The sequence below is a fragment of the Salmo trutta genome, chromosome 7, assembly GCF_901001165.1.
Source record: "Salmo trutta chromosome 7, fSalTru1.1, whole genome shotgun sequence".
NCBI lineage: Eukaryota > Metazoa > Chordata > Actinopteri > Salmoniformes > Salmonidae > Salmo > Salmo trutta.
Window position 1 is genome coordinate 8,639,993 of NC_042963.1, and position 233,187 is coordinate 8,873,179.

Genomic DNA, 233,187 nt, shown 5'->3' on the forward strand with positions numbered 1-233,187 from the left:
AAACAATTAGATATCACATATGAAATTAAACTCTAGGCATACCATAATGTAAATAATGCTGGTGACACGATACAACCAATCTTCATAAACCATAGATTGATATTTAGGATATGTTTTCATTGAATGTGATTGTGTTAGTGTAGTTTCTGTGAGTTTTGTATTTGCAGGTGTTCAGGTGTTGCATTCTAAACTAAATTTGCTTGGAAGTCAGGAGCAATATGCAGTTTCACACGATTTAATCTGGCCCTAACAAGGAAACATTTGAAGTAAATCTGTAATGACTTTTTTGTGCCAAGTCTAGTTTTCCTCCCTCTGCCTTCTCATCTCCCTTCTTTTTTTGGAAATTATTATTTATTACGTGACACACCGAATTGTTACTGACCACAAAGCTGATAGAGGTTCACAACAACATAATGTGGAAGTCAGTGCTGAAGCGAAGACAATTCAGACACAATTACCTGAAGAAAAATGTTTATTTTTGTGTAATTGAGTCATGGAGCCAGAGAGAAAACAAAGTACAAGAGTAAGAATGTTTGATCTCAGCCTGGCAAGAGCACTACATTAGTTGAGGTGTATGTATTTAACATTCTTATAATTATGAATGATCAGAGTTTTCCATGAAGACACCAGCAGTGGATAGGTTTAAATCCTGCCTGGTTGACCCTGTCCGGTGGGTATTTTCTGACTGGGCTACAGTGTCCCTCGATCCTCCCTGTCTCAGTCTCCAGTATCTATACTGCAATGTCCCGGGGGTCTGGGGTCAGTCTGTCCTATCTGGTGTAATTATCCTGTCTTATCTGATGTCCTGTGTGATCTTAAGTATACGCCCTCTAATTCTCCCATGTCTCGCTCTCCCTTCCCTTCTGGAGGAACTGAGCCCTAGGACCATGCTTCAGGACTACCTGGTCTGACGACTCCTGGCTGGTTATACTGCTGATCCCGTTTCTGCTGTTCTGCCTGTGGCTATGGAAAGCTGACCTGTTCACTGGATGTGCTACCTGGTCCTATACCTGCTGTTTCAACCCTCCCTCTACATATCCATCACACCACCCTCTCTCACTACATTAGTGAGGAAAGAAAACAACCTATACACAACCTGTTTTATAAGAAAAAGGGCTGCTGTTGGGAGTTCATTGTATATAGTACAATCATTTTACTTTTTATAAACTGACATTTACTCCTGAGGTGCTGACCTGCCGTACCCTCTTTAATCACTGTGATTATTATGAATGTTTGAACATCTTGAAGAATGATCTGGCCTTAATGGCCATGTACTTTTATAATCTCCACCAGGCACAGCCAGAAGAGGACTAGCCACCTCCTCAGAGCCTGGTTCATCTCTAGGTTTCTTCCTAGGGTCTCTCCTTTCTAGGGAGTTTTTCCTAGCCACAGTGCTTCTACATCTGCATTACTTGCTCTCGGAGGTTTTAGGCTTGTATAAGCACTTTGTGACATCTGCTGATGTATAAAGAATTTTAAAAAATAATACATGTGTAAAGGGCTTTATAAATGCATTTGACTGAAGTGAGTCTTGAGAATTCAACATGTCAGAAGAGCAGGATGGAGACCAGGGTGGAGAGATCGGTGAACTACAGAATGAGAGATGAAAGGAAAGCCATCCACACCGTGCATTTAAATCAATACACAGATAATTGTTTGAATTGTTTCAGGTCTATTATTAATAATTGATGTGATAGAAGGATAAAGGCAGAAACTATAGCTTCATTAAAAGTTCCTCTTAGTGGGTCCAGTCAAAAGATATTTGCACTGAACTTTTTTTCAATGAGAGAACAACTACTTCAACAGTAGGAAAGGAATGAGATAGATTTTTCACAAAGATATTATTGTATTCTCATAATTGTATTCTTTATCATAAAAGGATGGTGAGACAAAATCCAATTTGAGATGCTTGGGTAACTGCAGTTATCTTTTATATATTTTCTCTCTTGCTGCCTGATTTGTGTTATGTTCCTTGACGATTTAATCTGTTGGAGCTGTCTCTCTCTCTCTCTCTCTCTCTCTCTCTCTCTCTCTCTCTCTCTCTCTCTCTCTCTCTCTCTCTCTCTCTCTCTCTCTCTCTCTCTCTCTCTCTCTCTCTCTCTCTCTCTCTCTCTCTCTCTCTCCCTCTCTCTCTCTCTCTCTCTCTCTCTCTCTCTCTCTCTCTCTCTCTGATTGCTATGGAAATGCTTACATATAAATGCTTACATAGAAACTTCATGGGGAGGAGGAAGATGTAGGATCTTAATTTTATCACTCTTTTGTTGCCACCAATCAACCAACATTATTAATGTTAAAATCCAGTTGCTGCAGGATTATTTTGCTGTGGCAATATAGGTCAAATTAAGATCCTATATCTGTATGATTTTTACATTTGTATCACAAACCATTTTTGGCGAAAGTGGCAATTTTAGGCCCTTTTTAGAGCCATACATGCCTCTGGTAAGACCCCTATGATCCGTGAACCGCACATGATCATGTTCCTCTTATAGTGCGCTATAAATATGGAGTATATATACACCTGTTCTGAAAGGCCCCAGAATCTGCAACACCACTAAGCAAGGGGCACCACCAAGTTGTGGAGAAGTACAGATCAGGGTTGGGTTATAAAAAAGATCCAAAACTTTGAACATCCCACGGAGCACCATTAAATCGATTATTAAAACATTGAAAGAATATGGCAACACAACAAACCTGCCAAGAGAGAGCCGCCCACCAAAACTCATGGACCAGGCAAGGAGGGCATTAATCAGAGAGGCAACAAAGAGACCAAAGATTACCCTGAAGGAGCTGCAAAGCTCCACAGCGACAATTGGAGTATCTGTCCATAGGACCACTTTAAGTCGTACAATCCACAGAGCTGGGCTTTACGGAAGAGTGGCCAGAAAAAGCCATTGCTTAAAGAAAAAAATAAGGAAACACGTTTGGTGTTTGCCAAAAGGCATGTGGGAGACTCCCCAAACATATGGAAGAAGGCACTTTGGTCAGATGAGTCTAAAATTGAGCTTTTTGGCCATCAAGGAAAACGCTATGTCTGGTGCAAACCCAACACCTCTCATCACCCCGAGAACACCATCCCCACAGGGAGGCATGGTGGTGGCAGCATCATGCCGTGGGAATGTTTTTCATCAGCAGGGACTGGGAAACTGGTCAGAATTGAAGGAATGATGGATGGCGCTAAATACAGGGAAATTCTTGAGGGAAACCTCTTTCAGTCTTCCAGAGATTTGAGACTGGGACGGCATACCCCAAGAGACTTGCAGCTGTAATTGCGGCAAAAGGTGGCTCTACAAAGTATTGACTTTGGGGGGGGGGGGGGTGGTGAATAGTTATGCATGCTCAAGTCTTCTGTTTTGTTGTCTTATTTCTTGTTTGTTTCACAATAAAAAATAGTTTGCATCTTTAAAGTGGTAGGCATGTTGTTTAAATCAAATGATACAAACCCCCCAAAAATCAATTTTAATTCCAGGTTGTAAGACAACAAAAAATGAAAAATGACAAGGGGGGTGAATACTTTTGCAAGCCAATGTAGACTACGGCATAATTTACATGACAGAAAAACATGAAAAAATACTGACTTAAGCTATCTTTTGTTGGTAGTTGGTCTAGCCTAAATTAAACAAATTCAGAGCCTACAATTATAGTGAATATGTATTTGCTTTTGAAGAGCCTAGTAATATGTCATTGTTTATATTTTCATAAATAATAGGCTGACATATCACCTTTAGCTACAGAATTTCTCACCAACATGCTTTCCATATCCTCCCCATTCTCCTTCATCCCTTTCTCCAGCGCACAGAGAAATGGGCTGTCAACAGTTTAACAAAATATGTTTTGTTATCAATATTCCTGAACAGATTTCACTTCATTTCCTAAATTAAGCACTGGTTAGCTGCAGGAATAGCCTTGGAGAGCCCATGGCATACAGAGTTTGGGCGGAATATCAAATCAAATCAAATCAAATTTATTTGTCACATACACATGGTTAGCAGGTGTTAATGCGAGTGTAGCGAAATGCTTGTGCTTATAGTTCCGGCCATGCAGTAATATCTAACAAGTAATCTAACCTAACAATTTCACAACAACTACCTTGTACACACAAGTGTAAAGGAATGAATACGAATATGTACATACAAATATATAAATGAGTGATGGCCGAACGGCATAGGCAAGATGCAGTAGATGGTATAGAGTACAGTATATACATATGAGATGAGTAATGCAGGGTATGAAAACATTATATGAAGTGACATTGTTTAAAGTGGCTAGTGATACATTACATCAAGATGGCAAGATGCAGTAGATGGTATAGATTACAGTATATACATATGAGATGAGTAATGTAGGGTATGAGAACATATATAAAGTGGCATTGTTAAAGTGGCTAGTGATACATTTAATTACATCAGATGGTAAGATGCAGTAGATGGTATAGCGTACAGTATATATATAAGAGATGAGTAATGTAGGGTAAGTAAACATTATATAATATAAAGTGGCTAGTGATAAATTGATTACATCAATTTTTCCATTATTAAAGTGGGTGGAGTTGAGTCAGTATGTTGGCAGCAGCCACTCAACATTAGTGATGGCTGTTTAACAGTCTGATGGCCTTGAGATAGAAGCTGTTTTGTGTGATGCAGTGTGATGGTGATTGCGTCGTCTGTGGACCTATTGTGGCGGTAAGCAAATTGGAGTGGGTCTAGGATGTCAGGTAAGGTGGAGGTGATATGGTCCTTGACTAGTCTCTCAAAGCCCTTCATGATGACGGAAGTGAGTGCTACAGGGCGGTAGTCATTTAGCTCAGTTACCTTAGCTTTCTTGGGAACAGGAACAATGGTGGCCCTCTTGAAGCATGTGGGGACAGCAGACTGGGATAAGGATTGATTGAATATGTCTGTAAACACACCAGCCAGCTGATCTGCGCATGCTCTGAGGACGCGGCCGGGGATGCCGTCTGGGCCTGCAGCCTTGCGAGGGTTAACACGTTTAAGTGTTTTACTCACGTTGGCTACAGTGAAGGAGAGCCCGCAGGTTTTAGTAGCGGGTCGTGTCAGTGGCTCTGTATTGTCCTCAAAGCGAGCAAAAAAGTTTAGTCTGTTTAGTCTGTCTGGGAGCAAGGCATCGTGATCCGCGATGGGGCTGATTTTCTTTTGAAGTCCGTGATTGACTGTAGACCCTGCCATATACACCTCTCGTGTCTGAGCAGTTGAATTGCGACTCCACTTTGTCTCTGTACTGACCCTTAGCTTGTTTGATTGCCTTGCAGAGGGAATAGCTACACTGTTTGTATTCGGTCATGTTTCCGGTCACCTTGCCCTGATTAAAAGCAGTGGTTCGCACGCTCAGTTTTGCGCGAATGCTGCCATCAATCCACGGTTTCTGGTTGGGAAATGTTTTAATAGACGCTGTGGGTACAACATCACCGATGCAATTGCTAATGAACTCGCACACCGAATCAGCGTATTCGTCAATGTTGTTGTTCGCCGTCATGTGGAACATATCCCAGTCCACGTGATCGAAGCAATCTTGAAGCGTGTTTTTGCACAAAATTTTTTTAAAAATGGTTAACTTATTTTGTACACAAAGTTGCTGCTACCAATCTTGAAGCGTTTTTTTGCACAAAAAAAATAAAATAAAAAATGGTTAACTTATTTTGTACACAAAGTTGCTGCTACCATCTCTTATGAACGAAAAGAGCTTCTGGACAGCTGTCGTGTCTTTAGTATCATTCAATGTGAAGGCTGTTATTTTATCAAATCAATTCTCTGTAATTATTATTACGTGATTAAACTAATCATGTGAATGTAATTAACTAGAAAGTGGTGGGAACCACAGAAAATGTTCAGATTACAAAGTTATAATTTTCGATAATTTTTTCGAAAATCCGAACATAACTCTAAAGATATTTTAATATCTGATCAATTAGTCTTCTATTAATGTATTATTATTACCTTCGTCAGTCTCATTGCTTGCTGTTTGGGGTTTTAGGCTGGGTTTCTGTACAGCACTTTGTGATATCAGCTGATTTAAGAAGGGCTATATAAATACATTTGATTTGATTTGATCTGAATGTCGTAAATTGTTGGTTATCTGCACGAACCCAGCCTCTACTATGAATCATCCATACACCAATTAGCTCAATTATCTATTTACTAACTAACTAAATAATCACAGAAATACATAAACAAACAGTAGATATTGGTTACTAACAATGATAGGAAAGAATCCATAGTGGACTAAGCCTATATGACGGCTTGGTGGACAAAGGGAAAGGGGTGGGACTGAGAAAGAGAGGGAAAGACAAATGGATTCATTACACACAGTCTATAAGTATTAACTAAAATGTCTATAAATTAACTGAAATGTAATTACAGATGCCATTTGATTGAAGTTATAGCACTCTTGCTAAACCTGTGGTGCAGATACAGAGAGAGAAGGTCGGTGTGCTTTGTGAGGATTCGGAGGCAAGTAAGTAAATCACCACTATCATTGGTTCTATTAAAATTACAAAATATTTTAGTATGGGCATAAACCAGAGAACATGTTTTTGTTCCATTGGGTGTGAACATTTAAAGGAGGTTAATCAAAAACATATAAAGGAGGTTAATCAAAAACAAGGTTCACACAATCATTCTACTATGAATTATTTAAAAAATTACAAAATGTTTTAGTATGGGCATAAATCAGAGAACATGTTTTTGTTCCATTGGGTGTGAACGTTTAAAGGAGGTTAATCAAAAACAAGGTTCACACAATCATTCTACTATGAATTATTAAAAAAATTGTCATCACCAGAAATAAGGCCGTAAGGCAAAAAGGACACAAAAAAAGAAAGAACATAACAGTTCAGAATTTTACAGTTCAGAAGGGCAAATTTGCCATGGTGTGGTACATTGAAATGCTAATCCTTTGCACATGAACGGCCGCTCATTCGAGAATAATTGCAAGTATACATTTACGCCCGTATGTCATTGTTGTCTTCTCTGTTGGAATCCGGTCCGTCTGCTGGAGAGTTTATCAGAGTCTCTATGGTTGCGTTTCCCCGAAGATCTACGTATTTTGTGGTTAGAATGGATACTTCAGAGTACCATTCAGAAATGTTCTCAAACATAGATGTTTCGGCGGTTGTCGGTATTCGCATCCTAGGTTTACAGAAATTCTATCTGCAGTCTTGTAATTAGTATCTAAGATTTGCTCTTATTCTGTAGGGATCGATAGTCTCAGAGTTTAACCATTTACAGCCAATGCTGCACGTGGTATGGTTAGGAATTCAACAACCATTGCAATCTTAGCTTACACCGGGGTTTGCGTGGTCTTAACTATTCGCAAACACAGCTCACGCTGGGGATTTGCTTAGTCTATTGTGAATTTCCCCAGGAGTGGGTTTGATTTGTAACAATAGAAAAGGGCGGTTCCATGACACCCGATCATGTCTGTGCTCACGGGGGCGTGGCCATTGACTAGTTAAACTTTACAGGGAAAACAATTCTCTCAATTCTTAGCATCACATTACATAATTTCACAAATAGTTTCATCTTTACTCATTCATTGCATACAAGAATTGGATGCAAACCCCATAACTGAGAAATGTACACATTCAGAGTGTAAGCGCTGTCGGAAGAGAGAGTAGACCAAGGTGCAGCGGAGTTAGTGTTCATCTTAAAATGTAATATGAACAAAGAGAACACTACAAAAATGAACGAAACACGACAGCAAAACAGTCCTGTTAGGAAACACTCTAAACAGAAACAGAAACAATTTCCCACAAAACCCCAACGGAAAAACAGGCACTTATGTGTGACTCCCAATCAGCAACAACACTCTAAAATGCACATAGAAAAATGCACATAGAACGCCCACCCAATGTAACACCCTGGCCTAACCAAAATAAAGAACAAAAACCCCTCTCTATGGCCAGGGCGTTACAGTAACCCCCCCCCCCCCCCCAAGGTGCGGACTCCGACTGCAAAACCTGACTCTGAAGGGGAGGGTCCGGGTGGGCCTTCTTACGGCGGCGGCTCAGGTGCGGGATGTGGCCTCTGCTCCACCCTCGGCGTCGCCCTCTTAGATGGCGCACCTGGCCGCGCCGAAGGTCTGGTGGGCGACCCTGACTGCGCCCGGCTGGCGGGCGGTGAAAGCTGCACCCGGCTGGCGGGCGGCGATGGCTGCGCCCGGCTGGCGGGCGACCCTGGTTGCGCCCAGCTGGAGGGCGGGATGGTTGCGCCCGGCTGGCGGGTGACCCTGGTTGCGCCCGGCTGGCGGGCGGTGATGGCTGCGCCCGGCTGGCGGGCTGCGATAACTGCACCCGGCTGGCAGGCGGCGATGGCTGTGCCCGGCTGGTGGGCGACCCTGGTTGCGCCCGGCTGGCGGGCGTCCCTGGCTGCGCCCGGCTGGCGGGCGTCCCTGGCGGCTCCGGCCAGGATTCACCAGGCTGAGGAGACATGTAAGAGGCCTGGCCCTAGGCGCAGGCACAGGACTCACCGGGCTGGCGGGCGGCTCTGACTGCTCCGGACAGGCGGGTGGCTCTGGTTGCTCCGGACAGGCGGGTGGCTCTGGTTGGTCCGGACAGGCGGGCGGCTCTGGCGGCTCCGGACAGGCGGGCGGCTCTGGCGGCACAGGACGGACCAGGATGGGGAGACCCACTGGAGGCCTAGTCCTGGGAGGTGGCACAGGATGGACCAGGCTGGAGAGATCCACTGGAGCCCTGGTCGGAGGAGGAGGCACAGGCTTAACCAGGATGGGGAGACCCACTGGAGGCCTAGTCCTGGGAGATGGCACAGGACGGACCAGGCTGGAGCGATCCACTGGAGGCCTGGTCCGAGGAGGAGGCAAAGGATAAACCGGGCTGTGGGGGAGCACTGGAGTTCTAGACTTTACGCTCTTTACCCATACTCCAGGCTGGCCCGGCACGGGCGGAGAGCAGGCATTGGGCGAACTGGACCCTCCCAGCGCCCCTGGAGACACAGTGTGCAGAGCCGGTGCAGGATACCCTGACCAGAAAAGGCGCACTGGAGACCAGACACGCTGAGCTGGCACAACCCGTCCTGGCTCGATGCCTGCCCTCGCATGGCACTTGCGGGGGGCTGGTATGTAGCGCACCGGGCTATGCACATGCACTGGAGACACCGTGCGCTCCACAGCATAACACGGTGCCTTACCAGTACTACGCTGCTTCCGGTAAGCACGGGGAGTTGGCTCAGGTCTACCGCCTGACTCCGCCAATCTCCCCGTGTGCCCCCCAAAAAAGTTTCTTGGGGCTGCCTCCCGTGTCCGTCGCTGTCCCTCGGCAGGTTGTTGCAGTGGTCAAATAATCCCATGTCCAGTCAATCCTGGACTCCAACACCTCCAGCGACCAGGATGCCATGACTTCCCGAGCGCGCTGCTTCCTATAGTCCTCCTTGTGCTGCTAATTCCTCCGCTGCTTGGTCCGTTTTTGGCGGGTAATTCTGTAACGGCTGTCGGGAGAGAGAGTTGACCAAGGTGCAGCGGAGTTAGTGTTCATCTTGAATTTTAATTACAACGAAGAGAACACTACAAAAATTAACAAATACACGACAGCAGAACAGTCCTGTTGGAAATTACTCTAAACAGAAACAGAAACAATTACCCACAAAACCCCTACGGAAAAACAGGCACTTATGTGTGACTCCCAATCAGCAACAACACTCTACAGCTGTGCCTGATTGGAAGCCACATGGCCAAAATCAATGAAACAAACCAACATAGAAAAATGCACATAGAACACCCACCCAATGTAACACCCTGACCTAACCAAAATAAAGAACAAAAACCCCTCTCTATGGCCAGGGCGTTACACAGAGATACAGTTATGTGTGTTTCCTGTCCTTCATGAGGTCACCAAATGTAACACACTCAACATAACTGTCCCTTAAGTGTCCATGGACTATTCCCACAAAAGTGGACATTTTGGGGATTTTGGTGTTTGGCCAAGTGAAATCCCTTGTTCTCTCTCTGTGTTCTCTCTGTCTGCATGGCCAGGGGGAGAGAGTCTCTGCCAGGAATGTATGACCTGAGATAACAGAACCTGGGTGTAGGAGAGAGAGTGAGAGAGAGGGGAGCCATGATCTACACCCAGAAAGGGCCACATCATGACACATCAGAACAGCAATTACTCACCTCGAACTGGACAAAGATTATTCTTTAATGAGTCCGACGAGAAGGATATACCGCTTTCCGGAGAGCAGGAAAGCAGCAGCCTTCTTTGCATAAAGAAAAGGCAGAGATACAGAGAGAGAAGGTCGGCGTGCTTTGTGAGGATTCAGAGGCGAGTAAGTAAATCACCACTATCATTGGTTCTATTAGTCAACGTGCAATCACTGGAAAACAACCTCGATGATCTACGGTCGAGACTATCCCACCAATGGGACATTAAAAACGGTAATATCCTATGTTTCACCGAATCGTGGCTGAACGACGTCATGGATAAAATAGAGCTGGCTGGGTTTTCCGTGCATAGGCAGGACAGAGAAGCTACGTACGTCTGGTAAGACCAAGGGCGGGGGTGTGTGTCTATTTTTCAATAACTGTATTCACCCCCTTGGCATTTTTCCTATTTTGTTGCCTTACAACCTGGGTTTGTATAATTCGATTTACCACTTTGAAGATGCAAAATATGAAATATGAAAATCTGTCGCCAATTGGATGGAAACCCTAGCTACTGTTACCATCACAAGCAGGACTTGACACGTTGTCAAAATACAGACACAGCACACCCACAAACACATATAAGATGGCAATTTACAATAGAACATAGCTTACATAGCACAAACTGTACTACAAATTCACACTTACACTACAGAATCTAAGTTGTACGTAATACTACACATCTCCAATTGTACCCTGGCAGTGCGCGTATAATGCTGTGCCTGGCCATGATGTGGTCTCATAGCATGAGAAAACATTTTCATAAGGATGTCATCATCCCAAACTAGCCTAGTAGAGAGAGCTCCACCCCCTCACAATGAAAGCTCAGCTGCATTTAACTAGTTAGATGGGTTTGGATGGCTTATATTTTCATTTTTGCACCTAGCTCCCCTTTGATGCTAATTGGTTTTCAGAAAGATTTTCTGTTTTAGCACCTTTTTTGTATTGGTTATGCATCTGACCGGCATTGAGATATTATTAATACCAGTATTACACTCACTGGAAGTGTGAATGCTTAAACTGGGGCTTTGATATGCTGATATAAATGGAAAAGATGTAAATGGAAAAGCTATTTGTCTTCTTATTATACTCTGTTTTATTCAAAGTATTCCCAACTGTTCATTGTCACTCCATCACCCCTTTCACCATAATCCTGAATGGAGGAGAGAAATACAGCGTTAAGGGCCATCCACACAGAGGATGGTACCTATAACGATGCCTTTTGTGTAGTTATTTTAGAAGATTGCTTTGAATAATTCACATGTACACAGTTGAGTGTGTGTGCACGCGTGTTTGTGTGTTTTTGATTTTTCATACTGTATCTTTTTTTAAATGATTATGATTATTATTTTGGGCCTGTCTACCACACCTCCCTCTTCCGAGGACAAACATGTACTCTTTTTTTACAGTTTGTTCTGTACATTCTACACAAACATTTTACATACATGGCATTTCACTTTTTATTTTCTGTACAGTAGTTAAATGGCAAGAATATATTTACTTGACATACATCATATCCAGATAGACAGTAGCCAAACACATAAAGCATACATTATATATCGTGTTTTTTGGTCAAAATTATTATAGAACATGATCTTTTAAACCCACTACTATTATATTGTTGATAGATTGACTATGGCTTTCCAAATCTCCTAACAGTGCTATTTATAGAGTTAATTTAGGTCAATTCCTGAACCTGTGACCAGAAAATATAGCTACATAGGGGAAATACCAGAATAAGTGATCTAATGATTTTGTCTTTTTGCAGCAAAATCTGCAGCGCTGAGATGGTTGTGTGCTCCATATACATAACATTCTGTTGGTGGCAAGAATTTTGTATAATAATTTAAATTTAAAAACGCTACGTTTTGAATCAAGTGTTATTTTGTGTATCAGTTCATAAAACCATATGCCATGGAATCGGCACATCAAAAAACTCTTCCTAACTATTTTGCAACCTGTATGCTGCTGCTGTCAACATTTTGGTCGTCAAATGAAACGTATCTATTTTTCTATTTATGACAATAACAAAAAATGATTAAGGGCAGACAAACATGTTCCCTACCTTTTCCCTCTTCCACTTCCACCTACATTTTTGCGGTAATGCTGCAATCAGCTGGTTGCGATTTTGGATAGAGCAAACGATTCCAGCGTTTTGTTTTAGCTGCACATGTGACAAAACACCCCTGTCATATTTATAATATCATTAACAAAGATAATTCCTTTTTTGAAAAACCATTTCAATAAAAATGTTTTTTTTATCAATTAGTATATTTGAGTTTAACCATAATATTTGTAATATTTTTTCTATATTTTCGGGAGGATGAAACTGGAATTGCAACCAGCTTTGCATGGCTTGTTTTAGAAAGGGTGATATTTTTTAAAAGGTTCTATTTTCAATGAACTGAAAGTGAGAGGTTGTAATCTGGATAAAGGGGTGAGCCATTCTTACTAATCTTCTGGTGAACCATTTCAGGTTTAAGTATAACTTTTGTATGACTGATGCTTTTAGTGAGAGTTTTAATGCTTTAATATTTAATAATTTTATCTCCCCAAACTAATTGTCATTATATAAATAAGAACTTTTAATTTTGTCTGGCTTGCTGTTCCAGATAAAGTGAAAAATGTTTTGCTCATATAATTTAAAAAATGAATCGTTCAGCGTGGACAGGGCCTTAAGTTAATAGATAACTGGGATATGACTACATAATTAATCAGGGTGATTTTGCTAGTAGTATTTTTCTAAAGTATTTACCTGTCCATGGTAGCGAGATCTTATCTATTTTTGTTAACTTTCTATTTAAATTTGATGTAGTGAATTAGTTTATTTCTTTAGGGACTTGAATGCAGAGTATGTCAACTTTACCATCAGTGTCACATCCTGACCAGCAGACGGAGCAATTGGATTAGTTTTGGTCAGGATGTGGCAGGGTTTTGTGTGTGTGTGTGAATGGTTGGGTTGGTGATTAGGACTCCCAATTGAAGGCAGGTGTGTTGAGTTGCCTTTGATTGGGAGTCCTATATAGGAGTGTGTGTTTTTCTTTGGGGTTGTGGGTAATTGTTTCTTGTTTAGTGTGGTTGCACCTGACAGGACTGTTGGCTGTCAGTTTTCTCAGTTTGTTTTTGTTATAGTGTTCTTTCTATTAAATTCAAGATGACGAACACTGACTCTGCTGCATTTTGGTCCTTTCCTGAAGACAGCTGTGACAGAATTACCCACCAAACCAGGACCAAGCAGCAGAGGAACAAGGAGGAAGGATGGACGTGGGCAGAGATAAGGAGGAGCGTTTCCAGGGCGACGGAAGAGTTTAGTAAACTCGAGAGGCAGCCCCCACATTTTTTTTGGGGGGGGCACAAGGGCAGTTTTGCGGGGCAAGAATGGAGCCCCAGGCCAGCTCCCCGCACTAGCATGGAGGTGCGTGTCTCCAGGCTGGCACGTCCAGTACCAGCCCCACGTATCAGGCGTCTAGTGTGTCAGCCCAGCCTCGCCAGTCAGGAGTCGCCAGAGCTGCCTGCCAGTCAGGAGTCGCCAGAGCTGCCTGCCAGTCAGGAGTCGCCAGAGCTGCCTGCCAGTCAGGAGTCGCCAGAGCGGCCCGACTGCCCGGAGATGCCAGAGCGGCCCGACTGCCCGGAGATGCCAGAGTGGCCCGACTGCCCGGGTCTGCCAGATCGGCCCGACTCCCCGGGTCTGCCAGAGCGGCCCGACTGCCCGGGTCTGCCAGAGCGGCCCGACTGCCCGGGTCTGCCAGAGCGGCCCGACTGCCCGGGTCTGCCAGAGTGGCCCGACTGCCCTCCGGCCCAGCCAGAGTGGCCCGCCTGTCCTCCGGCCCAGCCAGAGTGTCCCGCCTGTCCTCCGGCCCAGCCCGAGTGGCCCGCCTGTCCTCCGGCCCAGACCGAGTGGCCCGCCTGTCCTCCGGCCCAGCCCGAGTGGCCCGCCTGTCCTCCGGCCCAGCCCGAGTGGTCCGTCTGCCCGGCGCAGCTATCGGCACCACCGAAGTGGACGTGGCCTAAGGTGGCGAGAGGTCCACGTCCCGCACCTGAGCCACCTCCAGGATAGGTGGGTTGGGGAGGGAGGGTGTAGCACAGTGCCGTCGTTGACGGCAGCCACCCTCCCTTCCCTCCCTTATTGTTTAGGGGTTATTGTTTATTGGTTTTGTTGGGGTATTGGGGATTTTTGTTGTGTTTTCTTTTTGTAAGGTGCATTACGGGGTCTGCACCTTGAGGGGGGGTGGGGGGTACTGTCACATCCTGACCAGCAGAGGGAGCAATTGGATTAGTTTTGGTCAGGATGTGGCAGGGTTTTTGTGTGTGTGTGAATGGTTGTGTTGGTGATTAGGACTCCCAATTGAAGGCAGGTGTGTTGAGTTGCCTTTGATTGGGAGTCCTATATAGGAGTGTGTGTTTTTCTTTGGGGTTGTGGGTAATTGTTTCTTGTTTAGTGTGGTTGCACCTGACAGGACTGTTGGCTGTCAGTTTTCTCAGTTTGTTTTTGTTATTGTGTTCTTTCTATTAAATTCAAGATGACGAACACTAACTCTGCTGGATTTTGGTCCTTTCCTGAAGACAGCTGTGACAATCAGACCGTTTTATTGGTCAACTACATGGTAATGTAAAAGTGCTATTTTTTGGGATCCAATACATAATATGGTACAGTTATCATAGTTTGGTTGCAATCCAGAGAGGTTAGAAAAATTACATAGATCCTCTATGAGGCTGTGCAGGGATCCAGATTGCGGATTTAAGAGGAAATTTGAGTCTTCAGCATACAATGACACCTTTGTTTTTAAGCCCTGGATTTCTACAATATTGTTGGATCTAATTTTAATAGCTAACATTTCGATGGCCATAAATGAATAGATACGCCGACAGTGGACAACCTTGTTTAACTCCTCTTGACAGTTTAATACTTTCTGAGAAGTAGCGATCATTTTACACCTGGGGTTACTATACAGAACTTTAACCCATTGTATAAAAGATTCTGTAAAATGTAAATAGTCCAGGCATTTATATATGAATTCTCATCATACTTTATCAAAGCCTTTTCAAAATCTGCTAGAAATACCAGACCTGGTTTCATCGATGTTCCATAGTGTTTTATTGCTTAAGTACTTGTCTTATATTATCTCCAATGTATCATCCATGTAAAAAACCTGTCTGATCAGGATGAATAATATCCGACAACATCTTTTTAATTCAATGCCTATGAATTTTGCTAGGATTTTTGCACCACAACACTGAAGTGTAAGGGGCTTCCAGTTTTTTAGGTAGACTGGATGTTTTATATACTTACCACCTGGGTCCTGTTTCAGTAATAGTGAAATCAGACCTTATTGCTGAGTATCTGATAGTTTACATTTTTATAGAAGTGGTTGAAACATGCTAATAGTGTATCTTTGAGTATATCTAAAAATGTTTGATATACCTCAACTGGCATGCTGTCCAGCCCTGGAGTTTTCCCTGGCCTAAAGTCTTTAATTGCATAAAGAAGTTCCTCCTCTTTCAAATATGGCCCTCACATGAGTCTTTCTGTACAGCTGTTAATTTAACACTATTATAAGGGGAAAAATTCCTTACAGTTCACTTCAGTTAGTGGAAATGGAGGATATTGAAAAGAGAACCTATGCCGAATAAAATATTTTGCTTTGGTGAATCATGGATGACTACATCATGTGTAACAAGTTTCTGTAAATTCTTTTTAGTTGCATTTCTATGTTGAAGATTCAAAAAGAATATCGGTGTGTTTTCCCCATTTTCCATCCAGTTCACTTTATTTTAAAAATATATTACACTTGATATTTCCTGAAAAAGATCCTCAATTTCCTTTTGTTTTTCCTCTAACCTATTCTGTGCCTCAATGGTACAGTTTTTATTGCTATCCATCTGTACAGTTATTTCCTCTATTCCCTTTGTTAATATGAACTCTTTACCGATATAGTTTTGGTTTAAAAGATGATTATTAAATTGCATGACCTCTGAAAGTGTCCCATACTGTATGTTGTGCAGGAACATGTCAGTTATAAATCATTTTGTCTTGGTTAAAAACAGGTTGTCATCCAGTAGGCTTTGATTATATTTCCAATATCCTCGCCCTGTGGAAATTCTGTAAGAATAATGTGGATGCCAATTATTTGATGGTCCGACCGCATTCTGTCCCCTATCAAAACTTTTTAAAACTTTTGGTGCTGGTGAGGAGGACACAAGAAAGTAGTCAAGACGTCAAGCTTGATTAAGCCTCCTCCATGTATAGCTCACTAGGTCAGGATTTTTAAGTTATATATCCACTAGTTCTAATATGTCCATGATATAATTTCCTTAAGTGCATGAGGGTTTTACAGGCCATTGAAACCGTATTATAATCTCCCGCCTGTCACGTGTGCTCCCTCTCTGGCCTCTAGGTCACCAGGCTGCTCATTAGGGCGCACACCTGTCACCTGTGTTACGCGCATAATGACGCTCACCTGGACTCCATTACCTCCTTGATTACCTACCCTTTACATGTCACTCCCTTTGGTTTCTTCCCCAGTCAGCATTGTTGCTGATTCATGTCGGTGCGTTGGTTGTGTTTCTTGTTTTTTCATTTATTTATTAAATGTTTTCACTCCTTGAACTTGCTTCCCGACTCTCAGCGTACATCGTTACACTGCCACAATAATAGAGTAATTTGTTGCTTGTGAGTTAGATAGATAATTATATATATTTTGGAGGAAGAGTGGATCATCATTATTTGGACAGTATAGATTACAGTCCCTTGCAAAAGTATTCTTCCCCCTTGGCATGTTTTCTATTTTGTTGCATAACAGCCTGTAATTGAAATTGATTTTTATTTGGATTTCATGTAATGGACATACACAAAATAGTCCAAATTGGTGAAGTGAAATGAAAAAAGTAACTTGTTTATAAACATTCTAAAAAATGTAAAACAGAAAAGAGGTGTGTCCATATGTATTCATCCCCTTTGCTATGAAGCCCCTAAATAAGATCTGGTGCAACCAATTACCTCCAGAAGTCACATAATTAGTTAAATAAAGTGCACCTGTGTGCAATCTAAGTGTCACATGATCTGTCACATGATCTCAGTATATATACACCTGTTCTGAAAAGCCCCAGAGTCTGCAACACCACTAAGCAAGGGGCACCACCAAGCAAGAGGCACCATGAAGACCAAGGAGCTTTCCAAACAGGTCAGGGACAAAGTTGTGGAGAAGTACAGATCAGGGTTGGGTTCTGAAAAAAGATCCAAAACTTTTAATATCCCACAAACAACCATTAAATTCATTATTAAAAAATTAAAAGAATATGGCACCACAACAAACCTGCCAAGAGAGGGACGCCCACCAAAACTCACAGACCAGGCAAGGAGGGCATTAATCAGAGAGGCAACAAAGAGACCAAAGATTACCCTGAAGGAGCGGCAAAGCTCCACAATGGAGATTGGAGTGTCTGTCCATAGGACCACTTTAAGCCGTACACTCCACAGAGCTGGGCTTTATGGAAGAGTGGCTAAAAATAAGCCATTGCTTAAAGAAAAAAATAAGGAAACACGTTTGGTGTTCGCCAAAAGGCATGTGGGAGACTCCCCAAACATATGGAAGAAGGTACTCTGGTCAGATGAGTCTAAAATTTTGATTTTTGGCCATCAAGGAAAATGCTATGTCTGGCACAAACCCAACACCTCTCACCACCCACAGTGAAGCATGGTGGTGGCAGCATCATGCGGTGGGGATGTTTGTCATCAGCAGGGACTGGGAAACTGGTCAGAATTGAAGGAATGATGGATGGCGCTAAATACAGGGAAATTCTTGAGGGAAACCTGTTTCAGTCTTCCAGAGATTTGAGACTGGGATGGAGGTTCACATTCCAGCAGGACAATGATCCTAAGCATACTGCTAAAGCAACACTCAAGTGGTTTAAGGGGAAACATTTAAATGTCTTGGAATGGCCTAGTCAAAGCCTAGACCTCAATCCAATTGAGAATCTGTGGTATGACTTAAAGATTGCTGTACACCAGCAGAACCCATCCAAATTGAAGGAGCTGAAGCAGTTTTGCCTTGAAGAATGGGCAAAAATCCCAGTGTCTAGATGTGCCATGCTTATAGAGACATACCCCAAGAGACTTGCAGCTGTAATTGCTGCAAAAGGTCGCACTACAAAGAATTGACTTTGGGGGTGAGGGGGGTGAATAGTTATGCATGCTCAAGTTTTCAGTTTTTTGTCTTATTTCTTGTTTGTTTCACAATAAAAAATTGTTTGCATCTACAAAGTGGTAGGCATGTTGTGTAAATCAAATGATACAAACCCCCAAATAATCTATTTTAATTCCAGGCTGTAAGGGGAAAAAAATGGACAAATGCCAAGGGGCTTGAAAACTTTTGCAAGCCACTGCATTTAGCCAAATCTGTTTATTGTCCAATAGCATATTTAAAATGAACTACCTTCCTTGAGGATCTGTTTGGACAGATATATCATCACTCCTTTTGAGTTTCTCTGCCTATGACAGAAATATATTTCTCCCTCCCAGTACTTTTTCCACATAACTTCATCTATAGTTGTAGAGTGAGATTCCTGTAAACAATACATATTATATGCTTTCTCTTCCAGCCAGGTAAAAATGTATCCTCTTTATAATCTGTTAAGCCATTACAATGCTTTTTTCTCCACTTACCTTAACCTTAGTTATACCATACATTTTTTTGTAAACTTACCATTGAAATGTACCAAGATGATTGAGTGTCCATAAAGTTGTATCATAGTATTTGCACTGTTAAGCATACTGTAGCTTCAACTGTGTAAACCTCCAATTGTCCTCCAATATTCCACCCTCATATCTGGGAGGTCTGTTGTCCTTGAGACCATCAGACCTCCTCCCTGACCCAATACGTGCCTTTGCATCCTAACGTACCTTTGACCACCGATTGGCGTACCCCAAAGGGAAATAAGGGCAGTCGTAATTCAATACTGCCACCCTTCACTTGCCCATTTAAGACTAATAGGTCAATTACATGTCTATGAGGGTGCTTCTTAAATGAGAACTAGCCATATAACAGCTAAACAATATAACAAACTATAACAACTATATTTTCAACACCATTTAAACCATAAATCTAATTTAAAAATGCAAAGGACATATTATTATTCCGATACACATCGGCATATGGGTTAGGTGTTGGTCTAAAGGTTGTGTTAGCTCTGCTAGCGCGCGGTTGGCAGGTTAACACTGGGATAAACTGATTCTAGACGAAATTCATCAGCAGCCAATACAATAACTGACTTATGGATATAATGATATAAGCGAGAAGTATACTATGTTTTTACACTATCTACAGTACCAGTCAAACGTTTGGACACATCTTCTCATTCAAGGGCTTTTCTTTATTTTTACTATTTTTTACAGTGTAGAATAATAGTGAAGACATCAACACTATGAAATAACACATATGGAATCACGTAGTAACCAAAAAAGTGTAAAACAAATCAAAATATATTTAATATTTGAGATTCTTCAAAGTAACCACCCTTTGCCTTGATGACAGTTTTGCACACTCGTGGCATTCTCTCAACCAGCTTCATGGGTAGTCACCTGGAAAGCATTTCAATTAACAGGTGTACCTTATTAAAAGTTCATTTGTGGAATTTCTTTCCTTCTTAATGCATTTGAGCCAATCAGTTGTGTTGTGACAAGGTAGGGTTGGTATACAGAAGATAGCCCTATTTGGTAAAATACCAAGTCCATATTATGGCAAGAACAGCTTAAATAGGCAAAGACAAATGACAGTCCATCATTACTTTAAGACATGAAGATCAGTCAATACTGAACATTTCAAGAACTTGAAATGTTTCTTCAAGTGCAGTCGCAAAACCCATCAAGCGCTATGATGAACCTGGCTCCCATGAAGACCGCCACAGGAAAGGAAGACCCAGAGTTACCTCTGCGGCAGAGGATATATTCATTAGATCTTGCAGCCTAAATAAATGGTTCACAGAGTTCAAGTAACAGACACATCTCAACATCAACTGTTCAGAGGAGACTGTGTGAATCAGGCCTTCATGGTCAAATTGCTGCCAAGAAAACACTACTAAAGGACACCAATAAGAAGAAGAGACTTGGTTGGGCCAAGAAACACGAGCAATGAACATTAGATCAGTGGAAATCTGTCCTTTGGTCTGACGAGTCCAAACTGTCAATACTTTGTAGAAACAACTTAGGCAGTGATTACAGCTGTGAGTCGTTCTTTGTAAATCTCTGAGAGATTTCTACACCTGGATTGTGCAACATTTGCCGATTTATTATTTTCAAAATTCTCTACGCTCTGTCAAATTGGTTGTTGGTCATTGCCAGACAGCCATTTCCAAGTCTTGCCATAGATTTCAAACTGCAACTAGGCCACTCAGGAACATTTGATGTCATCTTTGTTAGCAACTCCTGCTGAAAAGTGAATTTGTCTCCTTGTGTCTGTTGGAAAGCAGACTGAACCAGGTTTTATTCTAGGATTTTGCCTGTCCTTAGGTCTATTACGTTTTTTTTATTCCAAAAAAACTCCCTAGTCCTTGCAGATGTCGTGCATACTCATAACATGACGCAGACACCACCACGCTTGAAAATATGAAGAGTGCTACTCAATGATGTGTTGTGTTGGATTTGCCACAAACATAACGCTTTGTATTTAGGACATAAAGTACATTTCTTTCCCATTTTTTTTGCAGTTTGACTTTAGTGCGTTATTGCAAACAGGATGCATGCCTTGGAGTAATTCTTTACAGGCTTCCTTCTTTTCACTCTGTCATTTAGGTTAGTATTGTGGACTAACTACAATGTTGTTGATCCACCCTCAATTTTCTCCTATCACAGCCATTAAACTCTGCAACTGTTTTAAAGTCACCATTGACCTCATGGGGGAATCACTGAGCGGTTTCCTTCCTCTCCGGCAACTGAGTTAGTTATGACGCCTGTATCTTTGTAGTGACTGGGTGTATTGATACACCATTCAAAGGGTCATTAATTACTTCACCATGCTCAAAGTGATATTCAATGTCCGATTTTTTTTTCTTCACCTATCTACCAATAGGTGCCTTTCTTTGTGAGGCATTGGAAAACCTCCTTGGTCTTTGTGGTTTAATCTGTGTTTGAAATTCACTTCTCAACTGAAGGACCTTACAGATAATTGCATGTGTGGGGTGCAGAGATGAGGTAGTCAATTCAAAAATCATGTTAAACACTAATATTGGACACAGAGTGAGTCCATGAAATGTATTATGTGACTTGTTAAGCAAATGTTTACTCCTGAACTTATTTAGGCTTGCCATAACAAAGGGGTTGAATACTTGACTCAAGACATTTCAGCTTCTCATTTTTGCTTAATTTATAAAAATGTCTGTAAAAATGTCTAAAAGCATAATTCCACTTTGACATTATGGGGTATTATGTTTAGGCCAGTGATACAAAATCTCAATTTAATCCATTTAAAGTCAGCCTGTATTTAGTCATCCGGTGATGCAGTCAATGGTGTGAGTCAGAGGTGATTTGTGGCAATCAGGACCAAGGAACAAGCAGTGAATTTAACGTTTTTTCTGAGCCTCAGACCCTGTGTTCATGTAATTTTTTCCTAATTTCGGCCGTGTCGTCTCTCTTAATGTCAAGTGATTGCTGTGAAAGTGGTTGATAACTACGCTGTTATACCCTGATACCCAGTATATTACACGCTCCTGCCAGGGAAGAAATGGAAATGTGTGATTGTATCAAACACCTCAAACACAGAACACTGAGTTTAGAGCTACATTTACTTGTCAATGTCACTGCATGGTGCAGAGATGGAGGAGAGATCACAGTGTGGTGTGTCTACAGTATGTGCTGTGTAAGTTACATTGTGTGAGTGTTTAAGCATGTGTGAACAAGCATGCATTTGTGTGTGCATGTGTGTGTTTTGTTTTCATCAGTGTGTACAAGTAGACTGAGGGTGTTTGTGATGGTAGATGATGGCTCAGTTGCAGGGTCCGAGTGAGGGAGGGAGGCTCTGTGCCATAAAGAGCAGGGGAGGATGATGGAGCATGGGGCACAGCAATGTTTATTCGCTCAGCTTGTAGCTTAACGCTGCCACTGTCTGAGGGACTGGGCTTGGGTCAGCCAGGAACACAGATCGATGAGCAGAGAGGGGACTGGACTCTGTCACAGAAGCTCCCCGGGAATGCAACACATCTGAATTCCAGCAGGATGCGCAATCCATCACAGCCCTGCCAAAAACATGCAGAGAGACGGGAGGGAGTGAATCCTCCGGACCTGATTTGAATAAAACTGTTGAGACACAGGAGATCCCTGCGACCGGTCTCTCTCTACCCTGTCAGGCATCAAGATTAATGCCCAGAACGCAGGGACACGGGAATGTTAATCCATATATTACACATTACTTGGCTCCAGGACTGCCATCGTAACGTATATACATCATGGTAGATATTGATTTAGCCCCTCCTGACAAGCCCTGGTAAATGAGATATTTCATCCTCGGAGGACCCACACTGTATAAATTCCTTAACAAGGGACACTCAGACCACTGAAGTGAAGAATAATAGGAAAATTATATTGCCAGAGGGTTCGCTGGGTTGATGAAAAGGCAGCATTTTTAAGGGGGTCTAAAGTTCCATATCCCTCTGACTACTCAAGAAGAACCTCTATATCTCCCAAGGATGGTCTCAGGGTAAAATTATGGCTATTGGACTTCTGTGTTGTTCCTGCTGTCCTTGAAATACATTAAAAGTCTTGAAGTTCAGTTTCAAGCCACAGACTGAGATTGAAACCTGTGGATCACTTTATTCACTTATTCATAGAGTTAATGCATTTTAGAGCTCTCTTTAAATGTGTGTTTAGAAATCCAACTGTCCTTATCAACCATAGCATACAGAGCCTAGCACATGTTCATTTAGCCTATCGGTCCAGTGAGACATGATTAAACAGATTCAAGGGGCCTGATCAAACCCTTTCTCCTGAAATGCTCTGTGCACAAATAGAGGAGAGAAAAACTAATTTAACGTTCAGCTCCAGTGAAAATCGTACCCTAGTGTTTTGTCTCCTCTTTTGCCATCCGAACCATTCCGTTAGCAGTGTCAGTCGGTGGAGAGATAAATGTGTATTTGAGCTGGGGCCCAGCTATCTATAAAGCACAGCTGGGGAGAAAAGAGACAACAAAGACAAACATTCATTCTCATTACCTCTGTGTTAGATTATTCAACCCAGTTTACTCCCAATATCACCCAACAGCACTACTCTGCTGTAAGCTGTAAGCTGCCCTATAGCCATCATCAAGGCAGCTATAGACCTTCTCTCCCTCTGCTCTCTCTCCCTTCCTCTTTCTCTCCCCTCTCTGTGCTTTGTTTTCCTGACAGTGATCCTCACAATGGCTGTGTTCTTCTCGATATCTGGCTCTCTTAATATTCCTGGGAGTCTGTTCATCACCATCACCACATAATAAAGCTCCTAGCGGGATGATTACAGGCTAAACCGTATTAAACTCTGAGTTGGGACACACAGGGGCCACAGGATCCTCTAATGGAGGCCAACCACAGCTTAAGAGGATTTCACCACACATCAGTCTGGAGGCCCCTGGGAACAGAACAGGCTCTTTGTACAACAACACTACCCTTTCACCTCTGCTGTGTGGGCATCACAGGCAGCTGGTGGTACCTTAATTGGGGAGAACAGGCTCATTGTAATGGCTAGAATGGAATGGTATCAAACAAGTGCTTTCTATGTTTTAATACCATTCTATTCACTCCATTCCAGTCATTACTATGAGCCGTCCTCCCCTCACTAGCCTCCTCTGGTGTGTGTGTGTGTGTGTGTGTGTGTGTGTGTGTGTGTGTGTGTGTGTGTGTGTGTGTGTGTGTGCACACGCTCATGCTAAGTCTCTGGATTTAATTTTTTACAGTGAAAGAAATTCTGCTAAAACAGTTTCTGATTTGAAAATTAAAGCTAAAATATTCTCACACCTCACTTTAGCCAAGAACAGACAAATGCATGCACACACACAAAAACGGCACACAAAGACAGTTGCAGACACCACATACTGATACAGATCACATTTTAACTTTCATCATGATTGTTCAAAGTTAAAAGCATGGTCAACAGCTTTCAAGACAAGTCTATGGGTGTCTCTTCCCTACAGGACTCATGTTGCTTTGTGGGTTTAACTGCTAAAAGCCCAGATAATACACAGGTAATTGTTCTTATTACATTTACAGACTATTTTGCCTGTAAAAAAAAAATCTGGCAATGTTTTTTAGAACCCAATTCATAAAGTCCCATTTTTAAATAAGCCTTTTATATACTGCTCAAAACAATAAAGGGAACACTTAAACAACACATCCTAGATCTGAATGAATGAAATAATCTTATTAAATACTTTTTTCTTTACATAGTTGAATGTGCTGACAACAAAATCACACAAAAATAATCAATGGAAATCCAATTTATCAACCCATGGAGGTCTGGATTTGGAGTCACACTCAAAATTAAAGTGGAAAACCACACTACAGGCTGATCCAACTTTGATGTAATGTCCTTAAAACAAGTCAAAATGAGGCTCAGTAGTGTGTGTGGCCTCCACGTGCCTATATGACCTCCCTACAACGCCTGGGCATGCTCCTGATGAGGTGGCGGATGGTCTCCTGAGGGATCTCCTCCCAGACCTGGAATAAAGCATCCGCCAACTCCTGGACAGTCTGTGGTGCAACGTGGCGTTGGTGGATGGAGCGAGACATGATGTCCCAGATGTGCTCAATTGGATTCAGGTCTGGGGAACGGGCGGGCCAGTCCATTGCATCAATGCCTTCCTCTTGCAGGAACTGCTGACACACTCCAGCCACATGAGGTCTAGCATTGTCTTGCATTAGGAGGAACCCAGGGCCAACCGCACCAGCATATGGTCTCACAAGGGGTCTGAGGATCTCATCTCGGTACCTAATGGCAGTCAGGCTACCTCTGGCGAGCACATGGAGGGCTGTGCGGCCCCCCATAGAAATGCCACCCTACACCATGACTGACCCACCGCCAAACCGGTCATGCTGGAGGATGTTGCAGGCAGCAGAACGTTCTCCACGGCGTCTCCAGACTCTGTCACGTCTGTCACGTGCTCAGTGTGAACCTGCTTTCATCTGTGAAGAACACAGGGCGCCAGTGGCGAATTTGCCAATCTTGGTGTTCTCTGGCAAATGCCAAACGTCCTGCACGGTGTTGGGCTGTAAGCACAACCCCCACCTGTGGACGTCGGGCCCTCATACCACCCTCATGGAGTCTGTTTCTGACCGTTTGAGCAGACACATGCACATTTGTGGCCTGCTGGAGGTCATTTTGCAGGGCTCTGGCAGTGCTTCTCCTGCTCCTCCTTGCACAAAGGCGGAGGTAGCGGTCCTGCTGCTGGGTTGTTGCCCTCCTACGGCCTCCTCCACGTCTCCTGATGTACTGGCCTGTCTCCTGGTAGCGCCTCCATGCTTTGGACACTATGCTGACAGACACAGCAAACCTTCTTGCCACAGCTCACGTTGATGTGCCATCCTGGATGAGCTGCACTACCTGAGCCACTTGTGTGGGTTGTAGACTCCGTCTCATGCTACCAATAGAGTGAAAGCACCGCCAGCATTCAAAAGTGACCAAAACATCAGCCAGGAAGCATAGGAACTGAGAAGTGGTCCCCACCTGCAGAACCACTCCTTTATTGGGGGTGTCATGCTAATTGCCTATAATTTCCACCTGTTGTCTATTCCATTTGCACAACAGCATGTGAAATTTATTGTCAATCAGTGTTGCTTCCTAAGTGGACAGTTTGATTTCACAGAAGTGTGATTGACTTGGCATTACATTGTGTTGTTTAAGTGTTCCCTTTATTTTTTTGAGCAGTGTATATCCCTTCCACATTTTTTTTTTTTACATTTAGTCATTTAGCAGACGCTCTTATCCAGAGCGACTTACAGTAGTGAATGCATACAATTCATACATTTTTCCCCCAGTACCCCCCAGTACTGGTCCCCCGTGGGAATCGAACCCACAACCCTGGCGTTGCAAACACCATGCTCTATCAACTGAGCCACACGGGACCATATGCCTGCAAGTTTAGGAGTAGGAGTAGACGTGGGCAGATGTGGGTGGACTTCCATTGAATATAGACCATTACAAAGGAATCAATTATTAATTTGCTTTAGGAAGGTCTTATAAGACAAATATAATTTATTTTCAAAGAATAGAATGGCATATTTTGAGTTTAATGATGTTACTGGTCTGTGCAGCCTATGGGTTACATGGCTGTGCCATGCACAAGAAATCAATAGTGATTTTGTTCAGAAAATACACAAGACACATATATTTTATAGTAGACTAAGAATATCATGAAATGTAACAGAAAAAAATACAAATACAAATTTTCCCACACATCTTGCATCACTGCAATGTGTGGAACTGCTGTCATTTAAAAACGTTCTATTTTTAAACAGAGCCCATGGTTTTTTTGATCCACGTTTCATGTCTTTCCTACATTCACTACGCTTTGTTAGGGAGCAAGTGTAGGGTCTGACATCGAGAATATCTTCATCATGATACCGATAAAAAATTATAGCAATCTATATTTTCAAAAGCATGTGAGTCTCGTGTTTATAATATGAACACGAGACTCACATACTTTTGAAATTATTTCACAACCTGCGCAAACTTTTGGAGTTACATACGCGATCGAGCAAAACAATATCCCTACACTTGATTAAGGCTACATTATTGCATCAAAAATGTTTCTGGTCAGTGAGAAATGAGCAAATAAATAGATGAGCTCCACTTATTTGCCCAGCCAGAGAATTAACCAAATATACAGATGGAGATTCAGTGAAACAAAAGCACATTGATTGATTCAGACAAGTCAAAAGCTTTTGGTCTGGAGTAGGTTTAGGCTACTAAGGAACTGCGAGTGAACAGCAAAATAATCCACTTGTTAAAGTACTGTACATACAGTAACATTCTGGCAAAATGTTCTGATCAGTGCTAATAAATTAGCCAACTAGATCATGAGCAGCACTCACCTCAACTTAGCTAACATTTCCACAGCCTTATTGTAGCCTAATCAATATCCAAACAGAGATTTAGTGAAAATAAAAATTGGACATTGATTTATCAAGACGAGTCTCCACGCTTGTCTCAAAGCAGCGCGAAGAGGTGCTGAAATAGTTGACCAGGCTATATCTTCAAATGTATTATAACAATTGGATGACTTTTGGGAATTTCAGTGAGCAACAATTTGATGCCTTTAATTGAATAAACTGACTTTACTCCAATATTTTTGTCATCCTGTGACATTTATTCCCACAGTAACTCTTTATGTATCCATCCAGTTGTGGTTCATAAAACAGTGCACGTGGTAGGCTATGAGAAGAGATGGGTGAAGTGACATGCCTCGTAAAGTTTAGACCTATCAGGAGGATAGTAGTAACCGGCGCTGCCTAGAAACCATCAAGAGCTGAAGAGCATAGTGCCTGCCAATGCCGCCTCAGCATTACGGCTAAATTTCATACTAAGCCATAGGCAGAACTTTGAATCATGAATAGGTCGGTTGGCAGACATAAAAGTAGAGGTTTTGTCGCCAGCAATACCTTTCATATATAAAACAATTCTGCAAAAAGTTGTCGGGATGCTAAAGTTGACCAAAAAACATCTTGGTTTCAACGGTGTATTATAGAGCTTTGTCCACCACAGTAAACAACCTGTGGTATGAATCAGTATCCAGCAGCGTTGGGTTCAATTCAAATTAATGTCAGTCACCAATGTATTTTATTCTCAATAAATGAGAAGCTACAGTTGAAGTCGGAAGTTTGCATACACTTAGGTTGGAGTCATTAAAACTAGTTTTTCAAACACAGTTTTGGCAAGTCGGTTAGGACATCTACCTTTTGCAATGACACAAGTAATTTTTCTAACAATTGTTTAAAGACAGACTATTTAACTTATAATTCACTGTATCACAATTTCAGTGTGTCAGAAGTTTACATACACCAAGTTGACTGTGCCTTTAAACAGCTTGGTAAATTCCAGAAAATGATGTCATGGCGTTAGAAGCTTCTGATAGGCTAATTGACATCATTTGAGTCAATTGGAGGTGTACCTGTGGATGTATTTCAAGGCCGACCTTCAAACTCAGTGCCTCTTTGCTTGACATCATGGGAAAATCAGAAGAAATCAGCCAAGACCTCAGAAAAAAATTGGAGGCCTCCACAAGTCTGGTTCATCCTTGGCAGCAATTTCCAAACACCTGAAGGTACCACATTCAACTGTACAAACAATAGTACGCAAGTATAAACACCATGGGTGTCACGAGCGTTGTGTTGAATGGACCAAACTGCAGACGGAATGTGGATACTCATCTTTTTAATATATACGAGCAAAGCATCCACAGGAAAAACAATAAACAAACTAACGACAGGAACAGAGAAGCAGGCTCAACAAAAGCAGTGCTATCAAACAACTATCGACAAGTGACAAACAAAACACACACCTATTTATAGGACTCCCAATCAGAGGCAACTAGAAACACCTGCCTCCAATTGAGAGTCCAGCACCCAACCTACACATAGAAAACTACCCTAGAACATACACATTGAAATACAAACATAGACCAGTGACCAAAAAACCCCGTAATACATAAATAAACTACCCTCTGCCACGTCCTGACCAAACTACTATAACAAAATATCCTCTATACTGGTCAGGACGTGACAATGGGATCAAGCAGCCGTCATACCGCTCAGGAAGGAGACGCGTTCTGTCTCCTAGAGATGAACGTACTTTGGTGTGAAAAGTGCAAATCAATCCCAGAACAATAGCAAAGGACCTTGTGAAGATGCTGGAGGAAACAGGTACAAAAGTATCTATATCCACAGTAAACGAGTCCTGTGTCGACATAACCTGATTGACCGCTCAGCAAGGAAGAAGCCACTGCTCCAAACCCGCCATAAAAAAGCCAGACTGTGGTTTGCAACTGCACATGGGGACAAAGATCATACTTTTTGGAGAAATGTCCTCTGGTCTGATGAAGCAAAAATAGAACTGTTTGGCCGTAATGACCATCGTTATGTTTGGAGGAGAAAGGGAGAGGCTTGCAAGCCGAAGAACACCATCCCAACCGTGAAGCATGGAAGTGGCAGCATCATGTTGTGGGGGTGCTTTGCTGCAGGAGGGACTGGTGCACTTCACAAAACAGATGGCATCATGAGGTAGGAAAATGATGTGGATATATTGAAGCAACATCTCAAGACATCAGTCAGGAAGTTAAAGCTTGGTCGCAATGGGTCTTCCAAATGGACAATGAACCCAAGCATACTTCCAAAGTTGTGGCAAAATGGCTTAAGGACAACAAAGTCAAGGTATTGGAGAAGCCTTTTACGGCTGTCATAGAGAGGGGACCAAAGCGCAGCATGGTACGTGTTCATGATGATTTATTAAACAATGAAACACTAGAACAAAAGAAACAAAACGAAAATCCAACAGTTCAGTCAGGTAACGAATACAAAACAGAAAACAACTACCCACAAACAGAGGTGGGAAAAGGCTGCCTAAGTATGATTCCTAATCAGAGACAACGATAGACAGCTGCCTCTGATTAGGAACCATACTCGGCCCAACACAAAGAAATACAAAACAAAGGTGCAGACTCCGGACCGCAAACCTGAACCTATAGGGGAGGGTCCGGGTGGGCATCTATTCTTGGCGGCGGCTCTGGTTCGGGGCGTAGCCCCCACTCCACCCGCTGATCCCCCTGCTTCTGTGTCGCTGGAGGAACCAGACCGTGGATCATCGCCAGAGGCTCTGAACTGCCGACCGCCGCTGAAGACTCCAGACTGCAGGCCGCCGCTGAAGACTCCGGGCTGCGGGCCGCCGCTGAAGACTCCGGGCTGCAGGCCGCCGTTGAAGACTCCGGACTGCGGGCCGCCACTGAAGACTCAGGGCTGCGGACCGCCTCTGAAGACTCAGGGCTGCGGGCCGCCGCTGGAGCCTCCGGACTGGGGAGCGTCGCTGGAGGCTCCGGACTGGGGAGCGTCGCTGGAGGCTCCGGACTGGGGAGCGTCGCTGGAGGCTCCGGACTGGGGAGCGCCGCTGGAGGCTCCGTGCCATGGATCATCACTACAGGTTCTGCGCCATGGATCATCACTGGAGGCTTTGTGCCATGGATCATCACTGGAGGCTATGGGCCATGGATTATCACTGGAGGCATTGTGCCATGGATCATCTCTACAGGCTCCGGGCCATGGATTATCACTGGAGGCTTCGTGCCTTGGATCATCCCTACAGGCTCCGGGCCATGGATCATCACTGGAGGCTTCGTGCCATGGATTATCCCTACAGGCTCCGTGCCATGGATTATCACAGGAGGCTTCATGCCATGGATCATCACTACAGGCTCCGGGCCATGGATCATCACTGGAGGCTTCGTGCAATGGATCATCATTGGAGGCTTCGGACCATAGATCATCACTGGAGGCTTCCTACGTGGAGCTGGAACTGATCTCACCGGACTGGGGAGACGCACAGGAGACTGGGTGCGCAGAGCAGGCACAGGGTATACTGGGCCGTAGAGGCGCACTGGAGGTCTGGAGCTTAGGGCTGGCACACCCTGTCCTGACTGGATGTTTACTTTAGCCCAGCATGGGCGGAGCGCTGGCACAGGACGAACTGATTTGTGCTGGTGAACAGGGGGTACTGTGCGTAGAGCTGGCTCAGGATAATCTGGGCCGAAGAGACACACTGGAGACCAGGAACGCTGAGCCGGTATACTTCTTCCTGGCTGACTGCCAACTCTAGCACGGCAACTTTGGGAAGCTTGCACCGAGCGCACCGGGCTGTAGCTGCGCACTGGCAACACAGTGCGCATCCCCGCATAACACGGTGCTTGCTCGGTCACTCGCTCCTCACGGTAAGCACAGGGAGTTGGCTCAGGTCTCAACCCCGACTTCGCCAATCTCCCTGTGTGCCCCCCCCCTAAAAAAATGTTTTTTGGGGGGGTGTGCCTCTAATGCTTCCGTCGTTGGGCTAGCTCCTTGTAATGTCGCCGTTCCGCTTGCGCCGTCTCCACTTGCTAACATGGCAGGGTCTTGTCCCCTGCTATTACCTCCTCCCAGGTCCAGGACGTCCTCCATTCTCTCTTCTCCCGAGCCCAGGATCCCTGCTCGTCCTGGGCATGCTGATTGGTCCGTTTTTGGTGTGTAGTTCTGTTACGGCTGTCGTAGAGAGGGGACCAAAGCGCAGCATGGTACGGGTTCATGATAATTTATTAAACAATGAAACACTAGAACAAAAGAAACAAAACGAAAAGCCAACAGTTCCGTCAGGTAACGAATACAAAACAGAAAACAACTACCCACAAACAAAGGTGGGAAAAGGCTGCCTAAGTATGATTCCTAATCAGAGACAACGATAGACATTGCCTCTGATTAGGAACCATACTCTGCCCAACACAAAGAAATACAAAACATAGAATGCCCACCCCACACCCTGACCTAACAAAATAGAGAAATAAACCGTCTCTCTCAGGTCAGTGCGTGACATGGCCATTACAAAGCCCTGACCTCAATCCTACAGAAAATTTGTGGGCAGAACTGAAAAAGCGTGTGCGAGCAAGGAGGCCTACAAACCTGACTCAGTTACATCAGCTCTGTCAGGAGGAATGGGCCAAAATTCACCCAACTTATTGTGGAAAGCTTGTGTAAGGCTACCTGAAACATTTGACCCAAGTTAAACTATTTAAAGGCAATGCTACCAAATACTAATTGAGTGTATGTAAACTTCTGACCCACTGGGAATGTGATGAAAGAAATAAAAGCTGAAATAAAAATTCTCTCTATTATTATTTTGACATTTCACATTCTTAAAATAAAGTGGTGACCCTAACTGACCTAAGGCATGGCATTTTTACTATTATTTAATGTCAGGAATTGTGAAAAACTGAGTTTAAATGTATTTGGCTAAGCTGTATGAAAACGTCCGACTTTAACTGTATTTATTTAAAAAGCTTTTCAAGTTTTTAATTTGAAATTCCAATTACGTCCTGAATTGAGTGACTTCAATTCGAATTGAACCCAACCCTGGTATCCAGGCTCCTGTTGACTCAAGAGTCAATCTGACATAGAGAGAGAATCAGACTGTCAACAGCCACCTAGTTAAGTATTTTATCTCTGCCTCACCGTACATGCATAGATCCCTAAAGAAAGACTCTCAGGGGTGTGAGGTGTTCAACACAGAAACCTAGAGTTGACATTGATGTGATATGGAAAACAAACTCTCCTGAATATTTAACAATCAGTAGACCGTCTTATTTACAGATCTGAGTGACCCTGCCAAAGGTTTCTGTCCTCCACAGAGCTCTGCGCCTACAGTGTTATCAAAAACAGTGTCAGAGAAGGAATTCTAGATGGGTCTCTGCAGAGCCTGATCTGTCTGGCAGAGCAACGAGAGGGAGCTGAACCAGGATAGGGGTTTCCAAACTTCTTGGGCCTGCCACTCCATTTTGATATCTGAAAATTCTCAACCCCAACCATGTGAGAAAAAAAAATGTAATTAACAGCCAATGTTTACTTTTTAAATTGGGGCTATGTCAGTTAATTGCAAAACATTCTAGCAGTATTTCTGATTGTATTCTCAACTCACCATCATGTAATTTTAATGTGGGGCTATGACAGTCAATTGCAAATTAGTCTGACATAATTATCTCACCACCACTAATTAGATGGGTGCGCCTGATGCATGTCGCGTCGGAGCTTCTCAAAGTCAGGGGGTGTGGTCAACAGTGCACTCTTCATCTCTCCTGTCACATCCAGCCTGGATCGACATTGGTTTGGTTTGGTTTTAATGCAGAATCGATCACTGAATCAGCGTAACATGAGTTTTAATGCTCAGAGGGAGATGGCACAGTATTCCTTTTGAGTCAGGAACCAAAACTCCTCCATAGTGACCCGTGAATGTATTGTCTGCAGCATTAAGTCACATGACAGCCCAATCAGCTGTTCGATTTCACTTACCTGCATATCAACTAAGCCAGGATCACAGTCAAACAGATTTCGCTGATTCAATCACTCATCTGTAGAATGTTTTTGTATTTCCCCTGCATGCTTGCATTTAGTTTGTTCAGTTTCCCAAATATGTCTGTCACATAGGCAAGGAGACATTTTTTTCATTACACAGAACGTCAACAAAGTCTGTTTTTTACATCCATTGTGAATGACAACAGGTCTAAAAAAATCTTTCAAACACTCCACCTTGAGAACCACCAAGCGTTGGTGTGAAATAGAACATCGGCATGCTCTGATTCCATAAAAGTGCCTTCGGAAAGTGTTCAGACCCCTTGATTTTTTGCCATTTCATTACGTCACAGCCTTATTCTAAAATGGAATTAAAAATACTCACCAAGCTACACACAATACCCCATAATGACAAAGCAAAAACAGGATTTTAAAAAACGTTTGCAAATGTAGAAAACCAACAAAACAGAAATATCTTATTACATAAGTATTCAGACCGTTTACTATGAGACTCGAAATTGAGCTCAGGTGCAACCTGTTTCCATTGATCATCCTTGAGATGTTTCTACAACTTGTTTGGAGTTCACCTGTGGTAAATTCAACTGATTGGACATGATTTGGAAAGTCACACACCTGTCTATAATGCCTTCAGAAAGTATTCAGACCCCTTGACTTTTTCTACATTAATTTGTTATGTTACAGCCTTATTCTAAAATGGATAACATTTAAAAAAATATCTTTAGCAATCTTCACACAATACCCCATAATGACAAAGCAAAAATAGGGTTCCTACAACTTGATTGGAGTCCACCTGTGGTAGATTCAATTGATTGTCGAGGATTTGGAAAGGCACACACCTGTCTATCTAAGGTCCCAACAGTTGACAGTGCCTGTCAGAGCAAAAACCAAGCCATGAGGTTGAAGGAATTGTCCGTAGAGCTCTGAGACAGGATTCTGTCGAGGCACAGATCTGGGGAAGGGTACCAAAACATTTCTGCAGCATTGAAGGTCCCCAAGAACACAGTGGCTTCCATCATTCTTAAATGGAAGAAGTTCAGAACCACAAAGACTCTTCCTAGAGCTGGCCACCTGGCTAAACTGAACAGTCGGGGGAGAAGGGCCATGGTCAGGGAGGTGACCGAGAACCCAATGGTCACTCTAACAGAGCTCCAGAGTTCCTCTGTGGAGATGGGAGAAACTTCCAGAAGGACAATTATCTCTGCAGCACTCTACCAATCAGGCCTTTATGGTAGAATGGCCAGACGGAAGCCACTCCTCAGTAAAAGGCACATGACAACCCGCTTGGAGTTTTCCAAAAGGCATGTAAAGACACTCAGACCATGAGAAACATCTGGTCTGATGAAACCAAGATTGAACTATTTGGCCTGAATGCCAAGCATCACGTCTGGAGGAAACCTGGTACCATCCCTACGGTGACACATGGTGGTGGCAGCATCATGCTTTGGGGATGTTTTTCAGCAGCAGGGACTTGGAGACCAGTCGGGACTGAGGGAAAGATGAACGGAGCAAAGTACAGAGAGATCCTTGATGAAAATCCTGCTCCTGAGCACTCAGGACCTCAGACTGGGGCGAAGGTTCACCTTCCAACAGGACAACAACCCTAAGCACATAGCCAAGACAAGGCAGGAGTGGCTTCGGAACAAGTCTCTGAATGTCATTGAGTGGCCCAGCCAGAGCCCAGAATTGAACCCGATTAAACATCTCTGGAGAGACCTGAAAATAGCTGTGCAGCAACGCTCTCCATCCAACTTGACAGAGCTTGAGAGGATCCGCAGAGAAGAATGGGAGAAACTCCCCAAATACAGGTGACTGTAATCAATGCCAAAGGTGCTTCAACCAAGTGTTGAGTAAAGGGTCTGAATATTTATGTAAATTTAATATTTCATTTATTAATTGTAATTTTTTTGCAAACATTTCTAAAAAACGCTTTTTGTTTTGTCATTATGGGGCATTATGTATAGATTGACGAGGAAGAAAAACAGTTTAATACATTTTAGAACAAGGCTGTAACAAAATGTGGAAAAAGTCAAAGGGTCTGAATACTTTCCATATGCATTGTATCTCCACATAATTTTGCAAACAGGCAATGTAGTTTATAATCAAAGTTACCTGCTGCATAGCTCACATTTCTGCGCTCTGCTCTTTTTCTGCCATTTGCTCTCAATGTATCCATTATAGCTCAGTGGGTGTATCATACAATGCGTCCATAAGGCAGAGGGAGACACATTCATAACTAGAGAACAGAGGCCTGTCCCGTGATAGATGGCACCCCATCTGTACAAAAGCCCACCATTCAATCCAGTGGAATCGGTTTTTCAACAACATAGCCACGCAGCGCACTGAATATCCTCTGTTCCGTTTCATGCTTCGGAATCGTGAGACAGAACAAGGTTTACCAGTAACAAACATTTTATTTATTTTACAATGCCATTATGTCTTTGATGTAAATGTTTTGGTGCCAAACTGGTGGCAGTTGTGAAAAAAGTCAATAGTTGGAAGAGTTGTAGTGTTAAAAGAAAATAATGGCATTTGTTGATTAGATGCTTTTTTACCATATGGTATATCCTCTAGAAACTCATAGACAATGTGAACACAGATATAAAACAATTCTACTATATTTTAAAACCTATTTTAAAAGTTATTCAAGTATAAATTACCCAAGGTACCATAGATTGCCATAGGTTGCCACAATTACAGAATATTCTGGTAACTTTGGTAAATTACCAGTAGTTTTGCAACCCTAGGTGAGAGAAATAAGGAGAAAGCTAGAGAGAGAGGAAGAGCGAGCGGGAGAGAGAGAGAAATGGTATCTAAGGGAGAAGCGTAATGCCCTGCAAACCATGGCATTACTACTGTACCAAAGGTGTGCTTTATTTTCATTGCTTGAATGTCAAGTCTAGATTGTTCCAAGGAGGGAGAGGAGGTGAACATCTCTCCCCTTCCCTCTTTCTCTTTCTCTCCATCTCGTTTCATCACCCTGTGTGTTTTCTTTTGCCTCTCCCTCCTCTTCCCGTCTTCTCCCTGGGGATAGAAAGGGAGCAGCGTAACAGGCCCCTGGCCCCTGGTTGCGCGTGATAATGATCTAGTGGTGAAGTCCTGCAGAGAGTGGCGATTACACTGGGGCCGGTGGAGGCACACAGCCCACAACTCTAATCTCTCTGAGGCTGGGAGTGAGGCCTCCTGAGGAATAGAGTGGCCCCTGGGCCCTTGCTTTGCTCCACACACAGGGCCACACAGAGAAAGAGGTCTGTGAAATATAAGTCCACCTGACGGTTTGTGGTCCTTATAGGATACGTTGCTGTTAGCTATGATGACATTCAGACAGCCAACCCACTTTCAAGGCTCAATGCACTATTGGAATTGCCAGCCAGCATACCCCTCAAAGTCTTCACCATCACAGGAACAATTTCCTGTAATTTATACCCAGGGTAACCATTAGCATGTATTGAATTCATTTGTAAATATTACCTTACAGGTTGAGCTCTGTTGTTATTGAAGGATTATGTCCCGTTTCAATACCCTTTAGAGCCTCTATGTTCATTTCTCCCCAGAGACCCAGGTCTGGTCCTGCCCATTGATATGAGCTGATTGAACTAAAGCTGGTGAAAGGTAAGAGTCACACAGGGCACAGGGGAGGCAGGTGCTGCAGCAGATTGGGTGCTCACCGACGTCTGGGACTGAGGCAGAAGATTGAGAGATAGCTCATTATCTGAACCACAGAAGCAAAAAAGAGCAGGAAAGGCCAGTGTTTCACTGAGTTAATTGACTTTGCTGCAGCAGTTCATATGGTAAGAGGGAGATATAGATAGTAAGACTATTAAAGGGACTACTAGCAATAATTAGAGTCATGTAAAGAGTCCTGACTCAATAAAGAAACAGGGGTCTCTGTATTATCTAGATTTCTGAGGAAGCCATGCTGAGTAAATGAGGCCTCCTGGAGAATGGTTCAGTTCAAAATGCTGGGTGAGGAATGTGGTCGTTCTGGTGATATTTAAATGCTGTGCTTCCTACTGTTGGGATATAAGATTAATGGAAGTCTCCTCTTCTATTTCTATGATGTTCTATGAAAAAAAATGAAACGTTAGAGAGGAATGGCTCATCCTACAGGGTAACCTAATTCTAAAGCAAATGTATTTAATCCCAATGCAAATTTGGCAAATTCCTGTAGGACATTACACTCCATCTGCAGTAAATGGCACTAATTCTGTGATAAATTTGCTTAGCTACCTCAGCAAATATGCATAATAAGATTGTGCCTGGAAATGTTCGTTTTTCTGTACACACTACTTTCTACATAGCGGGTGGGACATTAGACCCAGCAGCTTCAGTGGTAAATACCAGAGCAGATATAAGGAAGTAGTGAAGGTAGACATAGGTGATTGCTTGGAACTGTTTACCTGCTGTTCCTCCTTTGCTCACACTATTGGTAAGCCAACAAACATTTCTGAACCTCATTGCTTTGTAAATAGTTGATTGTTTAAATCTCTATGTTTTAAGGTATGGTAGGGCTGTGCCCCGAGGTATGTAAATACATTGTATACTTTCATTATTTTAATCTAGATGTACTCGGTTGTGTAGCGACGCTACGAGAAAACGCAGCCTCTCTGAGGTATTGTGAATATCATGTTATTTTATTGTTTTCTTTGTGGGCCCGCTAATTGCCAACTAACATTGTTTTTGATTTTAGATTTGTAATACTGCCATTTAATTTATCATAATTTCATATAATTTTAACATGGATGTTTTAACAGAAGCACTCATGCTTCAGTCCTTCAAAATTCCATAACTTCCTCTCCAGGCTCCAGGGCCTGAATGGGTGGTACTGCTCGTGCTAGTACCTCATGTAAATCCTTTGCCGAAAAATCCTTCAGTCCCCGGAAATGCTCTGTCGCATGCACAATAACGTCCATCCTTCTGGACCTCTTCTCCATCTTAGCCGTGCCATTGACCACCATTGCCATAACAACAAGAAAATCCAGCTTCTTCACATGCAACATCTCTGTCACCTGCAGAGAAGGCCTACCCACGACCATATACTCTTCAGGACCACTCAATCCCTCAACCCTTCTCACTGTTGCTGCATATGAGATGCTCTGATTAGGCCTGACTCTAGCCACCTCATCCTCCTTCACCCTCTCTGGGCACTCCAAAGATGTCACTTCATGGTTCCAACCACAATTGAGTGCAGGCAGTATGTTGTGAGTTCCTTTTTCTAGAGACTGATTATTACTCAATATCACGTTAGATTATTACCCACTAATCAAGTTACAGTTGGGGAGGTTTATTAAAGACATTATTTTGAAATATTAATGTTACGTTTTAAAGACTGAAGGTTTGCAAAATGGGGTGGCAGTTAGCTTAGTGGTTAGAGTGTTGGGCCAGTAACCGAAAGGTTGCTGGATCGAATCCCCAAGCTGACATCTGTTGTTCTGCCCCTGAGCAAGGCCGTTAACACACTGTTTCTCAGGCGCAGTGGATGTCAATTAAGGCAGCCCCTCCCCTGCACCTCTCTGATTCAGAGGGGTTGGGTTAAATGTGGAAGACACATTTCAGTCGAATCCCTTTCCCAAGTGTGTATTCAGGATGAGTTGAATATCTGGGGCAAACCATGACTGGCTTGGCTGCACAAACCCACCTTCTTTCTACAGAATCGAAACCTGGATCTAGTTGAGTGCTGTGCTGTTTAAAATATTCTAGTGTGTATTGAAGATGTGATTTCTAATTAGTGTGCCTTGCATGTACACTACCAGTCAAAAGTTTTAGATCACCTACTCATTCAAGGGCTTTTCTTTATTTTTACTATTTTCTACATTATAGAGTAATAATGGAGACATCAAAACTATAAATTAACAAATATAGAATCATGTACTGTGGTAACCAAAAATGTGTTAAGCAAATCAAAATATATTTTATATCCTTTGCCTTGATGACAGCTTTGCACACTCTTGGCATTCTCTCAACCAGCTTCACCTGGAATGTTTTTCCAACAGTCTTGAAGGAGTTCTCACATATGCTGAGCACTTGTTGGCTGCTTTTCCTTCACTCTGCGGTCCAACTCATCCCAAACCATCTCAATTTGGTTGAGGTCGGGGGATTGTGGAGGCCAGGTCATCTGATCCAGCACTTCATCACTCTCCTTCTTTGTCAAATAGCCCTTACACAGCCTGGAGGTGTGTTGGGTCATTGTCCTGTTTAAAAACAAATGATAGTCCCACTAAATGCAAACCAGATGGGATGGTGTATCGCTGCAGAATGTTGTGGTAGCCATGCTGGTTAAGTGTGGCTTGTATTCCAAATAAATCACAGACAGTGTCACCAGCAAAGCACCCACACGCCATAATACCTCCTCCTCCATGCTTTATGGTGGGAAATATGTGGAGATCATCCGTTCACCCACACCGCGTCTCACAAAGACACGGCGGTTGGAACCCAAAATCTCCAATTTGGACTCATCAGACCAAAGGACAATTTTCCATCGGTCTAATGTCCATTGCTCGTGTTTCTAGGCCCAAGCAAGTCTCTTCATCTTATTGGTGTCCTTTAGTAGTGGTTTCTTTTCAAATATTCGACCATGAAGGCCTGATTCAAGCAGTCTCCTCTGAACAGTTGATGTTGAGATGTGTCTGTTACTTGAACTCTGTGAAACATTTATTTGGGCTGTGTTTTCACTCTAATGAACGTATCCTCTGCAACAGAGGTAACTCTAGGTCTTCCATTCCTGTGGCGGTCCTGTGACGTTTCCATTCCTGTGGCAGTCCCAGTTTCATCATAGCGCTTGATGGGTTTTGCGACTGCACTTGAAGAAACTTTCAAAGTTCTTGACATTTTCCATATTGACTGACCTTCATGTCTTAAAGTAATGATGGACTGTCGTTTGTCTTTGCTTATTTGAGCTGTTCTTGCCATAATATGGACTTGGTCTTTTACCAAATAGGACTATCTTCTGTATACCACCCCTACCTTGTCACAACACAACTGATTGACTGAAACGCATTAAGAAGGAAAGAAATTCCACAAATTAACTTTTAACAAGGCACACCTGTTAAATGAAATGCCTTCCGGGTGACTACCTCATGAAGCTGGTGCAAAGCTGTCATCAAGGCAAAGGGTGGCTACTTTTGGTTACTACATGATTCCATATGTGTTATTTCATAGTTTTGATGTCTTCACTATTATTCTACAATGTAGAAAATAGTAAAAATAAAGAAAAACCCTTGAATGAGTAGGTGTTCTTAATCTTTTGATCGATAGTGTATATATAATTTTCTTATTCCATGTTATATTTATAATTGTCCAATGTGAATATACATTTTCAAGTTGCAGGGAATAAATTTTACATTCGTTGCCTAACTGTGCCCAGGTGCATCTTGTTATTGAGCGGTGGAGTTTGCCAGTGTTTCCCTGTGCCAGGAGATCTATTTTACATGTGTAAAGGTTGCTGTGCCTGGTGTGGACAAAAGCTGTGAATGTGGCTTTAGTCCAAATTCCAGTGTGGCAGCCTGGTTGCCTAATTGTAAGTATGTGCCGTTCAGCCAGGATCCGCTCTCCATCTACCTGTGGGACGCTTCCCTCAACAAAGCAATTTGTTTGTAGGCTCTTGTCATATTTGGCTAATAATTGTGCTAGATTGACTGTACGAGCGACAGTGTGGAAGATTGTGTTCTATTTATATGCGGAGCGCTCCGGTGTTGGTTATTAGTCTGTGTGACCATACAATTCTCTTGAATCTACGAACTGAAACTACTGTGTGCTGCTGCAGAAAAGAAAAGGGTTTCTGTTTGCAACTTCATTGAATAGCAGGTGAACAGTTCCCAGCAATCACTAATGTCCCGCCAGCTACAATCTACCCCTGCAATTTGAATCAGTGTCCCGTCTATGTGCCTAAGTTTACAGCCAGAGCTGTGGATGGCTACAGCTTAAGGCTGCAAACGGACTTGACATTCCTTATGTGGGATATCTGGAGCTGGAAGTCACAGACCTGGGGAGAAAGTTCCCAGGGTGTGCAGTACTAATCATCAAAGACCCGCTAGCTCCACAGACTTTCAAAAAAGAAGGAGCTAACCCCAGGACTGCTGGGTATGAACATTATTAGCCAACGCTTTGCAGAGTTGTTTGGACAGCACGGCACTGCTTTGTTCTCTACCCTCAGATCGCACAGGCTAAACCAGGCTCTCATATAGTGCCAATAGCTGGAAGCGGAAAGCAGTGCAGTCTGACTAGGGAAACTGTGGGTGAAAGTGAGCAACCCAGTTCAGATTCCTGCTGGCACAACCATGATGGTCCCTGCAACTGGTCCCAAAGGAAACAACCGCACACCCTCAGCAGTTTTACTCGAGCCAGACAACGGCAGGACCCGCCTCCCGGAGGGCCTGTTAGATTCAACGGCTCTGTTACCCCGCCCCTTCTTCGAACGTTATGTTCCTGTGGTCGACATTAGCACTAGTATTGTTTATCTCCAGCCTAGAGTTACATTAGGATCACTGAGTTGATACAATCTAAACTTGAGTCCGCCATCTCATTTAACTAAGACACCCCCCCCCCTCCCCGTCACGTAAACGTACAGTACAGTGCAAAGTGTTCACAAGAGATGATAATGACCTTGGCTGTACATGATTAATTGAGCACCAGATTCCCCCACCATGGAATGCCCCCATCTCTTTGAAGCAGTTAAAGCTCATGTCAGACTGTTAGAAGGCCGTGTCATCAGGGAGAGTTGCAGAGGTGGGATCAAGTCACTACTATTTGAGTCACAAGCAAGTCTCAAGTAAAGTACCAAGTAGAATGTGTCAAGTCTCGAGTCATGCATTCTAAGAGCAAGTCAAGTTTTTTCAAGTCAAGTCTCATATCAAGTTTAAGAAAAAAAAATCTACTCAAAAAAGGAGCTAACTCCAGGACTGCTGGGTATGAACATTATTAGCCAACGCTTTGCAGAGTTGTTTGGACAGCACTACAGTTCAACTACAAATCTTTGTCTATGTATTAAGGCTACCAGAGAGCCCTTGTCATTATTTTGTCTACAAAATATTTGGATGATGTAATCATTACATTTAACAACAAATTCCAAATGCAAGCTTCATAAGTAAATTATACATTTCAAGCAATTTCATACCAAAAGACCATGCTAGTAATTGTTGTTTGATGCCCCATTGCTGGTGAGCTTGCAAAGTAAACAGTTAATATTCTTCATCACCAAACCATTTTTGGAGCTGCGTATTTATTTATGGCAATCCTGTCTCCCTACAATTTGACATTTGCGCTGCACCCGATCCTATAGCTGTACAGGAAGTCAGCAACCTGTTCGCTAGCCCCCCCCCCCCCCAGATTTTAATTGACTATGTTACGTCTAGTCTATGAGACCAGCCTGGTATGCTGAGTAGGTTGCAAGAGACTGATGAAAAGCATTGTGTGTAACCAAGCTTTGGTGTGCCTGCAGCCGTGTGCCTGCAGGAGTGCACGTTGTTAACTGGGTAGCCCCTTTCTTCCTAACAAATATTGTAAAACATGTACCATTTTCAACCCATAATATTGAAAGCAGTGGGATGTTACAGCTATCTTCAGACATACAGTATAGCCGATAGTCCTACTTTGGGTGTCTATCTGATATATGAAATCACCAGGTAGGCTAATGTTATTGTTCTGGTAAAAATGCATCAGTAGTAGATTGCTAAACTGTATATATGGATAACTTTTATATGGATAATATACATGTAGGCCTACACTGTTTTTGCCAGGCAAAACCGAAGTAAAAATAAAACAATACTTGTTGGTGCAATACATTTGGTGCAATACCGTAAGCCTATGTTAGAAACCAGATCAAATAGGCAAAAATATAAATACAAAGGATATGTATATGTGGCTAATTAAAATGCACAGAAAAAAATATGTTGGTCCCATGTTTGATGAGCTGAAATAAAAGAACCCAGAACTTTTCCATACACACAAAAATATTATTTCTCTCAAATTTTTGTACAGAAAATTGTTTACCTCCCTGTTAGTGAGCATTTCTCCATTGCGAAGATAATCCATCCAGCTGACAGGTGTTTAAACAGCTGATTAAACAGCATGATTGTCAACAGGTGCACCTTGTGCTGAGGACAATAAAAGTGTCTAAAATGTGCAGTTTTGTCACACAATACAATGCCACAGATGTCTCAAGTTTGAGGGGGTGTGTAATTGGCACGCTGACTGTAGGACTGTCCGCCAGAGCTGTTGCCAGAGAATTGAATGTTCATTTCTCTACCATAAGCCACCTCCAATGTCTTTTTAGAAAATTTGGCACATGTAACCATGCCAGCCTAGGACCTCAACATCCGATTTCTTCATCTGCGGGATCGTCTGAGACGAGACACCCGGACAGCTGGTGAAACTGTGGCTTTGCAAAACCTAATAATTTCTGCGCAAACTGTCAGAAACCATCTCGTGCTAGTGGTCCTCACCAGGGTCTTGACCTGACTGCTCACCTTTTTTTATTACAAATTTCATGCAAATGTTTTTGTTTTATTTTGCTAAGATGGCAATATCATACACTGTTTTTAAAATATTACCACACTCCAGCTGCAGACCCCGTCATGACCTTCTGGAAGCAACAAAGACAACCTAACCATGGAGAGAGGAGAACAACACCTAAAAAGGTATTATAGTTGGTGAGGCAATGGGACAGATTGGTGGAAAAGGATAATATCCTGTACCAATGAGTTAAAGCCCCTGATGTAGGCCCTGAGTCACATCAGCCCCTTGTTGCCACAGTCACTTCAGTGAGGTCCTAAAGAGTCTACATGACAATCATGGACATGTGTGGAGCGAACCACTTACATGTACCTGGTTCGACAGAGATGCTACTAGCCAGGTATGAACAAAACCATTGAAAACTACTGTAAAAGTTGTGACTGTTGCACACTAGCAAAAGCCATCCAGCCTAAAGCGAGAAACTTCTTGGGGAATCTACTAGCTTCAAAGGATATTCTGGCAATCGATTTTACTGTCCTGGAGCCATCTGATAGAGAAAATGTGCTTGTTATGATCAATGTCTTTTCTAAATAAAGGCAGCCAGGACCCAACACTGTTTAAGACGGCATGGTGTCTGCTGATGATCTTGTAGAGGGCAAGTCTTGGAACCATGCTGAGTCTATAGCCACTAGACTTCTCCTTCTTCTCTCTGTGTAGCAGCCACTTGGGTGATGCCTCAGCAGCTCTGGGCGCCAGAAAGCTCACCACACAAAGTTTAGAATAGTAACCAGTCGTCTATGAGTTCTCTGCCTCAGCACTGCTGTATTCCTCTGTCTCCCATTCCTCTCACACGTCAGATCTAGAATTGGCAGCCAGGTGAAACAAAAAAGATGGCACCATCTCCAGATGCATTCTTTCAAACAAAAGTTAGCTAGCCAAGCCAAAAAGTGTTAACCTGTCAGTCAATCTACAAATACGTGGCTCAAAACTGCCAGACATATGCAATAAAAAGGAAATATTATCAAAAACAAAATACCTGATTTAAAAACAACAATTAAAACCACCTAAAAAGAACTACATTTGTACACATTTACAGGAACTCTGTTCTTAGGCTGCTACTAGGGCGCGGTGGCAGCTATAGATCTATAGTGTCTAGATGTACACGGTTGTATAGGGACGCTACGAGAAAATGCAGCATCTCCAAGGTATTGTGAATATCATGCTATTTTTTTGTTGTCATTGTGGGTCCTATTTGCCAACTAACATTGTTTGATATTAGATTTCTGTGGTCACACCCGCAAGCTGCTGTAACCGAGCCTTAACACTAGCACATATTTAGTGTTTATGATTAGTTCTCATACCGGTTTATTGCACTTATGTTCTCTGACCTCTCTTGTAGCCTTCCAAATTGTACCACGGCCGGTGGCGGTTACCAGGACACGGGCCCGGGCCTGTGCAGTGGGGTTAATTTTCAGGTACGCTTGTGTTTTTATTTTGGTACATGTATATAGCATAGTAAATGGTTTGCAGTGGTTTTAATTACTTTAAATGAATGCATCTATAGTATACCTTGTGGTCGGTGAATCGCCCTGCCGTGATGCATGCTTGCTTTCTTCTCCCATATCCCGCTGCTTTATTTAATTCATTCAAATACAGGATTCATCTTCAGATAATATACCGTGTAATTTGACCCCCACACTGACTGTTGTGCTTTTTATTGAGTATACTTGTGTTAAGTTTGAAAAGGTTCCCCCCTCCCTTATTATAATGAGGGGTGGTGTAGTCTAACGGCTTCTACATGCCACAATATGTATATCTATCATATCTACTCTCACATATCTTAACAACTTAGTCACCCACATCACTATGGTCAGTCTGTTGACATTAACATTAACATTTGACCTTAAACGGTTGTTGTAACTTAGGTTTGTGGAAAGATGACAGTTATCTATTTGGGCTCCTGAGTGGCGCAGCGGTCTAAGGCACTGCATCTCAGTGCTAGAGGTGTCACTACAGGCCCTGGTTCGATTCCAGGCTGTATCACAACCGGCCGTGATTGGGAGTCCCATAGGGCGGCGCACAATTCACCCAGCGTCGTTAGGGTTTGGCTGTCATTGTAAATTAGAATTTGTTCTTAACTGACTTGCCTAGGTTAAATAAAGGTTAAATAAATGAAATCTAGCCATGGGCCATATAGACCCATCTCCTGGCCTCGTCATTAAAGTTGCATACGCAGTCTCTAAACAGAAGTAAATATGATCACGTCAGACTTCAGATGCTGCTTAAATGGTTGTCTAAAACATTGCAGGATTTGTTACCAAGCAAGGTAAAATATCACAAATGGAGCTAGATAAAGCCAGAAGAATAATATACTTGTTGAGCATACGTAACGGACGTCACACTGCTTACTTACTGAGTACCGCTTCCTCCTGATTCGGCTCAAACCCAGGACGTCTGCCTTGCTAGCACATGTGACCGCCCTCCCGAAACATCTTACCAGTAGACTCCACTGGAAAGCTAGCTATTCGGCAGTGCAAGTGGGGACACTAGAGGCTAATGAGTGAGTTTCACACATCTCCATTCGCTCCACACAACTATAGCCATCAGTCTTGTTTGATTTTTAATGGTCATCACTCACTCACTGCTAAGTTTGTTAAGGTTCCGACATCAGTATATATCTATCTGCTACAGGCCTTTTAGTTGTGAGCATGTGTGAGGATCACTCGAACGTGGCGCTTGCTTGTAAACAAAAAAAGGCTCTATAGAATAATTCTATATATGGTCCAAAATGCCAATGGTGAAACATGAATCACTGAACAGAAAGGTAACCCAAACATGACATTCAAAATGCCTGGCAGCCCATGGAGCCCTGTGAGAAAGTCTCTGATGTGGGCATGGTGATTGTGGGACTCCTGTTGTGGAGCCTTGGGTAAGATCCTTATGATTCAACTCCTACTCGTGTGGAAAAAAATCACAGGCATCGCACTACAAAGTGAAAAGCAGCCAGCAGTGAAAACAAATTGATACTCCAGGGAATGCTTTTCCCATTTTCATACCGTGTTCAAGTTTGTTGGAGATGACATAATGTGGTTTGTCCCTGGGGGCTGGGTAGGGGTGCTGGTAGGATTGGACCACCAGATGTGTTCATTCTGAGTCCCAGCGAGATCCATCCAGACTCTCTTATCACACACGTTGGCGCGGAACACTCAAAGGTCAAGCAGAACTAGTTTCCTCGCATGTAAACAGTCACACTGATACTCGCATTGCATGAGTGAGCATACTAAGTATTTTTTATCTATGTTTGCTTACATCTGCTAGGTAGTAAGAATGTCTGTGTCATTTGTATTACAATAGGTTTTGCCTTGCAATCAAGTGCTTGGTTGTACCATATCCATACATTGCAGTCTAGTTTGAATGTCAAGGTTGTCCCTCTACGCAGTCGTGACAGAAATTATATACACACTGAGTGTACAAAACATTAAGAACATGCTCTTCTAATGACATTAACTGACCAGGTGAATGAAGGTGAAAGCTATGATCCCTTATTGATGTCACCTGTTGAGTGTGTTTACGGGCATAATCAATCTCTTCCTATCCCAGTCTGCTGTTGCCACATGCTTCAAGATGGCCACTATTGTTCCTGTACCCAAGAAAGCAACGGTAACTGAACTAAATGACTATCGCCCCGTAGCACTCACCTCTGTCATCCTGAAGTGCTTTGAGAGACTAGTCAAGGATCATATCACCTCTTCAATGGTGCTACTTGTAAAAGTTGCGTCATACTGCAACATACCTTGCGGGCTGCCACAGAATTTTATGGCACATTATTTAATTGTCAGCCATTGTTACCATCAATGCTAGTTCGACCACCAGAGGGCGTCTTTGAGAAGCATTTGATAGCCTTCAATATTGGCGGTACTAGAGAGTTTAAAACATTTTTGGAAGAACATAGTGATTTTAAGAAATGTAACTTAATTCATTGGATTAATATTATAGTATTTCTACTCCACAAAAAATGAAAATGAAACTCTCAGGGTTTCCATTGGGGAAATATAGGCTCCTGAGTGGCACAGCAGTCTAAGGCACTGCATCTCAGTGCAAGCGGCATCACTACAGTCCCTGGTTCAAATCCAGGCTGAATCACATCTGATGTGATTGGGAGTCCCATAGGGCAGAGCACAATTGACCCAGCATCGTCTGGGGTAGGCCGTCATTGTAAATAAAAATTTGTCTTAATTGACTTGCCTAGTTAAATAAAGGGAAAATAAATAAATAAACAACAACAACAACATGATGGTCGGGTGTAGGCTACAATACTAAGAGCATAACATTTCCACACCCTAACTGTAGTCTAACCAATACCCAAACAGATTCAGTGAAAATAAAAATCGCATTGATTTGTCAAGACCAATCCCCATGCTTGTCTCAGAGCAGCGTGAAATGATGCTGAAATAGTTGACCACAGTGGGTAGGCTATTGCTTCAAGTCCTATTGCTTCTAAATTCAGTATGCTTTATAAATAAATAAGACCTATACCACTTTTAACAGCACATTACTCAACATTAGTGAGACTCCTGTCGAAAAATATTTTTTTCAATGACGTGACTCTCCGCCAATAATTCGATTTAGAGGATTGGAGGATTCTAAATTAATATCTAAGGGGCATTTTTCGTTAGGGCAAATCTGATCTGTGAAAATATCTAAGGGGCTTTTATATAATTCTCAATTAATTAATGATAATAATAATCGCTTTGTTTAAAAAATTATGATATTTTGGAGATTATTTCATTTTCAAATAACCTAAAGTGAGTGATTAAAAGGCCATTCTTGAACATGGGGTGAGACATTCTTACTAATTTGTAAATAAAGCCAGTTTGTTATTTAGAATTATTTATTTCTGTTTTAGTTTTTTTGGTTTCTGGAGAGAAACCAAAATCCCACCGTCGCCTCAGTTGGTAGAGCATGGTGTGTGCAATGCCAGGGTTGTGGGTTTGATTCCCACGGGGGCCAGTACAAAAAAATGCATGAAATGAAATGGATGAAATGTATACTTTCATTACTGTAAGTCGCTCTGGATAAGAGCGTCTGCTAAATGACTAAAATGTAAAATGTAAGGGTCTCCCAGTCGCGGCCTGGCACGGGAATCGAACCAGCATCTGTAGCAACGCACTGTGTGAGAGCAAAATTGCAAGATTATGTTATAATACTTTTATTGCTTCAAATGGTTGTTTTATTCAACAGAATGGATTATTGTTAACTATTGTGTGGGTGTTCTACTGAGGATGGGCCTCTGGGAGATAACACTGACAGGAGATTTACGATGTCTTTTGGGTGATAAAACCTAAAGAGCATTCCAGAGCATTAGTTAATGTTTCTGTTCTATACCGTACCAGGAAGAGATGGTTCCAGTTTGGAGTCGGAGGGACAGACACTGGTCTATACAATGAAAACTGTTGACACAGCAGATACTGTCTGCTATGTATTATAAGTATTTTTCATACAAATCTTAACCTTATGATCCATTCTATATATCTGTTGTTCGTCATGTAGGTTGAAAGGGGTGTATCTTGGCTATAAAAGACCTTTGTACTTTTGTCTCGGGGCTCTCAATGATTCATTTGACTGGTGAATTGTCGACCAGCCAACATTATGATAGAGCACTCAATCAATTAACTTTATATGTGTGCGTTGTATTGACTTGCTCCCTTATTAATAAGTGATTAAAGATTTAGTTTAAGTATAACTCTGACTTGTGTGATAAGTTTGTCTCTCCTCATTTGATAGTAAAGAAATGAACCATTAATCAGTGTCTTTTACCGCTACGCCACTCAGGAGGTCCCATCCACAAAGTTTTTATGCTGATCAATTGCCTTGCACAAAGTATCAAAATACAGAGATGTGTTCACAAGAGTCTATTGTCCTGCTAATAACCCATAGTGGACTATTATAATACATTTACATTTTTACTCATTTAGCAGATGCACTTATCCAGAGCAACTTACAGTAGTGAATGCATACATTTCATACATTTTTTTTCTCCATACTGGTCCCCCATGGGAATCGAACCCACAACCCTGGCGTTGCAAACACCATGCTCTACCAACTGAGCCACACAGGACACATGGTGACCAGGTCAGGATAACCAAAACATTTATTTATTAAAGACTAACACTTTTTCTAGTGTCTGTGTTCTTTTGCCGATCTTAATCTTTTAATTTTATTGGCCAGCCTGAGATTTGGCTTTTTCTTTGCAACTCTGCCTAGAAGGCCAGCATCCCGGAGTTGCCTCTTCACTGTTGATGTTTAGACTGGTGAGTTGCGGGTACTATTTAATGTATCTGCCAGTTGAGGCATCTATTTCCAAACTAGACATTCTAATGTACTTGTCCTCTTGTTCAGTTGTCCTCAGTTGTCCTCTTGTTCAGCCTCCCACTCCTCTTTCTATTCTGGTTAGTGACAGTTTGCGCTGTTCTGTGAATGGAGTAGTTCACAGCGTTGTACGAGATCTTCAGTTTCTTGGCAATTTCTCGCATGGAATAGCCTTCATTTCTCAGAACAAGAAGAGACTGATGAGTTTCAGAAGAAAGGCCTTTGTTTCTGGCCATTTTGAGCCTGTAATCGAACCCACAAATGCTGATGCTCCAGATACTCAACTAGTCTAAAGAAGGCCAGTTTTATTGCTTCTTTAATCAGAACAACAGTTTTCAGCTGTGCTAACATACTTGCAAAATGGTTTTCTAATGATCAATTAGCCTTTTAAAATGATGAACTTGGATTCCTTACTTAGAATTGTGTGTATTGGGTATATGTTGTGAAATTGTTAGATATTACTGCACTAGAAGCTAGAAGCACAAGCATTTTGCTACACCCGCAATAGCATCTGCTAAACACATGTATGTCACCAATAAAATTGGATTTGATTTAAATCCACTTAAATCATTGTAAATGAAGGTGAGGAGACCGGTTAAAGAAGGATTTTTAAACCTTGAGACAATTGAGACATGGATTGTGTATGTGTGCCATTCAGAGTGTGAATGGGTATGACAAAATATTTAAGTGCCTTTGAACGGGGTATGGTAGAAGGTGCCTGGTGCATTGGTTTGAATGTGTCAAAAACTGCAACGCTGCTGGGTTTTTCACGCTCAACAGTTTCCCGTGTGTATCAAGAATGGTCCACCACCCAAAGGACATCTGGCCAACTTGACACAACTGTGGAAATCATTGGAGTCAACATGGACCAGCATCTCTGAGGAATGCTTTTGACACCTTGTAGAGTCCATGCCCCAACGAATTGAGGCTGTTCTGAGGGGAACAGGGGGTGCAACTCAATATTAGGAAGGTGTTAAGTGTTCCTAATGTTTTGTACACTCAGTGTACGTGCTCTATCTGGATGGAACATAGAGTAATCATGGTCTCTGTACAGCATGTCAGTTGACCTAATTAGAGAGCACTCGCTCCTGTTGCCTCAAGCTGCAGCTGGTCTTTGATCAGGCCTGTTGAGCTGGGTGGATAGGAGCAGTGGCCAGTGGACCTCTGCTGGTTGTAGGGTGGTTCTGCTCTTCCGTCATGCCCCTGAGCAAAGCTATGAAAGACACTTACTGCTCCAAGGCATAAATTAGTTCATTGTCTTTAGTATCAGTTTTGTAACACAATGTTATTTATGCTTGTTGCTTTCACTGTATGTACATTCAGACAACTCCCATCAATTACTTTCTGGATCGCATTAGGCATTTCCAGCTACTGCTGAGCACAAAGTGGTTGTCATAGCAACAATGTCTGACACGATGAAGTATATGATGTTTAAAACAACAATAAAAAGATATGTTCTCAGAAAAAGCCTTGTTTTCCACTATGCAATTAATGGTAGGAATAGAGCCTGATGCTTATCATCCACTGGTGGCATGTTTCTCAGAATTAGATGAAGGAAAAGACCTAGAGAGCATTCAGAGAGATGGGAGTGAGAGGAAGAACGAGGGAGAGAGGCAGTCAATTCATGAAGTGATTTCATTTAAAATTCTGCATTTTGGAATAAATAGCTTCTACTTATCAGTTTTTAGAGAAGTAATTGAAAACAAATGCAATTTTTCCCCCTTTTATTTAATTGTAGTATTTGTTTACTTACTGAATTGATTGCGTTCAATTAGAATTGAGTCCAACCCTGTCATACAGGGAGGTGAAGAGCAGGGCTAATCTACTTCAACAGACATGGCCGCTGTTAGCTTTGTAGTGCATACTAACCAGGCACTCATCACTACACATCTAAATGACTCTCCTGATGCGAGGCTGATTCTGTGAGACTTCAAGGTAAGGAGGCACAGAATGCAGCCAAAAGTCCCTCTGTCTGCTTATTATCATTTGTGTTGTCCAGATTAGTAACCGAATAGCCCTCCTGAAAAGAAGACCATAGATCTGCCTATTAATCAGGGGTTATTATTCAGTGTACTTACTATGCCTGTAATATGTGGTTGTCCCACCTAGCTACCTTAAAATGAATGCACTAACTGTAAGCCGCTCTGGATCAGTCTGCTAAATGACTCAAATGTGACATCTACTAAAGATGGGACAGCATACCTGAGTGATGCTCCTGGATTCTCTCTACACAAACCAAGGTCATCCCACAGAGCATCTACCTTTCTTTTTTTCTCTGTCTATTGTCTACCAATGCTACTACATGTTTTGCCAAAGCCATACAAATTGGTCCTTGACATAGAGGCTTTGGTGTTCCTCTTTAGTTCACTTCAGGCAATGTCTCTGTTGCATAATCTACAATAGAGAAGGCCTCTGAGGCATACCTTAGACGGGGATGTCGACAACCAGTCACTGACTAACTGTGTGTGTGTGAATAGTCAAAGACTCTGTGTCCACCATAGACCATCCTTTCCCTTTCCACCATAGGGACAGACAGAGACATACAACGGAGCAGATGACATTGCTTGTGGGAGGACAGAGTATCAGGTTGATAAGCACCAAATAACAGCTGATGAATAGTAGAAGGGCTGGGTTAACACGCGTTAATTACCACAGCTATTGCCCATGCAATGTAACTTCTTGGTTCAGAGCCTTACTTAACCTTGCTAAGTGAACGTAGAATGTGACTGAAAATGATAATTGAATGGCCATTTCAGATTGAGATCCCGTGTTAATTGGTTTTAAATGTTCGTCTACGAGCTGAGTGGTAGAATGAGACAATAAGAGATGATTGGACCCCATCATTATGGGTGGGTTTAGTAGGCCATAGGCTACCTCTCTGGAGAGAAACACTTAGAGGGAATTGTTGAGGAGGAGGGCTGCTGATTGACAGATTCTATTCTAATTAGGACAGGGAGGATATAAAAAATAATGTGCATAGAATGACTTCGTTTTAAAGGGTGAGATTGTCTGAAAGTCACCTTCCCACACAAAGTTTTATGTTTACACCGAAAAGGCTTTAATCACCTTCCTCTCTGTCCTTCCTCACATTGTTCTACATCATCTTTTGTCTCTCAGAGAGCGTTTCAGTTTGTTAAAGGGATAGTGGGAGAATATGGAAGTTAAGCCTCAGAGTCAGATGAATTTGTGGACACCAATTTTTTTGTTTACCTCATTGTGCTAAAGGAAGTTAGCATTGAGTAGAGTAGAGGAGTAATTTATTGAATGGCTGCAAAAATAAATTGGCAAAATCTCACACTATGCCTTTAACAAACAAACACCTTCCCTTTTGCTGTGATCTATATTGTTCCAGTAGAGGGGACTGCTGAGGCAGTATGAAGCTATGAACTCATCATAAAACCCACACAGACGGATAACGCCTCAGCTTTAGAAAAGCAGAAAACACTCTCAGACTTGAGGTCTTGTAAAGATAGAAATTATATCACCTTGTGAAGTCTATTGATTTATCTTTGTAACAGAACAGAAACACATTGTTGCTTGTATTCTTTTATTGCAGCAGTGTAACATACAGTAGGTTAGACTGAGCTAAATCAAGTTTACTGATTGAGAGAGTGAAATGGGTAATCCAACATGTTGGAAATTATGTACTTCACTCAGAGCACAATGAAATGTGTTGATTTAAGTATCCGAAAGAGCAATCATTCTGCTGTAATATGTCACGACTTGAATCCAGCCTCTGACTGTAATCGCTTTGTATGGATGTGTGGTTAAATATGAGGCTGCCTGTTATTGATGCTGCCCTTTTTATCCATTGATCTAGTCTACTGCAGACAGATGTATCGCTGTGTGTTTTAGATCCCTGAACAGTTCACAGGGATTTGGAAAAGCTGGAGCATAGACCTCCTGCCGTGCTGACAACCCTATCAGGGGTTAGTGAAAACGGAATCAAAGCTGATACAAACCTATTATTTTACGAGTGGTATTGAATGTTGGAACAGGTTAGTATGCGAGGTGTCTCTCCTGTGGGTTGGACCCAGCCACAGCCTCCACATGTCATTTGGATAGAGTTTTTTAATGGTGTGGGTGAAAATGGCTGCGCTCACAGGTGTTTCTATGGTGACGTGGGAGTGGACATGAAAGGCTGTGTGAAAGGGGGTGCCCAGAGAGACAGATGAAGAGAACAGGATTTCTAGCGGTTCTATTCATCTACCTCTTCATTGCAACCATACTCTTGTTTTACATCCTCCTCTGATACAATTTCATCTTCCCTCTCCCTCCCCTGCACTCATCCTACCATCCTTTACTGTTTTTTCTATGAGTGTTCTCTCTCCATTCAATTTCAATTTAAGGGCTTTATTGGCATGGGTAACATATGTTAACATTGCCAAAGCAAGTGAAGTAGATAATAAACAAACGTGAAATAAACAATACAAATTAACAGTAAACACTACACTCACAAAAGTTCCAAAAGAATAAAGACTTTACAAATGTCATTATGTGCAAATAGTTAAAGTACAAAAGAGAAAATAAATACAAATAAATTTGGGTTGTATTTACAATAGTGTTTGTTCTTCACTGGTTGCCCTTTTCTTGTGGAAACAGGTCACAAATATTGCTGCTGTGATGGCACACTGTGGTATTTCAACCAATAGATATGGGTTTATCAAAATTGGTTTTGTTTTCAAATTCTTTGTATCCATGTAATCTGAAGGAAATATGTGTCTCTAATATGGTCATACATTTGGCAGGAGGTTAGGAAGTGCAGCTCAGTTTCCAACTCTTTTGTGGGCAGTGTGCACATAGCCTGTCTTCTCTTGAGAGTCAGGTCTGTCTATGGTGGCCTTTCTCAATAGCAAGGCTATGCTCACTGAGTCTGTACATAGTGAAAGCTTTCCTGAAGTTTGTGTCAGTCACAGTGGTCAGGTATTCTGCCACTGTGTACTCTCTGTTTAGGGCCAAATAGCATTCTAGTTTGCTCTGTTTTTTTGTTAAATCTTTCCAATGTGTCAAGTAATTATCTTTTTGTTTTCTCATGATTTGGTTGGGTCTAATTATGTTGCTGTCCTGTTGCTGTCCTGGGGCTCTGTGGGGTCTGTTTGTGTTTGTAAACAGAGCCCCAGGACCAGCTTGCTTAGGGGACTCTTCTCCAGGTTAATCTCTCTGTAGTTGATGACTTTGTTATGGAAGGTTTGGGAATCGCTTCCTTTTAGGTGGTTGTAGAATTTAACAGCTCTTTTCTGGATTTTGATCATTAGTGGGTATCGGCCTAATTCTGCTCTGCATGCATTGTATGCATTAGTGTTTTACATTGTACACAGCGGATATTTTTGCAGAATTCTCAAATTGGTGTTTGTCCCATTTTGTGAATCCTTGGTTGGTGAGCAGACCCCAGACCTCAAAACCATAAAGGGCAATGGTTTCTATAACTGATTCAAGTATTTTTTGCCAGATCCTAATTGGTATGTCGAATTTTATGTTCCTTTTGATGGCATAGAAGGCCCTTCTTCTCAGGTCGTTCACAGCTTTGTGGAAGTTACCTGTGGCGCTGATGTTTAGGCCGATGTATGTATAGTTTTTTGTGTGCTCTAGGGCAACGGTGTCTAGATGGAATAAGTATTTGTGGTCCTGGCAACTGGACCTTTTTTGGACCACCATTATTTTTGTCTTAGTGAGATTTACTGTCAGGGCTCAGGTCTGACAGAATCTGTGCAGAAGATGCTGCTGTAGGCCCTCCTTGGTTGGGGACAGAAGCACCAGATCATCAGCAAATAGTTGACATTTGACTTCAGATTCTGGTAGGGTGAGGTCTGGTGCTGCAGACTGTTCTAGTGCCCTCGCCAATTCGTTGATATATATGTTGTAGAGGGTGGGGCTTAAGCTGCACCCCAAAGCCCTGTGTAAAGAAATGTGTGTTTTTGCCAATTTTAAAAGCATGAAAAGACTTCGCCTTTGTTTTGGTTAGTTTTTTTTTGTCAGTTAGGGTGTGCAGGGTGAATAAGTGGTCTGTAGTACGATAATTTGGTAAAAAGACAATTTGATATTTGCTCAGTACATTGTTTTCACTGAGGAAATGTACAAGTCTGCTGTTAATGATAATGCAGAGGATTTTCCCAAGGTTGCTGTTGACGCATATCCCACAGTAGTTATTAGGATCAAATTTGTCTCCACTTTTGTGGATTGGGGTGATCAGTCCTTGGTTCCAAATATTTCATAGAGGATAACATCAACACCACAGGCCTTTTTGGGTTGGAGGGTTTGTATTTTGTCCTGTAGTTCATTCAATGTAATTGGAGAATCCAGTGGGTTCTGGTAGTCTTTAATAGTTGATTCTAAGATTTGTATTTGATCATGTATATGTTTTTGCTGTTTGTTCTTTGTTATAGGGCCAAACAGATTGGAGAAGTGGTTTACCCATACATCTCCGTTTTGGATAGATAACTCTATGTCTCTTTCTCTCTCCTTCCCTTTCTCTCTCTCCTTCTCTCTCTCTTTCTCCTTCCCTCTCTCTCTGTTGACTTGAGGCAGTACACTTGAGCGGGGCGACCTCCTCTCTGTGTAACTAATTACTGATATCTTAGGGGCTACAGCTCACCCACAGTAACCTTGGGCAGTGGGGAAAGGTCTAATTAAATCCACTAATTCCACTGGCCATCGTGTGTGAAGACGATATGCAATTTGAAAGGGCAGTAAGCGGTCACGCTTTGTGGAGCGTCTTCTCTGTCTTAAGGCGCACAAGGTGAAGCCCCAGATGAGCGCATTAGCCATATTTAAAAAGGCGTTTAATCCATCTTGTGGGTGGGTTGCGGTCCTATGTCTAAAAGAGGAGACCGTGAAAGTGCCTATAATGGAATCCTCTCTGATTCAGATCTGTCAGAGGAAACAGTGTATCTACAACCGTGAAAACACCTTTCATGTCCTTGGGTTGAGACAATACTGAGTATCAGCCACCTATTCTTTCACTAACCTTGATTTTGATGAGAGACAGATTTCTTTGATCTGTCCCTCAACTCCCTTCTTCTTACTGTCGACCCAATTCAACCTTGCATTACGTTTGTTGAATGCAATGAAGTGGAGTTCACAACATAACTTTTCTCCCTCAATCTTTACATTGGATATGAGTGAAGGGGAATACTGTGTGGAGGGGGGGGGTGTTAACCAAGAAGTTGCACATCACACCATTACAACAGTGTGACTGTTTCGGAATAAAATTGTCTCTATTTTCTTATACATCCTCTGTATTGTGTGCTTTTTGTTAACCATTGGGCCATTTTGAGACCTTATTAAGGAGCATCAGGTACTGCTGGAAGTTATACTAATGGCATGTCCATCTTTTTGTGAGAAATTACAAAAAGATTGGTTGGATACATGGTGTCACGGATCCCCCCGGTACTGATGCTCATTCTGTTTACCAGTTCCGGAGGTCTACGTCACCGGCTTCACTGAACGGGATTCATTATCATCAACCCCGGACTGTCTTGTCTGATTACACACACCTGGTTCCCATTTCCCCTGATTAGTATGTTATATATGTTCCCTCTGTCTTTGTCGGTTATTGTTCCCATGTCCGTTGGTGGTGTGAGTACCTATGCGTTGGTGCAGCTGTTATGCTGCGTGCTATATATATTGTGTATTACGGGTATCGTCCCGTGGCGTTCAACAAGGTTTACCCTCGCTCTTTTGTTTGGGTACAGCCCAGTGTTTTTGTATACGTGTTTGTTTTGGGTGTATTAAAAACCCCTATTGTGTATTCCTGCGCCTGTCTCCAAATCCTTTATACCAGCGTGACACATGGCCTCATCTAACCCACACTTTAGATGAGGCCATACATCTGAAGGCCACATAAAAAAGACTTAACTAATGATTAGTAAATGGTTTATAAAAGACCTGTATTAAAAATCTTATGAATGATCTTATGAATCACTATTAAATACTTTAAAAGACTAGGTTACTAACATTTACAAATGTGGGAGTAATGATTAATACATGATAAATAGACTATTTACTACTCAATTATACATGCTTTATTATGTGGAGTTATTATAAAGGGCTTCCTCAGATTGTTTATTTCAGGATAATCAAATTTGTAATTCGTTTTTATCTCTTATGTCGCTTGAGTATACACAAGGTACGTGGTTGGATCTAAACAACTGTGTACGCGTGGCCTTCTTTTGATTAAATAGTTTAGGCCTCTTGAACTGTCTCTGTGCACATTTGTAATTGTACTGTGCACAATGGCAGGCATTTATTTATTGAGGTGCATTGTAATGTGTTTATTCTAATGCAGACAAACTACCAGTCTCTTTAATCCCCTAGACTAGGGAAACCCACTTACACTGAATTACAAAGCAGTGAGCAAATTGTTACAGGTAATGATATTATCCCTGATTATGCACCCCGGAATTGCACTAAGCTCGCTGTTATTAAAGTGTGCTGCAGCTATTGCTACTGGTAGCACAGGAGAAAGGGATGGATATAATTAAATTACATTTCAATATGAGAATTAGATGGTGATCGGCATGGGGTCAGGCAGGAGGAGGTGCTCTGTGAATTATAGTCTTACAGGACTTACAGGCTCTTAGGCGGCAAAAGAAATGCAGTTCTGACACGGAGATCCATGATCTTTGACACTGCATGGTGTAATTGCAGTGATCAGCCTTTTGTGTGGCAGAGAGCAGCAATCACAGCGTCCACTTAGAAAGCGGAGAGGGTAGACCCCACAGAGAGAAGCATGTACTGGAACAGTACATTGCAGGGTGTATTCTGTAGTTGGGTCCTGCCATGTCTCTCGTGGATAAGTGGTCTCAATCAGTTGCTATATAATTCCAAATCTCCCAGCGAGCCCTTACCTCGAGGCCCTTAATGTATGTAGATCTGAAATCATTGGATTGGATTACAGCAGGTTGCTTCCCCTCCTGGTCAAGACACACCATTTACTGTGGACTCCCATGAGACTGAATAGAGTTAAACGTCAACTGCACTTCCTGATTTTGCCTTGTTTTTCATCAGTGCTCATTAAGACATGCTAGCGTCCATGACAGAAGGCAAACAAGAGTTGTCTGGGGGGGGTGCTTTTATGTGGGTGTTTCTTGGGTACCTCTTTGCCATTCAATCACAACAAACAAGTACAGTAGTGAGTACAGCGAGGTAAGCTAAGCTAGATTTGCTATGTAGAGAACAAAGTTTTGAAGTTGATTTCTCCCCTGACTGACTCGTCATCTCCAGATGGTCAGCTAATTCAGTTCTAAGTGTAGGCTAAAACCTGCGCTGACCTCATGTTTAGCCAAGCTGACAGCAGCTAGCTAGCATAGCTTGGTGATAGCTGAAGCTGGTTATCCGATCTAGATTCCAGTGTCTGGAATGCCTGCACGGTTTTCAGTCTGGTCAGCTGTACTACGACACAATATTCTATAACTGGCTATTTTTGTCTTGTCTTGTGTCCGCTGTTAGATCTGTCCCGAGACACAAACCCCAGAACTAATATCTCCACAGGTGTAGGCTACAAGTGGACATGTCACAAACATTGCCCAGCTTGACTGTAGATACTGTACATCAACAAACAATCTATGGATGTGTCCATGTTACAAAAACAAATCATGTTCTGCTGCAAATACCATATAGATATACTTATAAAGACAGTATGCCAACATGATCTAACACATCAACATCAGTTGTATGTGGAGTACATCTTCAGCTGTCTAACCAGAACTAGAATGGCATTTCTATTTCTATGGTCTATTTGCCCAAATCTAAGGGTTTGTCTGTCTAACATGCACAGCTCTCTGGGTGAAGTTCTGTCTTCAAGTCTCCAGTGGGTGATGAAGTCCCAACCATCAACAGTGCATTTGGAAAGTATTCAGACCCCTTTACCTTTTCCACATTTTGTTACGTTACAGCCTTATTCTAAAATTGATTCAATGTTTTTTTTCTTCTCATCAATCTACACACAATACCCCATAATGACAAAGCAAAAAACGTTTTTTAGAAATGTTTGCAAATGTACTATAAAAAAACCGGAAATATCACATTTACAAAAGTATTCAGACTCTTTACTCAGTACTTTGTTGAAGCACCTTTGGTAGCGATTACAGCCTCAAGTCTTCTTGGATATGAAGCTACAAGCTTGGCACACCTGTATTTGGGGAGTTTCTCCCATTCTTCTCTGCAGATCCTCTCAAGCCCTGTCAGGTAGGATGGGGAGCATCGCTGCACAGCTATTTTCAGGTCTCTCCAGAGACTGGGCCACTCAAGGACATTTAGAGACTTGTCCCGAAACCACTCCTGCGTTATCTTGGCTGTGTGCTTAGTGTCGTTGTCCTGTTGGAAAGTGAACCTTTGTCCCAGTCTGAGGTCATGAGATCTCTGGAGCAGGTTGTCATCAGGAATCTCTACTTTGCTCCGTTCATCTTTCCCTCTAATTTTACTAGTCTCCTAGTTCCTGCTGCTGATAAACATCTCCACTGTAGGGATGTGCCAGGTTTCCTCCAGATGTGACACTTGGCATTCAGGCAAAATAGTTCAATCTTGGATTCATCAGAACAGAGAATCTTGTTTCTCATGGTCAGAGTCCATTAGGGGCTGCCATGTGCCTTTTACTGAAGAATGGTTTCCATCTGGCTACTAGCATAAAGGTCTGATTGGTGGAGTGCTGCAGAGATGGTTGTCCTTCTGGAAGGTTCTCCCATCTCCACAGAGGAACTCTAGAGCTCTGTCAGAGTGACCATCAGGTTCTTGGTCACCTCCCTGACCAAGGTCATTCTCCCCCGATTGCTTAGTTTGGCCGGTCGGCCAGCTCTAGGAAGAGTCTTGGTGGTTCCAAACTTCTTCCATTTAAGAATAATGGAGGCCAGTGTGTTGTTGTGGACCTTCAATGCTGCAGACATTTTTTGGTACCCTTCCCCAGATCTGTGCCTCAACACAATCCTGTCTCGGTGCTCTACGGACAATTCCTTCGACCTCATGGCTTGGTTTTTACTCTGACATGCACTGTCAACTGTGGGACCTTATATAGACAGCTGTGTGCCTTTCCAAATCATGTCCAATCAATTGAATTCACCACAGGTGAACTCCAATCAATTTGTAATAACATCTCAAGGATGATCAATGGAAACAGGATGCACCTGAGCTCAATTTCAAGTCTCATAGCAAAAGGTCGCAATACCTATATAAATAAGGTATTTAAAAAATTAAAAAATAATACATTTGCAAACATTTCTAAAAACCTGTTTTCGCTTTTTCATTATGGGGTATTGTGTGGAGATTGAAGAGGGAAAATGTTGTTTTTATCCGTTTAGAATAATGCTGTAACGTAACAAAATGTGGAAAAAGGGAAGGGGTCTGAATACTTTCCCGAATGCACTATGTAGTGTATTACAGGTTATGGACATGTGCAGCCAGGTGGCCTTATGGGTTTGCCTCGTGGGTCCAACAGGTAGAGTTCAATAATTACAGGCATATGTGAGATGCAGGATGATGGCACTCTTCTCATACTGAGTAGCCTACAGAGTAATATGAGAAGAATTCAATTGCTGAGATTATGTACACTGAGTATACAAAATATTAAGCTCTATCCATGACATAGACTGACCATGTGAATCCAGGCGAAAACTATGATCCCTTATTGATGTCACTTGTTAAATCCACTTCAATCAGTGTAGATGAAGGGGAGGAGACAGGTTAAATCATTATTTTTAAGCCTTGAGAGAATTGAGTAAGGGTGCCATTCAGAGAGTGAATGGGCAAGACAAAAGATTGAAGTGCTTTTGAACAGGGTATAGCAGTAATTGCCAGGCGCACTGGTTTGTGTCAAGAACTGCAACACTTGTGTGTATCAAGAATGGTCCACCACCCAAAGGACATCCAGTCAACTTGACACAACTGTGGGAAGCATTGGAGTCAACATGGGCTAGCATATCTGTGGAATGCTTTGTTACGTTTTTTGTAACTTGTTTTTTTACTTATTTTGTACACACTGTTGCCGCTACTATCTCTTATGACTGAAAATATCTTCCGGGCGTCAGGACTGCGATTACTCACCAGGGACTGGCAGAATCCATACAGCTGGCTGGTTATACGCTGTACCAGCATGATAGAAAAGCTGGGTCTGGTAAGACAAGGGATGGTGGACTATGTATTTTGTAAATAACAGCTGGTGCACGATATCTAAGGAAGTCTCTAGCTATTGCTCGCCTGAGGTAGAGTATCTCATGATGAGCTGTAGACCACACTATCTACCTAGAGTGTTTTCATCTGTATTTTTCGTTGCTGTTTACATACCACCACAGTCAGAGGCTGGCACTAAGACAGGATTGAATGATCTGTATTCCGCCATAAGCAAAAAAGAAAACATTCACCCAGAGGCGGCGCTCCTAGTAGCCGGGGACTTTAATGCAGGGAAACTTAAATCCGTTTTACCAAATTTCTATCAGCATGTTAAATGTGCAAAGCGTCAAATGTGCAAAGGGTCAACACAGGGCTAAGATCGAATCGTACTACACCAGGTCTGACGCTCGTCGGATGTGGCAGGGCTTGCAAACCATTACAGACTACAAAGGGAAGCACAGCCAAGAGCTTCCCAGTGACACAAGCCAACCAGACGAGCTAAACTACTTCTATGCTCGCTTCGAGTCAAATGGCACTGAAACATGCATGCTTCAGTGCCAGCTGTACCGGAAGACTGTGTGATCCCGCTCTCCACTGCTGATGTGAGTAAGACCTTTAAACAGGTCAACATTCACAAGGCCGCAGGGCCAGACGGATTACCAGGACGTGTACTGCAAGAATGCGCTGACCAACTGGCAAATGTCTTCACTGACATTTTCAACCTCTCCCTGTCCGAGTCTGTAATAACAAAATGTTTTAAGCAGACCACCATAGTGCCTGTGCCCAAGAACACTAAGGTAACCTGCCTAAATGACTACCGACCCGTAGCACTCACGTCTGTAGCCATAAAGTGCATTGAAAGGCTGGTCATGGCTCACATCAACACCATTATCCCATAAACCCTAGACCCACTCCAGTTTGCATACCGCCCCAACAGATTCAGAGGATGCAATCTCTATTGCACTCCACACTGCCCTTTCCCACCTGGACAAAAGGAACACCTATGTGAGAATGCTATTCATTGACTCCAGCTCAGCGTTCAACACCGTAGTGCCCTCAAAGCTCATCAATAAGCTAAGGACCCTGGGACTAAACACCTCACAACTGGACTAAACACAACTGGATCCTGGCCTTCCTGACGGGCCGCCCGCGGTAAGGGTAGGTAACAACACATCCTCCATGCTGATGCTCAACACAGGGGCCCCTCAGGGGTGCGTGCTCAGCCCCCTCCTGTACTCCCTCTTCACTCATGACTGCACGGCCAGGCATGACTACAACACCATCATGAAGTGTGCCGATAGCACAACAGTGGTAGGCCTGATCACCGACAACGACAAGACAGCGTATAGGGAGGAGGTCAGATACCTGGCCATGTGGTGCCAGGACAACAACCTCTCCCTCAACATGATCAAGACAAAGGAGATGATTGTGGACTACAAGAAAAGGAGGACCGAGCACGCCCCCATTCTCATTGACAGGGCTGCAGTGGAGCAGGTTGAGAGCTTCAAGTTCCTTGGTGTCCACATCATCAACACACTAACATGGCCCAAGCACACCAAGACAATCGTGAAGAGGGCACAACAAAACCTATTCCCCCACAGGAGACTGAAAAGATTTGGCATGGGCCCTCAGATCCTCAAAAGGTTCTACAGCTGCACCATCGAGAGCATCCTGACTGGTTGCATCCCTGCCTGGTATGGCAACTGCTCAGCCTCCGACCGCAAGGCACTACTGAGGGTAGTACATCACTGGGGCCAAACTCCCTGTCATCCAGGACCTCTATACCTGGCGGTGTCAGAGGAATGCACTAAAAATGTAAAAGACTCCAGCCATCCTAGTCATAGACTGTTCTCTCTGCTACCGCACAGCAAGCGGTACCGGAGCGCCAAGTCTAGGTCCAAGAGGTTTCTAAACAGTTTCTACCCCCAAGCCATAAGACTCCTGAACTCCTAGTCAAATGACTACCCAAGATATTTGCATTGCCCCCCGCCACTCCTTTTACACTGCTGCTACTCTCAGTTGTTATCATCTATGCACAGTCACTTTAAAAGCTCTACCTACATGTACATATTACCTCAACTAACCGGTGCTCCCACACATTGACTCTGTACCATTACCCCCCTGTATATAGTCTCGCTATTGTTATTTTACTGCTGCGCTTTAATTACTTGTTACTTTTATTTCTTATTCTTATCCGTATTTTCTAAACTGCTTTGTTGGTTAGGGGTCGTAAGTAAGCATTTCACTGTACGGTCTACACCTGTTGTATTCGGTGCATGTGACTGATAAAATTTGATTTGAACCCTTGTGTGCTTTCGACACTAACTCAACTCAAATCCCCGAGCTGACAAGGTAAAAATCTGTCGTTCTGCCCCTGAACAAGGCAGTTAACCCACTGTTCCTAGGCCGTCATTGTAAATAAGAATTTAACTGACTTGCCTAGTTAAATAAAAAATTAGGAAGGTGTTCCTAATGTTTGGTATACTCCGTGTATAAAGTATATTCTAAACAAAGTGTTTTGATAACTTTCAAGTGTAACAGTTTCATGTAGAACAAACCCTCCTTCACATCATATTGTAGAAGCAGTGTTCTACTAATATAACAATGTACAAATATTACACTTGTCTTTCATATTTTATTGTCAGTCACAGTCAATTGACACTAGTGTAGAGAGGAGTAGGCAGTCGCAGGTTTAGAACTACTGAGTTTATTTAAGCACCATACAACAAAGCGGGACGAAACCCAAACGCTGTTGTGCTCAAAATATATCTTCATAAACAAAAAGGCACAGGGTGAACCCAAAGTGCAAAATATGAAGTACTCAAGAAATAGTAGGAGAGATTCCTCTCAGGAAAACAAGTTACATTTACAATGACCGACAAAGGGCAGAGGGAGTATATATACAGTGATAGAGTGGGGATTGGAACCAGGTGTGTGTAATGATGACGAGACAAGTCCTGGGTTGATGAGTGAAGGGCGTTTGCCAGCAGTAGGTTCGGCAGCAGCTAGAAGGCCGGCGACACCGAACGCCTGAGCTGGACAGGAGGGGGAGCCAAAGCGAAGGCTGGTGTGACATCAATACAGATACCGTATCAACATTTTGTCTGGTGGTGCTGGGGCAAACTTAACCAAACATGACAGTCATCATAACTTCCTGTATGGTGTCCCATATCTCCCCCCAATGAAAGTACCCTTTGATTCAATAATAAAAATGATGATAAAAGTAATAAATGTCTTATATAATTTCATTGCTGAGTGCAAGGTCTCTCTCCATTCAGAAATTATACCCTGATGAAGACAGCTTGTCTGTCGAAACGTTGGTTATTAGGTTATTAAATTATTGCATCTGAGCTCCTAGAGTGTGCGGCTCTCCTTAAATGTTTCAAGTGTTCTACTCCGCTAGCCATCACCTCACCTAAATTTGTGTGCATTTCTTTCACCTCTAGACCTCTCTCCATTCAGAGACATCAGCAACAAGCCTGTCCTGTCAGTCTGGACTCCATCACACTCACAGAGCATTGATTACATTTTCAATGGTGGTTCTGGTTAGCAGGGTGGAACCAACTTGATCGCTGCTTTCACCTTCACCTTTCTATTTCACTTCAGATATCATAAAATGTGAAGTGAAATACACAGCGATCAGGCTGGTTCCACCAGGCTAGGTTATGCCCTGGACATTATATGCATCTAAGAAGTAGAAAATAAGAAACAAATAATGTCAGTTTACATAAATAATGTTTCACAATTATGTTATCAAAGTAATGAAGTGGGTTACCTTCTGTATTTGTAGAAATGATGAGCCTGTGAAAGCTGCTGCCACTGACAGGTGAAGGTTGCTGGCCGGATACTTGCCAACATGTGGCTGACTGTTCCATTCATAGTGAGAGCATGTCTGCATGATGCTGATGAGGTCCCCCCTGCTGGTCTTCTCTATGCTGTGTTTTCAGCTGCGAACTGGAGATCTCTCAAACAACTGCAGCAGGCAATCTTCTGAGTTGGTGTTGACTGGTAGGGCCTGTGACAGGGAGATATAATAGACAGCCAAGTGGTAAATTGCATTATGTTATAAAGAAAGGACAAAGCATTTTGTTAATGCACAATTTAACATAACACACATTACATGTCGTTGTGTCATCAGGGCAGTAACTCAGGTCACTAGCAGAGGCCTGATGTGTCCTTTTCATGGGAGTCGAGGGAGACTGGCAACAACGGAGGAGGTGTCACAAGCGTACTTGTGTCGCATGGCACACTTTTATTCTGAGGTCTTGCCTGACAAGCTGTGAAAATAGCAAGTGAAGAGTGAATTAAATTATTTTGGGAGGTCACTAAACCATTGCAATCACATTGCTGGACATGTTATGATATCCATCTTTGCTCCTGGTAGGTCCCGGCATCCATTCATGACCAGGGGATCAGTTTGGCACCCAACTGTGCACTTTGTCTAACAGAAAAACAGGGTCAACGATTATCATCATACCACATTTATAAACATAGCTCGAGAAATAACAATCTCATTTGGAAGCTAAATCTATGCTTTACAGAAGTAGACTGAGTGGCTCCAGATTTGATTCAGGCCGGTGACGCCGTTACACTATGTAACCAACTGTGACATGTTTTGCTATGGCACTGGGTTGGTTTGGGTTTGATGCTGCTAGTTGTTTTGGATTTATTGCTGCATGGTCAACTCGTATAGGGCTTTTCAGTCTCAAACAGCCGTGTACTTTTGAACGTGGTGCGGGCGATGAAACAGAGCCCCATTCAATGAAGCGAAGTGGGCGGAGGGGCCATTTGTTCGTGGAGCTTGGTAAAAGGGGGCATGAATTGTTGACATAACTGCAATCCAAACACAACCTTCATCTACTCGTTGTGGCTTTATGACCCAAATTGTATTATTTACGCTTTGTAGTCAATTTTGACGCTAGAATAAATGTTTGACTCGTATCGATGCCACATTGGCCGTTTTCAAAGATATTAGTTGGTTTTTAGGGGCAGTCATTCTTTAATTAATTTATTGACTGTTCATTGACTATTCAGCCATTTGTTCATACATTTTTCTGTAATTGTTTTGCAGATCGACTCTTGCTGTGTGTGATCTTCTATAACTTGAAGGTGACAGGATTACACAGAGTGGTAAATGTGTGTGCCTTCAATTCCCTTTGAACCATGGCTTAGACTTCAATAGCAGTCACTCTATCAAGCTCAACATAATTAAAAGGGAGGAGCAAAACAGCTCTATAGCTCTCAGGAGGATGTATTGCTTCAACACAGAGCAGTGACTTCAGAACTTTAGGGTGAAAGTCATTTTTTTAATATAAATCACAGACACGTGACAGAGCTGAGGCCGAGCTAACTATTAAATCCCATCAGTTCCATATGACAGAATGTATAGGTTCCATCACATCCTCTCAGCTTCCGCACGCCTTGCTGCTGCTGCTGCCTGTGTTTCCTGGAGATAGCACACCTCATACGGAACTCATTCAACCTGACAGTAGTGAGGAGCTGAGGTAGTGAAGGAGACGTATGTCTCTCAGAACGTGGACAGTGGTGCTTGTCGGAGGCCTGTCTGACGTACGTACCGGGGGAACACTAGCTAATTAGCAGCGAGCAGAGAGCTTAATCCCCATCTAAGTCATTAGGCAGAGAAACAAACAGGGCCCCTCTGCTCTGCTCTGAATGGTTGTAATTAAGACAGATCTCTGACACCCAGCTAAGTGTTGCAATGGTCTAAACTCCACCAATCTGTCCAAACAAACCTCCCCCTCTACACCCTGCCCGTACCCCTCTCTTCCCCCTTTACACCTTAAAAACATTTTTTTTTTAGAGGTTCTTCAAATTGAAACTGTGGGGCATGAAACATTATGAAACAAACCAATACCAATTGTACATACCTTTGTGTGCCTCCTCGACAGTAGCCTATACCTGCAGATACAGACACACACACAAAAGTGAGCAGTTCAGTCATCTGCGCCAAATGTAGCTATAGCCTTTAAAATATTCTTACCTCGTTTGTTGATTGATATCCATTGAATTGTGTCCATTTTCTGTTTCAGAGAGAACCTTACCTTACATTGAGGAGATCTTAAAAATGCTAAGTGCCTGCACCTGCTGTCATCATAAATTAAACATTTTCCAGTTGGGCATTTAAGTTCCTGCAAGAACCCCCAAGAACTAAGGAGATTCCTCAATGAACGCTACACTACCGTTCAAAAGTTTTGGGTCACTTAGAAATGTCCTTGTTTTTGAAAGAAAAGCAATTTTTTTGTCCATTAAAATAACAAATTGATCAGAAATATAGTGTAGACATTTTTAATGTTGTAAATTACTATTGTAGCTGGAAATGGCAGATTTTTTATTGAATATCTACATAGGCGTACAGAGGCCCATTATCAGCAACCATCACTCCTGTGTTCCAATGGCACGTTGTGTTAGCTAATCCTAGTTTATCATTTTAAATGGCTAATTGATCATTAGAAAACCCTTTTTCAATTATGTTAGCACAGCTGAAAACTGTTGTTTTGATTAAAGAAGCAATAAAACTGGCCTTCTTTAGACTAGTTGAGTATCTGGAGCATCAGCATTTTGTGGGTTCGATTACAGGCTCAACATGTCCAGAAACAAAGGCCTTTCTTCTGAAACTCGTCAGTCTCTTCTTGTTCTGAGAAATGAAGGCTATTCCATGCGAGACATTGCCAAGAAACTGAAGATCTCGTACAACACTGTGTACTACTCCCTTCACAGAACGGCGCAAACTGTCTCTAACCAGAAAAGAAAGAGGAGTGGGAGGCCCCGGTGCACAACTGAGCAAGAGGACAAGTACAGTACATTAGAGTGTCTAGTTTGAGAAACAGACGCCTCACCATTCCTCAACTGGCAGCTTCATTAAATTGTACCAGCAAAACACCAGTCTCAATGTCTCAGTGAAGAGGTGACTCCGGGATGCTGGCCTTCTAGACAAAGTTACAAAGAAAAAGCCATATCTCAGACTGGCCAATAAAAATAAAAGATTAAGATGGGCAAAAGAACACAGACACTGGACAGAGGAACTCAAAAAATCTGCTTTTCTTTCAAAAATAAGGACATTTCTAAGTGACCCCAAACTTTTGAATGGTAGTGTACCTCCTATGGGGTTCTTGGAAGAACCTTTCAGGGCATTTTTCAGTGCCAAGAACGCTAAGGTTCTTCAAAGAACTTTGAGGCTCTTAGAAGAACCCTTGTTGAACTCATATAATTTTTTTGTTGGTGTGTGTAAGCCCCTATCTCTTCTACTCAACAAATCCTGTCCAGGACTGACACACTGAGTAATGAATCCCCTCAGCACTGCTGTAATGCCATCCTGAATGTGTAATTTAATGATAGCTCGTGCTCTGTCACACACCCCCCCCCCCCCCCCGCAATCATAATCCCATCTTTTCTTTCATTTATTCCCTTTTCTTTCCTTGATTTGAGTCATCCATGGCACTATGCACTTCAAATTGCCTGGAGGACAGGCTCATAATAATGACTGGAATGGAGTGAATGGTATCAAACACATGGAAACCATGTGTTTGATGTGCTTAATACCATTCCATTTGTTCCGTTCCAGCCATTATTATTAGCCCGTCCTCCCCAATTAAGGTGCCACTGGCCACCTGTGCCGCCTGGATATTAGAGTGAGCTCTGGGCAGGCAGGTACCTGTAGTCTGTCCCTTTATCACCATACCATATTTATAGCTGACAATCAAGCGCAGTGACAGAGACTGTCTGGAGGCACTTCTTGCTGACGTTGTTCAGGTCTTATCGTGATTGTAGTGGATATTTCAGATGAATCTGTCCTGAGATCCATAATTACTGCATATAAACATTAACCGTGCCCTGCGGTCAGACATGTTCCTACACCAATCACTGTTGTGGAAGGAACACAATCGCTAAATCACTGATGAAGACAATCACACTAGTTACACAGGCACATTCACATGCTGCCAGAAAGAAAGAAAGACACACACACACACACACACATACACACACACACAGTGAATGAATGACCTGGTTTTGAGATTAGTTTCTCCACAGGCAATAGAATTCAGCTCCCTGCGGGACCTGTCAGAAGAATGAATGACTCCTCTACAGACAACTGTTTTGCTATGGAGGAAAGCCCTTCTTAGCCGATATGACCATAATAAGACCAGATTCATTCAATGCCTAAGGTCGAGGATCAAGGCTGGAAATATGATTGCTTATTATTCAACATTCCTGAAATATCTCAAAGATAGAATATTGAACTTTGACCTTGTCAGTGTTTACATGCAACTCTTGTGGAAGAATGGTTTGGGGCACTGAGCAAAGGATGGGTGGAGAATATTTTGTTAGACAGTGAACGTCTCACCTCATACATACAGGCACATTAATTAGGCAGCGTGCATCTGATATGTTATAGATTGAATGTGATGTGGAAAATAGTGAAGTGCATTGGGGTTGGGTTGAAAGTTTATATGTGATTCACTGTAGTCTAGACAATCACATCGATTGAATCTTAAAGTTACCAAACCCTTTTCAAACCCATTCTTTTTAGAATCTGGAAGATGGCAGCTCTTTCCAGCTGGCCCTAATAGCTGGCACACACTCACCTTAATCAGCCTCTGGAATTAATAAATTAACAACGCATTTGCCTCCATATCTCTTATGCAGATGAGCATGAGTGTTGACACCTGACCCACACTTGGCAAGCAGCTGCAGGTGATGGGAACAATCCAGGCTCTTTTAGATCAAAATGACCCTGGGTGGTCGGACACTCACTCCTTCCCTCTCCCACTACTCCTAGTTAGACCACAGAGATACATAGCCAAAAGCTAGTTCTTACCCTTTCACCTTTGAACTAGTGATGATTTCTGAGTTCATGTTGGAGCTCAGTTAGGCAAATAACCTAAATTAAACCTTAATCATAGTGAGGACTTTGTAGCCAGAAGTAGGCAGCTGCATCACTTCATTCAAACCAAGGTTAGTTCAAGCTGTACTCATGCATTCTGACCACCATTTCATGTCTTACTTACACAATGGAACATGGTGCAGAACCCGGTGCAAACATTCCAGTAGCTTTTGCTTGTTAAGTCCGTGTTTATGCTCATAGCTGTAACTCCTTTTTCTATTTCCCGTAAACAGGATTGACAGAACTTCAAATCAACAACTTAATCAAGTCCAAAATCTGCCAATATTATGCTAATTGTCGGGATTACTATTTTCAAAGTTTACCGAAAAAAACAATCACCTCCATGTATGATGTGATTCTCTTTTACTATTTGCCTTTTGAATAAAAAGAGAAAAACAAAGGCAAACAATTTGTTTTTTTTCCCTCATTGAGTTCTTAATTACTTCTGTAGCCTAACCCTCAGGAGACACTGTGGATTTAGGCTTGTGATTAGAGACAGAACAGTGGCCCACAGAACCTAACCAAATGAAAACACCAGCTACAATGTGCAGTTAGGGGAGAATAAACTGCTATGGCTTAGCATTTTAATTAAACAATCACCCTTTCAGAAATACCACAATTCATTTATATTCCATTTCCTTTTTACAAATCACTATTCCCATTTCAATATCTTGTGTTTACTTTCCATTGGGGAAAGAGAGAAAGGTGGCAACATCTTCAGTATGTAAACATAACATATTGTAATCAGGATGGTTGTGCTAATTGCCTGCTTGGCTCCTTTTGGCTTTTCTAAATGCACCTTGCTACAGCAAAACAACATACAGCACTCAATACAGTAATATGGTGTAAACTCCTACATTTGTAAAGAGAAAGTAGAATTCCATTCTCTGGTCATATAATTCATAGAAAATAATGATCACTGATGTAGAATGATGATAAAAGGACATTTCCAAGTTAAAATGTTTACACTATGCTATTTATTTAGATGCAATACGGGGGAAAGAAAAATGGGAAAGAAAGTAGCTACTGAGGCCCCTGGTGTGTGTGAAAATCAACTAATAATAATAGTATTGCTTTGCAATAGTATAGCATTGTATGAGTACAAGTCTAGCATGTTTGAAAACTACCCTTAACACAGAATATACTGTACTGTACCTATGTAATAATCATGAAAACATTATTTTCTTCTGAATATATAAACTACCACGTGGTTCTTACATCCTACACAGTACTGGGTATGACTTTAATACTTTACTGCAACTGTAATAACATACTGTTTTCATTTTCTTTCAATTACTCTCTCCCTTTCATTGCTCTCTCTTTCACTCGAATAATCTCAGGCCTATTATGAGACAGCCAATGCATTTATTTTTCCCTTTAAGCTTTTTCTTTCCTCATGTCTCATCTAAGAAGACGTTTCAGTTAAATCCACTGTTTCAATGACTTATTGTGTGAACTCACCAAGGTGTTAAATTCTATTTCTGGTAACTTTTGCAATCCATATTCATCAGGTCCTCAATATACTTTAAGGTTTAAAGATTTTATGACTTACCAGTGCTATGAATTAGACGGGCCATCCGCTTGACATTAGACTGGACCAGGCTGTATTAATATGTTCAGCTCATTCTCATTTTCACTATATTTCATGTTAGACACTCAATATTCATATCAAGAGCAGGAACATGAGGGTGATGTATGCGCTGTCCAAATGTGCTGTGATATGGGAAAAGAACCTTGTAGCTTGTGTACCTTGCCAAACTGTAATGGCATATTCCAGCCATTAAAAATGGTGTAAAGTGGCTACTAATCAATTCTGTCTGTAATTGCTTATTAACAAATGGGCCCTTAAATGTTAATGTGCATTTGGCAGGAGGCTGGAGGCGTGTTGATTAGAATGCTGTGACATATCTCCAGGTCGTCAGTGTGGCCAGCACACATTTGCATCTTTGTGCCAACACATTTACCTTGTACGACTCAGTTTGCATTTTCTTTGGAAAAATTACACAGTATCAAAAGGAAAGCCTTACACCCTAATATTGATGAAAACACAAGCTGTATGTTTACCATAGTGGTTTACCATAGCGGTCATAGTCAGTAATCATCCTTTGAGTGCTGTTAAAGAAAGCTGTGTGTGTGTGCGTTTGTGTGTGTGTGTGTGTGTGTGTTGAAGCAGCAGCAAATAGTGTGTGCCAAATTAGATGGATTCTGAATAGAGAGTGAGATGTCTACAGGACTTCAATACGAATGTAATGCTGTGACTGACAGGTCTAGTAATTCTTTGAGAGGTACCTAGAATAAATCAGCTTTTCTACGGGATTCAAAAATGCTTCTAAGATGATCCCCTCTCGTGCAGTGCTCTATTCAAATTGAATTTATCAGCCTATAATGATGGCAATAACATGCCCATGCTCTCATTCACACATTGCATACACACACACACACACACACACACACACACACACACACACACACACACACACACACACACATATATATATATACCCTTCACACAAAATGTACATTAACGCAACTGACAGGTTTATTCACACATCAAATCAATTCAAGCACATGTACATGCTCTGTAGCTCTTTTCCCTTGTCTGACAATGAAGGACATAAAGTGGAAATGCAATGTTGTGATATCTCTGTCTCAGTGCTCCAGTTCTTTGACAACTTTTCCAGTTCTTGAGTTCAATGTCATTCAAGAATAAACACCACAGAAATCCATCCATCTATGTTGTTGAATTGATAGAACAGTGAATATTTTCTTTGCTTAATGGAAAGGTAGGGAAATGTCATTGTTGTTTCCATTCAAAATCCCATCCATGGTTGTGGAAGGGTGTGACAGCGTTGGACTTTGCACTGGAGCATCAGCAGGTGTCCACCCTCCCTGTCTGTCTCACGAGAGGAATGCTTTCTCAGGGGCATCCTATAAACAGTGTCCTTTTATGCTCTCTGATTTCCTTCCCGCCTTTACAGTGAATACTATAAATCTATCCATTTATTTTAACTTTATTTCTCACTTCATTAGTTTCTGGGACACTGTGTGGCTGGCTCGGAAAAAAAGTTTGGCTCCTTTGAGAGATAAAATGTAATTTCACAGTCAACTTTCTATGATATAGTCTTTCAAAACAATAGAGTGGGGGCAGATATGAGTCCCACTTGGTTCAGTGCTTTGGTGTAGCAGTACATCAGATAAGTGTCTCTAGGGGGAGTGAGTGGTGGCAGGTAGCAAACATTTCCAAACACCCTCTGCAATGACTATGGTGTCAGCCATGGCGACTGAACACATTTTGGAATGAAATAGGACTTAGCCTTTTGCAGAAAAGAACCAATACTACATATACTGTAAATTACATTCAAAATGTTAAATCTCTTGTGAGCACAGCTCATTAAAGAATAGCCTGATTGATCATCAGTAATTCAATCAAATCAATCAAATGTATTTCTAAAGCCCTTTTTATATCAGCCAATGTCACAAAGTGCTGTACAGAAACCCAGCCTAAAACCCCAAACAGCAAGCAATGCAGATGTAGAAGCATTATTCATTAACTGATTAGTAGAGATTGTAGGGTGACAATCAGGGTTCGAGACAATAATATGGTACTGTATTGCTGTACATAATTCTATACAATGTGGGTGTCTGTTCTCTTTTTTGCCTGCCCGGCTCTGCACGATCACACACACACACACACACACACACGCCTCTTTGCAGCTAAACAGATCAGCCAAATGATCAAAACATGGTTTATTCCAGTAGCTCTGCAGCCTATTTGCTGTGCTACAGCATCACACACAATGTCAAGTAGAAACATGGCACGGCCTGATATAGTGGCTTGCAAAAGTATTGACCCCCCTTGGCATTTTTCCTATTATGTTGCCTTACAACTTGGAATTAAAAATGATTTTGGGGGGGTTTGTATCATTTCATTTACACAATATGCTTACCACTTTGAAGATGCAAAATATTTTTTTTATTGTAAAACCAACAAATAAGACAACAAAAACTGAACTTGAGCGTGCATAACTATTCACCCCCCCAAAGTCAATAATTTGTAGAAACACCTTTTGCAGCAATTACATCTGCAAGTCTCTTGAGGTATGTCTCTATAAACTTGGCACATTTAGCCACTGGGATTTTTGCCCATTCTTCAAGGCAAAACTGCTCCAGCTCCTTGTAGTTGAATGGGTTCCGCTGGTGTACAGCAATCTTTAAGTCATACCACAGATTCTCAATTGGATTGAGGTCTGGGCTTTGACTAGGCCATTCCAAGACATTTTAAATGTTAACCCTTTAACCACTCGAGTGTTGCTTTAGCAGTATGCTTAGGGTCATTGTCCTGCTGGAATGTGAACCTCCGTCCCAGTCTCAAATCTCTGGAAGACTGAAACAGGTTTCCCTCAAGAATTTCCCTGTATTTAGCGTCATCCATCATTCCTTCAATTCTGACCAGTTTCCCAGTCCCTGTTGATGGAAAAACATCCCCACGGCGTGATGCTGCCACCACCATGCTTCACTGTTGGGATGGTCTTCTCGGGGTGATGAGAGGTGTTGTGATTGCGCCAGACATAGCATTTTCCTTGATGGCCAAAAAGCTAAATTTTAGTCTCATCTGCCCAGAGTACCTTCTTCCATATGTTTGGGGAGTCTCCCACATTCCTTTTTCCGAATACCAAACGTGTTTCCTTATTTTTTTCTTTAAGCAATGGCTTTTTTTCTGGCCACTCTTCCATAAAGCTCAGCTCTGTGGAGTGTTCGGCTTAAAGTGGTCCTATGGACAGATACTCCAATCTCCACTGTGGAGCTTTGCAGCTCCTTCAGGGTAATCTTTGATCTCTTTGTTGCCTCTCTGATTAATGCCCTCCTTGCCTGGTCCGTGAGTTTTGGTGGGTGGCCCTCTCTTGGCAGGTTTGTTGTTATTCCATATTCTTTCCATTTTTTGCTATGTTCAAAGTTTCTGATATTTTTTATAACCCAACCCCGATCTGTACTGCTCCACAACTTTGTCCCTGACCTGTTTGGAGAGCTCCTTAGTCTTCATGGTGCTGCTTGCTTGGTGGTGCCCCTTGCTTAGTGGTGTTGCAGACTCTGGGGCATTTCAGAACAGGTGTATATATACTGAGATCACTTGACAGATCATGTGATACTTAGATTGCACACAGGTGGACTTTATTTAACTAATTATGTGACTTCTGAAGGTAATTGGTTGCACCAGATCTTATTTAGGGGCTTCATAGGAAAGGGGGTGAATACATATGCACGCACCACTTTTCAATTTTTTAGGATTTTTTGAAAGTAGTTATTTTTTTATTTCACTTCACCAATTTGGACTATTTTGTGTATGTTCATTACATGAAATCCAAATAAAAATCCATTTAAATTACAAGTTGTAATGCAACAAAATTGGAAAAATGCCAAGGGGATGAATACTTTTGCAAAGCACTGTAAATGTCTCTCGCTCCATTAGCTGCAGTCTCTCACACCATAAAACACCGGGAGTCTATCGGAGATGATAACACCACATACCCACCCCAGGAAGGAAGGGAGAGGAAAATCCATGCGCTACATGGGCTAGATTGCAAAAAGAAAATAACAAAATAAATGAATATCATTCCACAAATTGTCTCTATGTTTTTCAACGTGTTTTGTTTTGGCACATTAGATCAGAGCCGTAAAGTCAGCCAGTCCTGGACCTAGAGGCATCTTTGATACTAAGTGTGTGTGTGGGTGTACATGTGTGTCCATGGAGCTCAAAGTTTGCTGTTCTTCTGAAACTGTGAGACCAAGCCCAGCACCTGCTCTGTAACTGTGATGACTTTATTGTGCATGTAGGCAGCGCTGTTGGACGTGGTCTCCTGCAGGAAGTATCTGTAGTTCACCATGATGCCACAGGAGTTGGCCACTCCCCGGGGGCTGGTGTCTGCATGCCAGTTCAGCCTCCACATGGTGGCACCGTTCTGCAGGTGGAAGTTGGCCACAGGGTTCAGGGTATAGCCGCGCCGCTTCTCTCCGTAGAGGTACCAGGCACAGAGGCGCATCAGGGCGGGCTCCAGGACGTGGACCAGGCGTTCAGAGCGGGTCCACTCGCCAGTGCTGATCAGTTTACGCAGGGCATCCAGGGCGTTGGTATCGGGGGCTGTGTTTGTGATGTCTGCCACCTCCCTCCACTCACAGTCAGTTAGCAGCTCCATGCGGCCCTCCTTCCGGTGCTGGCTGAGCAGGCCCTGTAACCAGGCGGAGAAGCCCGGGATGGGAGACAGGCTGGAGAACTGGGACATGTGGGGGAACTCACTCTGCAAAAAGATAGACAGAGAGGATAGACAGCCTCAGTCTAAAACAACTTTGTCTACACCAGTTAATGAATAATACCAAAGAGGTATTACAGAGAGAAAAGTACATGAAAAAGGTGTGAAAAAGTAACATTAAGGAAAGGGTTAGATAATATATGTTCAATAATAAATTGTCATCCTGTCAAATTTAAATTTTCTGGACCTGTCCAAGGGAATGCACTTTCCAAACACTTGATAATGAACCCAGTATGTAATACCCTAGTGTCTTTTGGAGGAGCTGAACTCATTGAACTGCCTATCAGATACAAACGGCTTTGTTTCCCACTGCAACACACAGCAACAGCACCAATCAACTCCATCTCCACATATATGCCATTGGGATTGATAGAGATGGATGACGCCCTCATTCTCTTTCTCTACCCTGCCCTCCCTTTCTCCCTCACTTTTAATACCTTCCAAGCTCTTGACTCTGGTCCCTAGTGCCTCTCTGCCATCATCATACACTGCCTGCCTGCCGCCTAGGTTGCACTCTCTCCCCCTTTTCTTTCACTTCTTCACAAGTTTTCTTTCTTGCCCTCTCTCGCTTCTATTACCTGCCCTCTCTCCCCCTCTCATGTTGGATCTTTCTTGTCTAGGCTGATAAGGTACAGAGCTGTGTGGTGTGTTGATTCACAGGAGGCAGCAGAGGAGGCAAAGTGTGTCAGACAACCCCTGGAGGCAGATGTTGGAGTGAGCCTTTCCTTCTACCTCTCCCTCTCTCTCCCTCTTTCTCATTCAATTCCTCTGTACTTCCATCACACGAGTCAGTGGATCTGAGGATAACCATGTCAAGAGGTCACTTTCTATTCATCAGTTCAATTTACTGTAAAGCCTTGGTCAGCAGGCTTAGAGCAGGCATGCAATCCACAGAGAAATAAGTACAGGCCAAATGATAGGGAGACAGAAAAGGCCCTAGAGAGTAATGCTGAAAGACAACGGGATCCTCCTCCCTACTTCCTCAAGCACACTGTGACCTTCTCTTTCCCTCCCCATCATCCATCCATTGTAGTGGTCCCTCAGTGGCTGTAGAGCTGTTCTATTGCCCTTAATATGGGGCATAACACTGCAATGGCACTGCACACAGTCACAATGTCATCTTTCTTTTGTTTTTTGTCCTACTGATATGAGGGGTTATCAGCATGACCTCGGGATAAAGCCAGAACTCATTGGTCACAAGAAAAGGCTTGGTAAAACAAAATTACATTTCTGCTTTAATTCAATATCTGTAGAGTTCAGATGGAATCGGCAAAGTTCAAGCCCTACAAAACAATGTACATCCCTAGAACTTCATAGATCGATTCACCAATGTCAAGAGCTCAGATTGAACAATGGAGAGGCTAGAATACTTAGGCCAGGACTAATGTTATTGAATGTAAACAAGACTACTGTACAATTCAACAAGACACACACTACCTACTCTTATTCTACAAGTCTATACTATGCCAGACTAACAACTACACTCACAGAAAAAAATATCTTCAAAAACAGAGTCCATATTTACTATAAATAAAGATTCCAATAAATAAAGGCTTTCATAATCATTTGCTTTGCATGTCATTATAGCAGGACATAACCATTTCAACCTTTCAGACAAGCCTCCCAGCTATGTAAATCCATCAAGTTGAGTGGATCTTGTTATTCCATTCAATGTTCCAATCATTTAATAACAGCTATAGCTGGAGCACCGTGACATGGAGTGGCTTCCTCTCCTCTCAACATGATTAGGTCTGACAGCTGAAATGTCAATATTCCTCTCTCCATCTTGGCTGAAATGTGGAGAAGAGCATTCAATCCTACCGCAATCCCCTCTTTACCCACAAGCACACACCTAACATGCAGGTGGAAATACAGGATTGTGCGAGTATGTAGTTTAATTCAGCTTGTCCAGGTTAAAAAGAGCATGTCTAAGTTAAAAAGAGCATGTCTAGGTTATATTACAAGAAATGTTTATCTTATCATAATTACCACTCTTCCCACACTGAAATAGCCTCCAGCTTATGTTGAACTACTGTTGTGATTGACTGCCATCTGTTTATTGGCCATGGCCAGAAGTGCTTGGGGTGTCGTGAGTGGTTGTGGTTCTAAGAACTTGGTGGAAGTCTGGAGAGAATGGAATTCATCAGGTGACACTGAAGCGAGGGACTAACAGAGTGTAAAAAACTCTGACCATGGAGATGGCTAATAAATCACGTATTATGACGCAGGGGAGCAGCTGATTGACTCAGGAGACATTCCACAGTGTTCAGATGTGGGGGCCCGTGAGAGGGGCAGTCCGACTTTGCCTGTCATTCTGCTCATAGAAACAGTGGTGTGATGTCATTCTCCACCCACCTGCAGCTCCCGCACCACTCTCTTGATAAGAACGTTCCCCAGCTCCACCCCCTGCAGGCCAGCCTGGGTGGAGGAAATGGAGTAGAACACTGCTGTATTGACCTTGTTCACATCCTCCTCCAAGTCCAGGGTAGCCAACTCTCTCACGATACTCTATGGGACAGGAGAAACAACATTGTTGGAGTCAGATGTACAGTCTATTATCAAATTGTGGTCTCCAGTACTATAAAAAGAGGAATGAATCTACATAAGAGCTAAACCAACGTCTCAATTTCTGCATTCTCTCTCATATTCAATAAACCAGGTATTCCATATAAAACCTCTCACCTGTATGTTATCAGAGATGTCCTCTGTGAGTGCCACATGCAGGACGACCAGTGGTTCCCCTGGCATGGCAGCGTGAGTGAAGGCATAGCAGCGACGGTACGGCCCCACCCTACGTTTTATATCGGTCCAGTTCCTCACAGGGTGGACAGCCTCGTACCTGCCAGGACATACACAGTCAGACATGGGTTTACTGTAGAGCGATAAGTGTGTGTGTGTGTGTGTGTGTGTGTACTACAGGGGCTTCTTACTGGCTGATCTTCTGCAGTATCTCGCAGGGGGACTGCCAGGTGATCCTCTCCAGACGTAGGAGACCCACAGAGAACCACTCCGACAGCAGACTCTTCAGAGTGCCATTCAGGTCCTGCAGCATCAGAACCCAGAGGTAAAGCTCCTGTGTGCTCTGGCCAGTTAGTCATGAGAGAGACTAATCCGAACCAAATACAGGATGTAGCTGCTACAGTGTGGCTGTCACAAACAACCTATTTCTATTTACCTATTAACAAAAACATTTGCTTACTGATTAAAGTGATCATTTAAAGCATATTAGTGCCTCAGAGCCTCACACTCCCAGTCCCAGCACCTAATGCCATCCAAATGGTTTTAGCACACTGAAAACAAGCTGCCATAGTGCTTACAGGTGTTATTTTTTTCTCAATCTGTAACTAGTGTCAGCTTAATAACACTGTGAACAACTCAATCAGCTCACTTAAGTATAATTCATGACTGAGTGTCATCACACTATCTAGTGACTGACAGCAGCGTTAATAACATTCAGCCTAGCTTCCCTCACAGGCTGGTATCAAAGGCATGGCTGTCACATAATCCTGTAGTTCCATGATCACCTACAAGGCCTACTTTTTGTGGGTGTATGTCCTCCTGGGCATTTGTCTGTTTTCATTATATCTGTTGGTAGTGACGATGGCACAGGTGGATCTGGAGCCTACGGTACTGTGTATGGGGAGACATAGGCCTCGCACTTCAATAAACACATTGCCATATGAGCAGGGTATAGTCCTCCTCCAAGGACCTGACTTCATTATAGCAGACAAAGGCTCTCTCAACAAACAAACAGTACACACATACAAATACATACCATTATACCTGCATAAACTCACACTGAGTTAAGGCTAGACGTACTCTATTCTGTCCATCTACAGCAGCACCTGGCAAGTCAACAGCCAAACACTGTACCTGCCAATAATAATGTGCACTAACATAGCCCCCCCAAAAATAAACATTGATAACTATTGGGCCTAAATAGTTTATGCCTATCCCTTCCAAAGCAGCTGAAAGTGCTTGTGAATTCTACACTTAGCAAAAGCAAATGACAAAACTTTGAATTCTGCACCAAACATGAATTATACTGAAAAAAATATAAATGATTTTACTGAGTTACAGTTCATATAAGGAAATCAGTCAATTGAAATGAATTAATATGGGCTCCCGAATGGCGCAGCAGTCCAAGGCTCTGCATCGCAGTGCAAGAGGCGTCCCTACAGTACCTGGTTTGATTCCAGGCTGTATCACGTCCGGCCGTGATTGGGAGTCCCATAGGACGGTGCACAGTTGGCCCAGTGTCGTCCGGGTTTGGCTGGGGTAGGCCATCACTTTAAATAAGAATTTGTTTTTAACTGACTTGCCTAGTTAAATAAAGGTTGAATTAAAAAAATTATAATATTGGTCCTAACCTATGGATTTCACATGACTGGGTAGGGGTGCAGCCATGAGTGGGCCTGGGAAGGTATAGGCCCACCCACTGGGGAGCCAGGCCCAGCCAATCAAAACGAGTTTTTCCCCACAAAAGGGCTTTATTACAGACAGAAATACTCATCAGCTGTCGAGGTGGCAGGTCTCAGACAGTCCCGCAGGTGAAGAAGCCGGATGTGGAGGTCCTGGGCTGGAGTGGTTACACATACAGTAGTCTGCGGTTGTGAGGTCGGTTGGACGTACTGCCAAATTCTCTAAAATGATGTTGGAGGTGGCTTTTGGTAGAGAAATGAACATTTAATTATCTGGCAACAGCGCTGGTGGCCATTGCTCCCTCAAAACTTGAGACATCTGTGGAATTGTGTTGTGTGACAAAACTGCACATTTTAGAGTGACCTTTTATTGTCCCCAACAGGTGCACCTGTTTAATGATCATGCAGTTTAATCAGCTCCTTGATATGCCACACCTGTCAGGTGGATGGATTATTTTGGCAAAGGAGAAATGCTCGCAACAGTGATGTAATCAAATTTGTGCACAAAATTTGAGAGAAAAAAGCTTTTTGTGCATTTGAACAATTTCTGGGATCTTTTATTTCAGCTCATGAAACATGAGACCAACACTTTACATGTTGCATTTTTGTTTGTGTTTTTACGGACAGAGTATATTTTACATTAGTTATCTTGTATTTTGATTATTTTTTTATTTTTTTGTCCCATCCATATTTCCTTATCTAGCTGAATTTCACACTGGAAATACACTCAACTGAATTACTCCCCTGCTCTATGTTCGCTACATACTGTACCTCATTGCGGAGAAGAAATTAACATCCATGGGCGTAGCATAGCTTTTGGACGGAGTTAGGATTTGGGGTAGCCAGGCAACCACATAACCCCCAAGGTCAAAAAGTGATCCAAAACAGCACATTTTAAAAGTGTGTCCGTGTGTGTGTTTGATGACTCACACAAGAAAAAGCCAAACTTAGAATCTGATAACAGGAGCAAATAAATAATTCTGAGATTGATGTTGAACCCTGAAAAAGCTTTAAGATATTATGCTATGTCAACACATACAACCGCAGCTGCCGCCTTTCCTCTGGGTTAAAGAAGCTCCCAATTCTTAGTCACACAAAAGAACAGCAAAACTCAGGGAGAAATATGTATTTCATTGACCTTGCGGCAGATGAAAACCTTTGAAATGGAAGAGTCGAAATAGTCAGGTTTAGTGACATGGAAGTAGAAGGGAGAGCAAGAGAAGAGGCTGAGGAATCAAAGACCTTGAAATTAAACTGGCCTGAATGGCTGTGACAATAATGTGAGCCTTTGAAAAAAAGCTTGAGAGATTCTAATCCTTGAGAGAAAATTACATTTTCTTTCATTGGCGCTGTACCAGTAAAATTTGAAAATTTGTGTTACAGTATATGCCGTTGAGGATATTGATTTGGAATTTGCACCGTTGTTACACAGTCGCTAGTATTGCATGCACAAAGAGAACCATAAGGAAACTGTGATGCATATGAAACAGGAACCAAACCCAAAGTTATTCAGTTGTGCAGTCAAAGTTTCCAAGGTGCAACAGGACAGCTTCCCAGCCCCTACTACACTATGTGCCTTTTGCTCCAGTAGGCCTAGATGACATGTGACAGACTTAGGCTAAAATTCCCTCTGAGAAACCACAACCAATATACTTGTCAAATGTAAGGGGCCACTAAACTGAAGTCACAGCAGAAGTAAATGATGAATCCCAGTTATTTTCCTAATCTCTCACCTCCCAGGTTATTCTGTGCACAGGTAAAGAAGAATGAAAATAGTGAGAGAAAATACAAAATTGATAGACCAACAGCAGGAAACAAGTCTACTATAGAAATGTGAGACACTTCTAAACAACCTTGGTAATTGCAGTCTTGGCAATTCAGAACTTTTATAAGGCCTATTTGATTCTGCTTGACTCGCTGTTTTAATTACTATCATGTTTATGAATACCTCTTTCTTTCCTCCCACAGACACATTGTAGGTGAGAGGCTCTTATTTTACTCTCACCTATTCCATTTTTAAACCCCAATTTTTCCTTTCCCCAAAGTAAGGTATACATTGTGTACAGTACAGCTGTTCTCGCCTACTGCATTGACAGTGCCACCTTTTTTAAAGGAACTCCTGTGGGTGAAATACTGTATGTTATATCTAGCATCATTCTCAAACACAGGTAAAGAGCTGATGCAGCAGAACATAAACAGATAAACAAATCCCTGTGAGCTAACTTATATGTAAAGAGGACGAATATTAACTGCGGGAACATGCTGGTAAAATGAGACAAGCTGAGCAAGCATTTCCCAATTGATGACCAATTAGATTTTAAGCAATTTTCCCATTCAGTGCAAATTTCCTTTCACCTCCATGTCCTACAACATACAAGATGGAGAAAATACAGAACCAATTATATTTTTGAGATGTTTCCACTACTTGGAGTCCACCTGTGGTAAATTCAATTGATTGGACATGATTTGGAAAGGCACCCCTGTCTATATAAGGCCCCTTAGTTGACTGTGCATGTCAGAGCAAAAACCACGCCATGAGCAATTTCTGCAGCATTGTTGGTCCACAAGAACACAGTGGCCTCCATCATTCTTAAATGGAAGAGGTTTGGAACCACCAAGACTCTTCCTAGAGCTGGCCGCCAGGCCAAACTGAGCAATTGGGAGAGAAGGGACTTGGTCAGGGAGGTGACCAAGAACCCGATGGTCACTCTGACAGAGCTCCAGAGTTCAACCATCTCTGCAACACTCCACCAATCAGGCCTTTAAGGTAGAGTGGCCAGAAGCCACTCCTCAGTAAAAGGCACATGACAGACAACATGGAGTTTGCCAAAAGGCACCTAAAGACTCTCAGACCATGAAAAACAAGATTCTCTCGTCTGATGAAACCAAGTTTTAAACTCTTTGGCCTGAATGCCAAGCGTCATGTCTGGAAGAAACCTGGCACCATCCCTACGGTGAAGCAAGGTGGTGGCAGCATCATGCTGTGGGGATGATTTTCAGCGGCAGGGACTGGAAGACTAGTCAGGATCGAGGCAAAGATGAACGGAGCAAAATATAGAGAGATCCTTGATGAAATCCTGCTCCAGTGCGCTCAGGACCTCAGTGCTGCTCGCACCAGTCTATCTCATGGTCAGAACCTGGTAATATCAGGATGTAGGATGGGGCATAAACCTAACAACTTCAATGACTAACTTCTCTGAACGGGGGACAAAGCATCACCAAATTCCATGAGAGTCCATTACATAGGATGAAGAAACAATACTCCGAGCCGCAAGCTCCATACTATTTGTCAGACATAGAGAACTGATACTGTATACTGGTTGTTGGGGTGGGATAGGACTGGGTCTGGGAGGGTCTGTGGGTAGCTTTTGACAATTTATTTTGATTCCTCATGTCTTACTCATTGGTAGAAAAATGTTTGGCACAAATCAGATGATGGGTGCTATATTTATTAAATATTATATGAATCCTATAAATTAAAATGGCTTAAATTCTTAGATCAAATTATATTTCTAACTAAATAACGATGCAGGAATGCTAATCTTATCTGTTTCTAACTACAGAAACAATTTCAGAACAATCTGAGATGGTAGGTGTCATGGCTTGCTGAAATGTCATGGAATGACCTTCATGACACTTTTTTAAAAATAAAACAACCTCAAATGATTTTGAAATGCTTGGCTCAGTCACAGTTTCTTCACTAGGGCAAAAGTGATCAGAGATTAACTGCTCTAGCAGTGAGTTGAAATGGGACACCCATACCAATGTAGGTCAAAGGGGGCTTCCATGTCATACGTTGTCAACACCTTTATTTAGTATAGTACATTAGGCCTGCAACTGATTTGCCTTTGACACACAAGTTTTAAATGCGCTGTACCTACAGTATACATTGGTTACATTGTATAAGGCACCTACATCTGTTTTGTTTCTTGGCATTAAATATAGAAACATGTAATCTATTAGCTTGTTTGTAAACAAATCACGTGTTTTATGTTATTTTCCATTGGAAAAACGTACATTTTCAATAACACTTATCTGGTTATGGCAGTAGAACTGGCTCCATTTAGTGAACATTAGTTTTTGAGCAGGTGCAGTCAGATAATTGTGTTAATCTTTATTGTTTATCTATTTCCCGAAAACTCGGAAGAAATAAAAAGTCGATTCCAATACTGAAATACATATACTGTTGTGTAGAATTCCTGGCTGCACCTGTCAATTATTTCCAAAACGCGCTACGGGAATTGACATTAGCAGGCCACCATAGAATATTGTAAACAGTGGCTTTACCCGAATGTGAGGACTGTCACTTCCTTTAGATGAGATTATTTCAAGCAGATCGGCACGTAGGTCCACCAGGAACTTCACTCCCCCCTCAACCCTGCTTATGTGATTAAGCAACTGTTTATAGCGCGGAGTCAGACTGTATCGTAACCTGTCCTCTACTTGCAATATTGTAGACAAGTCCCTTAACTGAGTGTCGAGCAGCTTGCCTGCTAGCTCTGAAACTCCTTTGTGGTCCACACCAAAATCGTGTGATAGCGTTGCTAGTAATTGTGACTTCTCTTCCTTTTCAAGGCTTCTGTAGAAATGCATAAATTCCACACTGTTCGATTCAGGTGCTGGCGGGGACTTCTCTCTCGTCTCGTATGTAGGTAACGGTACCACAACCCTCGTCAGTATGTCCTCCATGGATCTGACAGTACCAGGTGCCGAGGTAGACCGAGAACACACGCTTCGAAAGTCCAAAGCCTGGAGCCTTAAAGCCGTTACTAAAACACTTCGATGTCGCCAGCAACTCACACCACTGCGCAATGTAGAAATGATGGCCTGGGGTATCATCGCAATCTGTAAATTCTCTCTTTCCAGTTGTAAATAATACCAGAACCACCCGATGCGCAACCTGATCCTTTACGGTATCTTATTAAAGAGACAGTACAACTATCACAGCGAGCCTGAAGGAAGTAACGCCAGTGTTTTTTGTTTTTTCCCCAACCTGTTTTCCCAATGTCACTCTCCCCACCTCAAAATACCTGGTTTAGTTTTTGAATCTACTTTTTATTCCACGTGGTTGTGTGTATGGGAGAACAATTATGTAACAAAAAGAGAAAGCTTGGATTGGAAATGAGTGAATAGGTAGTGAAACGAAAATCCCACTCAGCCAACCAAAAACTAGGTATATGACCCAAAAATACTTCTTTATTAAATAAATATTTAATCCCTCCATTAAAATAATCACTGAGCTTCAAGAGCAACTTTGTTTGCTGATATGATGATAGCTGCATTATTGAGGAATTGTTTACTTGCTATAACTGTGATATGTGGTTGTTTTCTGTAAAATGCTTGCTTACGCCAATCCAGTCGTCAGATCAGTTATAACCTACTTCAAGGGACAGGAAGCTACGACTCGGGAATAATGCGTAAGATTATTAGAATAGGGCCCGTCAGAAAGCAAATAGAAGTGCATATTTAAAATAGATAAAATTATACCATATTATTAATTTAACATATTTATTGCTGTGCTATGAGTGTCCTTGTTTACTTTATGTACTTTCATTCCTCATTATATTCCCCATAATTAACACATATTAGCTGCAGTAAGGCGTATTCGCAGACAGAGAGCGTTGATCGCCAGCTAATTAATTTATTCGGCCAATCAGACTCAATAGCGTTGAACTTGGACTTCTAAAAATCTCGCGCTACTTTCTACAGCCAGAGCGGAGATTTCAGCCATAAACCAAGACATAGCCAGCCAGTTAATTAGCCATTCGTAGCAAAAGTAATCAGTCAAGGCCAAATTTAGCGCACAGGATAAGTGGTAAGCATGTGGAACTAACTGATCGTTGAATTCTCCAGCTAACCACACACCACTAGCTACCGTAGCTAAGCAAATATGGTTTAGTATAATACAGCAGTATGTATGCTAACCCATGTGACCGGGATATTTTGCTCGGGCTAGCAACCCATAGCATCATCACACAATATATTTTGCTGTTCAGAGCTAATCACGTGAAATTTAGAAAATGCACGTATGTAGTTTGTCATTTTTACTGCACTTCCATGCTCGTCAGGTTAGCGCTGCCATCTGAGTTAACAAACCATTCTGTACCAAGCAAATCATTCTGCTAGCAAATGAATGGTCTGTATTACAGTGCTCTGTAGGAGATGGGCGGAGAGAAGAATGTTGGCCAAGCCAAAGGAGGGAAGGCCAAAGCGAAGACACCCAGACAGAGGCTGAGTGATAAGGAAGGAGCCTCGGGTGGAGACTCACCTAGGAAAAGGTGAGTCCAGACAGTGACATACAATATCCTATATTATGTGCAATATCAATCTCAGTAACAAATCTGCATAGGCATCCATGAATTTGTCTTCCTCGCTATCTCTAAGACCCAAGTAGTACATATTGCCCTAGCTAGGCCTAATCTGAAACAAAAGTTCACTGCAACATTCGCTTTTTTCTTTGTTGTATATCTCATTATGTAAACATGGTGTTTGCATGTAGGTAGTCAGTACCTTTTCCCACGCACTGCATCCTAACTTTCTTCATGGCTTCCATACTTCTGAATTACAGTTAACTGAATCAACAATCAACATCTTCCCATTATTATACACATCACAGCTCTGTGGTGTCGACACACAGAATGTTGCAAAAACATTGAGAGAAATTAAGTCTCCAAACAAGCCAGCAATTGTAAATCTAGAAATGCGCTACAATGTGTGTGGGCGCCTGCTTTCATTACCCAGAGTAGGGTACTCCATCTTTATATGAATACATTAATTCTCCTTGATATTGGATGCGTTATATGAGCAAACAAATGAATCCAGAGTCATCTGTCACTGGCATGTGTAATTAATGGGATGAAAGAGAAGAATAGACACCTGTAAGCATGACTGGCAGCAGCCTTCTGTGACAGTCCCTGATGACATTTCATGGCAGACGAGTTAAGTTGGAGGTACCAACTCGGGGAGAGAAATATGACAATCTCTATTTTTCTCCCTGTCTCTCTGTTATGATGGTCTGACAGTACAAAGGCCAACAAGGAAAGAACTGAAGCCACAGCAAAGTCTCAGCGGGCGGAAAAAGTAAAAGTCCAGAAAAAGGCAAGTAACTTTTTCTTAAATCATAGTGTTCGTAGTAGCCTAATTGTTATGGCAGTAGTGCTATCAACAGGAGCAGCTATAGTAGGAGCAACAGCAAGTAGGCCTAAATCACCACCGCTACAGCTTATGTGACTTACATTTTACTACTGGATAGTTTTTCCTGAGAAATTTGACCCCAGGTTACATCTTCCCAGCCTGTGCTGCCAGCGTGTCCCTGTGTGAACCCCATGATAGTTGATTCCAGAAGCTCCCCAAACCAGCTAGATAGAAATGGATTTCCTGATACTGTACTTGGACTGGTGCCCAAGGTCCATTACCCTCACACTGAATCTCTCAACGTAGGGGTTTTCTCATACAGTGCCTTCGGAAAGTATTCAGACCCCTTGACTTTTTCCACGTTTTTTTTAGGTTACAGCCTTATTCTAAAATGGATTAAATATTATTTTTTTCTCATCAATCTACACAATACCCCATACAGACAAAGCAAAAAACAGGTTTTACATTTTTTTAGCATATTTATTAAAAATAAAGAAAAACATACCTTATTTACACAAGTATTCAGACCCTTTGCTATGAGACTCGAATTTGAGCTCAGGTGCATCCTGTTTCCATTGATCATCCTTGAGATCTTTCTACAAGTTGAATGAAGTCCACCTGTGGTAAATTCAAATTGATTGGACATGATTTGGAAAGGCACACACCTTTCTATATTAGGTCCCAAAGTTGACAGTGTATGTCAGAGTAAAAACCAAGCCATGAGGTCAAAGGAATTGTCCGTAGAGCTCAGAGACAGGATTGTGTCGAGGCACCGATCTGGGGAAGGGTACCAAAAAGTGTCTGCCGCATTGAAGGTCCCCAAGAACACAGTGGCCCCCATCATTCTTAAATGGAAGAAGTTTGGAATCACCAAGACTCTTCCTAGAGCTGGCCGCCCTGCCAAACTGAGCAATCGGGGGAGAAGCGCCTTGGTCAAGGAGGTGACCAGAGTTACTCTGTGGAGATGGGAGAACCTTCCAGAAGGACAACCATCTCTGCAGCACTCCACCAATCACGCCTCTATGGTAGTGGCCAGACAGAAGCCACTCCTCAGTAAAAGGCACATGACAGCCCTCTTGGAGTTTGCAAAAAGGCACCTAAAGGACTCTGACCATGAGAAACAAGATTCTCTGGTCTGATGAAACCAAGATTGAACTCTTTGGCCTGAATGCCAAGTCTCACATCTGGATGAAACCTGGTGAAGCATGGCGTTGGCAGCATCATGCTTTGGGGATGTTTTACAGCTGCAGGGACTGGTAGACTAGTCAGGATCAAGGGAAAGATGAACGGAGCAAAGTAGAGAGATCTGTGATGAACACCCCAGTCTGAGGTCCTGAGCAGGTTAAGGTTCACCTTCCAACAGGACAACGACCCTAAACACACAGCCAAGACAATGCAGGAGTGGCTTCGGGACAAGTCTCTGAATGTCATTGAGTGGCCCAGCCAGAGCCCAGACCTGAATCCAATCGAAAATCTCTGGAGAGACCTGAAGATGGCTGTGCAGCGATGCTCCCCATCCAACCTGACAGAGCTTGAGGAACTGCAGAGAAGAATGTGAAAAACTCACCAAATACAGGTATGCTAAGCTTGTAGCGTCATACCCAAGAAGACTCGAGGCTGTAATCGATGCCGACGGTGCTTCAACAAAGTACTGAGTAAAGGGTCTGAATACTTACGTAAATGTGATATTTCAGTTTTATTTTATATGTTTGCAAAAATGTCTAAACCTGTTTTTGCTTTGTCATTATGGGGTATTGTGTGTAGATTGATGACGGAATAAAAACAATTTAATCAATTTTAGAATTAGACTGTAATGTGGAAAAAGTCAAAGGGTCTGAATACTTTCCGAATGCACTGTACATACTACGATTTATTTTTGATTGAATTGCAACGTTATTCACAGGTCCTTTGTAGCCCTATGTTACTTGATATGTGTTAATTTACTTAGTAAATTATTTTGTCCATTATATAGCTTAATTCTGTATTAGGTCAAAATACCACTTTCAGTACCGCTTTGTCCAATATGAATATATATATATATATATATTTATTTATTTATTTAAAAAATCAGGGGAGAAAGGCTCATAATAATGGCCAGAACAGAGTGAGTTTGGTGTATTTGATACCATTCCGCTCCAGTCATTACCATGAACCCGTTCTCCCCAATTGTTGTCCACACCTACTCATTCAAGGGTTTGTCCTTAGTTTTAATTTTTTTCTTCATTGTAGAATAATACTGAAGTCATCAAATCATGAAATAACACATGGAATCATGTAGTAACCAAAAAAGTGTTAAACAAAAAAACATATATTTGAGATTCTTCAAAGTAGCCACCCTTTTGCCTTGATGACAGCTTTGCACAATATTGGCATTCTCTCAACCAGCTTCATGAGGAATGCTTTTCTAACCGTCTTGAAGGAATTCCCACATATGCTGTGCACTTGTTGGCTGCTTTTCCTTTATTCTGCGGTCCAACTCATCCCAAACCATCTCAATTGGGTTGAGGTCAGGTCATCTGATGCAGCACTCAATCACTCTCCTGGTCAAATAGCCCTTACACAGCCTGGAGGTGTGTTTTGGGTTTTTGACCTGTGGAAAAACAAATTATAGTCCCACTGAGCTCAAACCAGATGGGATGGCGTATCGCTGCAGAATGCTGTGGTAGCCATGCTGATTAAGTGTGGCTTGAATTCTAAATAAATCACTGACAGTGTCACCAGCAAAGCACCATCACACCACCACCTTCATGCTTCACAGTGGGAACCATATATGCGGAGATCATCCGCTCACCTACTCTGCGTCTCACACAGACACGGCGGTTGGAACCAAACATCTCAAATTTTGACTTATCAGACCAAAGGACAGATTTCCACCGGTCTGTCCGTTGCTCGTGTCTCTTGGTTTCTTTGCAGAAATTCGACCACGAAGGCCTGATCCACACAGTCTCTTTTGAACAGTTCATGTTGAGATATGTCTGTTACTTGAACTCTGTGAAGCATGTATTTGGGCTGCAATCTGGGGTGCAGTTAACTCTAATGAACTTATTCTCTGCAGCAGAGGTAACTCTGGGTCTTCCTTTCCTGTGGCGGTCCTCATGAGTGCCAGTTTCATCATAGCGCTTGGTTTTTGCGACTGCATTGAACAAACTTTCAAAGTTCTTAATTTTCCGGATTGGCTGACCTTCATGTCTTAAAGTAATGATGGACTGGCCTTCTTGCCATAATATGGACTTGGTCTTTTACCAAATAGGGCTATCTTCTGTATGCCACCCCTACCTTGTCACAACACCACCGATTTGGCTCAAATGCATTAAGAAGGAAAGAAATTCCACAAATTAACCTTTATCAAGGCACACCTTTTAATTGAAATGCATTCCAGGTGACTATCTCATGATGCTGGTTGAGAGAATGCTTAGTGTGCAAAGCTGTCAAGGCAAAGGGTGGCTACTTTGAAGAATGTCAAATATAAAATATATTTTGATTTCTTTAACACTTCTTTTGGTTACTACATGATTCCATGTGTTTTCATAATTTTGATGTCTTCACTATTATTCTACAATGTAAAAAATAAAAACCCTTGTATGATTAGGTGCATCCAAACTTTTGACTGGTACTGTACATACAGACCACAAACTGAGTTGAGAGAAGAGCTTGAGTATTTTATCTTTTGTGCTGAGCTCTGACTTGTTTTTCTGTTTTCCCTCTAAATTAGGTCAAGGCTTTCAAAACGGAGAGCGTGGAGAGCTTTGATGACGATGTGAGGTGGGCATTTTCCTCTGAGACTGCATCCTATTAACAGTATTGGTAATGAGAGAGCCAGCTAATTGTCATGGCTTTGCTCAACTACAGCTCTGTTGCAGTTGTGTGGCTTGATATCGCTCAAAGTGTCACATCAGCACATTTCTGCTGCCATTGGAAATTTAGTTTTAATTCATTAACATTTCAAATGGTAGGGAGGTGATCGAAATGAATTATTGTGACTTGGATTTCCAAGAGCCTGGACAGGATCCATTCCCCATTTTTCAGGGAGTGTTGGCTGTCGATCAGAAAATGTATTTCCTGCTGTATTGAAGAAAAGTGTCTGTGGCTTGTCAGAAAAGCAATAATTTAAAAAGCGTTGTGTTCTGAGGGGATGGATGTTGGGAGTTTAGGCTACGTCTGAAAGGTACAATCCGCTACAGATAACAGTATCGGTTTTGCTTCCTTATAGTCACACTGACAAAGTGAATGACATACAGTTCATTCTCTGTTTATGGACTCTCTCTTAGACTTGCTCAGGCTGTTTCTCCCTCACAGACGAACCTATTGGCATTTCAACATTTTCCTAATCCTATTGAAGTCTACCTCTCTCGCTTAGGAAATGGAAAGAATATTTTGATTTACCATACAGGAATGAGTTGTTCAGATGAATTAGGTGACATTCAGACAGATAGTTGGAAGAAACTGTGAGAATATCCAGTCATTACCCATCTGTACTGCTGTCGGTGACAAGAAAAGGGGGTGAAGTGGAGGGTTGGAGGTCCTTAAACGGATAGTTCGGGATTATGGCAATCTACTTCCCCAGATTCAGAAACTCGTAAATACCATTTTTATGTATCTGCGTGCGGTTTGAAGGAAGTTTAATGACTGGATGTTCCTGTAGACTTCCAGTCATTGCGCTAACGCTAGTTAGCATTGGCTTGCAAAACTACCTCTCTTCCTTCATACTGGACACAGATGCATAAAAATGGTATCAATATATCTGACTATTGGGAAGTATATAAAGGACCTCTCTGACAAAATCCCAAACTATCCCATTAAATACATTATCTGTGCTGCCAACTCTCGTGCATAGGGCGCGAGTCACGCATTTCACCCTGTTCACACGGCACAACTCTTTCTCACGCATGGAAAAAAAGTTCCCTATTTACTTTTTATTAATCCACTGAATTCGGTGCGTTAACTTTCTTTTCAAATCGGATTAAATGCAATTCTACATCATGAGCGTTGTATCCTGCCACCGCACTGTGAACTGCGGCAGATTGAAGCTTGTGATTGGTTTAGTAAGGCTCCGGGACCAAGGCGATTGGATGCGCATTTGTAAAGACGCCCCTCACGATTTAGAGTGGAGTGCAGTCACGGCAGACTGGACAGGCATGTTCGCTCTCCGCTTATCAAAGTTTATAACCTCAATTGTCAAAAGAGCAGCACGGCAACTTGTAGTGCTGTTTTGTCTAATTGTTGCAGAATGCTTTATGACAGCATGTGATAATATAGGGATTTAATCCACAATTTAGATTAGCCCAGATCCATAGCCCACATTATTCACCTTGTTTGATCATTGGCAATTTAGCACTAGGTTGATAAGGCTATAACAACAAAAAGGCAGCATTTAGAATAAATGTTGTTAGGGTGACCTGATTTGTGTAATTATATTATGAACACTATTTTGCCCTTGCAAATTGTGAACCCAAATGTGTACTGTAACTGATTCTAGTGGGAGTCAGTTGTACAACTGAAATGTGTTTTCCGCATTTAACCCAATCCCTCTGTATCAAAGAGATGCAGCGGGCTGCCATAATTGACATCCATGTCTTCAGCGCCCGGGGAACAGTGGGTTAACTGCCTTGCTCAGGGGCAGAACGACAGATTTTTACCTTGTGAGCTCGGGGATTTGATCCAGCAACCTTTTGGTTACTGGCCCAACACTAGGCTACCTGCCAGGACAATACATTGAAAGATCATTTGGGTTTGGTGTAGCCTAAATCTGTTGCTATGTTGTCTTGTCTTCAGGAGATTTTATCTGGAATTGTTTGGTCTTACACAATAGCTGATGTAAGTCACTAGAACAATTCCCTTCCCCTACAATGGGCTAAAATATAGACTAATTAATGTGCTTATCTCAGCAAGAACACTACTATTATTCCCCATACTTTTATATTTAAATTCTGAATATTTCTTACCAAATCCGCTGATGTAATTGGTCTATTCGAAATCTGATTTACCAACTTGTCTTCAAACTTTTTTTAAATTCTATTTATTTTCAATGCGGGCTATGCATTTTTATAAGCATTTATGGACAGTTTTGAAAACAGTGTGGTATGGCTGTCATAAAATGAGAATGGGCTATATTGAAATGCCCCTTGCCTCAAATATCTTGTTTTGTCATTTATTCCTACCGAAATGGTAGGCAAGATATTTTGCATTTATTCCTATGTAGAGTAAGATGATGGCAACATTTTGCACATCAGCCTCAACCACCTGAAAATTAATATTCATTTGATTTTTCTTGATTGTAGGTTAATTTTGTTGAAATGAAAAATATTTGGGGAACATAGATCAGGTGTGGGCAGGCAACCCTCTTGGAGAGGGACCTCCTAATCAGGAGATTTTGAATTGATAGTTCACCCAAATTACATTCACATTGGTTTCTTATGTACAAAGAAACTGCAGTCCATCCTGTGGTTAGCCACTGCTAATATTAGCATTTTCTAACAAAAATAAAACTATCTAATTCGGTGTCCCCCAGTTAAGGACCCCCTGGCTAGGGGTGGAGACAATGACATTCACTATAGGAAATCTCACTCAAGCGATTTTCAAAACTTGGCATCCCTGTACATTATCCTGTTCTGCCTGTAATGGGAATTAGCATCTACAGCTGTTTTCTTTCTTTTCCTTCCATCTAACCATGTGAAATGAAGCAGTACTGTAATTGAGTTGCAGTGGTGGTTGTAATGCTGATTTATTCATTTGGTCCATTTCCTTCCCACTTCCAAGGCACACTGCAGGGAAATACAAGCTTGCTGTCCTATTAGTATTATACTATCATTAGGCCCTTTTCTATAATGTTTAATCACTGTAATTATGTAATTACGTGTGGTCACTAAGTTGTGTACTTTTAGATTGCGGTGTTACTCTATGAATAGCTCCGTCTTACTGGGAAGTAAAAGGGGACCGCAGCAGGATGTGATCATGCTTTCCAACCACTTGATATGAGAATGAAAGTGACTGGTCATTGTTCGGTGTCTCTTTGTGCTTTCCTCAGGTTTAATTTGGCTGTAAAAGAGGAGCCTGAAGATGGAGACTTTGTGCCAGAAAAGAGGGGGAAAAAGAGGAAAAGACCAGAGGATGAACCCATGGAAGGTCCCTCATGTTCCAGTGCAACCCCCACGTGAGCAGGTCTCCCTTATTATATATGTTAGCCCTCGCTCCATCTGTCATTCAGTTACCCTATGACATCCAAATATCAGTTCCACCACACCACTACCTGTTGGAGGTGAGCAAATAGTGTTGCACATTATTGCTGTATACAGACGTTATTTGCTGCCCTCAGGTTAAATAGGAAATTGAACGAGAAGGACGAGGCTGACCCGAGGACGGAGAAGAACACAAAGGAGGGGATAAAGATAGAGAAGGTAGACATCCTCCCTGAGCAAGGGAGAAGGCAAATGTTCTAGTCATTTTCTCCCACTTTTCACTCACATGAACTGAGAAGTGGAAACTAAATCTGAACAAAAATAAACGCAACATGTAAATTGTTGGTCCCATGTTTCATGAGCTGAAATAAAAGATCCCAGAAATGTTCCATATGCACAAAAAGCTTTCTTCTCTCAAATTTGTTTACATCCCTATTAGTGAGCATTTTCCTTTGCCAAGATAATCTATCTACCTGACTGGTGTGGCATATCAAAAAGCTGATTAAACATGATCATTACACAGTTGCACCTTGTGCTGGGGACAATAAAAGGCCACTCTAAAATGTGCAGTTTTGTCACAAAACAATGTCACAGAAGTCTCAAGTTGAGGGACCGTGCAATTGGCATGCTGACTGCAGGAATGTCCACCAGAGCTGTTGTCAGATAATTAAATGTTAATTTCTCTACCATACGCTGCCTCCAACGTTGTTTTACAAAATTTGGCAGTATGTCCAACCGGCCTCACATCCCGCAGACCACGTGTAAACACGGCAGCTCTGGACCTCCGCATCCGGCTTCTGCGGCAGCGTCTGAGACCAGCCACCCGGACAGTTCATGAAACTGAGGAGTATTTCTGTCTGTAATAAAGCCCTTTTGTAGGGAAAAACAAATTCTGATTGGCTGGGCCTGGGTCTCCAGTGGCTGGCCTATGCCCACCCATGGCTATGCCCCTGCCCAGTCATGTGAAGTCCATAGATTAGGGCCTAATTCATTTAGTTCAATTGACTGATTTCCTTTATATGAACTAACTTAGTAAAATCGTTGAAATTGTTGCATGTTGCGTTTATATTTTTGGTCAGTATAGATGTTTTATACATTTTATTTTTATTGTGTTCACAAACATTGCTGTCGTATAATGTTAGTGCTTGGCGAATATGACTCAGATAAGTACAGCTGAAATAACAAACAAGCTTTGTTTTGGGACATTTTACAATGGGCTCACTGATTGTGTAAATCACCTACTGTGTAAATTGTCTTGTTTCTGCGGTGCTGTCTTGATCTCCCAGAAGCCAAGGAAAGAGGAGGCGGAGCATCCAGTCACTACAAAGAAGAAGTCAAAGGAAGAGATTGAGGCAGCAAAAGCGTTGAAGATCAAAAAAAGAGAAGAAGAGGAGCAGCAGCGCTGGAGATGGTGGGGCGTTTGTTTTTCTATATGCCCGATGTGTGGGAGGTGGATGTATGAACCTTTTTCTGAAAGAGAGGCTCATTCTGAAACGCACTCTTGTCCCTCAGGTGGGAAGAGGACAAGTATGAGGATGGTATAAAATGGAAGTTTCTGGAGCACAGGGGTCCCTTTTTCCCACCGGAGTACCAGCATCTCCCAGACAACGTTAACTTCTACTACAATGGTCAGTACAGCCCTGCTGGTTTGAAGGTTTATACTCACCTTGTCAGATCATCGACCATTTAGAAGTAAAAGCGTAACACTTCTCAAAGCGAGGCTCTTCGCTCTAAATATCTAAGTAGACTTCCTGGCATGAGAGAGTTGCGCTAGGAAGGCTTGTAATTCACTTTCAGACTGTCCAAGCATTCTGTATGGGTCAGATTGAATGTTGTTGACACTCCATCTACAACACTCTGGGGAGGATCCCCCCTTTCATCATTCACCCCAGAAGATTGTTCCTCAACTCTGTACTGATTTGCATGGATCAACAGCTGCCCACAAAAGATCAGCCTCCTTTATTTAGGGCATACAGCCCGGGGATGTCTGGATCAAACATTTTGATTGAGAACCATCGTTTTTATATATTTTTTTCCCCCAATAGTGCAGCCCTGACATCTCCTATATCGAAAGAGTAGGTTTGATAAGTTAATCGTGTGTGTGTGTGTAGTGAAGTCCCTCTCTGGGGCCAGGACTCAACAGCTGATTCACCCATCGGAGTGGTATGGAATGTAAATCCACAGCCGCTCACTGCAGGCCTCAGCCCCTCTCTCTCTCTGTCTCTCTCTCTCTCTCTCTCTCTCTCTCTGGGCATTGATTGGCCTGCTGAGCTGGCTCTTAGGGGACCTCTGGGGATGATATTATGGCGGGGAATTGCCAGGGACCTCACTATACGATATTATCACAATACTTAAGGGTCTGATACGATATGTATGCAATTCAATACTGTGATTTTGTGATTCCATGGTCCAAACATGTTGCTCACCATGTGTCTGCTGCAGTGGGACAAGAGAGCCATGAGAAAACGAGTTTCGATCAGTCATGGAAATTTGAAAACAATTTGGCTCCATATTTAAAAAGATGGAGGAGAACAAGCTATGAAGGACAATTACAGGAGTTTTGGTGCAGGTACAGCCAACTAGCGCAACAATAATATAATCCCCATCACTAGTTGATATGATGCATTTGGTTCTGACTAAGCTCCAATAGCCTGACTCAGAGGTCACAGCTCCTCTAGTCACTTCAGCTACTCGTATAGTGGTGCCACTTCGCTCCCCTATTTGGAGAACGTGACAAGGGCAAGATTTACCAAGCATTTGCACCTGTTAGTTTCAGACAGTAATACAAGAGGAAAAAAGTAAAGCTGAGTACTAAACTATTCTACAACATTATATATTTTTTCCCACTTAGGACCTGCAAGCTGCTTACTGAAAATGTAGCTAAGATTATGGATCTGATGGAAGTGTGTGTGATGTGCTTGTTCACCAGGTAAAGTTGTGAAGCTGGGCCTTGCTGCAGAGGAGGTGGCCCTGTTCTTTGCTCAGATGCTTGACCATGAATACACCACAAAAGATGTGTTCCGAAACAACTTCTTCAAGGACTGGAGGAAGGTGAGAAGTGAAGGAGGAAGAAAAGCCTGGAGACCAGCCCTTGAAACATCTTATTTTGTTTTCTAAGCTTGGTCTTGGAATAACATCAGTGGCTCAAGTTGTCGGCATAGCATATTTAAGATATAAAAAAAAAATAAAAAAACTATTTTGGAGTTGGAAGTCCAACCGAGAACCAAACAAGTAGGAGTAGTGGTTGAGAGCGTGAACATGGTCCTCAGGACCCTATACTGTTCAACGAATAAAGAGATGTTGAATGTCCCTGCAGAGGTAACTATACTGAACAAAAATAGAAACGCAACAATTTCAACGATTTTACTAAGTTCATATTAAATAAAGAAAGGGATTAAGCCCTAATCTATGGATTTCACATGCGGCAAGGGTGCAGCCATGGGTGGGCCTGGGAGGGCATAGGCCCACCCACTGGGGAGCCAGGCCCAGCCAATCAGAATGAGTTTTTCCCCACAAAAGGGTTTTATTACAGACATAAATAATCCTTTGTTTCATCAGCTGTCTGGGTGGCTGGTCTCAGACAATCCCACAGGTGAAGAAGTTGGATGTGGAGGTCCTGGGCTGCCGTGGTTACACGTGGTCTGCCGTAGTAAGGCTGGTTGGACATACTGCCAAATTCTCTAAAACGATGTTGGAAGCGGCTTATGGTAGAGAAATAAACATTAAATTCTCTGGCAACAGCTCTGGTGGATATTCTTGCAGTCAGCATGCCAATTGCACGCTCCCTCAACTTGAGACATCTGTGGCAGTGTGTTGTAACAACCACATTTTAGTGGCCTTTTATTGTCCCCAGCACAAGGTTCACCTGTAAGGATCATGATGTTTTAATCAGCTTCTTGGTATGCCACACCTATCAGGTGGATGGATTATCTTGGCAAAGGAGAAATGCTCACTAACAGGGATGTAAACAAATTTATACACCCAAATCTGAGAGAAACAAGCTTTTTCTGGGATCTTATTTCAGATCCTAAAACATGGGACCATCACTTTACATGTTGCATTTCTATTTTTGTTCAGTATAGATGCAGTATGACAGACATGGGTGTATGTGGGGTGTCCTCTGTACACAACACTCCACCAGGCCCAAAGGCGTATCATGCAGAATTAATTTCGTGCTGCTTAGTGCCCAATGCTCTTGAAAATATGATTTGTGTAAAGGCATTGATATGCTAATCCAGACAAGTCGCTCCCCGCATATGAACAAATCCAATTAAACTGTTTTATTATAACGGGAAACCTCTCCTCGCCTGACTGCCCCCAGTCTCCGCCCACCCGCTGCCTGTCAATCATGCTTAGAGGGAAGGTCGGTGGCGCCATGTGTCCACACTGTCATTGGAGTGTCTGGACTGGATCTGTTTTAGGGAAACTATCACAATTTTACTGGTGCCAAGACAATGCATTAGAGCTCCTTATCCCAGATTTTAGTTTTTTTATATTTATCTATAGCTAAACTCTCCTTCCTTTAAATATGTTGATGTGCTGCTAGTATGGATTCCTTGCTCAATGAATGTCCCCAATTATTTTTGGGGCTCTGGATTGTGGATATGTTGACATACTGCTCTTATAGAATCCTTCCTCAAATAAGTGGAAATAAATTAGTTATATACACCAAGTGTACAAAACATTATGAACACCTCTTTCCATGACATTGACTGACCAGGTGAAGCTATAATCCCTTATTGATGCTGCCACTTAAATCCACTTCAATCAGTGTAGGTAAAGGGGAGGAGACAGGTTAATAATGTATTTTTAAGCCTTGACAATTGAGACATGGATTGTGTATGTGAGCCATTCAGAGGGTGAATGAGCAAGACAAAATATTTAAGTGTCTTTGAACGGGGAATGGTAGTCGGTGCCAGGCGCACTGTTTTGAGTGTCAAGAACTGCAACGCTGCTGGGCTTTTCATGCTCAACAGTTTCCTGTGTGTATCAAGAATGGTCCACCACCCAAATGACATTCAACCAATTTGACACAATTATGGGAAGCATTAAGGTGTTCCTAATGTTTTGTGCACTGTCTACATTGACATTTACTCAAATAAGCTTCCTGATTTATGGACAGAATGAGGTGGCCATAGTGACATCCCCGGGGCCGTGCAGGCCAACTCGTCTGCTGTAGGAGGCCACATTAAAGGGAGTCAGTGTTGTCATGACATTTTACTGCAAAAAAAAACATTTAAATGAATCATAACTGAATAAAAAGGCTACTTGTTTAGTGTCCCTGTTGGAGGGACCTGTTGGCATTCTGTGTTTTATTAGGTAGGTCTACTCAGAAGATTCCTGATTGACTGACTGAGGACAATTCGGTAGTGAATCTGTTTCTCGCGTTTTGTGCCTGTGTTTGTCTGAGCAGGAGATGACCCTGGAAGAGAGGGTGCTAATTAGTGACCTGAATAAGTGTGATTTTCGGGAGCTCCACACCATGCACAAGGAGAAGGTGGAGGCTAGGAAGGTCATGAGCAAAGAGGAGAAACTGGTGAGTGGAACTCGGACAAAACAGGGCGATTACTCAAGGTAGATCTAAATGACTACTTCAATATTGGATTGAGTGTAATTGCTATGGATACAGAATATTGTGAGAGCGAAGGGGGTTCATAGCATTATTGGCATAGCTGATAACAATATATATTTCATTCCAGGTGATGAAAGGAACCAATCAGAAGATAGTGGAGGAGTATGGCTTCTGTATACTGGACCACCACCGGGAACGCATCGGCAACTTTAAGATTGAGCCGCCAGGTCTCTTCCGAGGACGGGGGGAGCACCCCAAACAAGGCATGCTTAAGAAGAGGATCCAGCCGGAGGACGTCATCATCAACTGTGCAAAGTGAGACCGGCTCAGATCAGAACATGACTGGCTAGTAAAGGGGAGGTTTCAGAAGTGAAAAGGGTTAATAAAAGGGAAGGCTACTGCCTGGCGAAACACTATGGAACAGTCCCACAACCGGTTTGGATGTGCAATATTCATCCCCTCCATTAGGTTTAGTAGTTGTATCTAGAGGAAGACCACAGTATGGTAGTTTTCCACACTTCTCCACTCTAAGAACTGTGTCTGTTGACATTATGATCCAAGTCTGTGATTAACCTCCCAGTCACAGGTCTAAATTAGTGTCAGCTAAGGACTGATTTGTACCCTACGGAGACGGACCCTACGGAGACGGACCCTGCGTAGCGGTGTCGCAATCTTTTTCGTCACAAAAGGGACGACTCCTTGTAGTGTGCTCCAACATTTGACATGCCTTCCATGTCACATGAAAATTGTAAGGCGCTATATCACTCCTTGTGTTGCCGTGGGGGCAGTGTTGTGTTGGCAATGAAGCTCTCTTGGTTCCTTCAAAACATGACATTCTATTTTTAGCTGATATGTTAGTGAATACATTCAAGCAGCATATTAAACTGGGATAACGTTGTAGGTTACACCGGCAAGTATAGAAATATTTGCCAGGGCATATTTCATTATAAATCTGATTATTTCACAAGGCGATGTGGGAAGCTAATCTACTTCAAAATCACTTCAAGATTGCTGTCTTGGTTTAGCTTGGCATTAATTAAGCATCTTATTTTGCATTGGTAACAATATAATCTCAGTGACTGCTCAAACCTTAAAATATTCCACCAAACTGACTTGTTGCAGATAAAATCAGTGCATGATGGCAGTGCACACAAAATCAACTTTTTCGCTAAAGTTTTCATGTACCACATAAAAAAAAACGAAACTTCAATGTGTTTCCATCACATTTTCAAATCTACCGATAGTTTAGTCACAAACTGTTGCGTTGAATAGGATTCGTGCACAAACAGGTCACAGATGCAGTGTGTAGGCTGTGTGGGTAGGCTAGTTTTACATGAGGTAATTATGGATAAGAGCGAGAATATTTTAATTTGTCAAGCATCGATCATCATGCCACCAGAATAAGACCTTCGATATTTCTATCAAGCTCCTCATTGTTCACTTTCACCACCCTGTGAAGTTCATTGTTTTATTTCTTCTGTAGCCTAATAAACTGAGTGGTTTCCCGAGTCGTAGTGGGAGGACCACATATCATCGCGTGACTCAAAGTTTACTTCGATATGATGGTCATTAGTGTTGGGCCAGTAACCGAAAGGTTGCTGGATTGAATCCCTGAGCTGACAAGGTAAAAATCTGTTCTGCCCCTGAGCAAGGCAGTTAACCCACTGTTCCCTGGGCGCCGAAGACGATGTCGATTATTGCAGCCCTCCGCACCTCTCTGATTCAGAGGGGTTGGGTTAAATGCGGAAGACACATATCCCCTTTTTCCATTATATCAATATTTACACATAAAGGCATTTCCACCGACATTTATCGCATAATCCATTTTACCGACACAACAAGATCCCACCATGTCAAACAAACAAAGGATTTGTCTGCATTTATAAAATTTGTCTGTCCTTGATTGCAACACTTACTACTGAATTCCAAACTGCTTCTGGAAGCAACGTCAGCACAATCCAACGGATGAATCTGAGTTTGGCGGATGCCAGGTGAATGCTGGCTGCATAGTGCCAACTGTAAAGTTTGGTAGAGGAGGAATAATGGTCTGCGGCTGTTTTTCATGGTTCGGTCAAGGACCCTTAGTTACAGTGAAGCGAAATCTTTATGCTACAGCATAGAATTACTTTCTAGACGATTCTATGCTTCCAACTTTTTGGCAACAGTTAAAAAAAGTGATTTCCCTTATGCCTAAACTTAAATTAAGACCAACAAGCTAATGTTTGTTTTCATTAATTTAACTATCATATAGACCATTTTGGCTGTGTTATCTAGTGGAAACCCTGTGCAATGCTGTGTCTCATGCCTACAGTATCTGACCTTTGACCTCTCTACCCCCCCTTAGAAAGTCTTGTATCCCAGAGCCCCCTGCTGGTCACCACTGGAAGGAGGTTCGCCATGACAACACAGTGACCTGGCTGGCCAGCTGGACTGAGAATGTTCAGGGCTCCTGCAAATATGTCATGCTCAACCCCAGCTCCAAACTCAAGGTATGAGGCATGTTTTTCAAATATTACCCTATGAGCTCTGGAGCCTCCTGATTTTCTTTTCTGTCTGATAATTAATAGCACCCAACTGGTGTCCCAGGTCTAAATAAGTCTTGAATGGGGGGAAAAAAGCAATGCAACTGGCTTCGATGTCCAGATTTGAATTTGCGGAACATAGGTAGTCAGCGTGGTGCAGTAACTGCAGACAATTGTTGTCCAAAGTAACCATTCCCATATACAGTGCCTTAAAGTGTTCATACCCCTTTTTGTTGTGTTACAGCCTGAATTCAACATTTATGAACTTAGTTTTACTCACCCATCTACACACCCCATAATGGCAGTGAAAACATATTTGAAAATGAAATGCTGAAATATTTAATTTACATAAGTGTTCACACCCCTGGGTCACCTTTGACAGCTATAATAACTGTCAATCTTTTTGGGTACGTCTCGAAGAGCTTTCCACACCTGGATTGTGAAACATTTGCCCATTTTATTATTTTCAAAATTCTTCATGCTCTGTCAAATTGGTTGTTGATCATTGCTAAACAACCATTTAAGTCTTGCCATAGATGTTCAAGTAGATTTAAGTCAAAACTATAATTTGGCCACTCAGGAACATTCACTGTTTTCTTGGTAAGCAACTAGTGTAGATTTGGCTTTGTGCTTTAGGTTATTGTCCTGCTGAAAGGTGAATTAATCTCCCAGTGTCTGGTGGAAAGCAGACTGAACCAGGTTTTCCTCTAGGATTTTGGCGGTGCTTAGTTCCGTTTCTTGTTTTCTTTTTTCCTGAAACTCCCCAGTCCTTAACGATTACAAGCATACCCATAACATGACACAGCCACCACTATGCTTGAAAATATGGAGAGTGGAACTCCATAATATGTTTGGGGCAAATCAAATACAACACTTTGTATTCAGGACAAAAAGTGAATTGCTTAGCCACATTTTTTGCAGAATGAATTTAATGCCTTGTTGCAAACAAGATGCGTCTTTTGTAGGCTTGGCCAATATTTCCGGGGTATTTCAAAATACAGACGGTGTGATTTTTCAATACTGCTTCGCAGGGGCTGCGTTGGGGGGGGGGGGGGTGCTACGGCACTGCTTATGAGTTAAGTATAACTACAGTACCAGTGAAAAGTGTGGTCACCTACTCATTCAAGGGTTTTTCTTTATTTTTACTATTTTCTACATTGTAGAATAACAGTGAAGACATCAAAACTATGAAATAACACCACAATCATGTAGTAACCCAAAAAGTGTTATACAAATCAAAATAGCCACCCTTTGCCTTGATGACAGCTTTGTACATTATTGGCATTCTCTCAACCAGCTTCATGAGGAATGCTTTTCCAACCGTCTTGAAGGAGTTCCCACATATGCTGAGCACTTGTTGGCTGCTTTTTCTTCACTCTGCGGTCCAACTCATCCCAAACCATCTCAATTGGGTTGAGGTCGGGTGTCAGAGAATTTTCTATACCAATGAATCAATAAGCTTTGACTAATCCCCAAGGTTTGTAAGACACTGGGTTAATAATAATTAGGCAAAGACTCAGCTTATGCAAAAGGTTCGTACAGTTTATTCAGAGAACGTTCTGAAGTCCATAATACAGAGACATTAATTTTATAACTTGCTTCTTCCTTACGCACATACATACACACAAACAGTAGATATCCTACGCACATACATACACACAAACAGTAGATATCCTACGCACATACATACACACAAACAGTAGATATCCTACGCACATACATACACACAAACAGTAGATATCCTACGCACATACATACACATGAACAGTAGGTGAGTTGTATCCCTCCCCAGAGTTCTCACCACTGTTTATCACTACCCAGCGCTGTCCGTTCCATTCCCCCGAGATTAGAGGAACCTTGAGAAGTACTCCCTGTCCTATCATAGGTTTCTCAGTTCTAGCCAGGTCGAGCCAAACACAGTCTAATTGTTCTCGGTATTCTCTTAGGCCCACACATACACACACACATTTATCTTCCTCACAGGTCTCTACTAAACCTTATGGGACTTACATTTAGTACTTTAATTATTCATTATACATGCTACATAAACTAATAATCACTAATTGGTTACGTTTCAGGGTAGAATTATGTAATCATTACATTTAAACATATACATCTCTTATGATTGTGGTGATTGTGGAGGCCAGGTTATCTGATGTAGCGCTCCACCACTCTCCTTTGTCAAATAGCCCTAACACAGCCTGGAGGTATGTTGGGTCATTGCCCTGTTGAAAACAAATGAAAGTCCCACTAAATGCATACCAGATGGGATGGTGTATTGCTGCAGAATGCTGTTGTAGCCATGCTGGTTAAGTGTGGCTTGAATTCTAAATAAATCACTCCCCGTGTCACCAGCAAAGCACCCCCACATCACATCACCACCTACATGCTTCACGGTGGGAACCACATATGAGATTATCCATTTCGCTACTCTGTCTCACAAAGACACAGCGGTTGGAACCAAACATCTCAAATTTGGACTCATCAGACCAAAGGACAGATTTCCACCGGTCTAATATCCATTGCTCGTGTTTCTTGGCCCAAGCAAGTCTCCTTATTATTGGTGTCCTTTAGTAGTGGTTTCTTTTTAGCAATTAGACCATGAAGGCATGATTCTCCTCTGAACTGTTGATGTGTCTGTTACTTGAACTCTGAAGCATTTATTTGGGCTGCAATTTACTCTCTAATGAACGTTACCTCTGCAGCAGTGGTCTTCCTTTCCTGTGGCGGTCCTCATGTGAGCCAGTTTCATCATGGTTTTTGGGACTGCACTTGAAGAAACTTTTTCAAAGTTCTTACAATTTTCAGGATTGACCTTCATGTTTTAAAGTAATGATGGACTGTCGTTTCTCTTTGCTTATTTGAGCTGTTCTTGCCATATGGACTTCGTATTTCACCAAATAGGGCTATCTTCTGTATACCACCCCTACCTTGTCACAACACAACTGATTGGCTAAAACGCATTAAGAAGGAAAGAAATTCCACAAATGAGCCTTTAACAAGGCACACTTGTTAATTGAAATGCATTCCAGGTGAATACCTCATGGCATTCTCTCAACCAGCTTCATAAGTGTGCAAAGCTGTCAAAGGCAAAGGGTGGCTACTTTGAAGAATCTCAAATAAAGAAATCAAAATATATTGTTTTTTTCCTAGTTTTTATGTCTTCGCTATTGTTATAAAATGAAGTAAAAAATAAAGAAACCCTTGAATGAGTAGTTGTCAACTTTTGACTGGTACTGTATAAGAAATCTAAGATGTCAGAATTCTTTCCAGCTCATGGCTCAGCTATGCATTTGGTTGGCTAACTTGCAATCTATGTGGCTAGATGTCAAGATCAAGCTTCTTGGTTACAGTAGAGACAACCTGTGGATCAGTCTCTTTAGCTAACATTACACTGCCATTACACTTTAGCTAACTGCCATTACACTTTAGCTAACATTACACTGCCAATGAGACTGGCCTTTCTGCCATTTTCAAATATGAACATTCTATCATTAATGAGCTCGAGGAGAACAGAGGAGTTAATCCTGATTCATAACACTCGCAGTTATCCTCCAATCACAATGACTATCCAAATATTATACAACGGGAGCGTCTAATCCTGGATGCTGATTGGTTAAAACCGCATTCCAGCCGTTGTCTATTCCACTAGTTACCACTGGCTATAGCTATGACGTTGAAATTCCTATTTACTCTGTTCCATCTCACTGCTCAATCCACTGTCTCATCAGCCCAGCCAGGCAATTTACAGTGCATTTTGTTACATTACAGCCTTATCCTAAAATTTATTAAATTGTTTTCCCCCCCCCCAATCTACACACAATACCCTATAATGACAAAGCAATAGCAGGTTTTTAGACATTTTTGCAAATGTATTAAAAATAAAACACATTTACATAAGTATTCAGACCCTTTACATAGTACTTTATTGACGCAGCGATTACAGCCGAGTCGTCTTGGGTATGACGCTATAAGCTAGGCACACCTGTATTTGGGAAGTTTCTCACTTTGTCAGGTTGGATGAAGAGCGTCGCTGCATAGCTGTTTTCAGGTTTCTCCAGAGGTGTTCGATCGGGTTCAAGTCCGGGCTCTGGCTGGGCCACTCGGTGACATTCCGAGCCTTGTCCTGAAGCCACTCCTGTGTTGTCTTGGCTGTGTGCTTACGGTCGTTGTCCTGTTGAAGGTGAACCTTCACCCCAGGTCTTGAGCACTCCAGAGCGCTCTTCATCAAAGATCTCTCTGTACTTTGCGCCATTCATCTTTCCCTTGATCTTGACTAGTCTCCCTGCCACTGAAAAACATCTGCTTGGCATTCAGGCCAAAGAGTTCAATCTTGGTTTAATCAGTCCAGCAAATCTTGTTTCTCATGGTCAGAGTCCTTTAGGTGCCTTTTGGCAAACGCCAAGCGGGCTGTCATGTGCCTTTTTTACTGAGTGGCTTCTGTCTGGCCACTACCATAAAGGCGTGATTGGTGGAGTGCTGCAGAGATGGTTGTCCTTCTGAAAGGTTCTCCCATCTCCACAGAGGAACTCTAGAGCTCTGTCAGTGACCATAGGGTTCTTTGTCACCTCCCTGACCAAGGCCCTTCTCCCCTGATTGCTCAGTTTGGCCAGGCAGACAGCTCTAGGAAGAGTCTCGGTGGTTCCAAACTTTGTGAGGCCATCGTGTTCTTGGGGACCTTCAATGCTGTCATTTTTTGGTACCCTTCCCCAGAGCTGTGCCTCAACACAATCTTGTCTCAAAGCTCTACGGGCAATTCCTTCGACCTCATGGCTTGGTTTTTGCTCTAACATGCAACTGTGGGACCTTTATATAGACAGGTGGGAGCCTTTAACAAATCATGTCCAATCAATTGAATTCACCACAGGTGGACTCCACGTTTGTAGAAACATCTCAAGGATGATCAATGGAAACAGGATGCACCTGAGCTCAACTTCGAGTCTCATAGCAAAAGGTCTGAATACTTTTTTTTTTTTTTTATATATAAAACTTTCTTGTCCTATTTTTGTTTTGTCATTATGGGGTAGTGTGTGTGTGTGTGTGTGTGTGTGTGTGTGTGTGTGTGTGTGTGTGTGTGTGTGTGTGTGTGTGTGTGTGTGTGTGTGTGTGTGTGTGGGTTGATAAATGTTTTATTTAATCAATTTTAGAATGAGGCTGTAACATAACAATGTGGGAAAAGTCAAGGGGTCTGAATACTTTATGAACGCACTGTATAAACTTGATCACCACTATAAAAATTAACTAGACATTATCTATCTTTTGGTTTTTCAACAGCATAGATTTGAATAAACCTTACTGTTGGTTACTCCGACATTTGCAACATTGTTTCAATATTGTAATTCGATCTCCAGCTGTCCCATAGTAATGAACGTGTCTCCATGAATCTGCATCATTTTCATGGATATATACAAAGAAATGTCAACGTAAAACTAATCAAAATGCAGCTAGTTTGCTCTCTCCAGCTACAGTTTGAAGTGATTGTGTTGGCTAGTTCCTCTGAACAACAGGGTCCTGACGAGAGAGCACATTTTCTATGCCAGGCAAAATCTCTCCTCATTAGCTCATTGTTATGGATTTGTCCAAATAAATGTCACTAGATAACATCTTTGCTTTGATTTTTGTGCCTCAAAATACAACTTGCTTAGCTAACAGCTAAATGTTTGTTTTTGACTTGGTTATAATTTTAATATTTTCGAAGCTCCATGTTGTCATGGAAAATATGAATGTTATAATCAATGAGCAACTGCGCCGTAAATCCAGTTGCATATTGAATGTTGCGATTGCCGAAAGGCCAGTATCTCAAGGACTGGACTGTTAGTTAAAAAGACTTACCCAGACTAGAGACGTTCAAGGGGCGGCAGATAGCCTAGTGGTTAGAGCATTGGGATCGAATCCCCGAGCTGACCAGATAAAAATCTGTCGTTCTGCCTCTGAGCAAGGTAGTTAACCCAGTGTTCCCTGGGCGCCGATTATGGCAACCTCTGATTCAGAGGGGTTGGGTTAAATGCGGAAGTTGTGATTAAGTAAATAAAATTATCAAAATAAAATTGTGATTAAGTAAAATTCTATTTTTTAAAACATTTAATTAGCGCCCCTTGTGTGCTTTTTCAATAATACCCTGGTATGGTACAGAAACTGTATGACGATATGAGAATCTGGATACCTCCCAACCTTAATGTTTTGGAATATTTTTATTCTTTACGGGCTTCATTTTCAATGTCAATTAGGTTGGTATTGGGGAGTAACTACAATGTTGATTCATTCCTCAGAGTTTAATGGCTGTGATACGAAAAAAAACGAACTGTTTTAAAGTCACCAATTGCCTCCTGGTGAAATTCCTGAGGTTTCCTTCCTCTCCGGCAACTGAGTTAGGAAAGTCGCCTGTATCGTTGTAGTGACTGCATGTGTTGATACACCACCTAAAGTGAAATTAATAACTTCACCATGCTCAAAGGGATATTCATTGCCTGCTTTAAAAAAAAAAAAAAAAGTTTGAAATGCACTGCTTGACTGAGGGACCTTACAATTATCTGTATGTGTGGTGTACAAAGATGACGTAGTCCATATACAAAAATCATGTTAAACACATGCAACTTATGTGACTTGTTAATCAGACTTTTACTCCCGAGCCTATTTAGGCTTGCCATAACAAAAGGTTGACATACTTGACATTTCAGCTTTCCATTTTTAATTAATTTGTAGAAATGTCTAAACATTCCACTTTGACAAATTGTGTGTGTGTGTATTGGCCAGTGATGACAAAATCTCAATTGAATCCATTTTAAATTCCGGCTGTAACGTAACAAAATGTGGATGTGAATACTTTCTGAAGGCACTGTAGGCGTCTGTGTACGAGAGGTGTACGTGTTTTGTATGTCTTGGTCTTTAGAGCTACCAAATTCCTTAACTTGCGACCAGAATGTTCATTGTTGCCTTTTAAGAATGAGCCATCTGAATGGAGGACAGGCTACCATTGTGTGTGCAGTTATAAGAATCTAACAGATATTTCAATCAATTTAGTTTAACGGAACCTCTACTAAGAAAGCACAAGTAATTTTATTGCAATGGCCTACAATATCTCCAATGCCACAAAGTGGTAGCCTTGTGGCATTTTAATGGGTAAAAAATACAGCAAAACATGTATCAGAAACCCAAGGCTAGTTGTTAGTCTCTCCAATTGTCCTGAACAATGTTGTATAAGATATATAGTTGACCTTCCATTCATTCAAACACGCACAGATTGCCGTGGAGTGCATTTACTTGCTTCATACAGTTAGGAAAATGACTCTCAATTTGATCTCGAAATTGCTTCAATTATTTACATAGATTCTGTTTGAACACTGCATGGACATTATGATTAGGTTCCGCAGCTGTTGAAATGTTTAGTTTCTTTTGTTATAGAGTGTGTTTTGTACTGTATTTTACCAAGGCATATTGGATAGAGGAAACCTTTTGAGTTGAAGTTGAAGGCGTGATTTGTGCTTTTGAATAGTTGAATAGGCCTAGAAGTCACACTGGGAACTTCTGAAGCTTTGTCTATTGTGAACAATTTTTGTGATTAAAAAAAAAAAAAATTTTTAGGAGAGGTCTGTGGGGAGCACATGTATCTGTGAGTTTAGAAGCCATTTTCTTTTGTGTTGCTTGAGAGGAACATGTTGGGATTCAGTGCAATTTGTCACCTTTGTTGTGTTAAGTGGTGTATATGGATCAGAGGTGTGTGTGTGTGGTGTGCCTGTGATTCAAATTGCCATCTCTCCACCACTGCTTAGTGAGAGAAGTGTGCATTGAGAATTGTTGGGTAAAGCGGGTGCTGCTGCTGAGAGAGAGATGAACTGGTCTTTGACCATGGCGTTTACAGGACATGTAATCCCACTCCGTATCCAACCTTTCATCTCCACTGTGGTGATGGTCTGCTCCATCTCCCTGGAGTCTTTCAGAGATTAACAAGGTTACTCAGAGACTTAAAATAAACAGTCCCCTCTCCTCCATCACTATCCTACCCATACAACTCCCACATCTCTTCCTCTACTGCATTTCTGAAGGATTTCATTTACTTTTTAGTAATTTAGCAGACGCTCTTATCCAGAGCGATTTACAGTAGGGAATGCATACATTTTTTATTTTATTTTTTTATTTATTGTATTGGCCCCCCGTGGGAATCGAACTCACAACCCTGGCGTTGCAAACACCATGCTCTACCAACTGAGCCACAGGGAAGACTGTCATGACATTCTGCCAATAGAGGGAAATAAACTAGTACTAGGGTCTATGATTCTTCTCTCTCACTGTTCACTACCTCTCGTTCACTCATAATAAAATCGGAATGGAATATCAACATGGCTAGTTCCTGAGCTCCCAGCCTCTTGGTCCTCTCACATCACCATCTCCTTCTCTCTTCCCTTCCTCCTTCCACATACCTCCTCGTATCGCCCAGTTCTTTATTTTGAAGGTTAAGTTACTCCACAATTTGTCGCCATGACGATGCGGGGGTGGCAACAGTGAGGTGGGAGTCAGGTTGTGTAGGGCTAGCTAATTAAACAGCCGCTGGCTAGCTCTACACTACTATGCAAACACAATGTCACCCTTTCTGACCGGCTCTCTCCACTAGACATTTAACAGGTTAGACACGTGGAAGAATTGGATTACTAGACACATGACTATGAATACATTGTTTTAGCCACAATCTCATGAAATACTAAAAGGGCTATGATTGAGTGTTGGCCCTCGGTTGTAGCAAGTGCAAGACTTCTGAATAGAATGAGAAGGCACTTCCTGGAGGCTGCACTTTACCCATGTGGAGAGACCATGTAAAGATGATGTGACCATAGTGTTCCTAAGGCTCAGTGTTGTGGTTCCCCAGGGTGAGAAGGACTGGGAGAAGTATGAGGTGGCCCGCCGGTTGAAAAGCTGTGTGAATGGGATCCGCCAGCAGTACCAGCAGGACATCAAGTCCAAACAGATGGAGACCCGCCAGAGAGCTGTGGCCCTTTACTTCATAGATAAGGTCTGTCTCTCTGTGACCCTCCTCTGCCATACACAGGTTGATGGGTATTAAACCACAGCCAAGGGAAAATGTAAATACTCCAGTTCTTTAGTCGGTCACCCCATTCTGCCAGACCATATCCCCTGTGTATGCTAACTCTGGTGGTTTCCTCCAGCTGGCCCTGAGAGCGGGTAATGAGAAGGAGGAGGGCGAGACGGCGGACACAGTGGGCTGCTGCTCCCTGAGGGTGGAGCACATCACCCTCCACGACCTGCTGGAGGACAAGGACTGTGTGGTGGAGTTTGACTTCCTGGGTAAAGATTGTATCCGCTACTACAACAAGGTCCCCGTCACCAAGAGGGTAAGGAGCCAGCAGCCTCAGTACTACTAACAAGGGATGTCTCAAATGGCACCCTAAATGTATTACTTTTGGCCAGGCAGTCAGAGTAGGTGCCATGGGGTGGAGGACTGTAGAGCGCCCTGGGGAGAGCCCCCCGGGATAACTTTTAAATTGAGGAATATGCAAACGCTAAAACCCAAAAGACTGCTTTATGTGTTCAAGATAAAGTATTGAAGAAAAAATGTATCCAAAACTTGTCTACTCAAACTTTTAACTGACTTTCCCATCATGCCCAATAGGCACATGCGATAGAAGAGCACAATATGTAATGCTATTTTTGTATCATTTTTTTCCCCATGCTGCGCTATGGTCAGCTTGGAAGCAAAAACAATGGTGGTGCAGCGACCAGTGGCCCCGTTTCCCACTACTGCAGATTGCATCTTTAATTACAATATGAGTGAAATAGTTTTCCTTCCAAAAAAATAGTAATTAGGTATGTTAAAAAGCAGCTTTTCAGTGTTTTAATGGTGTGGGCATACCCCAACAACAGAATGGTGTGGGCATACCCCAACAACAGAATGGTGTGGGCATACCCCAACAACAGAATGGTGTGGGCATACCCCAACAACAGAATGGTGTGGGCATACCCCAACAACAGAATGGTGTGGGCATACCCCAACAACAGAATGGTGTGGGCATACCCCAACAACAGAATGGTGTGGGCATACCCCAACAACAGAATGGTGTGGGTATACCCCAACAACAGAATGGTGTGGGTATATACCGGTCATAAAAAAAAATATGAATGACAAGTAAACAGCTCAGCCAAAGAGCCATCTCGGACAAAAAACATAACGTTACACGAGGCAATGGTAAGCGTTTTGGGAAAGGTCTGTTTGAGATACAAGTTTAAGGTGTGTTTTTTAAGTTTTTTTTTTTCTCTGTATGCATTGTCCACATGAATATAGGACAAGTCAACATTATTTGTGTATGAGTTAACAGAATGAGCTTTTAAAAGGTGAGATTTTCAAAGGACAGTTATGTTACTTTAAATCCATCAAAGTAATTTTGACACCAAAAAAAAACAGAATAGAGAAATGTATTTTTCAATTTTCGCCTGGTTCCGTTCTGTGTTCTGCCAAGCAGCTGTCTGTCAGGTGGAAATGAGGCTAAACAACATTAGCTGGTGAGTGTCATGATTCAGCTCCAGTAGGATTCAGCCATGCTATCTCCAAGATTGAATAGGAAATGTTGCACCTGACAGACAGCTAATTTTTTTGGGGGGGCAGAAGGTGTAATTATTCAAATGAGAGTATATTTAAAAGCAACACATCAGGTAAAGTTAATGAGTGTTCTGAATATTTTAGCATGTTTATTCAGAGGGAAGGGGATAGCTGGTTAATTTCAGATTAGATGGAAGGAATTCTCATTCCAGCTCCATGGGAGAGCATGATGAATTGCAATGCAAAGTGTTGGATAGCCAGATCATCACAATCATTCATTATCTGTTTACCAAGCTTCACTTGCCAGCATCTGCATTCTGTGTCCGGTCATTTTGTTTATCATCTAAACAGAATTTAGAATGTTGAACCACCATACTGCTGCATTCTCCTATCAAACATAGCTGTGTCGTAGACATCTGTTCATACATAAACAGCCTGTGATGAGTGCAGATTGTTGCCATGTTTTCAGGTCCATCCTGATGACACCGACACATTGGTTGATCAATCAGCCGTCGTCTCTGTTGCTCCACTCCAGACACTGAGTCTGGAATAAATCTTTGGAAATCCTCACGCGTCCATCCGTTCATCACAGGCTCTTATTTCCCTATTAATTTAGTTCTGGCACAAGAATAAATTGTCATTCAAATCAGTCTGTTTTGAAAAGCAACACATCTGCTACCATTAATTAGTTCCTTGCATATTTTAGCTGATTTATTTAGAGCAGGAGGAAAACAGGACTTCTTGGAAATGTCAAATATAATTGAGTGGATCTTTTTTCCTCTTTCCCCTGTGAACTGGAAGAATGGGGTAGACAGCCCTGGGCTCTCCTATCATGATCAGTGTGTAGACTAGCTGTGAGCAGCTGTTTCTGGTCTGGAGGTCTAGGACCAACAGGGTGGGATGTAAAACCAGTCTCCCTTTGTCTTGTCCTTGTTTTGTTTATCCAGGTGTTCAAGAACCTCAAGCTCTTCATGAAGAACAAGGAGCCTGGAGACGACCTGTTTGATCGCCTCAACGTGAGTCGCACAGAACCAGTCTGGGTTGTTTATCTCAACATGTAAAAAAGAAGACATCCCTCACAGCATGTTGCTGTGCTGTAAACGGCTGGAGCCTGACGATATGGTAAAGCCCAGTGAGTGACCATAACAGCCGCGAGTGTGAATTTAGCCTCAGAGAACCCTCTCCATCCCGCTGTGTGTTTGCCTGTAGCCTCTGTCTACTCCCTGCCTCTCCGGTGCCTTAAAGGGAGAGCGGGAAGGCAAAGAGGCTGATATGGGGTGGGTGGATTATATATAAATCCTCTGTCCTTTCACCTCTCCTTTCGGCAGAAGGAAGGCATCGTCGCCAGGCAATGGAGCAGGTCTTGCCCGGTGGCCAAGGTTATTGCTATGATTGGTGTGAAATGACATGTTTGTGATCTGCTCCTGAGAGGCGGGCTTTGTGACCTATGGCACATCAGGAAATGGAGGGGCATGTTGGAGGGTGAAATGTTAATCGCTGCTCTGAGCCGAGCTGATTGACACTTTGTAAAAGGCCAGGTGAGCGGGTGGGAGATGGTGTAAGCACCAGCCACGGAAGAAATTGGTACAGGCTCTAATAACTGCCTTCCCTCCACCACGTTTAGCTGGGCCAGGCTTGAAACCTGATTATCCACCTGCTACGGACAGTAAAAGGGTCTGTGAGTTTGTGTGACTGTCAGTGTGCATGTACAGTAGCCTATATAAAGGAACCGTAGTGGGTAGTACAGTACATGTCTGACTCAACGTTGCTACCGGAGTGAGTGGTCGGTTCAAACTTCTACCTTCCGTGTGGCTGAGTTGGTAAACCATGTCACTTGGAACGCCAGGGTTGTGGGATCCATTCCTACGGGGGACCGGTATTGAAAAAGTATGGGGGAAAATTAACAAAAATGTTTCGTTCACTACTGCAAGTCACTCTGGATAAGAGTGTCTGTTAAATGACTAAAAGGTCAATATATTCAGGCTGAGAACTAGGAGTGTGTAATAGGGAGTTTATATGTTAGCATCCCACCATCAGCAGCTTCTCAAACCCTTGTGATGTACCTGTCCTGCTGTCCAAACCTCCATGGCATTCAACACCCTTTATCTATGGCAGTCAAAGCCGGTTCGGGGAGAACATAACACAACCAGACAGTAGCTGACCACAAGGCTGAGGTATCTCTGCGGTCCAGAGCCATGGTATCAGTGAAGGCCAGATTGGATGTGGTCTGATACTGGCTCACCTCCATCCATGGCCTCTGTCAAGACTTCTGTCAGGGGTCAATATCACTACACACCTGGATGCTCACAGATAGCAGATCACACCTGTCTGTCTGTACACACACACACACACACACACATACAAACGCAGTGTGAGAACAGCCTTGGTAAGAGAGAAGCTCCTATTGTTAGTGTAACACTTAACCACTGTAATGACACCAACATGTACAGGACAACATTTGACCCCCAAGTTCACAGCCAGTGTCATTATAGTCTCTGCCACGTCAGGAAGACAATTAAGGACCAATTAAGAATGCAGATGTGTGTGTGTGTGACGGCATCCTGGGTTTTGGGCTCCCCCAGTGTGTGAGGAACGGGTGGAGGGGTATGAAGGTCGTTCTACCCAGCAGCCTCCCTGTATGAGGGGAAGGGAGGGATGGGTGTGTCCTGAGTGTCCCAGGTCTGTCTGCGATTTGAGATTTTCATTTTACCAGCATCACCCTTATTCAACAACACTCGTGCTCTAGGATCTCACTGGGATTGCTTTAGTTAATTCATCGTCTATACACACACCCATGTGACTGTGTGTACTGGGTGTCATTACAGCTGTAGACCTCTGCTCTTAGCCTCCAATCCATATTTTGTTATTTATATATTTTTTTATTTACCAGAAGCTTCTATCCAGAGCAACTTACAGGAGCAATTAGGGTTCAATGATTCGAACAAGCGACCTTTCGGTTACTGGCCCAACGCTCTTAACCGCTAGGCTACTTGCCACACTGTTATTGGTGAGGAGAGCCTTACTGTGTGGTACTGCAGTTAAAGGAAATGTAATTCTTGTCTTTTAGGCAGATCTAACTATTTAAGTCAGAGGAAAGTAATATGATGACCTTTTTAAATCTACTCCTTATTCTGAATGATGATGGTGATAATGCAGAGACGGTATTTTTCATTTTCTTCCTTTTTTGTTAAAGGTCCAATGCAGACTTTAAAAAAAATTCTATATCAATAATTTCAGGGTAACAATTAAGTACCTTTATGTGATTGTTTTCAATTAAAATGGTCAAAAATAAACATCTTAGCAAAGAGCAATCTTTCAAGCAAGAATTGGACAGGGACTGTCTGGGAGTGGTCTGACTGGGGAGGGGAAAACTGAAAACTAGCGGTTATTGGCAGAGGTTTGGAAACCTCTTTCTTATTGGTCTATTGACTAATTAAACTCCACACCACAAACAGGCTGAAATTTCAGCCTGTCTATTCATACAGTTGTTACACTAAAAGGGCATTATCATAAATTTCACAATTTCATAGTATTATTCCAACCTCAGTGAGGGGAAAGTATATAAAACAGAGGCAAGTCATGTTTTTGACAACTCTGGGCCTTTTTATGGAAGACTGAGCTCAAACATCAGGACTATATTGCCATCTAGTGTTTCTGGACATACTTTTTCACACCTGTCTCAATCCAGTCCTCAATTCTTGCGTATGTGTGTCTCCTCCCTCCAGACATGCTTGTTGAATAAGCACCTGTCATCCCTGCTGCCTGGCCTGACTGCTAAGGTATTCAGGACTTTCAACGCCTCCATCACCCTGCAGGAGCAGCTCCAACAGCTGTCCAACAGTACGTCCCCCAAACACCACACATACATTTACATGCCATCCTTACAGGTGCACCTGTTTTTTTTATTGTTTTTTATAGCATTTGTTTACCAGACATGTCCATCAACCTGTTCAAATGTCTGTGAATGCAATGGCTGTGTTTAGAACTCCTGCAAGATCCTGCTATGGAGCTGCATCTCATGCCCTGCCTGTTAATTTCAGCAGTGATTCATTCCTTTAGAACACTGTTGTGTATCTCAGTCCCAGCATGTTCTGTGTTCACTCAGTGTTAGTGTCCCTGCTTGCAGTATGTTGGCTGAGATTCTCTCAGCGTGCTGAGTTATTACATTGTTAGTCCCTATGTTTTGCTGGGGCCCAGTATCCCCCTCTTTCCCCTCTCATGGTGGGATGTTTCTCTCTGGAGTGCTACTGAGATTAAATCTGTTCACAGTGTGGGTAGCAACCTCTAATTAAATTAGACATGTGCATGTGTTCAAAGGCAAGCAGGTGCAAGTGAGAATGATCTGGGTGGGGGAAGAGTACATTGGCCAGGGGGAGAGGGTCTGGAGGTACAGAAAGGAAATGGAGTGCTCCCTGGTGGTCTGGTAATCAAACATTCGCTCACCACCTCTGCACATTAAACGTTTGATAGACCAACCATGGACAATAGGGCTTCCTGCCTCCTGCTCTGTATATATTGCTTGAATTAAGCCATCCACTTTAACTTGTAATGACCAGTGAGCTTATGTATTTCCAATGAGCTAAGGTATTAACTCCACTCAACACCAACATTCATAGTCCTTTGTTCCCCTGTTGCTCCACAGTGACGGACAACCCGGCAGAGAAGCTGCTCTCCTACAACAGGGCCAACCGAGCTGTTGCAGTTCTGTGTAACCACCAGCGGGTGCCGCCAAAGACCTTTGATCAGTCTATGGCCAACCTCCAGTCCAAGGTGAGGGGGATCAACAGATACTTGATACATAGATAAATCGAGGGGTGATATGATGGTGACGTTGTTGTGTCCTATTTTAGCTCAATGTTTACTTCAGTCTGCCCCCTCTTCATACACCACTTCCAGATTGATGGCAGGAGGGAGCAGTTGGCCCTGGCCAAGAGTGAGCTGAAGCTGGCCAAGAAGGAGGTCAAAGCTCACAGTTCAGACAGCAAGCTGCAGGCGTGAGTTGCCCTTACTGGCAGCAGACATACAGGGAATATTATTGCTCAACAGGGCAGACAATATTCAGACTGAACTCCTGTGTGTGTTCAGGGTGGTGGAGCGTAAGAAGAAGGCTGTGCAGCGCTGTGAGGAGCAGCTTATGAAGATGGAGGTTCAGGCCACAAACCGAGAGGAGAACAAGCAAATCGCACTGGGCACCTCCAAACTCAACTACCTGGACCCACGCATCAGCGTGGCCTGGTGAGGGTGAACACACACACACACACAGGTCTGAAATATGACACGGTATGTGCATCTGACACCTAAATTATGTATTCACATGCATTTGCAACATACATTATTATCCAGTTATTAATGTTGTGCATTATTTCTTATACGTTTTGCCCTCACCATAGGTGTAAGAACATGGAGGTGCCCCTGGACAAAATTTATAACAAATCTCAAAGGGATAAGTTTGCCTGGGCTGTTGACATGACCGGGGCAGATTTTATATTCTAAGTCAGCCTCTACCCTTTAGTTCTACCTAAATGTAAAGACTAGGAGGCAGGTTTTATCCTCTGCTCTCTGGTTTTAACTGCCCATGTGTTGAACTACAGAACTCTTGAATTTAATTGTTGTATTGCTGTTGGCACTTTTTTTAAATGTTTACTATTGTTAATGGTAAACTAAGATGATCTTATAGAAAGTATGGAGAACGTTTCCTTTTATAAACATTTAATAAAGTTTCTTAAGAAAAAAATGGCAAAGCCTCTTCTGCGTTTTTTGCATGTCAGCTCCTCTGTTATCAGACATGCCTGTAGCATGTCTCACCTAAGGTCATCATGAATGGATGTTATCACCACAGTCATAGAGCTGGCCATGTGGATGGAGTGATGTCAGGCGTGACTTGGTGTGCAATGTAAAGAGTTAGGAATTGAAAGTGTTCGGGTCTGATTGTTGTTCAGTCAAGATAACCTCTAGTGCAGGGATCAGCAACTATACTGAACAAAAATATAAATGCAACAATTTCTAAGATTTTACTGAGTTACAGTTCATATAAGGAAATCAGTCAATTTAAAACTTCATTAGGCCCGTATCTATGGATTTCACATGAGGTAGCAGCGTGGATCAGAAAACCAGTCAGTGTCTGGTGTGACCACCATTTGCCTCATGGAGCACGACACATCTCCTTTGGAAACTGGAACACGCTGTCGTACATGTTGATCCAGAGCATCCCAAACATGCTCAATGGGTGACATTTCTGGTGAGTATGTAGGCCATGGAGGAACTGGGACATTTTCAGCTTCCAGGAATTGTGTATAGATCCTTGCGACATGGAGCCATGCATCATCATGCTGAAACATGAGGTGATGGTGGCGGATAAATGGCACGACAATGGGCCTCAGGATCTCGTCATGGTATCTCTGCGCATTCAAATTGCCATGGATAAATGCAATTGTTCGTTGTCTGTAGCGTATGCCTGTTCATACCATAACCCAACTTGAGACATCTGTGGCATTGTGTTGTGACAAAACTGCACATTTTAGAGTGGCCTTTTATTGTTCCCAGCACAAGTTGCACCTGTGTAATGAAGATGCTGTTTAATCAGCTTCTTGATATGCCACACCTGTCAGGTGGATGGATTATCTTGGCAAAGGAAAAATGCTCACTAACAGGGATGTAAATAAATTTGTGCTCAGAATTTGAGAGAAATAAGCTTTTTGTGCATATGGAACATTTCTGTGATCTTTTGTTTCAACTCATGAAACATGGGACCAACACTTTACATGTTGCGTTTTATATTTTTGTTCAGTGTAGATTCAGCCACGGGCCGTTTTGAAAAATAAATGTAAAAATATATATATATTCTTGAGCGGATGTTCTGGCCCCCTGACCATACTTAAAAATAATTTGTAGATTGACTGCAAGAAGCCCAAACATTTGGTTACATTTGTAAACGATCACGTCTCTATATTGTGCGTGGGAATACTTTGGAACAGATTTCCAGTTGGAGTTGATTTGCTGGGTTTTTTGTCTTATTTCCAACAGTAAGAAATATAACTTAGGGGACAAATTTGGCCTATGGGGCACCAGTTAGGGAACTCTGCTCTAATGCGACACTATCCTGATGCACACATGAAGGCACGTCTCTCAGAGCCCAATAAGATCAGTTCAGGGCATTCAGGCTGTTTTTAAAAACAAGCAAACAAGAAACTAATATGTTGATTTATTTCCTAAGAATGAGACTGGTTTAAGATTGCTCTATTAAAGTTATTTAATACAAACCAAAGTCAGTTGAATTTGGAATGCATTCTACTTGGCACAGAGTGCTGTTTATCACTGGCTTGCCTTCTACTGTATACTTCAATCAACCACCATTACTCATAGGGCTGAAAAGTTTTGAGGGAAATAATGTTTAAATAAATCTTCAAGTCACTACATAAGAACTGTTACTTTTATTGCAATAGTCAATATAAAAAATAACTTTACAACACGCCAAATCAAAATAATTCATGGTTACAGTGGAAAAGTATGCTACTCCTGGAGAAAATCCTTGACATCTTGTTACTTGGCAACCTGTAATTGACACTTTTAGTTGGTTGAGCATACACTTATCTCTGTATGGGAGAGATGCATTAACTTTTCCAGATGGAATTAATTTGGTAAAATGACAGCAATTTTTTACGGTTCCTACCTGCAATCATCTACCTATAGACCTACGAAGCACTTTCCATCAATTCAAGTCAAAGGAAGTTCAGAGATTCTGAATAAATCATTTTGAAATGGCTTATAACTAATAAACATAAAGTTGTCCATCAATTACACATCTGATCAACTTAAATTGTAGTGGCATCAAAAGGTAGGCCTAAACTATAATTTAATTTAGGCATGTAAATACTGCCCATAAGACATTTTCTAAATGGTAAATATCAATGTTCGCCAGCAAGGATATTTACACAGCTTAAATTATAGACCTTTTCTTTCACCTAAAATCTTAATTTTTGTAAATCCAGGACTACTACTGACTTGGATACAGCGATGAGTGCCAGAAGGTGAGTACTAATGATAATCCATTGCAACATACAGAAATAGAAAACATGTATTAAGATGCTGTCAGATTACCTTCATGACCCTTGCCCTTCTTTCATCTGTGGTTCTTTGACCCCTTCTATCTCCTCCACGCCCGCCTGGGTCATGAGGTCGGCAATGTTCTTCTCCAGGTCATCAATGCGGGTGCTCATCTCATCGAGTGAACATGGTTGAGGAAGAACATGGGCTGGCCAATAATAGGCCTTTGGATAACACTGACCAGTGGGTTGTGCTGGCTGGAATTTCTCTCCATAATAACATGAATGATGACCACCCACAGATATTCCCCAGACTGCAACTGGTAAGACATATATCTAATGTATTCCTCCTATGCACTACTATACTATGTTATTACTGTTTCATTCTGTGCTGTAATCTAAAGTGCTACCAGAAATATTTTACAACTTAGCCTATGTAAAAAAACAACATCAAAATGGAGTAAAGACAGTTGTTTGGCAATAAAATGGGTATAATGGGGGTGTGACTGTATGACACCCCTATTTATAAATGGGCCATATGATTTGAAAGATCTAGGCCCATACCAAGTTTCCTAAATATGTGGGGGATGTTGCTGTCCCCTTCCTGATCAGTGCATTTTGCTCATAACTGAACTGACAGCTCTGAGTGATAGTTGTCTGGAAGGATATTTCTCCCGATGATCTGGTCAGACATGGTCTGGAACTTGTCCTGCATCTGTTGCAGCAGCGTCTGGACCTAACAACATGAGGGCACAGTTTAGAGAGCAGTATCAACATAAAACAGGCTGATGTTATATCTAGTCTACTGGTATTCAATGGCCAAATGTGACCCTTCTTGCATGCAATTTATGAAGACAGTCCAAAAGGCAAATTAGCCTATACTGCACGGCTAGTTTGGGGTCAATTCAGAATCATTTGGTCGACCTTTATTTAGCATGATTCAAAGCACATACAAATTGGTCGTTTTGTGATCAGTTTGTTTACACTAGCTAGCAAGCTATGCAGAATGATCATGGGAGATGTAGCTACAGCAGTAGGAGCCATTGGTGGTGATGAGCTATTTTGCTGATCGTTGTAGAGTTCGATTCACTACTCCCGAGATGTTTCATACGATCCAATGTATTGGCTACAGGCTATTGAAATCCTTGGCTAATGCACATTGACAAATATCCATTCCAGGCCTGGTTGAACGGTGTTAGCCACATTAGATTGCTATCTAGCGACACTGTCATTGTAATAAACTCACCACATTAGTAAGGTCCTGAACTGACTTTGGATCAGTTTCTGCCATGTTTTTCCTGTGAACGATGCGCGTGTTATGAAGTGGTGTACAATGAACTCTAACTACCTAAAAATAGCTTTGGCTGAAATAAATGCAGGATCCCTTTCCCTACCAGCAGCTCTAGATGCAAAACACGTTGTCTCGCGAGAACACTGAAGCAGGAAACTGACGGAATGGAGGATTGTGGAACATTGAGTTTTTTTCGGTATGCAGAGCTTCATAACCTGTCTACACTGATTATAATCCCGTGGTTTTCACGTGTGAACACATTAAAAACAGAGGGGGGAACTCAGAACACTGTGAACTGCATTGTAATGTGACAATAATAAAGACACCATATTTGAGAAACGAATCATCATTGTGTGTCATGCAGTGACTCCCATAGATGTTTTCCCATAGCCAATAGTTGCGTTGGTTGAAGTCAAATTGTGAAGACAGTATACTGTAAACGGTATATCTAATTTGTCTATGAACAGATTGGAACGCATGACTGAGGATTGTCAATAAATCTGCGCGTGAATGGAAGAGGTATGTTCAGTGGTGAACAACGTCTGCAACCGCAGTATATTTGAAGTAAATAGAAAGTTATTTTTTTTCTCACTTTCTCACTTTCTATGTTATTGAGTCATTGTTCAGGATATTCGAAGACCATACGCGTGACCGACCATGCAGGTAGGCCATCTGCCTAAAACCTAAAGGAAAATGTGCACGTTTTCTTAGTGTACACAATGTACATCAATTTCCTCCAAGCGAAACTGTCGATGGCCGTCTATCGCCGCACACGCTGCAATTATATATTTTTTCTATGGTCTTGTATTCTTTGGTCATTTTTTCTTTCACCGTGTTACCAGTTTATTATCCTGTCGATGTACAGATTACTTACTACATTGTCCCGGGAATATGATCTCAAGGACAGCTTCTGCCAGGTGTTTAGTCAATCCAAAGGGATTTAAATTGATATGCAATTCTGAGATGGGGGAATCCATTGCTGGGAGATGTTCTTTACTCCTCAAGACAAAATCTGGTTTCTTCACTTTATAACTTGTACAAAAAGTTCAGATTTTGGGTAGTACAGGTACTAGAATTTTAGAATATTTGGAATTTTTCATGCAACTAGGCATAGGATAATTAACCTCTATGTTGAGGCATGTTGAAGCCCAACCCCTTCATGCTTTGAAAGTACACCTAAACTCTGTAGCCTAAAAACACATGGTAAAGAAAACACTGGAACATTTTCTGTTGGGTATTATTGGATAGTCTATCAGTTATTCGCTGTAGCTTAATGTTCAACTGAAAAAGTAAGCGAAGAACATTCAACTTGTGACCTTTTGCTCAATTTTAATGACTCGGCACTCTTACACAGTCACGTTTCACATGCTGCTCCATACGAAATGACAAAATGTGTATTTTCCCTGACAGAGTTTGAATGTCACCAAAGTATCTATTGCCTATGAAATGTCACCTACTCTTTCTGTATTCCCAGTTCCCTCTTCCTTTATTGCCTGCTGTCCCCCTACTGAATGTTTCATTGATAGGAATCCTGGAAGTATGACATGATCTGGTAGAAATCATGTCATACTTAGACACTTAGTACAGCTGAGTTATGCAGAGTAAGAGATGTGTTAATGTAATTAAGTATCTCTGTTTGTCCTCTAGATGTCTCGATCAGTCACTCTGGGGACATGAGAAGGTAGTATTAAGTCAACTGTGAACATTGCATCAATATGGGCCTTGTGGTCTACATTGCTCGTAACAGTTCAACAGCCATATTTTCTTCAGCACACCCTAAAGAGCTCTTTTTACAGAAAGAGTGGTGAATCAAATGTATCTATAAAGCCATTTTTACATTAGCCAATGTCAAAGTGCTATACAGAAATATTCTTCCTCTGGTTGCCTAGGAAAAAAGGTGAACTTTTGTTTTACTCTACCCTCTCACAAGTCATTTGAGAGATTGGGCCAAAGAGAGGGAAAACTTTCTTTTTTTTTAAATGAGAATGTTTATCCAATGTAAATACTGGCTGTTCTGTATGCATTATATTTAAGAGTACGGAAGAAAAAAACAAAACTGTACGACATTTAAAAATAAAAATAAAATAAATGTATGAAATGTATGCATTCACTACTGTAAGTCGCTCTGGATAAGAGCGTCTGCTAAATGACTAAAATGTAAATGTAAGAGGACTCCATATTTGGCTTCTGCAAATATTAAGACAACGTGCTTCATTTTATGTAGAGGGGAGACTAGTAAGAGAGAGCATTATCTATCTTATCCCCTCAAGAATGCTCTCTATGGAAAAGTCAATAACTCAAGTGTAGTGGTATGTATAGTAGTAATGTTCACTGTAAAATGGAAGGACAATAGTAACAGCTCATGGACTGTTCTGGAAATATTTGCATTCTCAAAGCTTTAAACCCTTTAGCAGCAGTGCTGTGTTCCAGCGAAGAGAGAGGCAAGGCAGAGCATGTCAGAGGGTCTGTCTTCGGGGTTATGATATAGCAGTGTTGTTTAGAGGAAAACCTTGGTCTCTTTACAGGTTTGTGACATTGACATATTACTAGAGGGCTTTTTGGGATATCCTTCACTCAGATCAGGGTGTGAGAGAATGGGTGTGGGAGGCAAGGTGACTCATGTTTTAAAGGCCCAATGAAATCAAAAAGGTTATTTTCCTGTGTTATATACAGTACCTGTCCAAACTTTTGACACATACCTACTCATTCCAGGGATTTTCTTTTTACCGCAGAGTGAAGGAAAAGCAGCCAACAAGTGCTCAGCATATGTGGGAACTCCTTCAGGACTGTTGGAAAAGCATTCCTCATGAAGCTGGTTGAGAGAATGCCAATAATGTGCAAAGCTGTCAAGGCAAAGGGTGGCTACTTTGAAGAATACAAAATATTTTGATTTGTATAACACTTTTTTTGGGGGGTTACTACATGAATCCATATGTGTTGTTTCATAGTTTTGATGTCTTCACTATTATTCTGCAATGTAGAAAATAGTAAAAATAAAGAAAAGCCCTTGAATGAGTAGGTGTTCTAAAACTTTTGACCGGTAGTGTATGTACAGTTGAAGTCGGAAGTTTATATACACCTTAGACAAATACATTTAAACTCTGTTTTTCACAATTCCTGACATTTAATCCTAGTAAAAATCCCTATCTTAGGTCAGTTATGATCACCACTTTATTTTAAGAAGGTGAAATGTCAGAATAATAGTAGAGAATGATTTATTTCAGCTTTTATTTCTTAAATCACATTCCCAGTGGGTCAGAAGCCTTCCACAAGCATCCCACAATAAGTTGGGTGAAATTTGGCCCATTCCTCCTGACAGAGCTGGTGTAACTGAGTCAGGTTTGTAGGCCTCCTTGCTCACACACGCCTTTTCAGTTCTGCCCACACATTTTCTATAGGATTGAGGTGAGGGCTTTGTGATGGCCACTCCTATACCTTGACTTTGTTTTCCTTAAGCCATTTTGCCACAACTTTGGAAGTGTGCTTGGGGTCATTGTCCATTTGGAAGACCCATTTGAGACCAAGCTTTAACTTCCTGACTGATGTCTTGCGATGTTGCTTCAATATATCCACATCATTTTCCTACCTCATGATGCCATCTATTTTGTGAAGGGCACCAGTCTCTCCTGCAGCAAAGCACCCCAACAACATGGTGCTGCCACCCTTGTGCTTCACGGTTGGGATGGTGTTCTTCGGCTTGCAAGCCTCCCCCTTTTTCCTGCAAACATAACGATGGTCATTATGGCCAAACAGTTCTATTTTTGCTTCATCAGACCAGATGACATTTCTCCAAAAAGTACGATCTTTGTCCCCATGTGCAGCTGCAAACCGTAATCTGGCTTTTTTATGGTGGTTTTGGAGCAGTGGCTTCTTCCTTGCTGAGCGGCCTTTCAGGTTATGTCGATATAGATACTTTTGTACCCGTTTCCTCCAGCATCTTCACAAGGTTCTTTGCTGCTGTTCTGGGATTGATTTGCACTTTTCGCACCAAAGTACGTTCATCTCTAGGAGACAGAACGCGTCGCCTTCCTAAGCGGTATGACGGCTGCGTGGTCCCATGGTGTCCATACTTGCGTACTATTGTTTGTACAGATGAACATGGTACCTTCAGGCATTTGGAAATTGCTCCCAATGATGAACCAGACTTGTGTAGGTTTACAATTTCTTTCCTGAGGCCTTGGCTGATTTCTTTTGATTTTCCCATATGATCTCAAGCAAAGAGGCACTGAGTTTGAAGGTAGGCCTTGAATTACATCCACAGGTACACCTACCAATTGACTCAAATGATGTCAATTAGCCTATCAGAAGCTTCTAAAGACATGACATTTTCTGGAATTTTCCAAGCTGTTTAAATGCACAGTCAACTTAGTGTATGTAAACTTCTGACCCGCTGCAATTGTGATACAGTGAAATAATCTGTCTGTAAACGATTGTTGTAAAAATTACTTGTCATGGACAAAGTAGATGTCCTAACCGACTTGCCAAAACTATAGTTTGTTAACAAGAAATTTGTGGAGTGGTTGAAAAACGAGTTTTAATGACTCCAACCTAAGTGTATGTAAACTTCCGACTTCAACTGTATGTATGTATATTTCTTCACAGAGGTTGGAATAATACTGTGAAATAGCGGAGGTGCATAATGATGGCAGCCCCCATCCACTTACCATAAATTCCTTGTTTTGCCATATTGTAAATTGCTCTCCGTTACTTTTTATTTTTTATATGATTATTAGCAGAGTATACATGATTTACATTTTATCTTCAAGATCCTGTCAATTTGAAAAAACAAAGTAGATTGTGCTGATGTATTTGCACATTGAACCATATCGCACTCCTTAGTTGAAAAACTTAGTGGATAGTGCTAGAACAATGACGTCATATCTGAATTCTGCCATATTTATGCACAGTCGCCCTCGTGAAAATGATAATGCCTCTTTAGTGTAAGAGCTGTTTGAAAAGGCCGCCTGAAATTTCAGCCTGTTTTGGTGGGCTGGAGTTTTGGCCTGCTTGGTGACATCACCAGGCAGTAAATTAGTTAATAGACCAATAAGAAAGAGTTTATAACTTCTCTGCCAATAACAGCTAGTTTTAAGTTTTCCCCTCTCCACTCAGACCACCCCAGACAGTCTTGTCTCTTTGCTAAGAAGCTATTTTTGTCTTTTTTGACAATTTTAATTGTCAACCACAGTATGGTTGTTAGCCAGAAATAATTTGATATTGAGGTGCATTTGAATTGTTGTTGAGTCTTGACTGAGTGGGAGATGGTGCATGCAGTTTGTTGGTAACTCAACTTTTAAGGGTACAAGAGGTTGAAAGTAAAGTCCTCTAACAACACATGTTATTTATTTCTAAGCTTGGTCATCAGGAGTATCTGTTTGTCCACTCCACAGGGCTGGGTGTGACTGAGGCCAGGCTGCCGTCTGTGAGGCCCTAGCTAGAGATGGACATCGAGGTGGACATCCAGGAGGAGGACATGGAGGGCTCGTGGACCTTGCTGTCGTTGCTGGCATCCTGTGTGATGGTGTTTGGAGGGGCCCTGCCTTACGTGCCTCAGTACCAGGAGATCCAGAGGAGCAGCAACACTGAGGGATTCTCCACCCGTGTTTGCCTGCTGCTGCTCATCGCCAACATCCTACGCATCTTCTTCTGGTGAGGCCAGGGGAGAGAAGGGTCACTGGGACTGATTTCAAAGTGAACAGAATAAACTATTGTATGCTCACTCACATGTTGAAACAAATCACTTGGGAGCATACAGCAGTTTGCAGGTTATCGTGTTTACATTAAACATATGGATAGAAAAAAACTAAGTGGTTAGAGGAAGTGAGCGTCGTCTGTGCAGACACTGAATTTTGATTAGTTACCGTAATGTCTACCTACAGGATAGGGAAGCAGTTTGAACTGACTCTGCTCCTCCAGAGTGTGGTGATGATCAGCACCATGCTAGCTATGCTCCACCTCTGCTGCAACATCCAGCAAGCCAATCGGGTCAGCACCAACCAGCACCACTTCACAGGTAACCAAACCATAACCACATCAGGCAAATAGCCGTACTTCACTTGTAGGTTACTGTAAAAACACATGTATTACACATTTATTAAGTCCACACACTCTTTAATATCACCTGAAAGGCAATAGCTATGGCTAAATATGCTGCATGTACAGTACTTGCCAATTACAGCTCATCACATTTGACAAATGATCACTCATCACATACAGTACATATAAGCCTATGTAGTGGAGCTCTGTTTCAACACTGAGCTCTTGCCAAAAGGGGGGGCCATAGGAGAAGGTATAATCACTCGGGTCTCTGGAATATCCCTCTTGTTCTATTTCTCGCGCTCTTGCTTGCTCTCTTTCTCTCACACACTCTATCAGTCTTACGTCATTTCTTGTTTAGATTTTTGGATGTAATAGATGGTACACTATGTTTACGCCTGGGGTCTAGTCTATCTGGGTGTGTGGAGTCGGGGCTAAACTGAGGCCCTATTCCCACTACGAGAGATAAAGGAGAGTCTGAGGAGCAGAGTTCCGAAAGAGATTTCTACTTCTCAATTCACGTTACATCCTTTCCTTTCGCGGTGGCAGTGTTTTTACAACTGATGCCGGTTTGCCTGAGGCTGATGCAGTGCAGGTGTTTGTACACATGCATATACACACACTCTCATTCAAATAAACACATAGAAGAACACACACATGCATGTAATCGTGCCAGACATGCACACAAACATAAAGTAGGCATTGCTGTTATGATTTCAGATGTCCTTTGTTTTAAATTTATTATTTTTTTAATATATTTTTTTGCATTGTTGTTTGCTGTTTTCTTCTGTCTTTTCCTTTTTTCTCTTTAGTTCATTCTCTTGGTTGTTGGTGCATTGGGGGGTTCTTGGGGGTGGGGAATGGAATTAATTGTATTTTGTAATTTATTTTCTTTGAATGGTTGAGGGACAGCTATTGGGGAACTGTGGGGGGATCTTGGAGGATTCGGGTTTCACAAGATTGTGATCATGAAAAAGGAAACAATGACATATTTTATATCACTATCATGCACACGCACCCTCACACATAAGGATGGCTCTGTTGCGGAAAGACTGATACATGTTTGATAGTGTCCTGATGCTGTATTTTTTGTCCTTCATGTTCTAATACTTTAATGTTACCCCTTCCTTGTGTTTTTTGTAATAAATAGTAATAATGTTTATTTTTATTTTATTTAAACACGACATTCTTGGTCCGCAGCTCAAATTGACCGTAAATATCACAATAGCCACTAGCCAGTTAGCACGTACTATTAACAATCTGACAACTTTTATTCTGAAACGTACAGTATTTCGATATTAAATAATGCAACCAAACCATATTACACCCTTGAATAATGCAACAATCCACAAGCATGTGCAGACAAAGAAAGGGTTTATTTTCTAAATTAGCTGACAATACACAGCTGACTCCTACTCACTAACAACATGCTTCGCGATCAAGTAATGTTAGCATATCGATAATGAATGTTTACCCCTCCCATACGACTATAAAAGTAGAGTAACACTATCATAGTGTCGTCCATATTATTATAATATAGGCTACACGGCTAGGTAACGTTAGCTAGCTAGCGAAACAGAATAATTTCTGTATCTTCACATAAACATGCTGGCTGTAGCTGAATGCTGACGTTTAGCTGAACCATAGCTAGATGGTTGCTCTTAACTTTAATGCGGTAGGTAGTTAAAGCTTATCTTAGGAAAAAAACAGGCTTCATTTGATCAGTATCATGGAAGTCATTATATGAGGTAAAAGCAAATTGCGAATTGAAGATGTTAATAATTCCCTGGGGAGGTGATTCTTGCCTGGACCTCAGTGACACAGTGCAGTCTAGCAACAAACAAAAAACCACTGCGACATTTACAGAATGTAACCGGCTGTTACTATTTCAGGTAAAAACTCAAAGCTGTTTCAAAAACATTGCTTTGCTATTATGTGTTGACTCAATGAGACGTTTCTGTTTACACCTTCCTGTTTAGAGGGGGGCGAGTGTCGTGCGTTATCTCTGAGGTAGCGGTCGAGACGTGACAAGTTTTACATTACAGTATATGTGTAGCATGTATGTGAAGACCCTTCTAGAGTGACTAGCTGTACTCTAGTTGCCATTGTACTTGGGACCCGGGAGGGCCAGAGTCTGTCCAAATTCATGCTCAGTCAGCTTTTATGGACTGGATTTATGGGTAATTATGTTTGCAGACAGATTGGCTCTGTAATTGCGCTGAAAGAGATTAAAATCAATCTTAAGGCAGCTTTTTATTAGGCTGCAGACTGAGAATGAAATGAAATCTCGTAATATTCCAATAATTTAAAAGTGTTATTAGATCCCTAACTTCTTGGCACTAATAATGTACCTTTCATGTTGATTGATTAGTGAAGAGAGGTTAAGTTATTCATGGTGAGGTTATTCATGGTGTAGATATCGGTGAGTTAGTATGGGGTGTGTGTACCCATGCGCGCGTGTCTGAGATTGTGTTATACTGTAGATAACCCTTACTGGGGCATAGTTGTCTGAGAGAGAGTGTGTCGGAATGAGAGTTTAATTTCCTGGTAGTCTTGTCATGAGTATAGTCTGCTAAGAGTTCCAGACTGTCTCAATCTGTTGTCCCCTGTTGGGAGCTGGAGAGTCTCACTATTTACTCCATCCATTCTCAGTCCTGTCTCCCAGGAGCTCAGCATCCAAACCAATAGAGAATTCTGTTTTGACTGCTCCTAATCACCCTGTCCACAGACACTACAGTAGACTGTCAACGCTACAGGAACGCTACTTTATTCTGCTGAAGGGCAGGCAACGTGTCTGATTTCAGAGGGAATGGAGGGGTGTGATGGTATAGTGATGGTATATACTCAGAATAGCCCTTGACCCCCCCCCCACCTCTCCCCTCCCCTCACTCCCCATCTGAGACCTGCTAATCTCTACTGTACTTTCCTTACCTCAGGGACATCCTGCTCTATGGCAGCCAGCACAGCAGCACCTGTCCCCATGTAGCTGTACCACATACAGTGGTTGCTCCACTAAAAGTTTTGCGATTATGCTGCGGGACTGAGAGGTCATTTGTGGTTTAGTACGATAACCTTCGTCACTACTTCATTGCTCGAGACCCGCGCAAAGGGGAATTAGAGCACTTGATTATGCTTTTGGGTCCTAGTGTGTCTCCAACTGACAATGAATGGGCGACATAAACCTAAATAGAAACTGATAATTGTGCATGACCTGAGTATCACTTACTAAAATTGTTGTTACTCTAAGGTTTTTATTCTTTTATTTTGTTAGGATTATTTTGCTCTTACTGTAGTACAGTATCCCACTCCCGACCGGTCATGTTGTACAGCACCTGAGTGGCGCAACGGATGCTGGTTCAATACCCGTGCCGGCCTCGACTCGGAGACCCATGAGATGACTGTAGGCTTTTGGTTTCTCTCCCTCTAAAAACATAAATAAATCATTCTAAATAACATACTGGCTTTATTTAAAAATTAGTAACAATGTCTCACCCCATGTTCAAGAATGGCCTTTTTCTGGCTCATTTTACGTTATTTGTAAACAAATCATCTCCAAAATATATTTTTTTTAAACCATCATATTTTTCGACATACTGTAGGTCTACCGTAGGCAACATGAGTCTCACTAGTGTTGAGTAATGTGCTTTTAAAAGTGGTGTAGGTCTTATTTCAAGAGCATATTGAAGTTCCATCCTAACGGAAACCCAGAGGGTTTTTCGTTTTTCTTGGAATAAAAACGCCATAATATTAATCAAATTAATTAAGCAAGTACCAGTCAAAAGTTTGGACACACCTACACATTCCAGGGTTTCTTTATTTTTACTATTTTCTAAATTGTAGAATAGTAATGAAGACATCAACTATGAAATAACACATATATAATCAGTTAAGTACAAGTTCTTATTTATAAGGACAGTCTACTCCTTCCTCCCCGTCGGGGAATTGAACCCCGGTCTCCCGCGTACCTGCACGACACAGGGATTCTTTAGCTAAATAGCCCAGTACTGTAGGCTACTCCCTACCATCACGTTGTACAGCGCCATGTTTTCCGTTCCGTCCTATTGGAAGCCCAGAGTGTTTTTCCATTTTTCTTGGAATAGAAACACCATAATATTAATCAAATGAATTTAGCAACATTTCTTAAAATCAGACCCATATACTATATTCTTACAAAAAGGTTTTAAATTTTCTAGTACAGCCACTATTGAAGGCTATCAAATGCTTCTCAAAGATGCCCTCTGGTGGTCAAACTAGCGCTAACTAGCATTAATGGTACCAGTTAAATAACGTGCCACAGAATTTTGCGGCACCATGCAAGCTGCACCGCAGTACGCTGCAACTTTTAAAGGATGAACCACTGTATACACACACACACACACACACACACACACACACACAAAACAATAAACCAAAAACACACATGAAGACAAGTACCTGTGTCGAGTGATGCCATTTAGCTTCCTTTAGTGGGGGTTACCGGAGGTCAGTAGGTAGTATATGTGCATAAGATACCCTATAGGCACTCCAACGGTAAAACTAAATATGTCCGAGCAGGTGTTTTCTCAGCACATTATTTGGAATAGCACCTCAAGGACTAGTCCATTAAATAACCACCAGGAAATAATGAGAGTGCTGTATAATGTGTTGTAATGTGGACTTCACTGTGTTCAGTGTTATTGGCTCTGCTCAACACAATTACTTTTCTCTGACTTCCACTGACTGCCCAAAGGCCATACATTAACAGGTTGCCCTTATGATGTAGGTTTTGGACGTGGACTGAGGAAAAGGAGAAAAGGAAATACAGATGTGCTATTATAACCTTTTTTTACAACTTTTAAAAGTTTTTCATGCTGCAGAGTGCTGCAAAATAATGTTTCAAGAATTACAAACTAAGTGAAACTTACTGATAGATCGGGGACTAGATGGAATGAAATGAGCATTTCTCCTCAATACATCAAGGTCCCTAAAAAAAGGTTGACTCGCTTTATTGTCGTTGAGAGTCAACATCATGTGTGACGTGTGTCTGGAGTGGGAAAGGGAGATTAATTCTCTCCAGTTTCCCTCAGAAAGCTTCTCGGGTGAGGACCTTGTGGCTCATAGTTCCTGTATGGCCCTGCTGAGGTTGGATATTGCTCTCTACTGATGTTAAAGTCAGTGTTGGCCTTGGCTGAGCTAGAGTGAACAATCTGCTATGTTAACCTCACCTCAGGTTTTATGTGGAGAAAGTTCTCTGTCCTTGTGTAGCCTCACTCCCAACCTCAAGAATAGGCAACTATTTTAATGTATACCCTCAAATCTCATCACAAATCTTTCTGCAACGCTCAAAGGTGAGTGAATGTTGTTGATGCAGCCTGTTTAATAATTGAATCACATGTACAGGTAACTGGCAAAATATAGGAAATACCGACATAGTATGTTATTAGGGCGTTAGGCCACCACGGGCCAGAACAGCTTCAATGCACCTTGGCATAGATTCTACAATGGTCTGGAACTCTATTGTACCCTTTTCAGACATATGGAATGTGCTTCTGAAGTGGAACTAGCGTACATCACTAGGTGACCAGAACTGTTAGTCAAATTATCTGGAGCTGCCTGCCTGCGGGCAGACCACTCTCTCCTAAAAAGTATGTTAAAGTTTGTTACGTTGCTGATTGGCAAACGTACTGCAAATTGAGAAATCATGGGACAAAACTGACTAGGTCAGTACAGGCGAGGTCAGTACAGGTGCATCAAAGCAGGGACCGAGAGACTGAAAAACAGCTTCTATCTCAAGGCCATCAGACTGTTAAACAGCCATCACTAACATTGAGTGGCTGCTGCCAACATACTGCCTCAACTCCAGCCACTTTAATAATGGAAAAATTGATGTAATAAATGTATCACTAGCCACTTTATATTATATAATGTTTACATAACCTACATTACTCATATTTATATACTGTACTCTATACCATCTACTGCATCTTGCCATCTTGATGTAATGTATCACTAGCCACTTTAAACAATGGCACTTTTATATGTTTACATATCCTACATTACTCATCTCATATGTAAATACTGTACTTTATACCATCCACTGCATCTTGCCAATGCCGTTCTATACCATCACTCATTCATATTTGTTTATATATACATATTCTTATTCATTCCTTTACACTTGTGTGTATAAGGTAATTGTTGTGAAATTGTTAGGTTAGATTACTCGTTGGATATTACTGCATTGTCGGAACTAGAAGCACAAGCATTTCGCTACACTCGCATTAACATCTGCTAACCATGTGTATGTGACAAATAAAATTTGATTTGATTTGAATAAAAAGAAGAAACTGCACTATGAAACAAAGATGAATGACAGTAAACGGTTTGGAGCACCTACACATCCAAGTATATCTGACCAAATTATGAAAGACAAGCATTGTAATTTTGAATTCCGTTAAGTTGCCGGGGTCTGACAATTTGGATGGAAAATTAGAGGATAATAGAGGACCATATTGCCACTCCTATTTGCCATATCTTCAATTTAATCCTACTAGAACGTGTGTGCCCTCAGGCCTGGAGGGAAGCAAAAGTTATTCCCCTACCTAAGAATAGTAAAGCCTCCCTTTACTGGCTCAAATAGCCGACCAATCATCCTGTTACCAACCCTTAGTAAACTTTTGGATACAATTTTGTTTGACCAGATACAATGCTATTTTACAGTAAACAACAAACTTTCAGCACGCTTATAGGGAAAGACATTCAACAAGCAAAGCACTTACACTGATGATTGGCTGAGAGAAATTGACTCGAATATTGTGGTAGGTGTTAGACGTCAGTGCGGCTTTTGACATTATCGATCATAGTCTGTTGCTGGAAAAACATATGTATTATGGCTTTACTACACCTGCTATATTGTGGATAAAGAGTTAATTGTCTATCAGAACACAGATGGTGTTCTTTAATGGAAGCCTCCAACAAAATCCAAGTAGAATCAGGAATTCCCCAGGGCAGGTGTCTAGGCCCCTTTTTTAAATTATTATTATTTATTTTTTAATAACTAACAACAGTAGTTGAGTAAAGCCAGTTTGTCTATGTTTGAGGGTGACTCAACACTACACGTCAGCTACTACAGCAACTGAAATGACTGCAACACTTAACAAAGATCTGCAGTTGTTTCAGAATGGCTGGCAAGGAATAAGTTGGTCCTAAATATAAAAAAATAAATAAAAGCTTTGTATTTGTGACAAATCATTCACTAAACCTTAACTAAATCTTGTAATAAATTATGTGGACATTGAGCAAGTTGAGGTGGCTAAACTGCTTGGAGTAACCCTGGATTGTGAACTGTCATGGTCCAAACATATTGATACAACAGTAACTAGGATGGGGAGAAGCCTGTCCATAATAAAGCGTGCACTGCATTCTTAACAGCACTATCAACAAGGCAGGTCTTACAGGCCCTAGTTTTGTCGCACCTGGACTACTGTTCAGTTGTGTGGTCAGGTGCCACAGAGGGACTAAGGAAAATTGCAATTGGCTCAGAACAGGGCTGTACAGCTGGCCCTTGGATGTATACAGAGAGCTAACAACTAATAATATGCATGTCAATCTCTCCTGGCTCAAAGTGGAGGAGAGATTGACTTCATCACTACTTGTATTTGTGAGAGGTATTGACATGTTGAATGCACCGAGCTGTCTGTCTGAACTACTGGCGGACAGTGTGGACACCCATGCATACCCCACAAGACATGCCACCAGAGGTCTTGTCACAGTCCCCAAGTCCTGACCAGACAAGCAGTAAAATTTGACTAAAAAAACAGATAAAAAAATACACCTTATGGAATAGCTGGGAGTGTGAAGCAAAATAAACATAGGCACATGGATTTTGTGTTGTAGGGGCCTGAGGGCACACACTTAATATGTTGTGAATGTATTGTGATGTTTTTAAAATTGTATAACTGCCAATATAGGCTGTCATTGTAAATAAGAATTTGTTCTTAAATGACTTGGCTAGTTAATTTTTTTAAAATTGTATTTATTTATTTAACTGGACCCCAGGGAGAGTAGCTGCTGCCTTGGCAGCTAGTGGGGATCCATAATAAATACAGATACAAATAACGCCCTTATTTGCTGTATACTTTGGAAGTATTGGAATTAGGCCAAGACTGTATCTAAAGGAAATGGCAATTGCAAACTTGAACAAATGTCTTTGGAGGTGTTGGCAGAATGTTTTCTTTTGCAGTTACATTTGCTCTATCTGACTGTTTCTGAAAGACAAAAACAATTATAAATTGTTGTGGACCTGTAAACAGATCGTTTGAATCAATAATGTTTTACATTTACTTTTTCCCAAACCTAAATATACTGCACTGCCCGTGAATTCTGAAACATTGTCTACTTGGATTACAGTAGGCCTACTTAGTTGTAACGCACTTCCATGCAAAAGATCAACCCATGCGCAGCTGTCTGTTCACCTGTTAAATTATACTGCATGTTATAAACTGCTCACCTTTTCAGATGCATAGAGCAAAAACTGAAATTATAATAGCCTGTTTAATAGGTCCAATTAAATGACAGATGCGTATGGGTGTTGTATGGCTACTTAGGGAATATGAATTCACCATGGCCAGAAAAGGTGAGGAATTTATTCTTGGTTATGTGTTATAAATCGATTTTCGCTCTTCTCACTAACAGCAAATGATTGCATCTTGTTATTATATTTAGCTACCTGTTTTTTGGTTATGAATAATAGTGTCATCATATATTCCCCATTTGCACAAGGCTATTACGCTACTTTTGTCTTGCAATGCAATTCTCCAACCACTAGAAACTGTGCATACGCATGGTCTAAAGTTTGCGGGAGGACAAGCACATTCTCACGTCAAGTTCAGTTTTTATTAATGCCAACTTTTGCGTGACCCTAAGCATGATGGGATGTTGACTGCTTAATTAACTCAGGAACCACACCTGTGTTGAAGCACCTGCTTTGAATATTTGTTGTATCTTTTATTTTGGCAGTTAACTGTATGTACTAATGAATTAACAGAGCCATCTACTGGTCACAACTGCACCCACCATCCTGTCTGTTCATATCTTTTTGTCATACACTACCTGTCACTGTGTAGAATGTGAGGGAATGGACAGCGGCTGTGTTGTTGACTCAGAGGTAGGCTTCCTTGAGGAGTGATGACTGTGTACAGTGAGCACTTATGCCAGGTGCCTTAGTGGAGTGGTCTGTTTGTTTTGGATGAGTTTGGCTGTGCTGCTCAGTGTAGGTAGGGTCTACGCTACTGCGGTCTGGACTGGGAATGCCAGTCTGTCTGCCACTCAGGCAGCGTTATCTGCAGCATTGCAGCAAGGTGAATCCGGTGTGACCGCTCTCAGCACAGACTGAGCGTTTATTACTCCCCTGTATTTACACAGAGGTGTACACTGTGTGTAATTAAAGCCTAGATAAGTCAAATGAAGCTAGGGGGGTGTGTGAGTTGGTGACATAAGCAAAATGTAATCAATAGCCAACCCTTCAGTTTTGGTGTTGTTCAGAGTTGGTTTTGCTGAAGATAACTTAATTGTTATGTTGTGCGTTTGTCCATGGCTCTGACTGTGTGCTTGTTTTAGAATAATCCTCATGGGAACGTTTGCATAAGCTCTGTTTCTGGTTAGGTGTTGGTGATATGCCTGGGTCCTCTTAAACATGGAGAACTCCGAGTGCTCAGTCCTCTTCTGGGAAAGGTCGAGTCAGACTAGCGCCAGTGGCTACTCCCACAGGGTCATATGAATTATTAAAAAGGGCAAGAAACACAGCAGATAGCCTACGCAGCAGACTGACTTGTAGTTAGAGAGTGTAGGAAGTATCTTCGCGTGACCCCGGTGTTTGTACTTTATTTTGTAGGGATGTTTTTCATCGACATTTTTGTGGAGCCTTTAATAATGTCGCACTGTATTGACATTGTGCAGAATTCCAAATCACGGTGCATCCTGTCCCCAATACATATTGACAGTTGCTGCACTTTGGGCCTGTCAGAATACCGTTGGTTATTTGTGGCCAATTTATTTATTCATGAGCTCATCTTTGACCTAAGTCTCCTGGTTCTCTCCCCACCCAGACACACACACTAGTGTAAGATGGGAAAACAGGACTTATTACACCAACACCATTGATCACTAGTTCTCCCATGACTCTGGCAGTACTGTCAATCCGGAGCAGACAGAGGCTCTATATGTTTTGTTTGCTCCCAGAGGGCTGTCTATAGATGGACTGCAAGGCTAGAGCTCCCTGTTAACTACAGTATATCTCAATCCCCTCTTAGCAGACACTTTTCTCTTTCCACCACTGTCCCAATTTCCCCCTGCCTTCCCTCTTATCTCCAGTCATTGAGGCCTTAATGAATCTCTCTTGTCTTTCCCCCCTCTCGCTTCCTGTGTGTCAGAGGATGACAAGGTACAGGTGTAACAGACAGGTTGCTGAAATTGGCTCCCTAGACCAGTGTAGAGCAGTGGTTCCCAACCTTTTTTTAACCTTGGCACACCTTGATGGGATGGAAAATTCTGCGGCACGTCTAAAATGTCCCTATTAATTTATTGAGTGGTAATGACCTCCATCTCATCCATTCTGCAAATCATCTATTTTCTGTGACAAATGTTTTTTTATAGATTAAACAGGGTTTATTTTAAAGGGAATTTTCTAAATGTTTTAACTTCATATTCATCATCTCCAGCACCACCCCAACATATCTGAAAAGGGCACGTTTATATGTCTTGTGGAAAAAAGATGGAGGAGGATAAGTGTTTCCAATGACCTCATCGGTGTGCATCGTGATTTTAACTAATTATGAGTAGGCATTGCCTACTAATTGTCTACCAATTGGTTTATGTCATTGGAAACACTTATCCATTTTTTTTGACTGCAAAACAAACTCGGTATTTTCACATATGTTGGAGATGATGAATATAAAGTAAAAAATAAATAAAAAATTGCCTTGAAATATTTCCATAGTTCAGAGTTCCTTACTCATGATGGTTAATTTGTGTGTAGCTCCGGTAAAATCTTTTCTTTTTACGGTTTGGGCTACAGACGAGCGTTTTTTTTGCATTGCAAAGGTGCAACCTTGGACACAAAGCCATGCTCCGTTTGTTTCTATGGCAGAGGCTGTGGTATAGCTAAGCCCAGGGCCATATACACTACATCGTCAAACATCTTATTCCAAAATCATGGGAATTAATATGGAGTTGGTCCCCCCTTTGCTGCTATAACAGCCCCAACTCTTCTGGGAAGGCTTCCATTCAGCCACACGAGCAATTGTGAGTTCGGGCACTGATGTTGGGCAATTAGGCTTGGTTCGCTCGCAGTTGGCATTCCAATTCATCCCAAAGGTGTTCAATGGGGTTGAGGTCAGGGCTCTGTGCAGGCAGGTCAAGTTCTTCCACACCGATATTGACAAACCATTTCTGTATGGATCTCGCTTTATGCACAGGTGGATTGTCATGCTGAAACAGGAAAGGGCCTTCCCCAAACTGTTGTCACAAAGTTGGAAGCACAGAATGTCATTGTATGCTGTAGCGTTAAGATTTCCCTTCACCAAACTTTACAGTTGGCACTATGCATTGGGGCAGGTAGCGTTCTCCTGGCATCCGCCAAACCCAGATTTGTCCGTCGGACTGCCAGATGGTGAAGCAGGATTCATCAATCCAGAAAACACGTTTCCACTGCTCCAGAGTCCAATGGTGGTGAGCTTTACACCACTCCAGTCGACGCTTGGCATTGCGCATGGTGATCTTAGGCTTCTGTGCGGCTGCTCGGCCATGGAAACCCATTTCATGAAACTACCGACGAACAGGTCTTGCGCTGACATTGCTTCCAGAGGCAGACGATTGTTACGTGTTACGCGCTTCAGCACTCGGCTGTCCCGTTCTGTGAGCTTGTGTGACCTACCACTTCACATCTGAGGAGTTGTTGCTCCTAGATGTTTCCACTTCACAATAACAGCACTTACAGTTGACCGGGGCAGCTCTAGCAGGGCAGAAATTTGACGAACTGACTTGTTGGAATGGTGCCATCCTATGATGGTGCCACTTTGAAAGGCACTGAGCTCTTCAGTACGGGCCATTCTACTGCCAATGTTTCTCTATGGAGATTGCATGGCTGTGTGCTTGATTTTATACAACTGTCGGTAGGGTTGCAAATTTTGGGGAATATTCAGAGGTGGAAACTTTCAATGGGAATTAACAGGGATATATGGGAATTAACAGTAATATATGCAAATTAATATTAATCCAATTTAAATGTAGATGTTTTTTGCATAGGATATATTTACCATATCATATGGAGACAGAAATATAAACCTTTTACCTTATCATAAGTAGACATAATTGCAAATGATGAAATCCTTCCAATAGAAATAAAAACAATTTAGTTACGAATTGAACTTTAATTAAATGAGTTGACTCTTCACATGGGATGATTTCACTGAACAACAAAAGGGAATATTGAATGATCCCCAATGATCCATCGCATCTCCCAAAAATGTTTTCAACATACATCTGTAAAATTATAGTCTAGAAACTAAAGCTTTGGTTGTCTTTCTCTCAGGCTTCTATGTCTTCTCACTGGACCTCCTCAATGTCCACCTCTTGAACATCCGACTCTGAGGCCTCATCTTCACTGTCACTTTCCAACCTTGTTGATGATGGCTCGTTGTCAGGCTCAAAAAGTCTCAAATTTGACCGGATGGCCACCAATTTTTCAACCCTTGTATTGGTCAGCCTGTTGCGTGCTTTGGTGTGTGTGTTCCCAAACAAGGACCAGTTGCGCTCTGAGGCGGCTGATGTTGGTGGGATTTGGAGGATGATGGAGGCAACAGGGGAAGGAGCCTCAAGTTCCTTCCACCAGGTGGCTGATGAGATATGTTGGCACGACTGCCATATTGCATCTCAATCCCAAAGCTCTTGCTTGGAAGTGTACGTCACCAGACTGCCAAGAACCTTGCCCTCGTCCAGGCCAAGGTGGTGAGACACGATAGGGATGACACCATAGGCCTTGTTGATCTCTGCACCAGACAGGATGCTCTTGCCAGCATACTTGGGGTCCAACATGTACGCTGCGGCGTGTATGGGCTTCAGGTAGAAGTCTTTGCGCTTTTTGATATATTTCAGAACTGCAGTTTCCAATGCTTGGAGCAACAGTGAAGTGGGCAGGGCAGTACGGATTTATTCTCTTACATCTGCAAGCAGCAGAGTCTGAACATCAGACAGGATGGCATGTCTACCTCAATCCGTGCAATGGCTACTGCTATAGGTTTCAGGCTGCTTACCACTCTCTCCCAAAATACATCATCCAGGAGGATCCTCTTGATGGGGCTGTCCATATCGGCAAACTGTGATATGGCCATTTCTTGGAGAGACTCCTTCCCCTCCAGGAGACTGTCAAACATGACACCACCCCAACGGGTGTTGCTGGGTATCTTCAATGTGATGCTCTTATTCTTCTCATTTTGCTTGGTGAGGTAGATTGCTGCTATAACTTGTTGACCCTTCATATACCTAACAATTTCCTTGACTCTCTTGTAGAGTGTATCCATTGTTTTCAATGCCATGATGTCCTTGAGGAGCAGATTCAATGCATGAGCAGCACAGCCAATGGGTGTGATGTGAAGGTAGGACTCCTACACTTTAGACCAAGCAGCCTTCATGTTCGCAGCATTGTCTGTCACCAGTGCAAATACCTTCTGTGGTCCAAGATCATTGATGACTGCCTTCAGCTCATCTGCAATGTAGAGACCAGTGTGTCTGTTGTCCCTTGTGTCTGTGCTCTTGTAGAATACTGGTTGAGGGGTGGAGATGATGTAGTTAATTATTCCTTGCCCACAAACATTCGACCACGCATCAGAGATGATTGCAATACAGTCTGCTTTCTCTATGATTTGCTTGACCTTCACTTGAACTCTGTTGAACTCTGCATCCAGCAAATTAGTAAATAAAGTTTGGTTGGAGGGGTGTATGCTGGGTGAAGAACATTCAGAAATCTCTTCCATTATTCATTGCCTGTGAGCATCAGAGGTGAACCAGTTGCATACACAGCTCGAGCAAGACATTCATCAGCATTTCTCTGACTACGTTCCTTCATTGAGTCAAAAAAAATCTGATTCCAGGAGGACCATGGGATGTTGCTATCGATAAGGTGTCTGGTTCAACATTTTCATCTCGAACAGAAGTAGAGGGACTTTTGTCAGAGGTTGCTTGTTGCGAGCACTGAGGGAACTTTTGCACTTGGCCAGATGATTCTGCATGATTCTGCTTTGTTGCATTCTTCTCATATGATTTGGCACAGTATTTGCAAATGTACACAGCTTTTCCATCTACATTAGCTGCAGCGGAATGTCTCCACACATCAGATTTTCCTGTAAAGATTAGAAAGAAATTCCATGTACAGATAAATAGTTAAGCAGTTTAACAACTCCTTTGTAAGGTAAATGTTTTTAAATGAAACATGTATGGAAACAAGTGAATTAACACTAAGGGAGTAGGCTCAAGCAAGCTAAAACCCACATGGTAGAAAAAACTAACTAGCAGAAATGGTTAACAAGTTAGAAATTATTTAAACACACTTTGCTGTAGGCTACTATTTACTTGTTAAAAAAAAATCATGTATGTTATAAAATATATTCACACCACTCAGTATTGTAATCAAAACTTACCAGAAAGCATGTAGTCCTTGGCTCAGACAGTGTAGTAGTGTGGGCTCAGTAGCATCTCATTAGTGTGCAAGATCTTGAGAATCAGCTGTACATGTGATTGAAGAATGCACTATGCATGCAGAGGGTTGTAATTCTATTGAATTGGGGATAGTTTAACCAAATTATGCCACAAGACCTAGAATTGCCTTGTGTATCCCACAAAAAAGGTTCACTGTTATAAGCTAACTTTTTTGATGAATTTAAGCAAAGTTCCCGGGCTTAACTTCCCATGGAAAATTCCGGACATTTACTGGAAAGTTTCCGACCCTTTGCAACCCTACCTGTCGGCAACAGGTGTGGCTGAAATAGCCAAATACACTAATTTGAAGGGGTGTATTAAGAAATAAATTACTCTAGCTAAGCCTAATCAGACTTGCCTGTGCTACCGGTTTTCCCAGATTAAATAAAATGATACAACTGACTTTGCTTGTGATGCGTGCCACAGAAATGATACAACTGACTTTGCTTGTGATGCGTGCCACAGAAATGATACAACTGACTTTGCTTGTGATGCGTGCCACAGAAATGATACAACTGACTTTGCTTGTGATGCGTGCCACAGAAAGGATACAAATGTAATAGCCTGAGAGCGCTGGACTTGAAACAACGAAGTACAGATGTAACCACAAGCCATTTAATGTATTATGATTGGCACTAGTGCTCCCAAGTCTAAATTCCATGTGCATTCCACAGGTCACGTTTAGAATTGAGTGTTCAATTTATTTTATCAGAGGCCTGTTCCTCTACCAGCTGAAACAGATGAGTAAATGAGACAAAGCATGGCTGACAGTTCACCCAGGGTCAGTGTTGAGCCAAACTTCAGTCTGCCAAAAAATGTCAAATATAATATGCTGTTCAGCGGCTAAGACTGCTAGCCTAGAGTCAAACCACAAGTTTTGATCTGTTCTTGAAGTTAAGGAGTATTTCTATTTTTTTCCTGTTCTGATCCTAGGAAGTTGCTAGTGTATGTCTCAGGCTGAACCCTCACCTCTCTGGCTGCCTCATTTAAAATAACCTCATCACACATTGCACACAGGGAGCCCCTGGACACCTGCTGAGATCATCCTACTGCCGCACACCACACTGCTCGCTGTTCTCCTCTCGCTACCATTTTCTCAAATTTTCCACAGATTTGAAACTGGAGGTACTCATTTCCAACTTTAAAAGGCACAGAGAGATGCACACACACAAACTTAACACCTTCTTTGCCTGCATCGAGGAAAACAGAGTTTATGCTTTTGAGGTCTGTGGGCTCCCATTCTCTGTAGTCAATGCGAGTAGAAGTTTCAAGCGTGTTAACCCTCACGAGGCTGCTTTCCTGGACGGCATCCCAAGCCGCGTCCTCAGAGCATGCGCAGACCAGCTGGCTGGAGTGTTCACGGACATATTCAACCTCTCTCTATCCCAGTCTGCTGTCCCCACTTGATTCAAGATGTCCATCATTGTTCCTGTACCAAAGCAAGCGAAGGTAACTGAACTAAATGACTATCGCCCCATAGCACTCTTCTCGGTCATCACGAAGTGCTTTGAGTGGCTAGTTCAGGACCATATCACCTCTATCTTGCCCGACACCCTGGACCAGTGGTCGCCAACTGCCGATCTTCAAGGCATTCCAAGTCATGGCAGGTTAGAGCCCTGACGGAGGGGTGCCAGGAAACCAACGACAGGCATCCAATCCCAGTCCTATTGACGACAGTTTGCCCAAAAGTATTGCATGGTCTACGGTGTCAAAAGCTTTAGACAAATCTTTGAACAAGGCGTTAAAGACCTCATCCACCCGAGCTAAGGTATGTTCACTCTGCCACCATCTAGCAGACAGAGACGGTACAGGTGCATCAGAGCCGGGGCAGAGAGACTGAGGAACACCTATCACCAGGCCATCTGACTGTTGAACAGCCATCACTAGCCGGCTACCTGCCTGGGACTCAGCCCTGCACCTTGAGACTAAGCCCCATGTACACTGAGTACACAAACATTAGGAACACCTTCCTAATATTGAGCTGCAACCCCTTTTGCCCTCAGAAGCCTCAATTAGTTGGGGCATAGACTCTACAATGTGTCAAAAGTGTTACACAGGGATGCTGGTCCATGTTGACGCCAATGCTTCCCACAGTTGTCAAGTTGGCTGGATGTCCTTTGGGTCGTGGAACATTCTTGATACACACAGGAAACTGTTGAGCATGAAAAACCCAGCAGTATTGCAGTTAACACTCAAACCAGTGCGCCTGGCACCTACTACCATGCCCTGTTCAAAGGCACTTAAATATTTGGAATGGCACACACACAATCCATGTCTCAAGGCTTAAAAATCCTTCTTTAACCTGTCTCCTCCCCTTCATCTACACTGATTGAAGTGGATTGAACAAGTGACATCAAAGGATCATAGCTGTCACCTGGTCAGTATGTGAAGGAAAGAGCAGGGGCTCCTAATGTTTTATACACTCAATGTATATAGTCATTGAACACTAGTCACCTCATATTCTGTTTATCTACTGTTGTTTACTCACTGTATGTATATACTGTATTCTCAACACAGCTCATCCTAATATACCTGCTTCTATACATATCATTTTATTTTCTGAGTTATATACTGTCTATACACACCACATATTTATATTATGGATTCTCACACATGCTCACTCGATCTACTTTGGATTGTTATTCCTTGTTTAGATCAAAAAAAATTAAGTGAAAATTGTATTTGAGAGACATTCTACATAAACATTTCGCTGCACCTGCTATAACAAACTTTGATTTTCGCTCCTCCCTTGTACTTGATTGATTAAGGTCACTAATTAGTAAGGAACTCCCCTCACCTGATTTGTCTTAATTGAAAGGAAAAAAACAAAAACCAGCAGAATGAGTTTGACACCCCTGCATTAGACTACACCTGCAGCCATTAAAAGGAAATTAAAAGATCTCCCCTATTTCATTAGAGGGCACATAAAAGCCCATCTCTGTATGGTGTTTGCCTCTGTACTGTATAACAGCTGTGATGTCTGGCAAAATAATTGTGATACTGTGCACGCACGTGTGGGTTTGTGTGTGTGTGTGCGTGTGGGTCCGTGCGCGTGGATGCAAGATGTCTGGTGACTGTTTTTGTGGGTTTTGGTTGTGACGCAAAGATGGGCTGAAAAATGTCCGGCCCTGTTTGCGCCTAGGGCTCTCCCTGAGGCGTTGAACGTCTCCCGTCTCCTCCACCTTGTCTCACACTGGGCTCACTGAGAACAGCCCTGAGCAGCACCCAGCCCTCCATACAAACCTCTCACTCTAAGAAACACAACACCTTCCAGTCTGTGTCCCAGAAATATCAGGTCCGGTTTAGTGTAACGCCAGTCTGGCATTTTACAGTGGGCTGCTCTAACCTTGCATTGGCGCTGATACCCAGTAAGGGTGTGATTAGGCAGAGTAGTGTGGTGCCTCCAGCCCCTTGACCCTGACAGGCTCCTATTAATTAGCTCTATTGGCAGGAAGGATCCAACACACACACTTGACGCATCAATTGGCTGAACTCTGACCCCTATCTCAGAATGCTGTTTCGGATCAAAGTAAGAATAATATATGCCAGAACTGACAGACTGAACGGGGAATGCAGAGAACTTAAAAAACCTGTTCAGACATAAAAGGAAGCACCTATTGTGTATGCTGTGCAACCCCTGTTAATGGCGCGAGGAGGGAAAATGCCAGAGGGAAGTGGAGAGACCGAAGAGTGAAAAAGACACTGTAAAGGCATGAAAAAATGTACAGTTTGGTGGAGTTAAAGCGATTCAGACAGAAAGGCTGACAAGATTGAGGCAACCGCTTATGATTTGCCATGCAGGGGAATGGTTAAGGATATATCCACATCTACCAGAATAAACCTGCCGCACTGTCCTCAATGTCTGACCCCACTGTCCTCAATATGTCTTGGTTGGTTATGTGATCATCCCAAGCCATTGTCAGAGAATGTCCCTGTCCCCCCCCCCCCCCCAATCATCCACCACTATGTCCTTGCTGTCTCATTGCTCCATGATGCTCTGTGGTTGCCCCGGGAGGGAGGGAGTAAAGGAGGCCTAACGGCTGTAACCCCCACTGCCCCATCGTCTGACCGGAATATATACTGAACAGAAATATAAACACAACATGTAAAATGTTGTTCCCATGTTTCATCAGCTGAAATAAAAAATCCCAGAAATGTTCCATACATACAAAAAGCTTATTTGTCTCAAATTTTGTGCACACATTTGTTTACATCTTTGTTAATGAGCATTTCTCCTTTGCCAAGATAATCCATCCACCTGACAGGTGTAGGATATCAAGAAGCTGATTAAACAGCATGATCATTACACAGGTGCACCTTGTCCTGAGGACAATAAAAGGCCACTCTAAAATGTGCAGTTTTGTCACAACACAATTCCACAGATGTTTTAAGGGAGTGTGCAATTGTGGCATGCTGACTGCAGGAATGTCCACCAGAGCTGTTGCCAGATAATTTAATGTTAATTTCTCTAACATAAGCCGCCTTCGTTGTTTTAGAGAATTTGGCAGTATGTCCAACCTTCCTCACAACCGCAGACCCCATGTAACCACACCAGCCAAGGACCTCATAAGTCTTCTTCACCTGCAGTATCGTCTGAGACCAGCCAACCGATTAAACTGTGGGTTTGCACAACCAAGTAATTTTTGTTGTCAGAAACCATCTCAGGGAAGCTCATCTGCATGCTCGTCGTTCTCACCAGGGTCTTGGCCTGACGGCAGGTCGGCATCGTAACTGACTTCAGTGGGCAAATGCTCACCTTTGATGGCCACTGGCATGCTGGAGAAGTGTGCTCTTAACAGATGAATCCCGGTTTGGCAGACAGCGTGAATGGCGTCATGTGGGCGAACGGTTTGCTGATGTCAAAGTTGTGAACAGAGTGTCCCATGGTGGCAGTTGGATTATGGTATGGGCAGGCATAAGCTATGGACAACAAACACAATTGCATTTTATCGATGGCAATTTGAATGAACAGAGATACTGTGGCAAGATCCTGAGCCCCAGATACTGACTGGTTCCCTACTTTTTTTGTTGTCATTTAGCAGACGCTCTTATCCAGAGCGACTTACAATAGGGAGTTCACACAGTTCCATACTTTTTTTGTACTGGTCCCCTGTGGGAATTGAACCCACAACACTTTGTATACCAACTGAGCCACACAGGACCTATCTGTGACCCATTGTCTGACTCTCAGATGCATAACTGTATTGCCAGTCATGTGAAATCCATAGATTAGGGCCTAATTTATTTATTTCAATTGACTGATATCCTAATATGAACTGTAACTCTGTAAAATCTTTCATGTTGCATTTATATTTTTGTTTATTTCCTCTTTATTTAATTGTCCATTTTAGACTGACATTGAAGCAAGGTCAGAGTAGTTGGCATACCTCCACACTATTGTCTCGTTCCCCGTCTAATGTAATGTCACTTATACTTTATTTCTCTCCCTGTAGCGGCTGTTGAATGGAGTAGACCAAGGCGCAGTGTGGTTAGTGCTCATCTTTGTAATTTAATGGAAAAAGAGAACACTTTACAAATAAACAAAAGACAACAGCCAAACAGTTCTGTCAGGTAACAAATGACTAAACAGAAAATAACCACCCACAAAACCCAAAGGAAAACAGGCTGCCTAAGTATGGCTCCCAATCAGCAACAACGATATACAGCTGTCCCTGATTGAGAGCCATACCCGGCCGAAACAAAGAAATACCAAACATAGAAAAAGGACATAGAATGCCCAACCCAACTCACGCCCTGACCAACCAAAATAGAGACATAAAAGGATCTCTAAGGTCAGGGCGTGACACTCCCTTAATCTTTGATGTTGCTTTCACTCATTCCCCAACCCCCTCCAGCCATCCCTCTTTCCCAAATCAACTAGTCATTTTGCATTGCTACTACAGTGCATTCGGAAAGTATTCAAACCACTTCACTTTTTCCACATTTTGTTACTTTACAGCCTTATTCTAAAATTGATTCAATTCTTTTTTCCCCCTCATCAATCTGCACACAATGATGAAATGATGAAACATCATTATGGGGTATTTTGTGTAGATTGATGAGGGAAAAAAGTAATTTAAATGTTTTTAGAATAAGGCTGTAACGTAACAAAATTTGGAAAAAGTCGAGGGGTCTGAATACATCCGAATGCACTGTACATCTTACCAAATGTTGCTTTTTTTCTGTCAGAAAATAGACATTTCCCATGATGAGAAATGGAAAATAGTTTTTTTCAACAAAAAAAACATACCTTATTTACATAAGTATTGAGACCCTTCGCTATGAGACTCGAAGCTGAGCTCAGGTGCATCCTGTTTCCATTGATCATCCTTGTGATGTTTTTACAACTTGATAGGAGTCCACCTGTGGTAAATTCAATTAATTGGACATGATTTGGAAAGTCACACACCTGTCTAAATAAGGTCCCACAGTTCAGTGCATGTCTGACATGAGGTCAAAGGAATTGTCCGTAGAGGTCCGAGACAGGATTGTGTCGAGGCACAGATCTGGGAAAGGGTACAAAAAAATGTCTGCAGCATTGATGGTCCCCAAGAACACAAGAAGAAGTTTGGAACCATCAAGACTCTTCCTAGACCTGGCCACCTGCCAAACTGAGCAATCGGGGGAGAAGACCCTTGGTCAGGGAGGTGACCAAGAAACTGATGGTCACTGACAGAGCTCCAGAGTTCCTCTGTGGAGATGGGAGAAGGACAACCATCTCTGTAGCACTCCACCAATCAGGTCTTTATGGTAGTGTTGACTCCTCGGCCCGCTTGGAGTTTGCCAAAAGGCACCCAAAGGACTCTCAGACCATGAGAAACAAAATTCTCTGGTCTGATGAAACCAATATTGAACTCTGGCTTGAATGTCAAGCATCACGTCTGGAGGAAACCTGCCACCATCCCTATGGTGAAGCACGATGGTGGCAGAATCATGCTGTGGGGATGTTTTTCAGCTGCAGGGACTGGGAGACTAGTCAGGACTGAGGGAAAGATGAATGGAGCAATGTACAGAGAGATCCTTGATAAAAACCTGCTCCAAAGTGCTCAGGACCTCAGACTGGGGCGAAGGTTCACCATCCAACAGGACGACGACCGTAAGCACACAGCCAAGACCACGCAGAAGTGGCTTTGGGACAAGTCTCTGAATGTCCTTTAGTGGCCTGGCCAGAGCCCAGACTTGAACCCAATCGAACATCTCTGGAGAGACCTGAAAATAGCTGTGCAGCAACGCTCCCCATCCAACCTGACAGAGCTTGAGACATAAATTTGTTTATAAGTTAGTTAGTTGGCCCTAAATGGGTCCCAGTCAGGTGTGTAGCTTGGCATTGTATAGATTAGAGTCTGGAGCCTGGCTGGTGTCATCTGCCTGCTGCGGTGGGAAACCCTGCTGCAGTGCGTGTGTTGCTGTTATGCTTTGCCCTTGAAGCCATGCCACTCTCACTGTCTGGCTTGCATTGTTCTTATGTAACTCTTATCAGAACTGCTTTTTTCTCGCTTTGTCTCTCGCTCTCTGTCGCTCGTGCTCTGTCTGTCGCTCGTGCTCTGTCTGTCGCTCGTGCTCTGTCTGTCTGTCGCTCGCTCTGTCTCTCGCGCTCTCATCATCCTGCAGTCTTAATCCTGCTGTGTAACTTCCATTTAGCTCAGAGAACTAGAGATAAAAGCCCTTTATTGGCTCTGTCCTTGTCATGTCCTGATTCTACCCATACTAAGTCATTACTGACTCCCCAGCTACCTCTTTGCCCTCAAAACAATGTTGAAAAATTAATTTTTTTCTGTTTTCCCCTCAGGGCTAGGAATTTGTTATTTTTTTTTTCTCCAGAAAGGCATGGTGTAGGTAAGGATAAAATGGTGACATTTCCTTAATGTTTCTCCTGACCATAAGGTCATGGTGACATTACAGCCCATGCTCCCTTTGTCCCCCCAGGACACTTCACTGTAATAGCACACATTCAGGAACAATGTGGAAACCAGAATAGAGTTTAATGACTCATCATTCCCTGTATGGCAGGAGAGTTCAGGTAAAACTCACAAATGGATGATGCGCGAACAACTAATCTTGCTGTGCTCTTGTAGAAGTGGTTAGAGGGAAGGCTGTTATGTAGGCGCAGGGCAGACCGATTGTAATAGCAGTGTGTGGAGGGAGGAGAGTGTGAGGTGATGCGGCATGTTGCACACTGCACTGTGAGGTACGTTTTATTTGAACATCAGCCAGGGTAGGCAGGACAGATGCATGTTTAGAGGATGACAACAGGATAGGAGAGAGGAGTGGTTGAACACAGAGGATTGACCTTGGTGAAGGAGGGTGGTCAAGCGTGTAGTGTACTGCTCTGTACGTTTTTAGCATTCTAAGAGGTAGGCATGACAGTCAACAAATAGCCTAGTAGACAAGGTTTGGTAAATTCTTATTGCTGGCCTGTATACACACACACACACACACACACTTAATCCATGTGAAGGTGACTTGTGTGATAGTGATCACCAGGTGAGCAGCTGGAGCAGTGAGGAGGGTCCTGATAAGGGAAATGCACAGAGGGACTAGCAGGTCCTGCTCGATATGACGCCTGTGAATTATCTGCTACCCAACAGACACATTATCAATAGAAGACTTCCTGGTCAGATAAAACTGGTGTAAATAATAGATAATCTGAGAAAAGGCTGAGGGGGGTGAGTTTAGGTATTACTGGTCAGACAATTGAATCTATCAGACCACTTTCCAGACAATGCTCTTTTCTTGTCAAATATATAGAAATGACAATGTCACCTTGACTATGCCTGGTGGTGTTTTTTCATTTGGCTCGTGACTGGACAGCTAGACAGTGGTCAAAGGCTGTTGTTGAGGAATGACCTTGTCCTCTGTTTTTGTATGTCTGACTTGAACCAAGTCTTTGCCATGAATGTGTGTACAAAGACCATTAAAGGATTGGTGTGATAATGTTTACTTTATGCTTTCCAATATGAAGACTTTAGAACATATAATGAACTGACAACTCTATAATAGGGACTGTTCTACAGTGCATTTGGAAAGTATTCAGACCCCTTGACTTTTTCTAATTTTGTTATGTTACAGCCTTATTCTAAAATGGATAAACAAGTTCCCCTTATCAATCTACACACAGTACCCCATAATGACAAAGCAAAAACATTTTTTTTTGAAAATGTTCCAAAAAACATTTACATAAGTATTCAGACCCTTTACTCAGTACTTTGTTGAAGCATCTTTTGGCAGCGAATACAGCCTCAACTCTTAGGTATGACGCTACAAGCTTGGCACACCTGTTTGGGGAGTTTCTCACTTTCTTTGCAGATCTTCTCAAGCTTTGGATCTTCTCAGGCTCTGGATCTTCTCAAGCTCTGTCAGGTTGGATGGGGAGCGTCGCAGCACAGCTATTTTCAGGTCTCTCCAGAGATGTTCGATCGGGTTCAAGTCTGGGCTCTGGCTGGGCCACATTGAGACTTGTCCTGAAGCCACTCCTGCGTTGTCTTGGCTGTGTGCTTAGTTTCGTTATCCTATTGGAAGGTGAACCTTCGCCCCAGTCTTAGGTCCTGAGCACTCTGGAGCGGGTTTTCATCAAGGATCTGTCTGTACTTTGCTCCGTTCATCTTTGCCTTGATCCTGACAAGTCTCCCAGTCCCTGCCGCTGAAAAACATCCCCACAACATGATGCTGCCACCACCATGCTTCACTGTAGGGATGGTGCCAGGTTTGTTCCAGACGTGACATTTGGCATTCAGGCCAGAGAGTTCAATATTGGTTTCAGCAGACAATTTCTCATGGTTCGAGAGTCCTTTGGGCGCCTTTTGGCAAACTCCAAGCGGGCTGTCATGTGCCTTTTTTTTTTAATGAGGAGTGGCTTCCATCTGGCCACTCTACCATAAAGGCCTGATTGGTGGAATGCTGCAGAGATGGTTGTCATTCTAGAAGGTTCTCCCAGAGCTCCAGTGTTCCTCTGTGGAGATGTCAGATTGACCATTGGGTTATTTGTCACCTCCCTGACCGAGGCCCTTCTCCCCTGATTGCTCAGTTTGGCCGGGCAGCCAGCTCTAGGAATAGTCTTGGTGGTTCCAAACTTCTTCCTGTGTTCTTCAAATTCCTTCGACCTCATGGCTTGGTGTTTGCTCTGACATACACTGTCAACTGTGGGACCTTATATACACAGGTGTGTGCCTTTCCAAATCATGTCCAATCAATTGAATTTACCACAGTTGGACTCCAATCAAGTTGTAGAAACATCTCAAGGATGATAAATGGAAACAGGATGCACCTGAGCTCAATTTCGAGTCTCATAGCAAAGGGTCTGAATACTTATGTAAATAAGGTATTTCTGTTTCTAAAATCCTGTTTTGACTTTGTCATTATGAGGTATAGTGTGTAGATTGAGGATTGTTTTTTTTATTTAATCCATTTTAGAATAAGGCTGTAACACAACAAAATGTGGAAAAAGAGCTTCACAGGCCTTTACCAGGATGTGTTCTGGGAGGTGTCAGAGAGCTGCACGGGCCTTTACCAGGATGTGTTCTGGGAGGTGTCAGAGAGCTGCACGGGCCTTTACCAGGATGTGTTCTGGGTGGCGTCAGACAGCTTCATGGGCCTTTACCAGGATGTGTTCTGGGAGGATGCTGGATGATTGATTGATCAGTTCTAACCTGTTTGGCCAAGGAGGTCATTGCAATCCACATTGTCAAATAGACTAGTCTATCTATCTCTGCTGCTCTGACAGAATAGAAACATGTGTTATTGTAATACGTTAGGGGTCTGTGTCTGTCTTGTAGGCTACCTCAGCAAAGGAGTCGAGGACAAATCCTAACCTGGAAGTATGTGTAAATGTGTCCCTTTTAAGTAAATAACTTGTCATAGAGGTGACGTCAATGGGACATTTGATGTCATGCAAAAGTTTGAGTTACCCACACTTTAAACTCAAGTCTTCTGCATGACTGTCGAGTTTTGTTTATTCTCTTAGATTATTATGGAAAGTACCTTGAAAAGGCCCACCTAACATGACCTGCTTTTTGTGAGCATTCGGGGATGTGATTGCCTTGGTTTGTGCTGCCTGTGAAATTATCTTCCAGGATAAAATTGTGTACTACTATGTGTATGAATATTATATTGACATATAATGCAAATCAGTCCTCATTATTTATTTTAATAAATGCTAATTGAACACAGGCAGGGGTTGATGTGTGACTGACCCAGGTCAGAACCATAGGACACTGCAGCAGGGCCACAAGACAATAGAATAGTACTGCAGTCATCTACTATATATAGCAAAATGCAAATATGGATATGCCTGAATGGCTAAATGATTTCGACATTGTATTTTAATTCCAATTTAATCGGTGTACTTATAGAGCTGCTTAATTGAATATAAGCTTAATGACATAGCTATATCGGCACGGTCTTTGTCCTTGATCAGAATATTCAAAGAGCTTATGAGAAGGGTACAGTACATTTTCTTTCTCCGGTAGAATTTGAGTAGAGCCACTTTCAGACGCACATTACTGCTCCCTGATCAGCAGTCATGTCCATGTCAGTCTGTCTGGTACCCAGTCAGTCTCAGATGCTGTAATACAACTGTAATCGAAACCCCCTGTCACGTTCGTTCAAATTCAACTTGATGAATACAAAAATCCTACTTTTTGACTAGGGGCAAGATTTTAATGACTTTTTGGGCTCTGCAGTGTTCCTATGTAAAGTATGATGTGAAAGAGGTGAAGCTTGAAGAGGAAACATATTGTATGTTTTGTTTCCATGTTGAGTATGTGCGGTAACATACCTACTTGTGTAATATGAGACAGGACAGTGGTCTAGTGTTTCCTAATGAGAGGCCAATCAGTCCCACTGCTGACTGAGGAAACCAGGCCCTCTGTGTCTGCTGCCTTCGTTAAAGCCTGTGCTCCCCAAACCTCAGCCTGTCCTGCAGGCTTCCCCTCTGACAGCCACATCTCTGCCCATAGCCCATGGCACTTGGGCATAGGTGCCATGTTGTTAGGATTTCTAATTGAGAGGTGCTTTATTAGTCACAGTCTGAGTGATGCTGAGTAAAATATGTGCAGACCACGCTGACTATGTACACCTACTTCCTGTTTTTCTCTTGGTTTGTCTGGCAGATCTGATTTAATGGTTTTATTATCTTGGATCCAACCTAACTGGATCCAACCTCCCTTATAACAATCGATACTCGTGGGCGTACTATGAGCTGAAATGGCAGTATCTCTGTGCCGATGGTTGACTTGACCCAGAGTCATGGGCTCAGAAGACAGACAGAGAGGGTGGCTGGGTTGGCCCTGGTGACCCTGCAGGAGGACAGCAGTGCAGGGATGGCATCTGGAACTGGGGCTCCCTTGGAACTGGGGCCTGGGGTGGGATTTGGTGCCTGGGGTGGGCTGTGATGGAGTAGACCCATCTCGAGCTGGGTCTCCTCTGGCTGGGAGGCTCAAAGTTGGCTCTCTGGATGATGAGTTTGGATATTCTGGGCCTCTCTCTAGCTGTCTTTCTCTAGATATCTGTTCTCTGCATGACATGAAATGCCTCGAGTGAAATGTGTCTATTTCTTTCCCTCTCCTTTTCCTTGTTGTGGGCTGAGATGGGGCGCTGTAACACTGCTAACACTGGCAGCTGTTTGTTGTACTGCCTGTCTTCCAGATGACTGGTAGAATGTAAACCCTAGATGGCATCCTAGATGTGGTTAGGGTGGACTCCGCTGTAAACCTGTTTGCCCTGGGTTACCAACACTGTCACGATGTTTGAAGAATTTCCATTGAGCACCTTTTTTTTGCTGTTTTAGTAATTGAAATGTTTGATCTTTGAAGGGCTGTTGAAAAAAGAAGCACCTCACCTCCCCTCTTTTCCTCCTCGGTACGGTACCTTCTTGTGTGGGTCTTTTGAAGTGCGGCCTGTCAACAAGTCTGCTCTCCTCTCCAGACTGGCTAAGCTAAGCACAATACTGCCAGGGATCTCACTGGGAAGGCCAGCCTGCCTCTGATGCTGTAGCAGCCTGGATGACAGAGAGAGAAAAAGGGGGATGACAGGAGAGGTTGAAAGGGGGAGATGAAAGAGGGACATTTACTGGTTTGTTCTTTTAGATGTGATTCAGATTCATTGGTTATGTTTCTTCATTATGTTTTACTTGACAATTTGCTGTAGGTGTTTTTTGAGTGTGCATATAAAACTATCAGGCTTTTAAAAGGAGAGGTGGAGTGCATGGAGAGAGAGAAGAGTGAATAGATAGAGGGAGCTATACTGTACTTGGGCAAAACAGACCGCAGTTTGGAAAACAGGGCAAGCTGTAGTAGTGCCAGTAGTGCTTAGCCCGCCTTATTTAAAAGGGAGAGAAGCTTTCATGTTCCCGACAAAGGGCAGAGCTCTCCCCTGAAGCTTCCAGTACACTAGAACAGAGGGAGAGGGGGCATGTAAAATCTGATTTTTCTGCAGGTGAAAATGAAGTCCTCTGAGGATAATTTTTTGAGTAAGGCCTCTCTGTTAGGCCCTGTTCAGATTCTATCAGTGTCAGCGTCTGGCTCTACAGATATTTTTCATGTGCTGTGACCGCTAGGGCACTGCACCAGTGGTGGGCCCTGGCCCTCACTGCAAGGACAGACGCGACACTGTGTGTGCGTGTGTATGCGTGTGCGTGCTGTCGTAAGCGAGTGTACGTGTCCTGTCCCCCTCTCTGTTCTGATCATCCATCCTGCCCTCCCCCCCAGATCCTATCTCTGTGTTGGATCTGTAGGAGCTTAATCATTAATCATGCACGCTGCACGGTGCTCGCTATGAGACGTCTCACTCTGCCTCTTCCACAATGCCGTGGGCCCGGCAACGGTGGTGGTGTGTAGCGGTCTGTGTTCCTGACAGGTGTGTCCCACCGTCGCCACTGTTCCCCCTGGCAGGTGCTGCTGTGTGTTGTGTGCAGGCGCTCACAATGCAGAACCTAATGACGATACGCGGAATACAACCACTTCCTATATGGAACGTCACAGTCCAGTCGGCTCACTAACAAATGGGCTCTTATTTAACTATCAATCCCATTCAGTTGATGTCAGCTCATTTTATTCCCCCCTCTCCAGTAATTTCAACGGAATATGAGGCCATTGATCATGTGGGATGTCTTGTGAAGAGCTGACTGGTCCTATATATACCATTACCAGACAGAGAACCTCTGACACAGTATGCATGATTGTCTCTGGATTTTAGGTCACTCCTAGCTAGACTCTTATTTCAGCTTGTGACCCTCAGGGGGGTCTCTTTAGTACTCTCTCTTTCTGACTGTTCTTGGCTTTTATGTCATGCAGTCTTCCTCATTCTCTCTCCTTTTAGGTTGCTTGTCCATGAATTGCATTAGAATACAATTAGATGAGCAATGGCAATATTAACGTCAGTGAAGCAGATCTGGAACTGTATTTAAATGCCTCTATTTTCTGTGAACAGTTTGTCTTCTCTCTAGGGCTCTTCTACTATATACAGTAGGCCGACCCTATTGGGCTGCCAGTGCAAACAGAAAATAATGGATGGAAGTTTAAATATTCTTAGAATATCTGAATAATGAATATTTGTTACAGTGAGAAAAGAGCTCTCGGTCTGTGACCACATTTTCTTTCAGCTGCCATGTTGCATCCCTTTCTCATTGGTCAGAGTGTAGGCTTAGCCTCAACGGCTACATTTGACTTTACTTTGAAAAAGCAGAGCTTGGAAGCACAATCTGGTTAAATGAGTTAAGGAATAGCTCTCTATAGCTTTGTATTGGCTCTGTGTGGTGGAAAGGGCCCAGTGATAACACTTGCAGGGTCCAGAGCCAGATTGTTTTGATTTGATCAAAAAGTTTCATTCACTTACTTGCACTCTATTGATTTGTGTAGTGTGTTCAATGAATGTCTGTGATGGTGCATTTTCTAATGAAGGGATCTCTCCTCCTCCCCTTCTCCCTCTATCACCCCCCCCCCCCCCCCCCCCCCCCTCTTAGATCTGGACCTGCGCTACTTCTGGAGCTGGAGTGCGTTTGAGGACTACCTGCTATTCTGTTTTGCCTTCACGGTGCTGTGTGCCTTCCTCACCCTTCTCCTGCTGGACTCTGTGCTGTTCGTGGAGGGCCTGGGCTCCCTGGCCGTGCTGTTTGAGGCCATGCTGGGGGTGCCACAGCTTCTGCAGAACTTCCACAACCACTCCACCCGTGGCATGAGGTGAGTGAGTGGCCTGGCAGGCTGGCACACACTTCATGAACCCTGTGTGGTGTACACTGAGTTTACAAAACATTAGGAACACCTTCCTAATATTGAGTTGCAGCCCTTTTTGCCCTTGGGGCATGTACTCGACAAGATGTCGAAAGCATTCAACAGGGATGCAGTTGTGTCAAGTTGGCTGGATGTCCTTTGGGTGGCGGACCATTATTTATACACACGGGAAACTGTTGAGTGTGAAAAACCCAGCAGCGTTGCAGTTCTCGACACACTCAAACCAGTGTGCCTGGCACCTAATACCATACTCCGTTCAAATGCACTGAAATATTTTGTCTTGGCCATTTACCCACTGAATGGCACACACACAATCCATGTCTCAATTGTCTTGAGGCTTAAAAATCCTTTAACCTGTCTCAACTTCATCTACACTGATTGAAGTGGATTTAACAGGTGACATCAATAAGGGATCATAGCTTTCACCTGGTCAGTCTGTCGTGTGTGTGTGTGTGTGTGTGTGTGTGTGTGTGTGTGTGTGTGTGTGTGTGTGTGTGTGTGTGTGTGTGTGTGTGTGTGTGTGTGTGTGTGTGTGTGTGTAGAGTACGAGTCAACATTTCAGACACACCTACTCATTTATTGTTATTTTCTACATTGTAGAATAGAATCCGCTAGAGAGCCAGCCAGCTAACGTTAGCTAGCTAGTTAACAGTACACTTTAGCTTAAGACATATAGCTAGCTAGCAAGGTAAACCATGAATCTAGCTAGGTAAACAGCGTTTAAGATCACACACGTAACATTAGCTAACGAGCCAACCAGCTGACATTAGGTAGTTAAACAACAATTAATAAAGTGCCAACAATGCCACAGTGTTGGGAGCTAACCAACCAGGTGCAATATTAACTAGCTAACATTCGGCTCTAATTCGAAAAGCAAACAGCTCTGGGAAACATAGTAACGTCAGCTAGGGAGCCAGCCAGCTAACGTTAGCTAACAGAACACTTTAGCTTGAAATGAAACCACTTTCTGTCAAAATTAAAAACGTGTAATATCTGAAAATGTAGCTAGCTATCGCTAGACTATCTTACCTGTATACATCATCATGCATGATGAACGCTTCTCCCTGTCAGGAATGCCATACCACAGTTGCCCTTAGTTTGAAGATGTAATCAGGAGATGTTTTCTTCATCTCTTTATCTATCATACTCTAATTCCACTGATTTCAAAACTTGATCCTCCAGAAGGTAGAGAGCGACACTTATGCAGCTCCATTACACAATACATAAAAAAAACTGTGTTTGACAGAATTACCAACACAGACTGACGAGCTCAAATAGACAGCAGCCTTCAATATGGCAGACCAATTCTCGTCTCCTCTCTCGGCATGTCCAGCCCACTCATTTATATAAGCCAATCATGGCTAGTGGGAAGGTTGCTAACTTTTTCTGTGGCTTAACCAACAAGGCTCGTAATTTAACAATTTTATTCGTATTTCTAGATTGCATACAGATGGAACCACACATGCGGAGATCATCCGTTCACCTACTCTGCGTCTCACAAAGAGACAGCGGTTGGAACCAGAAATCTAACATTTGGACTCATCAGACCAAAGGACAGATTTCCACCAGTCTAATGTCCATTGCTCATGTTTCTTTGCCAAAGCAAGTCTCTTCTTCTTATTGGTGTCCTTTAGTAGGGGTTTCTTTGCAGCAATTCGACCATGAAGGCCTGATTCACGGTCTCCTCTGAACAGTTGATGTTGAGATGTGTCTGTTACTTGAACTCTGTGAAGCATTTATTTGGGCTGCAATCTGAGGTGCAGTTAACTCTAATGAACATATCCTCTGCAGCAGAGGTAACATTGGGTCTTCCTTTCCTGTGGCAGTCCACATGAGAGCCAGTTTCATCATAGCGCTTGATGGTTTTTTGCGACTGCACTTGAAGAAACTTTCATAGTTCTTAATGTTCAGTATTGACTGACCTTCATATCTTAAAGTAATGATGGACTGTCATTTGTCTTTGCTTATTTGAGCTGTTCTTGCCATAATATGGACTTGGTATTTTACCAAATAGCCTTCTGTATACCACTCCTACCTTGTCACAACACAACAGATGGGCTCAAACGCAGGTGGGCTCAAAGAGGTTAAGAAGGAAAGAAATTCCAAAAATGAACCTTTAACCAAGCACACCTGTTAATTGAAATGCATTCCAGGTGACTACCTCATGAAGCTGGTTGAGAGAATAACAACATTTTTCAAAGCTATCATCAAGGCAAATGGTGGCTACTTTGAAGATTCTCAAATATGAAATATATTTTGATTTCTTTAACACTTTTTTGGTTACTACACACACTGAAGCTGACCCCGAATTTCAGTGAGGCAATAAGGAACATAGGCTGGCCTCCTAGAAAGGGGAAGTAGTAGTGATAGAAAGGGGAAGTAGTAGTGATAGAAAGGGGAAGTAGTAGTGATAGAAAGGGGAAGTAGTAGTGATAGAAAGGGGAAGTAGTAGTGATAGAAAGGGGAAGTAGTAGTGATAGAAAGGGGAAGTAGTAGTGATAGTAGCTATAGTACTAGAATGACACACTGAGAGGGCATGCTACCCACTGATCCACCACTATAGAGACACCCAGAGACAAGAGATGAACCAGGCCTCATGTTCTCACTGATTGGATGAGCAAGTTGCCGCCCAGAGCCACTGTGCAATCACATCAAGGACAAAGACATTACAGTCTAGCACCAAGGCTGTGACATATTGATTGTGTTAATATAAAATATGAATTACAGTTAGAAACCATATAAATGAGCCCTCATTCCTCCGTTGCATGCTTAAACTGTGCTCTTGATGGTTAATTTGGCTCATAAAAGGCTGTGCTGCCTGAAGCATGTCTCCACTCTGACTTATCTGCATGGAACTGAGGACGGATGAGGAAGGATAGCTTCTGTTAATGTGCTGAGCTGTGACTGCTGTCTCATAGTATTCTGTTATTCTGTCTTGAGGACAAATGGAACTGATTGTATTTGGACTACAGTAGGGTTGGGCAGTATACCGTATACCAGGGTATTTGGAAATACCTACGGGAAGGTTTTCATATACCATCAATACCGTTGAAACTATTTATTGGAAGTTTTTTAATACTTTTTAATATTTCCAACTACTTTTTAAGTAAATACCTGCAGTCAACTTGTGCAATATGTTACGAGAGAAAGCAGATTGAGTTCATTTCGCCTTGTCACATTATTTTACATTATGAAGCTTATCGTACTTCCCCAGAATAGTTGAGCCAGTCACGTGTTTGTTATAAAGAGCACAATGGGAGAAAGCTAGAGCTGGTGAGTCTATAGCGTTCTACGGTGCATTTTGGAAAGTATTCAGACCCCTTGGCATTTTCCACATTTTGTTACATTACAGCTGTATTTATTTTCCCCCTCATCAATCTACATACAATACCCCATAATGACAAAGCAAAACAGGTTTTTTGAAAAAAATAAGAAACTGAAATATCAGATGTACATAAGTATTCAGATTCTTAACCAGTACTTTGTTGAATCACCTTTGGCAGCGGACCACAGGGTTTAACCATAGCAAGGTGACTGGGAATGTGGCAGAATACAAACAGAGTGGTCATTCCCTCCATAAGGCAATCAAACAGGCGAAATGTCAGTATAGAGACAAAGTGGAATCGCAATTCAACGGCTCAGACACGAGACGTATGTGGCAGGGTCTACAGACAATCACGGACTACAAAAGGAAAACCAGCTACATCGCGGACTCCGATGCCTTGCTCAGACAAGCTAACACATTCTTTGCCCGCTTTGAGGATAACACAGTGCCACCGACACGGCCAGCTACCAAGGACTGTGGGCGCTCCTTATCCGTGGCCGACGTGAGTAAGACATTTAAACGTGTTAATCCTTGCAATACTGCCTGCCCAGACGACATCCCTAGCCACATCCTCAGCTGGCTGGTGTGTTTACGGACATATTCAATCTCTCCCTATCCCAGTCTGCTGTCCCCACATGCTTCAAGATGGCCACCATTGTCCCTATTCCCAAGAATGCAAATGTAACTGAACTAAATTACTATCGCCCCATAGCACTCACTTCTGTCATCATGAAGTACTTTGAGAGACTAGTCAAGATTCATATCGCGTTACCTGACACCCTAGACCCACTTTAATTTGCTTACCGCCCCAATAGATCCACAGACGATGCAATCGCAATGCACACTGACCTATCCCATCTGGACAAGAGGAATACCAATGTAAAAATGCTGTTCATTGACTATAGCTTAGCATTCAACATCATAGTACACTCCAAGCTCATCATTAAGCTAGAGGCCCTGGGTCTGAACCCTGCCCTGTGCAATTGGGTCCTGGACTTCCTGACATGCCGCCCCCAGGTGGTGAAGGTAGGAAACGACACCTCCACTTTGCTGATCCTCAACACTGGGGCCCCACAATGGTGCGTGCTCAGCCCCCTCCTGTACTCCCTGTTCACCCATGACTGCGTGGCCAGCACGCCTCCAACTCAATCATCAAGTTTACAGACACAACCGTAGTAGACTTGATTACCAACAATGATGAGACAGCCTACAGGGAGGATGTGAGTGCTCTGGGAGTGTGTTGTCAGGAAAATAACCTCACTCAACGTCAACAAAACAAAGGAGATGATCGACTTCAGGAAACAGCAGAGGGAGCACCCCCCCCCCCCCCCCCCCCACATCACGGACAAACTGAAATGGTCCACCCACACAGACAGTGTAGTGAAGAAGACGCAACAGCGCAATGTATTTCAAGGCCTACCTTCAAACTCAGTGCCTCTTTGCTTGACATCATGGGAAAATCAAAATAAATAAATTGTAGATCTCCACAAGTCTGGTTCATCCGCAAGTGTAAACACCATGGGACCACGCAGCCGTCATACCGCTCAGGAAGGAGACGTGTTCTGTCTCCTAGAGATGAACGTACTTTGGTGCGAAAAGTGCAAATCAATCCTAGAAAAACAGCAAAGGACCTTGTGAAGATTCTGGATGAAACAGGTATAAAAGTAAAACTATCTATATCCATAGTAAAACGAGTCCTATATCGACATAACCTGAAAGGCCGCTCAGCAAGGAAGAAGCCACTGCTCCAAAACCACCATAAAAAATCTACGGTTTGCAAATGCACATGGGGACAAAGATCAAACTTTTTGGAGAAATGTCCTCTGGTTTGATGAAACAAAAATATAACTGTTTGGCCATAATGACCATTGTTATGTTTGGAGGAAAAAGGTGGAGGCTTGCAAGCCAAAGAACACCATCCCAACCGTGAGCACGGGGGTTGCAGTATCATGTTGTGGGGGTGCTTTTTTGCAGGGGAGACTGGTGCACTTCACAAAATAGAGGGAGGAAATGATGTGGATATATAAAAGCAACATCTCAAGACATCAGTCAGGAAGTTAAAGCTTGGTTGCAAATGGGTCTTCCAAATTGACAATGAACCCAAGCATACTTCCAAAGTTGTGGCAAAATGGCGTAAGGACAACAAAGTCAAGGTATTGGAGTGGCCATCACAAAGCCCTGACCTCAATCCTATAGAAAATTTGTGGGCAGAACTGAAAAAGCGTGTGCGAGCAAGAAGGCCTACAAACCTGACTCAGTTACACCAGCTCTGTCAGGAGGAATGGGCCAAAATTCACCCAGTTTATTGTGGGAAGCTTGTGGAATACTACCCAAAATGTTTGACCCAAGTTAAACAATTTAAAGGCAATTCTACCAAATACTAATTGAGTGTATGTAAACTTCTGACCCACTGGGAATGTGATGAAAGAAATAAAAGCTGAAATAAATCATTCTCTCTACTATTATTCTGACATTTCACATTCTTAAAATAAAGTGGTGATCCTAACTGACCTAAGACAGGGAATTTTTACTAGGATTAAATGTCACCGGCCAAACCCGGACGAATTGTGAAAAACTGAGTTTAAATGTATTTGGCTAAGGTGTATGTAAACTTCCGACTTCAACTGTAGATGGGTCCTTCTACCATCAATCAAATAAGAACTGTCTTATAAATTAGGGTTGTTTTACATGACACCTAGCTATATAGTTAGCTAGCTGAAACCGATGTCGTGTTTCTATGTTTTTGGGGAATAACTTTTTTCTATGACCAGCACTGTAGGCGAGACAACTTTACCAGCATCATAGCATACGTATTGATGAATTGTTGTGACATGTGAAATACGGGTGATAGTGTAATCAATGTGTAATAACGCTGTAAAAATTAATGAACGCATTAAATTATTATGTGACGTGCAGTCATATTCAGGTCCTGATTGGTCAACAAGCTTATTTCACCCGTCAAATAGTGTTATTTCACGTGTATCTTATTTGACACGCAAAGACCCAAACGGCGTTCCATAGAAATCCTGGTTGAGAATGAAATGACTAAACAAATGAACAATGAAACAGCACAGCAAGTAAGTTAAAGAAATAGGTTTTGATTATGCTTTACTGGTAATGGGGACATGCGTAAATGCCAACAAAATAATTTTTGTGTGTGTGTGGCCGGATGTGATACAGCCTGGATTCGAATCAGGGACTGTAGTGACGCCTCTTGCACTGAGATGCAGTGCCTTAGACCGCTGCGTCCATGTGTGTGTGTTAGTTATTTAACTGTACTAGAATGCTTAAAAGGCCACTAAAATGTTAAATATCGGTTATCAGGGTTTTTTGACTATAATTGTATCACTTCATGAGCTGGATTTGCCTATCTTTGCAATTAGTTTGGTAATTTGCATTCGTTAACATTTAGCTAAAAGCATTGATGATAATTCACTGTTACTTGTCCTAATTATTTTATCATTTTGGTAATAGACGCCCAAAGGGCTTTTTTGTGTTTTTAGCCCATGTCAGTAATATGTAAATCCCAGGTTGGCAGTAAGAAAATCTGGGTACCACCCAAGCCTAGACTACAGTACTGTAGTCCAACTCAGACCCAAGGTCAAGTCAGAGCCAATAAGGTCTGTGTTCATAATAATATAAAAGGTATTTTAATAGAGAGGTGGAGGCTATTTCATCAATTATCCTAGCAATTATATTCAGCCTAATACTAATTATGATAGCGTCATTGAGGAACTCCCCAGGGGATAAGTATTCCGCACCAATCCCCACAGGCCCCAGAGTTCTCCTATAGAGATACAGGATGTACCATACATGCATGTGGTGTGGAACGGGTGATACTCCTGGTGAGATAGCCTAGCGGTTAAGAGTGTTGGGCCAGTAACCGAAAGGTCGCTGGTTTGAATCCACTAGGTAAAAAATCTGCTAATGTACCCTTGAGCAAGGCACTTAACCCTAGTTGCTCCAGTAAGTCACTCTGAAGAAGAGCTAAATGAGTAATATGTAAATGTTGACCTACAGCAGCATCCAGCGCAGTGTGTCTTCTGTAGACCAACAGCATCCTCCCTCTCAACCCAGAAACCATGTTTCCCACATCTTCATCTTCCCTACCCCTCTACCTGAAGAAAGCATGCCTCCCACCCCCTCCTGTCGCACCCAGAAAATGAGGTTGCTTATCACCTGTCCATTCCCCCCATCCCCCCCCCCCCCCCCCCCCCCCACAACAACCAGAGAACCCACCCCCGTACCAACCCGGTCCCCTGTGACTCAAAGAAAGTAACAACATTTTATTTAAATATAATTGCTTTGTACAGAGCCTTAGGAAACTATTCAGACCCCTTGACTTTTTCCACATTTTATGTTACAGCCTTATTCTAAAATCGATTAAATAAATAAATTTCCTCAGCGATCTACACACAATACCCCATAATGACAAAGCGAAAAAACATTTTTGAAAATGTTTGCACATGTATTAAAAACAGATACCTTATTTACATAAGTATTCAGACCCTTTGCCATGAGACTTGAAATTGAGCTCAGGTTGCATCCTGTTTCCATTGATCATCCTTGAGATCATCCTTGAGTCCACCTGTCCACCTGTTTTTAACCTTTATTTAACTAGTCAAGTCAGTTGAGAACAAATTCTTATTTACAATGACAGTCTACACCGGCCAAACCCGGACGATGCTGGACTAATTGTGCGCCGCCCCATGGGACCCAATCACGGCCGGTTGTGATACAGCCCTGGATTCTAACCAGGTTGTCTGTAGTGACGCCTCTAGCGCTGAGATGCAGTGCCTTAGACCGCTCCAGCACTCGGGAGCCCAATATATAAGGTCCCACAGTTGACAGTGCATAACATAACATAAACACATTTAGGATCTCCTGGCTTCCACACATAGCCTACAAGCCATTTTAAAAAGTCTAATAAATCCATGACATATAACCTACACCTTCACAATAAATCCATTATTTATTTTTGACAGGTCTGGGGTGAGCTGGGGATGCTGCTGGTGGGTTGGTGGTGAGCTGGGGCTGCTGCTGGTGGGTTGGTGGTGAGTTGGGGCTGCTGCTGGTGGGTTGGTGGTGAGCTGGGGTTGCTGCTGGTGGGTTGGTGGTGAGCTGGGGCTGCTGCTGGTGGGTTGGTGGTGAGTCGGGCTGCTGCTGGTGGGTTGGTGGTGAGATGGGGCTGCTGCTGGTGGGTTGGTGGTGAATCGGGGCTGCTGCTGGTGGGTTGGTGGTGAGCCGGGGCTGCTGCTGGTGGGTTGGTGGTGAGTCGGGCTGCTGCTGGTGGGTTGGTGGTGAGATGGGGCTGCTGCTGGTGGGTTGGTGGTGAATCGGGGATGCTGCTGGTGGGTTGGTGGTGAGTCGGGGCTGCTGCTGGTGGGTTGGTGGTGAGTCGGGGCTGCTGCTGGTGGGTTGGTGGTGAGTCGGGGCTGCTGCTGGTTGGTTGGTGGTGAGCTGGGGCTGCTGCTGGTGGGTTGGTGGTGAGCTGGGGCTGCTGCTGGTGGGTTGGTGGTGAGATGGGGCTGCTGCTGGTGGGTTGGTGGTGAGATGGGGCTGCTGCTGTTGGGTTGGTGGTGAGATGGGACTGGTGGGTTGGTGGTGAGTCGGGCTGCTGCTGGTGGGTTGGTGGTGAGATGGGGCTGCTGCTGGTGGGTTGGTGGTGAGATGGGGCTGCTGCTGGTGGGTTGGTGGTGAGTCGGGCTGCTGCTGGTGGGTTGGTGGTGAGATGGGGCTGCTGCTGGTGGGTTGGTGGTGAGATGGGGCTGCTGCTGGTGGGTTGGTGGTGAGATGGGGCTGGTGGGTTGGTGGTGAGTCGGGCTGCTGCTGGTGGGTTGGTGGTGAGTCGGGGCTGCTGCTGGTGGGTTGGTGGTGAGCCGGGGCTGCTGCTGGTGGGTTGGTGGTGAGCCGGGGCTGCTGCTGGTTGGTTGGTGGTGAGTCGGGGCTGCTGCTGGTGGGTTGGTGGTGAGCCGGGGCTGCTGCTGGTGGGTTGGTGGTGAGCCGGGGCTGCTGCTGGTGGGTTGGTGGTGAGCCGGGGCTCAAATCAAAACAAAAGTGAGTCGGGGCTCACCACCAGTCTGGGACAGTTGTGGGATGTGATAGATCCCAAATTAATACAACCACTAGCATCAAAAAATATTTTTTATGCAATGTTGCTGACACAACAGCTCAGAACGTTTAGCTTAAAATGTTGATAAACTCTCTCTATTTCTTCACATTATAAGCGCAGCAATGCGCACATGATAGTAGGCTATAAGCGTGAATGTTCCATTAGCGGAAAGAAAGTGACCGCAAATGCAATTATGCATGTAATGCTTTTATTATAAAGGTGCATTTTTATGGTGAAAATTATCTTCCCAAAACTTGAAACTCACGCGCTGCTTATGTATGTCAGTTAGGCTCTACACCCCTTGTAAAGTGGATTAATGTGCTTAATTGTAAGAAGTTATTTGCCCACTTTAGTTGTGATACAAACCTTATTGAAACATGTAGGCCTATGGGCCAGGCTACATAAGGTGTGTGAATATGATTTGGAAAAAGCCGCAAAAAAAGGCATTATTTCCTATGCTGGGCATCATTCACAAGTGAAAGGCTAATATTGTCACCCATCAGACTTTTCTTGATTTAATCTTGTCTTTACATATACTAAATAATATATGTGTGACATTTGTTTTGATTTAGAATGGACCATTATCATGCACCTGTATCGAAATAGGGGCAGCGGAAAAAAATACATGTCATCTATGTACTTAAATAGCGAATGGAGGAGGCTTTTACCTGTGGTTTAATTCATTCCAGCCAGGTAGGCTATACTCATTCTGTAAGCTCACATTGATGTGCCATCCTGGATGAGCTGCACTACCTGAGCCACTTGTGTGGGTTGTAGACTCCGTCTCATGCTACCACTAGAGTGAAAGCACCGCCAGCATTCAAAAGTGACCAAAACATTTCTTATATTTACGTTCTGTAAATATAAGCAATGTGCTTAAATCAGGAAAGTTGAGAAATAAATATAGTAGGCCTAGCCTATAGAAAGCTGATGGGATCCTCCTCTTTTATTAGGGGCCATCACTATGTTTTCTCCCGCAATTGCATAGCCTATAGAAATGTTGCGCAACATGACCTTATTTGATTAGAGGGACAGTAGTGCTGAGTACCAGGCACTTAGCATGTTTGGTAGGCTACTAATGTCCAGCAGCAGCATCAGAGCTTGGAGAAGCCTAATTACCATGATTAAACGGTCATGTGTAATTTGACTGCCTTCATGACTCGTGACCGCCGGTGTGGCGGTAATACGGTCACCGCAACAGCCCTATTTCCCGCATCATATGAAGGAATGTGCCTGATTTAGGGGGCAAAGTGAGCATTTGGAATTTGGGGCCAATTTCTTTATAAAAAGTTTCTTGGGTGTTCGATTGTTCATAGACTAACTCTTCTTTGTAGCTTCAGAACGAGAGAGAGAATGACAGAGGTTTGATTGACAGATCAGCTGTGTTCCATTAAAGATTGTTAAGCAAGACAGAGGTCTAGTAAGTACTCAGATTCACAATACCTTTAGGATATACTGTAACTGCTTGCTCATTCTTCTTCTTCCATTTCCCTCTCTTTATCTTGTTATCCTCTCTTCCTGTCTGACAGTTTTCTATTAGCCTGTCTCTCCTCCATTATTTAATTAAATCCACTGTTAGGCTACATTCTCAAAGCACAAAACAAATGGTACAATGGAAACACAAAACACTCCCAGAGGGAGGGAGATGTAAATATACCTGGGTCGTTCCACGCCTTTTGCGTCCCTAAGATATTTTAAGTAGAAATTGGTCACCAATATTGAATTTTAAAAGCCTGTTCTATTAAATGAAGTGCCCACATGGAGAATTCAATCTATCTGAATCCTATTTTTAATATGAATAAAGACTTGCTGAAGTGACAAAATACAGAATTTTGACATGTTCTTCCGTGCACCCTATGTGACTTCTAGAAAGATTTTAACCCACTTAACCCCAACATTTCTCCAAGCGTTCACCATCATTGTAAAGCCCTAGTTATTCTGTAGCTTTGACAAAGTCATTCCTGAAGATTTTTTTTAATTTCATGTGATTAGTGATTCATTTATGTCTGTCCCTCATTTTAAGGTCAACCCTGTTACTTGAACTGAACTCTCGTTTTAATATGGTGAAACTATTCCTTTTTAAGTATTTTTTTTTCAAAAGGAACATTGAGCTGGTTCTACTCTTTTTGGTAATTTTCTGGTGTTTTGTGGTGGGAAACTAAGTGGGTTGAGCATAACACATCAATCCTGGTACCCATAGACACACAGGCTATAAATGTTTAACTATATACTTGTTTTTGCATTTAATTTCCACTCCCTGTTGCACACAACAAGCTACCATTCCCCCTGTCAAACAGGGATTTAGGGCTGATTTAAGATTAAATCATCAACCCTATTACGGCCAACCCTGTTACTTTATTTGGCACTTAATAGGTCTTACTATAGTAAAAAAAAAATTGCAATGGGAAAACCTGTTTTTTATGAAGTTGAACATGTGTTCTTTGACAGAATGTAAAATTAGGTAAAATCTCAACTTTATTTTGACCAAGTTACACTTCTCAAAGGGCACAGAAGTGGTGGAACGACCTACCTGTGTGTTGTTCGGCGCAGTATTTCCCATACCCTGAGACAGTGACAGACAGTAATGCACTGAGCTCCCAGCACCTCAGTCATAGTACAGTCACTCCAACCTCAAAGTTTGAGGCCAACCCTGTGTTTTTTTTTTGTTTCTCTTGAAATAGATTTTTTCAAATGTGTTCTCCCTCTTTGCAGATAGGCTCTCACCCCCTGGGACTTGGTGGTGTGATGATGGCATCTTCCTCTCTCACAGATAAACTCTCATAGCGGGAATCTTACAGTATCCTAGAGCAGTGATTCCCAAACTGTAGGTCTGGGTCCACAAATTGCACAGCAAAACATTTTTGTAGAAAAGATAATGGACTTGCACTACCTTTCAAAAGTTTGGGGTCACTTAGAAATGTCCTTGTTTTCCATGAAAACATACATGAAATGAGTTGCAAAATGAATAGGAAATATAGTCAAGACTTGACAAGGTTATAAATAATGTTTTTTTTTTTTTTATTGTAATAATTTTGTCCTTCAAACTTTGCTTTTGTCAAAGAGTCCTCCATTTGCAGCAATTACAGCCTTGCAGACTTTTGGCATTCTAGTTGTCAATTTGTTGAGGTAATCTGAAGAGATTTCACCCCGTGCTTCCTGAAGCACCTCCCACAAGTTGGATTGGCTTGATGGGCACTTCTTACGTACCATACGGTCAAGCTGCTCCCACAACAGCTCAATAGGGTTGAGATCCGGTGACTGTGCTGGCCTCTCCATTATATACAGAATACCAGCTGACTGCATCTTCCCTAAATAGTTATTGCATAGTTTGGAGCTGTGCTTTGGGTCAGTGTCCTCTTGTAGGAGGAAATTGGCTCCAATTAAGCGCCGTCCACAGGGTATGGCATTGTCGTTGCAAAATGGAGTGATAGCCTTCCTTCTTCAAGATCCCTTTTACCCTGTACAAATCTCCCACTTTACCACCACCAAAGCACCCCCAGACCATCGCATTGCTTCCACCACGCTTGACAGATGGCATCAAGCACTCCTCCAGTATCTTTTCGTTTTTCTGCATCTCACGAATGTTCTTCTTTGTGATCCGAACACCTCAAACTTAGATTTGTCTGTCCATAACACTTTTTTCCAATTTTCCTCTGTTCCTTGTGGTTATTTTTGCCCATCTTAATCTTTTCTTTTTATTGGCCAGTCTTAGATATGGCTTTTTCTTTGCAACTCTGCTTAGAAGGCCAGCATCCCGGAGTTGTCTCTTCACTGTTAATGTTGAGACTGGTGTTTTGTGGGTACAATTTAATTAAGCTGCTAGTTGAGGACTTGTGAGACGTCTGTTTCTCAAACTAGACACTCGAATGTACTTGTCCTCTTGCTCAGTTGTGCACCGGGGCCTCCCACTCCTCTTTCTATTCTGGTTAGAGACAGTTTGCACTGTTCTGTGAAGGGAGTAGTGCACAGCGTTGTACGAGATCTTCAGTTTCTTGGCAAGTTCTGGCATGGTATAGCCTTAATTTCTCAGAACAAGAATAGACTGATGAGATTCATAAGAAAGGTCTTTGTTTCTAGCCATTTTGAGCCTGTAATCGAACCCACAAATGCTGACGCTCCAGTTACTCAACTAGTCTAAAGAATGCCAGTTATATTGCTTCTTTAATCAGAACAACAGTTTTCAGCTGTGCTAACATAATTGCAAAAGTGTTTTCTAATGATCAATTAGCCTTTTAAAATGATCAACTTGGATTAGCTAACACAACGTGCCATTGGAACACAGGAGTGACAGTTGATGATAATGGACCTCTGTAGATATTCCATAAAAAATCTGCCGTTTCCAGCTACAATAGTCATTTACAACATTAACAATGTGTACACTGTTTTTCTGATCAATTTGATGATATTTTAATGGACAAAAATTTGCTTTTCTTTCAAAAGCAAGGTAATTTCTAATTCACCCCAAACTTTTAAATGGTAGTGTATATATTTTTAAATAAAAGCCTATAATTTTTTTGAACTTACAATCAACTAAATAAAAGCTAGACAACGAGGACCTGTTGATTTTGGCATGTTTGAGCATTAGAACACAGCATTATGTCACAATGTGTAGAATTGCAGGAAATGAGTGTTACGACTTCCACCGATGTCGTTTCCTCTCCTTGTTCGGGCGGTGTTCGGGGGTCGGCGTCACCGGTCTTCTAGCCATCGTCGATCCACTTTTCATTTCCCATTTTGTCTTGTTTTCTTACACACCTGGTTTCCATTTCCCTCATTAATTGTTGTGTATTTAACCCTCTGTTCCCCCCCATGTCCTTGTGTGGAATTGTTTGTTTGTAAGTGCTTGTACTCTATGTTACTGGTGCGCGTCGGGTTTTGTACCCATGTAGGTTCTTTTTGTATTGCCGTGGGTTTTGTAATTAAACTGCTCCGGCTATTACCTATTTCTGCTCTCCTGCGTCTGACTTCACTGCCACCAGTTCCGCAACCCTTACAATGAGTTTAAAAACGGCAACATTTTATCTCAACTCCATGGCAACATTTATAGAATTGCTGAAAATGTGCCTTTAAAACGGCAAGATTTTATTTCAGATCAATGGCAAAATGTGTAGAATTGCAGGAAGTGTACTTTAAAACTACAAAATTGTATCTCCACTTCCACTAGTTATTCTTTGGTCTGTGTATGTTTTTTCTCCACTCAACCCTTATGGTGGGTCGCAACTCAAAACACTCTTCAATTGGTGGGTCATGAAGCCAAGAAGTTTGGGATCCCCTGTCCTAGGATATAAAGTATTTTCAGTTTGTGAATAGAGTCTCAGTATATGGTTAAAGTGGACTCCCTATATCATTTCATCCTTGGCTAAAGGCCATGTACCAAAAATGATTTTTGTTCTTGCATAATAACATACTTTAGGTACTATGCATCCTAAGATTGTCTTTAGTTTATGTGTAAACCTGACCTAGCTGGTATGTATTTCTGTGGTCAGTGGTCCACAGTGTTCAGTCAGACAGTGTCTCTGCCTGGCCAGCCACAGCTGGAGGTGGCTAGTGGAAAGAGAGACACCCTAGAGGGGTGTTTGTGAGCTGGGGTTGCTGCTGGTGGGTTGGTGGTGAGTTGGGGTTGCTGCTGGTGGGTTGGTGGTGAGATGGGGTTGCTGCTGGTGGGTTGGGTGAGATGGGGTTGCTGCTGGTGGGTTGGTGGTGAGTTGGGGTTGCTGCTGGTGGGTTGGTGGTGAGTTGGGGTTGCTGCTGGTGGGTTGGTGGTGAGATGGGGTTGCTGCTGGTGGGTTGGTGGTGAGATAAGGTTGCTGCTGGTGGGTTGGTGGTGAGTTGGGGTTGCTGCTGGTGGGTTGGTGGTGAGATGGGGTTGCTGCTGGTGGGTTGGTGGTGAGCCGGGGCTGCTGCTGGTGGGTTGGTGGTGAGCTGGGGCTGCTGCTGGTGGGTTGGTGGTGAGCTGGGGCTGCTGCTGGTGGGTTGGTGGTGAGATGGGGTTGCTGCTGGTGGGTTGGTGGTGAGATGGGGCTGCTGCTGGTGGGTTGGTGGTGAGATGGGGCTGGTGGGTTGGTGGTGAGTTGGTGTTGCTGCTGGTGGGTTGGTGGTGAGATGGGGCTGGTGGGTTGGTGGTGAGCTGGGGTTGCTGCTGGTGGGTTGGTGGTGAGCTGGGGTTGCTGCTGGTGGGTTGGTGGTGAGCTGGGGTTGCTGCTGGTGGGTTGGTGGTGAGCTGGGGTTGCTGCTGGTGGGTTGGTGGTGAGCTGGGGTTGCTGCTGGTGGGTTGGTGGTGAGATGTGGCTGCTGCTGGTGAGTTGGTGGGGAACATGAGAGTTGGCCAACACAGAGTTACTGTGGACTGTAAATACTGTAAAGGAGACAAAAAGGACACTTCCTAATTCACTATAATACAGTATTCCCAGATGCCTCCTGTGAAGTTATTTACGTTGTGATGACAGTGTCCCCTTTGACCTATTACAGCTTTTAGATGGTGACATCATACTGGAAGTCTCTAAAAGATGACATGCTATTGCGTTGTATCATGCAATATAGTGCTGTAAATAGTGCTGAAGTATCACTATAGTAGAGAGATGGAGAGGAGGATGAAGAGACATAGGGTGGTGGGTGGGGGGGGTGTGAGCGAGAGGAAGAGTGCCGTTTTGGTCTCCCTAACAAGAGCCTACCTTGCAGTAGCACAGTACAGTGCTGGTCCTTCTCTTTAAGTCAAATAGGTAGTTAGTGGCTGGTCCCTGCTGTGCAGCTGAGCTGAGAAAGCTTTAATCTGTCTCTTAAACGAGCAGGGACATGTAGACACCTCCCTCCCATGGGGCCACCTGGTGAGGCTGCTTCTCCATGGGCCATTGCCAGAGACGCCCAGCCCATACCGCAGCTGATTACCCATGGGAGGCCCAGGAAGAATGATTTACAGTATAAAAATAGCCAAGTGCTGCATGGCTGTGTGGAGATTACTCACCATAGGGGACCTGGGGAATCTACCTCACGAGACTAGCTACCTCCACAGATTTTTTTAACATAGAGCCGTGTTGTGTGCGTGTGCGTGTGCGTGTGCGTGTGTGTGTGCGTGTGTGTGTTTTATGTTTGTGTGTGTCATCTTCTAATTCCTTCTCTCCAATCATACTGAGCCTGTCATGGAGGCCTGCAGTATGTGAATAACTTATTTCCTTTGATCAATCCCACTGTTCCTAGGCCGTCATTGAAAATAAGAATTTGTTCTTAACTGACTTGCCTAGTTAAATAAAGGTATAATAAAATAAAAATGCAACATGAAGGGGCAGATCGCCCAGCACACATACAGTTGTGAACACCGCTCTCTAGTGTTAATGTGCGTCTTAGTATTTGGTGATCCATAGGGTGCTATTAAGTTGAGAACATAAGGTTGGTACATTTCACAACTTCTCCATACGGAAGGCTCTGGGGATATGGAGTAAAGATGTGACGTCCTCTGACGACTGCCAGCTGTGACCTGTGAATCAAATCAAATGGTATTTGTCGCATGCACCGAATACAACAGGCGTAGACTTTACTGTGAAATGCTTATCTACGAGCCCTTTCCCAACAATGCACAGTTAAAAAGTAAGAAAAAATGTCAAAAATATATATTAAAAAAAGGAAATGGTAACACAATAAAATAACAATAATCTGTCCAAGTAAGGACTCCCAGTCCTCTCCTCTGGATGACCTGAAAGAGGATGCACACACACGTCATGAAACTCTCACCTACTCTCAGGCATTTTCTGGGATAAGCCCTAGCCCAGAGTGACCACCTCAAACTGAGTGAATACCAGAAGAGAATATTGTTTGTTTGTGTGTGGGTCAAATTCTCTCTTTCTCTCTTGCTTCCTTTCTTTGTTGTCTTGCTCTCACTGGAGTGTGACATTTCACATTTTTTAGCCTTGCTTTGGTGAGTTTATATCTGTTTTCAGTTCCAGGTGAATGAGTGTATTTGCACCTGTTGGAGAACTGTTTGCAGTGTGTGATGGTACATTTTAGCATGGTGAGGGGAGTTTTGAGGGAGTTGAAAGAGCCCACGTGTCTTAACCAGGGGACGGAGGCTGATAGGCTGGTGCTGTAGCTGCTGAAGAGTCATTGATCAAACCCGGCCACATGATTGAATTAGAGGCCCTGCCTTTACCCAGCTCCTGTACAGGGAAATCAACCGAATTATTCATATCCCCTCCAGGCCAGCACAGGAGAGGAGGAGGAGGAAGGGGGAAAGAAGAGCAAGAGGAGCGGGGCAATAAAATGACAGGAGAGCTTGTCAGTTTAGCAGTTTCCCTGACTGACTGCAGCTCGTGTGTGTGTGTGTGTGTGTGGCACTGTCTTCAATGAATTGGAAGTATTCCTTATAACAAAGATATCTACATATATTTCAGCATTTTGTGTATTCCTGGAAATAATCAGAATTCATGTAAATATAACAGTTTTAAAACATGGCTTGCTCCAAAAAATTGGTCTCCTGGCACAACTTACGGGATAAGTTGAGGTGCCTTGGGATAAGTGGGTGATAATGCTGGTAGGTCGAGGTTTAATTCATGGAATGGGGGTGTGGTACAGTATATTGTATATCTTAAATGCATCTTATTTCAAAGGAGCATAGGGGGTTTAGTGTGTGTGTGTCAGTCACCAGATCTCAACTCAATTGAACACTTATGGGAGATTCTGGAGCGGTGTCCGAGACAGCATTTATCCACCACAATCAACAAAACACCAAATGATGGAATTTCTCATGGAAGAATGGTGTCGCATCCCTCCAATACAGTTCCAGACACTTGTAGAATCTATGCCAAGGCACATTGAAGCTGTTCTGGCGGCTCGTGGTGGCCCAGCGTCATACTAAGACACTTTGTTGGTGTTTCCTTTATTTTGGCAGTTAAATCAAAATCAAATTTTATTAGTCACATGCGCCGAATACAACAGGTGTAAGACCTTAGTGAAATGCTTACTTACGAGCCCCTAACCAACAGTGCAGTTTCAAAAAAATACAGATAAGAATAAGAGATAAAAGTAATTAAAGAGCAGCAGTGAAAAATAACTATATATAAAAAAAAAGTCACCTTTATTTAACCAGGTAGGCTAGTTGAGAACAAGTTTTCATTTGCAAATGCGACCTGGCCAAGATAAAGCATAGCAAAATCGAGACATACAACAACACAGATTTACACATGGAATAAACAAAACATACAGTCAATAAATACAGTAGAAAAAATAAAACAAAAAGTCTATATACAGTGAGTGCAAATGAGGTAAGATAAGGAGATAAGGCAATAAATAGGCCATGGTGGCGAAGTAATTACAATATAGCAATTAAACACTGGAATGGTAGATGTGCAGAAGATGAATGTGCAAGTAGAGATACTGGGGTGCAAAGGAGTAAGATAAATCAAATAAATACAGTAAGGGGATGAGGTAGATAGATGGGCTGTTTACAGATGGGCTATGTACAGGTGTAGTGATCTGTGAGCTGCTCTGACAGCTGGTGCTTATTAAAGCTAGTGAGGGAGATATGAGTCTCCAGCTTCAGTGATTTTTGCAGTTTGTTCCAGTCATTGGCAGCAGAGAACTGGAAGGAAAGGCAACCAAAGGAGGAATTGGCTTTGGGGGTGACCAGTGAGATATACCTGCTGGAGCGCGTGCTACGAGTGGGTGTTGCTATGGTGACCAGTGAGCTGAGATAAGGTGGGGCTTTACCTAGCAGAGACTTGTAGATAACCTGTAGTCAGTGGGTTTGGCGATGAGTATGAAGCGAGGGCCAACCAGCGAGAGCGTACAGGTCGCAGTGGTGGGTAGTGTATGGGGCTTTGGTGACAAAACGGATGGCACTGTGATAGACTGCATCCAATTTGTTGAGTAGAGTGTTGGAGGCTATTTTATAGATGACATCGCCGAAGTCGAGGATCGGTAGAGTTGTTACAGTTTTTAATGTCCCGTTGGTAGTTTAATCTTCCCCGTAACTCGTCGATTGTTTTATCCAAAGATTGAGCTTTTGCTAGCAGAATTGAGGGAAGTGGGGGTTTATTCAATCGCCTTCTCAGAAGGCAGCCCGCTCTCCGGCCTCTCTTTCACCGCCGCCTTTTCACGCAGATCATGGGGGTCGGGGCCTGTTCCCAAGGGAGCCGTATATCCTCCGCCTCGGGCTCGTCAGAGTCGTGAAACACAATAACCCATAATGAGAAAGCAAAAACAGGTTTTTAGAAAATGTTGCACATTTATAAAATTAAAATAAACTACTGAAATATAACATTTACATAAGTATCCAGACCCTTTATTTAGCAATTACAGCCTAGCATCTTCTTGGGTAGTCAAAAAAGTATTTGATCCCCTGCTGATTTTGTACGTTTGCCCACTGACAAAGAAATGATCAGTCCATCATTTTAATGGTAGGTTTATTTGAACAGTGAGTGACAGAATAACAAAAAAATCCAGAAAAACGCATGTCAAAAATGTTAGAAAATTATTTGCATTTTAATGAGGGAAATAAGTATTTGACCCCTCTACAAAACATAACTTAGTACTTGGTGGCAAAACCCTTGTTGCCAATCAGAGGTCAGACATTTCTTGTAGTTGGCCACCAGGTTTGCACACATCTCAGGAGGGATTTTGTCCCACTCCTCTTTGCAGATCTTCTCCAAGTCATTAAGGTTTCGAGGCTGACGTTTGGCAACTTGAACCTTCAGCTCCCTCCACAGATTTTCTATGGGATTAAGGTCTGGAGACTGGCTAGGCCACTCCAGGACCTTAATGTGCTTCTTCTTGAGCCACTCCTTTGTTGCCTTGGCTGTGTGTTTTGGGTCATTGTCATGCTGGAATACCCATCCACGACCCATTTTCAATACCCTGGCTGAGGGAAGGAGGTTCTCACCCAAGATTTGACGGTACATGGCCCTGTCCATCGTCCCTTTGATTTGGAGGTGGAGGGTCCGTCATGGTCTGGGGCGGTGTGTCACAGCATCATCGGACTGAGCTTGTTGTCATTCCAGGCAATCTCAACGCTGTGCGTTACAGGGAAGACATCCTCCTCCCTCATGTGGTACCCTTCCTGCAGGCTCATCCTGACATGACCCTCCAGCATGACAATGCCACCAGCCATACTGCTTGTTCTGTGCGTGATTTCCTGCAAGACCGGAATGTCAGTGTTCTGCCATGGCCAGCGAAGAGCCCGGATCTCAATCCCATTGAGCACTTCTGGGACCTGTTGGATCGGAGGGTGAGAGCAAGGGCCATACCCCCAGAAATGTCTGGGAACTTGCAGGTGCCTTGGTAGAAGAGTGGAGTAACATCTCACAGCAAGAACTGGCAAATCTGGTGCAGTCCATGAGGAGGAGATGCACTGCAGTACTCAATGCAGCTGGTGGCCACACCAGATACTGACTGTTACTTTTGATTTTTACCCCCCCCTTTGTTCAGGGACACATTATTCAATTTCTGTTCGTCACATGTCTGTGGAACTTGTTCAGTTCATGTCTCAGTTGTTGAATCTTATGTTCATACGAATATTTACACATGTTAAGTTTGCTGAAAATAAACGCAGTTGACAGTGAGAAGACCTTTCTTTTTTTTCCTGAGTTGACGTGTTTGTTTTGGGCTTCTTCCCTGTGCCTTCTTTCATGACATGTTGAAGTAATTAAACCCCCTATTAGGTTTTCCTGCTCCTGTCTCCAATCCTTATACAACGTGACAGAATAACCGACCCACAAAATGGAGACAGTGGGAAAGGCCGAGGTGGCGACAATCGTAGAGACAGTCCAGCATCACGAGGACTGTCTCTCCAGACTCGGCAGTGCCATGGACAGCATGCTGGCAACCATCCTGCGCTTGGAGAGGAATGTGCAGTCCCTCCAGTCTCCAGCACCAGTTCCGGCACCATCCCCCACACAACCACTACCTGCCTTCGTCCCATCTGAGCCGGTCTGCGGAATACCCCTGTCCCTCCCAGAGCGCTTTGACTGCAGCCAGCGAGATGCATGATATTCCTTCTGCAATGCAACCTGTACCTCGCTCGCTATACTGAGGCTGTCTCCAGGAGAGACAGGGCTGCCATCGTCATCTCCCAAGGTCGAGTCCTACGAGCGCTTCACTCTCCTCTTCCGCTCGGTGTTTGATCATCCTGTGGAGGGCCGAGAGGGGGGTGAGTGTCTACTCCGACTACGCCAGGGATCTAGGACCGCCTCGGAGTTTGCCCTGGAGTTCCGGACTATCGCAGCCTCCACCGGATGGAACGAGTCTGCTCTGGTCACCGTGTTCCACTGCGGGAGGGGGTACAGCTGGAGTTACCCTGCCGTGATGACAATTTGTCACTCGATCAGCTCAGGCTACACGCCTGCCTCCTCATCGCCCCTGGGACTGTGCCCTTGACCTGCTGTCTGACGCAGCCCTCCCGAGAGGACACGTCTATCCCTTCTCCTATGCTGAGACCGAGGCCATGGAGATCTACGTACAGGAGAGCCTCCAGCAGGGTTTTATCTTCCCCTCTACGTCACCAGCCTCTTCGAGCTTATTTTTTGTTAAAAAGAAAGATGAGGGACTGCGCCCGTGCATTGATTATTGAACTTTGAATAAAGCCACCGTCAAGTTCAGCTATCCTTTACCCCTTATCCCAACCATCATCGAACAAATGCATGGGGCGCAGTACTTCACGAAGCTGGACTTGAAGAGCGCCTACAATCTGGTGCGCATTCGTGCAGGCGACGAATGGAAAACGGCCTTTTCCACGGCCGCGGGCCAATACGAGTATTTCGTAATGCCTTTTGGCCTGACTAATGCTCCTTCAGTCTTCCAGGACTTTATTAACGAAGTGTTTCCGGACATGTTGGGACGGGCGTAGTGGTTTATATAGGCAACATTTTGGTCTATTCTGCTGACTGTGCCCAGCATGTCTCGTTAGTCAAGTCTGTGCTGGGAAGACTGTTGGCGCATGATCTATATGTCAAACATGAGAAATTATTGTTTTTCCAGCAGTCCGTGTGCTTTTTGGGCTACCTCATATCCACGAAGGGAGTGGAGATGGAGGAGCAACGCGTCAACGCAGTCAGATCATGGCCCATCTCTAACTCCGTGAAAGCAGTCCAGCGATTCCTGGGGTTCGCCAACTATTTCCGGAGGTTCATCCGGGGCTTCAGCACGGTGGTCGCGCCTCTTACTCGGCGGAGAGGATGTTCGAGACATTGAAGGCACGCTTCACCACTGCTCCCGTGCTGGCACATCCCAACACCTCACTCCCCTTCATCGTCGAAGGTGGATGCCTCCGAAGTAGGAGTCGGGGCAGTGCTGTCCCAGCGCATTGGAAACCTTCCAAAGCTATACGCCCTGTGCCTTCTACTCCAAGCAGCTGAGCCCCGCCGAGAGGAACTACGATGTAGGGGTCTGGGAACTCTTGGCGGTCAATAAGGCTCTGAAGGCGTGGAGGCACTGGCTGGAGGGGACCAAACACCCTTTCCTGGTGTGGACGGACCACCGCAACCTGGAGAACATCAGGGCAGCGAAGAGGCTAAACCCGAGACAGGCCAGGTCGGCTCTATTCTTCACCAGGTTCCAATTCACGCTTTCCTATAGGCCAGGCTCGAAGAACATAAAGGTGGACGCCCTGTCTCGCCTCTATGACACAGAGGAGAGGAGACCCCCATCATCCCTCCATTCTGTATCATTGCGCCAGTGGTATGGATGGAACCCGCATGGAACCCGCACCTGCACAGTGCCCGGAGAACCGAGCCTACGTGCCCACGAGTGTGCGGGACAGCCTCCTTACCTGGGCGCACACGGCATCTGTGTCGGGTCATCCTGGGATAAGTCGTACCATGCCTGCCTGTCTGAGAAGTACTGGTAGCCCACCTCGGCTAGGGACATCTTTGTTTACATCTCTTCCTGCTCCATCTGTGCTCAGTCAGACACCCAGACACCTTCCCCTGCCAGTTCCACAATCACCCTGGTCTCACCTCTCTGTGGACTTTGTCACTGACCTTCCCCCCTCCTAGGGGAACACCACCGTTCTCATCATTGTGGACCGGTTTTCCAAAACTTGTCGCCTCCTTCCTCTGCCTGGGCTCCCGTCGGCCATGCAAACCACAGAGGCTCTTTTTATGCATGTCTTCCGACACTAAGGGATCCCGGCAGCGTAGCCTAGTGGTTAGAGCGTTGGACTAGTAACCGAAAGGTTGCAAGTTCAAATCCCCAAGCTGACATGGCACAAATCTGTCGTTCTGCCCCTGAACAAGGCAGTTAACCCACTGTTCCTAGGTCGTCATTGAAAATAAGAATTTGTTCTTAACTGACTTGCCTCGTTAAATAAAGGTAAAATAAATAAATAAAAAAGGTGACCTCTGACCATTGGCTAAATGTGCCATTAGCCATCTCCTTCTTCCGGTGGTGTAGCTGTGGGGCCAGACTAGTAACCTTGGACACAGTTCAATGTCAGATAGATGTTGCAGGAGCTTTGCGTGATCTACTTGATCAAAGGCTTTGGACATATCAGCAAGTAACACCCATTGTTGGTTTTCTGGAGTCTTTCACAAGGGTAGTAGTAGTACTGGACTTTGGTAGGCAGGCATACTGATTCGTGCACTCAGATAAAACTGTTGGCATTCGTTTTTTTTTATGATGAAGCTCTCCTGGATTTTTCCAAGGCATGAAGTTAGACAGATGGGCCTCCAGTTACTCGTTGTACATAGGTTTGACACTTTAGGTATGGGACACACATTGGCAGTCTTCCAGGCAGCAGGAACAGTCCGCTGCCAGTAGGAGGTGTTAACTACAGTATGTGTGTGATAACAGGAGCTAGATCTTCTGCTCTTTTAGTGGCCAGGCTGGAATGCCATCAGTCCCACACGCTTTACGTGGGCTGAGTCTGGTCAGAGCTTGCTTTATCTAACCAATGCTGCACAGCTCAACCTGCCTTGTAGGCATGGGCAGGGGGAAGATGGCAAGAGGTGTGGTGCTTGTCCACGCCTCAGCAAAAAAAGACATTAAAAACATCAGCCATGTTGTCGTCTTCAATTCCCTCAACCTGTATTCTCCCTCCTGATGTTTCTTTGGTCCCAGTCCTTTGTTAATGAAATCCCACCATTCCTTGGGAGTTTTCTTCTTTAGGTCCTGGATTTCAGTTTTGTAGTAGTTTGTCTTTGCTTATATATAAAAATAAAAAAATTATATCTAGATTTTTTTTTAAATACCCTGCTGTTAGCTTTTTGCACTGGGAATTTAATTATTGACATAAATATTTTTATGGTTTTAGGTTTAAGGTGAACAACACTTTTTATTCTGCTCATTTTACCTGTAATCTGTACCTCTCCTGTATCAGTATTCCTCCTCGTACTCCTCTTCCCTTCATCTTGACCATGCTTCTCGCTGGGGCCGTTAATAACAGAAGTTTGACTAATACATTAAAGCTGGGAATTAGAAAGTGTCACTCTGCATGCATATGCAAGTGTTTCTTCTAGTACTGGGCAGAAAAATGACTGCAGTTTTATGAAAATCTGGGCTTTGAGGATCTGGCAACAATATTTGTACACTATTTTTATGGATGGAAATTTGCACAGTCAAGGGTCCCTTTTTGGCTGTCTCACCTGAATGTGGACTTATTTACTTTCTTGTAAAGAATGTGAAATGTCTGAGGGCAAACTCTCCCCCCTCCTTCGTTTGGGAAAGCAGATCCATCTTTCTCTGGCAGTTTGCGGACCTTCCAGTGTTTGCTTCCTGACAATCGATACGCATGCATATTTCATCCTTTGGGTTAAGAGCAGAATCTTTTCCCCCTGCTGTGCCTTTTGATTTCTGCTCCTCTATGACCCCCGCTGGGAAAATGGTGTGGATGTCTGCGGTCCCACGGTTAATCACTCCACCAAGTAGCGATGTAATACTGTTTCAACTGAAGGCCTTTCTCTGGGTAATCACACCAGACTCTGGTGCTGAGCCATGTCTGACTCTGAGAAACAGCACTGTAGTACATTAGCTGGCTAGCATTAATATGACCCCATTAACAGTTACATTCTAGTCTCTCTCAGGGCAGTCTTTGTGTCCACAGAAACAGCAGTTTTGTTCGTAATTGAATTTCATTTGGAAAACGTGTCTGAATTCTCAATGGTAACATTACAGACAGGGCATTAAAGCAGCAGCCTACTGTTTGCTGTCTACCTCAAAACAGATTACAATAGGGCTGGACACATGACATTGTGAACCACTGTCTACTATGCCAATGACCTCTGCCTTATGAGAGGCCAGTGAGAGTGTTAAGAGTGTCCTAGACTGAGTCTTCTCACTGGGTTGACTTCCCTGGAGCAGCCCTGTAAATCTCTGCCCACATTAGACTGCTGTGTGTCAGTCGCCTCCTCAGCGAGGGGGAGAGAGAGGGAGAGCAGGGGAATGAGAGACGCGTCTCAATGTGACCGCAGTGGTTTGAACAGAGCTGCTTTAATAGTGTCCCACCCAGACTCCTCCTTTCCCTCCCCTTCCTCATAACCTCCCTCTTTCCTCTTCTCTTCTCTCCTGTCCTTCCTTTCCTTTCTTCCACTCTCCTCTCCTCCACCTCTCCCCCTCACTTATTTCCTCGGCTCCGTCTCTCCTCTCTTCTCCCCCACTCCTCCCCCCGTCAGTACAGTAATTAGCTCAGAGGCTCAGAAAGAAGGACAGAAAAGATGAGCCCTGATGCAGGGAGCCGAGGGGATTGCTGGTCAGGTGGTCTAACTCTTCTGATGGCTCTGAGGAAGTTCAGGAGGAGTTTACTGTAAATGTCGCTATCTGCACTCTTAGCACCGCTGCAACCTTTCAGATGCTCCATCTATCCCAGGCCTCCAAAAGAGAAGCTAATAGGAGGGCTGACAGCTCTGGCTCAACACAGAGTACAATTACAACCAGAGCCAGGTACCAATCAGGCCAGCCTCTATCACCTCACTCACACCCTCCCTCCATTTGTCTCTGCCGTCTATCCTTGGCATCTGCACCACTATATCCCCCTGCTCTCTCTGCCTCTGGTGTAGTGGTGTATAGAGAGATTTGCTGACACTGTGTTTGTGAAGTCTGTGTTTGCGTGAGATGAATATATATTTTGGAGATGAAGATTAGGTGTCTAATCTCTTTCTCCGTCTCGCACACACACGTTCTCGCTCTCAAACGTCTTTTCTGTTCTTTCCTTCACTCTTTCTCCCTCTCTCTCTGTTCTCTCCCATGCTCTGCCACTTAGGTCAGATGAAGGTGTCAGGTTAGATGGGATCAATAGGGGACTTGTCAGGACTAGTGAGGGGGTAGAGAAAGCGCTTTCAGTATTTCTAATCAATACCATAATCACTTCTCCTACCTACAAAGGGCCCCCAAGGCCACGATCAATTGTTTACTCAGTATTACTTTCATCTCCTGTTGATCCACAGGACAAGTGACATGACTGTTTAAGTGTGTACAGTTGAAGTCGGAAGTTTACATACACCTTAGCCAAATACATTTAAACTCAGTTTTTCATAATTCCTGACATTTAATCCTACTAAAAATTTCCTGTCTTAGGTCAGTTAGGATCACCACTTTATTTTAAAAATGTGCAATGTCTGAAAAATAGTATAGAGAATGATTTATTTCAGTTTTTATTTCTTTCATCACATTCCCAGTGGGTCAGAAGTTTACATACACTCAATTAGTATTTGGTAGCATTGCCTTTAAATTGTTTATCTTGGGTCAAACGTTTCGGGTAGCCTTCCACAAGCTTCCCACAATAAGTTGGGTGAATTTTGGCTCATTCCTCTTGAGTCAGGTTTGTAGGCCTCCTTGCTCGCACACACTTTTTCAGTTCTGCCCACACATTTTCTATAGGATTGAGGTGAGGGTTTTGTGATGGCCACTCCAATACCTTGACTTTGTTGTCTTTAAGCCATTTTGCCACAACTTTGGTAGATGCTTGGGGTCATTGTCCATTTGGAAGACCCATTTGTGACCAAGCTTTAACTTCATGACTGATGTCTTGAGATGTTGCTTCAATATATCCACATAATTTTCCTCCCTCATGATGCCATCTATTTTGTGAAGTGCACCAGTCTGTCCTGCAGCAAAGCACCCCCACAACATGATGCTGCCACCCCCGTGCTTCACAGTTGGGATGGTGTTCTTCGGCTTGCAAGCCTCCCCCTTTTTCCTCCAAACATAACGATGGTGAGTATGGCCAAACAGTTCTATTTTTGTTTCATCAGACCAGAGGACATTTCTGCAAAAAGTATGATCGTTGTCGCCATGTGCAGTTGCAAACTGTAGTCTTTATATTTACTGTGGATATAGATACTTTTGTACATGGTTCCTCCAGCATCTTCACAAGGTCCTTTGCTGTTGTTCTGAGATTGATTTGCACTTTTCACACCTTCAGGCGTTTGGAAATTGCTCCCAAGGATGAACCAGACTTGTGGAGGTCTACAATTGTTTTTCTGAGGTCTTGGCTGATTTCTTTTGATTTTCCCATGATGTCAAGCAAAGAGGCACTGAGTTTGAAGGTAGGCCTTGAAATACATCCACAGGTACACCTCCAATTGACCCAAATGATGTCAATTAGCCTATCAGAAGCTTCTAAAGCCATGACATTTTCTGGAATTGTCCAAGCTGTTTAAAGGCACAGTCAACTTAGTGTATGTAAACTTCTGACCCACTGGAATTGTGATATAGTTAATTATAAGTGAAATAATCTGTCTGTAAACAATTGTTGGAAAAATGACTTGTGTCATGCACAAAGTAGATTGCCAAAACTATAGTTTGTTAACAAAAAATTTGTGGAGTGGTTGAAAAGCAAGTTTTAATGACTCCAACCTAAGTGTATGTAAACTTACGACTTCAACTTTATGTATGTACTGTGTGTGACATTTGTGTGTCAAATAAAGTACAATTTTATTTGTCACATGCACCGAATACAATGGGTGTAGATTTAACCATGAAATGCTTGCTTACTAGCCCTGCCCAACGATGCGGAGTTAAAATAATAATAATAATATTATCACAAGGATTAAAATACACAAACATTTTGCTATATACGGGGAGTACCAGTACCAGATCAATGTGCAGGGGTATTTGAGGTAGATACAGTGCCTTCAGACAATTTTCACACCCCTTGACTTTGCCCATATTTTGTTGTATTACAAATTATGATTAATGGAAAATAAAACTGAGTGTACAAAACATTAAGGACACCTGCTCTTTCCATGACCTAGATTGACCAGGTGAATCCAGGTGAAAGCTATGATCCCTTATTGCTGTCAAATCCACTTCAATCAGTGTAGATGAAGGGGAGGAGACAGGTTACAGGAGGATTTTTAAGCCTTGAGACAATTGAGATATGGATTGTGTACGTGTGCTATTCAGAGGGTGAATGGACAAGACAAAAGATTTAAGTGTCTTTGAACGGGGTATGGTAGTAGGTGCCAGACGCACTGGTTTTGTCAAGAACTGTAACACAACTAGGTTTTTCACGCTCAATAGTTTCCCGTGTGTATCAAGAAAGGTCCACCACTCAAAGGACATTCAGCCAACTTGATACAACTGTGGGAAGCATTGCGGTAAACATGGGCCAGCATCCCTGTGGAACGCTTTCGACACCTTGTAGAGTCTATGCCCCGACAAATTGAGGCTGTTCTGAGGGCAAAAGAGGGGGAGCTCAATATTAGGAAGGTGTCCTTAATGTTTTATATACTTGGTGTAACTTGATTTAAAACACAGGTATAAATACACAGGATAATGGGGAAGATGGGCGACACCTGGAGGGGGGTGGAGACAAGCACAAAGAGGTGAAACCGATCAGGGCATGATCGGGTGTATTAATACACCACTGGGTTTATTAATATACCATCCAAATAAATAACTGCACCATGCTCAATGGGATATTTAATGTCAACTTTTCTTACCAATATACCAATAGGTGTCATTTGCGAACCGCAGGAAAACCTACATGGTCTTTGTGGTTGAACCTGTGCTTAAAATTCGCTGCTCAACTTTGGGAACTATTTGTATGTGTGGAGTATAGAGATGGGGTAGTCATTTAAAAATAATTTTAAACAATTATTGCATACAGGGAGTCTATGCAACTTATCTGACTTCTTAAGCACATTTTTACTTCTGAACTTATTTATGCTTGCCATAACAAAAGGATTGAACACTTATTGACTCAAGACATTTCAGCTTTTCATTGAGTTAATTTGTAAACATTTATAACAACTGAATTCCACTTTGACATTATGGGGTATTGTGTGTAGATCAGTGACACAAAATCTAAATGTAATCAATTTTAAATTCAGGCTGTAACATAACAAAATGTGGAAAAAGTCTAAGGGTGTGAATACTTTCTGAAGGCACTGTATGGACATGGCAGTGTAAATTGACTAGGCATCAGGATAGATAATAATACAAGTAAAATAAAGAACGGAGTAGCAGCAGCATATGATGCGTGTGTATTTATGTGTGCGTATGTAGTGTATAGACGCCTCACAAGTCCTCAACTGACAGCTTCATTAAATAGAACCCGCAAAACCCCAGTCTCAACGTCAACATTGAAGAAGCGACTCCGGGATGCTGGCCTTCTAGACTGAGTTGCAAAGAAAAAGCCATATCTCAGACTGGCCAATAAGAAGAAAAGATTAAGATGGGCAAAAGAACACAGACACTGGACAAAGGAACTCTGCCTAGAAGGCCAGCATCCCAGAGTCACCATTTCACTGTTGACGTTGAGACTGGTGTTTTGCGGGTACTATTTAATGAAGCTGCCAGTTGAGGACTTGTGAGGCGTCTGTTTCTCAAACTAGACTAATGTAGTTGTCCTCTTGCTCAGTTGTGCACCGGGGCCTCCCACTCCTCTTTCTATTCTGGTTAGAGGCAGCTTGCGCTGTTCTGTGACAGGAGTAGTGCACAGCGTTGTACCAGATCTTCAGTTTCTTGGCAATTTCTCGCATGGAATAGCCTTCATTTCTCAGAACAAGAATAGACTGACGAGTTTCAGAAAAAAGTATTTGTTTCTAGCCATTTTGAGCCTTTAATCGAACCCACAAATGCTGATGCTCCAGATACTCAACTATTAGCTAACACAACGTGCCATTGGAACACAGGAGTGACGGTTGATAATAATGGGCCTCTGTACGCCTATGTAGATATTCCATAAAAAATCAGCCGTTTCCAGCATGAACAATGTCTACACAGTATTTCTGATCAATTTGATGTTATTTTAATGGACAGAAAATGTGTTTTTCTTTCAAAAACAAGGACATTTCTAAGTGACTCCACACTTTTGAACGGTACTGTGTATGTATGAATATATATATATATGAATATATATGTATATATATATATATATATATATATATGAATATATATATATATATATATATATATATATATATATATAAATATATATATGAATATATATATGTATATATGAATATATATATGAATATATATATATATATATATATATATGAATATATATATGTATATATGATATATATATATATATTATATATATATATATATATATATATATATATATATATGAATATATATATATATATATATATGAATATATATATATATATATGAATATATATATATATATATTCATATATATATATATATATATATATTCATATATATATATATATTCATATATATATATATATATATATATATATATATTCATATATATATATATATATATATATATATATATATGAATATATATATATATATATATTCATATATATATGAATATATATATATATATATATATATGAATATATATATATATTCATATATATATTCATATATATATATATATATATATATATTCATATATATATATATATATATATATTCATATATATATATATATATATATATATATATATTCATATATATATGAATATATGTGTGTATCTTCTGAGTGTGCATAGAGTTGCTGAAAGGTGGAGTCAGGGCAGATAGTTCATTAATGGTTACCTGGACTATTTAGCAGTCTTATGGCCATTTAGCTGTCTTATAGCTTGGGGGTAGAAGCTGTCTCTGAGCCTGTTGGTCCAAGAGGTGATGCGCCGCTACCATTTGCCAGATGGTAGCAGAGTGAACAGTCTATGGCTTAGGTGGCTGGAGTCTGGCATTTTTCGGGCCTTCTTTTGACACCTCCTAATGTAGAGGTCCTGGATGGCAGGGAGCTTGGCCCAAGTGAAGTACTGGGCTGTCCACACCACCCTCTGTAGCGCTTTGCGGTTGAGAGTGCTGCATTTGCCATACCAAGCAGTGATGCAGTCAGTCAAGATGCTCTTGATGTACTGTAGCAGCCGTAGAAACCTTTGAGGATCATGTCAAATCTTTTCAGCCTCCCTAGGGTAAGAGGTGCTGTTGTGCTCTCTTCACAACTGTGTGGGTGTGTGTGGACCATCATAACCCTATCAGTCCTGAGACCTGAGCAAAAATCGGCATTTATCTGGATGTCTTATGTTCAGCCTCACAATTAAGTATTTAACAATTTTCTTTTCAGGACAACCAGGGTTACGAGAAGAACAATTTGACATGAATAGTTTCATTCATGAGTTTTATTGACAAATGTAAATAAATAAAAAATAAAGTCCACCAAAGCAAAAACCTGATAAAAATGTATTTATATGAATGCTGTAAATACAGAAATAGTTTTCTCACTGGGAAATGTATATCCAACTAGGCAGTAACAACTGTGTAGTGTTTGGAGTTTGTGACAGCAACTATCATAATATTAATACATTTAATTCCAGTAGTGCTTTCAATTAGTTATCTCAAAGCTCTACTGAGTAGGCTTGGACGATATACTGTATACCAGGGTATTTCAAAATATACATTTGGGGAGGTTTTGGGGACACCCCCACCTTGCAGGTGCTGTGGGGGTGTGTGCTATGCCATTGCTTCTAACTGTAAGTTAAGTATAACCATAAGAAATCTAAGATGTGTCAGATAAATTATGTCCAGCTCAGGGCCCCAGCTATGCTTTTGGTTTGCTAACTTGCTAGCTAAATGGCTAGATGTTAAGATCAAGCTTCTCGGGTTACAGCAGAGACATTCAATCCCCTCCTGGATCAAGATCCCTGTTGCCTTAATTGTTTTGTGCGTCAAAAATAGCGCCCCTTGTATGCAAATTCAGTAATACCGTATACCATGGTGTGGTACAGAAATGGTATGACGGTTTGAGAATCTGGATACCACCCCTTCTACTGAGCAATTTTTTTTTAAATGATATATACAATAACTAAATACATTTACAATCGAGGCAGGTAAAATTGCAATAGTTGGATAGGTGCTAAATATATTTTAGATTGGGACTAGGATTTTGAAAAAAAGTATGTAGAAGTGGGATTTAAGGCCCGTTTTAAAAGTTGAGTGATCCCCAGTCCACCTGGTCGTGCTGCTGCTCCAGTTTCAACTGTTCTGCCTGCTGTTATGGAACCCTGACCTGTTCACTGTATGTGCTACCTTGTCCCGGACCGGTTGTTTTCGAAGCGCTCTCTCTCTACCACACCTGCAGTCTCTCTCTGAATGCTTGGCTATGAAAAGCCAACTGACATTTACTCCTGGGGTGCTGACCTGTTGCACCCTCTACAACCACTGTGATTATTATTATTATATGACCCTGCTGGTCATCTATGAATGTTTGAACATCTTGGCCGTGTTTTGTTATAATCTCCACACTGTCACAGCCAGAACCGTTTGCTGCCCGCACCTGCCCGCCCGACTAGCACCACCACCCTGGACGGTTCCGACCTAGAATATGTGGACTATAAATACCTAGGTGTCTGGTTAGACTGTAAACTCTCCTTCCAGACTCATATTAAACATCTCCAATCCAAAATCAAATCTAGAATCGGCTTTCTATTTTGCAACAAAGCCTCCTTCACTCACGCCGCAAAACTTACCCTAGTAAAACTGACTATCCTACCGATCCTGGACTTCGGCGATGTCATCTACAAAATAGCTTCCATTACTCTACTCAGCAAACTGGATGCAGTCTATCACAGTGCCATCCGTTTTGTTACCAAATCACCATATACCACCCACCACTGCGACCTGTATGCTCTAGTCGGCTGGCCCTCCCTACATATTCGTCGCCAGACCCACTGGCTCCAGGTCATCTATAAGTCTATGTTAGGTAAAGCTCTGCCTTATCTCAGTTCACTGGTCACGATAACAACACCCACCCGTAGCACACGTTCCAGCAGGTATATCTCACTGATCATCCCCAAAGCCAACACCTCATTTGGCCGCATTTCCTTCCAGTTCTCTGCTGCCAGTGACTGGAACGAATTGCAAAAATCGCAGAAGTTGGAGACTTTTATTTCCCTCACCAACTTTAAACATCAGCTACCTGAGCTGCTAACCGATCGCTGCAGCTGTACATAGTCCATCTGTAAATAGCCCACCCAATCTACCTACCTCATCCCCATACTGTTTTTATTTTATTTACTTTTCTGTTTTTTTGCACACCAGTATTTCTACTTGCACATCATCATATGCTCATTTATCACTCCAGTGTTAATCTGCAAAATTGTAATTATTCGCTCCTATGGCCTATTTATTGCCTTCCTCCTCATGCCTTTTGCACACACTGTATATAGACTGTCTTTTTTTCCTACTGTGTCATTGACTTGTTTATTGTGTTATTGGCTTGTTTATTGTTTACTCCATGTGTAACTCTGTGTTGTTGGCTGTGTCACACTGCTTTGCTTTATCTTGGCCAGGTCGCAGTTGTAAATGAGAACGTGTTCTCAACTAGCCTACCTGGTTAAATAAAGGTGAAAAAAGAGGACTGGCCACCCCTCATAGCCTGGTTCCTCTCTAGGTTTCTTCCTACGTTCCTGCCTTTCTAGGGAGTTTTCCAAGCCACTGTGCTTCTACATCTGCATTGCTTGCTGTTTGGGGTTTTAGGCTGGGTTTCTGTATAACACTTTGTGACATCGGCTGATGTAAAAAGGGATTTATAAATATATTTGATTGATTGATTGATTGAAATTTGATTGATGGAGCGGCTCTCAGATTATTAGGGAGAGCATTCCATTGGTGAGGGGCAAGGGAGCAGAAGGCTTGGTCCCCCATAATTTGGAGATGGGTTTTGGGGACTTGAGGCAGTGGCTGTAGAGGAGAGTGTCAGGTGGCTCGCTATTGAGATGAGGTTGCATACTTAGCTGGGGCTCAATCCATTCAAGGCTTTAAATACACAAGCATGAGAATTTTGAAATCGATCCTGTACACCGAGTATATCAAACATTAGGAACACTTTCCTAATATTGAGAGCTTCGGTAGTGATTTGGCTGGGAGGCCCCCAAACAGTGCATTGCTGTAGTTGATCAAAGAGAAATCAAAGGTGTGTACGAGTTTCTCTGCATTTGGCTGGGAGAGTGATGGTATGACCCGGGCAATGTTTTTTGAGATGGAAAATGATATTTTAGGGAGTGGGGTCACGGCCGGGGTCGCCATTGTACAGCGCCCCTGGAGCAATTAGAGTTAAGTGCTTTGCTCAAGGGCACAGCAACAGATCATTTTTTTCTCACCTTGTTAGATCCGGTATTCGAACTAGTAAACTTTCGGTTACTTCTCCTGTAGTCACGTTCTGCTCGTTGGTCTTACTGACGTTGAGGGAGAGGTTTATGTCATGGCACCACACTAACACTAAGTCTCTGACCTACCTGTAGGCTGTCTCATCGCCATCAGTGATCAGGCCTACCACAGTTGTGTCATCAGCAAACTTGATGTTGGAGTCATGCGTGGGTGAACAGTGAGTACAGGAGGTGACTAAGCACACACCCTTGAGGGGCCCCTGTGTTTAGGGTCAGCGTGGCGGAGGTGTTGTTGTCTATCCTCACCACCTGGGGCCGTCCTGTCAGGAAGTCCAGGATCTTTTTACAGAGGGCGGTGTTAAGTCTCAGGGTCACCAGCTTGGTGATGAGCTTGGTGGGAACTATGGGGTTGAACGCTGAGCTGTAGTCTATGAACACCATATTTACATACACCGAGTGTACAAAACATTATGAACACCTTATTAGTAGTGAGTTGCACCCCCTTTTGCCCTCAGAACAGCCTCAATTAATTGTGGCATGGACTCTACAAGGTGTCTTGAGTGTTCCACAGGGATGCTGGCCCATGTTGACTACAATGCTTCCCACAGTTGTCAAGTTGGCTGTATGTCCTTTGGGTGGTCGATCATTCTTTATACACACGGGAAACTGTTGCAGTTCCTGACACACACACACACACCGGTGCGCCTGGCACCTGCTACCATATCCCTTTCAAAGGCATTACATCTTTTGTCTTGCCCATTCATCCTCTGAATGGCACACACACACAATCCATGTCTCAATTGTCAAAAATCCTTCTTTAACCTGTCTCCTCCCCTTCAGCTACACTGACTGAATAAGACTTAACAAGTGACATATACATGTCTCCATTGTGATGTGCTGCTCTTGTACAGATGACCCGCCCCTGTTAATTACCTCGTTAATGATTCATCCTTGTTAATGATGTATTTGCCGTCTCTAGAGCAAAGAAATTAGCAAATATTACTTGGGGACGGCGGGAGAGAAAAGAGAGGGGGAATGTAAAAAAATCTAACATTTAAGTGGGGGGGATTAGTGGGAGGGTTTCTGCTGGAAAGGAGAGCTCATCTTGTGCGGTAGAGGACATATTCAGAAAACTTTTAGCCCATCCAAAATACTGGATTTCCCTGTGGGAATGCTATAGATGTGTCCACATACACATGCCCTCACCTTTATTTCAACCCATACAAACCTCTAAACATATACACATGTACTCAATTGTAGAATAGTTGATAACATATGCTTGACATTGAATATAAAGAAGACCTCAGTGATTTGTTTTTCCTCCAGACAACAGCCAATCACTCAACATTTTGATCAAAGGAGAGTGAATCAAGCAGGTTTCTGATGTTAAATACAGTATTTTTGAATCAACTCTCAACTTAAGTTTGATTAACACGCAATACAAATCAGCAGATCATTGAACGCAAGTCTCAGCTGTTTTAAGTTAATAAGAAACTGTTTACCCACTTATATGTTTTACACAATGATAATTTAGAAAATATCTCATCTGTATGACAACATGGACTCAGGCGAAACTCACAGTAAACAAATCTATAGAGAAGCAATAAAGCCTTAAATTGCTTCTCAGCAGTCTGTCTTCAGTTCAACTCTGTCACATTCTCGGTCACAATGGTAATCATTCTCACTCAAAATGTTCTTTGAATAAGTTTTGCTGTAACTTTAGTGAAGTTAGAGTATTGTCTGAGCTCATGTGGAGATGCTGCTGTGCTGCTGTGCTCCTCTTGAGGGTATTAGCCTGCACTGCTGATGTCCAGGCAGCGCTTTGCCTGATCAATCATTGTTTTGCTGGCCACTTTACTCTGTTCATTGATTGTTTATCTGCTGTTCTCTTTTACTCCTCAGACTTTCTGTTGTGTACTGATTTCAGATTGCATTTAGGAAACAATGATACTGTTGAGTCCTGGCATCAGCTTATTGATGTGCCTATCTTTACGTGTATACAACAGAAGTTGTTTTCCCAAATGTGGGTCAAATCTATATTAAATTACGTTTTATTTGTCACATGCTTTGTAGACAATAGGCGTAGACTGACAATGAAATGCTTACTTACGGGTCCATTTCCAACAATGCAGAGTTAAAGGTAAGATACAAATATAAATAGTGACGCAAGGAATAAATACACAGTGAATAACAAGTAGAAAATAACATGGCTATTTACAGGGAAAATGATCTTAAACATTTATAAAATTGTGGATAATCATTGTTCTTTGTCATAGCTTGCTACATATTTACTCTTTCTCATTGTCTCTCTTGTATCAGTGTGAAGATGGTGCTGCTGTGGACTGCTGGAGACATTTTCAAGACGACGTACTTCGTGACGAACCACAGCCCGTCCCAGTTCTGGGTGTGTGGGGCAGTCCAGATCCTCATAGACATGGCCATCCTACTGCAGGTGCTCTTTTACAGCCAGGACATCAGGGTCAAACTGGGATGAACCCTATGACCTTACCATCCTCCAATACATCAATGCTCTTAATCAAAGACTTATACCTGAACGTGTGTGCCTTACCATGTATTTTTTTTAAAGATATTAGATGGAGAATGCCAGAGAGGTATTGTGTATGTTTTACTATTTGATGCCAGTCATTTGTGTCTTCATAGGTCATTTGCTTTGCTAGTTACTGAAGGGCAGTGTGTGTCCATCAGTCAATCTCCTCCGGCTCCACAGGCAGCTTGAACGACACGACGGGCTACTCTGACTGACGACTCCTTCACTGTGTACCTCAGTATGTTTTTAAGATGAAATATAGACATATGTATATGTGTGTCAGTGTGTGTGCGTTTCAGCATGAATTGATTTTAGCCATCGGCATTCTCCAGTGCCACAGGGGCGCAGCAGTCTAAGGCACTGCATCGCAGTGCTAGAGGCGTCACTACAGATCCGGGTTCGATCCCAGGCTGTAACCGGCCGTGATCGAGAGTCCCATAGGGCGGAGCACAATTGGCCCAGCATCGTTAGGGGAGGGTTTGTCCGGTGGGGCTTTACAAGTAGGCTGTCATTGTAAAGAAGAATGTTCTTCACCGACTTGCTTAGTTAAATAAAGGTTAAATAAATAAAAATGGCAAGGTATTGGTATTTGGTATTTTATTAGAATTCCCGTTAGCTGTTGTAAAAGCAGCAGCTACTTTTCCTGGGGTCCACACAGAACATGAAACATGACATAATACAGAACATTAAATCAAATCAAATTTTATTCGTCACATACACATATTTAGCAGATCTTATTGCAGGTGTAGTAAAATGCTTGAGTTCCAACAGTGCAGTAGTATCTAACATTTCACAACAATACACACATCTAAAGGTAAAAGAATGGAATTAAGAAATATATAAATATTACGACGAGCAATGTCGAAGTGGCATTGACTAGAATACAGTATGTAAACATTATTAAAGTGACTAGTGTTCCATTATTACAGTGACCAGTGATTCCATGTCTATGTATATAGGGCAGCAGCCTCTAAGGTGCAGGGTTGAGTAACCGGGTAGTAGCCGGCTTGTGACAATGACTAAGTTCAGGGCAGGGTACTGGGTGGAGGCCAGCTAGTGATTGCTATTTAACAGTCTGATGGCCTTGAGATGGAAGCTGTTTTTCAGTCATTCGGTCCCAGCTTTGATGCACCTGTACTGACCTCACCTTCTGGATGATAGCAGGTGAACAGGCCGTGGCTCAGGTGGTTGATGTCCTTGATGTCCTTTTTGGCCTTCCTGTGACATCGGGGGCTGTATGTGTCCTGGAGGGCAGACAGTGTGCCCCCGGTGATGCATTGTGCAGACGGTACCACCCTCTAGAGAGCCCTGCCGTTGCGGGCGGTGCAGTTGCCATACCAGGCGGTGATACAGCCCGACAAGATGCTCTCAATGGTGCATCTGTAAAAGTTTGTGAGGGTCTGTGAGGGGCCAAAAAGGCTCTGTTCAGGTTGAAGCGGTGCTGTTGTGCTGTCTTCATCACACTCTCTGTGGGTGGACCATCAGATTGCCAGTGATGTGTACGCCAAGGAACTTGAAGCTTTTCACCTTCTCCACTGTGGTCTCGTCGATGTGGATGGGGGCGTACTCCCTCTGCTGTCTCCTGAAGTCCTCCATCAGCTCCTTTGTTTTGTTGACATTGAGGGAGAGGTTATTTACCTGGCACCAGTCCGCCAGGGCCCTCACCTCCCTGTAGACTGTCTCGTCATTGTAGGTAATCAAGCCTACTACTGTTGTGTCGTATGCAAACTTGATGATTGAGTTGGAGACGTGTGTGGCCACGCAGTCATGGGTGAACAGGGAGTACAGGAGGGGGCTGAGCACGCACCCTTGTGGGGCCACTGTGTTGAGGATCAGCGTAGTGGAGATGTTCTTCCCTACCTTCACAAGACAAGAACAACTCAAGGACAGAACTACATGCATTTAAAAATGACTCACGTAGCTTACATATCAATACATACACACAAACTATCTAGGTCCAATAGGGGAGAGGCGTTGTGCCGTGTGGTGTTGCTTTATCTGTTTTTTGAAACCAGGTTTGCTGTTCATTTCAGCAATTTGAGATGGGAGTTCCATGCAATAATGGCTCTATATAATACTGTACGTTTTCTTTAATTTGTTCTGTGTTTGGGGACTGTGAAAAGACCCTTGTTGGCATATCTGGTGGGGTAAGTGTGTGTGTCAGAGCTGTGTGTAAGTTGACTATGCAAACATTTTTGAATTTTCAACACATTGTTTCTTACAAAAATAAGTGATGCAGTCAGTCTCTCCACAACTCTTAGCCAAGAGAAACTGGCATGCATCATATTTATATTAGCCCTCTGATTACAATGAAGAGCAAGATGTCGTGCCGCTGTCACGACTTCCGCCGAAGTTGGTCCCTCTCCTTGTTCGTTCGGCGGTCGACGTCACCGGTTTTCTAGCCGCCACGATCAACTTTTCATTTTCCATTTGTTTTGTCTTCATTGTACACACCTGGTTTCCATTCCCATAATTATGTTCCTTATTTAACCCTCAGGTTCCCCCATGATTTTGTGCATGTTTGTTCATTGTAAGTGGGTCTGTCTTTGTGAGCTTGATTATTTTCCTTCTTGAAATATTTGTTGTTTTGAGTAAAGTTACGTGAATTACTCATCTCTGTGTCCTGCGCCTGACTCCGCCTTACCTGCTACACCTAGACGCCTTACAGCCGCTCTGTTCTGGGCCAGCTGCTGCTTAACTATATGTATTTTCATGCAGCACTCGACCACACGACTGGACAATAATCAAGATAAGATGAAACTAGAGCTTGCTTGACTTGCTTTTTGGAGGGCGGTGTCATAAAAGCTGAGCATCTCTTTATTACAGACAGACCTCCCCATCTTTACAACCATTGAATCTATATGTTTTGACCATGACGGTTTAAGTCTCCTCAACTTGTTCAACAGCCGCACCATTCATTACCAGATTCAGCTGAGGTCTTGTACAAATACAATGCTCAGAATGTATACAGTACATCTACAGGAAGCATGGCCCACATTCATCACTGTCAAACAGCTATTTCTGGAGAGCAGCTTTCTACTCACCAAGCAGAACTGCCGGCCTGTGACTGAGGGAAAGGAACTATATTGAAAATGTTATACTTGGAATCACAGCTACCTAAATGCCAGTACAATGATATAAAAAGGATCCATTAAAACATACTGTTAGTCTTGGATTGTTCCTTTAACCTTTGCTAACGAGTACTGTAGCCACATTTGAAGAACTTCCAATGGTCAGTTGAGGGAATGTTGTGGAGTAAATCGTTATGGTGTTCTGAATCTGGTCCTTTAGAGAGACTATAATGGAGGCTTTCCAGCTCAGTTAGTCTCTGTGGTCACACTGGCGTCGTCATCAGTTCCATGCTGTTTAGTTTTATTAAGAGCCATCCGAGAAGACGGAGCTACCTATGATTTGTTAGGGAACAGCTTTATGGTCATCAGAGGGACATTTTGTTTTCTCCTTGCATTGTTTCCTTAGTAGTTTAACACTAGACACTGCTGAAAGGAAGAGAGATCAAGAGATGAATGCTGAATGTCTGTGCCTGCCTACCTGTCTTCCTCAACTGTCCTCCATGAATTGCCAGGCTATAAGTGCCTGTGGCCTCCCAGTGCTGGGACAGTGATAATCGTTTACGAGGCTAATGTTTGCACAGCGTGCAGAAAGTGGCCCTGCCTCGTTACGTTTCCCATCTGTAGCTGACGGTCCTGCCTGCCTCTGCCTGGCAATGTGAAGCTGAAAACCAGGGACAGATTGCCTGTAAAGTGTGTGTGTGTGATGCCATCCTCCAAATAAAGAAAATAATTGTCACGACTTCTATTTCAAGACGTGTTAAAATACAGTGTAGGTAGCTGATAGGATCATACTCAAATCTGCCTAATACCAAACCCCAATCCCCAAAACATCTTTGCTCTGTGTTATGATTTTATGTAAGTATAGAAAAAACAATTACATTATTTATCGTCCTTTTTATTCTGCCATATAATACAGGCTGTTGATGCAAGAAGGCTTCTTGCGTTCTGTTTTCTTATTGTTTTTATATCCTATAGGCTGTTATCTTGATGTTTATCAGGATGATTGTTTTTCTTTGAGCTCAGCATGTTTGTATACCTGTGTTCCTCCCTATGTTTAATATACTTGGTCTGTTGGCAGCCTTGTATACCCCAGGACATAATGGCCATCCATACACACACCCATCCAATGGCAAGCTACAGTTGAAGTTGGACGTTTACATACACCTTAGCCAAATACATTTAAACTCAGTTTTTCCCTGTCTTAGGTCAGTTAGGATCACTTTATTTTAAGAATGTGTAATGTCAGAATAATAGTAGAGAGAGTGATTTATTTCAGCTTTTATTTATTTCATTACATTCCCAGTGGGTCAGAAGTTTACATACAATCAATTAGTATTTGGTAGCATTGCCTTTAAATTGTTTAACTTGGGTCAAACGTTTCGGGTAGCCTTCCACAAGCTTCCCACAATAAGTTGGGTAAATTTTGGCCTATTCCTCCTGACAGAGCTGGTGTAACTGAGTCAGGTTTGTAGGCCTCCTTGCTCGAACACGCTTTTTCAGTTCTGCCCACAAATGTTCTATAGGATTGAGGTCAGAGCTTTGTGATGGCCACTCCAATACCTTGACTTTGTTGTCCTTAAGCCATTTTGCAACAACTTTGGAAGTATGCTTGGGGTCATTGTCCATTTGGAAGACCCATTTGAGACCAAGCTTTAACTTCCTGACTGATGTCTTGAGATGTTGCTTCAATATATCCACATCATTTTCCTCCCTCATGATGCCATCTATTTTGTGAAGTGCACCAGTCCCTCCTGCAGCAAAGCACCCCCACAACATGATGCTGCCACCCCCGTGCTTCACGGTTGCGATGGTGTTCTTCTGTTTGCAAGCCTCCCCCTTTCTCCTCCAAACATAACGATGGTCGTTATGGCCAAACAATTCTATTTTTGTTTCATCAGACTAGAGGAAATTTCTCCAAAAAGTACGATCTTTGTCCCCATGTGCAGTTGCAAACCGTAGTCTGGATTTTTTAAGGGGGTTTTGGAGCAGTGGCTTCTTCCTTGCTGAGCAGCCTTTCAGGTTATGTCGATATAGGACTTGTTTTACTATGGATATAGATACCTTTGTACCTGTTTCCTCCAGCATCTTCACAAGGTCCTTTGCTGTTGTTCTGGGATTGATTTGCACTTTTCGCAGCAAAGTACATCCATCTCTAAGAGACAGAACGCGTCTCCTTCCTGAGCGGTATGACGGCTGCGTGGTCCCATGGTGATTATACTTGCGTACTATTGTTTGTACAGATGAACATGGTACCTTCAGGTGTTTGGAAATTGCTCCCAAGGATGAACCAGACTTGTGGAGATCTACAATTTCTTTCCTGAGGTCTTGGCTGATTTCTTTTGATTTTCCCATGATGTCAAGCAAAGAGGCACTGAGTTTGAAGGTAGTCCTTGAAATACATCCACAGGTACACCTCCAATTGACTCAAATGATGTCAATTAGCCTATCAGAAGCTTCTAAAGCCATGACATCATTTTCTGGAATTTTCCAAGCTGTTTAAAGGCACAGTCAACTTAGTGTATGTAAACTTCTGACCCACTAGAATTGTGATACAGTGAAATAATCTGTCTGTAAACAATTGTTGGAAAAATGACTTGTGTCATGCACAAAGTATATGTCCTAACCGACTTGCCAAAACTATAGTTTGTTAACAAGAAATGTGTGGAGTGGTTGAAAAGCAAGTTTTAATGACTCCAACCTAACTGTATGTAAACTTCCGACTTCAACTGTAATGTATAATGAGTGTAAAAAAACATTAAGAACACATTCCTAATATTGAGTTTTTTGCCCTGAGGACAGCCTCAATTTGTCGGGGCGTTGATGCTACAATATGTCGAAAGCATTTCACAGGGATGCTGGCTCATGTTGATTCCAATGCTTCCCACAGTTGTCAAGTTGTCTGGATGTCGTTCGGGTGGTGGACCATTCTTGATACACACGGAAACACTCGGTGTATACCGTATGTGTTAAAGTACTATCTATCCAGATGTTATGTATTTGAAATTATGTTATTCCTGCTATGTAACTACATTGTAAAACAATAAGTGCAATGTATGTAAAATGTGTGTAGAATGTACATGTAACAAAAAAGGAAAAGCTGTAAAAAAAAAGAGGATGGTGGATGAGTCAATATTTTTTTTACTTCATAGGAAATAATGTATATTAATGTGTTATATGATCAGTTACTGTCCAAATTGTCAAATTTTCCAAAGTCTGTTGTAGGTAATTGAATCAAAAGTGTGTATCTAGGAAACATTTGTATTAGCCCAAACAACTGTTTTTATAAACCATTCATAGCAACACCTGGTCATTTGTCAGGTTTGTGTAAGGTGATGTGTATACAGAGTGAGACGACAGGCCAATATTTATATGCGTAGGTTTGATGAGAGTAGGAACCTGCCTGTGAAACACTGTTCAAATCAGCGAAGCTAAAAATTGTTACATTTGTCTATATACTTGAGAATTTTGGATTTGAGATCAAATGTTTTATATGAGACGACAGTATAGCATGTCACCTTTTATTTGAGGATATTTTCATTCATATCTGTAATACCGTTTAGAAATGAAATCTCTTTGTGTCTAGTCCCCCCATTTGAACATTTGTTTTTTAATAAGTATTTAGACAAATTCAATTATAAGTAGTCAAACGTTTAGTATTTGGTCCCATATTCCTAGAACGCAATGACTAGCTTGTGGCTCTATAAACTTGTTGGGTGCATTTGCAGTTTGTTTTGGTTGTGTTTCAGATTATGTTGTGTTAATACATTATTTACCATTCATTTCTATGTCATTTTGGAGTAACCTTTATTGTAAATTGTAAACCTTTGGTATTTTTGTATTTAAATGTATGTTGCTATGTCCTTGAGCTGTTCTTGTTTATTCATGTTCTGTATTATGTAATGTTTTATGTTCTGTGTGGACCCCAGCTAATGGGCATCCTAATAAAATCCTAAATCCTATGAAACATTTTATCTCAAATCCCAAATGCTGGAGTACAGAGCCAAATTAAAAGTTTTAGCTTCACTGTCCAAATAAATAGGTAGGGGAATGTGCATTCAAAGCCTCTTCTCCTTGTCATGGTTCAGATGAACTGGATAATGTATTACCATAGCTAGCTATAAGTCTATGTAGAGGAGGTCCAGGTGGACAGTATCTCCAGGAGAATATAAATTAAATATTCAAACCTGAGGGAGGGAGGGTCTCTAGATTATAGATGAGAAGTCTCCTCTCTAATTCTCCACCCTCTTCCCCACTTATAGACAGTCCCATTCATTAATGATGGTGTGTCAAATTATCAATGCTGGGATTGCTGGGTAATCATCCTTGACTCCGGGTTGAGGGGTGCGGGGTGGGGGGTGGGGCTGCAGACAGTGGGGAAGTGGTGTTGCCACTGCTGGGAACAGACCAGGGCCAGGCCAGGAAGCCCTGCTCTGTGATGGATGGCCTCATCTGACCCTCTGACTTTGGCCTCAACAGACAGCCCAGTGATGGAGAGCTTGGCAGTTTAAAGCACATACTGTAACTCTGACCTAACATATAGCCTAGGCCAAGCAAACAGCTGAGCACACCTAAAAAATAAAATGGCATAGTAGGAAATATAAAGTCATTATGGCTGGTCATTTAACCTACAGTGGTTTTTGTTTTGTAAATTCACAGTAATGTTAAGTTGGGACATATTTTATTTTTTATTACATAATGAAATTAGATTTTGAAATGGATACATTTGTATTTTTACTAAGTCTGAGTCTTTTACAGTATTTTGGGAGTCAGTCTAACTGAGCAACCCTCCCGTGTCAAATGGGTTTTCTGTGGCAAGATATATGGAACTGTTGTCCTTAGCTTTCACTACCATTTTTCCCTCCAAGATTAAGTTTGGAGTGGGGAAATATGTTCCGTACATCCATCTTCCGTGCAGAGATTTATATTTGTATTAACTGGCTGTTGTAGGTGGTGTCCCACATGAAATGCAGGCTCCCAGAGTACAGTGTATTTATCACAGGAAAATGCTAGAAGTGTCATATTGCAAGAGGACATTACTGTTGTGTCCGAGTTGGCAAGCAAGATGGAAGATAACAGATAAGCATCGATAGGAAGAAGAGTCAGTAAAGGCTGGATGTGGTTTCTTGATGGAAGAGAAGGGGGTTGGGGCTAAGATGCTGCTTTCTCATACTCGAAAAGGAACTCAAGGACTTAGAGATGACCTCAACACTAGATGAGAAGTGACATGTAGTATGTCGTTGTGCTCATCATGCAAGTCATGCAACTCTTTGTGCATGCGACTCTCGCCGAGTCATCACATTAAAATCCAATTGTCTGTAAAGCCGTGTGACGAGCAAGGCTGTCCTCTCGATCGCCGTTCCCCAGTTCAAGTTCACTCATTCCAGGCATGCTAAGGGCTCTGTAATACCCTGAAGATTCCACCATGTAACATTTATTTACCAGCCTAACCACCCCTTAACCCGCTACCACCTGGCACTTGGTAATGAATGACATGGGCAGACACAGTGGATGAGGGAGAGAGAGAGGCACTGGGGTCATACATTTAATTAAGTGATAATGCCCAAGAGGCCGGTGTTTGGAGGATCTTTGGCACGGGTGTTGTTACTGTAGGCCCCTGTGCCACCCAAGTCGGCTGGTCGTTCGTTCTATTGGTTCGGTTGCCAGAGACTCGACCCGGTCGTTCAGTCTTTTTGTTCTGTATCTATGGATACAGAACCGTCATTCATTCTAAATGTTGCATTGTCATACTGGCTGGCAACGTTCTTATCCCTTGCTTGCTAGCTAGCCAACTACGGCTAACTTACAGTCACGTCAAATGTCAAAAAGAATAACAACAGTAGCTGCATTTGCATTTGTTTAAGCTGTTTTCTAGTGACATTTATTTGGATACATTCATAACAATGAGCTAATGAGGTGCAATTTCGCCTGGCATAGAAAACGTTCTCTCTCGTCAGGACACTGTTGTTCAGAGGAGCTAGCCAACAACACAGCAAATATAATCCCTTCAAACACTGAAGTAAAGACTGCAAACTAGTTGCACTTAGTTTTGTTTGACCTTTTTTCAATTGACATTTCTTTGTATATATCCATAAAAATGATGCCTGCTGATTCATGATTTCGACTGGCTGAGAAACGCTGCCTGCCTGTCTCGTCCCGACTCCCGACACGTTCATTACTATAGGATAGCTGGAGATCGAATTTGAATATTGAAACAATGTTGAAAATGTCGAGAGACAGACAGTAAGGTTTATACAAATCTCTGCGGTTGAAAACTAAATGTTAGTCTAAAAGAAATGTGAGATAATATCTAGATGCTTTTTATAGTGGAGAATAGGTTTATAAATTGCCTGGCTGAGCTGATGAGACAGTGGATTGCACAGTCAGATGGAACAGAGTAAATAGGCATTTTAACGTCATAGATTTAGCCAGTGGTAACTTGTGAAATACACACCGTCTGGAATGTGCTTTTAACCAATCAGCATTCAGGATTAGACCCAGCCGTTGTATAAACGCTCATAAGTGCCCCTCCCTGGACTTGGGCTAAATTACTCAATATGGTAGTGTAATGAGAAGGCCCATGCGAGAGGCGGGGAGAGAGAGGGTGAAATATCCACCATGTCACTGGACTGCAGCTGCCCGCCTGACTGGAACATTGAGCCATTGAGGGCGAAGCGTTGGGGTTGTTGCCAGGGAAGATGGAGGCCATGCCATTTTCTCTTCATTACTTTATCTTTCACTGCTCCTTTCTCCTCGTATGGCATGTAAGGTCATGCGTCAAGCCATGCACACCAGCTGTTCTCTCTGCAAAGACAAAGTACAGTGGCATTCTCAGCAGACAAGGAAGTTGCTCTTGCTGAAACCACACTGCGCTCCACTCCTCCAGCTGCTCACCAGAGCTTTTCCCTGAAGAGGAGAGACCACCAAGGCTTTTCTCCTTAACACTCCATGCCACCACCTCATAACTGTATCCCTAAGCAATTAGCGCTGAATTAGTTTGAGGTCAATTTCAGTGATTCTCAGTCGACCCCATCCCATTGTGTTTCCATTTTTCTGTAACAATTTAATCAATTCCAATTTCTCTCCCTCGATTCCAATTCTTTTTCATCAATTCAGATTCAAATTAAATAACCTCTAATCAGGAGGTTGAACATACCAGCGTGATGTGCTGACTATTAATCTGGCACAGGAGCTATTTTTACCCTCAGGTAATTAGAACTTCCTTTTATGCACTGTATAAGTTTATGAGGTAGCACAGGCCTCCGTCTGCAGCACCATTCTCCCCCTGTAATGAAAAAAGAGCAGTTTGGGAATTCGAGCGTGGTGATGATGCATACATCAACGTGACTGATATGGGTCATAACCATCACCAGGCTGCAATCCGTGATTAGTATTTCACTCAAACGGGAAGCAGGGAAATTCCTGAGAGTCATGGATGTCACAGTCGATAGGGTCCAACTACCATTACTGTGGATCGGTGGGACCAGGGAGGGAAAGGAACAGAAGGGTTGTTCATGAATTTTGGGCCGATAATTCACCACAGTGCATTTTGGGTTTGCTAAGCAGGTTACTGCCAGTGCTAGGATGTGATGCACATATGTTGGTGATGCTCTTGAGTTCAGACTGTGGAGGTGTCCTCTCTTTCCCTGCCGTTAGGGACTGAGCTGTTTGTGAGTGGAGGAGATGATGAATGGAGGAGAGGGAAGGGGATGTTGGAGGGCGTGCTGGGTAAAAAAGGCACTTTCCACGTGCCTTTGTGGTACTTTTACACCCACATATACCTCTAACTAATGGAGAATCAATTCACATGCTACCTATCTAACACACACACACACACTGTCTTGCTTTAACCTCTGTAACAATGATGTATCCATGATTAAGGCTGTTCCCCCTTCATTCTTCACTGATGTTTTTGGTCCCCAGAGGATAAATTCTAAGATGTAGTTAACATGATTTGGTTCTTTAGAGCAGATCCTTTGTATTTAATGCAATGAAAGCATGCTTGTTAGTGATGGTGGATAGGCAATTGCATTTATGTGCTCTTAACTTACATCAAGATAATGGTATATTCAATGGAAATAGAATAGAAATTGAATACTACTGACAGGCTTCCAATCGAATTGCGTGCGTCCTCTGTCACAGTGGTCCAGTATTGGACTATGTGTACAGTATCTATATATATGCTATATGCCATTCTCCATGTCCACTGCCCTCAGTTTCTCCCTCACCATGCTTTCCCCTCTGTTGTGTCCTGTCCTTTCCATTGTTCCCCTGTCTTTACAGGAAGCCATGCCAGGCTGTCCCACGGGACAGGGTAACACAAACCTCTCTCTGCTGAGTGCTTGAGGTGTGTGGAGGGCAGCCATAGTCCTCATCCATGAGCGATTACACGCCCTCTACCAGACACTAATCCCACAATGACTAATTACCCTGGGCATTGTAAATTACATGACGCGCCCACACACACACAAATGTGCGCACTCCTACACACACACACACACACAGTACAGTTTGCATGCACTGCGCTCCCACTGAGGGACGCTTGAAGGTGAAGTTAAAAGTTATGCTACACCACAGCTGGATCACCAGAAAATTACTGTTTTGTCCTGTACATTACTTTTTTATTGATTTTGTCTTGGGTTATCATGGCTATAATCCTTTATTCTCTCTTCATTGCTTCTCTCCTCTTTGCTCTTATCTTGCTGTCACAAATAGAAACACACTCATATTATGTTCTCATTCATTCACGTCTCATACGACTCTTTAAGAAAAGATAATGGCTCAGCAGTCTTAACTGACACTCTTTTGTCATCTGAACACACTCCCTCCATCCAGAGACTATCCAGTGTCCTTGCACTGCAGCTCAAGGTCACAGTAACTGCCAATCAGTGAGGATTACATTATTTTATTCATCACATTTGGGGTGACTTCAGACACAACGCACCTCACAAATCACATAACACCTCACCTTACCCTTAACCCAAACTATACAGTATGTTTCATGTATTTATCTCATCTGTCATCTGGCTGGCCAACTGCTCCCTAATGCCTGGGGATCACAGATGGACAGACAGGGGCTTTACAGATCTGTTACTCAAACAGGGAAGAGGCAGTCATTATTGTTCTGATGGTTCAACTCTCTTCACTTTGAGAAATGTATGTTTGTTTTTTTTAATGTCAGAGAAGTCCACCTCTATAAGGCTTTTAGGCCTGGTCTTCACCTTCCATTCAGGAGAGGTCATAAAAGATTCACAGGCCTGTTGGTGTACAGCAGGACTATGACGGTACTGTGGTTCATGCATAGAGTGTTGATTAAGTGCAGGTATTATGTTCTCTGTGTCACTGGCCTTTACTGGGGAAGGGATTGCTGGCGACCCTCCCCTGTCCTCCCCAAACACACCTCATTGCTCTTTTTTTTCTGAATAATTAATGTCTTATTGGAGGGAACCAAATGCCAGGAAAGAGTGAGATCAGTGAAAGTGATCCATGGGGTGTGTTGGGCAATGGGGTTACAGCAGCAGGCTGCTTTAAGAAGTGTTCAGGGAACCAGAGAAAGGACTGGTATTGACCTTGTAATGGCTTCACACAGTCTCCATGCCTGTGCTGAGGTTACAAAGTGCAAGCACCGCATTTACACTGTAAGCGCGCCTCTGATTCAGTGTGCGGAAATCCTTTGATCATCCGGTTATTATGGATCCCCATTTTCTTATGCATGTAGGAGAGAGTGGGGTAAGTTGAGCCAAAGGGGTAAGTTGAGCCACCCTTGTTTCTAGGAAACCATACCAAAGTGTATATTTTGAAGTGTATATTGTGTATATTATTGTGTATATTTTGTCATGATGCTTGTATCTAAACCAAAGTAGATACTTGTAAGATTGTTCTACACATTAGTTGGGGTCTCTATGAGCTTCAATATGATGTCCTTAACCTTGCATGAAAGTGCATCATTGTAGCTGTGTGGGCTAAAATTGTTGAAATGTTGTGCCAATGGCAAGTTGAGCAAATTGAAGTGTTTTCTCCTCAGGCGTAATGCAAGGAATTATCGCTGGGATACAAAGTAAGAACAGAGCCTGGCCTATGTTAAAAGTGAATGGGAAAAAAGTACAAAGTGTTTGTTAGGTGCTAAGCCTGTCTTAAAAGATGCTTAAAACCTGTTGAGGCCAGGGGGCAGGATCTTATCCCGGTATTGGGATTCATTGTCATGTGACCATGGCGGGGAATTCAAAACTGCAAGAGTAATCATTTCAAATAATCAAATAATCAACTATTTTCCTCCATTTGAAAGATATATCTCCTAAATCTAACCACGCTGTCCGATTTTCAGAGGCTTTACGGAGAATGCATAAAGTTAGGTTATGTGAGGAGAGTACATTGACAATAGCTGCGTGTAATGTTTAGCCAATTCAAAGAAGGGCATCAACAGACAGAAAACTAGCTAGAATTATGCACTTACCTTTGACAATCTGCATCAGATGACACTCATAGGACATTATGTTAGACAATACATGCATTTTTAGTTCCATCAAGTTCATATTTATATCCAAAAACAGCATTTACAGTCGCGGTGAAATTCAGAATTTTTTTCGGCTCGAATGCTCCCAGTGAATCCAGCATTACAAATCACGGAATTACTATTCGAAAACATTGGTAAATTATAATATTGTCATTCAAAGAATAATATATTATCATCTCGTAATTGCTACCGAATGGCCAGATCTCAAAATAACTTTACTGGGAAATCACATTTTGCTATAAACTGGGTACTATGCTAACAACATAAGCTAAGCTATAAGCTAAGCTAAGCTAAACCGTTAGCATTAGCATCATCTAATATCGATAATAACATTCTAAATATCCCCTTACCTTTGATTATCTCCATCAGAAGGCGCTGCCAGCGATCCCAGGTCCAGAACAAATGTGGTTTCTTTTGACAAAGTTCATAATTTATGTCCAAATAGTTAGCGTTCAGTAGGCTCCCACAAAATGAGGTGGGCAGTGTAAAGTCACGCCGAAAAGCTAAAAAAAACCTAGTAAATAATCTATTTATGTTTGTTCAAACATGTCAAACGTTGTTTAGCATTAATCTTTTGGTCCATTTTTAACGTGAAACATCAGTAAACATCAGTAATATTTTCACACAACCTATCAAGTGTCTAGAATAAACGATTATGACAAAGACACTCTTCTCAGATTCATGCGCAGGCGCAAAAAATGAAGTGATGACGTGTCAACTTGTAAGCTTTCTAATTCGGTCTGTATTCATGACAGATGCTTCCAACAACTTTCTAAAGATCGTTGACATCTAGTGGAAGCAGTAGGAGTTGCGAACTGAATCCTTTCTCACTGTGGTATCTTTAAAACAATGACACTAAATAGTACAGTCACAAAATTCTCATTTTTTTTAATCTATTTTTCACAGGTTTTTGCCTGCAATATGAGTTTTGTTATACTTACAGACACCATTCAAACTGTTTTAGAAAATTCAGAGTGTTTTCTATCCGAATGTGTTAATAATATGCATATCCTAGCTTCTGAGTTGGTGTAGGAGGCAGTTAAAAATGGGCACATATTTTTTTCAAAATTCTCAATACTGCCCCCGTGGCCCGTAGAGGTTAAAATGATTAAAAAACCAAAAAGCTATTGTGATTGTGTTGAATTGTGTTTGGGAAATAAAAAGGTAGTGCTAATATTTAATTTAGTACAGAAATGTATAGGCGACTTAACTTACCCTGTCCCGCAACTCAATTTACGACCACATTTTTGGGACAAGCTAAGGTTTTCGAAACTGTAATGTTTACATGAATTCTGATTATTTCCAGGGATACACAACATCCTGAAATATATGTATGTCTTTGTTAGAAAGAATGCTATATTTACCTTGACGGAGGGAGGTTGAATGTAAAAAATGGCTCAACTTTCTCCACTCTCCCCTATTATTTGTAGTTGCTTGTTAAGTATCATTGATTGTATGTTGTTTTACTCCATGTGTAACTCTGTGTTTTTGTATGTTGTCGAACTGCTTTGCTTTATCTTGGCCAGGTCGCAATTGTAAATGAGAACTTGTTCTCAACTTGCCTACCTGGTTAAATAAAGGTGAAATAAATAAATAAATAAAAAGTACCATGATAGAGGATTTAATTTCTTAAGGAGATAGAATAGCTAAGAATACTTTTAAAGGGGAAGTCAAGAGGGATATGCAGAGATTAAATTGTCAATTTGTAGATGGTGGATTGTCCGCTAAATTAGTTGCTTTCCATTAACTGAAATCTGTTCATATGCACTGTCTCCCATCTTCAGAAGAATAGCAAAATATTATGATTATCTGAGTCATGGCTAAACAAGGACATGGACAATATACATCTAGCTGGTTTTTCTATGCATCGGCAGGACAGAACAGTAGCGTCGGGTAAGTTCAAGGGGGAAGTGTGTGTCTCTTTCTTAACAACAGCTGGTGCTCAGTCTCTACTATTAAGGAAGTCTTGAGGTTCTGCTCGCTGTAGACAATACTAAACTCAGCAAAAAAAGAAATGTCATCTCACTGTCAACTGCGTTTATTTTCAGTAAACTTAACGTGTAAATATTTGTATGAACATAACAAGATTCAACAACTGAGACATAAATTGAACAAGTTCCACAGACATGTGACTAACAGAAATGGAATAATGTGTCCCTGAACAAAGGGGGGGTCAAAATCAAAAGTAACAGTCGGTACCTGGTGTGGCCACCAGCTGCATTAAGTACTGCAGTGATCTCCTCCTCATGGACTGCACCAGATTTGCCCGTTCTTGCTGTGATATGTTACCCCACTCTTCCACCAAGGCACCTGTAAGTTCCCAGACATTTCTGGGGGTAATGGTCCTAGCCCTTACCCTCTGATCCAACAGGTCCCAGACCTGCTGAATGGGATTGAGATCTGGGCTCTTCGCTGGCCATGGCAGAACACTGACATTCCTGTCTTGCAGGAAATCCCATAGAATGAACAGTATGGCTGGTGGCATTGTCATGCTGGAGGGTCATGTCAGGATGAGCCTGCAGGAAGGGTATCACATGAGGGAGGAGGATGTCTTCCCTGTAACGCACAGCATTGAGATTGCCTGCAATGACAACAAGCTCAGTCCGATGATGCTGTGATACACTGCCCCAGACCATGACGGACCCTCCATCTCCAAATCGATCCCGCTCCAGAGTACAGGCCTCAGTGTAACGCTCATTCCTTCGACGATAAACGCGAATCCGACCATCACCCCTGGTGAGACAAAACCGTGACTCGTCAGTGAAGAGCACTTTTTGCCAGTCCTGTCTGGTCCAGCGACAGTGGGTTTGTTGCCGGTGATGTCTGGTGAGGACCTGCCTTACAACAGGCCAACAAGCCCTCAGTCCAACCTCTCTCAGCCTATTGCGGACAGTCTGAGCACTGAGGGAGGGATTGTGCGTTCCTGGTGTAACTCGGGCAGTTGTTGTTGCCATCCTGTACCTGTCCCGCAGGTGTGATATTCGGATGTACCGATCCTGTGCAGGTGTTGTTACACGTGGTCTGCCACTGCGAGGATGATCAGCTGTCCGTCCTGTCTCCCTGTAGTGCTGTCTTAGGCATCTCACAGTACAGACATTGCAGATGTGGCCAGGGCAATAAATTGCAGTCTTCATGCCTCTTTACAGCATGCCTAAGGCACGTTCACGCAGATGAGCAGGGACCCTGGGCATCTTTCTTTTGGTGTTTTTCAGAGTCAGTAGAAAGGCCTTAGTGTCCTAAGTTTTTATAACTGTGACCTTAATTGCCTACCATCTGTAAGCTGTTAGTGTCTTAGTGACCGTTCCACAGGTGCATGTTCATTAATTGTTTATGGTTCATTGAACAAGCATGGGAAACAGTGTTTAAACCCTTTACAATGAAGAGCTGTGAAGTTATTTGGATTTATTATTTTTTTTCACTGACATTTTCAACTTCGCCCTGTCTGTAATACCTACGTGTTTCAAGTAGACCACCATAGTCCCTGTGCCCAAGAAAGCCAAGGTAACCTGTCTAAATGACTATCGCCCCGTAGCACTCACATCGGTAGCCTTGAAATGCTTTGAAAGGCTGGTCATGGCTCACATCAACACCATCATCCCAGACATGCTGGACCCACTCCAAATCGCATACCGCCCCAACAGATCCACAGATGACGCAATCTCTTTTGCACTCCACACTGCCCTATCCCACCTGGACAAGAGGAACAACTATGTGAGAATGCTGTTCATTGACTACAGCTCAATACCATAGTGCCCTCCAAGCTCATCACTAAGGTAAGGACCCTGGGACTGAACACCTCCCTATGCAACTGGAACCTGAACTCCCTGATGGGGCGCCCCAAGTGGTGAGTGTAGTCAACAACACATCCGCCATGCTGACCCTAAACACGGGGCCCCTCAGGGGTGCGTGCTTAGTCCCTTCCTGTACTCCCTGTTCACTCATGACTGCGTGGCCTTGCACAACTCCAACACCATTAAGTTTGCCGACGACACAACAGTGGTAGGCCTGATCAAGCGACAACGATGACACAGCCTATAGCAGTGGTCACCAACATGAAATGGGAACACTTTGCCTTCCCGACGCTAGGGCTGCTCCAAGGCATTCCTAGTCAATCACCAAACATTTATTTTAAAAAACAACGATAAAGCCTTGTGTTCCTATTTGTTTAATATATTTAATGCGTTAGGTGCATTTCATTCAGCAGCCCTAGCGCCGGGAAGGCAAAGAAAGTGTTCCCATTTTGAAGGTAGAACTTTTTTAATATCAAGGAATATTTCACTTTCTCTGGTCATAGGACAACATGATTGGTTCATGAGGCAGAAATAATGCAGTGCGACTTGAGTTTCGCCATCAGCTGGAAGACTGTGTCCCCTTTTCTCAGCGGAGGAAAGGAGAGCGAAGGGATGGTGAGTTGAGTGAGAGGCAGCCTCGCCGCTGCTCCCTCCCCTCAGGCCATCAGTCCAGTAAAAAAAAATTAAGCAAATTATTATGCTCACTTGTTCCTCACAAGTAATACAACAATTGATCCATTACCAGTGTGATCATATAGTTATTAAAAATATAATTTCAAAATGATCTGAGAAGAACAACATTGGCAGGGAAATTCATGCATAACCAATAGGCAGTGATAATGTATTGTGACTATAGCCTACTGAACAAACCTTATTGCCACATAACTGTTTTTAATTGGTTAATATTGCATAGGCTTAAGTGTTTAAATAAAGTCTGAACGGTAGATCACGGCTTGCATTTTGACTCAGAAAGTGATCTTGACTCATGGTTGGTGACCACTGGTCTATAGGGAGGAGGTCAGAGACCTGGCAGTGTGGTGTCAGGACATCAACCTCTCCCTCAACATCAGCAAGACAAAGGAGTTGATCATGGACTACAGGACACGGAGGGCCGAGCACGCCCCCATTAATTTGGAAGGGGCTGTAGTAGAGCGGGTTGAGAGTTCCTACGCTGTAGAAGAAGTCCCTGATGACATTGGAGATGCCAGCATACACTTGCAGTGGATACAGTAACCTATATACAGTACACAATCAAGTGTTTCCTGCCTTTATTTGGTTTGGTGTATGCTTTATACATTTTTGTTGATATAGAAATGTGTCAATTTGACCCATTCGTGATGATACATATGCTTTGGGTCTAATTGTGCTGTGTGTTGCTGTGTTGCTGTGGGTATGATAGGAGATCAGAGCTCTGCATGGTGACTCACTAGTTAGCATAGCGTACCAGACCCACCATAGGGGCCAGGGAAACATGGAAACACTGTAGGGGGAGAGTCTGCTGTGTTTCATGTGTTTTCTCCTCTTTCCTTCTCCTTTCTTCTCCCCTTGACTCAGATCCCTTATTATTCTGTGTGCAGCTCCCCGCTCCTCCAGTTCCCTGCTCCGTGTTCTGGGATAGGAATTAATTAGCATCGTGGCTGGAGCTGGGGAGGGAATCAGAGCAGGCAGAGGAGAGGAGTGTGTGATAAAAGGGAGGAGAGGAGAGAGGAAGCCCCAACCGGCCCCCTGAGTAAAGGAGAATCCAGAGACAGGCTGAGGCTGACCTGCTCCTGATTAAGCCCAATACAGAGGAGACTTAGCACAGAGCCCTGGAGGGGTGCACCACTGCGCCTCACCATCCATATAATCTTTACCCACCACCATCATTCTAATCTGACTGCTAACCTCCCCTCCCATTGCCCAGGCAGTCTCTCCAACACTGGGAGGTACAACTAATCACATCCACATAGAGGAGCCAAGCCAGATATGGGCCGTTTCTACGGCCGCCAATTAGGAACCAAGAGGGGGTTGGATATGTACCAAAGGACAAATTAGCGGTCATTATGCTCCCCTTTGGAGATGTGTTCTGATTCATTATGCACATTATTGTTTATAGTAACATCACATTTTTTTGTCCTCCTAGGTACTGAATAAATACTAAAATGGTCAAATGCAGGGAGCTGGTTGCAATTCTAAGGTAGTCCTAAAACTTTGATGTAGTCCTAAAAAAGTAGGCTAAAACTCTACAGCATCAATGGTCTGCAGTGGGTTTCTATGAGCAGAAGCATTTTATATTCTGCTGGTCTTTCGGAGCAGGGTGGAGATGGATCGCTGATCTGATCCTCTGGGATCAGCTAAAGTCCTGGGCAAAGGATCAGGCAAAAGTATTGTGCCCCATGCTCAATCATCCTCTCTCTGTAAAACCTCACCTACCCTACTTCTACCCACAATTATTCTATCACAAAACTAAAGGCAAAGGAATTCTTGAACTTGGAAAATCTCAGGTAACAAAACCAGGTTCAGCACAAACAGCAACAAGCAATTTCCGGTAATTCTCAAGCAATTGTCAACTGTTGTTAAGGCAGGTTACCTTCAGCAGTAAGAGTCTATGCTTAGTTCTGTCACTCTAGCCCAATTTATACCTGGTGCTAACATGCATCATTTGTCCTGATCTTGTCCACATTCTGATTGTGCCAAATTTTTTGAAAGGTGTAGATTATTAAAAGACGTATTGTGATCTGATTGTTATCAGATATTCCTGACCACCTCCGGAGGTAGTCAGGCACACATTGCGTCTGGATATTTTACAAGTGTAGACATTAGAAAGATGGTGCGAATAGAGATGGCAGCTTTGCTTCTAGTCCTTAGGAAACTGGAAACTGTTTTTATATATTATTTCTTACATTGTCAGAAAACCTTAACTGTTAATACATACAGCCGGGAAGAGCTATTGGATATCAGAGTGACGTCAACTTGCCAGCAAAACCAGCATTACGACCAGGAATACAACTTTCCCAAAGCGGATCCTTTGTCTGTACCTCCCAGGGCAATTGAACTGATTCCAGAGGCCGACCCAAAACAACGCTGCCAGAGGAGAGGGTGCCGGAGCGGTCTTCTAGTGAGGCTTTGGATGCGCGCACACCACCCACCGCTTCCGAGTATATTGCTCACTAATAGGGGGCAGTATTTTCACATCCGGATGAAAAGCGTGCCCAAAGTAAACTGCCTGTTACTCAGGCCCAGAAGCTAGGATATGCATATAATTGGTAGATTTGGATAGAAAACATTCGAAAGTTTCGAAAACTGTTAAAATATGACTGTGAGTATAACAGAACTGATATGGCAGGCGAATCCCTGAGGACAAACCACCCAAAAATAAAACTATTTCAGCCTAACACTGTTATAAGGCGAAATCCTCCCAGATTGCAGTTCTTAGGGCTTCCACTAGATGTCAACAGTCTTTAGAAAGAGTTTCATGCTGTTTTTTGGAAAAATGAGCCAGAAATTGTAGTTTTTCTAGCTGGCTCCCATTTTGGCTGTAGTGTTTCCAAGCGTGTGGAAGAGAGCGTGTTCTTTGGTATTTTTCTCCATTAAAGACAATAATGATTCTCCGGCTTAAATTGTATAGTTTATTTACGTATTAGGGTACCTAAGGTTTGATTATAAACGTTGTTTGACTTGTTTGGAAAACTTTATTAGTAACGTTTGGGATTTATTTTGTATGCATTGTGATGGAGGGAAACTGGGTGGATTATTGACTGAAGCGAGCCAGGTAAACTAAGTTTTTATGGATATAAAGAAGGACATTATCGAACAAAAGGACCATTTGTGATGTATCTGGGACCTTTTGGAGTGCCAACAGAAGAAGATCATCAAAGGTAAGGCATTTATTATATCGCTATTTCTGACTTTTGTGGCGCACCTGCCTGGTTGAAATGTGTTTTTCATGCTTTTGTATGCGGGGCGCTGTCCTCAGATAATCGCATGGTGTGCTTTTGCCATAAAGCCTTTTTGAAATCTGACACAGCGGCTGGATTAACAAGAAGTTAAGCTTTATTTTGATGTATTACACTTGTGATTTTATGAAAGTTAAATATTTATAATTCTGTAGTTTGAATTTCGCGCTCTGCAATTTCACCGGATGTTGGCCAGGTGGGACGCTACCGTCCCACCTGCCCATAAGAAGTTAACCTGTTGGTGTTAGGGGTAGTATTTGCACGGCCGGATAAAAAACGTACCCGATTTAAACTGGTTACTACTCTTGCCCAGAAATGAGAATATGCATATAATTAGAAGATTTGGATAGAAAACACTCTAAAGTTTCTAAAACTGTTTGAATGGTGTCTGTGAGTATAACAGAACCCATATGGCAGGCCAAAACCTGAGAAGATTCCATACAGGAAGTGCCCTGTCTGACAATTTGTTGTCCTTCTGTTGCATCTCTATCGAAATACAGCATCTGTGCTGTAACGTGATACTTTCTAAGGCTCCCATTGGCTCTCTAAAGCCGCCAGAAAGTGGAATGGGGTGTCTGCTGTCTCTGGGCGAAGAACAGCAGGAGAGTTTGTGAGTGGTCAGCCTGGGGACAGTGAGACTGAGATGCGCGTTCACGAGAATTCTAAAAAATTTTCTTTCAGCCTTTGAATGAATACAACGTTGCCCGGTTGGAATATTATCGCTATTTTACGAGAAAAATTTGATTTTAAACAGCGTTTGACATGCTTCTAAGTACGGTAATGGAATATTTTGAATTGTTTTGTCACGAAATGCGCTCGCGCGTCACCCTTCGGATAGTGACCTGAACGCACAAACAAAACGGAGCTATTTTAATATAACTATGGATTATTTGGAACCAAAACAACATTTGTTGTTGAAGTAGAAGTCCTGGGAGTGCATTCTGACGAAGAACAGCAAAGGTAATCCAATTTTTCTAATAGTAATTCTGAGTTTAGTGAGTCCCAAACTTGGTGGGTGTCAAAATAGCTAGCCGTGATGGCCGAGCTATGTACTCAGAATATTGCAAAATGTGCTTTCGCCGAAAAGCTATTTTAAAATCTGACACTGCGATTGCATAAAGGAGTTCTGTATCTATAATTCTTAAAATAATTGTTATGTATTTTGTGAACGTTTATTTAGTAAATTCACCGGAAGTTTTCGGTGGGTATGCTAGTTCTGAACATCACATGCTAATGTAAAAAAGATTGAACAAAACATGCATGTATTGTATAACATTATGTCCTAAGAGTGTCATCTGATGAAGATCATCAAAAGCTAGTGCTGCATTTAGCTGTGGTTTTGGTTTTTGTGACATATATGCTTGCTTTGAAAATGGCTGTGTGATTATTTTTGGCAGGGTACTCTCCTGACATAATCTAATGTTTTGCTTTCGCTGTAAAGCCTTTTTGAAATCGGACAATGTGGTTAGATTAACGAGAGTCTTGTCTTTAAAATGGTGTAAAATAGTCATATGTTTGAGAAATTGAAGTTATAGCATTTTTGAGGTATTTGTATTTCGCGCCACGCGATTCCACTGGCTGTTGACTCGGGTGGGACGCCCAGGGAAGTTAACGACTCATGGTGTAATTGTAACAACATAAAGTAACTCAAGTCCTTTTGTTCACCTGATCTAGAATTCCTCACAATCAAATGCTGACCGTATTATCTCCCAAGAGAACTCTCCTCGGTTATTGTCACAGCCATGTATATCCCCCTTAAGTGGATACCAAAACCATATATCCTGAGGCTGTATTTATTGTAGCTGGGGATTTTAACAAAGCTAATTTGAGAACAAGGCTACCTAAATTCTATCAGCATATCGATTGCAGTACACGAGCGAGTAACATGCTCGACCATTGCTACTCTAACTTCCGCGATGCATACAAAGCCCTCCCCCGCCCTCCTTTTGTCAAATCTGACCATGACTCTATCTTGTTGTTCCCCTCATATAGGCAGAAACTGAAACAGGAAGTGCCCGTGCTTCGGTCTATCCAACGCTGGTCTGACCAATCGGAATGCACGCTTCAAGATTGCTTCGATCACGTGGACTGGTATATGTTCCGGGGTAGCCTCAGAGAACAACATTGACGTATACGTTGACTCGGTGAGCGAGTTTATAAGGAAGTGTATAGGAGATGTTATACCCACTGTGACTATTAAAACCTTCCCTAACTAGAAACCATGGATTGATGGTAGCATTCGCGCAAAACTGAAAGCACGTACCACCGCATTTAATCATGGCAAGGCAACTGGGAATATGGCCGAATAAAAACAGTGCCCTCCATAAGGCAATCAAACAAGCAAATTGTCAGTGTAGAGACAAAGTGGAGCTGCAATTTAACGGCTCAAACACAAGACGGATGTGTCAGGGTCTATAGACAATCACGGATTACAAAAAGAAAACCAGCCCCGTCACGGACATTGACGTCTTGCTTCCGGATAAATTAAACAACTTCTTTGCATGCTTTGAGGACAATACAGTGCCACCGACGCGGCCTGCTTCCAAAGACTGTGGTTTCTCCTTCTCTGTGGCTGATGTGAGTAAAACATTTAAACGTGTTAACCCTTGCAAAACTGCTGGCCCAGACGGCATCCCTAGCCGCGTCCTCAGGGCATGTGCAGACCAACTGGCTGCTGTATTTTCGGAGATATTCAATCAATCCCTATCCCAGTCTGCTGTCCCCACATGCTTCAAGATGGCCACCATTGTTCCTGTTCCCAAGAAAGCCAAAGTAACTGAACTAAATGACTATCGCCCCTTTGCACTCACTTCTGTCATCATGTAGTGCTTTGAGAGACTAGTCAAGGATCATATCACCTCCACCCTACCTGTCACCCTAGACCCACTTCAGTTTGCTTACCGCCCCAATAGGTCCACAGACGATGCAATTGCCATCTCACTGCACACTGCCCTATCCCATCTGGACAAGAGGAATCCCCATGTAAGAATGCTGTTCATTAACTACAGCTCAGCATTCAACACCATAGGTCTTGACCCCGCACTGTGCAACTGGGTCCTGGATTTCCTAGGCCTGATTACCAACAATGACGAGAAAGCCTACAGGGAGGAGGTGAGGGTCCCCAGAGTGTGGTGTCAGGAAAATAACCTCTCATTCAATGTCAGCAAAATAAAAGAGATAATCTGCACACTGCCTTATAATCTCCACCCGGCACAGCCAGAAGAGGACTGGCCACCCCTCATAGCCTGGTTCCTCTCTAGGTTTCTTCCTAGGTTGTGGCCTTTCTAGGGAGTTTTTCCTAGCCACCGTGCTTCTACACCTCCATTGCTTGCTGTTTGGGGTTTTAGGCTGGGTTTCTGTACAGCACTTTGAGATATCAGCTGATGTAAGAAGGGCTATATAAATACATTTGATTTGATTTGATTTGATGATCGTGGACTTCAGGAACAGCAAAGGGAGCACCCCCTATCCACATTGACTGGAAAGAAGTGGAGAAGGTGGAAACTTTTAAGTTCCTCTGTGTACATATCAACGACAAACTGAAATGGTCCACGCACATAGACAGTGTGGTGAAGAAGGCGCTACAGCGCCTCATCAACCTCAGGAGACTGAACAAATTTGGTTTGTCATGGAAAACCCTCACTAACTTTTACAGGTGGACAATCGAGAGCATTCTATTGGGCTGTATCAATGCCTGGTATGGCAACTGCACCGCCCACAACTGCAGGGCTCTCCAGAGAGTGGTGCGGTCTGCACAACGCGTCACCAGGGGCAAACTACCGGCCCTCCAGCACACATACACCACCCGATGTCACAGGAAGGCAAAAAAGATCATCAAGGACAATAACCACGTGTGCCTGTTCAACGCGCTTCCTTCCAGAACGTGAGGTCAGTACAGGTGCATCAAAGCTGGAACAGAGAGATTGAAAAACAACTTCTATCTCAAGGCCATCAGATTTTTAAACAGCCATCACTAGCATAGAGCGGCGGCTGCCTACCTACAGACTTGATATCATTGGCCACTTTAAGCTTGATGCTCTCAATCTCACACAAATTATCAATGAACCCACCAGGTACAACCCCAAATCTGTAAACACGGGCACCCTCATACATATCATCCTAACCAACCTGCCCTCCAAATACAACTCTGCTGTCTTCAACCAGGATCTCAGCGATCACTGCCTCATTGCCTGTGTCCGTAATGTGTCTGCGGTCAAGCGACCACCCCTCATCACTGTCAAACGCTCCCTAAAACACTTCAGCGAGCAGGCCTTTCTAATCGACCTGGCCCAGGTATCCTGGAAGGATATTGACCTCATTCCGTCAGTAGAGGATGCCTGGTTGTTCTTTAAAAGTGCTTTCCTCACCATCTTAACTTCTCTGGGCAAGGTGGGACGTGACCGTCCCACACTATTCAACAGCCAGTGAAATAGCATGGTGCGAAATACAATTTCTCAAACATACAACTATTTTACATCATTTTAAAGATACACTTCTCCTTAATGTAACCACATTGTCCGATTTCAAAAAGGCTTTACATCGAAAGCAAAACATTAGATTATGTTAGGAGAGCACATAGACAAAAAATAACCACACAGCCATTTTCCAAGCAAGGATATATGTCACAAAAACCCAAAACACAGCTAAATGAAGCACTAACCTTTGACGATCTTCATCAGATGACACTCCTAGGACATCATGTTACACAATACATGTATGTTTTGTTCGATAAAGTTCATATTTATATCCAAAAACAGCATTTTACATTGGCGCATGATGTTCAGAAAATGTATTCCCACCAAAACGTCCTGTGAATGACCACATCAATTTACAAAAATACTCATCATAAACGTTGACAAAATACATAACTATTATTTTAAGAATTATAGATACAGTACTTGTTTATGCAACCGCTGTGTCAGATTTAAAATAGCTTTTTGGCGAAAGCACATTTTTCAATATTCTGAGTACATAGCTCGCCATCAAAGCAAGCTATACAGACACACGCCAAGTTCTGGGGTCACCTAAATTCAGAATTAGTATTATAAATATTCTCTTACCTTTGCTGATCTTTGTCAGAATGCACTCCCAGGACCTCTACTTCCACAAGAAATGTTGTTTTTGTTTGAAATAATCCATATTTATGTCCAAATACCTCCGTTCGTGCGTTCAGGTCACTATCCAAAGGCATAATGCGCGAGCGCAATTCGAGACACGAAAAGTCAAAATGTTCCATTACCGTTAGTAGAAGCATGTCAAACATTGTTTAAAATCAATCTTTATGGTATATTTAACGTAAAAATGCGATAATATTCCAACCGGACAATAGCGCATTCATTCAAGAAGAAAAATAAGGAAAGGCTCGTTCGTGGGATCGCGCATTACCAATCCCTTTGTCCCCAGGCAGTCCACTCATTCTGTCAAACTTTCTGAAGGCGTTTGACAGCCAATGGAAGCCTTAGGAAGTGCAACGTGACCCCACAGACACTGTAGTTTCGATAGGGATTAGAAAGAAGAACTACAATTCTCAGATCTCCCACTTCCTGGTTGAGTTTTTCTCAGGTTTTTGCCTGCCATATGAGTTCTGTTATACTATATGCATATTCTAGTTTCTGGGCCAGAGTAGTAACCAGTTTAATTTGGGTACGTTTTTCATCCGGCCGTGAAAATACTGCCCCCTACACTTTAAGAAATAAGAATGCCCCATTCAAAAAACTTTGAACCAGGAACAGATATAGCCCTTGGTTCACTCCAGACCTGACTGCCCTTAACCAGCACAAAAACATCCTGTGGCGTACTGCATTAGCATCGAAAAGCCCCCGCGATATGCAACTTTTCAGGGAAGTTAGGAACCAATATACACAGGCAGTTAGGAAAGCAAAGGCAAGCTTTTTCAAACAGAAATTTAAATCATGTAACACTAACTCCAAAAAGTTCTGGGACACTGTAAAGTCCATGGAGAATAAGAGCACCGCCTCCCAGCTGCCCACTGCACTGAGGCTAGGAAACACTGTCACCACCGATAAATCTGTGATAATTGAGAATTTCAATAAGCATTTTTCTACGGCTGGCCATGCTTTACACCTGGGTACTCCGAACCCGGTCAACAGCCCTGCACCCCTCACAGAAACTTGCCCAAGCCTCCCCCATTTCTCCTTTACCCAAATCCAGATAGCTGATGTTCTGAAAGAGCTGCAAAATCTGGACCCCTACAAATCAGGAGGGCTAGACAATCAATCTGGACTCTCTCTTCCTAAAATTATCCGTCGAAATTGTTGTAACCCCTATTATTAGCTTGTTCAACCTCTCTTTCGTATCGTCTGAGATCCCCAAAGATTGGAAAGCTGCTGTGGTCATCCCCCTGTTTCAAAGGGGGAGACACTCTAGACCCAAACTGCTACAGACCTATATCTATCCTACGCTGCCTTTCTAAGGTCTTCGAAAGCCAAGTTAACAAACAGATCACCGACCATTTCGAATCCCACCGTACCTTCTCCGCTATGCAATCTGGTTTCCGAGCTGGTCACAGGTGCACCTCAGCCACGCTCAAGGTCCTAAACAATATCATAACCGCCATCGATTAGAGACAATACTGTGCAGCTGTATTCATCGACCTGGCCAAGGCTTTCGACTCTGTCAATCACCATATTCTTATCGGCAGACTCAACAGCCTTGGTTTCTCAAATGACTGCCTAGTGTGGCTCACCAACTTCTTCTCTGACAGAGTTCAGTGTGTCAAATTGGAGGGCCTGTTGCCCGGACCTCTGGCAGTCTCTATGGGGGTGCCACAGGGTTCAATCCTCGGGCCGACTCTTTTCTCTGTATACATCAATGATGTCGCTCTTGCTGCTGGTGATTCTCTGAAACCACCTCTACGCAGACGACACAATTCTGTATACTTCTGGCCCTTCTTTGGACACTGTGTTAACTAACCTCTAGATGAGCTTCAATGCCATACAACTCTCCTTCCGTGGCCCCCAACTGCTCTTAAATGCAAGCCAAACTAAATGTATGCTCTTCCAGCATCACTACTCTGGACGGTTCTGACTTAGAATATGTGGACAACTACAAATACCTAGGTGTTTGGTTAGACTATAAACTCTCCTTCCAGACTTACAATAAGCATCTCCAATCCAAAATTAAATCTCGAATCATCGGCTTCCTATTTCGCAACAAAGCATCCTTCATTCATGCTCCCAAACATACCCTCGTAAAACTGACTATCCTACCAATCCTTGACTTTAGCAATGTAATTTACAAAATAGCCTTCAACACTCTACTCAGCAAATTGGATGCAGTCTATCACAGTAACATCCGTTTTGTCACCAAAGCCCCATATACTACACACCACTGGGACCTGTATGCTCTCGTGGATTGGCCCTCGTTTCATATCCGTTGCCAAACCCACTGGCTCCAGGTCATCTATAAGTCGTTGCTGGTTAAAGCCCCGCCTTATCTCAGCTCACTGGTCACCATAGCAGCACCCACCCACAGCACACGCTCCAGCAGGTATATTTCACTGGTCACCCCCAAAGCCAATTCCTCCTTCGGCCGCCTTTCCTTCCAGTTCTCTGCTGCTAATGACTGGAACGAACTGCAAAAATCACTGAAACTGGAGACTCATATCTCCCTCACTAGCTTTAAGCACCAGCTGTCAGAGCAGCTCACAGATCACTGCACCTGTACATAGCCCATCTGTAAATAGCCCATCCAACTACCTCATCACCGTATTGTTATTTATTTTTCTCTTTTGCACCCCAGTACCGCTACTTGCACACTCATTTTCTGCACATCTATCACCCCAGTGCTTAATTTTCCATACTGTAATAATTTTGCCACTATGGCCTATTTATTGCCTCACCCCCCTTATCCTACCTCATTTGCACACACTGTATATAGACTTTCTCTATTGTATTATTGACAGTATATTTGTTTATTCCATGTGTAACTCTGTGTTGTTGTTTGTGTCGCACTGCTTTGCTTTATCCTGGCCAGGTCGCAGTTGTAAATGAGAACTTGTTCTCAACTAGCCTACCTTGTTAAATAAAGGTGAAAAAAATAAATAAATAAATGGAACACTAGTCACTTTAATAATGCCACTTCAAGAATGTTTACATATCTCACATTACTTATCTCATGTGTATGTACTGTATACTACACTATCTATTCTATACTATTTATTGCATCTTAGCCGCTCTGTCACCACTCATCCATATATTTTATATTTATATAGTCTCATCCCATTCCTTTACTAGATTGTGTGTATTAGGTTTTATTGTGGAATTGTTAGATATTAGGTTTTGTTGTTTAATTTGTTAGATATTACTTGTTAGATACTGCTGCACTGTCGGATCTAGAAGCATAAGCATTTCGCTACACTCGCAATAACGTCTGCTAACCATGTGTATGTGACCAATAACATTTGATTTGAGATCTGGACGGCAAACCCATTTAAACCATAATAATCCTACCCGATAAAATCATTGACAGGTGGCACCATTTACTTAGATCATCAATATGTGTCTTGAAATAAATAAAGCATGCATGTTAGCAAAAGGCTCATTCTATAGCTGCAAAGCCCTGGCTCATTGGCTCATCTAGATTTGACAGGTCATGCAGCTTTTGTATTCTGATCATAGAGTCTTGATCATTGAATTCCGAATGTGCCATGTGTCTACACGTTAAAAAGTGTCTACCATGTCCCCGGCATGTCCGAATTCCCTTTTTCCATGCTATATTCAAACACCAGTATGCATTCTACAAACAATGGAATAGGCAAAATATGATGACACAACAACAACTTATGGCAGTAGCGAACTACTGTAGCTAACTAGCCAGCTAACCTATGTAGTTAAGATATAGATGGTGGGAGTCGAGAAGCAGGTGGTAAGATTAATATAACAAAGAATATGGAATGATACAACATAGGAGTAGTGACTTGACATGAAACACAGAAACAATACTGCCTGGAGAAAGAACCTAAGGGAGTGCCAGATAAAGGGGAGGTAATGAGTAAGGTAATGGAGTCCAAGCGTGCCTCATGATGAAGCGCAGGTGTGCGTAATGATGGTTGCCAGGACCGGTGGTTAGTAGAGGGGAGGAGCGGAGTAGACGTGACAGTAGCTAGCTAGTCAACAAGCAATGCTAAAGGGATTGCAAATGGGTTAGCATAACTCTAGACAAACAAAAAACAGTTTTTCTAAATATTAGCTAGCTGGCTAGCATTTATGAGACCAGCAAACATGTTCTTCACACGCTAGGAATGTATTTACTCCAATGTTATAATGAAAAGGTGCCTCTCGGTCCCAAAACACACGTTTTCAGGAGACTTGTGGAAGGAGTGCTGATGACGGTCGACCACTGTTGGCACTTTAGGTAGTCTGATTGTGTCCAGACTGAGGAAAAATCTGCACACGATGCATCCTTGACCACCTCCTGAAGTGGTCAGCCAGATCTGAACACAATCAGACCATGAAGCAACTTTTCATTGCGAGCTTCGTATTCTGATAGCAGAAGTCTGAATTTAAATGTAATGTGTAGACACGCCCATTGGCTGACTCCTGGCCCCAGGCAACTCCAGGCAGGTGCCTCAGGTGGCTTTACCTCCACATTCACATATGGGACACAGACAATGAACAGAAGAGGCAGCGTTTACACAGGCAGTTCAATTCAGATTTTTTTCTTATATAATAATTAGTCTTTAGAACAATCAGATAAGCTTTGAAAAAGATCTGATGTGAAAAGATCTGATGTGATAGGTCAAACGATCAATTAGTGGAAAAAGAATTGACCTGCTGGTGTGAATGCAGCCAGAGTAACCCAGTAGCCCAGAGTTAGACTGTGCAGAGTAATGCTGTTAGGGCTTCATATGGGACTGAAAGGGAAAGGTCCTCCAGATGCATGTGTGTTTGTGGGGTCTTCTGTTGTGTTGATGGTTTAGAGATGCCTATTGGTTCCCTCTCTCAGCTCCTTCAGTGTGTACAGTAGTATGATGGCAGGGTATAGAGTGAAATTAATCTGGTTTCTGACTTCAGCAGAGAGAAAATATTCCCTGAATAGAATATTGGATTAGATTCCAACTGAATAATTCATTGAACAAGCTAATCTAATACCCTGTGCATGTTCACCTGTGGAGAAGAATTTGTTGCACCCCAAATTAAAATCAATAATGGTGGTAGGAATTTAAAGAGATTCTCTGGTACTTTCTGATACTTTATAGCCAGTAGTTCTGAAAGTAGAGCTCACGAGGCAAAAGTGGTTTCCGAAAATGTCGTACTTCGTCACATACTGTATGTGCAGATATCTGTACCACATCATTGCTCTCTCTCTCTGCTGTGTGTGTGTATCTTGCTAGCCGTCACTTAAATCATGAGAGGCTGAACTCATTGACTAGAACTCAAATTGCTAGGCGGCTGGCCCACATGGGGGAAAATGTAGGGTAAATGGTACAGCTCAGCTTCCACAAAAACAGTCAGTGGTTAAACTCAATATATTAATTGATTAAAGAAACATTTTTCGATAAAATGTTTAAAAAAGGTAAACTTTTTGTAAATGATATCATAAAAAGGACTGGTGGAGTTATGTCACACATGCAGCTAACACAGACATATGGAAATGTCTGCTCTACCCAAAATTACAACCAACTAATTGCAGCATTACCACAAAAATGGAAGAGGCAAGTAGAAGGGGGAAAAAGTAAGGAACTTGTCAATCGGCCCTGCATTAAAAACCATAAATGGTTAAAGAAAATTGTGATAAATAAAAATATATACCAATTTCATTTAAGGACCAAAAAAATGACAGTTGTGCCATATAAATTGCAAAATAGTTGGGAAGAGATTTTCGATGTACCGATTCCATGACACATGGTTTATGAATTGACACGCAAAACAACACCGGATTCAAAACTTCACATTTTTACATTTTAATTATTATACAAAATTCTTGCAACCAATAGAATGTTATATATATGGGGGATATAATTTTACCAGCTCTGCAGATTTTGCTGCGAGGAGGCAGTCATTAGATCATTTATTTTGGTACTGTCCATATGTAGCTCATTTTTGGTCACAGGTCCAAGAATGACTTAAGAATTACAACATTTACCTAGAACTAACCTGGCAGATAGCAATACTGAGTGATTTGAAAAGTCATAGTCAATCAATCGATAATATAATAATTATTTTAACAAAAATGTCTACTACCGCATGGCAAGCGGTACCGGAGTGCCAAGTCTAGGACAAAAAGGCTTCTCAACAGTTTTTACCCCCAAGCCATAAGACTTCTAAACAGGTAACCAATGGTTACCCGGACTATTTGCATTGTGTGCCCCCCCCACCCCTCTTTTACGCTGCTGCTACTCTCTGTTTATCTTATATGCATAGTCACTTTAATCATACATCCATGTACATACTACCTCAATTGGCCCGACCAACCAGTGCTCCCGCACATTGGCTAATTGGGCTATCTGCATTGTGTCCCACCACCCGCCAACCCCTCCTTTTACGCTACTGCTACTCTCTGTTCATCATATATGCAGTCACTTTAACCATACCTACATGTACATACTACCTCAATAAGCCTGACTAACCGGTGTCTGTATATAGCCTTGCTACTCTTATTTTCAAATGTATTTTTACTGTTGTTTTATTTCTTTACTTACCTACACACACACACACACACACACACACACACACACACACACACACACACACACACACACACACACACCTTTTTTTCCGCACTATTGGTTAGAGCCTGTAGGTAAGCATTTCACTGTAAGGTCTACACCTGTTGTATTCGGCGCACGTATTAACTTTGATTTGATTTAATTTACAATCTGTAGAAGCTATGAGAATAGAAAGGTCCAGTACTTTTGCGAAGTATCACAGCACAGTTGAAAAATATATGGCTGCTAGAAATCCAAAATGGATCATGTTAAGAGATAGATGGGAGGGGTTGAATGGAGCTGAAGGGTGGGACTAATAACAACAAGATAACCAACGTAAAACATACAGGGTTTGTAAAATGTATATAGGTTCAGAAATTTGGTGAAATAGCACAGTTACAAATAGAAATCAGAAATAGAGGAAGGACTAAAAACAAACAAAATATAACTATTGTGAAATAGATTGTGTCTGTATAATGTGTATAATATGTATAAACTGAAGGTAGAAACCTAAGTGTTATTGTTTATTTGTTTACTCCATTTGGGGAGGGGTGGTAGGGTTTGCAGGGAATAATAAAGGTATATTCCAAAGAAAAGTGTGTATATGTATGTGTATGTATGTATGTATGTATGTATATATGTGTATATGTATATATATATATATATATATATATATATATTATATATAGGTATGTATGTATGTATATGGATATATATATTTAGCAAAACATATATGGGGGATTGGAAATGATGCAGACAATTACATTGATGGAAGCAACAATCTAGCCGCAATATTAAAGCTGATCCACCCCTTAAATTATTTTTTAAAATAAACTGTCACTTTCAAACTAGGGATTTCGTGAATAATTGAGGTAACAGTAATTTTGCTCATAGATTATTCTTGTTTTAAGTACACATTGACACATCCAGCCCAAAACGGAAGGTAAAAAAAATACTCAGCAGTCACCAAAGTTCCAGAGCATGAGTGGTGTCCGATTTAATTATGCCTCTGGCGAAGGAAAGGTAGCAATCATTACATGTACCATAAAGTCTGTTATCCAGTAGATTACTCTGAGGAGTGACGGGAATGTTGTCATGTCATTTTGATGAGTGCTGGTAGTTATGGTAATGATAATCCAATGGGGAGTACTACAGTGTTACAGTTACACTATGAGTAAGCGATCATGAATTATATGCCTTACTGGAATGTGACCCCCTTGTCTTATCTGTCCACACATCCCTGTCACCTCTAGCAGACATGCTCTCTGACCCTCTCATGGCCATGGCATGGTGCCAGCTCTATTTCGGGGTCTCTCTCTATCTCTATCGCAGAGTAGAGCTGAGGCTGTGGTATGCTGCTGAGGGGCTGATTGCCTGCTCAGCTCCAGTCCCTCTCCTCAGGCTAGTGGGGGTGAAAAAGTATTACTCTGCCTGTGTTATAACTAGAGTCGCAAAGGGAGGGTATATTACTAGGAACTTTCGAAGTCTACCAGTAAACTACCAGAATTTTGGTAACTTTCAAGTATCTTTGGAATCTAGTGACCTTTAGGGCGGCGCACAATTGGCACATTGAGATGTACAAACTATGACATAAGGGGATGAGCGGATAAGAGGCAATCCGTAACTTAGAATAAGATATTAATGAGCAAGCTAGGACGGATGTAGTCAATATAACTATTTGTTCAGCACTTTTGAAACGTAAAGCGACAGAATTCCGAACTTGGGTCGTTCTTACAGTACACCAAGTCAGAGCCGTAGGATAAATAAAGGGGTCATATAAGCAGACAAAGAAAGCTCTTACAATATTCTATGATTATATTTCTCTAAAACAGGCTATAGGCTACATGGGCAACACCAAGTCAGAACAGTAGGCTGTTATGAGAGGAAAAGAGACCATATTATTAGGGTGAGGCATATGGGCTACTAACAGCTTACCACACAACATACACTTAGTATTACTTTCTTAGCTACAGTATACATATCTCCCTGGCATATTACATCATTTATGCAGCAGCATACAAGAAATGTTGGACTTCCTTTTCAAGTGAGCACAGCACAAAACGTTGAGTCCAAAAATGTCTTGTCTGCTGTTGCATAAATTATGTAATATGCCAGGGAGATATGTATACTGTAGCCAACAAAATAATATTAAGTGTATGTTGTGTAGTAAGCTGTTAGTAGCCCATGTGCCTTACCCTAATAATTTGGTCCGTTTCCTCCCTCATAACTTAGCCTACTGTTCTGACTTGATGGTGCACATGTATCCTATAGCCTGTTTTAAGAGAAATGTAATCATCAAATATTGTAAGAGCTTTCGTTGTCTGCTTATATGCCCCCTTTAATTATCCAGCCAATGTTCTGAATTCTGTCGCTGTACATTTCAAAGTGCTGAACAAATAGTTATATTGACAGCGTTTATCCTAGCTCGCTCATTAATGTCTTAATTGAAATCACGGATTGCCTCTTATCCGCTCGTCGTTCCCTTATGCCATAGTTTGTACATCTCAACCACATTTGTTTAAGCAAGTCAGCCATATTAGCTATGTTATTTTAAAAGGCAGTAAATGAGGCTGAATTAACTGTTTCGCTGCCAGACAAGGCTCCGCTGAAAACCAGGTGTAGCGGTGGTAAGGATTCACTCCATGGTGCTGAAAAGAAAGCTCTGCTGTTGGGACAGCTCTAT

The 233,187-nt window shown here is 42.5% G+C and overlaps 4 protein-coding genes across 12 annotated transcripts; 2 read left to right on the forward strand and 2 right to left on the reverse strand.

Annotated features, from left to right (window-relative positions):
- Positions 1-76,361: 76,361 nt before the first annotated feature.
- LOC115196852 (malonyl-CoA decarboxylase, mitochondrial-like) lies at positions 76,362-86,689 on the reverse strand. The gene is made up of 5 exons (XM_029757807.1): positions 86,043-86,689; positions 80,265-80,377; positions 80,017-80,173; positions 79,690-79,842; positions 76,362-77,322 (listed from the first exon to the last, which is right to left on the reverse strand). Exons 1-5 carry the CDS (start codon positions 86,592-86,594, stop codon positions 76,780-76,782), a joined length of 1,518 nt encoding a protein of 505 aa, XP_029613667.1. The 5' UTR covers positions 86,595-86,689; the 3' UTR covers positions 76,362-76,779.
- On the forward strand, positions 85,884-120,438 carry zgc:173742 (DNA topoisomerase I, mitochondrial). 6 transcript variants are annotated; one of them, XM_029757801.1, is made up of 21 exons: positions 86,701-86,928; positions 87,114-87,570; positions 87,905-88,033; positions 88,778-88,853; positions 92,602-92,651; positions 95,914-96,039; positions 96,202-96,283; positions 97,351-97,475; positions 97,577-97,692; positions 98,994-99,115; positions 101,478-101,600; positions 101,764-101,951; positions 103,981-104,125; positions 113,019-113,162; positions 113,317-113,502; positions 115,652-115,720; positions 118,430-118,544; positions 119,347-119,474; positions 119,601-119,698; positions 119,790-119,939; positions 120,095-120,233. In XM_029757801.1, exons 3-21 carry the CDS (start codon positions 87,918-87,920, stop codon positions 120,195-120,197), a joined length of 2,262 nt encoding a protein of 753 aa, XP_029613661.1. In that variant the 5' UTR covers positions 86,701-86,928; positions 87,114-87,570; positions 87,905-87,917; the 3' UTR covers positions 120,198-120,233. The 6 variants fall into 6 exon arrangements, with proteins under 6 accessions (XP_029613662.1, XP_029613661.1, XP_029613663.1 ...); XM_029757802.1 differs by lacking the exons at positions 86,701-86,928; positions 87,114-87,570 and adding an exon at positions 85,884-86,098; XM_029757803.1 differs by lacking the exon at positions 87,114-87,570.
- Positions 120,439-122,115: 1,677 nt separating this feature from the next.
- On the reverse strand, positions 122,116-124,178 carry LOC115196854 (heat shock factor-binding protein 1). Its single transcript, XM_029757813.1, has 4 exons — positions 123,993-124,178; positions 123,416-123,482; positions 122,802-122,928; positions 122,116-122,255 (listed from the first exon to the last, which is right to left on the reverse strand). The coding sequence occupies exons 1-3, from the start codon at positions 124,035-124,037 to the stop codon at positions 122,804-122,806; spliced, it is 237 nt and encodes a 78-aa protein (XP_029613673.1). The 5' UTR covers positions 124,038-124,178; the 3' UTR covers positions 122,116-122,255; positions 122,802-122,803.
- A 180-nt stretch (positions 124,179-124,358) lies between these two features.
- Positions 124,359-197,811, forward strand: si:dkey-246g23.2 (PQ-loop repeat-containing protein 1). Of its 4 annotated transcripts, XM_029757812.1 has the most exons (6): positions 124,359-124,700; positions 129,428-129,686; positions 129,917-130,050; positions 159,760-159,976; positions 197,301-197,433; positions 197,643-197,811. In XM_029757812.1, the coding sequence occupies exons 2-6, from the start codon at positions 129,478-129,480 to the stop codon at positions 197,664-197,666; spliced, it is 717 nt and encodes a 238-aa protein (XP_029613672.1). In that variant the 5' UTR covers positions 124,359-124,700; positions 129,428-129,477; the 3' UTR covers positions 197,667-197,811. The 4 variants fall into 4 exon arrangements, with proteins under 4 accessions (XP_029613672.1, XP_029613668.1, XP_029613671.1 ...); XM_029757808.1 differs by having other exon boundaries at positions 124,360-124,700; positions 197,301-197,811; XM_029757811.1 differs by having other exon boundaries at positions 124,360-124,601; positions 197,301-197,811.
- Positions 197,812-233,187: the final 35,376 nt, after the last annotated feature.

Excerpts from the sequence above, each read along its gene's own strand:
- LOC115196854 (XM_029757813.1), bottom strand. The coding sequence starts at position 124,037 with ATGGCAGAAACTGATCCAAAGTCAGTTCAGGACCTTACTAATGTG. Across the intron at positions 123,483-123,992 it reads TTCAGGACCTTACTAATGTG|GTCCAGACGCTGCTGCAACA; the intron begins GTGAGTTTATTA and ends TCATGTTGTTAG. Across the intron at positions 122,929-123,415 it reads TGACCAGATCATCGGGAGAA|TCGATGAGATGAGCACCCGC; the intron begins ATATCCTTCCAG and ends AACCATGTTCAC.
- si:dkey-246g23.2 (XM_029757808.1), top strand. The coding sequence starts at position 129,478 with ATGGACATCGAGGTGGACATCCAGGAGGAGGACATGGAGGGCTCGTGG. Across the intron at positions 129,687-129,916 it reads ATCCTACGCATCTTCTTCTG|GATAGGGAAGCAGTTTGAAC; the intron begins GTGAGGCCAGGG and ends GTCTACCTACAG. Across the intron at positions 130,051-159,759 it reads CAACCAGCACCACTTCACAG|ATCTGGACCTGCGCTACTTC; the intron begins GTAACCAAACCA and ends CCCCCCTCTTAG.
- zgc:173742 (XM_029757802.1), top strand. The coding sequence starts at position 87,918 with ATGGGCGGAGAGAAGAATGTTGGCCAAGCCAAAGGAGGGAAGGCCAAA. Across the intron at positions 97,476-97,576 it reads GAGCAGCAGCGCTGGAGATG|GTGGGAAGAGGACAAGTATG; the intron begins GTGGGGCGTTTG and ends CTTGTCCCTCAG. Across the intron at positions 118,545-119,346 it reads GCTCCAACAGCTGTCCAACA|TGACGGACAACCCGGCAGAG; the intron begins GTACGTCCCCCA and ends GTTGCTCCACAG.
- LOC115196852 (XM_029757807.1), bottom strand. The coding sequence starts at position 86,594 with ATGATACCCCAGGCCATCATTTCTACATTGCGCAGTGGTGTGAGTTGC. Across the intron at positions 80,378-86,042 it reads GTGACAGTCCTCACATTCGG|GACCTGAATGGCACTCTGAA; the intron begins GTAAAGCCACTG and ends CTGATGCTGCAG. Across the intron at positions 80,174-80,264 it reads ATACTGCAGAAGATCAGCCA|GTACGAGGCTGTCCACCCTG; the intron begins GTAAGAAGCCCC and ends ATGTCCTGGCAG.